Source organism: Schistocerca piceifrons, unplaced genomic scaffold (assembly GCF_021461385.2).
Source record: "Schistocerca piceifrons isolate TAMUIC-IGC-003096 unplaced genomic scaffold, iqSchPice1.1 HiC_scaffold_2163, whole genome shotgun sequence".
Lineage (NCBI taxonomy): Eukaryota > Metazoa > Arthropoda > Insecta > Orthoptera > Acrididae > Schistocerca > Schistocerca piceifrons.
The window spans coordinates 97,366-385,723 of record NW_025728079.1 but is presented as its reverse complement, the minus strand read 5'-3'; the positions used below and the strand labels follow the sequence as shown (position 1 = coordinate 385,723).

General features: G+C 41.3%; 1 protein-coding gene across 1 annotated transcript; it reads left to right on the top strand.

Moving 5' to 3' along the window:
• The first annotated feature begins 194,101 nt into the window (after positions 1-194,101).
• On the top strand, positions 194,102-195,754 carry LOC124742146 (piggyBac transposable element-derived protein 4-like). The gene has a single exon (XM_047248750.1). It carries the CDS (start codon positions 194,102-194,104, stop codon positions 195,752-195,754), a length of 1,653 nt encoding a protein of 550 aa, XP_047104706.1.
• Positions 195,755-288,358: the final 92,604 nt, after the last annotated feature.

Below are 288,358 nucleotides of genomic sequence, written 5' to 3'. Positions count from 1 at the left end.
TCTTGACTCACAGGAGAACCACCATAAGGTGCCCGAGGTAGCAATAAACTCTTGGAAACAAGTCGGCTGAAGGACGATGTAATGAATCTCGACGCAATTTGAGTGTTCCAACGTCATTAGGAGGCACTGAACGTTACAAATAACTAGCAGTATCGCGGCGGATTCGAAAATCTAGACTCACAGGACACAGACCATAAGGTGCTCAAGGCAACAATATCCCCTTGGAGACAAGTCGGATGGAGGACGATGTATTGAATCTCGACGCAATTTGAGTGTTCCATCGTCATTACGAGGCGCCGAACGTTACAATTAACTATCAGTTATGCGTCGGATTCGAAAATCTAGACTCACAGGAGAACGACCATAAGGTGCCCGAGGCAGCAATAGACCCTTGGAGAGAAGTCGGCTGAATGACGATGTATTGAATTTCGACGCAATTTGAGTGTTCCATCGTCATTAGGAGGCCATAAACGTTACAGTTAACCATCAGTTATGCGTCGAATTCGAAAATCTAGACTCACAGGAGACGGATCATAAGTTGCCAGACGCAGCAATATCCCCTTGTAGACCAATCGGCTGGAGGACGATGTATTGAATCTCGACGCAGTTTGAGTGTTCCATCGTCATTAGGAGGCGCTGAACTTTACAATTAACAATCAGCTTTGAGACGAATAAAAAAAATCTAGACCCACAGTAGACGGACCATATGGTGCCCGAGGCAGCAATATCCCCTTGGAGACAAGTCGGCTGGAGGACGATCTATTGAATCTCGACGTAATTTGAGTGCTCCATCGTCATTAGGAGGCCATGAACGTTACAATTAACTATCAGTTATGCGTCGGATTCGAAAATCTAGACTTACAGGAGAACGACCATAAGGTGCCCGAGGCAGCAATGGACCCTTGGAAACAAGTCGGCTGGAGGTTGATAGATTGCATCTTGACGCAATTTGAGTGTTCCATCGTCAATAGGAGGCCCTGAACGTTACTATTAAATAGCAGGTTCGCGTCGGATACGAAAATGTAGATTCACCGGAGACGGCCATATGTTGCCCAAGGCAGCAATATCCCCTTGGAGACATGTCGGCTGGAGGACGATCTATTGAATCTCGACGCAATTTGAGTGTTCCATCGACATTAGGAGGCCCTTAATGTCTCATTTAACTATCAGTTTTGCGTCGGATTTGAGAATCTAGACGCACAGGAGCACGACCATTAAGTGCCAGATGCAGAAATAGATCCTTGGAGAGAAGTCGGCTGGAGGACGATGTATTGAATCTCGACGCAATTTGAGTGATCCATCGTCATTATTAGGAGATGAACGTTACAATTAACTATCAGCTTTGCGTCGGTTTCGAAAATCTAGACTCACAGGAGAACCACCATAAGGTGCCCGAGGCAGCAATAGACCCTTGGAGACAAGTCGGCTGAATGACGATGTATTTAGTCTCGACATAATTTGAGTGTTCCATCGTCATGAAGAGGCCCTGAACGTTACAATTAACTATTGGTTTTGCGTCGGATTCTAAAATCTAGACTCTGAGGAGAACGACCATAATTTGCCCGAGGCAGCAATGGAGACAAGTCGGCTGAATGACTATGTATTGAATCTCGACGCTGTTTGAGTGTTCCATCGTCATTATGAGGCCATGAACGTTACAATTAATACGTCGGATTCGAAAATCTTGACTCACAGGAGAACCACCATAAGGTTCCCGAGGTAGCAATAAACTCTTGGAAACAAGTCGGCTGAAGGACGATGTAATGAATCTCGACGCAATTTGAGTGTTCCAACGTCATTAGGAGGCACTGAACGTTACAAATAACTAGCAGTATCGCGGCGGATTCGAAAATCTAGACTCACAGGACACAGACCATACGGTGGTCAAGGCAACAATATCCCCTTGGAGACAAGTCGGCTGGAGGACGATCTATTGAATCTCGACGCAATTTGAGTGTTCCATCGACATTAGGAGGCCCTTAATGTCTCATTTAACTATCAGTTTTGCGTCGGATTTGAGAATCTAGACGCACAGCAGCACGACCATTAAGTGCCAGATGCAGAAATAGATCCTTGGAGAGAAGTCGGCTGGAGGACGATGTATTGAATCTCGACGCAATTTGAGTGATCCATCGTCATTATTAGGAGATGAACGTTACAATTAACTATCAGCTTTGCGTCGGTTTCGAAAATCTAGACTCACAGGAGAACCACCATAAGGTGCCCGAGGCAGCAATGGACCCTTGGAGACAAGTCGGCTGAATGACGATGTATTTAGTCTCGAAGTAATTTGAGTGTTCCATCGTCATGAAGAGGCCCTGAACGTTACAATTAACTATTGGTTTTGCGTCGGATTCTAAAATCTAGACTCTGAGGAGAACGACCATAATTTGCCCGAGGCAGCAATGGAGACAAGTCGGCTGAATGACTATGTATTGAATCTCGACGCTGTTTCAGTGTTCCATCGTCATTATGAGGCCATGAACGTTACAATTAATACGTCGGATTCGAAAATCTTGACTCACAGGAGAACCACCATAAGGTGCCCGAGGTAGCAATAAACTCTTGGAAACAAGTCGGCTGAAGGACGATGTAATGAATCTCGACGCAATTTGAGTGTTCCAACGTCATTAGGAGGCACTGAACGTTACAAATAACTAGCAGTATCGCGGCGGATTCGAAAATCTAGACTCACAGGACACAGACCATAAGGTGCTCATGGCAACAATATCCCCTTGGAGACAAGTCGGATGGAGGACGATGTATTGAATCTCGACGCAATTTGAGTGTTCCATCGTCATTACGAGGCGCCGAACGTTACAATTAACTATCAGTTATGCGTCGGATTCGAAAATCTAGACTCACAGGAGAACGACCATAAGGTGCCCGAGGCAGCAATAGACCCTTGGAGACTAGTCGGCTGGAGGACGATGTTTTGAATCTCGACTCAATTTTAGTGTTACATCGTCTTTAGGAGGCGCTGAACGTTACAATTAACTATGAGTTATGCGTCGCATTCGAAAATCTAGACTCACAGGAGAACGACCATAAGGTGCCCGAGGCAGCAATAGACCCTTGGAGTCAAGTCGGCTGGAGGAGGATGTATTGAATCTCGACGCAATTTGAGTGTTTCATCGTCATTAGGAGGCGTTGAACGTTACAATTAACTATCAGTTTTGCGTCGGATTCTAAAATCTAGACTCACAAGAGAAAGACCATAAGGTGCCCGAGGCTGCAATGAAGACAAGTCGGCTGAATGACGATGTATTGAATCTCGACGTAATATCAGTGTTACAGCGTCATTAGGAGGCGCAGAACGTTACAATTAACAAGCAGTTTTGCGTTGGATACGAAAATCTAGACTCACAGGAGACTGACCATATGGTGCCCGAGGCAACAATATCCTCTTGGAGACAAGACGGCTGGAGGACGATCTATTGAATCTCGACGTAATTTCAGTGTTCCATCGTCATTAGGAATCCCTCAACGTTACAATGAACTATCACTTTTGCGTCGGATTCTAAAATCTAGACTCACAAAAGATCGACCATAAGGTGCCCGAGGCAGCAATGGAGACAAGTCGGCCGAATGACGATGTATTGAATCTCGTCGTAATATGTGTGTTCCATCGTCATTAGGAGGCCATGAACTTTTCAATTAACTATCAGTTATGCGTCGGATTCGAAATTCTGGACACACAGGAGACGGACCGCCCGAGGCAGCAATAGACCCTTGGAGACAAGTCGGCTGGAGGACGATGTAATGAATCTCGACGTAATTTGAGTGTTCCATCGTCATAAGGAGGCCTTGAACGTTGCAATTAACTATCGGTTTTGCGTCTGATTCTAAAATCTAGACTCACAGGAGAACGACCATAAGGTGCCCGAGACAGCAATGGAGACAAGTCGGCTGAATGAGAATGTATTGAATCTCGACGCAATTTGAGTGTTCCGACGTCATTAGGAGGCACTGAACGTTACAAATAACTAGCAGTATCGTGGCGGATTCGAAAATCTAAACTCACAGGAGACGAACCATAAGGTGCTCAAGGCAGCAATATCCCCTTGGAGACAAGTCGGCTGAAGGAAGATGTATTGAATCTCGACGCAATTTGAGTGTTCCATCTTCGTTACGAGGCCCTTAACTTTACAATTAACTATCAGTTTGGGTCGGATTTGAAAATCTAGACGCACAGCAGCACGACAATAAGGTGCCAGAGGCAGCAATAGACCCTTAGAGACAATTCAGCTGGAGGACGATGAATTGAATCTCGACGCAATTTGAGTGATCCATCGTCATTAGGAGTCCCTGAACTTTTTAAATAACTATCAGTTTTGCGTCGGATTCGAAAATCTAGCCTCACAGGAGAACCACCATAAGGTGCCCGAGACAGCAATAGACACTTAGAGACAAGTCGGCTGAAGGACGATGTATTGAATCTCGACGTAATTTGAGTGTTCCATCTTGATAATGAGGCCCTGAACGTTACAATTAACTATCGGTTTTGCGTCGGATTATGAAATCTAGACTCTGAGGAGACCGACCATTAGGTGCCCGAGGCAGCAATGGAGACAAGTCCGCTGAATGACTACGTATTGAATCTCAACGCAGTTTGAGTGTTCCATCGTCAATAGGAGGCCATGAACGTTACAATTAACTATCAGTTATGCGTCGGATTCGAAAGTCTTGACTCACAGGAGAACCAGCATAACGTGCCCGAGGCAGCAATAAACTCTTGGAGACAAGTCCGCTGAAGGAAGATGTATTGAATCTCGACGCAATTTGAGTGTTCCATCGTCATTAGGAGGCCTTGAATGTTACAAATAACTAGCAGTATCGAGGCGGATTCGAAAATCTAGACTCACAGGAGGCGGACCATAAGGTGCTCAACGCAGCAATATCCCCTTGGAGACAAGTCGGCTGGCGGACGATGTATTGAATCGCGACCCAATTTGAGTGTTCCATCGTCATTAGGAGGCACTGAACGTTACAAATTACTATCAGTTTGGCGTCGGATTGGAAAATCTAGACTCAGAGGAGAACGACCATAAGGTGCCCGAGGCAGCAATAGACCCTTGGAGACTAGTCGGCTGGAGGACGATGTTTTGAATCTCGACGCAAATTGAGTGTTACATCGTATTTAGGAGGCGCTGAACGTTACAATTAACTATCAGTTATGCGTCGGATTCGAAAATCTAGACTCACAGGAGAACGACCATAAGGTGCCCGAGGCAGCAATAGACCCTTGGAGTCAAGTCGGCTGGAGGAGGATGTATTGAATATCGACGCAATTTGAGTGTTTCATCGTCATTAGGAGGCGTTGAACGTTACAATTAACTATCAGTTTTGCGTCGGATTCTAAAATCTAGACTCACAAGAGAACGACCATAAGGTGCCCGAGGCACCAATGGAGACAAGTCGGCCGAATGACGATGTATTGAATCTCGACGTAATATGAGTGTTCCATCGTCATTAGGAGGCCATGAACGTTACAATTAACTATCAGTTATGCGTCGGATTCGAAATTCTAGACAGGAGACGGACTGCCCGAGGCAGCAAAATCCCCTTGGGGGCAAGTCGGCTGGAGGACGATGTATTGAATCTTGACGTAATTTGAGTGTTCCATCGTCATAAGGGGGCCTTGATCGTTACAATTGACTATCGGTTTTGCGTCTGATTCTAAAATCTAGACTCACAAGTGAGCAGCAATGGAGACAGCAATGGAGACAAGTCGGCTGAATGACAATGGATTGAATCTCGACGCAATTTGAATGTTCCAACGTCATTAGGAGGCACTGAACGTTACAAATAACTAGCAGTATCGTGGCGGATTCGAAAATCTAAACTCACAGGGGACGAACCACAAGGTGCTCAAGGCAGCAATATCCACTTGGAGACAAGTCAGCTGAAGGAAGATGTATTGAATCTCGACGCAATTTGAGTGTTCCATCTTCGTTGCGAGGCCCTTAACTTTACAATTAGGGTCGGATTTGAAAATCTAGACGCACAGCAGCACGACAATAAGGTGCCAGAGGCAGCAATAGACCCTTAGAGACAATTCAGCTGGAGGACGATGTATTGAATCTCGACGCAATTTGAGTGTTCCATCGTCATTAGGAGTCCCTGAACTTTACAATTAACTATCAGTTTTGCGTCGGATTCGAAAATCTAGCCTCACAGGACAACCACCATAAGGTGCCCGAGGCAGCAATAGAAACTTAGAGACAAGTCGGCTCTAGGACGATGTATTGAATCTCGACGCAATTTGAGTGTTCCAACGTCATTAGGAGGCACTGAACGTTACAATTAACTAGTTGTTTCGCGTCGGAATCGAAAATCTAGACTCACAGGAGACGGACCATATGGTGCCCAAGGCAGCAATATCCCCTTGGAGACAAGTCGCCTAGAGGACGATGTTTTGAATCTTGACGTAGTTTGAGTGTTCTATTTTTATTAGGATGCCATTAACGTTGTAATTAACTATCAGTTTTGCGTCGGATTCGAAAATCTAGCCTCACAGGAGAACCACCATAAGGTGCCAGAGGCAGCAATAGACACTTAGAAGCAAGTCGGCTGAAGGACGATGTATTGAATCTCGACGCAATATGAGTGTTCCATCATCATTAGGAGGCCCTTAACGTACCAATTAACTATCAGTTTTGCGTCGGATTTGAAAATCTAGACGCTCAGGAGCACGAACATAAGGTGCCATAGGCAGCAATAGACCCTTGGAGACAAGTCGGCTGAATGACGATGTATTTAGTCTCGACGCAATTTGAGTGTTCCATCGTCATTAGGAGGCCCTTAACGTTACAATTAACTATTAGTTTTGCGTCTGATTCGAAAATTTAGACACTCAGGAGAACGACCATAAGGTGCCCGAGGCAGCAATAGACCCTTGGAGCCAAGTCGGCTGGAGGACGATGTATTGAATCTCGACGCAACTTGAGTGTTCCATCGTCATTAAGAGGTGCTGAACATTACAATTAACTATCAGTTATGCGTCGGATTCGAAAATCTAGACTCACAGGAGAACGACCATAAGGTGAACGATGCAGCAATAGACCTTTGGAGACTAGACGGCTGGAGGTCGATGTATTGCATCTCGAAGCAATTAGAGAGTTCCATCGTCATTATTAGGAGATGACCGTTACAATTGACAATCAGCTTTGCGTCGGATTCGAAAATCTAGACTCACAGGAGAACCTCCATAAGATGCACGAGGCAGCAATAGACTCTTAAACACAAATCGGCTGGAGGACGATCTATTGAATCTCGACGCAATTAGAGTGTTCCATCGTCATTAGGAGGCCCTTAGTTTCACAATTAACTATCAGTTTTGCGTCGGATTTGAAAATCTAGACTCACAGGAGACGGACCGCCCGAGGCAGCAATATCCCCTTGGAGACAAGTCGGCTGGAGGACGATGTATAGAATCTCGACGTAATTTGAGTGTTCCATCGTCATAAAGAGGCCCTGAACGTTACAATTAACTATCGGTTTTGCGTTGGATTCTAAAATCTAGACTCTGAGGAGAACGATCATAAGGTGCCCGAGGCAGCAATGGAGACAAGTCGGCTGAATGACTATGTATTGAATCTCGACGCAGTTTGAGTGTTCCATCGTCATTAGGAGGCCATGAACGTTACAATTAACTATCAGTTATGCGTCGGTTTCGGAAATCTTGACTCACAGGAGAACAACCATAAGGTGCCCGAGGCAGCAATAAACTCTTGCAGACAAGTCGGCTGAAGGACGGTGTAATGAATCTCCACGCAATTTGAGTGTTCCAACGTCATTAGGAGGCACTGAACGTTACAAATAACTAGCAGTATTGCGGCGGATTCGAAAATCTAGACTCACAAGAGACGGACCATAATGTGCTCAAGGCAGCAATATCCCCTTGGAGACAAGTCGGCTGAGTGACGATGTATTGAATTTCCACGCAATTTGAGTGTTCCATCGTCATTAGGAGGCCATAAACGTTACAGTTAACCATCAGTTATGCGTCGGATTCGAAAATCTAGCCTCACAGGAGACGGATCGTAAGTTGCCAGACGCAGCAATATCCCCTTGTAGACCAATCGGCTGGAGGACGATGTATTGAATCTCGACGCAGTTTGAGTGTTCCATCGTCATTAGGAGGCGCTGAACTTTACAATTAACAATCAGCTTTGAGACGGGTAAAAAAAATCTAGACCCACAGTAGACGGACCATATGGTGCCCGAGGCAGCAATATCCCCTTGGAGACAAGTCGGCTGGAGGACGATCTATTAAATTTCGACGTAATTTGAGTGCTCCATCGTCATTAGGAGGCCATGAACGTTACAATTAACTATCAGTTATGCGTCGGATTCGAAAATCTGGACTCACCGGAGAACGACCATTAGGTGCCCGAGGCCGCAATAGACACTTGGAGACAAGTCTGATGGAGGTCGATATATTGCATCTCGACGCAATTAGAGTGTTCCATCGTCATTAGGGGCCCCTGAACGTTACAATTAACTATCAGTTTTGCGTCGGATTCGAAAATCTGGACTCACCGGAGAACGACTTTAAGGTGCCCGAGGCACCAATAGACCCTTGGAGACAAGTCTGATGGAGGTCGATATATTGCATCTCGACGCAATTTCAGTGTTCCATCGTCATTAGGGACCCCTGAACGTTACAATTAACTATCAGTTTTGCGTCGGATTCGAAAATCTAGACTCACAGGAGAACCACCATAAGGTGCTCGAGGCAGCAATAAACTCTTGGAGACAAGTCGGCTGAAGGACGATGTATTGGATCTCGACGCAATTTGAGTTTTCCAACGTCATTAGGAGGCACTGAACATTACAATTAACTAGCAGTTTCCCGTCGGATTCGAAAATCTAGACTCATTGGAGACGGTCCATATGGTGCCCAAGGCAGCAATATCCCCATGGAGACAAGTCGGCTGGAGGACGATGAATCTCGACGTAATTTGAGGGTTCCATCTTCGTTAGGAGGACCTTAACGTTACAATTAACTATCAGTTTTGCGTCGGATTTGAAAATCTAGACGCACAGGAGCACTACCATAAGGTGCCGGAGGCCGCAATATCCCCTTGGAGGCATGTCGGCTGGAGGACGATGTATTGAACCGCGACGCAATTTGAGTGTTCCATCGTCATTAGAAGGCACTGAACGTTACAAATTACTATCAGTTTGGCGTCGGATTCGAAACTCTAGACTCAGAGGAGAACGACCATAAGGTGCCCGAGGCAGAAATATCCCCTTGGAGGCATGTCGGCTGGAAGACGATGTACTGAATCTCCACGCAATTTGTGTATTCCATCGTCATTAGGAGGCCATTAATGTTACAATTAACTATAAGTTTTGCGTCTGATTCAAAAATTTAGACTCACAGGATAAAGAACATAAGGTGCCCGATGCAGCAATAGACCCTTGGAGACAAGTCGGCTGGAGGACGATGTATTGAATCTCGACGCAATTTGAGTGTTCCATCGTCATTAGGAGGCGCCGAACGTTACAATTAACTATCAGTTATGCGTCGGATTCGAAAATCTAGACTCACAGGAGAACGACCATAAGGTGGCCGAGGCAGCCATAGACCCTTGGAGACTAGTCGGCTGGAGGACGATGTTTTGAATCTCGACGCAATTTGAGTGTTACATCGTCTTTATAAGGCGCTGAACGTTACAATTAACGATCAGTTATGCGAGGGATTCGAAAATCTAGACTCACAGGAGAACGACCATAAGGTGCCCGAGGCAGCAATAGACCCTTGGAGTCAAGTCGGCTGCCGGAGGATGTATTGAATCTCGACGCAATTTGAGTGTTCCATCGTCATTAGGAGGCGTTGAACGTTACAATTAAGTATCAGTCTTGCGTCGGATTCTAAAATCTTGACCCACAAGTGAACGACAATAAGGTGCCCGAGGCTGCAATGAAGATAAGTCGGCTGAATGACGATGTATCGAATCTCGACGTAATATCAGTGTTACAGCGTCATTAGGAGGCGCTGAACGTTACAATTGACAAACAGTTTTGCGTCGGATACGAAAATCTAGACTCACAGGAGACGGACCATATGGTGCCCGAGGCAACAATATCCTCTTGGAGACAAGACAGCTGGAGGACGATCTATTGAATGTCGACGTAATTTCAGTGTTCCATCGTCATTAGGAGACCCTGATCTTTACAATTAAATATCGGTTTTGCTTCGGATTCGAAATTCTAGACTCACAGGAGAACCACCATAAGGTGCCCGAGGCAGCAATAGACCCTTGGAGACAAGTCGGCTGGAGGACGATGTATTGAATCTCGACGCAATTTGAGTGTTCCATCGTCATTAGGAGGCGCTGAACGTTACAATTAACTATCAGTTTTGCTTGGGATTTTAAAATTTAGAATCACAGGTGAACGACCATAAGGTGCCAGAGCCAGCAATAGACCCTTGGAGAGAAGTCGGCTGAATGACGATGTATTGAATTTCCACGCAATTTGAGTGTTCCATCGTCATTAGGAGGCCATAAACGTTACAGTTAACCATCAGTTATGCGTCGGATTCGAAAATCTAGCCTCACAGGAGACGGATCGTAAGTTGCCAGACGCAGCAATATCCCCTTGTAGACCAATCGGCTGGAGGACGATGTATTGAATCTCGACGCAGTTTGAGTGTTCCATCGTCATTAGGAGGCGCTGAACTTTACAATTAACAATCAGCTTTGAGACGGGTAAAAAAAATCTAGACCCACAGTAGACGGACCATATGGTGCCCGAGGCAGCAATATCCCCTTGGAGACAAGTCGGCTGGAGGACGATCTATTAAATCTCGACCTAATTTGAGTGCTCCATCGTCATTAGGAGGCCATGAACGTTACAATTAACTATCAGTTATGCGTCGGATTCGAAAATCTGGACTCACCGGAGAACGACCATTAGGTGCCCGAGGCCGCAATAGACACTTGGAGACAAGTCTGATGGAGGTCGATATATTGCATCTCGACGCAATTAGAGTGTTCCATCGTCATTAGGGGCCCCTGAACGTTACAATTAACTATCAGTTTTGCGTCGGATTCGAAAATCTGGACTCACCGGAGAACGACCTTAAGGTGCCCGAGGCACCAATAGACCCTTGGAGACAAGTCTGATGGAGGTCGATATATTGCATCTCGACGCAATTTCAGTGTTCCATCGTCATTAGGGGCCCCTGAACGTTACAATTAACTATCAGTTTTGCGTCGGATTCGAAAATCTAGACTCACAGGAGAACCACCATAAGGTGCTCGAGGCAGCAATAAACTCTTGGAGACAAGTCGGCTGAAGGACGATGTATTGGATCTCGACGCAATTTGAGTTTTCCAACGTCATTAGGAGGCACTGAACATTACAATTAACTAGCAGTTTCCCGTCGGATTCGAAAATCTAGACTCATTGGAGACGGTCCATATGGTGCCCAAGGCAGCAATATCCCCTTGGAGACAAGTCGGCTGGAGGACGATGAATCTCGACGTAATTTGAGCGTTCCATCTTCGTTAGGAGGACCTTAACGTTACAATTAACTATCAGTTTTGCGTCGGATTTGAAAATCTAGACGCACAGGAGCACGACCATAAGGTGCCGGAGGCCGCAATATCCCCTTGGAGGCATGTCGGCTGGAGGACGATGTATTGAACCGCGACGCAATTTGAGTGTTCCATCGTCATTAGAAGGCACTGAACGTTACAAATTACTATCAGTTTGGCGTCGGATTCGAAAATCTAGACTCAGAGGAGAACGACCATAAGGTGCCCGAGGCAGAAATATCCCCTTGGAGGCATGTCGGCTGGAAGACGATGTACTGAATCTCCACGCAATTTGTGTATTCCATCGTCATTAGGAGGCCATTAACGTTACAATTAACTATAAGTTTAGCGTCTGATTCAAAAATTTAGACTCACAGGATAAAGAACATAAGGTGCCCGATGCAGCAATAGTCCCTTGGAGACAAGTCGGCTGGAGGACGATGTATTGAATCTCGACGCAATTTGAGTGTTCCATCGTCATTAGGAGGCGCCGAACGTTACAATTAACTATCAGTTATGCGTCGGATTCGAAAATCTAGACTCACAGGAGAACGACCATAAGGTGGCCGACGCAGCCATAGACCCTTGGAGACTAGTCGGCTGGAGGACGATGTTTTGAATCTCGACGCAATTTGAGTGTTACATCGTCTTTATAAGGCGCTGAACGTTACAATTAACGATCAGTTATGCGAGGGATTCGAAAATCTAGACTCACAGGAGAACGACCATAAGGTGCCCGAGGCAGCAATAGACCCTTGGAGTCAAGTCGGCTGCCGGAGGATGTATTGAATCTCGACGCAATTTGAGTGTTCCATCGTCATTAGGAGGCGTTGAACGTTACAATTAAGTATCAGTCTTGCGTCGGATTCTAAAATCTAGACCCACAAGTGAACGACAATAAGGTGCCCGAGGCTGCAATGAAGATAAGTCGGCTGAATGACGATGTATCGAATCTCGACGTAATATCAGTGTTACAGCAATATCCCGTTGTAGACAAATAGGCTGGAGGACGATGTATTGAATCTCGACGCAATTTGAGTGTTCCGTCGTCATTAGGAGGCCCTGAACTTTACAATGAACTATCAGTTTTGCGCCGGATTCTAAAATCTAGAGTCACAGGAGAACGACAATAAGGTGCCCGAGGGAGCAGTAGAGCCTTGAAGATAAGTCGGCTCAATGACGATGTATTGAATCTCGAAGCTATTTGAGTGTTCTATAGTCATTAGGAGGCACTGAACGTTACAATTAACTATCAGCTATGCGTCGGATTCGAAAATCTAGACTCACAGGATTACGACCAAAAGGTGCCCGAGGCAGCAATAACCCCATGGAGTCAAGTCGGCTGGAGGACGATGCATTGAATAGCGACGCAATTTGAGTGTTCCATCGTCATTTGGAGACCTAGAACGTGACAATTAACTATCAGTTTTGCATCGGATTCGAAAATCTAGACTCTGAGGAGAACGACCATAAGGTGCCCTAGGAGCAATAGACCCACAGAGACATGTCTGCTGGAGGTCGATATATTGCATCTCGACGCCATTTGAGTGTTCCATCGTCATTAGGAGTCCCTGAACGTTACAATTAACTATCAGTTTAGCGTCGGATTCGAAAATCTAGACTCACAGGAGAACCACCATAAGGTGCCCGAGGCAGCAATAGACTCTTGGAGACAAGTCGGCTGAAGGACGGTGTAATGAATCTCGACGCAATTTGAGAGTTCCAACCTCATTAGGGCGTTACAAATAACAAGCAGTATCGCGTCGGATTCGAATATCTGGACTCACAGGAGACGGACCATAAGTTGCTCAAGGCAGCAATATCCCCTTGGAGACAAGTCGGCTGGAGGATGATGTATTGGATCTCGCAATTTGAGTGTTCCAACGTCATTAGGAAGTTACAAATAACTAGCAGTATCGCGTCGGATTCGAAAATCTAGACTCACAGGAGACGGACCATAAGGTGCTCAAGGCAGTAATATCCCCTTGGAGACAAGTCGGCTGGAGGACAATGTATAGAATCTCGACGCAATTTGAGTATTCCATCGTCATTTGGAAGCCCTTAAGATTACAATTAACTATTAGTTTTGCGTCTGAGTCGAAAATTAAGACTCACAGGAGAACGACCATAAGGTGCCGGAGGCAGCAATATCCCCTTGGAGGCAAGTCGGCTGGAGGACGATTTATTGAATCTCAACGCATTTGAGTGTTCCATCGTCATTAGGAGGCCCTTACCGTTACAATTAACTATAAGTTTTGCGTCTGATTCGAAAATTTAGACTCACAGGAGAACGACCATAAAGTGCTCGAGGCAGCAATAGACACTTGGAGACAAGTCGGCTGGGGGAAGATGTATTGAATCTCGACGCAATTTGAGTGGTCCATCGTCATTAGGAGGCGTTGACGTTACAATTAACTATCACTTTTGCGTCGGATACGAAAATCTAGACTCACAGGAGACGGACCATATGGTGCCCGAGGCAGCAATACCCCTTGGAGACAAGTCGGCTGGAGGACGATGTATTGAATCTCGACGCAATTTGAGTGTTCCATCGTCATTAGGAGGCGTCGATCGCTACAATTAACTATCAGCTATGCGTTGGATTCGAAAATCTAGACTCACAGCAGAACGACCATAAGGTGCCCGAGGCAGCAATAGACCCTTGGAGACTAGTCGGGTGGAGGACGATGTATTGATTCTGGACGTAATCAGACTGTTCCATCGTCATTAGGAAGCCCTGAACGTTACAATTAACAATCACTTTAGCTTCGGATTCGAAAGACTAGACTCTGAGGAGAACGACCATAAGGTGCCTGAGGCAGCAATAGACCCTTGGAGACAAGTAGGCTGAATGACGATGTATTGAATCTCGACGCAATTTGAGTGTTCCATCGTCATTGGGAGTTGCTGAGCGTTACAATTAACCATCAGTTTTGCGTCGGATACGAAAATCTAGACAAACAGGAGACGGACCATATGGTGCCCGAGGCAGCAATATCCCATTGGAGTCAAGTCAACTGCAGGACGATGTATTGAATCTCGACGTAATTTGAGTGTTCCATCGTCATTAGGAGGCCCTGAACGTTACAATTAACTATCACTTCTGCGTCGGATTCTAAAATCTAGACTCACAGGAGAACGACAATAAGGTGCCCGAGGGAGCAATAAAGCCTTGAAGATAAGTCGGCTCAATGACGTTGTATTGAATCTCGAAGCAATTTGAGTGTTCCATAGTCATTAGGAGGCGCTGAACGTTACAATTAACTATCAGCTATGCGTCGGATTCGAAAATCTAGACTCACAGGATTACGACCATAAGGTGCCCGAGGCAGCAATAACCCCATGGTGTCAAGTCGGCTGGAGGACGATGTATTGATTAGCGACGCAATTTGAGTGTTCCATCGTCATTTGGAGACCTAGAACGTGACAATTAACTATCAGTTTTGCATCGGATTCGAAAATAAAGACTCTGAGGAGAACGAGGTCGATATATTGCATCTCGACGCCATTTGAGTGTTCCATCGTCATTAGGAGTCCCTGAACGTTACAATTAACTATCAGTTTAGCGTCGGATTCGAACATCTAGACTCACAGGAGAACCACCATAAGGTGCCCGAGGCAGCAATAAACCCTTGCAGACAAGTCGACTGAAGGACGATGTATTGAATTTCGACGCAATTTGAGCGTTCCATCGTCATTACGAGTCCCTGAACGTTACAATTAACTATCAGTTTTGCTTCGGATTCGAAAATCTAGACTCGCAGGAGAACCACCATAAGGTGCCCGAGGCAGCAATAGACTCTTGGAGACAAGTCGGCTGAAGGACGGTGTAATGAATCTCGACGCAATTTGAGTGTTCCAACCTCATTAGCACGTTACAAATAACAAGCAGTATCGCGTCGGATTCGAAAATCTGGACTCACAGGAGACGGACCATAAGTTGCTCAAGGCAGCAATATCCCCTTGGAGACAAGTCGGTTGGAGGATGATGTATTGGATCTCGCAATTTGAGTGTTCCAACGTCATTAGGACGTTACAAATAACTAGCAGTATCGCGTCGGATTCGAAAATCTAGACTCACAGGAGACGGACCATTAGGTGCTCAAGGCAGTAATATCCCCTTGGAGACAAGTCGGCTGGAGGACGATGTTTAGAATCTCGATGCAATTTGAGTATTCCATCGTCATTTGGAGGCCCTTAGGACTACAATTAACTATAAGTTTTGCGTCTGAGTAGAAAATTAAGACTCACAGGAGAACGACCATAAGGTGCAGAGGCAGTCGGCAGACAAGTCGGCTGGAGGACGATGTATTGAATCGCGACGCAATTTGAGGGTTCCATCGTCATTAGGAGACCCAGAACGTGACAATTAACTATCAGTTTTTCGTCGGATTAGAAAATCTAGACTCACAGGTGAACCACCAAAAGGTGCCCGAGGCAGCAATAAACTCTTGGAGACAAGTCGGCGGAAGGACGATGTATTGAATCACGACGCAATTTGAGAGTTCCAACGTCATTAGGAGGCACTGAACGTTACAATTAATTAGCAGTTTCGCGTCGGATTCGAAAATCTGGACTTACAGGAGACGGACCACACGGTGCCCAAGGCAGCAATATCCCCTTGGAGACAAGTCGGCTGGAGGACGATGTATTGAATCTCAACGCAATTTGAGTGTTCCATCTTCGTTAAGACGACCTTAACGTTACAATTAACTATCAGTTTTGGGTCGGATTCGAAAATCTAGACTCTGACGAGAACGACCATAAGGTGCCGGAGGCAGCAAATCCCCTAGGAGGCAAGTCGGCTGGAGGACGATTTATTGAATCTCAACGCAATTTGAGTGTTCCATCGTCATTAGGAGGCCCTTACCGTTACAATTAACTATAAGTTTTGCGTCTGATTCGAAAATTTAGACTCTCAGTAGAGGCAGCAATAGACCCTTGGAGACAAGTCGGCTGGGGGACGATGTATTGAATCTCGACGCAATTTGAGTGGTCCATCGTCATTACGAGGCGTTGACGTTACAATTAACTATCACTTTTGCGTCGGATACGAAAATCTAGACTAACAGGAGACGGACCATATGGTGCCCGAGGTAGCAATACCCCTTGGAGACAAGTCGGCTGGAGGACGATGTATTCAATCTCGACGTAATTTGAGTGTTCCATCGTCATTAGGAAGCCCTGAACGTTAAATTAACTATCAGTTCTGCTTCGGATTCTAAAATCTAGACTCACAGGAGAACGACCATAAGGTGCCAGAGGCAGCAATAGATCCTTGGAGACAAGTCGGCTGAATGACGATGTATTGAATCTCGACGCAATTTGAGTGTTCCATCGTCATTAGGAGGCGCTGATCGCTACAATTAACTATCAGCTATGCGTTGGATTCGAAAATCTAGACTCACAGGAGAACGACCATAAGGTGCCCGAGGTAGCAATAGACCCTTGGAGACTAGTCGGCTGGAGGACGATGTATTGATTCTGGACGTAATTAGAGTGTTCCATCGTCATTAGGAAGATCTGAACGTTACAATTAACAATCACTTTAGCATCGGATTCCAAAGACTAGACTCTGAGGAGAACGACCATAAGGTGCCTGAGGCAGCAATAGACTCTTGGAGACAAGTCGGCTGAATGACGATGTATTGAATCTCGACGCAATTTGAGTGTTCCATCGTCATTGGGAGTGGCTGAGCGTTACAATTAACTATCAGTTTTGCGTCGGATACGAAAATCTAGACTCACAGGAGACGGACCATATGGTGCCCGAGGCAGCATTATCCCATTGGAGTCAAGTCAGCTGCAGGACGATGTATTGAATCTCGACGTAATTTGAGTGTTCCATAGTCATTACGAGGCCCTGAACGTTACAATTAACTATTACTTCTGCGTCGGATTCTAAAATCTAGACTCACAGGAGAACGACAATAAGGTGCCCGAGGGAGCAATAAAGCCTTGAAGATAAGTCGGCTCAATGACGATGTATTGAATCTCGAAGCAATTTGAGTGTTCCATAGTCATTAGGAGGCGCTGAACGTTACAATTAACTATCAGCTATGCGTCGGATTCGAAAATCTAGACTCACAGGATTACGACCATAAGGTGCCCGAGGCAGCAATAACCCCATGGAGACAAGTCGGCTGGAGGACGATGTATTGAATAGCGACGCAATTTGAGTGTTCCATCGTCATTTGGAGACCTAGAACGTGACAATTAACTATCAGGTTTGCATCGGATTCGAAAATCTAGACTCTGAGGAGAACGACCATAAGGTGCCCTAGGCAGCAATAGACCCACAGAGACATGTCTGCTGGAGGCCGATTTATTGCATCTCGACGCCATTTGAGTGTTCCATCGTCATTAGGAGTCCCTGAACGTTACAATTAACTATCAGTTTAGCGTCGGATTCGAAAATCTAGACTCACAGGAGAACCACCATAAGGTGCCCGAGGCAGCAATAAACCCTTGCAGACAAGTCGACTGAAGGACGATGTATTGAATTTCGACGCAATTTGAGCGTTCCATCGTCATTACGAGTCCCTGAACGTTACAATTAACTATCAGTTTTGCTTCGGATTCGAAAATCTAGACTCACAGGAGAACCACCGTAAGGTGCCCGCGGCAGCAATAGACTCTTGGAGACAAGTCGGCTGAAGGACGGTGTAATGAATCTCGACGCAATTTGAGTGTTCCAACCTCATTAGGACGTTACAATTAACAAGCAGTATCGCGTCGGATTCGAAAATCTGGACTCACAGGAGACGGACCATAAGTTGCTCAAGGCAGCAATATCCCCTTGGAGACAAGTCGGCTGGAGGATGATGTATTGGATCTCGCAATTTGAGTGTTCCAACGTCATTAGGAAGTTACAAATAACTAGCAGTATCGAGTCGGATTCGAAAATCTAGACTCACAGGAGACGGACCATAAGGTGCTCAAGGCGGTAATATACCCTTGGAGACAAGTCGGCTGGAGGACGATGTATAGAATCTCGACGCAATTTGAGTATTCCATCGTCATTTGGAAGCCCTTAAGATTACAATTAACTATTAGTTTTGCGTCTGAGTCGAAAATTAAGACTCACATGAGAACGACCATCAGGTGCCAGAGGCAGCAATAGACCCTTGGAGACAAGTCGGCTGGAGGATGATGTATTGAATCGCGACGCAATTTGAGGGTTCCATCGTCATTAGGAGACCCAGAACGTGACAATTAACTATCAGTTTTCCGTCGAATTCGAAAATCTAGACTCAGAGGAGGACGACCATAAGGTGCCGGAGGCAGCAATATCCCCTTGGAGGCAAGTCGGCTGGAGGACGATTTATTGAATCTCAACGCATTTGAGTGTTCCATCGTCATTAGGAGGCCCTTACCGTTACAATTAACTATAAGTTTTGCGTCTGATTCGAAAATTTAGACTCACAGGAGAACGACCATAAAGTGCTCGAGGCAGCAATAGACACTTGGAGACAAGTCGGCTGGGGGAAGATGTATTGAATCTCGACGCAATTTGAGTGGTCCATCGTCATTAGGAGGCGTTGACGTTACAATTAACTATCACTTTTGCGTCGGATACGAAAATCTAGACTCACAGGAGACGGACCATATGGTGCCCGAGGCAGCAATACCCCTTGGAGACAAGTCGGCTGGAGGACGATGTATTGAATCTCGACGCAATTTGAGTGTTCCATCGTCATTAGGAGGCGTCGATCGCTACAATTAACTATCAGCTATGCGTTGGATTCGAAAATCTAGACTCACAGCAGAACGACCATAAGGTGCCCGAGGCAGCAATAGACCCTTGGAGACTAGTCGGGTGGAGGACGATGTATTGATTCTGGACGTAATCAGACTGTTCCATCGTCATTAGGAAGCCCTGAACGTTACAATTAACAATCACTTTAGCTTCGGATTCGAAAGACTAGACTCTGAGGAGAACGACCATAAGGTGCCTGAGGCAGCAATAGACCCTTGGAGACAAGTAGGCTGAATGACGATGTATTGAATCTCGACGCAATTTGAGTGTTCCATCGTCATTGGGAGTTGCTGAGCGTTACAATTAACCATCAGTTTTGCGTCGGATACGAAAATCTAGACAAACAGGAGACGGACCATATGGTGCCCGAGGCAGCAATATCCCATTGGAGTCAAGTCAACTGCAGGACGATGTATTGAATCTCGACGTAATTTGAGTGTTCCATCGTCATTAGGAGGCCCTGAACGTTACAATTAACTATCACTTCTGCGTCGGATTCTAAAATCTAGACTCACAGGAGAACGACAATAAGGTGCCCGAGGGAGCAATAAAGCCTTGAAGATAAGTCGGCTCAATGACGTTGTATTGAATCTCGAAGCAATTTGAGTGTTCCATAGTCATTAGGAGGCGCTGAACGTTACAATTAACTATCAGCTATGCGTCGGATTCGAAAATCTAGACTCACAGGATTACGACCATAAGGTGCCCGAGGCAGCAATAACCCCATGGTGTCAAGTCGGCTGGAGGACGATGTATTGATTAGCGACGCAATTTGAGTGTTCCATCGTCATTTGGAGACCTAGAACGTGACAATTAACTATCAGTTTTGCATCGGATTCGAAAATAAAGACTCTGAGGAGAACGAGGTCGATATATTGCATCTCGACGCCATTTGAGTGTTCCATCGTCATTAGGAGTCCCTGAACGTTACAATTAACTATCAGTTTAGCGTCGGATTCGAACATCTAGACTCACAGGAGAACCACCATAAGGTGCCCGAGGCAGCAATAAACCCTTGCAGACAAGTCGACTGAAGGACGATGTATTGAATTTCGACGCAATTTGAGCGTTCCATCGTCATTACGAGTCCCTGAACGTTACAATTAACTATCAGTTTTGCTTCGGATTCGAAAATCTAGACTCGCAGGAGAACCACCATAAGGTGCCCGAGGCAGCAATAGACTCTTGGAGACAAGTCGGCTGAAGGACGGTGTAATGAATCTCGACGCAATTTGAGTGTTCCAACCTCATTAGCACGTTACAAATAACAAGCAGTATCGCGTCGGATTCGAAAATCTGGACTCACAGGAGACGGACCATAAGTTGCTCAAGGCAGCAATATCCCCTTGGAGACAAGTCGGTTGGAGGATGATGTATTGGATCTCGCAATTTGAGTGTTCCAACGTCATTAGGACGTTACAAATAACTAGCAGTATCGCGTCGGATTCGAAAATCTAGACTCACAGGAGACGGACCATTAGGTGCTCAAGGCAGTAATATCCCCTTGGAGACAAGTCGGCTGGAGGACGATGTTTAGAATCTCGACGCAATTTGAGTATTCCATCGTCATTTGGAGGCCCTTAGGACTACAATTAACTATAAGTTTTGCGTCTGAGTAGAAAATTAAGACTCACAGGAGAACGACCATAAGGTGCAGAGGCAGTCGGCAGACAAGTCGGCTGGAGGACGATGTATTGAATCGCGACGCAATTTGAGGGTTCCATCGTCATTAGGAGACCCAGAACGAGACAATTAACTATCAGTTTTTCGTCGGATTCGAAAATCTAGACTCACAGGTGAACCACCAAAAGGTGCCCGAGGCAGCAATAAACTCTTGGAGACAAGTCGGCGGAAGGACGATGTATTGAATCACGACGCAATTTGAGAGTTCCAACGTCATTAGGAGGCACTGAACGTTACAATTAATTAGCAGTTTCCGTCGGATTCGAAAATCTGGACTTACAGGAGACGGACCACACGGTGCCCAAGGCAGCAATATCCCCTTGGAGACAAGTCGGCTGGAGGACGATGTATTGAATCTCAACGCAATTTGAGTGTTCCATCTTCGTTAAGACGACCTTAACGTTACAATTAACTATCAGTTTTGGGTCGGATTCGAAAATCTAGACTCTGACGAGAACGACCATGAGGTGCCGGAGGCAGCAAATCCCCTAGGAGGCAAGTCGGCTGGAGGACGATTTATTGAATCTCAACGCAATTTGAGTGTTCCATCGTCATTAGGAGGCCCTTACCGTTACAATTAACTATAAGTTTTGCGTCTGATGCGAAAATTTAGACTCACAGGAGAACGACCATAAAGTGCTCGAGGCAGCAATAGACACTTGGAGACAAGTCGGCTGGGGGACGATGTATTGAATCTCGACGCAATTTGAGTGTTCCATCGTCATTAGGAGGCCCTGAACGTTACAATTAACTATCACTTCTCCGTCGGATTCTAAAATCTAGACTCACAGGAGAACGACAATAAGGTGCCCGAGGGAGCAATAAATCCTTGAAGATAAGTCGGCTCAATGACGTTGTATTGAATCTCGAAGCAATTTGAGTGTTCCATAGTCATTAGGAGGCGCTGAACGTTACAATTAACTATCAGCTATGCGTCGGATTCGAAAATCTAGACTCACAGGATTACGACCATAAGGTGCCCGAGGCAGCAATAACCCCATGGTGTCAACTCGGCTGGAGGACGATGTATTGATTAGCGACGCAATTTGAGTGTTCCATCGTCATTTGGAGACCTAGAACGTGACAATTAACTATCAGTTTTGCATCGGATTCGAAAATAAAGACTCTGAGGAGAACGAGGTCGATATATTGCATCTCGACGCCATTTGAGTGTTCCATCGACATTAGGAGTCCCTGAAAATCTAGACTCACAGGAGAACCACCATAAGGTGCCCGAGGCAGCAATAAACTCTTGCAGACAAGTCGACTGAAGGACGATGTATTGAATTTCGACGCAATTTGAGCGTTCCATCGTCATTACGAGTCCCTGAACGTTACAATTAACTATCAGTTTTGCTTCGGATTCGAAAATCTAGACTCACAGGAGAACCACCGTAAGGTGCCCGCGGCAGCAATAGACTCTTGGAGACAAGTCGGCTGAAGGACGGTGTAATGAATCTCGACGTAATTTTAGTGTTCCAACCTCATTAGGACGTTACAATTAACAAGCAGTATCGCGTCGGATTCGAAAATCTGGACTCACAGGAGACGGACCATAAGTTGCTCAAGGCAGCAATATCCCCTTGGAGACAAGTCGGCTGGAGGATGATGTATTGGATCTCGCAATTTGAGTGTTCCAACGTCATTAGGAAGTTACAAATAACTAGCAGTATCGAGTCGGATTCGAAAATCTAGACTCACAGGAGACGGACCATAAGGTGCTCAAGGCGGTAATATACCCTTGGAGACAAGTCGGCTGGAGGACGATGTATAGAATCTCGACGCAATTTGAGTATTCCATCGTCATTTGGAAGCCCTTAAGATTACAATTAACTATTAGTTTTGCGTCTGAGTCGAAAATTAAGACTCACAGGAGAACGACCATCAGGTGCCAGAGGCAGCAATAGTCCCTTGGAGACAAGTCGGCTGGAGGATGATGTATTGAATCGCGACGCAATTTGAGGGTTCCATCGTCATTAGGAGACCCAGAACGTGACAATTAACTATCAGTTTTCCGTCGAATTCGAAAATCTAGACTCAGAGGAGGACGACCATAAGGTGCCGGAGGCAGCAATATCCCCTTGGAGGCAAGTCGGCTGGAGGACGATTTATTGAATCTCAACGCATTTGAGTGTTCCATCGTCATTAGGAGGCCCTTACCGTTACAATTAACTATAAGTTTTGCGTCTGATTCGAAAATTTAGACTCACAGGAGAACGACCATAAAGTGCTCGAGGCAGCAATAGACACTTGGAGACAAGTCGGCTGGGGGACGATGTATTGAATCTCGACGCAATTTGAGTGTTCCATCGTCATTAGGAGGCGCCGATCGCTACAATTAACTATCAGCTATGCGTTGGATTCGAAAATCTAGACTCACAGCAGAACGACCATAAGGTGCCCGAGGCAGCAATAGACCCTTGGAGACTATAGTCGGGTGGAGGACGATGTATTGATTCTGGACGTAATCAGAGTGTTCCATCGTCATTAGGAAGCCCTGAACGTTACAATTAACAATCACTTTAGCTTCGGATTCGAAAGACTAGACTCTGAGGAGAACGACCATAAGGTGCCTGAGGCAGCAATAGACCCTTGGAGACAAGTAGGCTGAATGACGATGTATTGAATCTCGACGCAATTTGAGTGTTCCATCGTCATTGGGAGTTGCTGAGCGTTACAATTAACCATCAGTTTTGCGTCGGATACGAAAATCTAGACAAACAGGAGACGGACCATATGGTGCCCGAGGCAGCAATATCCCATTGGAGTCAAGTCAACTGCAGGACGATGTATTGAATCTCGACGTAATTTGAGTGTTCTATCGTCATTAGGGGGCCCTGAACGTTACAATTAACTATCACTTCTCCGTCGGATTCTAAAATCTAGACTCACAGGAGAACGACAATAAGGTGCCCGAGGGAGCAATAAAGCCTTGAAGATAAGTCGGCTCAATGACGTTGTATTGAATCTCGAAGCAATTTGAGTGTTCCATAGTCATTAGGAGGCGCTGAACGTTACAATTAACTATCAGCTATGCGTCGGATTCGAAAATCTAGACTCACAGGATTACGACCATAAGGTGCCCGAGGCAGCAATAACCCCATGGTGTCAACTCGGCTGGAGGACGATGTATTGATTAGCGACGCAATTTGAGTGTTCCATCGTCATTTGGAGACCTAGAACGTGACAATTAACTATCAGTTTTGCATCGGATTCGAAAATAAAGACTCTGAGGAGAACGAGGTCGATATATTGCATCTCGACGCCATTTGAGTGTTCCATCGTCATTAGGAGTTCCTGAACGTTACAATTAACTATCAGTTTAGCGTCGGATTCGAAAATCTAGACTCACAGGAGAACCACCATAAGGTGCCCGAGGCAGCAATAAACCCTTGCAGACAAGTCGACTGAAGGACGATGTATTGAATTTCGACGCAATTTGAGCGTTCCATCGTCATTACGAGTCCCTGAACGTTACAATTAACTATCAGTTTTGCTTCGGATTCGAAAATCTAGACTCGCAGGAGAACCACCATAAGGTGCCCGAGGCAGCAATAGACTCTTGGAGACAAGTCGGCTGAAGGACGGTGTAATGAATCTCGACGCAATTTGAGTGTTCCAACCTCATTAGCACGTTACAAATAACAAGCAGTATCGCGTCGGATTCGAAAATCTGGACTCACAGGAGACGGACCATAAGTTGCTCAAGGCAGCAATATCCCCTTGGAGACAAGTCGGTTGGAGGATGATGTATTGGATCTCGCAATTTGAGTGTTCCAACGTCATTAGGACGTTACAAATAACTAGCAGTATCGCGTCGGATTCGAAAATCTAGACTCACAGGAGACGGACCATAAGGTGCTCAAGGCAGTAATATCCCCTTGGAGACAAGTCGGCTGGAGGACGATGTATAGAATCTCGACGCAATTTGAGTATTCCATCGTCATTTGGAAGCCCTTAAGATTACAATTAACTATTAGTTTTGCGTCTGAGTCGAAAATTAAGACTCACAGGAGAACGACCATATGGTGCCAGAGGCAGCAATAGATCCTTGGAGACAAGTCGGCTGGAGGACGATGTATTGAATCGCGACGCAATTTGAGGGTTCCATCGGCATTAGGAGACCCAGAACGTGACAATTAACTATCAGTTTTCCGTCGAATTCGAAAATCTAGACTCAGAGGAGGACGACCATAAGGTGCCGGAGGCAGCAATATCCCCTTGGAGGCAAGTCGGCTGGAGGACGATTTATTGAATCTCAACGCAATTTGAGTGTTCCATCGTCATTAGGAGGCCCTTACCGTTACAATTAACTATAAGTTTTGCGTCTGATTCGAAAATTTAGACTCACAGGAGAACGACCATAAAGTGCTCGAGGCAGCAATAGACACTTGGAGACAAGTCGGCTGGGGGACGATGTATTGAATCTCGACGCAATTTGAGAGGTCCATCGTCATTAGGAGGCCATTAACGTTACAATTAACTATAAGTTTTGTGGTGTCACCGCCAGACACCACACTTGCTAGGTGGTAGTTTAAATCGGCCGCGGTCCATGTAGTACATGTCGGACCCGCGTGTCGCCACTGTGATCGCAGACCTAGCGCCACCACCAAGGCAGGTCTCGTGATACGAGAGTGGACTCGACCCCAGTTGTACGAGAACCAAGCTACCGCCCAGTTGTACGAGAACCTAGCTATCGCCCAGTTGTACGAAGCCTTTCTCTCTCATTAGCCGAGAGACAGAATAGCCATCAGCTAAGTTAATGGCTACGAACTAGCAAGGAGCCATTTGTATCAGTGCCTATAGCTTACGAGTATTCAAGAGAGATGTATTCCAAGGAATTATTAAAAGTTAAGTAAAAAGCATCTACATACTTTTCTTCTTATTCATTCATAAGTTTTTATGTTCCAGACTTCACGCCCGTATGCTTATTGCCGTGCGTGCACTATCGGCTACAGCTTTAGTTTAGCATTCATTTTCAGCAATCAACATCACGGTGTCGGTCCAGCTACCGACACTACAAATATTGGCGACGAGGGAAAAGGACCTTTTTTCTGATTGCTTACATTTATTTCTGATTGCTTACATTTCATTGTGTCATGGCTTCGCCACATTCTCCAGATGTACTGTCCGAATTTTATCGCTTGCAGAATCAGCAGACGCAGGCGTTACTGGATGCCCTTGGACAGCTCGTCCAGGGTCAACGTGCGCTGCACACCGATGCGGCCGCAGCCGCTTCACCGCTACCGCAGCCACAACCTGCCGTTGCACCGCCTTTTAGGCACTACGACCCGAACCACGAGACCTGGCAAGAGTGGTCTCGTCAGTTCGCCTTCCACTTGGCTGCCTACAGAATTCAAGGTAATGAGCGGCAGCCGTTTTTGCTTTCTTGTGTCGGTGTGTCCACATACCGTGTGATAGTGAAATTGTTTCCCCGACGCGACGTAGCAACTTTGTCATACGAGGAAATTTTGTCTGCCTTAGATGCCTATTTCAAAGAAACAGTTAATGTGGTTGCAAAACGGTATACGTTTTTTCGTACAAAACGTACGGCCGGTCAAACTAATAGGGAGTGGGTAGCAACATTGCAAGGACTTACTAGGGACTGTGCCTTTGAATGTGACTGTGGTCTTTCTTATTCAGATACAATGGTGCGTGATGCAATTGCACAGAACGTTTCTGATGTTCGCATACGGGAGCAAATTTTGAAACTAGTTAATCCCTCCCTTCAACAAGTGATAGACATATTGGATAGACAGGACACACTTGACTGTGCTCAGGAATCTTTTGAAACTTCGCCAGCTGTGTGTAACATTAACCGGCCCGCCGGGCGCGCTCGCGCAACGCGGCCCGGTCAACTGCCCTCGCGGCCGTCCGCACAGCTGACGCCGCGCGCTGAGCCCGGTGTGCCGCGCCAGCCCACAAATGCAGTGAAATCATGCCCGCGGTGTGCTACTAGACATTCGCGTGAACATTGCCCGTCACGCCAAGCTATTTGCTTTTTCTGCAATAAGAAAGGACATGTTCAAAGTGTTTGCCAGAAAAAGCTCAGATCAGACAATCACAATCATTCCAGGCCCTTTGCTTCGCGCCGGAATCGAACCAAGGACACTCAGGCTCGTGGACCTTCGCCTATGGACATTCATGTCGTTAATTCCACTTCGTCCAGTGACACTTTCTCTAACAGTGACTGTGATCGTCCCACAAAAACTGTGCGTCGACGTCGCCGGAAATCACGTCAATTAGCAAGTGATTTTGTACCAGTGTCTGTTCCAATTGCACAAAACAGTCGCTCTTGTCGTCAGCAGGACAATAAACTTTTTGTGGACTTAGACTTTGAAGGCAAAGTGATACCATTCCAGCTCGATACCGGAGCTGCAGTTTCATTGCTCAATCACGACACATACAAACAACTGGGCGCACCTCCGTTGCGTGCCGCAAATGTTAAGCTAACTACATATTCCGGACAGAAAATTCCTGTGTTAGGACAGTGCAGCCTTCTTGCAACATTCAAGGGACAAACAAAACTTGTGTCATTTTACGTTCTTCGTTCTTCTTCTGCAGTGAACTTATTTGGTCTAGATTTATTTAAGTTGTTTAACATGTCATTAATGCCCAAGGCATACATCCAAGTCCAGAGCACCTCCGTGCCATACACGATTTGCCTTCCCCTCAAAATCTGAAACAGCTACAGAGTGTGTTGGGTAAAATTAACTATTATCATAAATATGTGCGCAATGCCTCTTCCATTTCAGCTCCGCTTCATCGCTTACGCCGTAAAGGTGTTCCGTTCGTCTGGACGACGGAATGTGAACGCGCCTTTCGCCAGTTGAAATCGGCGTTGCTTTCTAATACTTGCCTTACGCCATTCGATCCCCAGAAACCCCTTTTGTTGATGGTAGATGCATCAGATTTCGGGATCGGTGCTGTGCTTGCGCACAAAGTTGGCTCCCATGATCGCCCTATTGCCTTTGCGTCCAAATTGCTCTCGTCTGCGCAAAGAAATTATTCGCAGATAGAGAAAGAAGCTTTGGCTCTCGTGTTTGGTGTTACTAAGTTCCATGATTTCTTGTATGGTCGTCACTTTACCATCATCACAGACCACAAACCTTTGACGTCGCTTTTTCATCCGAACAAGCCTGTACCTCCACGTACAGCGCAGAAATTCATTCGCTGGTCTATTTTCCTCTCGCAGTACCGCTACGATATCTTGTATCGGTCCACTGCTAAGCACGGAAACGCCGATGCGTTGTCCCGTTTGCCTGTTGCTGAGGATAAAGCATTCGATTCTTCCGAACTTGCTTGCATGTTCATTGATTCGGAAACCGATGAAGTGGTCGAATCGTTTCCGATTGATTTTCGTCGTGTAGCTACAGCCACAGCTGCTGACCCTGTCCTTGCTACTGTTTTACGTTTTGTTGCTACGCAATGGCCTTTGTCAAAGTCTCGGATCGAGGATCCGTTGGTTCGCCGATTTTTTGCTCACAAGGAGAGACTTTTTGTTCGACGTGGTGTTTTGTTGTTGCGTTCTGATAATGATCAGTCCAGAGTCGTGGTCCCACGTTCGTTACAGTCCTCTGTTTTACGGCTTCTTCATCAAGGACATTGGGGTATAGTGCGAACGAAACAACTTGCTCGTCAGCTGCGATTACGAATATGTGTTCTTCGTGCCCGGCGTGTGCCGAACAACAGTCCGCACCGCCGCGGAAAGTCTTTGCGTGGCCAAAAGCCACTTCCCCTTGGCAACGCTTGCACATTGATTTTGCTGGTCCATTCTGGAATGCTCGATGGTTGGTTCTGGTCGACGCCTTCAGTAATTTTCCTTTTGTTGTCCGGATGTCTTCCACGACGTCCTCCGCCACCATCCAAGCGTTGTCTGCTATCTTTTGCATTGAAGGTCTTCCGCAGACTATTGTTTCAGACAATGGCCCACAATTCATGTCCGCAGAATTTCAGTCATTCTGCCAGGCCAATGGTATTCAACATCTGACATCCGCGCCGTTTTCGCCTCAGTCCAACGGTGCCGCTGAACGATTGGTCCGGACTTTCAAGTCACAGATGTTGAAATTGAAAGAGTCGCATTCTCGGGAGGACGCATTGTTGCTCTTTTTGTCTTCGTATCGCTCTCAGCCCCGAGATGGTCGCTCGCCGGCTGAGTTGCTCCACGGTCGTCCTCATCGCACCTTGATGTCTTTGCTGCATCCGCCGCATCAGGTTCCTGCGCAGCGGCACACTCCTGCTTTTGCTCCAGTCGACGTTGTATTTTATCGCAACTATCGAGGTTCACGGCGTTGGCTCGCAGGGCGCATTCTTCGCTGCCTCGGCCGCGCGATGTATTTGGTTTTGGGGGCCTCTGGTGAGGTGCGTCGGCATCTCAATCAGCTGCGCCTCTGTCGTCGCTCGGGTTCTGCCGCTCCCCGTCTGCTTTCAGCGACGGTGCCGTCCGGTCAGCGCCCTGGGGACCCATCTACTGGCTCGCCTCATCCCCAGGTGTTACCGACGATGCCTTCCATTTTGCCCCATGGCGACGCGCCGCCGCCGCCGCAGCAGCAGCAGCAGCCGCCGCCGCCGCCGACCGCATTCGACGCTTCGTGGCAGCCGCCAAGCGCCTCCCAGGGTCACGCGCCGCCGATCGCTTCCCGTGACCAGCTGTCCTCCGCCATGGAACGCCCGCCCGCTCCGGACCACATGACGTCATCGCGCGTCGGCTACCCCGACGCCATGGACATCGACCCTTCGGTCCCTCATGTCTTATTACGGGCGCATACTCCGCATGTTGACGTGCACCCTGGACTAGTTTTGCAGGCGTTTCCTAGCTCCCCTCGGACCGGATGGCCGGGTGCGGGTGGCACAGCCTCGCCTGTTGTTAGGCTCCCCACCTCCTCCCATACGTCCACATGTGGTCCTCCCCACGGCGGGCGGAAGCCTTATTACACGACCGTTCGCCGATTTGCGGGGGAGGAATGTGGTGTCACCGCCAGACACCACACTTGCTAGGTGGTAGTTTAAATCGGCCGCGGTCCATGTAGTACATGTCGGACCCGCGTGTCGCCACTGTGATCGCAGACCTAGCGCCACCACCAAGGCAGGTCTCGTGATACGAGAGTGGACTCGACCCCAGTTGTACGAGAACCAAGCTACCGCCCAGTTGTACGAGAACCTAGCTATCGCCCAGTTGTACGAAGCCTTTCTCTCTCATTAGCCGAGAGACAGAATAGCCATCAGCTAAGTTAATGGCTACGAACTAGCAAGGAGCCATTTGTATCAGTGCCTATAGCTTACGAGTATTCAAGAGAGATGTATTCCAAGGAATTATTAAAAGTTAAGTAAAAAGCATCTACATACTTTTCTTCTTATTCATTCATAAGTTTTTATGTTCCAGACTTCACGCCCGTATGCTTATTGCCGTGCGTGCACTATCGGCTACAGCTTTAGTTTAGCATTCATTTTCAGCAATCAACATCACGGTGTCGGTCCAGCTACCGACACTACAAGTTTTGCGTCTGATTCGAAAATTTAGACTTACATGAGAACGAACACAAGGAGCCCGAGGCAGCAATACCCCTTGGAGACAAGTCGGCAGGAGGACGATGTATTGAATCTCGACGTAATTTGAGTGTTCCATCGTCATTAGGAGCCCTGAACGTTAAATTAACTATCAGTTTTGCGTCGGATTCTAAAATCTAGACTCACAGGAGAACGACCATAAGGTGCCAGAGGCAGCAATAGATCCTTGGAGACAAGTCGGCTGAATGACGATGTATTGAATCTCGAAGCAATTTGAGTGTTCCATCGTCATTAGGAGGCGCTGATCGCTACAATTAACTATCAGCTATGCGTTGGATTCGAAAATCTAGACTCTGAGGAGAACGACCATATGGTGCCCTAAGCAGCAATAGACCCATAGAGACATGTCTGCTGGAGGTCGATATATTGCATCTCGACGCCATTTGAGTGTTCCATCGTCATTAGGACTCCCTGAACGTTACAATGAACTATCAGTTTAGCGTCGGATACGAAAATCTAGACTCACAGGAGAACCACCATAAAGTGCCCGAGGCAGCAATAAACCCTTGCAGACAAGTCGACTGAAGGGCGATGTATTGAATTTCGACGCAATTTGAGCGTCCAACGTCATTAGGAGTTCCTGAACGTTACAATTAACTATAAGTTTTTCGTCGGATTCGAAAATGTCGAATCTGAGGTGTACGACCATCAGGTGCCGGAGGCAGAAAATATCCCCCTGGAGGCAAGTCGGCTGGAGGACGATGTATTGAATCTCGACGCAATTTGAGTGTTCCATCGTCAGTAGGAGGCCATTAACGTTACAATTAACTATAAGTTTTGCGTCTGATTCGAAAATTTAGACTTACATGAGAACGAACACAAGGAGCCCGAGGCAGCAATAGACCCTTGGAGACAAGTCGGCTGGAGGAAGATTTATTGAATCGCGACGCAATTTGAGTGTTCCATCGTCATTAGGAGGCGTTGACGTTACAATTAACTATCAGTTTTGCGTCGGATACGAAAATCTAGACTCACAGGAGACGGACCATATGGTGCCCGATGCAGCAATACCCCTTGGAGACAAGTCGGCTGGAGGACGATGTATTCAATCTCGACGTAATTTGAGTGTTCCATCGTCATTAGGAAGCCCTGAACGTTAAATTAACTATCAGTTCTGCTTCGGATTCTAAAATCTAGACTCACAGGAGAACGACCATAAGGTGCCAGAGGCAGCAATAGATCCTTGGAGACAAGTCGGCTGAATGACGATGTATTGAATCTCGACGCAATTTGAGTGTTCCATCGTCATTAGGAGGCGCTGATCGCTACAATTAACTATCAGCTATGCGTTGGATTCGAAAATCTAGACTCACAGGAGAACGACCATAAGGTGCCCGAGGCAGCAATAGACCCTTGGAGACTAGTCGGCTGGAGGACGATGTATTGATTCTGGACGTAATTAGAGTGTTCCATCGTCATTAGGAAGATCTGAACGTTACAATTAACAATCACTTTAGCATCGGATTCCAAAGACTAGACTCTGAGGAGAACGACCATAAGGTGCCTGAGGCAGCAATAGACTCTTGGAGACAAGTCGGCTGAATGACGATGTATTGAATCTCGACGCAATTTGAGTGTTCCATCGTCATTGGGAGTGGCTGAGCGTTACAATTAACTATCAGTTTTGCGTCGGATACGAAAACCTAGACTCACAGGAGACGGACCATATGGTGCCCGAGGCAGCAATAAACCCTTGCAGACAAGTCGACTGAAGGACGATGTATTGAATTTCGACGCAATTTGAGCGTTCCATCGTCATTACGAGTCCCTGAACGTTACAATTAACTATCAGTTTTGCTTCGGATTCGAAAATCTAGACTCACAGGAGAACCACCGTAAGGTGCCCGCGGCAGCAATAGACTCTTGGAGACAAGTCGGCTGAAGGACGGTGTAATGAATCTCGACGTAATTTTAGTGTTCCAACCTCATTAGGACGTTACAATTAACAAGCAGTATCGCGTCGGATTCGAAAATCTGGACTCACAGGAGACGGACCATAAGTTGCTCAAGGCAGCAATATCCCCTTGGAGACAAGTCGGCTGGAGGATGATGTATTGGATCTCGCAATTTGAGTGTTCCAACGTCATTAGGAAGTTACAAATAACTAGCAGTATCGAGTCGGATTCGAAAATCTAGACTCACAGGAGACGGACCATAAGGTGCTCAAGGCGGTAATATACCCTTGGAGACAAGTCGGCTGGAGGACGATTTATAGAATCTCGACGCAATTTGAGTATTCCATCGTCATTTGGAAGCCCTTAAGATTACAATTAACTATTAGTTTTGCGTCTGAGTCGAAAATTAAGACTCACAGGAGAACGACCATCAGGTGCCAGAGGCAGCAATAGACCCTTGGAGACAAGTCGGCTGGAGGATGATGTATTGAATCGCGACGCAATTTGAGGGTTCCATCGTCATTAGGAGACCCAGAACGTGACAATTAACTATCAGTTTTCCGTCGAATTCGAAAATCTAGACTCAGAGGAGGACGACCATAAGGTGCCGGAGGCAGCAATATCCCCTTGGAGGCAAGTCGGCTGGAGGACGATTTATTGAATCTCAACGCATTTGAGTGTTCCATCGTCATTAGGAGGCCCTTACCGTTACAATTAACTATAAGTTTTGCGTCTGATTCGAAAATTTAGACTCACAGGAGAACGACCATAAAGTGCTCGAGGCAGCAATAGACACTTGGAGACAAGTCGGCTGGGGGACGATGTATTGAATCTCGACGCAATTTGAGTGTTCCATCGTCATTAGGAGGCGCCGATCGCTACAATTAACTATCAGCTATGCGTTGGATTCGAAAATCTAGACTCACAGCAGAACGACCATAAGGTGCCCGAGGCAGCAATAGACCCTTGGAGACTATAGTCGGGTGGAGGACGATGTATTGATTCTGGACGTAATCAGAGTGTTCCATCGTCATTAGGAAGCCCTGAACGTTACAATTAACAATCACTTTAGCTTCGGATTCGAAAGACTAGACTCTGAGGAGAACGACCATAAGGTGCCTGAGGCAGCAATAGACCCTTGGAGACAAGTAGGCTGAATGACGATGTATTGAATCTCGACGCAATTTGAGTGTTCCATCGTCATTGGGAGTTGCTGAGCGTTACAATTAACCATCAGTTTTGCGTCGGATACGAAAATCTAGACAAACAGGAGACGGACCATATGGTGCCCGAGGCAGCAATATCCCATTGGAGTCAAGTCAACTGCAGGACGATGTATTGAATCTCGACGTAATTTGAGTGTTCTATCGTCATTAGGGGGCCCTGAACGTTACAATTAACTATCACTTCTCCGTCGGATTCTAAAATCTAGACTCACAGGAGAACGACAATAAGGTGCCCGAGGGAGCAATAAAGCCTTGAAGATAAGTCGGCTCAATGACGTTGTATTGAATCTCGAAGCAATTTGAGTGTTCCATAGTCATTAGGAGGCGCTGAACGTTACAATTAACTATCAGCTATGCGTCGGATTCGAAAATCTAGACTCACAGGATTACGACCATAAGGTGCCCGAGGCAGCAATAACCCCATGGTGTCAACTCGGCTGGAGGACGATGTATTGATTAGCGACGCAATTTGAGTGTTCCATCGTCATTTGGAGACCTAGAACGTGACAATTAACTATCAGTTTTGCATCGGATTCGAAAATAAAGACTCAGAGGAGAACGAGGTCGATATATTGCATCTCGACGCCATTTGAGTGTTCCATCGTCATTAGGAGTTCCTGAACGTTACAATTAACTATCAGTTTAGCGTCGGATTCGAAAATCTAGACTCACAGGAGAACCACCATAAGGTGCCCGAGGCAGCAATAAACTCTTGCAGACAAGTCGACTGAAGGACGATGTATTGAATTTCGACGCAATTTGAGCGTTCCATCGTCATTACGAGTCCCTGAACGTTACAATTAACTATCAGTTTTGCTTCGGATTCGAAAATCTAGACTCGCAGGAGAACCACCATAAGGTGCCCGAGGCAGCAATAGACTCTTGGAGACAAGTCGGCTGGAGGACGATGTATTGAATCTCAACGCAATTTGAGTGTTCCATCTTCGTTAAGACGACCTTAACGTTACAATTAACTATCAGTTTTGGGTCGGATTCGAAAATCTAGACTCTGACGAGAACGACCATAAGGTGCCGGAGGCAGCAAATCCCCTAGGAGGCATTTCGGCTGGAGGACGATTTATTGAATCTCAACGCAATTTGAGTGTTCCATCGTCATTAGGAGGCCCTTACCGTTACAATTAACTATAAGTTTTGCGTCTGATTCGAAAATTTAGACTCTCAGTAGAACGACCATAAAGTGCTCGAGGCAGCAATAGACCCTTGGAGACAAGTCGGCTGGGGGACGATGTATTGAATCTCGACGCAATTTGAGTGGTCCATCGTCATTACGAGGCGTTGACGTTACAATTAACTATCACTTTTGCGTCGGATACGAAAATCTAGACTAACAGGAGACGGACCATATGGTGCCCGAGGTAGCAATACCCCTTGGAGACAAGTCGGCTGGAGGACGATGTATTCAATCTCGACGTAATTTGAGTGTTCCATCGTCATTAGGAAGCCCTGAACGTTAAATTAACTATCAGTTCTGCTTCGGATTCTAAAATCTAGACTCACAGGAGAACGACCATAAGGTGCCAGAGGCAGCAATAGATCCTTGGAGACAAGTCGGCTGAATGACGATGTATTGAATCTCGACGCAATTTGAGTGTTCCATCGTCATTAGGAGGCGCTGATCGCTACAATTAACTATCAGCTATGCGTTGGATTCGAAAATCTAGACTCACAGGAGAACGACCATAAGGTGCCCGAGGCAGCAATAGACCCTTGGAGACTAGTCGGCTGGAGGACGATGTATTGATTCTGGACGTAATTAGAGTGTTCCATCGTCATTAGGAAGATCTGAACGTTACAATTAACAATCACTTTAGCATCGGATTCCAAAGACTAGACTCTGAGGAGAACGACCATAAGGTGCCTGAGGCAGCAATAGACTCTTGGAGACAAGTCGGCTGAATGACGATGTATTGAATCTCGACGCAATTTGAGTGTTCCATCGTCATTGGGAGTGGCTGAGCGTTACAATTAACTATCAGTTTTGCGTCGGATACGAAAACCTAGACTCACAGGAGACGGACCATATGGTGCCCGAGGCAGCAATAAACCCTTGCAGACAAGTCGACTGAAGGACGATGTATTGAATTTCGACGCAATTTGAGCGTTCCATCGTCATTACGAGTCCCTGAACGTTACAATTAACTATCAGTTTTGCTTCGGATTCGAAAATCTAGACTCACAGGAGAACCACCGTAAGGTGCCCGCGGCAGCAATAGACTCTTGGAGACAAGTCGGCTGAAGGACGGTGTAATGAATCTCGACGTAATTTTAGTGTTCCAACCTCATTAGGACGTTACAATTAACAAGCAGTATCGCGTCGGATTCGAAAATCTGGACTCACAGGAGACGGACCATAAGTTGCTCAAGGCAGCAATATCCCCTTGGAGACAAGTCGGCTGGAGGATGATGTATTGGATCTCGCAATTTGAGTGTTCCAACGTCATTAGGAAGTTACAAATAACTAGCAGTATCGAGTCGGATTCGAAAATCTAGACTCACAGGAGACGGACCATAAGGTGCTCAAGGCGGTAATATACCCTTGGAGACAAGTCGGCTGGAGGACGATGTATAGAATCTCGACGCAATTTGAGTATTCCATCGTCATTTGGAAGCCCTTAAGATTACAATTAACTATTAGTTTTGCGTCTGAGTCGAAAATTAAGACTCACAGGAGAACGACCATCAGGTGCCAGAGGCAGCAATAGACCCTTGGAGACAAGTCGGCTGGAGGATGATGTATTGAATCGCGACGCAATTTGAGGGTTCCATCGTCATTAGGAGACCCAGAACGTGACAATTAACTATCAGTTTTCCGTCGAATTCGAAAATCTAGACTCAGAGGAGGACGACCATAAGGTGCCGGAGGCAGCAATATCCCCTTGGAGGCAAGTCGGCTGGAGGACGATTTATTGAATCTCAACGCATTTGAGTGTTCCATCGTCATTAGGAGGCCCTTACCGTTACAATTAACTATAAGTTTTGCGTCTGATTCGAAAATTTAGACTCACAGGAGAACGACCATAAAGTGCTCGAGGCAGCAATAGACACTTGGAGACAAGTCGGCTGGGGGACGATGTATTGAATCTCGACGCAATTTGAGTGTTCCATCGTCATTAGGAGGCGCCGATCGCTACAATTAACTATCAGCTATGCGTTGGATTCGAAAATCTAGACTCACAGCAGAACGACCATAAGGTGCCCGAGGCAGCAATAGACCCTTGGAGACTATAGTCGGGTGGAGGACGATGTATTGATTCTGGACGTAATCAGAGTGTTCCATCGTCATTAGGAAGCCCTGAACGTTACAATTAACAATCACTTTAGCTTCGGATTCGAAAGACTAGACTCTGAGGAGAACGACCATAAGGTGCCTGAGGCAGCAATAGACCCTTGGAGACAAGTAGGCTGAATGACGATGTATTGAATCTCGACGCAATTTGAGTGTTCCATCGTCATTGGGAGTTGCTGAGCGTTACAATTAACCATCAGTTTTGCGTCGGATACGAAAATCTAGACAAACAGGAGACGGACCATATGGTGCCCGAGGCAGCAATATCCCATTGGAGTCAAGTCAACTGCAGGACGATGTATTGAATCTCGACGTAATTTGAGTGTTCTATCGTCATTAGGGGGCCCTGAACGTTACAATTAACTATCACTTCTCCGTCGGATTCTAAAATCTAGACTCACAGGAGAACGACAATAAGGTGCCCGAGGGAGCAATAAAGCCTTGAAGATAAGTCGGCTCAATGACGTTGTATTGAATCTCGAAGCAATTTGAGTGTTCCATAGTCATTAGGAGGCGCTGAACGTTACAATTAACTATCAGCTATGCGTCGGATTCGAAAATCTAGACTCACAGGATTACGACCATAAGGTGCCCGAGGCAGCAATAACCCCATGGTGTCAACTCGGCTGGAGGACGATGTATTGATTAGCGACGCAATTTGAGTGTTCCATCGTCATTTGGAGACCTAGAACGTGACAATTAACTATCAGTTTTGCATCGGATTCGAAAATAAAGACTCTGAGGAGAACGAGGTCGATATATTGCATCTCGACGCCATTTGAGTGTTCCATCGTCATTAGGAGTTCCTGAACGTTACAATTAACTATCAGTTTAGCGTCGGATTCGAAAATCTAGACTCACAGGAGAACCACCATAAGGTGCCCGAGGCAGCAATAAACCCTTGCAGACAAGTCGACTGAAGGACGATGTATTGAATTTCGACGCAATTTGAGCGTTCCATCGTCATTACGAGTCCCTGAACGTTACAATTAACTATCAGTTTTGCTTCGGATTCGAAAATCTAGACTCGCAGGAGAACCACCATAAGGTGCCCGAGGCAGCAATAGACTCTTGGAGACAAGTCGGCTGAAGGACGGTGTAATGAATCTCGACGCAATTTGAGTGTTCCAACCTCATTAGCACGTTACAAATAACAAGCAGTATCGCGTCGGATTCGAAAATCTGGACTCACAGGAGACGGACCATAAGTTGCTCAAGGCAGCAATATCCCCTTGGAGACAAGTCGGTTGGAGGATGATGTATTGGATCTCGCAATTTGAGTGTTCCAACGTCATTAGGACGTTACAAATAACTAGCAGTATCGCGTCGGATTCGAAAATCTAGACTCACAGGAGACGGACCATAAGGTGCTCAAGGCAGTAATATCCCCTTGGAGACAAGTCGGCTGGAGGACGATGTATAGAATCTCGACGCAATTTGAGTATTCCATCGTCATTTGGAAGCCCTTAAGATTACAATTAACTATTAGTTTTGCGTCTGAGTCGAAAATTAAGACTCACAGGAGAACGACCATATGGTGCCAGAGGCAGCAATAGATCCTTGGAGACAAGTCGGCTGGAGGACGATGTATTGAATCGCGACGCAATTTGAGGGTTCCATCGGCATTAGGAGACCCAGAACGTGACAATTAACTATCAGTTTTCCGTCGAATTCGAAAATCTAGACTCAGAGGAGGACGACCATAAGGTGCCGGAGGCAGCAATATCCCCTTGGAGGCAAGTCGGCTGGAGGACGATTTATTGAATCTCAACGCAATTTGAGTGTTCCATCGTCATTAGGAGGCCCTTACCGTTACAATTAACTATAAGTTTTGCGTCTGATTCGAAAATTTAGACTCACAGGAGAACGACCATAAAGTGCTCGAGGCAGCAATAGACACTTGGAGACAAGTCGGCTGGGGGACGATGTATTGAATCTCGACGCAATTTGAGAGGTCCATCGTCATTAGGAGGCCATTAACGTTACAATTAACTATAAGTTTTGTGGTGTCACCGCCAGACACCACACTTGCTAGGTGGTAGTTTAAATCGGCCGCGGTCCATGTAGTACATGTCGGACCCGCGTGTCGCCACTGTGATCGCAGACCTAGCGCCACCACCAAGGCAGGTCTCGTGATACGAGAGTGGACTCGACCCCAGTTGTACGAGAACCAAGCTACCGCCCAGTTGTACGAGAACCTAGCTATCGCCCAGTTGTACGAAGCCTTTCTCTCTCATTAGCCGAGAGACAGAATAGCCATCAGCTAAGTTAATGGCTACGAACTAGCAAGGAGCCATTTGTATCAGTGCCTATAGCTTACGAGTATTCAAGAGAGATGTATTCCAAGGAATTATTAAAAGTTAAGTAAAAAGCATCTACATACTTTTCTTCTTATTCATTCATAAGTTTTTATGTTCCAGACTTCACGCCCGTATGCTTATTGCCGTGCGTGCACTATCGGCTACAGCTTTAGTTTAGCATTCATTTTCAGCAATCAACATCACGGTGTCGGTCCAGCTACCGACACTACAAATATTGGCGACGAGGGAAAAGGACCTTTTTTCTGATTGCTTACATTTATTTCTGATTGCTTACATTTCATTGTGTCATGGCTTCGCCACATTCTCCAGATGTACTGTCCGAATTTTATCGCTTGCAGAATCAGCAGACGCAGGCGTTACTGGATGCCCTTGGACAGCTCGTCCAGGGTCAACGTGCGCTGCACACCGATGCGGCCGCAGCCGCTTCACCGCTACCGCAGCCACAACCTGCCGTTGCACCGCCTTTTAGGCACTACGACCCGAACCACGAGACCTGGCAAGAGTGGTCTCGTCAGTTCGCCTTCCACTTGGCTGCCTACAGAATTCAAGGTAATGAGCGGCAGCCGTTTTTGCTTTCTTGTGTCGGTGTGTCCACATACCGTGTGATAGTGAAATTGTTTCCCCGACGCGACGTAGCAACTTTGTCATACGAGGAAATTTTGTCTGCCTTAGATGCCTATTTCAAAGAAACAGTTAATGTGGTTGCAAAACGGTATACGTTTTTTCGTACAAAACGTACGGCCGGTCAAACTAATAGGGAGTGGGTAGCAACATTGCAAGGACTTACTAGGGACTGTGCCTTTGAATGTGACTGTGGTCTTTCTTATTCAGATACAATGGTGCGTGATGCAATTGCACAGAACGTTTCTGATGTTCGCATACGGGAGCAAATTTTGAAACTAGTTAATCCCTCCCTTCAACAAGTGATAGACATATTGGATAGACAGGACACACTTGACTGTGCTCAGGAATCTTTTGAAACTTCGCCAGCTGTGTGTAACATTAACCGGCCCGCCGGGCGCGCTCGCGCAACGCGGCCCGGTCAACTGCCCTCGCGGCCGTCCGCACAGCTGACGCCGCGCGCTGAGCCCGGTGTGCCGCGCCAGCCCACAAATGCAGTGAAATCATGCCCGCGGTGTGCTACTAGACATTCGCGTGAACATTGCCCGTCACGCCAAGCTATTTGCTTTTTCTGCAATAAGAAAGGACATGTTCAAAGTGTTTGCCAGAAAAAGCTCAGATCAGACAATCACAATCATTCCAGGCCCTTTGCTTCGCGCCGGAATCGAACCAAGGACACTCAGGCTCGTGGACCTTCGCCTATGGACATTCATGTCGTTAATTCCACTTCGTCCAGTGACACTTTCTCTAACAGTGACTGTGATCGTCCCACAAAAACTGTGCGTCGACGTCGCCGGAAATCACGTCAATTAGCAAGTGATTTTGTACCAGTGTCTGTTCCAATTGCACAAAACAGTCGCTCTTGTCGTCAGCAGGACAATAAACTTTTTGTGGACTTAGACTTTGAAGGCAAAGTGATACCATTCCAGCTCGATACCGGAGCTGCAGTTTCATTGCTCAATCACGACACATACAAACAACTGGGCGCACCTCCGTTGCGTGCCGCAAATGTTAAGCTAACTACATATTCCGGACAGAAAATTCCTGTGTTAGGACAGTGCAGCCTTCTTGCAACATTCAAGGGACAAACAAAACTTGTGTCATTTTACGTTCTTCGTTCTTCTTCTGCAGTGAACTTATTTGGTCTAGATTTATTTAAGTTGTTTAACATGTCATTAATGCCCAAGGCATACATCCAAGTCCAGAGCACCTCCGTGCCATACACGATTTGCCTTCCCCTCAAAATCTGAAACAGCTACAGAGTGTGTTGGGTAAAATTAACTATTATCATAAATATGTGCGCAATGCCTCTTCCATTTCAGCTCCGCTTCATCGCTTACGCCGTAAAGGTGTTCCGTTCGTCTGGACGACGGAATGTGAACGCGCCTTTCGCCAGTTGAAATCGGCGTTGCTTTCTAATACTTGCCTTACGCCATTCGATCCCCAGAAACCCCTTTTGTTGATGGTAGATGCATCAGATTTCGGGATCGGTGCTGTGCTTGCGCACAAAGTTGGCTCCCATGATCGCCCTATTGCCTTTGCGTCCAAATTGCTCTCGTCTGCGCAAAGAAATTATTCGCAGATAGAGAAAGAAGCTTTGGCTCTCGTGTTTGGTGTTACTAAGTTCCATGATTTCTTGTATGGTCGTCACTTTACCATCATCACAGACCACAAACCTTTGACGTCGCTTTTTCATCCGAACAAGCCTGTACCTCCACGTACAGCGCAGAAATTCATTCGCTGGTCTATTTTCCTCTCGCAGTACCGCTACGATATCTTGTATCGGTCCACTGCTAAGCACGGAAACGCCGATGCGTTGTCCCGTTTGCCTGTTGCTGAGGATAAAGCATTCGATTCTTCCGAACTTGCTTGCATGTTCATTGATTCGGAAACCGATGAAGTGGTCGAATCGTTTCCGATTGATTTTCGTCGTGTAGCTACAGCCACAGCTGCTGACCCTGTCCTTGCTACTGTTTTACGTTTTGTTGCTACGCAATGGCCTTTGTCAAAGTCTCGGATCGAGGATCCGTTGGTTCGCCGATTTTTTGCTCACAAGGAGAGACTTTTTGTTCGACGTGGTGTTTTGTTGTTGCGTTCTGATAATGATCAGTCCAGAGTCGTGGTCCCACGTTCGTTACAGTCCTCTGTTTTACGGCTTCTTCATCAAGGACATTGGGGTATAGTGCGAACGAAACAACTTGCTCGTCAGCTGCGATTACGAATATGTGTTCTTCGTGCCCGGCGTGTGCCGAACAACAGTCCGCACCGCCGCGGAAAGTCTTTGCGTGGCCAAAAGCCACTTCCCCTTGGCAACGCTTGCACATTGATTTTGCTGGTCCATTCTGGAATGCTCGATGGTTGGTTCTGGTCGACGCCTTCAGTAATTTTCCTTTTGTTGTCCGGATGTCTTCCACGACGTCCTCCGCCACCATCCAAGCGTTGTCTGCTATCTTTTGCATTGAATGTCTTCCGCAGACTATTGTTTCAGACAATGGCCCACAATTCATGTCCGCAGAATTTCAGTCATTCTGCCAGGCCAATGGTATTCAACATCTGACATCCGCGCCGTTTTCGCCTCAGTCCAACGGTGCCGCTGAACGATTGGTCCGGACTTTCAAGTCACAGATGTTGAAATTGAAAGAGTCGCATTCTCGGGAGGACGCATTGTTGCTCTTTTTGTCTTCGTATCGCTCTCAGCCCCGAGATGGTCGCTCGCCGGCTGAGTTGCTCCACGGTCGTCCTCATCGCACCTTGATGTCTTTGCTGCATCCGCCGCATCAGGTTCCTGCGCAGCGGCACACTCCTGCTTTTGCTCCAGTCGACGTTGTATTTTATCGCAACTATCGAGGTTCACGGCGTTGGCTCGCAGGGCGCATTCTTCGCTGCCTCGGCCGCGCGATGTATTTGGTTTTGGGGGCCTCTGGTGAGGTGCGTCGGCATCTCAATCAGCTGCGCCTCTGTCGTCGCTCGGGTTCTGCCGCTCCCCGTCTGCTTTCAGCGACGGTGCCGTCCGGTCAGCGCCCTGGGGACCCATCTACTGGCTCGCCTCATCCCCAGGTGTTACCGACGATGCCTTCCATTTTGCCCCATGGCGACGCGCCGCCGCCGCCGCAGCAGCAGCAGCAGCCGCCGCCGCCGCCGACCGCATTCGACGCTTCGTGGCAGCCGCCAAGCGCCTCCCAGGGTCACGCGCCGCCGATCGCTTCCCGTGACCAGCTGTCCTCCGCCATGGAACGCCCGCCCGCTCCGGACCACATGACGTCATCGCGCGTCGGCTACCCCGACGCCATGGACATCGACCCTTCGGTCCCTCATGTCTTATTACGGGCGCATACTCCGCATGTTGACGTGCACCCTGGACTAGTTTTGCAGGCGTTTCCTAGCTCCCCTCGGACCGGATGGCCGGGTGCGGGTGGCACAGCCTCGCCTGTTGTTAGGCTCCCCACCTCCTCCCATACGTCCACATGTGGTCCTCCCCACGGCGGGCGGAAGCCTTATTACACGACCGTTCGCCGATTTGCGGGGGAGGAATGTGGTGTCACCGCCAGACACCACACTTGCTAGGTGGTAGTTTAAATCGGCCGCGGTCCATGTAGTACATGTCGGACCCGCGTGTCGCCACTGTGATCGCAGACCTAGCGCCACCACCAAGGCAGGTCTCGTGATACGAGAGTGGACTCGACCCCAGTTGTACGAGAACCAAGCTACCGCCCAGTTGTACGAGAACCTAGCTATCGCCCAGTTGTACGAAGCCTTTCTCTCTCATTAGCCGAGAGACAGAATAGCCATCAGCTAAGTTAATGGCTACGAACTAGCAAGGAGCCATTTGTATCAGTGCCTATAGCTTACGAGTATTCAAGAGAGATGTATTCCAAGGAATTATTAAAAGTTAAGTAAAAAGCATCTACATACTTTTCTTCTTATTCATTCATAAGTTTTTATGTTCCAGACTTCACGCCCGTATGCTTATTGCCGTGCGTGCACTATCGGCTACAGCTTTAGTTTAGCATTCATTTTCAGCAATCAACATCACGGTGTCGGTCCAGCTACCGACACTACAAGTTTTGCGTCTGATTCGAAAATTTAGACTTACATGAGAACGAACACAAGGAGCCCGAGGCAGCAATACCCCTTGGAGACAAGTCGGCAGGAGGACGATGTATTGAATCTCGACGTAATTTGAGTGTTCCATCGTCATTAGGAAGCCCTGAACGTTAAATTAACTATCAGTTTTGCGTCGGATTCTAAAATCTAGACTCACAGGAGAACGACCATAAGGTGCCAGAGGCAGCAATAGATCCTTGGAGACAAGTCGGCTGAATGACGATGTATTGAATCTCGAAGCAATTTGAGTGTTCCATCGTCATTAGGAGGCGCTGATCGCTACAATTAACTATCAGCTATGCGTTGGATTCGAAAATCTAGACTCTGAGGAGAACGACCATATGGTGCCCTAAGCAGCAATAGACCCATAGAGACATGTCTGCTGGAGGTCGATATATTGCATCTCGACGCCATTTGAGTGTTCCATCGTCATTAGGACTCCCTGAACGTTACAATGAACTATCAGTTTAGCGTCGGATACGAAAATCTAGACTCACAGGAGAACCACCATAAAGTGCCCGAGGCAGCAATAAACCCTTGCAGACAAGTCGACTGAAGGGCGATGTATTGAATTTCGACGCAATTTGAGCGTCCAACGTCATTAGGAGTTCCTGAACGTTACAATTAACTATAAGTTTTTCGTCGGATTCGAAAATGTCGAATCTGAGGTGTACGACCATCAGGTGCCGGAGGCAGAAAATATCCCCCTGGAGGCAAGTCGGCTGGAGGACGATGTATTGAATCTCGACGCAATTTGAGTGTTCCATCGTCAGTAGGAGGCCATTAACGTTACAATTAACTATAAGTTTTGCGTCTGATTCGAAAATTTAGACTTACATGAGAACGAACACAAGGAGCCCGAGGCAGCAATAGACCCTTGGAGACAAGTCGGCTGGAGGAAGATTTATTGAATCGCGACGCAATTTGAGTGTTCCATCGTCATTAGGAGGCGTTGACGTTACAATTAACTATCAGTTTTGCGTCGGATACGAAAATCTAGACTCACAGGAGACGGACCATATGGTGCCCGATGCAGCAATACCCCTTCGAGACAATTCGGCTGGAGGACGATGTATTTAATCTCGACGTAATTAGAGTGTTCCATCGTCATTAGGAGGCCCTGAACCTTAAATTAACTATCAGTTTTGCGTCGGATTCTAAAATCTAGACTCACAGGAGAACGACCATAAGGTGCCAGAGGCAGCAATAGACCCTTGGAGACAAGTCGGCTGAATGACGATGTATTGAATCTCGACGCAATTTGAGTGTTCCATCGTCATTAGGAGGCGCTGATCGCTACAATTAACTATCAGCTATGCGTTGGATTCGAAAATCTAGACTCACAGGAGAACGACCATAAGGTGCCCGAGGCAGCAATAGACCCTTGGAGACAAGTCGGCTAGAGGACGATGTATTGAATCGCGACGCAATTTGAGTGTTCCATCGTCATTAAGAGACCCAGAACGTGACAACTAACCATCAGTTTGGGGTCGGATTCAAAAATCTAGACTCTGAGGATAACGACCATAAGGTGCCGGAGGCAGCAATATCCCCTTGGAGGCAAGTCGGCTGGAGGACGATGTTTTGAATCTCGACGCAATTTGAGTGTTCCATCGTCAGTAGGAGGCCCTTAACGTTACAATTAACTATAAGTTTTGCGTGTGATTCGAAAATTTAGACTTACATGAGAACGACCATAAGGTGACCGAGGCAGCAATAGACCCTTGGAGACAAATCGCCTGGAGGACGATGTATTGAATCTCGACGCAATTTGAGTGTTGCATCGTCAGTAGGAGTCCCTGAACGTTACAATTAACTATCAGTTTTGCGTCTGATTCGAAAATCTAGACGCACAGGTGCACGACCATAAGGTGAGAGGGGCAGCAATAGGCCCTTTGAGACAAGTCGGCTGGGGGACGATTTATTGAATCGGGACGCAATTTGAGTGTTCCATCGTCATTAGGAGACCCAGAACGTGACAATTAACTTTCAGTTTGGGGTCGGATTCGAAAATCTAGACTCTGAGGATAACGACCATAAGGTGCCGGAGGCAGCAATATCCCCTTGGAGGCAAGTCGGCTGGAAGACGATGTATTGAATCTCAAAGCAATTTGAGTGTTACATCGTCATTATGAGCCCCTTACCGTTACAATTAACTATAAGTTTTGCGTCTGACTCGAAAATTTAGACTCACAGGAGAACGACCATAAGGTGCTCGAGGCAGCAATAGACCCTTGGAGACAAGTCGGCTGGGGGACGATGTATTGAATCTCGACGCAATTTGAGTGGTCCATCGTCATTAGGAGGCGTTGAACGTTACAATTAACTATCAGTTTGGGTCGGATACGAAAATCTAGACTCACAGGAGAACGAACATAAGGTGCCCGAGGCAGCAATAAAGCCTTGAAGATAAGTCGGCTGAATGACGATGTATTGAATCTAGACGCAATTTGAGTGTTCCATCGTCATTAGGAGGCCCTGAACGTTACAATTAACTATCACTTCTGCGTCGGATTCTAAAATCTAGACTCACAGGAGAACGACCATAAGGTGCCCGAGGCAGCAATAAAGCCTTGAAGATAAGTCGGCTGAATGACGATGTATTGAATCTCGACGCAATTTGAGTGTTCCATCGTCATTAGGAGGCGCTGTGCGTTACAATTAACTATCAGCTATGCGTCGGATTCGAAAATCTAGACTCACAGGAGTACGACCATAAGGTGCAATAGGCAGCAATATACCCTTGGAGACTAGTCGGCTGGATGACGATGTATTGAAGCTCGACGCAATTTGAGTGTTCCATCGTCATTAGGAGACACAGAACGTGACAATTAACTATCGGTTTTGCACCGGATTCGAAAATCTAGACTCTGAGAAGTACGACCATAGGGTGCCCGAGGCAGCAATAGACCCTTGGAGACTAGTCGGCTGGAGGACGATGTATTAATTCCGGACGTAATTTGAGTGTTCCATCGTCATTGGGAAGCCCTGAACGTTACAATTAACTATCAGCTATGCGTCGGATTGGAAAATCTAGACTCACAGGAGTACTACCATAAGGAGCCCTAGGCAGCAATAGACCCTTAGAGACATGTCGGCTGGAGGTCGATATATTGCATATCGTCATTATGAGGCGCTGAACGTAACAATTAACTATCAGTTTTGGGTCGGATACGAAAATCTAGAGTCGTGGGAGACGGACCATATGGTGCCCGAGGCAGCAATATACGCTTGGAGACAAGTCGGCTGGAGGACGATGTATTGAATCTCGACGTAATTTAAGTGTTCCATCGTCATTAAGAGGCCCTGAACGTTACAATTAACTATCAGTTTTGCGTCTGATTCGAAAATCTAGACGCACAGGTGCAGCGAGGGGCAGCAGTAGACCCTTTGAGGCAAGTCGGCTGGAGGACGATGTATTGAATCGCGACGCAATTTGAGTGTTCCATCGTCATTCGAAGACCCAGAACGTGACAATTAACTATCAGTTTTGCGTCGGATTCGAGAATCTAGACTCAGGAATACTACCATAAGGTGCCCGAGGCAGAAATAGGCCCTTGGAGACAAGTCGGCTGGAGGACGATGTATTGAATCTCGACGCAATTTGAGTGTTCCATCGTCATTAGGAGGCGCTGAACTTTACAATTAACAATAATTTTTGAGTCAGATACGAAAATCTAGACTCACCGGAGACGGACCGTATGGTGCCCGAGGCAGCAATATCCCTTTGGCCACAAGTCGGCTGGAGGACGATGTATTGAAATTCGACTTAATTTGAGTGTTCCATCGTCATTACGAGGCCCTGAACTTTACAATGAACTATCAGTTTTGCGTCGGATTCTAAAATCTAGACTCAGAGGAGAACGACCATAGGGTGCCCGAGGCAGCAATGGAGACAAGTCGGCTGAATGACGATGTATTGATTCTCGACGCAATTAGAGTGTTCCATCGTCATTAGGAGGCGCTGAACGTTACAATTAACCATCAGTTATGCGTCGGATTCGAAAATCGAGACCCACAGGAGAACGACCATAAGGTGCCCAAGGCACCATTAGACCCTTGGAGACAAGTCGGCTGGTGGTCGATGTATTGCATTTCGACCCAATTTGAGTGTTCCATCGTCATTACGAGTCCCTGAACGCTACAATTAACTATCAGTTTTGCTTCGGATTCGAAAATCTTGACTCACAGGAGAACCACCATAAGGTGCCCGAGGCACCAATAGACTCTTGGAGACAAGTCGGCTGAAGGACGGTGTAATGAATCTCGACGCAATTTGAGTGTTCCAACCTCATTAGGACGTTACAAATAACAAGCAGTATCGCGTCGGATTCGAAAATCTAGACTCACAGGAGACGGACCATAAGTTGCTCAAGGCAGCAATATCCCCTTGGAGACAAGTCGGCTGGAGGATGATGTTTTGGATCTCGCAATTTGAGTGTTCCAACGTCATTAGGATGTTACAAATAACTAGCAGTATCGCGTCGGATTCGAAAATCTAGACTCACAGGAGACGGACCATAAGGTGCTCAAGGCAGTAATATCCCCTTGGAGACAAGTCGGCTGGAGGACGATATATAGAATCTCGACGCAATTTGAGTATTCCATCGTCATTTGGAAGCCCTTAAGATTACAATTAACTATAAGTTTTGCGTCTGAGTCGAAAATTAAGACTCACAGGAGAACGACCATAAGGTGCCAAAGGCAGCAATAGACCCTTGGAGACAAGTCGGCTGGAGGACGATGTATTGAATTGCGACGCAATTTGAGTGTTCCATCGTCATTAGGAGACCCAGAACGTGACAATTAACTATCAGTTTTTCGTCGAATTCGAAAATCTAGACTCAGAGGAGAACGACCATAAGGTGCCCGAAGCAGCAATATCCCCTTGGAGTCAAGTCGGCTGGAGGACGATGTATTGAATCTCGAAGCAATTTCAGTGTTCGATCGTCATTAGGAGGCCCCTAACGTTACATATAACTCTAAGTTTTGCGTCTGATTCGAAAATTTAGACTCACTGGAGAACGACCTTAAGGTGCCCGAGGCAGCAATAGACAGTTGGAGACAAGTCGGCTGGAGGAAGATTTATTGAATCGCGACGCAATTTGAGTGTTCCATCGTCATTCGGAGACCAAGGGCGTGACAGTTAAGTATCAGTTTTGCGTCGGATTCGAAAATCTGGACTCTGAGGAGAACGACCATAAGGTGCCCGAGGCAGCAATAGACCCTTGGAGACAAGTCGGCTGGAGGTCGATATATTGCATCTCGACGCAATTTGAGTGCTCCATCATCATTTGGAGTCCCTGAACGTTACAATTAACCATCAGTTTTGGGTCGGATTCGAAAATCTAGACTCTGAGGAGAACGACCATAAGGTGCCGGAGGCAGCAATATCCCCTTGGAGGCAAGTCGGCTGGAGGACGATTTATTGAATCTCAACGCAATTTGAATGTTCCATCGTCATTAGGAGGCCCTTACCGTTACAATTAACTATAAGTTTTGCGTCTAATTCGAAAATTTAGACTCACAGGAGAACGACCATAAAGTGCTCGAGGTAGCAATAAACCCTTGGAGACAAGTCGGCTGGGGGACGATGTATTGAATCTCGACGCAATTTGAGTGGTCCATCGTCATTAGGAGGCGTTGACGTTACAATTAACTATCACTTTTGCGTCGGATACGAAAATCTAGACTCACAGGAGACGGACCATATGGTGCCCGAGTCAGCAATACCCCTTGGAGACAAGTCGGCTAGAGGACGATGTATTGAATCTCGACGTAATTTGAGTGTTCCATCGACATTAGGAAGCCCTGAACGTTAAATTAACTATCAGTTTTGCGTCGGATTCTAAAATCTTGACTCACAGGAGAACGAACATAAGGTGCCAGAGGCAGCAATAGATCCTTGGAGACATGTCGGCTGAATGACGATGTATTGAATCTCGACGGAATTTGAGTGTTCCATCGTCATTAGGAGGCCCTGAACGTTACAATTAACTATCACTTCTGCGTCGGATTCTAAAATCTAGACTCACTGGAGAACGACAATAAGGTGCCCGAGGGAGCAATAAAGCCTTGAAGATAAGTCGGCTCAATGACGATGTATTGAATCTCGAAGCAATTTGAGTGTTCCATCGTCATTAGGAGGCGCTGAACGTTACAATTAACTATCAGCTATGCGTCGGATTCGAAAATCTAGACTCACAGGATTACGACCATAAGGTGCCCGAGGCAGCAATAACCGCATGGAGTCAATTCGGCTGGAGGACGATGTATTGAATAGCGACGCAATTTGAGTGTTCCATCGTCATTTGGAGACCTAGAACGTGACAATTAACTATCAGTTTAGCATCGGATTCGAAAATCTAGACTCTGAGGAGAACGACCATAAGGTGCCCTAGGCAGCAATAGACCCATAGAGACATGTCTGCTGGAGGTCGATATATTGCATCTCGACGCCATTTGAGTTATCCATCGTCATTAGGAGTCCCTGAACGTTACAATTAACTATCAGTTTAGCGTCGGATACGAAAATCTAGACACCATAAGGTGCCCGAGGCAGCAATAATCCCTTGCAGACAAGTCGACTGAAGGGCGATGTATTGAATTTCGACGCAATTTGAGCGTTCCAACGTCATTAGGAGTTCCTGAACGTTACAATTAACTATAAGTTTTTCGTCGGATTCGAAAATGTAGAATCTGAGGTGAACGACCATAAGGTGCCGGAGGCAGAAAATATCCCCCTGGAGGCAAGTCGGCTGGAGGACGATGTATTGAATCTCGACGCAATTTGAGTGTTCCATCGTCAGTAGGAGGCCCTTAACGTTACTATTAACTATAAGTTTTGCGTCTGATTCGAAAATTTAGACTTACATGAGAACGAACACAAGGAGCCCGAGGCAGCAATAGACCCTTGGAGACAAGTCGGCTGGAGGAAGATTTATTGAATCGCGACGCGATTTGAGTGTTCCATCGTCATTAGGAGACCCAGAGCGTGACAGTTAACTATCAGTTTTGCGTCGGATTCGAAAATTTAGACTCACAGGAGAACCACCATAAGGTGCCCGAGGCAGCAATAAACTCTTGGAGACAAGTCGGCGGAAGATCGATGTATTGAATCTCGACGCAATTTGAGAGTTCCAACGTCTTTAGGAGGCACTGAACGTTACAATTAATGAGCAGTTTCGTGTCGGATTCGAAAATCTGGACTCACAGGAGGCGGACCATATGGTGCCCAAGGCAGCAATATCCCCTTGGAGACAAGTCGGCTGGAGGACGAAGTATTGAATCTCAACGTAATTTGAGTTCCATCGTCACTAAGAGGCCCTTACCGTTAAAATTAACTATAAGTTTTGCGTCTGATTCGAAAATTTAGACTCACAGGAGAACGATCATAAAGTGCTCGAGGTAGCAATAGACCCTTGGAGACAAGTCGGCTGGGGGAAGATGTATTGAATCTCGACGCAATTTGAGTGGTCCATCGTCATTAGGAGGCGTTGACGTTACATTTAACTATCAGTTTTGCGTCGGATACGAAAATCTAGACTCACAGGAGACGGACCATATGGTGCCCGAGGCAGCAATACCCCTTCGAGACAAGTCGGCTGGAGGACGATGTATTTAATCTCGACGTAATTTGAGTGTTCCATCGTCATTAGGAGGCCCTGAACCTTAAATTAACTATCAGTATTGCGTCGGATTCTAAAATCTAGACTCACAGGAGAACGACCATAAGGTGCCAGAGGCAGCAATAGACCCTTGGAGACAAGTCGGCTGAATGACGATGTATTGAATCTCGACGCAATTTGAGTGTTCCATCGTCATTAGGAGGCGCTGATCGCTACAATTAACTATCAGCTATGCGTTGGATTCGAAAATCTAGACTCACAGGAGAACGACCATAAGGTGCCCGAGGCAGCAATAGACCCTTGGAGACTAGTCGGCTGGAGGACGATGTATTGATTCTGGACGTAATTAGAGAGTTCCATCGTCATTAGGAAGCCCTGAACGTTACAATTAACATTTACTTTAGCTTCGGATTCGAAAGACAAGACTCTGAGGAGAACGACCATAAGGTGCCCGAGGCAGCAATAGACCCTTGGAGACAAGTCGGCTGAATGACGATGTCTTGAATCTAGACGCAATTTGAGTATTCCATCGTCATTAGGAGGCCATTAACGTTATTATTTACCATCAGTTTTGCGTCGGATTTGAAAATCTAGACTCACCGTAGACGTATCATATTTTGCCCGAGGCAGCAATATCCCTTTGAAGATAAGTCGGCTGGAGGACGATGTATTGAATCACGACGGAATTAGAGTGTTCCATCGTCATTAGGAGGCACTGAACGTTACAATTATTTATCAGATATGCGTCGGATTCGAAAATCTAGACTCTGAGGAGGCAGCAATATCCCCTTGGAGGTAAGTCGGCTGGAGAACGATGTTTTGAATCTCGACGCAATTTGAGTGTTCCATCGTCAGTAGGAGGCCCTTAACGTTACAATTAACTATAAGTTTTGCGTCTGATTCGAAAATTTAGACTTACATGAGAACGACCATAAGGTGACCGAGGCAGCAATAGACCCTTGGAGACAAGTCGCCTGGAGGACGATGTATTGAATCTCGACGCAATTTGAGTGTTCCATCGTCATTAAGAGGCGCTGAACGTTACAATTAACTATCAGTTTTGCGTCGGATACGAAAATCTAGACTCACAGGAGACGGACCATACGGTGCCCGAGGCAGCAATATCCCATTGGAGACAAGTAGGCTGCAGGACGATGTATTGAATCTCGACGCAATTTGAGTGTGGCATCGTCAGTGGGAGTCCCCGAACGTTACAATTAACTATCTGTTTTGCGTCTGATTCGAAAATCTAGACGCACAGGTGCACGACCATAAGGTGCGAGGGGCAGCAATAGGCCCTTTGAGACAAGTCGGCTGGAGGACGATTTATTGAATCGGGACGCAATTTGAGTGTTCCATCGTCATTAGGAGACCCAGAACGTGACAATTAACTTTCAGTTTGGGGTCGGATTCGAAAATCTAGACTCTGAGGATAACGACCATAAGGTGCCGGAGGCAGCAATATCCCCTTGGAGGCAAGTCGGCTGGAGGACGATGTATTGAATCTGAAAGCAATTTGAGTGTTCCATCGTCATTATGAGCCCCTTACCGTTACAATTATCTATAAGTTTTGCGTCTGACTCGAAAATTTAGACTCACAGGAGAACGACCATAAGGTGCTCGAGGCAGCAATAGACCCTTGGAGACGAGTCGGCTGGGGGACGATGTATTGAATCTCGACGCAAATTGAGTGGTCCATCGTCATTAGGAGGCGTTGAACTTTACAAATAACTATCAGTTTTGCGTCGGATACGAAAATCTAGACTCACAGGAGACGGATTATATGGTGCCCGAGGCAGCAATACCCCTTGGAGACAATTCGGCTGGAGGACGATGTATTGAATCTCGACGTAATTTGAGTGATCCATAGTCATTAGGAGGCCCTGAACGTTAAATTAACTATCAGTTTTGCGTCGGATTCTAAAATCTAGACTCACAGGAGAACGACCATAAGGTGCTCGAGGCACAAATAGACCCATGGAGACTAGTCGGCTGGAGGACGATGTATTGATTCCGGACGTAATTTGAGTGTTCCATCGTCATTGGGAAGCCCTGAACGTTACAATTAACTATCAGCTATGCGTCGGATTGGAAAATCTAGACTCACAGGAGTACGACCATAAGGAGCCCTAGGCAGCAATAGACCCTTAGAGACATGTCGGCTGGAGGTCGATATATTGCATCTCGACGCAATTTGAGTGTTCCATCGTCATTATGAGGCGCTGAACGTTACAATTAACTATCAGTTTTGGGTCGGATACGAAAATCTAGAGTCGTAGGAGACGGACCATATGGTGCCCGAGGCAGCAATTTACGCTTGGAGACAAGTCGGCTGGAGGACGATGTATTGAATGTCGACGTAATTTGAGTGTTCCATCGTCATTAGGAGGCCCTGAACGTTACAATTAACTATCAGTTTTGCGTCGGATTCTAAAATCTAGACTCACAGGAGAACGACCATAAGGTGCCCGAGGCAGCAATAGACTATTGGAGACAAGTCGGCTGAAGGACGATGTATTGAATCTCGACGAAATGTGAGTGTTCCATCTTCGTTAGGAGGCCGTGAACGTTACAATTAACTATCAGTTATGTGTCGGATTCGAAAGCCTAGACTCACAGGAGAACGACCATAAGGTGCCCGAGTCAGCAATAGACCTTTGGAGACAAGTCGGCTGGAGGACGATGTATTGAAACTAGACGTAATGTGAGTGTTCCATCGTCATTAGGAGGCCATTAACAATACAATTAAGCATCAGTTATGCGTCGGATACGAAAATCTAGACTCACAGGAGACGGATCATAAGTTGCCCGAGGCAGCAATATCCCCTTGTAGACAAGTCGGCTGGAGGACGATGTATTGAATCTCGACGTAATTTGTGTGTTCCATCGTCATTAGGAGGCCCTGAACGTTACAATTAACTATCAGTTTTGCGTCGGATTCGAAAATCTAGACTCTGAGGAGAACGACCATAAGGTGCCCGAGGCAGCAATAGACCCTTGGAGACAAGTCGACTGGAGGTCGATATATTGCATCTCGACGCAATTAAAGTGTTCCATCGTCATTAGGAGGCCCTGAACGTTACAATGAACTATCAGCAATGCGTCGGATTCAAAAATCTAGACTCACAGGTGAACGACCATAAGGTGCCCGAGGCAACAATAGACCCTTGGAGACAAGTCGACTGGAGGTCGATATATTGCATCTCGACGCAATTTGAGTGTTCCATCGTCATTAGGAGTCCCTGAACGTTACAATTAACTATCAGTTTTGCGTCTGATTCGAAAATCTAAATGCACAGGTGCAGCGAGGGGCAGCAGTAGACCCTTTGAGACAAGTCGGCTGGAGGACGATGTATTGAATCGCGACGCAATTTGAGTGTTCCATCGTCATTCGGAGACCCAGAACTTGACAATTAACTATCAGTTTGGGGTCGGATTCGAAAATCTAGACTCTGAGGATAACGACCATAAGGTACCGGAGGCAGCAATATCCCCTTGGAGGCAAGTTGGCTAAAGGGCGATGTATTAAATCTCGACGCAATTTGAGTGTTCCATCGTCATTAGGAGGCCCTTAACCGTACAATTAACTATAGGTTTTGCGTCTGATTCGAAAATTTAGACTCACATGGGAACGACCATAAGGTACCCGAGGCAGCAATAGACCCTTGGAGACAAGTCGGCTGGAGGACGATGTATTGATTCTCGACGCAATTTGAGTGTTCCATCGTCATTAGGAGGCGCTGAACCTTACAATTAACTATCAGTTTTGCGTCGGATACGAAAATCTAGACTCACTGGAGACTGACCATATGGTCCCCGAGGCAGCAATATCCCATTGGAGACAAGTCGGCTGCAGGACGATGTATTGAATCTCGACGTAATTTGAGTGTTTCATCATCATTAGGAGGCCCTGAACGTTACAATTAACTATCAGTTCTGCGTCGGATTCTAAAATCTAGACTCACAGGAGAACGACCATAACGTGCCCGAGGCAGCAATAAAGCCCTGAAGATAAGTCGGCTGAATGACGTGTATTGAATCTCGACGCAATTTGAGTGTTCCATCGTCATTAGTAGGTGCTGAACGTTACAATTAACTATCAGCTATGCGTCGGATTCGAAAATCTAGACTCACAGGAGTACGACCATAAGGAGCCCTAGGCAGTAATAGACCCTTGGAGACTATTCGTCTGGATGACGATGTATTGATGCTCGACGCAATTTGAGTGTTCCATCGTCATTAGGAGTCCCTGAACGTTACAATTAACTATCAGGATTGCGTCGGATTCGAAAATCTAGACTGAGGAGAACGACCATAAGGTGCCCGAGGCAGCAATATCCCCACGGACACAAGTCGGCTGGAGGACGATGTATTGAATCGCGACGCAAATTGAGTGTTCCATCGTCATTAGGAGACACAGAACGTGACAATTAACTATCAGTTTTGCGTCGGATTCGAAAATCTAGACTCACAGGAGACCGACTATAAGGTGCCCGAGGCAGCAATAGACCCTTGGAGACTAGTCGGCTATAGGACATGTATTGAATCTCGACGCAATTTGAGTGTTGCATCTTCGTTAGGAGGCCCAGAACGTTACAATTAACTATCAGTTTTGCGTCGGATTCTAAAATCTAGACTCACTGCAGAACGACCATAAGGTGCCCGAGGCAGCAATAGACCCTTGGAGACAAGTCGGCTGAATGACGATGTATTGAATCTCGACAAAATTCTAGTGTTCCATCGTCATTAAGAGGCGCTGAACGTTACAATTAACTGTCAGCAATGCATCGGATTCGAAAATCTAGACTCAAAGGAGAACGACCACAAGGTGCCCGGCTGGAGGACGATGTATTGAATCTCGACGCAATATGAGTGTTCCATCGTCATTAGGAGGCGCTGAACGTAACAATTAACTCTCAGTTTTGCGTCGGATACGAAAATCTAGACTCACAGGAGAGGGACGATATGGAGCCCGAGGCAGCAACATCCCCTTGGAGACAAGGCGGCTGGAGGACGATGTATTGAATCTCGACGCAATTTGAGTGTTCCATTATCATTACGAGGCCCTTAACGTTACAATTAACTATTAGTTTTGCGTCGGATTTGAAATTCTAAACGCACAGGAGTACGACCATAAGGTGCCAGAGGCAGCAGTAGACCCTTGGAGACATGTCGGCTGGAGGACGATCTATTGAATCGCGACGCAATTTGTGTTTTCCATCGTCATTAGTTGGCGCTGAATGTTACAAATAACTATTAGTTTTGCGTCGGATACGAAAATCTAGACTCACAGGAGACGGACCATATGATGCCCGAGGCAGCAATAGACCCTTGGAGACTAGTCTGCTGGAGGACGATGTATTGAATCTCGAAGCAATTTGAGTGTTCCATCGTCATTAGGAGGCGCTGAACGTTACAATTAACTATCAGTTTTGCGTCGGATTCTAAAATCTAGAACCACAGGAGAACGAACACAACGTGACAATTAACTATCAGTTTTGCATCGGATTCGAAAATCTAGACTCACAGGAGAACGACCATAAGGTGCCCGAGGCAGCAATAGACCCTTGGAGACAAGTCGGCTGAATGTCGATGTATTGAATCTCGACGCAATTTGAGTGTTCCATCGTCATTAGGAGGCGCTGAACGCTACAATTAACTATCAGTTATGCATCCGATCCGTAAATCTAGACCTACAGGAGAACGAGCATAAGGTGACCGAGGCAGCAACAGACCCTTGGAGACAAGTCGGCTGGAGGACGATGTATTGAATCTCGACGTAATTAGAGTGTTCCATCGTCATTAGGAGGCCCTGAACGTTACAATTAACTATCAGTTTTGCGTCGGATTCTAAAATGTAGACTCACAGAAGAACGACCATAAGGTGCCCGAGGCAGCAATAGACTATTGGAGACAAGTCGGCTGAAGGACGATGTATTGAATCTCGACGAAATGTGAGTGTTCCATCTTCGTTAGGAGGCCACGAACGTTACAATTAACTATCAGTTATGTGTCGGATTCGAAAGCCTAGACTCACAGGAGAACGACCATAAGGTGCCCGAGGCAACAATAGACCCTTGGAGACAAGTCGACTGGAGGTCGATATATTGCATCTCGACGCAATTTGAGTGTTCCATCGTCATTAGGAGTCCCTGAACGTTACAATTAACTATCAGTTTTGCGTCTGATTCGAAAATCTAAACGCACAGGTGCAGCGAGGGGCAGCAGTAGACCCTTTGAGACAAGTCGGCTGGAGGACGATGTATTGAATCGCGACGCAATTTGAGTGTTCCATCGTCATTCGGAGACCCAGAACTTGACAATTAACTATCAGTTTGGGGTCGGATTCGAAAATCTAGACTCTGAGGATAACGACCATAAGGTCCCGGAGGCAGCAATATCCCCTTGGAGGCAAGTCGGCTGGAGGACGATGTATTGAATCTCAAATTTGAGTTTTCCATCGTCATTAGGAGGCCCTTACCGTTACAATTAACTATAAGTTTTGCGTCTGATTCGAAAATTTAGACTCACAGGAGAACGACCATAAGGTGCTCGAGGCAGCAATAGACCCTTGGAGACAAGTCGGCTGGGGGACGATGTATTGAACCTCGACGCAATTTGAGTGGTCCATCGTCATTAGGGGGCGTTGAACTTTACAATTAACTATCAGTTTTGCGTCGGATACGAAAATCTAGACTCACAGGAGACGGATAATATGGTGCCCGAGGCAGCAATACCCCTTGGAGACAAGTCGGCTGGAGGTCGATATATTGCATCTCGACGCAATTAAAGTGTTCCATCGTCATTAGGAGGCCCTGAACGTTAAATTAACTATCAGTTTTGCGTCGGATTCTAAAATCTAGACTCACAGGAGAACGACCATAAGGTGCCAGAGGCAGCAATAGACCCTTGAAGGCAAGTCGGCTGGAGGACGATGTATTGAACCTCGACGTAATTTCAGTGATCCATCGTCATTAGGAGGCTCTGAACGTTAAATTAACTATCAGTTTTGCGTCGGATTCTAAAATCTAGACTCACAGGAGAACGACCATAAGGTACCGGAGGCAGCAATATCCCCTTGGAGGCAAGTTGGCTAAAGGGCGATGTATTAAATCTCGACGCAATTTGAGTGTTCCATCGTCATTAGGAGGCCCTTAACCGTACAATTAACTATAGGTTTTGCGTCTGATTCGAAAATTTAGACTCACATGGGAACGACCATAAGGTACCCGAGGCAGCAATAGACCCTTGGAGACAAGTCGGCTGGAGGACGATGTATTGATTCTCGACGCAATTTGAGTGTTCCATCGTCATTAGGAGGCGCTGAACCTTACAATTAACTATTAGTTTTGCGTCGGATACGAAAATCTAGACTCACTGGAGACTGACCATATGGTGCCCGAGGCAGCAATATCCCATTGGAGACAAGTCGGCTGCAGGACGATGTATTGAATCTCGACGTAATTTGAGTGTTTCATCATCATTAGGAGGCCCTGAACGTTACAATTAACTATCAGTTCTGCGTCGGATTCTAAAATCTAGACTCACAGGAGAACGACCATAACTTGCCCGAGGCAGCAATAAAGCCCTGAAGATAAGTCGGCTGAATGACGTGTATTGAATCTCGACGCAATTTGAGTGTTCCATCGTCATTAGTAGGTGCTGAACGTTACAATTAACTATCAGCTATGCGTCGGATTCGAAAATCTAGACTCACAGGAGTACGACCATAAGGAGCCCTAGGCAGTAATAGACCCCTGGAGACTATTCGGCTGGATGACGATGTATTGATGCTCGACGCAATTTGAGTGTTCCATCGTCATTAGGAGTCCCTGAACGTTACAATTAACTATCAGGATTGCGTCGGATTCGAAAATCTAGACTGAGGAGAACGACCATAAGGTGCCCGAGGCAGCAATATCCCCACGGAGACAAGTCGGCTGGAGGACGATGTATTGAATCGCGACGCAATTTGAGTGTTCCATCGTCATTAGGAGACACAGAACGTGACAATTAACTATCAGTTTTGCGTCGGATTCGAAAATCTAGACTCACAGGAGACCGACCATAAGGTGCCCGAGGCAGCAATAGACCCTTGGAGACTAGTCGGCTATAGGACATGTATTGAATCTCGACGCAATTTGAGTGTTCCATCTTCGTTAGGAGGCCCAGAACGTTACAATTAACTATCAGTTTTGCGTCGGATTCTAAAATCTAGACTCACTGGAGAACGACCATAAGGTGCCCGAGGCAGCAATAGACCCTTGGAGAGAAGTCGGCTGAATGACGATGTATTGAATCTCGACAAAATTCTAGTGTTCCATCGTCATTAGGAGGCGCTGAACGTTACAATTAACTGTCAGCAATGCATCGGATTCGAAAATCTAGACTCAAAGGAGAACGACCACAAGGTGCCCGGCTGGAGGACGATGTATTGAATCTCGACGCAATTTGAGTGTTCCATCGTCATTAGGAGGCGCTGAACGTAACAATTAACTCTCAGTTTTGCGTCGGATACGAAAATCTAGACTCACAGGAGAGGGACCATATGGAGCCCGAGGCAGCAACATCCCCTTGGAGACAAGGCGGCTGGAGGACGATGTATTGAATCTCGACGCAATTTGAGTGTTCCATTATCATTACGAGGCCCTTAACGTTACAATTAACTATTAGTTTTGCGTCGGATTTGAAATTCTAAACGCACAGGAGTACGACCATAAGGTGCCAGAGGCAGCAGTAAACCCTTGGAGACATGTCGGCTGGAGGACGATCTATTGAATCGCGACGCAATTTGAGTGTTCCATCGTCATTAGGAGACCCTGAACGTTACAATTAACTATCAGTTTTTCGTCTGATTCGCAAATTTAGACTCACTGGAGACCGACCATAAGGTGCCCGAAGCAGCAATAGACCCTTGGAGACTAGTCGGCTGGAGGACGAAGCAATTTGAGTGTTCCATCGTCATTAGTTGGCGCTGAATGTTACAAATAACTATTAGTTTTGCGTCGGATACGAAAATCTAGACTCACAGGAGACGGACCATATGATGCCCGAGGCAGCAATAGACCCTTGGAGACTAGTCTGCTGGAGGACGATGTATTGAATCTCGAAGCAATTTGAGTGTTCCATCGTCATTAGGAGGCGCTGAACGTTACAATTAACTATCAGTTTTGCGTCGGATTCTAAAATCTAGAACCACAGGAGAACGAACACAACGTGACAATTAACTATCAGTTTTGCATCGGATTCGAAAATCTAGACTCACAGGAGAACGACCATAAGGTGCCCGAGGCAGCAATAGACCCTTGGAGACAAGTCGGCTGAATGTCGATGTATTGAATCCCGACGCAATTTGAGTGTTCCATCGTCATTACGAGGCGCTGAACGCTACAATTAACTATCAGTTATGCATCCGATCCGTAAATCTAGACCTACAGGAGAACGAGCATAAGGTGACCGAGGCAGCAACAGACCCTTGGAGACAAGTCGGCTGGAGGACGATGTATTGAATCTCGACGTAATTAGAGTGTTCCATCGTCATTAGGAGGCCCTGAACGTTACAATTAACTATCAGTTTTGCTTCGGATTCTAAAATGTAGACTCACAGAAGAACGACCATAAGGTGCCCGAGGCAGCAATAGACTATTGGAGACAAGTCGGCTGAAGGACGATGTATTGAATCTCGACGAAATGTGAGTGTTCCATCTTCGTTAGGAGGCCACGAACGTTACAATTAACTATCAGTTATGTGTCGGATTCGAAAGCCTAGACTCACAGGAGAACGACCATAAGGTGCCCGAGGCAACAATAGACCCTTGGAGACAAGTCGACTGGAGGTCGATATATTGCATCTCGACGCAATTTGAGTGTTCCATCGTCATTAGGAGTCCCTGAACGTTACAATTAACTATCAGTTTTGCGTCTGATTCGAAAATCTCACCGCACAGGTGCAGCGAGGGGCAGCAGTAGACCCTTTGAGACAAGTCGGCTGGAGGACGATGTATTGAATCGCGACGCAATTTGAGTGTTCCATCGTCATTCGGAGACCCAGAACTTGACAATTAACTATCAGTTTGGGGTCGGATTCGAAAATCTAGACTCTGAGGATAACGACCATAAGGTCCCGGAGGCAGCAATATCCCCTTGGAGGCAAGTCGGCTGGAGGACGATGTATTGAATCTCAAATTTGAGTTTTCCATCGTCATTAGGAGGCCCTTACCGTTACAATTAACTATAAGTTTTGCGTCTGATTCGAAAATTTAGACTCACAGGAGAACGACCATAAGGTGCTCGAGGCAGCAATAGACCCTTGGAGACAAGTCGGCTGGGGGACGATGTATTGAACCTCGACGCAATTTGAGTGGTCCATCGTCATTAGGGGGCGTTGAACTTTACAATTAACTATCAGTTTTTCGTCTGATACTCAAATTTAGACTCACTGGAGACCGACCATAAGGTGCCCGAAGCAGCAATAGACCCTTGGAGACTAGTCGGCTGGAGGACGATGTATTGAATCTCGAAGCAATTTGAGTGTTCCATCGTCATTAGGTGGCGCTGAATGTCACAAATAACTATTAGTTTTGCGTCGGATACGAAAATCTAGACTCACAGGAGACGGACCATATGATGCCCGAGGCAGCAATAGACCCTTGGAGACTAGTCTGCTGGAGGACGATGTATTGAATCTCGAAGCAATTTGAGTGTTCCATCGTCATTAGGAGGCGCTGAACGTTACAATTAACTATCAGTTTTGCGTCGGATTCGAAAATCTAGACTCACAGGAGAACGACCATAAGGTGCCCGAGGCAGCAATAGACCCTTGGAGACAAGTCGGCTGGAGGACGATGTATTGAATCTCGACGAAATGTGAGTGCTCCATCGTCGTTAGGAGGCCACGAACGTTACAATTAACTATCAGTTATGTGTCGGATTCGAAAGCCTAGACTCACAGGAGAACGACCATAAGGTGCCCGAGGCAGCAATACACCTTTGGAGACAAGTCGGCTGGAGGACGATGTATTGAAACTAGACGCAATGTGAGTGTTCCATCGTCATTAGGAGGCCATTAACAATACAATTAAGCATCAGTTATGCGTCGGATACGAAAATCTAGACTCACAGGAGACGGATCATAAGTTGCCCGAGGCAGCAATATCCCCTTGTAGATAAGTCGGCTGGAGGACGATGTAAGGAATCTCGACGCAATTTGAGTGTTCCATCGTCATTAGGAGGCCCTGAACGTTACAATGAACTATCAGCAATGCGTCGGATTCGAAAATCTAGACTCACAGGAGAACGACCATGAGGTGCCCGAGGCAGCAATAGACCCTTGGAGACAAGTCGACTGGAGGTCGAAATATTGCATCTCGACGCAATTTGAGTGTTCCATCGTCATTAGGAGGCCCAGAACGTGACAATTAACTATCAGTTTGGGGTCGGATTCGAAAATCTAGACTCTGAGGATAACGACCATAAGGTCCCGGAGGCAGCAATATCCCCTTGTAGGCAAGTCGGCTGGAGGACGATGTACTGAATCTCGACGCAATTTGATGTTCCATCGTCATTAGGAGACACAGAACGTGACAATTAACTATCAGTTTTGCATCGGATTCGAAAATCTAGACTCACAGGAGAACGACCATAAGGTGCCCGAGGCAGTAATAGACCCTTGGAGACTAGTAGGCTGGAGGACGATGTATTGAATCTCGATGCAATTTGAGTGTTCCATCGTCATTAGGAGGCCCTGAACGTTACAATTAACTATCAGTTTTGCGTCGGATTCGAAAATCTAGACTCTGAGGAGAACGACCATAAGGTGCCCATCGTCATTAGCAGACCCTGAACGTTACAATTAACTATCAGTTTTTCGTCTGATTCGCAAATTTAGACTCACTGGAGACCGCCCATAAGGTGCCCGAAGCAGCAATAGACCCTTGGAGACAAGTCGGCTGAATGACGATGTATTTAATCTCGAAGCAATTTGAGTGTTCCATCGTCATTAAGTGGCGCTGAATGTTACAACTAACTATTAGTTTTGCGTCGGATACGAAAATCTAGACTCACAGGAGACGGACCATATGGTGCCCGAGGCAGCAATAGACCTTTGGAGACTAGTCGGCTGGAGGACGATGTATTGAATCTCGAAGCAATTTGAGTGTTCCATCGTCATTAGGAGGCGCTGAACGTTACAATTAACTATCAGTTTTGCGTCGGATTCTAAAATCTAGAACCACAGGAGAACGACTATAACGTGCCCGAGGCAGCAATCGACCCTTGGAGACAAGTCGGCTGAATGTCGATGTATTGAATCTCGACGCAATTTGAGTGTTCCATCGTCATTAGGAGGCGCTGAACGCTACAATTAACTATCAGTTATGCATCCGATCCGTAAATCTAGACCTACAGGAGAACGAGCATAAGGTGCCCGAGGCAGCAATAGACTATTGGAGACAAGTCGGCTGAAGGATGATGTATGGAATCTCGACGCAATGTGAGTATTCCATCTTCGTTAGGAGGCCATGAACGTTACAATTAACTATCAGTTATGTGTCGGATTCGAAAGTGTAGACTCACAGGAGAACGACCATAAGGTGCCCGAGGCACCTATAGACCTTTGGAGAGAAGTCGGCTGGAGGACGATGTATTGAATCTCGACCTAATTTGAGTGTTCCATCGTCATTAGGAGGCCATGATCGTTACAATTAACTATCAGTTATGCGTTGGATTCGAAATTCTAGACTCACAGGAGAACGACCATAAGGTGCCCGAGGCAGCGATAGACCTTTGGAGACAAGTCGGCTGGAGGACGATGTATTGATTCTGGACGGAATTGAGTGTTCCATCGTCATTAGGAGGCCCTGAACGTTACAATTAATAATCAGTTTACCGTCGGATTCGAAAAAGTAGACTCTCAGGAGAACGACCATAAGGTGCCCGAGGCAGCAATAGACCCTTGGAGACAAGTCGACAGAATGACAAAGTATTGAAACTAGACGCAATTTGAGTGTTCCATCGTCATTAGGAGGCCATTAACATTACAATTAAGCATCAGTTATGCGTCGGATTCGAAAATCTAGACTCACAGGAGACGGATAATAAGTTGCCCGAGGCAGCAATATCTCCTTGAAGACAAGTCGGCTGGAGGACGATGTATTGAAGCTCGACGCAATTTAAGTCTTCCATATTCATTGTGTGGCCCTTAACGTTACAATTAACTATAAATTTTGCGATTGATTCGAAAATTTAGACTCACACGAGAACGAGCATAAGGTGCCCGAGGCAGCAATAGACCCTTGGAGACAAGCCGACTGGAGGACGATGTATTGAATCTCAACGCAATTTGAGTGTTCCATCGTCATTAGGAGGCCCTGAACGTTACAATTAACTATCAGTTTTGCGTCGGATTCGAAAATCTAGACTCTGAGGAGAACGACCATAAGGTGCCCGAGGCAGCAATAGACCCTTGGAGACAAGTCGACTGGAGGTCGATATATTGCATCTCGACGCAATTTGAGTGTTCCATCGTCATTAGGAGTCCCTGAACGTTACAATGAACTATCAGCAAAGCGTCGGATTCGAAAATCTAGACTCACAGGAGAACGACCATAAGGTGCCCGAGGCAGCAATTGACCCTTGGAGACAAGTCGACTGGAGGTCGATATATTGCATCTCGACGCAATTTGAGTGTTCCATCGTCATTAGGAGGCCCAGAACGTGACAATTAACTATCAGTTTGGGGTCGGATTCGAAAATCTAGACTCTGAGGATAACGACCATAAGGTCCCGGAGGCAGCAATATCCCCTTGTAGGCAAGTCGGCTGGAGGACGATGTACTGAATCTCGACGCAATTTGAGTGATCCATCGTCATTAGGAGACACAGAACGTGACAATTAACTATCAGTTTTGCATCGGATTCGAAAATCTAGACTCACAGGAGAACGACCATAAGGTGCCCGAGGCAGCAATAGACCCTTGGAGACAAGTCGACTGGAGGTCGATATATTGCATCTCGACGCAACTTGAGTGGTCCATCGTCATTAGGAGGCCCAGAACGTGACAATTAACTATCAGTTTGGGGTCGGATTCGAAAATCTAGACTCTGAGGATAACGACCATAAGGTCTCGGAGGCAGCAATATCCCCTTGGAGGCAAGTCGGCTGGAGGACGATGTATTGAATCTCGACGCAATTTGAGTGTTCCATCGTCATTAGGAGACACAGAACGTGTCAATTAACTATCAGTTATGCATCGGATTCGAAAATCTAGACTTACAGGAGAACGACCATAAGGTGCCCGAGGCAGCAATAGACCCTTGGAGACAAGTCGGCTGAATGACGATGTATTGAATCTCGACAAAATTTTAGTGTTCCATCGTCATTAGGAGGCGCTGAACGTTACAATTAACTGTCAGCAATGCATCGGATTCGAAAATCTAGACTCTCCACGACCATAAGGTGCCCGAGGCAGTAATAGACCCTTGGAGACTAGTAGGCTGGAGGACGATGTATTGAATCTCGATGCAATTTGAGTGTTCCATCGTCATTAGGAGGCCCTGAACGTTACAATTAACTATCAGTTTTGCGTCGGATTCGAAAATCTAGACTCTGAGGAGAACGACCATAAGGTGCCCGAGGCAGCAATAGACCCTTGGAGACAAGTCGACTGGAGGTCGATATATTGCATCTCGACGCAATTTGAGTGTTCCATCGTCATTAGGAGACACAGAACGTGTCAATGAACTATCAGCAAGGCGTCGGATTCGAAAATCTAGACTCACAGGAGAACGACCATAAGGTGCCCATCGTCATTAGCAGACCCTGTACGTTACAATTAACTATCAGTTTTTCGTCTGATTCGCAAATTTAGACTCACTGGAGACCGCCCATAGGGTGCCCGAAGCAGCAATAGACCCATGGAGACAAGTCGGCTGAATGACGATGTATTTATCTCGAAGCAATTTGAGTGTTCCATCGTTATTAGGTGGCGCTGAATGTTACAATTAACTATTAGTTTTGCGTCGGATACGAAAATCTAGACTCACAGGAGACGGACCATATGGTGCCCGAGGCAGCTATAGACCCTTGGAGACAAGTCGGCTGGAGGACGATGTATTGATTCTGGACGTAATTGAGTGTTCCATCGTCATTAGGAGGCCCTGAACGTTACAATTAATAATCAGTTTACCGTCGGATTCGAAAAAGTAGACTCTCAGGAGAACGACCATAAGGTGCCCGAGGCAGCAATAGACCCTTGTAGACAAGTCGACAGAATGACAATGTATTGAAACTAGACGCAATTTGAGTGTTCCATCGTCATTAGGAGGCCATTAACATTACAATTAAGCATCAGTTATGCGTCGGATTCGAAAATCTAGACTCACAGGAGACGGTTCATAAGTTGCCCGAGGCAGCAATATCTCCTTGAAGACAAGTCGGCTGGAGGACGATGTATTGAAGCTCGACGCAATTTAAGTCTTCCATATTCATTGTGAGGCCCTTAACGTTACAATTAACTATAAATTTTGCGATTGATTCGAAAATTTAGACTCACACGAGAACGAGCATAAGGTGCCCGAGGCAGCAATAGACCCTTGGAGACAAGTCGACTGGAGGACGATGTATTGAATCTCGACGCAATTTGAGTGTTCCATCGTCATTAGGAGGCGCTGATCGTTACAATTACCTATCAGTTTTGCGACGGATACGAGAATCTAGACTCACAGGAAACGGACCATATGGAGCCCGAGGCAGGAATATTCCCTTGGAGACAAGTCGGCTGGAGGACGATGTATTGAGTCTCGACGTAATTTGAGTGTTGCATCGTCATTAGGAGGCCCTGAACTTTACAATTAACTATCAGTTTTGCGTCGGATTCGAAAATCTAGACTCACAGGAGAACCACAATAAGGTGCCCGAGGCATCAATAGACTCTTGGAGAGAAGTCGGCTGAATGACGATGTATTGAATCTCGAAGCAATTTGAGTGTTCCATCGTCATTAGGAGGCGCTGAACGTTACAATTAACTATAAGTTTTGCGTCTGATTCGAAAATTTAGACTCACATGGGAACGACCATAAGGTGCCCGAGGCAGCAATAGACCCTTGGAGACAAGTCGGCTGGAGGACGATGTATTGATTCCCGACGCAATTTGAGTGTTCCATCGTCATTAGGAGGCGCTGAAACTTACAATTAACTATCAGTTTTGCGTCGGATACGAAAATCTAGACTCACTGGAGACTGACCATATGGTGCCCGAAGCAGCAATAGACCCTTGGAGACAAGTCGGTTGAATGACGATGTATTTAATCTCGAAGCAATTTGAGTGTTCCATCGTCATTAGGTGGCGCTGAATGTTACAATTAGCTATTAGTTTTGCGTCGGATACGAAAATCTAGACGGACCATCTGGTGCCCGAGGCAGCAATAGACCCTTGGAGACTAGTCGGCTGGAGGACGATGTATTGAATCTCGAAGCAATTTGAGTGTTCCATCGTCATTAGGAGGCGCTGAACGTTACAATTAACTATCAGTTTTGCGTCGGATTCTAATATCTAGAACCACAGGAGAACGACCATATTTTGACCGAGGCAGCAATAGACCCTTGGAGACAAGTCGGCTGAATGTCGATGTATTGAATCTCGACGCAATTTGAGTGTTCCATCGTCAATTAACTATCAGTTATGCATCTGATCCGTAAATCTAGACCCACAGGAGAACCAGCATAGAGTGCCCGAGGCAGCAATAGACCCTTGGAGACAAGTCGGCTGGAGGACGATGTATTGAATCTCGACGTAATTTGAGTGTTCCATCGTCATTAGGAGGCCCTGAACGTTACAATTAACTATCAGTTTTGCGTCTGATTCGAAAATTTAGACTCACAGGAGAACGACCATAAGGTGCTCGAGGCAGCAATAGACCCTTGGAGACGAGTCGGCTGGGGGACGATGTATTGAATCTCGACGCAAATTGAGTGGTCCATCGTCATTAGGAGGCGTTGAACTTTACAAATAACTATCAGTTTTGCGTCGGATACGAAAATCTAGACTCACAGGAGACGGATTATATGGTGCCCGAGGCAGCAATACCCCTTGGAGACAAGTCGGCTGGAGGACGATGTATTGAATCTCGACGTAATTTGAGTGATCCATAGTCATTAGGAGGCCCTGAACGTTAAATTAACTATCAGTTTTGCGTCGGATTCTAAAATCTAGACTCATAGGAGAACGACCATAAGGTGCCAGAGGCAGCAATAGACCCTTGAAGACAAGTCGACAGAATGACAATGTATTGAAACTAGACGCAATTTGAGTGTTCCATCGTCATTAGGTGGCGCTGAATGTTACAATTAACTATTAGTTTTGCGTCGGATACGAAAATCTAGACTCACAGGAGACGGACCATATGGTGCCCGAGGCAGCTATAGACCCTTGGAGACAAGTCGGCTGGAGGACGATGTATTGATTCTGGACGTAATTGAGTGTTCCATCGTCATTAGGAGGCAATGAACGTTACAATTAATAATCAGTTTACCGTCGGATTCGAAAAAGTAGACTCTCAGGAGAACGACCATAAGGTGCCCGAGGCAGCAATAGACCCTTGGAGACAAGTCGACAGAATGACAATGTATTGAAACTAGACGCAATTTGAGTGTTCCATCGTCATTAGGAGGCCATTAACATTACAATTAAGCATCAGTTATGCGTCGGATTCGAAAATCTAGACTCACAGGAGACGGATCATAAGTAGCCCGAGGAAGCAATATCTCCTTGAAGACAAGTCGGCTGGAGGACGATGTATTGAATCTCGACGCAATTTAAGTCTTCCATTTTCATTGTGAGGCCCTTAACGTTACAATTAACAATAAATTTTGGGATTGATTCGAAAATTTAGACTCACACGAGAACGAGCATAAGGTGCCCGAGGCAGCAATAGACCCTTGGAGACAAGTCGACTGGAGGACGATGTATTGAATCTCGACGCAATTTGAGTGTTCCATCGTCATTAGGAGGCGCTGATCGTTACAATTACCTATCAGTTTTGCGACGGATACGAGAATCTAGACTCACAGGAAACGGACCATATGGAGCCCGAGGCAGGAATATTCCCTTGGAGACAAGTCGGCTGGAGGACGATGTATTGAGTCTCGACGTAATTTGAGTGTTGCATCGTCATTAGGAGGCCCTGAACTTTACAATTAACTATCAGTTTTGCGTCGGATTCGAAAATCTAGACTCACAGGAGAACCACAATAAGGTGCCCGAGGCAGCAATAGACTCTTGGAGAGAAGTCGGCTGAATGACGATGTATTGAATCTCGAAGCAATTTGAGTGTTCCATCGTCATTAGGAGGCGCTGAACGTTACAATTAACTATAAGTTTTGCGTCTGATTCGAAAATTTAGACTCACATGGGAACGACCATAAGGTGCCCGAGGCAGCAATAGACCCTTGGAGACAAGTCGGCTGGAGGACGATGTATTGATTCCCGACGCAATTTGAGTGTTCCATCGTCATTAGGAGGCGCTGAAACTTACAATTAACTATCAGTTTTGCGTCGGATACGAAAATCTAGACTCACTGGAGACTGACCATATGGTGCCCGAAGCAGCAATAGACCCTTGGAGACAAGTCGGTTGAATGACGATGTATTTAATCTCGAAGCAATTTGAGTGTTCCATCGTCATTAGGTGGCGCTGAATGTTACAATTAGCTATTAGTTTTGCGTCGGATACGAAAATCTAGACGGACCATCTCGTGCCCGAGGCAGCAATAGACCCTTGGAGACTAGTCGGCTGGAGGACGATGTATTGAATCTCGAAGCAATTTGAGTGTTCCATCGTCATTAGGAGGCGCTGAACGTTACAATTAACTATCAGTTTTGCGTCGGATTCTAATATCTAGAACCACAGGAGAACGACCATATTGTGACCGAGGCAGCAATAGACCCTTGGAGACAAGTCGGCTGAATGTCGATGTATTGAATCTCGACGCAATTTGAGTGTTCCATCGTCAATTAACTATCAGTTATGCATCTGATCCGTAAATCTAGACCCACAGGAGAACCAGCATAGAGTGCCCGAGGCAGCAATAGACCCTTGGAGACAAGTCGGCTGGAGGACGATGTATTGAATCTCGACGTAATTTGAGTGTTCCATCGTCATTAGGAGGCCCTGAACGTTACAATTAACTATCAGTTTTGCGTCGGATTCGAAAATCTAGGCTCTGAGGAGAACACCATAAGGTGCCCGATGCAGCAATAGACCCTTGGAGAAGTCGACTGGAGGTCGATATATTGCATCTCGACGCAATTTGAGTCTTCCATCGTCATTAGGAGTCCCTGAACGTTACAATTTACTATCAGTTTTGCATCTGATTCGAAAATCTAGACGCACAGGTGCAGCGAGGGGCAGCAGTAGACCCTTTAAGACAAGTCGGCTGGAGGACGATGTATTGAATCGCGACGCAATTTGAGTGTTCCATCGTCATTCGGAGACCCAGAACTTGACAATTAACTATCAGTTTGGGGTCGGATTCGAAAATCTAGACTCTGAGGATAACGACCATAAGGTCCCGGAGGCAGCAATGTCCCCTTGGAGGGAAGTCGGCTGGAGGACGATGTATTGAATCTCAAATTTGAGTGTTCCATCGTCATTAGGAGGCCCTTACCGTTACAATTAACTATAAGTTTTGCGTCTGATTCGAAAATTTAGACTCACAGGAGAACGACCATAAGGTGCTCGAGGCAGCAATAGACCCTTGGAGACGAGTCGGCTGGGGGACGATGTATTGAATCTCGACGCAAATTGAGTGGTCCATCGTCATTAGGAGGCGTTGAACTTTACAAATAACTATCAGTTTTGCGTCGGATACGAAAATCTAGACTCACAGGAGACGGATTATATGGTGCCCGAGGCAGCAATACCCCTTGGAGACAAGTCGGCTGGAGGACGATGTATTGAATCTCGACGTAATTTGAGTGATCCATAGTCATTAGGAGGCCCTGAACGTTAAATTAACTATCAGTTTTGCGTCGGATTCTAAAATGTAGACTCATAGGAGAACGACCATAAGGTGCCAGAGGCAGCAATAGACCCTTGAAGACAAGTCGACAGAATGACAATGTATTGAAACTAGACGCACATTGAGTGTTCCATCGTCATTAGGTGGCGCTGAATGTTACAATTAACTATTAGTTTTGCGTCGGATACGAAAATCTAGACTCACAGGAGACGGACCATATGGTGCCCGAGGCAGCTATAGACCCTTGGAGACAAGTCGGCTGGAGGACGATGTATTGATTCTGGACGTAATTGAGTGTTCCATCGTCATTAGGAGGCAATGAACGTTACAATTAATAATCAGTTTACCGTCGGATTCGAAAAAGTAGACTCTCAGGAGAACGACCATAAGGTGCCCGAGGCAGCAATAGACCCTTGGAGACAAGTCGACAGAATGACAATGTATTGAAACTAGACGCAATTTGAGTGTTCCATCGTCATTAGGAGGCCATTAACATTACAATTAAGCATCAGTTATGCGTCGGATTCGAAAATCTAGACTCACAGGAGACGGATCATAAGTTGCCCGAGGAAGCAATATCTCCTTAAAGACAAGTCGGCTGGAGGACGATGTATTGAAGCTCGACGCAATTTAAGTCTTCCATTTTCATTGTGAGGCCCTTAACGTTACAATTAACAATAAATTTTGGGATTGATTCGAAAATTTAGACTCACACGAGAACGAGCATAAGGTGCCCGAGGCAGCAATAGACCCTTGGAGACAAGTCGACTGGAGGACGATGTATTGAATCTCGACGCAATTTGAGTGTTCCATCGTCATTAGGAGGCGCTGATCGTTACAATTACCTATCAGTTTTGCGACGGATACGAGAATCTAGACTCACAGGAAACGGACCATATGGAATATTCCCTTGGAGACAAGTCGGCTGGAGGACGATGTATTGAGTCTGGACGTAATTTGAGTTTTGCATCGTCATTAGGAGGCCCTGAACTTTACAATTAAGTATCAGTTTTGCGTCGGCTTCTAAAATCTAGACTCACTGGAGAACGACCATAAGGTGCCCGAGGCAGCAATAAACACTTTGAGACAAGTCTGCTGGAGGACGATGTATTGAATAACGACGCAATGTGAGTGTTCCATCGTCATTAGGAGAACCAGTACGTGACAGTTAACTATCAGTTTTTGGTCGGATTCGAAGATCTAGACTCTGAGGAGAACGACCATTAGGTGCCCGAGGCAGCAATTGACCCTTGTAGACAAGTCGGCCAGAGGTCGATATATTGCATCTAGACGCAATTTGAGTGATCCACCATCATTTACGTTACAATTAACTATCCATTTTGCGTCGGATTCGACAATCTAGTCTCACAGGAGAACCACCATAACGTGCCCGAGGCAGCAATTGACCCTTGGAGACAAGCCGGCTGGAGGACGATGTATTGTGTCTCGACGCAATTTGAGTGTCCATCGTCATTAGCAGGTCATGAACGTTACAATTAACTATCAGTTTTGCGTCGGATTCGAAAATCTAGACTCACAGGAGAACTACAATAAGGTGCCCGAGGCAGCAATAGACTCTTGGAGAGAAGTCGGCTGAATGACGATGTATTGAATCTCGAAGCAATTTGAGTGTTCCATCGTCATTAGGAGGCGCTGAACGTTACAATTAACTATAAGTTTTGCGTCTGATTCGAAAATTTAGACTCACATGGGAACGACCATAAGGTGCCCGAGGCAGCAATAGACCCTTGGAGACAAGTCGGCTGGAGGACGATGTATTGATTCCCGACGCAATTTGAGTGTTCCATCGTCATTAGGAGGCGCTGAAACTTACAATTAACTATCAGTTTTGCGTCGGATACGAAAATCTAGACTCACTGGAGACTGACCATATGGTGCCCGAAGCAGCAATAGACCCTTGGAGACAAGTCGGTTGAATGACGATGTATTTAATCTCGAAGCAATTTGAGTGTTCCATCGTCATTAGGTGGCGCTGAATGTTACAATTAGCTATTAGTTTTGCGTCGGATACGAAAATCTAGACGGACCATCTGGTGCCCGAGGCAGCAATAGACCCTTGGAGACTAGTCGGCTGGAGGACGATGTATTGAATCTCGAAGCAATTTGAGTGTTCCATCGTCATTAGGAGGCGCTGAACGTTACAATTAACTATCAGTTTTGCGTCGGATTCTAAAATCTAGAACCACAGGAGAACGACCATATTGTGACCGAGGCAGCAATAGACCCTTGGAGACAAGTCGGCTGAATGTCGATGTATTGAATCTCGACGCAATTTGAGTGTTCCATCGTCAATTAACTATCAGTTATGCATCTGATCCGTAAATCTAGACCCACAGGAGAACCAGCATAGAGTGCCCGAGGCAGCAATAGACCCTTGGAGACAAGTCGGCTGGAGGACGATGTATTGAATCTCGACGTAATTTGAGTGTTCCATCGTCATTAGGAGGCCCTGAACGTTACAATTAACTATCAGTTTTGCGTCGGATTCGAAAATCTAGGCTCTGAGGAGAACACCATAAGGTGCCCGATGCAGCAATAGACCCTTGGAGAAGTCGACTGGAGGTCGATATATTGCATCTCGACGCAATTTGAGTCTTCCATCGTCATTAGGAGTCCCTGAACGTTACAATTTACTATCAGTTTTGCATCTGATTCGAAAATCTAGACGCACAGGTGCAGCGAGGGGCAGCAGTAGACCCTTTAAGACAAGTCGGCTGGAGGACGATGTATTGAATCGCGACGCAATTTGAGTGTTCCATCGTCATTCGGAGACCCAGAACTTGACAATTAACTATCAGTTTGGGGTCGGATTCGAAAATCTAGACTCTGAGGATAACGACCATAAGGTCCCGGAGGCAGCAATGTCCCCTTGGAGGGAAGTCGGCTGGAGGACGATGTATTGAATCTCAAATTTGAGTGTTCCATCGTCATTAGGAGGCCCTTACCGTTACAATTAACTATAAGTTTTGCGTCTGATTCGAAAATTTAGACTCACAGGAGAACGACCATAAGGTGCTCGAGGCAGCAATAGACCCTTGGAGACGAGTCGGCTGGGGGACGATGTATTGAATCTCGACGCAAATTGAGTGGTCCATCGTCATTAGGAGGCGTTGAACTTTACAAATAACTATCAGTTTTGCGTCGGATACGAAAATCTAGACTCACAGGAGACGGATTATATGGTGCCCGAGGCAGCAATACCCCTTGGAGACAATTCGGCTGGAGGACGATGTATTGAATCTCGACGTAATTTGAGTGATCCATAGTCATTAGGAGGCCCTGAACGTTAAATTAACTATCAGTTTTGCGTCGGATTCTAAAATGTAGACTCATAGGAGAACGACCATAAGGTGCCAGAGGCAGCAATAGACCCTTGAAGACAAGTCGACAGAATGACAATGTATTGAAACTAGACGCAATTTGAGTGTTCCATCGTCATTAGGTGGCGCTGAATGTTACAATTAACTATTAGTTTTGCGTCGGATACGAAAATCTAGACTCACAGGAGACGGACCATATGGTGCCCGAGGCAGCTATAGACCCTTGGAGACAAGTCGGCTGGAGGACGATGTATTGATTCTGGACGTAATTGAGTGTTCCATCGTCATTAGGAGGCAATGAACGTTACAATTAATAATCAGTTTACCGTCGGATTCGAAAAAGTAGACTCTCAGGAGAACGACCATAAGGTGCCCGAGGCAGCAATAGACCCTTGGAGACAAGTCGACAGAATGACAATGTATTGAAACTAGACGCAATTTGAGTGTTCCATCGTCATTAGGAGGCCATTAACATTACAATTAAGCATCAGTTATGCGTCGGATTCGAAAATCTAGACTCACAGGAGACGGATCATAAGTTGCCCGAGGAAGCAATATCTCCTTGAAGACAAGTCGGCTGGAGGACGATGTATTGAAGCTCGACGCAATTTAAGTCTTCCATTTTCATTGTGAGGCCCTTAACGTTACAATTAACAATAAATTTTGGGATTGATTCGAAAATTTAGACTCACACGAGAACGAGCATAAGGTGCCCGAGGCAGCAATAGACCCTTGGAGACAAGTCGACTGGAGGACGATGTATTGAATCTCGACGCAATTTGAGTGTTCCATCGTCATTAGGAGGCGCTGATCGTTACAATTACCTATCAGTTTTGCGACGGATACGAGAATCTAGACTCACAGGAAACGGACCATATGGAATATTCCCTTGGAGACAAGTCGGCTGGAGGACGATGTATTGAGTCTGGACGTAATTTGAGTTTTGCATCGTCATTAGGAGGCCCTGAACTTTACAATTAAGTATCAGTTTTGCGTCGGCTTCTAAAATCTAGACTCACTGGAGAACGACCATAAGGTGCCCGAGGCAGCAATAAACACTTTGAGACAAGTCTGCTGGAGGACGATGTATTGAATAACGACGCAATGTGAGTGTTCCATCGTCATTAGGAGAACCAGTACGTGACAGTTAACTATCAGTTTTTGGTCGGATTCGAAGATCTAGACTCTGAGGAGAACGACCATTAGGTGCCCGAGGCAGCAATTGACCCTTGTAGACAAGTCGGCCAGAGGTCGATATATTGCATCTAGACGCAATTTGAGTGATCCACCATCATTTACGTTACAATTAACTATCCATTTTGCGTCGGATTCGACAATCTAGTCTCACAGGAGAACCACCATAACGTGCCCGAGGCAGCAATTGACCCTTGGAGACAAGCCGGCTGGAGGACGATGTATTGTGTCTCGACGCAATTTGAGTGTCCATCGTCATTAGCAGGTCATGAACGTTACAATTAACTATCAGTTTTGCGTCGGATTCGAAAATCTAGACTCACAGGAGAACTACAATAAGGTGCCCGAGGCAGCAATAGACTCTTGGAGAGAAGTCGGCTGAATGACGATGTATTGAATCTCGAAGCAATTTGAGTGTTCCATCGTCATTAGGAGGCGCTGAACGTTACAATTAACTATAAGTTTTGCGTCTGATTCGAAAATTTAGACTCACATGGGAACGACCATAAGGTGCCCGAGGCAGCAATAGACCCTTGGAGACAAGTCGGCTGGAGGACGATGTATTGATTCCCGACGCAATTTGAGTGTTCCATCGTCATTAGGAGGCGCTGAAACTTACAATTAACTATCAGTTTTGCGTCGGATACGAAAATCTAGACTCACTGGAGACTGACCATATGGTGCCCGAAGCAGCAATAGACCCTTGGAGACAAGTCGGTTGAATGACGATGTATTTAATCTCGAAGCAATTTGAGTGTTCCATCGTCATTAGGTGGCGCTGAATGTTACAATTAGCTATTAGTTTTGCGTCGGATACGAAAATCTAGACGGACCATCTGGTGCCCGAGGCAGCAATAGACCCTTGGAGACTAGTCGGCTGGAGGACGATGTATTGAATCTCGAAGCAATTTGAGTGTTCCATCGTCATTAGGAGGCGCTGAACGTTACAATTAACTATCAGTTTTGCGTCGGATTCTAAAATCTAGAACCACAGGAGAACGACCATATTGTGACCGAGGCAGCAATAGACCCTTGGAGACAAGTCGGCTGAATGTCGATGTATTGAATCTCGACGCAATTTGAGTGTTCCATCGTCAATTAACTATCAGTTATGCATCTGATCCGTAAATCTAGACCCACAGGAGAACCAGCATAAGGTGCCCGAGGCTGCAATAGACCCTTGGAGACTAGTCGGCTGGAGGACGATGTATTGAATCTCGACGTAATTTGAGTGTTCCATCGTCATTAGGAGGCCCTGAACGTTACAATTAACTATCAGTTTTGCGTCGGATTCGAAAATCTAGGCTCTGAGGAGAACACCATAAGGTGCCCGATGCAGCAATAGACCCTTGGAGAAGTCGACTGGAGGTCGATATATTGCATCTCGACGCAATGTGAGTCTTCTATCGTCATTAGGAGTCCCTGAACGTTACAATTTACTATCAGTTTTGCGTCTGATTCGAAAATCTAGACGCACAGGTGCAGGGAGGGGCAGCAGTAGACCCTTTAAGACAAGTCGGCTGGAGGACGATGTATTGAATCGCGACGTAATTTGAGTGTTCCATCGTCATTCCGAGACCCAGAACTTGACAATTAACTATCAGTTTGGGGTCGGATTCGAAAATCTAGACTCTGAGGATAACGACCATAAGGTCCCGGAGGCAGCAATATCCCCTTGGAGGGAAGTCGGCTGGAGGACGATGTATTGAATCTCAAATTTGAGTGTTCTATCGTCATTATGAGGCCCTTACCGTTACAATTAACTATAAGTTTTGCGTCTGATTCGAAAATTTAGACTCACAGGAGAACGACCATAAGGTGCTCGAGGCAGCAATAGACCCTTGGAGACGAGTCGGCTGTGGGACGATGTATTGAATCTCGACGCAATTTGAGTGGTCCATCGTCATTAGGAGGCGTTGAACTCTACAAATAACTATCAGTTTTGCGTCGGATACGAAAATCTAGACTCACAGGAGACGGATTATATGGTGCCCGAGGCAGCAATACCCCTTGGAGACAAGTCGGCTGGAGGACGATGTATTGAATCTCGACGTAATTTGAGTGATCCATCGTCATTAGGAGGCCCTGAACGTTAAATTAACTATCAGTTTTGCGTCGGATTCTAAAATCTAGACTCATAGGAGAACGACCATAAGGTGCCAGAGGCAGCAATAGACCCTTGAAGACAAGTCGACAGAATGACAATGTATTGAAACTAGACGCAATTTGAGTGTTCCATCGTCATTAGGTGGCGCTGAATGTTACAATTAACTATTAGTTTTGCGTCGGATACGAAAATCTAGACTCACAGGAGACGGACCATATGGTGCCCGAGGCAGCTATAGACCCTTGGAGACAAGTCGGCTGGAGGACGATGTATTGATTCTGGACGTAATTGAGTGTTCCATCGTGATTAGGAGGCAATGAACGTTACAATTAATAATCAGTTTACCGTCGGATTCGAAAAAGTAGACTCTCAGGAGAAAGACCATAAGGTGCCCGAGGCAGCAATAGACCCTTGGAGACAAGTCGACAGAATGACAATGTATTGAAACTAGACGCAATTTGAGTGTTCCATCGTCATTAGGAGGCCATTAACATTACAATTAAGCATCAGTTATGCGTCGGATTCGAAAATCTAGACTCACAGGAGACGGATCATAAGTTGCCCGAGGAAGCAATATCTCCTTGAAGACAAGTCGGCTGGAGGACGATGTATTGAAGCTCGACGCAATTTAAGTCTTCCATATTCATTGTGAGGCCCTTAACGTTACAATTAACTATAAATTTTGCGATTGATTCGAAAATTTAGACTCACACGAGAACGAGCATAAGGTGCCCGAGGCAGCAATAGACCCTTGGAGACAAGTCGACTGGAGGACGATGTATTGAATCTCGACGCAATTTGAGTGTTCCATCGTCATTAGGAGGCGCTGATCGTTACAATTACCTATCAGTTTTGCGACGGATACGAGAATCTAGACTCACAGGAAACGGACCATATGGAGCCCGAGGCAGGAATATTCCCTTGGAGACAAGTCGGCTGGAGGACGATGTATTGAGTCTGGACGTAATTTGAGTTTTGCATCGTCATTAGGAGGCCCTGAACTTTACAATTAAGTATCAGTTTTGCGTCGGATTCTAAAATCTAGACTCACTGGAGAACGACCATAAGGTGCCCGAGGCAGCAATAAACACTTTGAGACAAGTCTGCTGGAGGACGATGTATTGAATAACGACGCAATGTGAGTGTTCCATCGTCATTAGGAGAACCAGTACGTGACAGTTAACTATCAGTTTTTGGTCGGATTCGAAGATCTAGACTCTGAGGAGAACGACCATTAGGTGCCCGAGGCAGCAATTGACCCTTGTAGACAAGTCGGCCAGAGGTCGATATATTGCATCTAGACGCAATTTGAGTGATCCACCATCATTTACGTTACAATTAACTATCCATTTTGCGTCGGATTCGACAATCTAGTCTCACAGGAGAACCACCATAACGTGCCCGAGGCAGCAATTGACCCTTGGAGACAAGCCGGCTGGAGGACGATGTATTGTGTCTCGACGCAATTTGAGTGTCCATCGTCATTAGGAGGTCATGAACGTTACAATTAACTATCAGTTTTGCGTCGGATTCGAAAATCTAGACTCACAGGAGAACCACAATAAGGTGCCCGAGGCAGCAATAGACTCTTGGAGAGAAGTCGGCTGAATGACGATGTATTGAATCTCGAAGCAATTTGAGTGTTCCATCGTCATTAGGAGGCGCTGAACGTTACAATTAACTATAAGTTTTGCGTCTGATTCGAAAATTTAGACTCACATGGGAAAGACCATAAGGTGCCCGAGGCAGCAATAGACCCTTGGAGACAAGTCGGCTGGAGGACGATGTATTGATTCCCGACGCAATTTGAGTGTTCCATCGTCATTAGGAGGCGCTGAAACTTACAATTAACTATCAGTTTTGCGTCGGATACGAAAATCTAGACTCACTGGAGACTGACCATATGGTGCCCGAAGCAGCAATAGGCCCTTGGAGACAAGTCGGCTGAATGACGATGTATTTAATCTCGAAGCAATTTGAGTGTTCCATCGTCATTAGGTGGCTCTGAATGTTACAATTAGCTATTAGTTTTGCGTCGGATACGAAAATCTAGACGGACCATCTGGTGCCCGAGGCAGCAATAGACCCTTGGAGACTAGTCGGCTGGAGGACGATGTATTGAATCTCGAAGCAATTTGAGTGTTCCATCGTCATTAGGAGGCGCTGAACGTTACAATTAACTATCAGTTTTGCGTCGGATTCTAAAATCTAGAACCACAGGAGAACGACCATATTGTGACCGAGGCAGCAATAGACCCTTGGAGACAAGTCGGCTGAATGTCGATGTATTGAATCTCGACGCAATTTGAGTGTTCCATCGTCAATTAACTATCAGTTATGCATCTGATCCGTAAATCTAGACCCACAGGAGAACCAGCATAAGGTGCCCGAGGCAGCAATAGACCCTTGGAGACAAGTCGGCTGGAGGACGATGTATTGAATCTCGACGTAATTTGAGTGTTCCATCGTCATTAGGAGGCCCTGAACGTTACAATTAACTATCAGTTTTGCGTCGGATTCGAAAATCTAGGCTCTGAGGAGAACACCATAAGGTGCCCGATGCAGCAATAGACCCTTGGAGAAGTCAACTGGAGGTCGATATATTGCATCTCGACGCAATTTGAGTCTTCCATCGTCATTAGGAGTCCCTGAACGTTACAATTTACTATCAGTTTTGCGTCTGATTCGAAAATCTAGACGCACAGGTGCAGCGAGGGGCAGCAGTAGACCCTTTAAGACAAGTCGGCTGGAGGACGATGTATTGAATCGCGACGCAATTTGAGTGTTCCATCGTCATTCGGAGACCCAGAACTTGACAATTAACTATCAGTTTGCGGTCGGATTCGAAAATCTAGACTCTGAGGATAACGACCATAAGGTCCCGGAGGCAGCAATATCCCCTTGGAGGGAAGTCGGCTGGAGGACGATGTATTGAATCTCAAATTTGAGTGTTCCATCGTCATTAGGAGGCCCTTACCGTTACAATTAACTATAAGTTTTGCGTCTGATTCGAAAATTTAGACTCACAGGAGAACGACCATAAGGTGCTCGAGGCAGCAATAGACCCTTGGAGACGAGTCGGCTGGGGGACGATGTATTGAATCTCGACGCAATTTGAGTGGTCCATCGTCATTAGGAGGCGTTGAACTTTACAAATAACTATCAGTTTTGCGTCGGATACGAAAATCTAGACTCACACGAGACGGATAATATGGTGCCCGAGGCAGCAATATCCCTTGGAGTCAAGTCGGCTGGAGGACGATGTATTGAATCTCGACGTAATTTGAGTGATCCATCGTCATTAGGAGGCCCTGAACGTTAAATTAACTATCAGTTTTGCGTCGGATTCTAAAATCTAGACTCATAGGAGAACGACCATAAGGTGCCAGAGGCAGCAATAGACCCTTGAAGACAAGTCGGCTGAATGACGATGTATTGATTCTCGACGAAATTTGAGTGTTCCATCGTCATTAGGAGGCGCTGAGCGCTACAATTAACTATCAGCTATGCGTCGGATCCGGATACCTAGACCCACAGGAGAACGACAATAAGGTGCCCGACGCAGCAGTAGACCCTTGGAGACTAGTCGGCTGGAGGACGATGTATTGATTCTGGACGTAATTTGAGTGTTCCATCGTCTTTAGGAAGCCCTGAACGTTACAATTAACAATCACTTTAGCGTCGGATTCGAAAGACTAGACTCACAGGAGAACGACCATAAGGTGCCCGAGGCAGCTATAGACCCTTGGAGACAAGTCGGCTGGAGGACGATGTATTGATTCTCGACGCAATTTGAGTGTTCCATCGTCATTAGGAGACACAGAACGTGACAATTAACTATCAGTTTCGCATCGGATTCGAAAATCTAGACTCACAGGAGACCGACCATAAGGTGCCCGATTCAGCAATAGACCCTTGGAGACTAGTCGGCTGGAGGACATGTATTGAATCTCGACGCAATTTGAGTGTTCTATCTTCGTTAGGAGGCCCAGAACGTTACAATTAACTATCAGTTTTGCGTCGGATTCTAAAATCTAGACTCACTGGAGAACGACCATAAGGTGCCCGAGGCAGCAATAGACCCTTGGAGACAAGTCGGCTGAATGACGATGTATTGAATCTCGACAAAATTTTAGTGTTCCATCGTCATTAGGAGGCGCTGAACCTTACAATTAACTATCAGTTTTGCGTCAGATACGAAAATCTAGACTCACTGGAGACTGACCATATGGTGCCCGAGGCAGCATTATCCCATTGGAGACAAGTCGGCTGCAGGACGATGTATTGAATCTCGACGTAATTTGAGTGTTTCATCGTCATTAGGAGGCCCTGAACGTTACAATTAACTATCAGTTCTGCGTCGGATTCTAAAATCTAGACTCACAGGAGAACGACCATAAGGTGCCCGAGGCAGCAATAGAGCCTTGAAGATAAGTCGGCTGAATGACGTGTATTGAATCTCGACGCAATTTGAGTGTTCCATCGTCATTAATAGCTGCTGAACGTTACAATTAACTATCAGCTATGCGTCGGATACGAAAATCTAGACTCACAGGAGTACGACCATAAGGAGCCCTAGGCAGCAATAGACCCTTGGAGACTAGTCGGCTGGATGACGATGTATTGATGCTCGACGCAATTTGAGTGTTCCATCGTCATTAGAAGTCCCTGAACGTTACAATTAACTATCAGGATTGCGACGGATTCGAAAATCTAGACTGAGGAGAACGACCATAAGGTGCCCGAGGCAGCAATATCCCCACGGAGACAAGTCGGCTGGAGGACGATGTATTGAATCTCGACAAAATTTTAGTGTTCCATCGTCATTAGGAGGCGCTTAACGTTACAATTAACTGTCAGCAATGCATCGGATTCGAAAATCTAGACTCAAAGGAGACCGACCATGAGGTGCCCGGCTGGAGGACGATGTATTGAATCTCGACGCAATTTGAGTGTTCCATCGTCACTAGGAGGCGCTGAACGTAACAATTAACTCTCAGTTTTGCGTCGGATACGAAAATCTAGACTCACAGGAGACGGACCATATGGTGCCCGAGGCAGCAATAGACCCTTGGAGACAAGTCGGCTGGAGGACGATGTATTGAATCTCGACGTAATTAGAGTGTTCCATCGTCATTAGGAGGCCCTGAACGTTACAATTAACTATCAGTTTTGCGTCGGATTCTAAAATCTAGTCTCACAGGAGAACGACCATAAGGTGCCCGAAGCAGCAATAGACTATTGGAGACAAGTCGGCTGAAGGATGATGTATTGAATCTCGACGAAATGTGAGTGTTCCATCTTCGTTAGGAGGCCATGAACGTTACAATTAACTATCAGTTTTGGGTCGGATACGAAAATCTAGACTAGAGACGGACCATATGGTGCCCGATGCAGCAATATACGCTTGGAGACAAGTCGGCTGGAGGACGATGTATTGAATCTCGACGTAATTTGAGTGTTCCATCGTCATTAGGAGGCCCTGAACGTTACAATTAACTATCAGTTTTGCGTCGGATTCGAAAATCTAGACTATGAGGAGAACGACCATAAGGTGCCCGAGGCAGCAATAGACCCTTGGAGACAAGTCGACTGGAGGTCGATATATTGCATCTCGACGCAATTTGAGTGTTCCATCGTCTTTAGGAGGCCCTGAACGTTACAATTAACTATCAGTTTTGCGTCGGATTCAAAAATGTAGATTCACAGGAGAACGACCATAAGGTGCCCGAGGCAGCAATAGACCCTTGAAGACAAGTCGGCTGAATGGCGATGTATTGAATCTCGACGAATTTGAGTGTACGATCGGCATTATAGGGCCATGAACGTTACAATTAAGTATCAATTTTGCGTCGGATACGAAAATCTAGACTCACAGGAGGCGGACCATATAGTGCCCGAGGCAGCAATAACCCCGTGGACACAAGTCGGCTGGAGGACGATGTATTGAATCTCAACGCAATTTGAGTTTTCCATCGTCATTATGAGGCCCTTAACGTTACAATTAACTATCAGTTTCGCGTCGGATTTGAAAATCTAGACTCACAGGAGCACGACCATAAGGTGCCAGAGGCAGCATTAGACCCTTGGAGACAAATCGGCTGGAGGACGATGTATTGAATAACGACGCAATTAGAGTGTTCCATCGTCATTAGGAGGCGTTGAGCGTTACAATTAACTATCAGCTATGCGTCGGATTCGAAAATCTAGACTCACAGAAGAACGGCCATAAGGTGCCGAGGCAGCCATAGACCTTTGGAGACAAGTCGGCTGGAGGACGATGTATTGATTCTGGACGTAATTTGAGTGTTCCATCGTCATTAGGAGGCCCTGAACGTTACAATAAACTATCAGTTTTGCGTCGGATTTGAAAATCTAGACTCACAGGAGCACGACCATAAGGTGCCAGAGGCAGCATTAGACCCTTGGAGACAAATCGGCTGGAGGACGATGTATTGAATAACGACGCAATTAGAGTGTTCCATCGTCATTAGGAGGCGTTGAGCGTTACAATTAACTATCAGCTATGCGTCGGATTCGAAAATCTAGACCCACAGGAGACGGATCATAAGTTGCCCGAGGCAGGAATATCCCCTTGTAGACAAGTCGGCTGGATGACGATGTATTGAATCTCGAAGCAATTTGAGTATTCCATCGTCATTAAGTGGCGCTGAACGTTACAATTAACTATCAGTTTTGCGTCGGATTCTAAAATCTAGACTCACTGGAAAACGAACATAAGTTGCCCGAGGCAGCAATAGACCCTTGGAGACAAGTCGGCAGAATGTCGATGTATTGAATCTCGACGCAATTTGAGTTACCATCGTCATTAGGAGGCGCTGAACGCTACAATTAACTATCAGTTATGCATCCGATCCGTAAATGTAGACCTACAGGAGAACGAGTATAAGGTGCCCGAGGCAACAATAGACCCTTGGAGACAAGTCGGCTGGAGGACGATGTATTGAATCTCGACGTAATTAGAGTGTTCCATCGTCATTAGGAGGCCCTGAACGTTACAATTAACTATCAGTTTTGCGTCGGATTCTAAAATCTAGTCTCACAGGAGAACGACCATAAGGTGCCCGAAGCAGCAATAGACTATTGGAGACAAGTCGGCTGAAGGATGATGTATTGAATCTCGACGCAATGTGAGTGTTCCATCTTCGTTAGGAGGCCATGAACGTTACAATTAACTATCAGTCATGTGTCGGATTCGAAAGCCTAGACTCACAGCAGAACGACCATAAGGTGCCCGAGGCAGCAATAGACCCTTGGAGACAAGTCGGCTGGAGGACGATGTATTGAAACTAGATGCAATGTGAGTGTTCCATCGTCATTAGGAGGCCATTAACAATACAATTAAGCATCAGTTATGCGTCGGATACGAAAATCTAGACTCACAAGAGTCGGATCATAAGTTGCCCGAGGCAGCAATATCCCCTTGTAGATAAGTCGGCTGGAGGACGATGTAAGGAATCTCGACGCAATTTGAGTGTTCCATCGTCATTAGGACGCGCTGAACGTTACAATTAACTATCAGTTTTGGGTCGGATACGAAAATCTAGACTAGAGACGGACCATATGGTGCCCGATGCAGCAAAATACGCTTGGAGACAAGTCTTCTGGAGGACGATGTATTGAATCTCGACGTAATTTGAGTGTTCCATCGTCATTAGGAGGCGCTGAACCTTACAATTAACTATCAGTTTTGCGTCGGATACGAAAATCTAGACTCACTGGAGACTGACCATATGGTGTCCGAGGCAGCATTATCCCATTGGAGAAAAGTCGGCTGCAGGAAGATGTATTGAATCTCGACGTTATTTGAGTGTTTCATCGTCATTAGGAGGCCCTGAACGTTACAATTAACTATCAGTTCTGCGTCGGATTCTAAAAACTAGACTCACAGGAGAACGACCATAAGGTGCCCGAGGCGGCAATAGAGCCTTGAAGATAAGTCGGCTGAATGACGTGTATTGAATCTCGACGCAATTTGAGTGTTCCATCGTCATTAGTAGCTGCTGGACGTTACAATTAACTATCAGCTATGCGTCGGATTCGAAAATCTAGACTCACAGGAGTACGACCACAAGGAGCCCTAGGCAGCAATAGACCCTTGGAGACTAGTCGGCTGGATGACGATGTATTGATGCTCGACGCAATTTGAGTGTTCCATCGTCATTAGAAGTCCCTGAACGTTACAATTAACTATCAGGATTGCGACGGATTCGAAAATCTAGACTGAGGAGAACGACCATAAGGTGCCCGAGGCAGCAATATCCCCACGGAGACAAGTCGGCTGGAGGACGATGTATTGAATCTCGACAAAATTTTAGTGTTCCATCGTCATTAGGAGGCGCTTAACGTTACAATTAACTGTCAGCAATGCATCGGATTCGAAAATCTAGACTCAAAGGAGACCGACCATGAGGTGCCCGGCTGGAGGACGATGTATTGAATCTCGACGCAATTTGAGTGTTCCATCGTCACTAGGAGGCGCTGAACGTAACAATTAACTCTCAGTTTTGCGTCGGATACGAAAATCACAGGAGACGGACCATATGGAGCCCGAGGCAGCAACATCCCCTTGGAGACAAGGCGGCTGGAGGGCGACGTATTGAATCTCGACGCAATTTGAGTGTTCCATTATCATTATGAGGCCCTTAACGTTACAATTAACTATTAGTTTTGCGTCGGATTTGAAAATCTAAACGCACAGGAGCACGACCATAAGGTGCCAGAGGCAGCAGTAGACCCTTGGAGACATGTCTGCTGGAGGACGATCTATTGAATCGCGACGCAATTTGAGTGTTCCATCGTCATTAGGAGGCGCTGAACGTTACAATTAACTATCAGTTTTGCGTCGGATTCTAAATACTAGAACCACAGGAGAACGACCATAACGTGCCCGAGGCAGCAATAGACCCTTGGAGACAAGTCGGCAGAATGTCGATGTATTGAATCTCGACGCAATTTGAGTGTTCCATCGTCATTAGGAGGCGCTGAACGCTACAATTAACTATCAGTTATGCATCCGATCCGTAAATCTAGACCTACAGGAGAACGAGCATAAGGTGCCCGAGGCAGCAATAGACCCTTGGAGACAAGTCGGCTGGAGGACGATGTATTGAATCTCGACGTAATTAGAGTGTTCCATCGTCATTAGGAGGCCCTGAACGTTACAATTAACTATCAGTTTTGCGTCGGATTCTAAAATCTAGTCTCACAGGAGAACGACCATAAGGTGCCCGAAGCAGCAATAGACTATTGGAGACAAGTCGGCTGAAGGATGATGTATTGAATCTCGACGCAATGTGAGTGTTCCATCTTCGTTAGGAGGCCATGAACGTTACAATTAACTATCAATTTTGCGTCGGATTCGAAAATCTAGACTCACAAGAGTCGGATCATAAGTTGCCCGAGGCAGCAATATCCCCTTGTAGATATTTCGGCTGGAGGACGATGTAAGGAATCTCGACGCAATTTGAGTGTTCCATCGTCATTAGGACGCGCTGAGCGTTGCAATTAACTATCAGTTTTGGGTCGGATACGAAAATCTGGACTAGAGACGGACCATATGGTGCCCGATGCAGCAATATACGCTTGGAGACAAGTCGGCTGGAGGACGATGTATTGAATCTCGACGTAATTTGAGTGTTCCATCGTCATTAGGAGGCCCTGAACGTTACAATTAACTATCAGTTTTGCGTCGGATTCGAAAATCTAGACTATGAGGAGAACGACCATAAGGTGCCCGAGGCAGCAATAGACCCTTGGAGACAAGTCGACTGGAGGTCGATATATTGCATCTCGACGCAATTTGAGTGTTCCATCGTCTTTAGGAGGCCCTGAACGTTACAATTAACTATCAGTTTTGCGTCGGATTCAAAAATGTAGATTCACAGGAGAACGACCATAAGGTGCCCGAGGCAGCAATAGACCCTTGAAGACAAGTCGGCTGAATGGCGATGTATTGAATCTCGACGAATTTGAGTGTACGATCGCCATTATAGGGCCATGAACGTTACAATTAAGTATCAATTTTGCGTCGGATACGAAAATCTAGACTCACAGGAGGCGGACCATATGGTGCCCGAGGCAGCAATATCCCCGTGGACACAAGTCGGCTGGAGGACGATGTATTGAATCTCAACGCAATTTGAGTTTTCCATCGTCATTATGAGGCCCTTAACGTTACAATTAACTATCAGTTTCGCGTCGGATTTGAAAATCTAGACTCACAGGAGCACGACCATAAGGTGCCAGAGGCAGCATTAGACCCTTGGAGACAAATCGGCTGGAGGACGATGTATTGAATAACGACGCAATTAGAGTGTTCCATCGTCATTAGGAGGCGTTGAGCGTTACAATTAACTATCAGCTATGCGTCGGATTCGAAAATCTAGACTCACAGAAGAACGACCATAAGGTGCCGAGGCAGCCATAGACCTTTGGAGACAAGTCGGCTGGAGGACGATGTATTGATTCTGGACGTAATTTGAGTGTTCCATCGTCATTAGGAGGCCCTGAACGTTACAATAAACTATCAGTTTTGCGTCGGATTTGAAAATCTAGACTCACAGGAGCACGACCATAAGGTGCCAGAGGCAGCATTAGACCCTTGGAGACAAATCGGCTGGAGGACGATGTATTGAATAACGACGCAATTAGAGTGTTCCATCGTCATTAGGAGGCGTTGAGCGTTACAATTAACTATCAGCTATGCGTCGGATTCGAAAATCTAGACCCACAGGAGACGGATCATAAGTTGCCCGAGGCAGGAATATCCCCTTGTAGACAAGTCGGCTGGATGACGATGTATTGAATCTCGAAGCAATTTGAGTATTCCATCGTCATTAAGTGGCGCTGAACGTTACAATTAACTATCAGTTTTGCGTCGGATTCTAAAATCTAGACTCACTGGAAAACGAACATAAGTTGCCCGAGGCAGCAATAGACCCTTGGAGACAAGTCGGCTGAATGACGATGTATTGAATCTCGACAAAATTTTAGTGTTCCATCGTCATTAGGAGGCGCTGAACGTTACAATTAACTATCAGCAATGCGTCGGATTCGAAAATCTAGACTCAAAGGAGAACGACCTTAAGGTGCCCGACGCAGCAATACACCCTTGGAGACAAGTCGGCTGAATGACGATGTATTGAATCTAGGCGCAATTTGAGTGTTCCTTCGTCATTAGGAGGCCATTAACGTTACAATTAACCATCAGTTTTATGTCGGATTCGAAAATTTAGACTCACAGGAGACGGATCATAAGTTGCCCGAGGTAGCAATATCCCCTTGTAGATAACTCGCCTGGAGGACGATGTGTTGAATCTCGACGGAATTTAAGTGTTCCATCGTCATTAGGAGGCGCTGATCGTAACAATTAACTATCAGTTTTGCGTCGGATACGAAAATCTCGACCCACTGGAGACGGACCATATGGAGCCCGAGGCAGCAACATCCCCTTGGAGACAAGGCGGCTGGAGGACGATGTATTGAATTTCGACGCAATTTGAGTGTTCCAACGTCATTCGGAGGCACTGACCGATACAATTAACTTGCAGTTTCGCGTCGGATTCGAAAATCTACACTCACAGGAGACGGACCATATGGAGCCCGAGGCAGCAACATCCCCTTGGAGACTAGGCGGCTGGAGGACGATGTATTGAATCGCGACGCAATTTGAGTGTTCCATCGTCATTAGGAGACCCTGAACGTTACAATTAACTAGCAGTTTCGCGTCGGATCCGAAAATCTTGACTCACAGAAACGGCCCATATGGTGCCCAAGGCAGCAATATCCTCTTGGAGACAAGTCGGCTCGAGGACGATGTATTGAGTCTCGACGCAATTAGAGTGTTCCATCGTCATTATGAGGCTCTTAACGTTAGAATTAACTATAAGTTTTGCGTCTCAATCGAAAATTTATACTCACAGGAGGACGACCATAAGTTGCCCGAGGCGGCAATATCCCCTTGTAGATAAGTCGGCTGGAGGACGATGTATTGAATCTCGACGCAATTTGGGTGTTGCATCGTCATTAGGAGACGGTGAACATTACAATTAACTATCAGTTTTGGGTCGGATACGAAAATCTAGAGTCATAGGAGACGGACCATATGGTGCCCGAGGCAGCAATATCCCCTTGGAGACACGTCCGCTGGAGGACGATGTATTGAATCCCGGCGCAATTTGAGTGTTCCATCGTCATTAGGAGGCCCTTAACGTTCAATTAACTATCAGTTTTGCGTCTGATTGGAAAATTTTGACTCACAGGGGAACGACCATAATGTGCCCGAAGCAACAATAGACCCTTGGAGACAAGTCGGCTCATGTCGATGTATTGAATCTCGACGCAATTTGAGTGTTCCATCGTCATTAAGAGGCGCTGAACGTTACAATTAACTATCAGTTTTGGGTCGGATACGAAAATCTAGAGTCATAGGAGACGGACCATATGGTGCCCGAGGCAGCAATAGACCCTTGGAGACAAGTCGGCTGGAGGTCGATATATTGCATCTCGACGCAATTTGAGTGTTCCATCGTCATCGGATTCCCTGAACGTTACAATTAACTATCAGCTTTGCGTCGGTTTCGAAACTAGACTCACAGGAGAACCACCATAAGGTGCCCGAGGCAGCAATAGTCCCTTGGAGACAAGTCGGCTGGAGGACGATGTATTGAATCTCGACGCAATTTGAGAGTTCCATCGTCATTAGGAGCCGCTGAACGTTATATTTAACTATCAGTTAAGCGTCTGATTCGAAAATCTAGACTCACAGGAGAACGACCATAATGGGCCCAAGGCAGCACTATCACCTTGGAGACAAGTCGGCTGGAAGACGATGTATTGAACCTCGACGCAATTTGAGTGTTCCATCGTCATTAGGAGGCTCTTAACGTTACCATTAACTATAAGTTTTGCGTCTGATTCGAAAATTTAGACTCACAGGAGATCGACCATAAGGTTCCCGAGGCAGCGATAGACCCTTGCGACAAGTCAGCTGGAGGACGATGTATTGAATCTCGTTACAATTAACAATCAGTTTTGCGTCGGATTCTAAAATCTAGACTCACAGGAGAACGACCATAAGGTGCCCGAGGCTGCAATAGACTCTTGGTGGCAAGTCGGCTGGAGGACGATATATTAAATCTCGACGCAATTTCAGTGTTGATTCGACATTACGAGGCGCTGAACGTTACAATTAACTATCAGTTTTGCGTCGGATTCGAAAATCTAGACTCAAAGGAGAACGACCTTAAGGTGCCCGAGGCAGCAATAGACCCTTGGAGACAAGTCGGCTGAATGACGATGTATTGAATCTAGGCGCAATTTGAGTGTTCCATCGTCATTAGGAGGCCATTAACGTTACAATTAACCATCAGTTTTACGTCGGATTCGAAAATTTAGACTCACAGGAGACGGATCATAAGTTGCCCGAGGTAGCAATATCCCCTTGTAGATAACTCGCCTGGAGGACGATGTGTTGAATCTCGACGGAATTTAAGTGTTCCATCGTCATTAGGAGGCGCTGATCGTAACAATTAACTATCAGTTTTGCGTCGGATACGAAAATCTCGACCCACTGGAGACGGACCATATGGAGCCCGAGGCAGCAACATCCCCTTGGAGACAAGGCGGCTGGAGGACGATGTATTGAATCGCGACGCAATTTGAGTGTTCCATCGTCATTAGGAGACCCTGAACGTTACTATTAACTAGCAGTTTCGCGTCGGATCCGAAAACCTTGACTCACAGAAACGGCCCATATGGTGCCCAAGGCAGCAATATCCTCTTGGAGACAAGTCGGCTCGAGGACGATGTATTGAGTCTCGACGCAATTAGAGTGTTCCATCGTCATTATGAGGCTCTTAACGTTAGAATTAACTATAAGTTTTGCGTCTCAATCGAAAATTTATACTCACAGGAGGACGACCATAAGTTGCCCGAGGCGGCAATATCCCCTTGTAGATAAGTCGGCTGGAGGACGATGTATTGAATCTCGACGCAATTTGGGTGTTGCATCGTCATTAGGAGACGGTGAACATTACAATTAACTATCAGTTTTGGGTCGGATACGAAAATCTAGAGTCATAGGAGACGGACCATATGGTGCCCGAGGCAGCAATATCCCCTTGGAGACACGTCCGCTGGAGGACGATGTATTGAATCCCGGCGCAATTTGAGTGTTCCATCGTCATTAGGAGGCCCTTAACGTTCAATTAACTATCAGTTTTGCGTCTGATTGGAAAATTTTGACTCACAGGGGAACGACCATAATGTGTCCGAAGCAACAATAGACCCTTGGAGACAAGTCGGCTCATGTCGATGTATTGAATCTCGACGCAATTTGAGTGTTCCATCGTCATTAAGAGGCGCTGAACGTTACAATTAACTATCAGTTTTGGGTCGGATACGAAAATCTAGAGTCATAGGAGACGGACCATATGGTGCCCGAGGCAGCAATAGACCCTTGGAGACAAGTCGGCTGGAGGTCGATATATTGCATCTCGACGCAATTTGAGTGTTCCATCGTCATCGGATTCCCAGAACGTTACAATTAACTATCAGTTTTGCGTCGGATTCTAAAATCTAGACTCACAGGAGAACGACCATAAGGTGCCCGAGGCTGCAATAGACTCTTGGTGGCAAGTCGGCTGGAGGACGATATATTAAATCTCGACGCAATTTCAGTGTTGATTCGACATTACGAGGCGCTGAACGTTACAATTAACTATCAGTTTTGCGTCGGATTCGAAAATCTAGACTCACTGGAAAACGAACATAAGTTGCCCGAGGCAGCAATAGACCCTTGGAGACAAGTCGGCTGAAAGACGATGTATTGAATCTCGACAAAATTTTAGTGTTCCATCGCCATTAGGAGGCGCTGAACGTTACAATTAACTATCAGCAATGCGTCGGATTCGAAAATCTAGACTCAAAGGAGAACGACCTTAAGGTGCCCGAGGCAGCAATAGACCCTTGGAGACAAGTCGGCTGAATGACGATGTATTGAATCTAGGCCCAATTTGAGTGTTCCATCGTCATTAGGAGGCCATTAACGTTACAATTAACCATCAGTTTTACGTCGGATTCGAAAATTTAGACTCACAGGAGACGGATCATAAGTTGCCCGAGGCGGCAATATCCCCTTGTAGATAAGTCGGCTGGAGGACGATGTATTGAATCTCGACGCAATTTGGGTGTTGCATCGTCATTAGGAGACGGTGAACGTTACAATTAACTATCAGTTTTGGGTCGGATACGAAAAATCTAGAGTCATAGGAGACGGACCATATGGTAATATCGCCTTGGAGACAAGTCCGCTGGAGGACGATGTATTGAATCCCGGCGCAATTTGAGTGTTCCATCGCCATTAGGAGGCCCTTAACGTTCAATTAACTATCAGTTTTGCGTCTGATTGGAAAATTTTGACTCACAGGGAACGACCATAATGTGCCCGAAGCAACAATAGACCCTTGGAGACAAGTCGGCTGATGTCGATGTATTGAATCTCGACGCAATTTGAGTGTTCCATCGTCATTAGGAGGCGCTAAACGCAACTATTAACTATCAGTTATGCGTCGGATCCGTAAATCTAGACTCACAGGAGAACGAACATAAGGTGCCCGAGCATCAATAGACCCTTGGAGACAAGTCGGCTGTAGGACGATGTATTGAATCTCGACGTAATTTGAGTGTTCCATCGTCATTAGGACGCCCTGAACGTTACAATTAACTATCAGTTTTGTGTCGGATTCGAAAATCTAGACTCAGAGGAGAACGACCATAACGTGCCCGAGGCAGCAATAGACCCTTCGAGACAAGTCCGCTGGAGGTCGATATATTGCATCTAGACCCAATTTGAGTGTTCCAACGTCATTAGGAGTCCTGAACGTTACAATTAACTATCCATTTTGCGTCGGATTCGAAAATCTAGTCACACAGGAGAACGACCATAAGGTGCCAGAGGCAGCATTTGACCCTTGGAGACAAGTCGGCTGAAGGACGATGTAGTGAAACTCGACGCAATTTGAGTGTTGATTCGCCATTAGGAGGCGCTGAACGTTACAATTAACTATCAGTTTTGCGTCGGATACGAAAATCTAGACTCACAGGAGAACGACCATAAGGTGCCCGGGCAGCAATTGACCCTTGGAGACAAGTCGGCTGAATGACGATGTATTACATCTCGACGCAATTTGAGTGTTCCATCGTCATTATGAGGCGCTGAACGTTACAATTAACTATCAGTTTTGCGTCGGATACGAAAATCTAGACGCACAGGAGACGAATCGTATGGTGACGGAGGCAGCACTATCCCCTCGGAGACAAGTCGGCTGAGGACGATGTATTGATTCTGGACGTAATTTGAGTGTTCCATCGTCATTAGGAGGCCCTGAACGTTACAATTAACAATCAGTTTAGCGTCGGATTCGAAAAAGTAGACTCACAGGAGAACGACCGTAAGGTGCCCGAGTTAGCAATAGGCCCTTGGAGACAAGTCGGCTGAATGACGATGTATTGAAACTAGACGCAATTTGAGTGTTCCATCGTCATTAGGAGGCCATTAACATTACAATTAAGCATCAGTTATGCGTCGGATTCGAAAATCTACTCACAGGAGACGGATCATAAGTTGCCCGTGGCAGCAATATCCCCTTGTAGATAAGTCGGCTGGAGGACGATGTATTGAATCTCGACGCAATTTGAGTGTTCCATCGTCATTAGGAGGCGCTGAGCATTACAATTAACTATCTGTTATGCGTCGGATTAGAAAATGTAGACTCACAGGAGAACCACCATAAGGTGCCAGAGGCAGCAAGAGACTCTTGGAGACAAGTAGGCTGAAGGACGATGTATTGCATCTCGACGCAATTTGAGTCTTCCAACGTCATTAGGAGGCACTGAACGTTACAATTAATTGCAGTTTCGCGTCGTATTCGAAAATCTACACTCACAGGAGAGGGACCACCCAAGGCAGCAATATCCCCTTGGAAACAAGTCGGCTGGAGGACGATGTATTGATTCTGGACGTAATTTGAGTGTTCCATCGTCATTAGGAGGCCCTGAACGTTACAATTAACAATCAGTTTAGCGTCGGATTCGAAAATCTAGACTCACAGGAGGACGACCATAAGGTGCACGAGGCAGGAATAGACCTTGGAGACAAGTTGGCTGGAGGTCGATATATTGCATCTCGACGCAATTTGAGTGTTCCATCGTCATTAGAGTCCCTGAACGTTACAATTAACTATCAGCTTTGCGTCGGTTTCGAAACCTACACTCACAGGAGAACCACCATAAGGCGCCAGAGGCAGCAATAAACCCTAGGAGACAAGTCGTCTGAATGACGATGTATTGAATCTCGACAAAATTTAGTGTTCCATTGTCATTAGGAGGCGCTGAACGTTACAATTGACTATCAGCAATGCGTCGGATTCGAAAATCTAGACTCACAGGAGAACGACCTTAAGGTGCCCGAGGCTGCAATAGACCCTTGGAGACTAGTCGGCTGGAGGACGATGTATTGAATCTCGACGCAATTTGAGTGTTCCATCGTCATTAGGAGGAGCTGATCGTTACAATTAACAATCAGTTTAGCGTCGGATTCGAAAATCTAGACTCACAGGAGAACGACCTTAAGGTGCCCGAGGCTGCAATAGACCTTGGAGACAAGTCGGCTGGAGGTCGATGCATTGCATCTCGACGCAATTTGAGTGTTCCATTGTCATTAGGAGGTCAAGAACGATACAATTAACTGTCAGCTTTGCGTCGGATTCGAAAATCTAGACTCATAGGAGGACGACCATAAGGTGCCCGACGCAGCAATAGACACTTGGAGGCAAGTCGGCTGAAGGACGATGTATTGAATCTCGGCGCAATTTGAGTGTTCCAGCGCCATTAGCAGGCCCTGAACCTTACAATTAACTAGCAGTTTCGAGTCGGATCCGAAAATCTTGACTCACAGGCAGCAATATCCCCATGGAGACAAGTCGGCTCGTGGACGATGTATTGAGACTCGACGCAATTTGAGTGTTCCATCGTCATTAGGAGGCTCTTAACGTTAGAATTAACTATAAGCTTTGCGTCTCATTCGAAAATTTAGACTCACAGGAGAGCGACCATAAGGTGCCCGGGGCAGCAATTGACCCTTGGAGACAAGTCGGCTGAATGACGATGTATTGAATCTCGACGCAATTTGAGTGTTCCATCGTCATTACGAGGCACTGAACGTTACAATTAACTGTCAGTTTTGCGTCGGATACGAAAATCTTGACTCACAGGAACGAATCATATGGTGAATGATGCAGCAATATCCCCTTGGAGACAAGTCGGCTGGAGGACGATGTATTGATTCTGGACGTAATTTGAGTGTTCCATCGTCATTAGGAGGCCCTGAACGTTAAAATTAACAATCAGTTTAGCGTCGGATTCGAAAAAGTAGACTCACAGGAGAACGAGCATAAGGTGCCCGAGGCAGCAATAGACCCTTGGACAGAAGTCGGCCGAATGACGATGTATTGAAACTAGACTCAATTTGAGTGTTCCATCGTCATTAGGAAGCCATTAACATTTCAATTAAGCATCAGTTATGCGTCGGATTCGAAAATGTAGACTCACAGGACACGGATCATATGTTGCCTGAGGCAACAATATCATCTTGTAGATAAGTCTGCTGGAGGACGATGTATTGAATCTCGACGCAATTTGAGTGTTGCATCGTCATTAGGAGGCGCTGAACGTTACAATTAACTATCAGTTTTGGGTCGGATACGAAAATCTAGAGTCATAGGAGACGGACCATATGGTGCCCGAGGCAGCAATATGCGCTTGGAGACAAGTCGGCTGGAGGACGATGTATTGAATCCCGACGTAATTTGAGTGTTCCATCGTCATTAGGAGGCCCTGAGCTTTACAATTAACTATCAGTTTTGCGTCGGATTCGAAAATCTAGACTCTGAGGAGAACGACCATAAGGTGCCCGAGGTAGCAATAGACCCTTGGAGACAAGTCGGCTGGAGGTCGATATATTGCATCTCGACGCAATTTGAGTGTTCCATCGTCACTAGAGTCCCTGAACGTTACAATTAACTATCAGTTTTGCGTCGGTTTCGAAAACCTAGACTCACAGGAGAACCACCATAAGGCGCCCGAGGCAGCAATAAACCCTTGGAGACAAGTCGACTGAAGGACGATGTATTGAATCTCGACGCAATTTGAGTGTTGCATCGTCATTACGAGGCACTGAACGTTACAATTAACTATCAGTTTTGCGTCGGATACGAAAATCTTGACTCACAGGAACGAATCATATGGTGACCGATGCAGCAATATCCCCTTGGAGACAAGTCGGCTGGAGGACGATGTATTGATTCTGGACGTAATTTGAGTGTTCCATCGTCATTAGGAGGCCCTGAACGTTAAAATTAACAATCAGTTTAGCGTCGGATTCGAAAAAGTAGACTCACAGGAGAACGAGCATAAGGTGCCCGAGGCAGCAATAGACCCTTGGAGAAAAGTCGGCTGAAAGACTATGTATTGAATCTCGACAAAAATTTATTGTTCCATCGTCATTACGAGGCGCTGAACGTTACAATTAACTATGAGCAATGCGTCGGATTCGAAAATCTAGACTCACAGGAGAACGACCTTAAGGTGCCCGAGGCAGCAATAGACCCTTGGAGACTAGTCGGCTGGAGGCCGACGTATTGAATCTCGACACAGTTTGAGTGTTCCATCGTCATTAAGAGGCGCTGAACGTTACAATTAACTTGCAGTTTCGCGTCGGATTCGAAAATCTACACTCACAGGAGACGGACCATATGGTACCCAAGGCAGCAATCGTCATTATGAGACCCTGAACGTTATAATTAACTATCAGTCTTGCGTCGGATACGAAAATCTAGACTCACAGGAGAACGACCATAAGGTGCCCGGGGCAGCTATTGACCTTTGGAGACAAGTCGGCTGAATGACGATGTATTGAATCTCGACGCAATTTGAGTGTTCCATCGTCATTACGAAGCACTGAACGTTACAATTAACTATCAGTTTTGCGTCGGATACGAAAATCTAGACTCACAGGAGACGAATCATATGGTGACCGATGCAGCAATATCCCCTTGGAGACAAGTCGGCTGGAGGACGATGTATTGATTCTGGACGTAATTAGAGTCTTCCATCGTCATTAGGAGGCCCTGAACGTTAAAATTAACAATCAGTTTAGCGTCGGATTCGAAAAAGTAGACTCACAGGAGAACGACCATAAGGTGCCCGAGGCAGCAATAGACCCATGGAGACAAGTCGGCTGAATGACGATGTATTGAATCTCGACAAAATTTTAGTGTTCCATTGTCATTAGGAGGCTCTGAACGTTACAATTAACTATCAGCAATGCGTCGGATTCGAAAATCTAGACTCACAGGAGAACGACCTTAAGGTACCCGAGGCTGCAATAGACCCTTGGAGACTAGTCAGCTGGAGGACGATGTATTGAATCTCGACGCAATTTGAGTGTTCCATCGTCATTAGGAGGAGCTGATCGTTACAATTAACAATCAGTTTAGCGTTGGATTCGAAAAAGTAGACTCACAGGAGAACGACCATAAGGTGCCCAAGGCAGCAATAGACCCTTCGAGACAAGACGGCTGAATGGCGATGTATTGAAACTAGACGCAATTTGAGTGTTCCATCGTCAATAGGAGGAAATTAACATTACAATTAAGTATCAGTTATGCGTCGGATTCGAAAATGTAGACTCACAGGAGAACGACCATAAGGTGCCCGATGCAGCAATATCCCCTTGGAGACAAGTCGGCTGGTGGACGATGTATTGAATCTCCACGCAATTTGAGTGTTCCATATTCGTTAGGAGGCCCTTAACGTTACAATTAACTATTAGTTTTGCGTCGGATTTGAAAATGTAAACGCACAGGAGCACGTCCATAAGGTGCCAGAGGCAGCAATAGACCCTTGGAGACATGTCGGCTGGAGGACGATGTATTGAATCACGACGCAATTTGAGTGTTACATCGTCATTAGGAGACCCTGAACGTTACAATTAACTATCAGTATTTCGTCTGATTCGCAAATTTAGACTCACAGGAGAACGACCATAAGGTGCCCGAGGCAGCAATAGACCCTTGGAGACAAGTCGGCTGGAGGTCGATGTATTGCATCTCGACGCAATTTGAGTGTTCCATCGTCAATAGGTGGTCAAGAACGTTACAATTAAGTGTCAGCTCTGCGTCGGATTCGAAAATCTAGACTCACAGGAGAACGACCGAGGCAGCAATAGACCCTTGGAGACAAGTCGGCTGGAGGTCGATGTATTGCATCTCGACGCAATTTGAGTGTTCCATCGTCAATAGGTGGTCAAGAACGTTACAATTAACTGTCAGCTTTGCGTCGGATCCGAAAATCTAGACTCACAGGAGACGAATCTAATGCTGACCGATGCAGCAATATCCCCTTGGAGACAAGTCGGCTGGAGGACGATGTGTTGATTCTGGACGTAATTTGAGTGTTCCATCGTCATTAGGAGGCCCTGAACGTTAAAATTAACAATCAGTTTAGCGTCGGATTCGAAAAAGTAGACTCACAGGAGAACGACCATAAGGTGCCCGAGGCAGCAATAGACCCTTGGAGAGAAGTCGGCTGAAAGACGATGTATTGAAACTAGACGCAATTTGAGTGTTCCATCGTCATTAGGAGGCCATTAACATTACAATTAAGCATCAGTTATGCGTCGGATTCCAAAATCTAGATTCACAGGAGACGGATCATAAGTTGCCCGAGGCAGCAATATCCTCTTGTAGATAAGTCGGCCGGAGGACGATGTATTGAATCTCGACGCAATTTGAGTGTTGCATCGTCATTAGGAGGCGCTGAGCGTTACACTTAACTATCAGTTTTGGGTCGGATACGAAAATCTAGAGTCATAGGAGACGGACCATATGGTCCCCGAGGCAGCAATATCCGCTTGGAGACAAGTCGGCTGGAGGACGATGTATTGAATCTCGACGTGTGTTTTCCATCGTCATTAGGAGGCCCTGAGCTTTACAATTAACTATCAGTTTTGCGTCGGATTCGAAAATCTAGACTCTGAGGAGAACGACCAAGAGGTGCCCGAGGCAGCAATAGGCCCTTGGAGACAAGTCGGCTGGAGGTCGATATATTGCATCTCGACGCAATTTGAGTGTTCCATCGTCATTAGGAGTCCCTGACTTTACAATTAACAATCAGTTTTGCGTCGGTTTCGAAAACCTAGACTAACAGGAGAACCACCATAAGGCGCCCGAGGCAGCAATAAACCCTTGAATACAAGTCGACTGAAGGACGAAGTATTGAATCTCGACGCAATTTGAGAGTTCCAAACTCATTAGGAGGCACTGAACGCTACGATTAACTAGCAGTTTCGCGTCGGATTCGAAAATTTAGACTCACAGGAGATGGACCATATGGTGCCCAAGGCAGCAATATCCCCTTGGAGGCAAGACAGCTGGAGGACATGTATTGAATCTCGACGCAATTTGAGTGTTCCATCTTCGACAGGAGGCCCTGAACGTTACAATTAACAATCAGTTCTTCGTCTGATTTGCAAATTTAGACTCACTGGAGAAAGACGATAATGTGCCCGAGGCAGCAATAGACCCTTGGAGACAAGTCGGCTTAATGACGATGTATTTAATCTCGACGCAATTTGAGTGTTCCATCGTCATTAGGAGGCGCCGAACATTACAATTAACTATCTGTTATGCGTCGGATTCGAAAATCTAGACTCACAGGAGAACGACCATAATAAGGTGCCCGAGGCAGCAATAGATCCTTGGAGTCAAGTCGGCTGGAGGACGATGTATTGAATTTCGACGCAATTTGAGTGTTCCATCGTCATTAGGAGGCCATGAACGTTAGAATTAACTATCAGATTTGCGTTGGATTCGAAAATCTAGACTCACAGGAGAACCACCATAAGGTGCCCGAGGCAGCAATAGACTCTTGGAGGCAAGTCGGCTGAAGAACGATGTGTTGAATCTCGGCGCAATTTGAGTGTTCCAGCGTCATTAGCAGGCCCTGAACGTTACAATTAACTAGCAGTTTCGCGTCGGATCCGAAAATCTTGACTCACAGAAACGGCCCATATGGTGCCCAAGGCAGCAATATACCCTTGGAGACAAGTCGGCTCGAGGACGATGTATTTAGTCTCGACGGAATATGAGTGTTCCATCGTCATTAGGAGGCTCTTAACGTTAGAATTTTGCGTCTCATTCGAAAATTTAGACTCACAGGAGAACGACCATAAGGTGCGCGAGGCAGCAATAGACCCTTGGAGACAAGTCGGTTGAATGACGATGTATTGAATCTCGACGCAATTTGAGTGTTGATTCGCCATTAGGAGGCGCTCAACGTTACAATTAACTATCAGTTTTGCGTCGGATACGAAAACATAGACTCACAGGAGAACGACCATGAGGTCCCCGGGGCAGTCGGCTGAATGACGATGTATTGAATCTCGACGCAATTTGAGTGTTCCGTCGTCATTACGAGGCGCTGAACGTTACAATTAACTATCAGTTTTGCGTCGGATACGAAAATCTAGACGCACTGGAGACGAATCATATGGTGACCGAGGCAGCAATATGCCCTTGTAGATAAGTCGGCTGGAGGACGATGTATTGAATCTCGACGCAATTTGAGTGTTTCATCGTCATTAGGAGGCACTGAACTTTACAATTAACTATCTGTTATGCGTCGGATTCGAGAATTTAGACTCACAGGAGAACGACCATAAGGTGCCCGAGGCAGCAATAGACCCTTGGAGACAAGTCGGCTGGAGGTTGATGTATTGCATCTCGACGCAATTTGAGTGTTCCATCGTCATTAGGAGGTCAAGAACGATAGAATTAACTATCAGCTTTGCGTCGGATTCGAAAATCTAGACTCACAGGAAAACCACCATAAGGTGCCTGAGGCAGCAAGAGACTCTTGGAGACAAGTCGGCTGAAGGACGATGTATTGCATCTCGACGCAATTTGAGTCTTCCAACGTCATTAGGAGGCACTGAACGTTACAATTAACTTGCAGTTTCGCGTCGGATTCGAAAATCTACACTCACAGGAGACGAACCATATGGTACCCAAGGCAGCAATATCCCCTTGGAGACAAGCCGGCTGAATGACTATGTATTGAAACTAGACGCAATTTGAGTGTTCCAACGTCATTAGGAGGCCATTAACATTACAATTAAGCACTAGTTATGCGTCGGAATCGAAAATCTAGACTCACAGGAGACGGATCATAAGTTGCGCGAGGCAGCAATATCCCCTTGTAGATAAGTCGGCTGGAGGACGATGTATTGAATCTCGACGCAATTTTAGTGTCGCATCGTCATTAGGAGGCGCTGAACGTTACAGTTAACTATCACTTTTGGGTCGGATACGAAAATCTAGAGTCATAGGAGACGGACCATATGGTGCCCGAGGCAGCAATATCCGCTTGGAGACAAGTCGGCTGGAGGACGATGTATTGAATCTCGACAAAATTTTAGTGTTCCATCGTCATTAGGAGGCGCTGAACGTTACAATTAACTATCAGCAATGTGTCGGATTCGAAAATCTAGAATCACAGGAGAACGACATTAAGGTGCCCGAGGCAGCAATAGACCCTTGGAGACCAGTCGGCTGGAGGACGATGTATTGAATCTCGACACAATTTGAGTGTTCCATCGTCATTAGGAGGCGAGAACGTTACAATTAACAATCAGTTTAGCGTCGAATTCGAAAAAGTAGACTCACAGGAGAACGACCATAAGGTGCCCGAGGCAGCAATAGACCCTTCGAGACAAGTCGGCTGAATTTGATGTATTGAAACTAGACGCAATTTTAGTGTTCCATTTTCATTAGGAGGCCATTAACATTACAATTAAGCATGAGTTATGCGTCGGATTCGAAAATCTACACTCACAGGAGACGGATCATAAGTTGCCCGGGGCAGGAATATCCCCTTGTAGATAAGTCGGCAGGAGGACGATGTATTGAATCTCGACGCAATTTGAGTGTTGCATCGTCATTAGGAGGCGCTGAACGTTACAATTAACTATCAGTTTTGCGTCGGATTCGAAAATCTAGACTCTGAGGAGAACGACCATAAGGTGCCCGAGGTAGCAATAGACCCTTGGAGACAAGTCGGCTGGAGGTCGATATATTGCATCTCGACGCAATTTGAGTGTTCCATCGTCATTAGAGTCCCTGAACGTTACAATTAACTATCAGTTTTGCGTCGGTTTCGAAAACCTAGACTCACTGGAGAACCACCATAAGGCGCCCGAGGCAGCAATAAACCCTTGGAGACAAGTCGACTGAAGGACGATGTATTGAATCTCGACGCAATTTGAGAGTTCCAAAGTCATTAAGAGGCACTGAACGGTACAATTAACTAGCAGTTTCGCGTCGGATTCGAAAATTTAAACTCACATGAGATGGACCATATGGTGCCCAAGGCAAGACGGCTGGAGGACATGTATTGAATCTCGACGCAATTTGAGTGTTCCATCGTCGATTGGAGGCCCTGAACGTTACAATTAACTATCAGTTTTGCGTTGGATTCTAAAATGTAGACTCACAGGAGAACGACCATAAGGTGCCCGAGGCAGCTATAGACCCTTGGAGAAAAGTCGGCTGAATGACTATGTATTGAATCTCGACAAAAATTTAGTTTTCCATCGTCATTACGAGGCGCTGAACGTTACAATTAACTATGAGCAATGCGTCGGATTCGAAAATCTAGACTCCCAGGAGAACGACCTTAAGGTTCCCGAGGCAGCAATAGACCCTTGGAGACTAGTCGGCTGGAGGCCGATGTATTGAATCTCGACGCAATTAGAGTGTTCCATCGTCATTAAGAGGCGCTGAACGTAACAATTAACTATCAGTTTTGCGTCGGATACGAAAATCTACACTCACAGGAGACCGAACATATGGAGCCCGAGGCAGCTACATCCCCTTGGAGACAAGGCGGCTGGAGGACGATGTATTGAATCTCGACGTAATTTGAGTGTTCCATCATCATTAGGTGGCCCTTAACGTTACAATTAACTATCAGTTTTGCGTCTGATTCGAAAATTTAGACTCATAGGAGAACGACCATAAGGTGCCCGAGGCATCAATAGACCCTTGGTGACAAGTCGGCTGGAGGACGACGTATTGAATTTCGACGCAATTTGAGTGTTCCATCGTCATTAGGAGGCGCTGAACGTTTCAATTAACTATCAGTTATGCGTCGGATTCGATAATTTAGACTCACAGGAGAACGACCATAAGGTGCCCGAGGCAGCAATAGACCCTTCGAGACAAGTCGGCTGGAGGTCGATGTATTTCATGTCGACGCAATTTGTGTGTTCCATCGTCATTAGGAGGTCATGAACGTTACAATTAACTGTCAGCTTTGCATTGGATTCGAAAATCTAGACTCACAGGAGAACGACCATAAGGTGCCCGGGGCAGCTATTGACATTTGGAGACAAGTTGGCTGAATGACGATGTATTTAATATCGACGCAATCTGAGTGTTCCATCGTCATTAGGAGGCCATTAACATTACAATTAAGCATCACTTATGCGTCGGATTAGAAAATCTAGACTCTGAGGAGAAGACCATAAGGTGCTCGAGGCTGGAGGTCGATATATTGCATCTCGACGCAATTTGAGTGTTCCATCGTCATTAGAGTCCCTGAACGTTACAATTAACAATCAGTTTAGCGTCGGATTCGAAAAAGTAGACTCACAGGAGAACGACCATAAGGTGCCGGAGACAGCAATAGACCCTTCGAGACAAGTCGGCTGAATGGCGATGTATTGAAACTAGACGCAATTTGAGTGTTCCATCGTCAATAGGAGGCGCTGAACGTTACACTTAACTATCAGTTTTGGGTCGGATACGAAAATCTAGAGTCATAGGAGACGGACCATATGGTGCCCGAGGCAGCAATATCCGCTTGGAGACAAGTCGGCTGGAGGACGATGTATTGAATCTCGACGTGAGTTTTCCATCGTCATTAGGAGGCCCTGAGCTTTACAATTAACTATCAGTTTTGCGTCGGATTCGAAAATCTAGACTCACAGGAGAACCACCATAAGGCGCCAGAGGCAGCAATAAACCCTTGGAGACAAGTCGGCTGAATGACGATGTATAAAATCTCGACAAAATTTTAGTGTTCCATTGTCATTAGGAGGAGCTGAACGTTACAATTAACTGTCAGCAATGCGTCGGATTCGAAAATCTAGACTCACAGGAGAACGACCTTAAGGTGCCCGAGGCAGCAATAGATCCTTGGAGACTAGTCGGCTGGAGGACGATGTATTGAATCTCGACGCAATTTGAGTGTTCCATCGTCATTAGGAGGCGCTGATCGTTACAATTAACAATCAGTTTAGCGTCGGATTCGAAAAAGTAGACCCACAGGAGAACGACCATAAGGTGCCGGAGACAGCAATAGACCCTTCGAGACAAGTCGGCTGAATGGCGATGTATTGAAACTAGACGCAATTTGAGTGTTCCATCGTCAATAGGAGGCGCTGAACGTTACACTTAACTATCAGTTTTGGGTCGGATACGAAAATCTAGAGTCATAGGAGACGGACCATATGGTGCCCGAGGCAGCAATATCCGCTTGGAGACAAGTCGGCTGGAGGACGATGTATTGAATCTCGACGTGAGTTTTCCATCGTCATTAGGAGGCCCTGAGCTTTACAATTAACTATCAGTTTTGCGTCGGATTCGAAAATCTAGACTCTGAGGAGAACGACCATAACGTGCCCGAGGCAGCAATAGACCCTTGGAGACAAGTCGGCTGGAGGTCGATATATTGGATCTCGACGCAATTTGAGTGTGCCATCGTCATTAGAGTCCCTGAACGTTACAATTAACTATGAGTTTTGCGTCGGTTTCGAAAACCTAGACTCACAGGAGAACCACCATAAGGCGCCCGAGGCAGCAATAAACCCTTGGAGACAAGTCGGCTGAATGACGATGTATTGAATCTCGACAAAATTTTAGTGTTCCATCGTCATTAGGAGGCGCTGAACGTTACAATTAACTATCAGCAATGCGTCGGATTCGAAATCTAGACTCACAGGAGAACGACCTTAAGGTGCCCGAGGCAGTCGAGACAAGTCGGCTGAATGGCGATGTATTGAAACTAGACGCAATTTGAGTGTTCCATCGTCAACAGGAGGCCATTAACATTACAATTAAGTATCAGTTATGCGTCGGATTCGAAAATCTAGACTCACAGGAGATGGATCATAAGTTGGCCGAGGCAGCAATATCCCCTTGTAGATAAGTGGGCTGGAGGACGATGTATTGAATCCCGACGGAATTTGAGTGTTCCATCGTAATTTGGAGGCGCTGAACGTAACAATTAACTATCAGTTTTGCGTCGGATACATAAATCTAGACTCACAGGAGACGGACCATATGGAGCCCGAGGCAGCAACATCCCCTTGGAGACAAGGCGGCTGGAGGACGATGTATTGAATCTCGATGCAATTTGAGTGTTCCATCATCATTTGGAGGCCCTTAACGTTACAATTAACTATCAGTTTTGCGTCTGATTCGAAAATTTAGACTCATAGGAGAACGACCATAAGGTGCCCGAGGCATCAATAGACCCATGGAGACAAGTCGGCTGGAGGTCGAAATATTGCATCTCGACGCAATTTGAGTGTTCCATCGTCATTAGGAGTCCCTGACGTTACAATTAACAATCAGTTTTGCGTCGGTTTCGAAAACCTAGACTAACAGGAGAACCACCATAAGGCGCCCGAGGCAGCAATAAACCCTCGGATACAAGTCGACTGAAGGACGATGTATTGAATCTCGACGCAATTTGAGAGTTCCAAAGTCATTAGGAGGCAACTGAACGGTACAATTAACTATCAGTTTTGCGTTGGATTCTAAAATCTAGACTCACACGAGAACGACCATAAGGTGCCCGATGCAGCAATAGACCTTTGGAGACAAGTCGGCTGAATGACGATGCATTGAATCTCGACAAAAATTTAGTGTTCCATCGTCATTAGGAGGCGCTGAACGTTACAATTAACTATCAGCAATGCGTCGGATTCGAAAATCTAGACTCACAGGAGAACGACCTAAAGGTGCCCGAGGCAGCAATAGACCCTTGGAGACTAGTCGGCTGGAGGACGATGTATTGAATCTCGACGCAATTTGAGTGTTCCATCGTCATTAGGAGGCGCTGAACGTAACAATTAAGTTTCAGTTTTGCGTCGGATACGAAAATCTAGACTCACAGGAGACGGAACATGTTGAGCCCGAGGCAGCAACATCCCCTTGGAGACAAGGCGGTTGGAGGACGATGTATTGAATCTCGACGCAATTTGAGTGTTCCATATTCGTTACAATTAACAATCAGTTTTTCGTCTGATTTGCAAATTTAGACGCACTGGAGAACGACGATAATGTGCCCGAGGCAGCAATAGACCTTTGGAGACAAGTCGGCTGAATGACGATGTATTTAATCTCGACGCAATTTGAGTGTTCCATCGTCATTAGGAGGCGCTGAACATTACAATTAACTATCAGTTATGCGTCGGATTCGAAAATCTAGACTCACAGGAGAGCGACCATAAGGTGCCCGAGGCAGCAATAGATCCTTGGAGTCAAGTCGGCTGGAGGACGATGTATTGAATTTCGACGCAATTTGAGTGTTCCATCGTCACTAGGAGGCCATGAACGTTAGAATTAACTATCAGATTTGCGTTGGATTCGAAAATCTAGACTCACAGGAGAACCACCATAAGGTGCCCGAGGCAGCAATGTACTCTTGGAGGCAAGTCGGCTGAATAACGATGTTTTGAATCTCGGCGCAATTTGAGTGTTCCAGCGTCATTAGCAGGCCCTGAACGTTACAATTAACTAGCAGTTTCGCGTCGGATCCGAAAATCTTGACTCACAGAAACGGCCCATATGGTGCCCAAGGCAGCAATATACCCTTGGAGACAAGTCGGCTCGAGGACGATGAATTGAGTCTCGACGCAATTTGAGTGTTCCATCGACATTACGAGGCGCTGAACGTTACAATTAACTATCAGTTATGCGTCTCATTCGAAAATTTAGACTCACAGGAGAACGACCATAAGGTGCCCGAGGCACCAATAGACCCTTAAAGACAAGTCGGTTGAATGACGATGTATTGAAGCTCAACGCAATTTGAGTGTTGATTCGCCATTAGGAGGCGCTAAACGTTACATTTAACTATCAGTTTTGCGTCGGATACGAAAACCTAGACTCGCAGGAGAACGACCATAAGGTGCCCGGGGCAGCAATTGACCCTTGGAGACAAGTCGGCTGAATGACGATGTATTGGATCTCGACGCAATTTGAGTGTTCCATCGACATTACGAGGCGCAGAACGTTACAATTAACTATCAGTTATGCGTCGGATTCGAGAATTTAGACTCACAGGAGAACGACCATAAGGTGCCCGAGGCAGCAATAGACCTTTCGAGACAAGTCGGCTGAATTGCGATGTATTGAAACTAGACGCAATTTGAGTGTTCCATTTTCATTAGGAGGCCATTAACATTACAATGAAGCATGAGTTATGCGTCGGATTCGAAAATCTAAACTCACAGGAGACGGATCATAAGTTGCCCGGGGCAGCAATATCCCCTTGTAGATAAGTCGGCAGGAGGACGATGTATTGAATCTCGACGCAATTTGAGTGTTCCATCGTCATTAGGAGGCGCTGAACGTTACAATTAACTATCAGTTATGCGTCGGATTCGAGAATTTAGACTCACAGGAGAACGACCATAAGGTGCCCGAGGCAGCAAGAGACTCTTGGAGAAAAGTCGGCTGAAGTACGATGTATTGCATCTCGACGCAATTTGAGTGTTCCAACGTCTTTAGGAGGCACTGAACATTACAAATAACTTGCATTTTCGCGTCGGATTCGAAAATCTACTCTCACAGGAGAGGGAACATATGGTACCCAAGGCAGCAATATCCCCTTTGGGGACAAGTCGGCTGGAGGAGGATGTATTTAATCGCGACGCAATTTGAGTGTTCCATCGTCATTAGGAGACCCTGAACGTTACAATTAACTATCAGTTTTGCGTCGGATACGAAAATCTAGACTCACAGGAGACGGACCTTATTGTGCCCGAGGCAGCAATATCCCCTTGGAGACAAGTCAGCTGAAGGACGGTGTATTGATTATGGACGTAATTTGAGTGTTCCATCGTTATTAGGAGGCCCTGAACGCTACAATTAACAATCAGTTTAGCGTCGGATACAAAAAACTAGACTCACAGGAAAACGACCTTAAGGTGCCCGAGGCAGCAATAGACCCTTGCGGACAAGTCGGCAGGAGGACGATGTATTGAATCTAGACGCAATATGAGTGTTCCACCGTCATTAGGAGGCCATTAACGTTACGATTAACCATCAGTTTTACGTCGGATTCGAAAATTTAGACTCACAGGAGACGGATCATAAGTTGCCCGAGGTAGCAATATCCCTTTGTAGATAAGTCGGCTGGAGGGCGATGTATTGAATCTCGACGGAATTTGAGTGTTCCATCCTGATTAGGAGGCGCTGAACGTAACAATTAACTATCAGTTTTGCGTCGGATACGAAAATCTAGACTCACAGGAGACGGACCATATGGAGCCCGAGGCAGCAACATCCACTTGGAGACAAGGCGGCTGGAGGACGATGTATTGAATCTCGACGCAATTTGAGTGTTCCATCATCATTAGGAGGCCCTTAACGTTACAATTAACTATCAGTTTTTCGTCTGATTCGAAAATTTAGACTCATAGGAGAACGACCATAAGGTGCCCGAGGCAACAATAGACCCTTGGAGACAAGTCGGCTGGAGGTCGATATATTGCATCTCGACGCAATTTGAGTGTTCCATCGTCATTAGGAGGTCATGAACGTTACAATTAACTGTCAGCTTTGCGTCGGATTCGAAAATCTAGACTCACAGGAGAACCACCATAAGGTGCCCGAGGCAGCAATAGACTCTTGGAGGCAAGTCAGCTGAAGTACGATGATTTAAATCTCGGCGCAATTTGAGTGTTCCAGCGTCATTAGCAGGCCCTGAACGTTACAATTAACTAGCAGTTTCGCGTCGGTTCCGAAAATCTTGACTCACAGAAACGGCCCATATGGTGCCCAAGGCAGCAATATACCCTTGGAGACAAGTCGGCTCGAAGACGATGTATTGAGCCTCGACGCAATTTGAGTGTTCCATCGTCATTAGGAGGCTCTTAACGTTAGAATTTTGCGTCTCATTCGAAAATTTAGACTCACAGGAGAACGACCATAAGGTGCCCGAGGCAGCAATAGACCCTTGGAGACAAGTCGGTTGAAGGACGATGTATTGAATCTCGACGCAATTTGAGTGTTGATTCGCCATTAGGAGGCGCTGAACGTTACAATTAACTATCAGTTTTGCGTCGGATACGAAAATCTAGACTCACAGGAGTCGGACCATATGGTGCCCGAGGCAGCAATATCCCCTTGGACACAAGTCGGCTGGAGGTCGATGTATTGCATCTCGACGTAATTTGAATGATCCATCGTCATTAGGAGGCCCTGAACGTTAAATTAACGATCAGTTTTGCGTCGTATTCGAAAATGTAGACTCACAGGAGAACGACCATAAGGTGCCCGAGGCAGCAATAGACCCTTGGAGACAAGTCGGCTGAATGACGATGTATTGAAACTAGACGCAATTTGAGTGTCCATCGTCATTAGGAGGCCAATAACATAACAATTAAGCATCAGTCATGCGGCGGATTCGAAAATCTACTCACAGGAGACAGACCATAAGTTGCCCGTGGCAGCAATATCCCCTTGTAGATAAGTCGGCTGGAGGACGATGTATTGAATCTTGACGCCATTTGAGTGTTCCATCGTCATTAGGAGACGCTAAACATTACAATTAACTATCTGTTATGTGTCGGATCGAAAATGTAGACTCACAGGAGAACGACCATACGGTGCCCGAGGCAGCAATAGACCCTTGGAGACAAGTCGGCTGGAGGTCGATGTATTGCATCTCGACGCAATTTGAGTGTTCCATCGTTATTAGGAGGTCAAGAACGTTACAATTAACTGTCAGCTTTGCGTCGGATTCGAAAATCTAAACTCACAGGAGAACCACCATAAGGTGCCAGAGGCAGCAAGAGACTCTTGGAGACAAGTCGGCTGAAAGACGATGTATTGCATCTCGACGCATTTTGAGTGTTCCAACGTCATTAGGAGGCACTGAACGTTACAATTAACTTGCAGTTTCGCGTCGGATTCGAAAATCTACACTCACTGGAGACGGACCATATGGTATCCAAGGGAGCAATATCCCCTTGGAGACAACTATTGAAACTAGACGCAATTTGAGTATTCCATCGTCATTAGGAGGCCATTAACATTACAATTAAGCATCAGTTATGCGGCGGATTCGAAAATCTAGACTCACAGGAGACGGATCATAAGTTTCCTGAGGCAGCAATATCCCCTTGGAGATAAGTCGGCTGGAGGACGATGTATTGAATCTCGACGCAATTTTAGTGTTGCATCGTCATTAGGAGGCGCTGAACGTTACAACTAACTATCAGTTTTGGGTCGGATACGAAAATCTAGTGTCATAGGAGACGGACCATATGGTGCCCGAGGCAGCAATATCCGCTTGGAGACAAGTCGGCTGGAGGACGATGTATTGAATCTCGACGTAATTTGAGTGTTCCATCGTCATTAGGAGGCCCTGAGCTTTACAATTAGCTAACAGTTTTGCGTCGGATTCGAAACTCTAGACTCTGAGAAGAACGACCATAAGATGCCCGAGGCAGCAATAGACCCTTGGAGACAAGTCGGCTGGAGATCGATATATATTGCATCTCGACGCAATTTGAGTGTTCCATCGTCATTAGGAGGCGCTTAACGTTACAATTAATTATCAGTTTTGCGTCGGATACGAAAATCTAGACTCACAGGAGTCGGACCATATGGTGCCCGAGGCAGCAATATCCCCTTGGACACAAGTCGGCTGGAGGTCGATGTATTGCATCTCGACGTAATTTGAGTGATCCATCGTCATTAGGAGGCCCTGAACGTTAAATTAACTATCAGTTTTGCGTCGGATTCTAAAATATAGACTCACAGGAGAACGACCATAAGGTGCCCTAGGCAGCAATAGATCCTTGGAGACAAGTCGGCTGGAGGACGATGTATTGGATTTCGACGCAATTTGAGTGTTCCATCGTCATTAGCCGGCCCTGAAGGTTACCTTGCACCTACTTATTGACGATGAAACACAGAAATTGCATCCGTATTACATACAAGAGGCACAATGCCGACTCAAGTACAAGCGGACTGAAACTCTCACTTTCTACAATTTGAACCTCTCCTGTCAATCCAGTTTCAGATTCCGCTGCTTCACTTCAGGTTTTCAGTATACCTTGCACCTTCTCATTGATGATGAAACAGAGAAATTGCATCCAAATTTAATACAAAAGGCACAATGCCGACTTAAGTAGAAGAGGACTGACACACTCACTTTCTACGATTTGAACGACTCCTGTGAGTCCAGTTTTAGATTCCGATGTTTCACTTCAGGTTTACTGTATCCCTTGGACGTTCTTATTGACGATGACACACAGATAGTGCATCGGAATCAAATACAAAACGCACAATGCCAACTTAAGTACAAGAAGACTGACTCTTCCTACCGTCTATGTTTTGAACCATTCCTGTGACACTAGTTATAGATTCCGATGCTTCATTTCAGGTTTACTGTATCCCTCTGACTTTCTTTTTGACGATGAAACACAGAAATTGCATCGGAATTAAGTAGAAAAGGCGCAATGTCGACTTAAGTACAAGAAGACTGATTCTTCTTACTGACTATATCTTGATCCATTCTTGTGACACTAGTTATAGATTCCGATGCTTCACTTCAGGTTCACTGTATCCCTTTTACCCTCATATTGACGATGAAACACAGACACTAAATCGGAATTTAATACAAAAAGCACAATGCCGACATAAGTAAAAGAAGACTGACTCTTCTTACTGACTTTGTTTTGAACCATTTCTGTGACACTAATTATAGATTCCGATGCTTCACTTCAGGTTTACTGTATCCCTTGGACCTTCTTATTGACGATGAATCACAGAAATTGCAACGGAATTAAATACAAAAGTCTTAATGCCGACTCTTCTTACTGACTATACCTTGATCCATTGCTGTGACAGTAGTTAAAGATTCCGATGTTTCACTTCAGGTTTACTGTATCCCTAGGACCTTCTTCTAGACGATGAAACACAGAAACTACATCGGAATGTAATACAAAAGGCACAATGCCGTATTAAATACAAGAAGACTGACTCTTCTTACTGACTATGATTTGAACCATTCCTGTGACGCTAGTTATAGATTCCGATGCTGCACTTCAGGTTTACTGTATCCCATGGTCCTTCGTATTGACGACGAAACACAGAAATAGCATCGGAAATAAATAGAAAAGGCACAATGCCGACTTATGTACAAGAAGACTGTCTCCTCCTACTGTCTATGTTTTGAACCATTCCTGCGACACTAGTTATGGATTCCGATGCTTCAATTTAGGTTTACTGTATCCCTTGGACCTTCTTACTGACGATGAAACACAGAAATTGTATCGGAATTAAATACAAAAGGCACAATGCCGACTTAAGTACAAGAAGGCAGACTCTTCTTACTGACTATGATTTGAACCATTGCTGTGACACTAGTCGTAGATTCCGATGCTTCTCTTCAGGTTTACTGTATCCCCCTTACCTTCTTTTTGACGATGAAACACAGAAATTGCATCGAAATTAAATAGAAACAGCACAATGCCGACTTAAGTACAAGAAGACAGACTCTCCTTAGTGACTATTATTTGCTCCATCCTGTGACACTAGTTGAAGATTCCGATGCTTCACTTCAGGTTTACTGTAACCCTAGGACCTTCTTATTGACGATGAAACACAGAAATTGCATCAGAATTAAATACAAAAGCCACAATGCCGACTTAAGTACAAGAAGACTGACACTTCCTACTGTCCATGGTTTGAAATATTCCTGTGACACAAGTTATAGATTCCGATGCTTCACTTCAGGTTTACTTTATCACTCTGAACTTCTCTTTGACAATGAAACACAGAAATTGCATCGGAATTAAATAGAAAAGGCACAATGTCGACTTAAGTACAATAAGACTGACTCTTCTTACTGACTATTTCTTGATCCATTCCTGTGACACTAGTTATAGATTCCGATGCTTCACTTCAGGTTTACTGTATCCCTTGGACCTTCTTATTGACGATGAAACACAGAAATTGCATCGGAATTAAACAGAAAAGGCACAATGCCGACTTAAGTAAAAGAAGTCTGACTCTTCCAACCGTCTATGTATTGAACCATTCATGTGACACTAGTTATAGATTCCGATGCTTCACTTCAGGTTTACTGTATTCCCCTGAACTTCTTATTGACGATGAAACACAGAAATTGCATCGGAATTAAACAGAAAAGGCACAATGCCGACTTAAGTACAGGAAGACTGACTCTTCCTACCGTCTATGTATTGAACCATTCGTGTGACACTAGTTATAGATTCCGATGCTTCACTTCATGTTTACTGTATCCCTCAGACCTTCTTATTGACGATGATACATAGAAATTGCATCGGAATGAAATAGAAAAGGCTCAATGCCGACTTAAGTACAAGAAGACTGACTCTTTCTACTATCTATGCTTTGAACCATTCCTGTGACACTAGTTATAGATTCCGATGTCTCACTTCAGGTTTACTGTATCATTCTGATCTTCTTTTTGACGATGAGACACAGAAATTGCATCGGAATTAAATAGAAAAGGCACAATGCATACTTAAGTACAAGAGGATTGACTCTTCCTACTGTCTATGTTTTGAACCATTCCTGTGACACTAGTTATAGATTCCGATGCTTCACTTCAGGTTTGCTGTATCATTCTGATCTTCTTTTTGACGATGAGACACAGAAATTGCATCGGAATTAAATAGAAAAGGCTCAATGCTTCCTTAAGTACAAGAAGACTGAGTCTTCATACTGACTATGTTTTGAACTATTCCTGTGACACTAGTTATAGATTCCGATGCTTCACTTCAGGTTTACTGTATCCCTTGGACCTTCGTATTGACGATGGAACACAGAAATCGCAACGGAATTAAATACAAAAGGCACAATGCCGACTTAAGTACGAGAAGACTGACTCTTCTTACTGACTTTGTTTTGAACCATTCCTGTGACACTAGTTATAGATTCCGATGCTTCATTTCAGGTTTACTCTATCCCTAGGAACTTCTTATTGACGATGAAACACAGATATTGCAACGGAACTAAATACAATTGGCACAATGCCGACTTAAGTACAAGACGACTGGCACTTCCTACTGTCTATGTTTTGAACGATTCCTGTAACTTTTGTTATAGATTCCGATGCTTCACTTCAGTGTATACTGTATTCTTTGGACCATCTTATTGGCGACGAAATACAGAAATTGCACCGGATTTAATTAGAAAAGGCACAGAGCCGACTTAAGTACAACAAGATTGACTCTTCCTACTGTCTATGTTTTGAACCATTTCTGTGACACTAGTTATAGATTCCGATGCTTCACTTCAGGTCTACGGTATCCCTTGGGCCTTCTCATTGACGTTGAAACACAGCAAATGCATGGGAATTAAAAACAAAAGGCACAATGCCGACTTAAGTACAAGAAGACTGACTCTTCTTACAGACTGTTTTGAACCATTCCTGTGACTCTAGTTATAGATTCCGATGCTTCACTTCAGGTTTACTGTATCCCTCTGACTATCTTATTGGCGATGAAACACAGAAATTGCATCGGAATTAAATACAAAAGGCACAATTCCAACTTAAGTACAAGAAGACTGACTCTTCTTACTGTCTATGTTTTGAACCATTCCTATGACACTAGTTACAGATTCCGATGCTTCACTTTAGGTTTACTGTATCCGTTGCACCTTCTTATTGACGATGAAACACAGAAATTGCATCGGAATTAAATACAAAAAGCACAATGCCGACTTAAGTACAAGAAGACTGACCCTTCTTACTGACTATGTTTTGAACCATTCCTGTGACACTAGATATAGATTACGAAGCTTCACTTCAGGTTTACTGTTTCCATCTGACCTTCTTATTGTGGATGAAACACAGAAATTGCTTCGGAATTAAATACAAAAAGCAAAATGCCGACTTAAGAACAAGAAGACTGACTCTTCGTACTGACTATGATTTGAACCATTCCTGTGACACTAGTGATAGATTACGCTGACTCACTTCAGGATTACTATATCCCCAGGACCTTCTTATTGACGATGAAACACAGAAATTCCAACGGAACTAAATACAAAAGGCACAATGTTGATTTAAGTACAAGAAGACTGACTCCTACTACTGTCTATGTTGTGAACGATTCCTGTGACATTAGTTATAGATTCCGATGCTTCACTTTGGGTTTACTATATCCTTTGGACCATCTTATTGGCGACGAAGTACAGAAATTGCATCGGAATTAAATAGAAAAGGCTCAATGCCGACTTAAGTACAAGAAGACTGACTCTTCTTACTGACTATGTTTGGAACCATTCCAGTGACACTATTTATAGATTCTGATGCTTCACTTCAGGTTTACTGTATCCCTCTGACCTTCTTATTGACGATGAAAAGCAGAAATTGCATCGGAATTAAATAGCAAAGGCACAATGCCGACTTAAGTACAAGAAGACTTACTCTTCTTACTGACAGTTTTGAACCATTCCTTTGACACTAGTTATAGATTCCGATGCTTCACTTCCGGTTTACTGTATGCCTCTGACCTACTTATTGATGATGAAACACAGAATTTGCATCGGAATTAAATACAAAGCACAATGCCAACTTAAGTACAAGAAGACTGACTTTTCTTACTGTCTATGTTTTGAACCATTCCTGTGACACTAGTTATAGATTCCGATGCTTCACTTCAGGTCTACAGTATCCCTTTACATTCTCATTGACGATGAAACACAGATATTGCATTGGAATTAGATACAAAAGGCACAATGCCGACTTAAGTACAAGAAGACTGACCCCTCTTACTGTCTATGTTGTGAACAATTCCTGTGACACTAGTTATAGATTCCGATGCTTCACTTCTGGTTTACTGTATCCCTCTGACCCACTTATTGACGATGAAACACAGATATTGCATTGGAATTAAATAGAAAAGGCACAATGCCGACTTAAGTACAAGAAGTCGACTCTTCTTACTGACAATGTTTTGAACCATTACTGTGACGCTAGTTATAGATTCCGATGCTTCACTTCTTATTGACAATGAAACACAGAAATTGCATCGGATATAAGTAGAAAAGGCATAATGCCGACTTAAGTACAAGAAGACTGACTCTTACTACTGTCTATGTTTTGAACCATTCCCTGTGACACTAGTTTTATATTCCGATGCTTCACTTTAGGTTTACTGTATCCCTTGTACCCGCTTGTTGACGATGAAACACAGAAATTGCATCGGAAATAAATAGAAAACGTACAATGCCGACTTAAGTACAAGATGACCGACTCCTCTTACTGTCTATGCTTTGAACCATTCCTGTGACTCTAGTTACAGATTCCGATGCTTCAGTTCAGTGTTACTTTATTAATCTGACCTTCTTATTGACGATGAAACACAGAAATTGCATCGGAATTAAATACAAAAGGCACAATGCCGACTTAAGTACAAGAAGACTGACTCTTCTTACTGTCTATGTTTTGAACCATTCCTGTGACACTAGTTATAGATTCCGATGCTTCACTTAAGGTTTACTGTATCGTTCTGACCTTCTTATTGACGATGAAACACAGAAATTGCATCGGAAATAAATACAAAAGGCACAATGCCGACTTAAGTACAAGAAGCCTGACCCTTCTTACTGCCTATGTTTTGAACCATTCCTGTGACACTAGTTATAGGTTCCGATGCTTCACTTCAGGTTCACTGTGTCCCTCTGACCTTCTTATTGACGATGAAACACAGAAATTGCATCGGAATTAAATATAAAAGGCACAATGCCGACTTAAGTACAAGAAGCCTGACCCTTCTTACTGGCTATGTTTTGAACCATTCCTGTGACACTAGTTATAGATTCCGATGCTTCACTTCAGGTTAACTGCTTCCCTTTGACCTTCTTATTGACGATGAAACACGGAAATTTCATCGGAATTAAATAGAAAGGGCACAATGCCGACTTAAGTACAAGAAGACTGACTCTTCTTACTGACTGCTTTGAACCATTCCTGTGACACTAGTTACGGATTCCGATGCTTCACTTCCGGTTTACTGTATCCCTCTGACCTTCTTATTGACGATGAAACACAGAATTTGCATCGGAATTACATACAAAAGGCACAGTGCCAACTTAAGTACAAGAAAAGTGACTCTTCTTACTGACTACGTTTTGAACCATTCCTGTGACACTAGTTATAGATTCCGATGCTTCACTTCAGATTTACTGTATCCCTTGGACCTTCGTATTGACGACGAAACACAGAAATTATATCGGAATTAAATACAAAAGGCACAATACCGACTTAAGTACAAGAAGACTGACTCTACATACTGACTGTTTTGAACCATTCCTGTGACACTAGTAATAGATTCCCATGCTTCACTTCCGGTTTACTGTATCCCTCTGACCTACTTATTGACGATGAAACACAGAATTTGCATCGGAATTAAATACAAAGTGCACAATGCCGACTTCAGAACAAGATGGCTGACTTTTCTTACTGACTGTGTTTTGAACCATTCCTGTGACACTAGTTATAGATTCTGATGCTTCACTTCAGGTTTACTCTATACCTAGGACGTTCATATTGACGATGAAACATAGATATTGCAACGGAACTAAATACAAAAGGCACAATGCCGACTTAAGTACAAGAAGACTGACTCTTCGTACTGTCTATGTTTTGAACGATTCCTGTGACTTTAGTTATAGATTCCGATGCTTCACTTCAGGTATACTGTATCCTTTGGACCACCTTATTGGCGACGAAATACAGAAATTACATCAGAATTAATTAGAAAAGGCACAATGCCGAGTTAAGTACAAGAAGACTGACACTACTTACTGTCTATGTTTTCAATCATTCCTGTGACACTAGTTATAGATTCCGATGCTTCTCTTCAGGTCTACAGTATCCCTTGGACCTTCTCATTGACGATGAAACACAGCAAATGCATTGGAATTAAATACAAAAGGCACAATGCCGACTTAAGTACAAGAAGACTGACTCTTCTTACTGACTGTTTTGAACCCTTCCTGTGAATCTAGTTATAGATTCCGATGCTCCACTTCTGGTTTACTGTATCCCTCTGACTATCTTATTGACGGTGAAACACAGATATTGCATTGGAATTAAATACAAAAGGCATTCCTGTGACACTAGTTATAGATTCTGATGCTTCACTTCAGTGTTACTTTATTAATCTGACCTTCTTATTGACGATGAAACACAGAAATTGCATCGGAATTAAATACAAAAGGCACAATGCCGACTTAAGTACAAGAAGACTGACTCTTCTTACTGTCTATGTTTTGAACCATTCCTGTGACACTAGTTATAGATTCCGATGCTTCACTTCAGGTTTACTCTATCGTTCTGACCTTCTTACTGACGATGAAACACAGAAATTGCATCGGAATTAAATAGAAAAAGAACAATGCTGCCTTAAGTACAAGAAGACTGACTCTTCTTACTGTCTATGTTTGAACTATTCCTGTGACACTAGTTATAGATTCCGATGCTTCACTTCAGGTTAACTGCTTCCCTTTGACGTTCTTATTGACGATAAAACACGGAAATTGCATCGGAATTAAATAGAAAGGGCACAATGCCGACTTAAGTACAAGAAGGCTGACTCTTCTTACCGACTGCTTTGAACCATTCCTGTGACACTAGTTACGGATTCCGATGCTTCACTTCCGGTTTACTGTATCCCTCTGACCTTCTTATTGACGATGAAACACAGAATTTGCATCGGAATTACATACAAAAGGCACAGTGCCAACTTAAGTACAAGAAAAGTGACTCTTCTTACTGACTACGTTTTGAACCATTCCTGTGACACTAGTTATAGATTCCGATGCTTCACTTCAGGTTTACTGTATCCCTTGGACCTTCGTATTGACGATGAAACACAGAAATTGCATCGGAATTAAATACAAAAGGCACAATACCGACTTAAGTACAAGAAGACTGACTCTACATACTGACTGTTTTGAACCATTCCTGTGACACTAGTAATAGATTCCGATGCTTCACTTCCGGTTTACTGTATCCCTCTGACCTACTTATTGACGATGAAACACAGAATTTGCATCGGAATTAAATACAAAGTGCACAAGGCCGACTTAAGTACAAGAAGGCTGACTTTTCTTACTGGCTGTGCTTTGAACCATTCCTGTGACACTAGTTATAGATTCTGATGCTTCACTTCAGGTTTACTCTATCCCTAGGACGTTCATATTGACGATGAAACACAGACATTGCATCGGAATTAAATACAAAAGGTACAATGCCGACTTAAGTACAAGAAGACTGACTCTACTTACTGCCTATGTTTTGAACCGTTCCTGTGACTCTAGTTATAGATTCCGATGCTTCACTTCTGGTTTACTGTATCCCTCTGACTATCTTATTGACGATGAAACACAGATATTGCATTGGAATTAAATACAAAAGGCACAATGCCGACTTAAGTACAAGATGACTTACCCTTCTTACTGCCTATGTTTTGAACCATTCCTGTGACAGTAGTTATAGATTCCGATGCTTCACTTCAGGTTTACTGTATCCCTTGGACCTTCTTGATGACGATGAAACACAGAAATTGCATCGGAATTAAATAGAAGAGGCACAATGCCGACTTAAGTACAAGAAGATCGACTCTTGTTACTGTCTATGTTTTGAACCATTCCTGTGACGCTAGTTACAGATTCCGATGCTTCACATCAGGGTTACTGTATTAATCTGACTTTCTTATTGACGATGAAACACAGAAATTGCATCGGAATTAAATAGAAAAGGCACAATGCCGACTTAGGTACAAGAAGACTGACACTTCCTACTGTCTATGTTTTGAACCATTCCTGTGACACTAGTTATAGATTCCGATGCTTCACTTCAGGTTTACTGCTTCCCTTTGACTTTCTTATTGACGATGAAAGACGGAAATTGCATCGGAATTAAATAGAAATGGCACAATGCCGACTTAAGTAGAAGAAGACTGACGCTTCTTACAGACTGCTTTGGACCATTCCTGTGACACTAGTTATAGATTCCGATGCTTCACTTCCGGTTTACTGTATCCCTCTGTCCTTCTTATTGACGATGAAACACAGAATTTGCATCGGAATTACATACAAAAGGCACAGTGCCAACTTAAGTACAAGAAAAGTGACTCTTCTTACTGACTACGTTTTGAACCATTCCTGTGACACTAGTTATAGATTCCGATGCTTCACTTCAGGTTTACTGTATCCCTTGGACCTTCGTATTGACGATGAACCACAGAAAATTCATCGGAATTAAATACAAAACGCACAATGCCGACCTAAGTACAAGAAAACCGACTCTTCTTACTGTTCAGGTTTTGAACCATTCCTGTGACACTAGTTATAGATTCCGATACTTCACTTCAGGTTTACTGTACCCTTTGGACCATCTTATTGGCGACGAAATACAGAAATTGCATCGGAATTAAATAGAAAAAGCTCAATGCCGACTTAAGTACAAGAAAACTGACGCTTCCCACTATCTATGATTTGAACCATTCCTGTGACACTAGTTATAGATTCCGATGGTTCACTTAAGGATTACTGTATCCCCCTGACCTTCTTTTTGACGATGAAAAGCAGAAATTGCATCGGAATTAAATAGCAAAGGGACAATGCCGACTTAAGTACAAGAAGACTGACTCTTCTTACTGACTGCTTTGAACCATTCCTGTGACACTAGTTACGGATTCCGATGCTTCACTTCCGGTTTACTGTATCCCTCTGACCTTCTTATTGACGATGAAACACAGAATTTGCATCGGAATTACATACAAAAGGCACAGTGCCAACTTAAGTACAAGAAAAGTGACTCTTCTTACTGACTACGTTTTGAACCATTCCTGTGACACTAGTAATAGATTCCGATGCTTCACTTCCGGTTTACTGTATCCCTCTGACCTACTTATTGACGATGAAACACAGAATTTTCATCGGAATTAAATACAAAGTGCACAATGCCGACTTCAGAACAAGATGGCTGACTTTTCTTACTGACTGTGTTTTGAACCATTCCTGTGACACTAGTTATAGATTCTGATGCTTCACTTCAGGTTTACTCTATACCTAGGACGTTCATATTGACGATGATACACAGATATTGCAACGGAACTAAATACAAAAGGCACAATGCCGACTTAAGTACAAGAAGACTGACTCTTCGTACTATGTTTTGAACGATTCCTGTGACTTTAGTTATAGATTCCGATGCTTCACTTCAGGTATACTGTATCCTTTGGACCACCTTATTGGCGACGAAATACAGAAATTACATCGGAATTAATTAGAAAAGGCACAATGCCGAGTTAGGTACAAGAAGACTGACACTACTTACTGTCTATGTTTTGAATCATTCCTGTGACACTAGTTATAGATTCCGATGCTTCTCTTCAGGTCTACAGTATCCCTTGGACCTTCTCATTGACGATGAAACACAGCAAATGCATTGGAATTAAATACAAAAGGCACAATGCCGACTTAAGTACAAGAAGACTGACTCTTCTTACTGACTGTTTTGAACCGTTCCTGTGACTCTAGTTATAGATTCCGATGCTTCACTTCTGGTTTACTGTATCCCTCTATCTTATTGACGATGAAACACAGATATTGCATTGGAATTAAATACAAAAGGCATTCCTGTGACACTAGTTATAGATTCTGATGCTTCACTTCAGTGTTACTTTATTAATCTGACCTTCTTATTGACGATGAAACACAGAAATTGCATCGGAATTAAATACAAAAGGCACAATGCCGACTTAAGTACAAGAAGACTGACTCTTCTTACTGTCTATGTTTGAACCATTCCTGTGACACTAGTTATAGATTCCGATGCTTCACTTCAGGTTTACTGTATCCCTTGGACCTTCTTGTTGACGATGAAACACAGAAATTGCATCGGAATTAAATAGAAGAGGCACAATGCCGACTTTAGTACAAGAAGATCGACTCTTGTTACTGTCTATGTTTTGAACCATTCCTGTGACGCTAGTTACAGATTCCGATGCTTCACATCAGGGTTACTGTATTAATCTGACCTTCTTATTGACGATGAAACACAGAAATTGCATCGGAATTAAATAGAAAAGGCACAATGCCGACTTAAGTACAAGAAGACTGTCTCTTCCTACTGTCTATGTTTTGAACCATTCCTGTGACACTAGTTATAGATTCCGATGCTTCACTTCAGGTTTACCCTATCCCTAGGACCTTCTTATTGACGATGAAGCACAGAAATTGCAACGGAACTAAATACAAAAGGCACAATGCCAACTTGAGCACAAGAAGACTGACTCTTCTTACTGTCTATGTTTGATCCATTCCTGTGACACTAGTTATGGATTCCGATGCTTCACTTCAGGTTTACTGCTTTCCTTTGACCTTCTTATTGACGATGAAACACAGAAATTGCATCAGAATTAAATAGAAAAGGCACAATGCCGACTTAAGTAGAAGAAGACTGACGTTTCTTACTGACTGCTTTGAACCATTCCTGTGACACTAGTTATAGATTCCGATGCTTCACTTCCGGTTTACTGTATCCCTTTGACCTTCGTATTGACGATGAAACACAGAATTTGCATCGGAATTACATACAAAAGGCACAGTGCCAACTTAAGTACAAGAAAAGTGACTCTTCTTACTGACTACGTTTTGAACCATTCCTGTGACACTAGTTATAGATTCCGATGCTTCACTTCAGGTTTACTGTATCCCTTGGACCTTCGTATTGACGATGAAACACAGAAATTGCATCGGAATTAAATACAAAAGGCACAATGCCGACTTAAGTATAAGAAGCCTGACTCTTCCTACTGTCTATGTTTTGAACCACTCCTGTGACACTAGTTATAGATTCCGATGCTTCACTTCAGGTTTACTCTATGCCTAGGACTTTCTTATTGACGATGAATCACAGAAATTGCATCGGAACTAAATACAAAAAGCACAATGCTTCCTTAAGTACAAGAAGACTGACTCTTCTTACTGTCTATGTTTTGAACCATTCCTGTGACACTAGTTATAGATTCCGATGCTTCACTTCAGGTTTACTGTATCCTTTGGACCTTCTTATTGACGATGAAACACAGAAATTGCATCGGAATTAAATAGAAAAGGCACAATGCCGACTTAAGCACAAGAAGACACTCTTCTTACTGACTGTATTGAACCATTTATGTGACACTAGTTATAGATTCCGATGGTTCACTTCCGGTTTACTGTATCCCTCTGACCTACTAATTGACGATGAAACACAGAATTTGCATCGGAATTAAATACATAGGGCACAATGCCATCTTAAGTACAAGAAGAGTGACTCTTCTTACTGACTATGTTTTGAACCATTCCTATGACACTAGTTATAGATTCCGATGCTTCATTTCAGGTCTACTGTCTCCCTTGGACCTTCGTATTGACGATGAAACACAGAAATTGCATCGGAATTAAATACAAAAGGCACAATGCCGACTTAAGTACAAGAAGGCTGACTCTTCTTACCGACTGCGTTTTGAACCATTCCTGTGACACTAGTTATAGATTCTGATGCTTCACTTCAGGTTTACTCTATCACTAGGACCTTCATATTGACGATGAAACACAGATATTGCAACGGAACTAAATACAAAAGGCACAATGCCGACTTAAGTACAAGAAGACATACTCTAATTACTGACTATGTTTTGAACCATTCCTGTGACTACTTATAGATTCCGATGCTTCACTTCAGGTTTACTGTATCCTTTGGACCATCTTATTGGCGACGAAATACAGAAATTGCATCGGAATTAATTAGAAAAGGCAAAATGCCGACTTAAGTACAAGAAGACTGACTCTACTTACTATGTTTTGAACCATTCCTGTGACACTAGTTATAGATTCCAATGCTTCACTTCAGGTCTACAGTATCCCTTGGACCTTCTCATTGACGATGAAACACAGCAAATGCATTGGAATTAAATACAAAAGGCACAATGCCGACTTAAATACAAGAAGACTGACTCTTCTTACTAACTGTTTTGAATCGTTCCTGTGACTCTAGTTATAGATTCCGATGCTTCACTTGTGGTTTACTGTATCCCTCTGACTATATTATTGGCGATGAAACACAGATATTGCATTGGAATTAAATACAAAAGGCACAATGCCGACTTAAGTACAAGAAGACTGACTCTTGTTACTGACTATGTTTGGAACAATTCCTGTGACACTATTTATAGATTCCGATGCTTCACTACAGGTTTACTGTATCCCTCTGACCTTGTTATTGACGATGAAACACAGATATTGCATCGGAATTAAATAGAAAAGGCACAAAGCCGACATAAGTACAAGAAGTCTGACTCTTCTTACTGACTATGTTTTGAACCATTCCTGTGACACTAGTTATAGATTCCGATCCTTCACTTCACGATTACCCTATCCCTAGGATAGAAATTGCAACGGAACTAAATACAAAAGGCACAATGAAGACGTAAGTACAAGATGAATGACTCTTACTACTGTCTATGTTTTGAACGATGCCTGTGACATTAGTTATAGATTCCGATGCTTCACTTCAGGTTTACTGTATCCCTCTGACCTTCGTTTTGACGATGAAATACAGAAATTGCATCGGAATTAAATAGAAAAGGAATAATGCTGCCTTAAGTACAAGAAGACTGACTCTTCTGTCTATGTTTGAACCATTCCTGTGACACTAGTTATAGATTCCGATGCTTCACTTCAGGTGTACAGCATCCCTTGGACCTTCTTATTGACGATGAAACACAGAAATTGCATCGGAATTAAATAGAAAAAGCACAATGCCGACTTAAGTACAAGAAGACTGACTCTTCTTACTGACTGCTTTAAACCATTCCTGTGACACTACTTATAAATTCCGATGCTTCACTTCCGGTTTACTGCATCCCTCTGACCTTCTTATTGACGATGAAACACAGAATTTGCATCGGAATTATATACAAAAGGCGCAGTGCCAACTTAAGTACAAGAAGACTGACTCTTCTTACTGACTACGTTTTGAACCATTCCTGTGACACGAGTTATAGATTCCGATGCTTCACTTCAGGTTTACTGTACCCCTTGGACCTTCGTATTGACGATGAAACACAGAAATTGCATCGGAATTAAATAGAAAAAGCACAATGCCGACGTAAGTACAAGAAGACTCACTCTTCTTACTGAGTAGATTTGGAACCATTCCTGCGACACTAGTTATAGATTCCGATGCTTCAATTCAAGTTTACTGTATCCCTCTGACCTTCTTATTGACGATGAAACACAGATATTGCATCGGAATTAAATTGAAAAGGAACAATGCCGACTTAAGTACAAGAAGACTGACTCTTCTTACTGACTATGCTCTGAACCATTGCTGTGACACAAGTTATAGATTCCGATGCTTCACATCTGGTTTACTGAATCCCTCTGAACTTCATATTGACGATGAAACACAGAAATTGTATCGGAATTAAATAGAAAAGGCACAATGCCGACTTAAGTACAAGAAGACTGACTCTTCTTACTGTCTATGTTTTGAGCGATTCCTGTGACATTAGTTATCGATTCCGATGCTTCACTTCAGGTTTACTGTTTCCTTTGGACCATCTTATTGGCGACGAAATACAGAAATTTCATCGGGATAAATAGAAAAAGCTCAATGCCGACTTAAGGACTAGAAGACTGACTCTACATACTGACTATGTTTTGAAACATTCCTGTGACACTAGTTATAGATTACGATGATTCACTTCAGGTTTACTGTATCCCTCGGACTTTCTTATTGACGATGAAACACAGATATTGCATCGGAATTAAATAGAAAAGGCACAATGCCGACTTAAGTACAAGAAGATTGACTCTTCCAACTGTCTATGTTTTCAACCGTTCCTGTGACAGTAGTTATAGATTCCGATGCTTCACTTCAGGTTTACTGCATCCCTTGGACCTTCTTATTGACGATAAAACGCAGAAATTGCATCGGAATTAAATAGAATAGGCACAATGCCGACTTAAGTACCAGAAGACTAACTCTTCTTACTGACTGCTTTGAACCATTCCTGTAACACTAGTTATAAATTCCGATGCTTCACTTCCGGTTTACTGTATCCCTCTGACCTTCTTATTGACGATGAAACACAGAATTTGCATCGGAATTATATACAAAAGGCACAGTGCCAACTTAAGTACAAGAAGACTGACTCTTCTTACTGACTACGTTTTGAACCATTCCTGTGACACTAGTTATAGATTCCGATGCTTCACTTCAGGTTTACTGTATACCTTGGACCTTCGTATTGACGATGAAACACAGAAATTGCATCGGAATTAAATACAAACGGCACAATGCCGACTTATGTACAAGAAGACTGACTCTTCTTACTGACTATGTTTTGAACCATTCCTGTGACACTACTTATAGATTTCGATGCTTCACTTCAGGTTTGCTCTATCCCTAGGACCTTCTTTTGACGATGAAACACAGAAATAGCAACGGAACTAAATACAAATGGCACAATGCCGACTTAAGTACAAGAAGATTGACTCTTCGTACTGACTATGTTTTGAACCATTCCTATGACACTAGTTATAGATTCCGATGCTTCATTTCAGGTCTACTGTCTCCCTTGGACCTTCGTATTGACGATGAAACACAGAAATTGCATCGGAATTAAATACAAAAGGCACAATGCCGACTTAAGTACAAGAAGGCTGACTCTTCTTACCGACTGCGTTTTGAACCATTCCTGTGACACTAGTTATAGATTCTGATCCTTCACTTCAGGTTTACTCTATCACTAGGACCTTCATATTGACGATGAAACACAGATATTGCAACGGAACTAAATACAAAAGGCACAATGCCGACTTAAGTACAAGAAGACATACTCTAATTACTGACTATGTTTTGAACCATTCCTGTGACTACTTATAGATTCCGATGCTTCACTTCAGGTTTACTGTATCCTTTGGACCACCTTATTGGCGACGAAATACAGAAATTGCATCGGAATTAATTAGAAAAGGCAAAATGCCGACTTAAGTACAAGAAGACTGACTCTACTTACTATGTTTTGAACCATTCCTGTGACACTAGTTATAGATTCCGATGCTTCACTTCAGGTCTACAGTATCCCTTGGACCTTCTCATTGACGATGAAACACAGCAAATGCATTGGAATTAAATACAAAAGGCACAATGCCGACTTAAATACAAGAAGACTGACTCTTCTTACTAACTGTTTTGAACCGTTCCTGTGACTCTAGTTATAGATTCCGATGCTTCACTTGTGGTTTACTGTATCCCTCTGACTATCTTATTGGCGATGAAACACAGATATTGCATTGGAATTAAATACAAAAGGCACAATGCCGACTTAAGTACAAGAAGACTGACTCTTCTTACTGACTATGTTTGGAACCATTCCTGTGACACTATTTATAGATTCCGATGCTTCACTACAGGTTTACTGTATCCCTCTGACCTTGTTATTGACGATGAAACACAGATATTGCATCGGAATAAAATAGAAAAGGCACAAAGCCGACATAAGTACAAGAAGTCTGACTCTTCTTACTGACTATGTTTTGAACCATTCCTGTGACACTAGTTATAGATTCCGATGCTTCACTTCACGATTACCCTATCCCTAGGATAGACATTGCAACGGAACTAAATACAAAAGGCACAATGAAGACGTAAGTACAAGATGAATGACTCTTACTACTGTCTATGTTTTGAACGATGCCTGTGACATTAGTTATAGATTCCGATGCTTCACTTCAGGTTTACTGTATCCCTCTGACCTTCGTTTTGACGATGAAATACAGAAATTGCATCGGAATTAAATAGAAAAGGAATAATGCTGCCTTAAGTACAAGAAGACTGACTCTTCTGTCTATGTTTGAACCATTCCTGTGACACTAGTTATAGATTCCGATGCTTCACTTCAGGTTTACAGCATCCCTTGGACCTTCTTATTGACGATGAAACACAGAAATTGCATCGGAATTAAATAGAAAAAGCACAATGCCGACTTAAGTACAAGAAGACTGACTCTTCTTACTGACTGCTTTAAACCATTCCTGTGACACTAGTTATAAATTCCGATGCTTCACTTCCGGTTTACTGCATCCCTCTGACCTTCTTATTGACGATGAAACACAGAATTTGCATCGGAATTATATACAAAAGGCGCAGTGCCAACTTAAGTACAAGAAGACTGACTCTTCTTACTGACTACGTTTTGAACCATTCCTGTGACACGAGTTATAGATTCCGATGCTTCACTTCAGGTTTACTGTACCCCTTGGACCTTCGTATTGACGATGAAACACAGAAATTGCATCGGAATTAAATAGAAAAAGCACAATGCCGACGTAAGTACAAGAAGACTCACTCTTCTTACTGACTGTATTGAACCATTTATGTGACACTAGTTATAGATTCCGATGCTTCACTTCAGGTTTACTGTATCCTTTGGACCTTCTTATTGACGATGAAACACAGAAATTGCATCGGAATTAAATAGAAAAGGCACAATGCCGACTTAAGCACAAGAAGACACTCTTCTTACTGACTGTATTGAACCATTTATGTGACACTAGTTATAGATTCCGATGCTTCACTTCCGGTTTACTGTATCCCTCTGACCTACTAATTGACGATGAAACACAGAATTTGCATCGGAATTAAATACAAAGGGCACAATGCCATCTTAAGTACAAGAAGAGTGACTCTTCTTACTGACTATGTTTTGAACCATTCCTATGACACTAGTTATAGATTCCGATGCTTCATTTCAGGTCTACTGTCTCCCTTGGACCTTCGTATTGACGATGAAACACAGAAATTGCATCGGAATTAAATACAAAAGGCACAATGCCGACTTAAGTACAAGAAGGCTGACTCTTCTTACCGACTGCGTTTTGAACCATTCCTGTGACACTAGTTATAGATTCTGATGCTTCACTTCAGGTTTACTCTATCACTAGGACCTTCATATTGACGATGAAACACAGATATTGCAACGGAACTAAATACAAAAGGCACAATGCCGACTTAAGTACAAGAAGACATACTCTAATTACTGACTATGTTTTGAACCATTCCTGTGACTACTTATAGATTCCGATGCTTCACTTCAGGTTTACTGTATCCTTTGGACCACCTTATTGGCGACGAAATACAGAAATTGCATCGGAATTAATTAGAAAAGGCAAAATGCCGACTTAAGTACAAGAAGACTGACTCTACTTACTATGTTTTGAACCATTCCTGTGACACTAGTTATAGATTCCAATGCTTCACTTCAGGTCTACAGTGTCCCTTGGACCTTCTCATTGACGATGAAACACAGCAAATGCATTGGAATTAAATACAAAAGGCACAATGCCGACTTAAATACAAGAAGACTGACTCTTCTTACTAACTGTTTTGAATCGTTCCTGTGACTCTAGTTATAGATTCCGATGCTTCACTTGTGGTTTACTGTATCCCTCTGACTATATTATTGGCGATGAAACACAGATATTGCATTGGAATTAAATACAAAAGGCACAATGCCGACTTAAGTACAAGAAGACTGACTCTTGTTACTGACTATGTTTGGAACCATTCCTGTGACACTATTTATAGATTCCGATGCTTCACTACAGGTTTACTGTATCCCTCTGACCTTGTTATTGACGATGAAACACAGATATTGCATCGGAATTAAATAGAAAAGGCACAAAGCCGACATAAGTACAAGAAGTCTGACTCTTCTTACTGACTATGTTTTGAACCATTCCTGTGACACTAGTTATAGATTCCGATGCTTCACTTCACGATTACCCTATCCCTAGGATAGAAATTGCAACGGAACTAAATACAAAAGGCACAATGAAGACGTAAGTACAAGATGAATGACTCTTACTACTGTCTATGTTTTGAACGATGCCTGTGACATTAGTTATAGATTCCGATGCTTCACTTCAGGTTTACTGTATCCCTCTGACCTTCGTTTTGACGATGAAATATAGAAATTGCATCGGAATTAAATAGAAAAGGAATAATGCTGCCTTAAGTACAAGAAGACTGACTCTTCTGTCTATGTTTGAACGATTCCTGTGACACTAGTTATAGATTCCGATGCTTCACTTCAGGTGTACAGCATCCCTTGGACCTTCTTATTGACGATGAAACACAGAAATTGCATCGGAATTAAATAGAAAAAGCACAATGCCGACTTAAGTACAAGAAGACTGACTCTTCTTACTGACTGCTTTAAACCATTCCTGTGACACTACTTATAAATTCCGATGCTTCACTTCCGGTTTACTGCATCCCTCTGACCTTCTTATTGACGATGAAACACAGAATTTGCATCGGAATTATATACAAAAGGCGCAGTGCCAACTTAAGTACAAGAAGACTGACTCTTCTTACTGACTACGTTTTGAACCATTCCTGTGACACGAGTTATAGATTCCGATGCTTCACTTCAGGTTTACTGTACCCCTTGGACCTTCGTATTGACGATGAAACACAGAAATTGCATCGGAATTAAATAGAAAAAGCACAATGCCGACGTAAGTACAAGAAGACTCACTCTTCTTACTGAGTAGATTTGGAACCATTCCTGCGACACTAGTTATAGATTCCGATGCTTCAATTCAAGTTTACTGTATCCCTCTGACCTTCTTATTGACGATGAAACACAGATATTGCATCGGAATTAAATTGAAAAGGAACAATGCCGACTTAAGTACAAGAAGACTGACTCTTCTTACTGACTATGCTCTGAACCATTGCTGTGACACAAGTTATAGATTCCGATGCTTCACATCTGGTTTACTGTATCCCTCTGAACTTCATATTGACGATGAAACACAGAAATTGTATCGGAATTAAATAGAAAAGGCACAATGCCGACTTAAGTACAAGAAGACTGACTCTTCTTACTGTCTATGTTTTGAGCGATTCCTGTGACATTAGTTATCGATTCCGATGCTTCACTTCAGGTTTACTGTTTCCTTTGGACCATCTTATTGGCGACGAAATACAGAAATTTCATCGGGATAAATAGAAAAAGCTCAATGCCGACTTAAGGACTAGAAGACTGACTCTACATACTGACTATGTTTTGAAACATTCCTGTGACACTAGTTATAGATTACGATGATTCACTTCAGGTTTACTGTATCCCTCGGACTTTCTTATTGACGATGAAACACAGATATTGCATCGGAATTAAATAGAAAAGGCACAATGCCGACTTAAGTACAAGAAGATTGACTCTTCCAACTGTCTATGTTTTCAACCGTTGCTGTGACAGTAGTTATAGATTCCGATGCTTCACTTCAGGTTTACTGCATCCCTTGGACCTTCTTATTGACGATAAAACGCAGAAATTGCATCGGAATTAAATAGAATAGGCACAATGCCGACTTAAGTACCAGAAGACTAACTCTTCTTACTGACTGCTTTGAACCATTCCTGTAACACTAGTTATAAATTCCGATGCTTCACTTCCGGTTTACTGTATCCCTCTGACCTTCTTATTGACGATGAAACACAGAATTTGCATCGGAATTATATACAAAAGGCACAGTGCCAACTTAAGTACAAGAAGACTGACTCTTCTTACTGACTACGTTTTGAACCATTCCTGTGACACTAGTTATAGATTCCGATGCTTCACTTCAGGTTTACTGTATACCTTGGACCTTCGTATTGACGATGAAACACAGAAATTGCATCGGAATTAAATACAAACGGCACAATGCCGACTTATGTACAAGAAGACTGACTCTTCTTACTGACTATGTTTTGAACCATTCCTGTGACACTACTTATAGATTTCGATGCTTCACTTCAGGTTTGCTCTATCCCTAGGACCTTCTTTTGACGATGAAACACAGAAATAGCAACGGAACTAAATACAAATGGCACAATGCCGACTTAAGTACAAGAAGATTGACTCTTCGTACTGACTATGTTTTGAACCATTCCTATGACACTAGTTATAGATTCCGATGCTTCATTTCAGGTCTACTGTCTCCCTTGGACCTTCGTATTGACGATGAAACACAGAAATTGCATCGGAATTAAATACAAAAGGCACAATGCCGACTTAAGTACAAGAAGGCTGACTCTTCTTACCGACTGCGTTTTGAACCATTCCTGTGACACTAGTTATAGATTCTGATCCTTCACTTCAGGTTTACTCTATCACTAGGACCTTCATATTGACGATGAAACACAGATATTGCAACGGAAGTAAATACAAAAGGCACAATGCCGACTTAAGTACAAGAAGACATACTCTAATTACTGACTATGTTTTGAACCATTCCTGTGACTACTTATAGATTCCGATGCTTCACTTCAGGTTTACTGTATCCTTTGGACCACCTTATTGGCGACGAAATACAGAAATTGCATCGGAATTAATTAGAAAAGGCAAAATGCCGACTTAAGTACAAGAAGACTGACTCTACTTACTATGATTTGAACCATTCCTGTGACACTAGTTATAGATTCCGATGCTTCACTTCAGGTCTACAGTATCCCTTGGACCTTCTCATTGACGATGAAACACAGCAAATGCATTGGAATTAAATACAAAAGGCACAATGCCGACTTAAATACAAGAAGACTGACTCTTCTTACTAACTGTTTTGAACCGTTCCTGTGACTATAGTTATAGATTCCGATGCTTCACTTGTGGTTTACTGTATCCCTCTGACTATCTTATTGGCGATGAAACACAGATATTGCATTGGAATTAAATACAAAAGGCACAATGCCGACTTAAGTACAAGAAGACTGACTCTTCTTACTGACTATGTTTGGAACCATTCCTGTGACACTATTTATAGATTCCGATGCTTCACTACAGGTTTACTGTATCCCTCTGACCTTGTTATTGACGATGAAACACAGATATTGCATCGGAATAAAATAGAAAAGGCACAAAGCCGACATAAGTACAAGAAGTCTGACTCTTCTTACTGACTATGTTTTGAACCATTCCTGTGACACTAGTTATAGATTCCGATGCTTCACTTCACGATTACCCTATCCCTAGGATAGACATTGCAACGGAACTAAATACAAAAGGCACAATGAAGACGTAAGTACAAGATGAATGACTCTTACTACTGTCTATGTTTTGAACGATGCCTGTGACATTAGTTATAGATTCCGATGCTTCACTTCAGGTTTACTGTATCCCTCTGACCTTCGTTTTGACGATGAAATACAGAAATTGCATCGGAATTAAATAGAAAAGGAATAATGCTGCCTTAAGTACAAGAAGACTGACTCTTCTGTCTATGTTTGAACCATTCCTGTGACACTAGTTATAGATTCCGATGCTTCACTTCAGGTTTACAGCATCCCTTGGACCTTCTTATTGACGATGAAACACAGAAATTGCATCGGAATTAAATAGAAAAAGCACAATGCCGACTTAAGTACAAGAAGACTGACTCTTCTTACTGACTGCTTTAAACCATTCCTGTGACACTAGTTATAAATTCCGATGCTTCACTTCCGGTTTACTGCATCCCTCTGACCTTCTTATTGACGATGAAACACAGAATTTGCATCGGAATTATATACAAAAGGCGCAGTGCCAACTTAAGTACAAGAAGACTGACTCTTCTTACTGACTACGTTTTGAACCATTCCTGTGACACGAGTTATAGATTCCGATGCTTCACTTCAGGTTTACTGTACCCCTTGGACCTTCGTATTGACGATGAAACACAGAAATTGCATCGGAATTAAATAGAAAAAGCACAATGCCGACGTAAGTACAAGAAGACTCACTCTTCTTACTGACTGTATTGAACCATTTATGTGACACTAGTTATAGATTCCGATGCTTCACTTCAGGTTTACTGTATCCTTTGGACCTTCTTATTGACGATGAAACACAGAAATTGCATCGGAATTAAATAGAAAAGGCACAATGCCGACTTAAGCACAAGAAGACACTCTTCTTACTGACTGTATTGAACCATTTATGTGACACTAGTTATAGATTCCGATGCTTCACTTCCGGTTTACTGTATCCCTCTGACCTACTAATTGACGATGAAACACAGAATTTGCATCGGAATTAAATACAAAGGGCACAATGCCATCTTAAGTACAAGAAGAGTGACTCTTCTTACTGACTATGTTTTGAACCATTCCTATGACACTAGTTATAGATTCCGATGCTTCACTTCAGGTTTACTGCATCCCTTGGACCTTCTTATTGACGATAAAACGCAGAAATTGCATCGGAATTAAATAGAATAGGCACAATGCCGACTTATGTACAAGAAGACTGACTCTTCTTACTGACTATGTTTTGAACCATTCCTGTGACACTACTTATAGATTTCGATGCTTCACTTCAGGTTTGCTCTATCCCTAGGACCTTCTTTTGACGATGAAACACAGAAATAGCAACGGAACTAAATACAAAAGGCACAATGCCGACTTAAGTACAAGAAGATTGACTCTTCGTACTGTCTATGTTTTGAACCAATCCTGTGACACTAGTTATAGATTCCGACGATTCACTTCAGGTTTACTGTATCCTATGGACCTTCTTATTTACGATGAAACACAGAAATTGCATCGGAATTAAATAGAAAAGGCACAATGCCGACTTAAGTACAAGAAGGCTGACTCTTCTTACTGAGTATGTTTTGAACCATTCCTGTGACACTAGTAACAGATTCCGATGCTTCACTTCAGGTTTACTGTATCCCTTGGACCTTCTTATTGACGATGAATCACAGAAATTGCATCGGAATTAAATACAAATGGCACAATGCCGACTTAAGTACAAGAAGACTGACTCTTATTACTGACTATGTTTTGAACCATTCCTGTGACACTAGTTATGGATTCATATGCTTCACTTCAGGTTTACTGTATCCCTTTGACCTTCTTATTGACGATGAAACACAGAAAATGCATCGGAAATAAATACAAAAGGCACGATGCCGACATATGTACATGTAGACTGAATCTTCCTACTGTCTATGTTTTGAACCATTCCTGTGCCACTAGTTATAGATTCCGATGCTTCATTTCAGGTTTACTGTATCCCTTGGATTTCCTTATTGACGATGAAACACAGATAGTGCATCGGAGTTAGATACAAAAGGCACAATGCCGACTTAAGTACAAGAGGACTAACTCTTCCTACTGTCTATGTTTTGAACCATTCCTGTGACACTAGTTATAAAGTCCGATGCTTCACTTCAGGTTTACTGTATCCCTCTGACATTTTTTTTGACGATGAAAAACAGAAATTGCATCGGAATTAAATAGAAAAGGCACAATGCCGACTTAAGTACAAGAAGACTGACTCTACTTACTGTCAATGTTTTGAACCATTCCTGTGACACTATTTATAGATTCCGATGCTTCACCTCAGATTTACTGTATCCCTTGGACCTTCTTATTGACGATGAAACACAGAAATTGCATCGGAATTAAATACAAAAGGCACAATGCCGACTTAAGTACAAGAAGACTGACTCTTCTTACTGACTGTTTTGAACCATTCCAGTGACACTAGTTATGGATTACGATGCTTCACTTCAGGTTTACTGTATCCCTCTGACCTTCGAACTGACGATGAAACACAGAAATTGCATTGGAATTAAATACAAAAGCCACAATTCCGACTTAAGTACAAGAAGACTGATTCTTCTTACTGACTATGTTTTGAACCATTCCTGTGGCGCTAGTTACAGATTCCGATGCTTCACTTCAGGTTTACAGTATCCCTTGGACCTTCTTATTGACGATGACACACAGATATTGCATCGGAATTAAATACAAATGGCACAATGACGACGTAGGTAGAAGAAGACTGACTCTTCTTACTGACTATGTTTTGAACCATTCCTGTGACACTAGTTAGAGATTCCGATGCTTCACTTCAGGTTTACTGTATCCCTCTGACCTTCTTATTGACGAGGAAACACAGTAATTGCATCGGAATTAAATTGAAAAGAGGACAATGCCAACTTCAGTACAAGAAGACTGACTCTTCTTACTGTCTATGATTTGAACCATTCCTGTGACACTAGTAATAGATTCCGATGCTTCACTTCAGGTTTACTATATCCCTTGGACCTTCTTATTGACGATGAAACACAGAAATTGTATCGGAATTAAATACAAAAGGCACAATGCCGACTTACGTACAAGAAGACTGACTCTTCTTACTTACTATGTTTTGAACCATTCCTGTGACGCTAGTTACAGATTCCGATGCTTCATTTCAGGGTTACTGTATCCCTCTGACCTTCTTATTGACGATGAAACACTGAAATTGCAACGGAATTAAATAGAAAAAGCACAATGCCGACTTAAGTACAAGAAGACTGACTCTTCCTACTGTCTATGTTTTGAACCATTCCTGTGACACTAGTTACAGATTCCGATGCTTCACTTCAGGTTTACTGTATCCCTTGGACTTTCTAATTGGAATGAAACAAAGAAATCGCGTCGGAATTAAATAGAAAAGGCACATTGCCGACTTAAGTACAAGAAGACTGACTCTTAATACTGTCTATGATTTGAACCATTCCTGTGACACTAGTTATAGATTGCGATGTTTCACTTCACGTTTACTGTATCCCTTGGACCTTCTTATTGACGATGAAACACAGAAATTGCATCGGAATTAAATAGAAAAGGCACAATGCCGACTTAAGTACAAGAAGACTGACTCTTGCTACTGTCTATGTTTTGAACCATTACTGTGACACTAGTTATAGATTCCGATGCTTCACTTCAGGTTTACTGTATCCCTCTGACTTCTTTTTGACGATGAAAACAGAAATTACATCGGAATTAAATAGAAAAGGCACAATGCCGACTTAAGTACTAGAAGACTGACTCTTAATACTGTCTATGTTTTGAACCATTCCTGTGACACTAGTTATAGATTCCGATGCTTCACTTCAGGTTTACTGTATCCTTTGGACCACCTTATTGGCGACGAAATACAGAAATTGCATCGGAATTAATTAGAAAAGGCAAAATGCCGACTTAAGTACAAGAAGACTGACTCTACTTACTATGTTTTGAACCATTCCTGTGACACTAGTTATAGATTCCGATGCTTCACTTCAGGTCTACAGTATCCCTTGGACCTTCTCATTGACGATGAAACACAGCAAATGCATTGGAATTAAATACAAAAGGCACAATGCCGACTTAAATACAAGAAGACTGACTCTTCTTACTAACTGTTTTGAACCGTTCCTGTGACTCTAGTTATAGATTCCGATGCTTCACTTGTGGTTTACTGTATCCCTCTGACTATCTTATTGGCGATGAAACACAGATATTGCATTGGAATTAAATACAAAAGGCACAATGCCGACTTAAGTACAAGAAGACTGACTCTTCTTACTGACTATGTTTGGAACCATTCCTGTGACACTATTTATAGATTCCGATGCTTCACTACAGGTTTACTGTATCCCTCTGACCTTGTTATTGACGATGAAACACAGATATTGCATCGGAATTAAATAGAAAAGGCACAAAGCCGACATAAGTACAAGAAGTCTGACCCTTCTTACTGACTATGTTTTGAACCATTCCTGTGACACTAGTTATAGATTCCGATGCTTCACTTCACGATTACCCTATCCCTAGGATAGAAATTGCAACGGAACTAAATACAAAAGGCACAATGAAGACGTAAGTACAAGATGAATGACTCTTACTACTGTCTATGTTTTGAACGATGCCTGTGACATTAGTTATAGATTCCGATGCTTCACTTCAGGTTTACTGTATCCCTCTGACCTTCGTTTTGACGATGAAATACAGAAATTGCATCGGAATTAAATAGAAAAGGAATAATGCTGCCTTAAGTACAAGAAGACTGACTCTTCTGTCTATGTTTGAACCATTCCTGTGACACTAGTTATAGATTCCGATGCCTCACTTCAGGTTTACAGCATCCCTTGGACCTTCTTATTGACGATGAAACACAGAAATTGCATCGGAATTAAATAGAAAAAGCACAATGCCGACTTAAGTACAAGAAGACTGACTCTTCTTACTGACTGCTTTAAACCATTCCTGTGACACTAGTTATAAATTCCGATGCTTCACTTCCGGTTTACTGCATCCCTCTGACCTTGTTATTGACGATGAAACACAGAATTTGCATCGGAATTATATACAAAAGGCGCAGTGCCAACTTAAGTACAAGAAGACTGACTCTTCTTACTGACTACGTTTTGAACCATTCCTGTGACACGAGTTATAGATTCCGATGCTTCACTTCAGGTTTACTGTACCCCTTGGACCATCGTATTGACGATGAAACACAGAAATTGCATCGGAATTAAATAGAAAAAGCACAATGCCGACGTAAGTACAAGAAGACTCACTCTTCTTACTGAGTAGATTTGGAACCATTCCTGCGACACTAGTTATAGATTCCGATGCTTCAATTCAAGTTTACTGTATCCCTCTGACCTTATTGACGATGAAACACAGATATTGCATCGGAATTAAATTGAAAAGGAACAATGCCGACTTAAGTACAAGAAGACTGTCTCTTCTTACTGACTATGCTTTGAACCATTGCTGTGACACAAGTTATAGATTCCGATGCTTCACATCTGGTTTACTGTATCCCTCGGACTTTCTTATTGACGATGAAACACAGATATTGCATCGGAATTAAATAGAAAAGGCACAATGCCGACTTAAGTACAAGAAGATTGACTCTTCCAACTGTCTATGTTTTCAACCATTCCTGTGACACTAGTTATAGATTCCGATGCTTCACTTCAGGTTTACTGCATCCCTTGGACCTTCTTATTGACGATAAAACGCAGAAATTGCATCGGAATTAAATAGAATAGGCAGAATGCCGACTTATGTACAAGAAGACTGACTCTTCTTACTGACTATGTTTTGAACCATTCCTGTGACACTACTTATAGATTTCGATGCTTCACTTCAGGTTTGCTCTATCCCTAGGACCTTCTTTTGACGATGAAACACAGAAATAGCAACGGAACTAAATACAAAAGGCACAATGCCGACTTAAGTACAAGAAGATTGACTCTTCGTACTGTCTATGTTTTGAACCAATCCTGTGACACTAGTTATAGATTCCGACGATTCACTTCAGGTTTACTGTATCCTATGGACCTTCTTATTTACGATGAAACACAGAAATTGCATCGGAATTAAATAGAAAAGGCACAATGCCGACTTAAGTACAAGAAGGCTGACTCTTCTTACTGAGTATGTTTTGAACCATTCCTGTGACACTAGTAACAGATTCCGATGCTTCACTTCAGGTTTACTGTATCCCTTGGACCTTCTTATTGACGATGAATCACAGAAATTGCATCGGAATTAAATACAAATGGCACAATGCCGACTTAAGTACAAGAAGACTGACTCTTATTACTGACTATGTTTTGAACCATTCCTGTGACACTAGTTATGGATTCATATGCTTCACTTCAGGTTTACTGTATCCCTTTGACCTTCTTATTGACGATGAAACACAGAAAATGCATCGGAAATAAATACAAAAGGCACGATGCCGACATATGTACATGTAGACTGAATCTTCCTACTGTCTATGTTTTGAACCATTCCTGTGCCACTAGTTATAGATTCCGATGCTTCATTTCAGGTTTACTGTATCCCTTGGATTTCCTTATTGACGATGAAACACAGATAGTGCATCGGAGTTAGATACAAAAGGCACAATGCCGACTTAAGTACAAGAGGACTAACTCTTCCTACTGTCTATGTTTTGAACCATTCCTGTGACACTAGTTATAAAGTCCGATGCTTCACTTCAGGTTTACTGTATCCCTCTGACATTTTTTTTGACGATGAAAAACAGAAATTGCATCGGAATTAAATAGAAAAGGCACAATGCCGACTTAAGTACAAGAAGACTGACTCTACTTACTGTCAATGTTTTGAACCATTCCTGTGACACTATTTATAGATTCCGATGCTTCACCTCAGATTTACTGTATCCCTTGGACCTTCTTATTGACGATGAAACACAGAAATTGCATCGGAATTAAATACAAAAGGCACAATGCCGACTTAAGTACAAGAAGACTGACTCTTCTTACTGACTGTTTTGAACCATTCCAGTGACACTAGTTATGGATTACGATGCTTCACTTCAGGTTTACTGTATCCCTCTGACCTTCGAACTGACGATGAAACACAGAAATTGCATTGGAATTAAATACAAAAGCCACAATGCCGACTTAAGTACAAGAAGACTGATTCTTCTTACTGACTATGTTTTGAACCATTCCTGTGGCGCTAGTTACAGATTCCGATGCTTCACTTCAGGTTTACAGTATCCCTTGGACCTTCTTATTGACGATGACACACAGATATTGCATCGGAATTAAATACAAATGGCACAATGACGACGTAGGTAGAAGAAGACTGACTCTTCTTACTGACTATGTTTTGAACCATTCCTGTGACACTAGTTAGAGATTCCGATGCTTCACTTCAGGTTTACTGTATCCCTCTGACCTTCTTATTGACGAGGAAACACAGTAATTGCATCGGAATTAAATTGAAAAGAGGACAATGCCAACTTCAGTACAAGAAGACTGACTCTTCTTACTGTCTATGATTTGAACCATTCCTGTGACACTAGTAATAGATTCCGATGCTTCACTTCAGGTTTACTATATCCCTTGGACCTTCTTATTGACGATGAAACACAGAAATTGTATCGGAATTAAATACAAAAGGCACAATGCCGACTTACGTACAAGAAGACTGACTCTTCTTACTTACTATGTTTTGAACCATTCCTGTGACGCTAGTTACAGATTCCGATGCTTCATTTCAGGGTTACTGTATCCCTCTGACCTTCTTATTGACGATGAAACACTGAAATTGCAACGGAATTAAATAGAAAAAGCACAATGCCGACTTAAGTACAAGAAGACTGACTCTTCCTACTGTCTATGTTTTGAACCATTCCTGTGACACTAGTTACAGATTCCGATGCTTCACTTCAGGTTTACTGTATCCCTTGGACTTTCTAATTGACGATGAAACAAAGAAATCGCGTCGGAATTAAATAGAAAAGGCACATTGCCGACTTAAGTACAAGAAGACTGACTCTTAATACTGTCTATGATTTGAACCATTCCTGTGACACTAGTTATAGATTGCGATGCTTCACTTCACGTTTACTGTATCCCTTGGACCTTCTTATTGACGATGAAACACAGAAATTGCATCGGAATTAAATAGAAAAGGCACAATGCCGACTTAAGTACAAGAAGACTGACTCTTGCTACTGTCTATGTTTTGAACCATTACTGTGACACTAGTTATAGATTCCGATGCTTCACTTCAGGTTTACTGTATCCCTCTGACTTCTTTTTGACGATGAAAACAGAAATTACATCGGAATTAAATAGAAAAGGCACAATGCCGACTTAAGTACTAGAAGACTGACTCTTAATACTGTCTATGTTTTGAACCATTCCTGTGACACTAGTTATAGATTGCGATGCTTCACTTCACGTTTACTGTATCCCTTGGACCTTCTTATTGACGATGAAACACAGAAATTGCATCGGAATTAAATAGAAAAGGCACAATGCCGACTTAAGTACAAGAAGACTGACTCTTGCTACTGTCTATGTTTTGAACCATTACTGTGACACTAGTTATAGATTCCGATGCTTCACTTCAGGTTTACTGTATCCCTCTGACCTTCTTTTTGATGATGAAAACAGAAATTACATCGGAATAAAATAGAAAAGGCACAATGCCGACTTAAGTACAAGAAGACTCACTCTTCCTACTTTCTATGCTTTTGAACCATTCCTGTGACACTAGTTATAGAATCCAATTCTTCACTTCAGGTTTACTGTATCCCTCTGAGCTTCTTATTGACGATGAAACACAGAAATTGCATCGGAATTAAATACAAAAGGCACAATGCTGACTCAAGTACAAGAAGACTGACTCTACTTACTGTTTATGTTTTGAACCATTCCTGTGACACTAGTTATAGATTCCGATGATTCACTTCAGGTTTACAGTTTCCCTTAAACCTTCTTATTGACGATGAAACACAGAAAGAGCAACGGAATTAAATAGAAAAGGCACAATGCCGAGTTAAGTACAAGAAGACTCACTCTTCCTACTTTCTATGCTTTTGAACCATTCCTGTGACACTAGTTATAGAATCCAATTCTTCACTTCAGTTTTACTGTATGCCTCTGACCTTCTTATTGACGATGAAACACAGAAATTGCATCGGAATTAAATACAAAAGGCATAATGCTGACTCAAGTACAAGAAGACTGACTCTACTTACTGTCTATGTTTTGAACCATTCCTGTGTCACTAGTTATAGATTCCGATGCCTCACTTCAGGTTTAATGTATCCCTTGGACGTTCTTATTGACGATGAAACACTATAATTGTATCGGAATTAAATAGAAAAAGCACAGTGCCGACTTAAGTACATGTAGACTGACTCTTCCTACTGTCTATGCTTTGAAACACTCCTGTGACACTAGTTATAGAATACGATGCTTCATTTCAGGATTACTGTATCGATCTGTTGTCGATGATAGACAGAAATTGCATCGGAATTAAATACAAAAGGCACAATGGCGACTTAAGTACAAGAAGACTGACTCTTCTTATTGTCTGTGTTTTGAACCATTCCTGGGACGCTAGTTACAGATTCCGATGCTTCACTTCAGGTTTACTGCATCCCTCTGACCTTCTTATTGACGATGAAAGACAGAAATTGCATCGGAATTAAATAGAAAAGGCACAATATCGACTTAAGTACAAGAAGACTGACTATTATTACTGACTATGTTTTGAACCCTTCCTGTGACACTAGTTATAGATTCCGATGATTCACTTCAGGTTTACTGTATCCCTTAAACCTTCTTATTGACGACGAAACACAGAAATTGCATCGGAATTAAATACAAAAGGCACAATGCCGACTTAAGTACATGTAGACTGACTCTTCCTACTGTCTATGCTTTGAAACACTCCTGTGACACTAGTTATAGATTCCGATGCTTCACTTCAGGTTTACTGTATCCCTCTGACCTTCTTATTGACGATGACACACAGAAATTGCATCGGAATTAAATAGAAAAGGCACAATATCGACTTAAGTACAAGAAGACTGACTCTTATTACTGACTATGTTTTGAACCATTCCTGTGACACTAGTTATAGATTCCGATGATTCACTTCAGGTTTACTGTATCCCTTAAACCTTCTTATTGACGATGAAACACAGAAAGAGCAACGGAATTATATAGAAAAGGCACAATGCCGAGTTAAGTACTCTTCCTATTGTCTATGTTTTGAACCATTCCTGTGACACTAGTTATAGATTCCGATGCCTTACATCAGGTTTACTGTATCCCTCTGACTTTCTTATTGACGATGAAACACAGAAATTGCATCGGAATAAAATAAAAAAGGCACAATACCGACTTAAGTACAAGAAGACTCACTCTTCCTACTTTCTATGCTTTTGAACCATTCCTGTGACACTAGTTATAGAATCCAATTCTTCACTTCGAGTTTTACGGTATCCCTCTGACCTTCTTATTGACGATGAAACACAGAAATTGCATCGGAATTAAATACAAAAGGCACAATGCTGACTCAAGTACAAGAAGACTGACTCTACTTACTGTCTATGTTTTGAACCATTCCTGTGACACTAGTTATAGATTCCGATGCCTCACTTCAGGTTTACTGTATCCCTTGGACGTTCTTATTGACGATGAAACACTAAAATTGTATCGGAATTAAATAGAAAAAGCACAGTGCCAACTTAAGTACATGTAGACTGACTCTTCCTACTGTCTATGCTTTGAAACACTCCTGTGACACTAGTTATAGAATACGATGCTTCATTTCAGGATTACTCTATCGATCTGTTGTCGATGATAGACAGAAATTGCATCGGAATTAAATACAAAAGGCACAATGCCGACTTAAGTACATGTAGACTGACTCTTCCTACTGTCTATGCTTTGAAACACTCCTGTGACACTAGTTATAGATTCCGATGCTTCACTTCAGGTTTACTGTATCCCTCCGACCTTCCTATTGACGATGAAACACAGAAATTGCATCGGAATTAAATACAAAAGGCACAATGCCGACTTAAGTACATGTAGACTGATTCTTCCTACTGTCTATGTTTTGAACCATTCCTGTGACCTTAATTATAGATTCCGATTCTTCCTTTCAGGTTAACTGTATCCCTTGGACCTTCTTATTGACGATGAAACACAGAAAGTGCATCGGAATTAAATAAAAATGACACAATGCCCACTTAAGTACAAGAAGACTGACTCTTCCTACTGCCTACGTTTTGAATAATTCCTGTGACACTAATTATGGATTCCGACGCATCACTGCAGGTTTACTGTATCCCTCGGACCTTCTTACTTACGATGAATCACAGAAATTGCATCGGAATTAAATAGAAAAGGCACAATGCCGACTTAAGTACAAGAAGACTGACTCTTCTTACTAACTGTTTTGAACCATTCCTGTGACACTAGTTATAGATTCCGATGCTTCACTTCAGGTTTGCTGTATACCTCTGATCTTCTTATTGACGATGAAACACAGAAATTGCAATGCCGACCCAAGTCCAAAGGACTGACTCCTCCTACTGTCTATGTTTTGAACCATTCCTGTAACATTAGTTATAGATTCCGCTGCTTAACTTCAGGTTTACTGTATCCCTCTGACCATCTTAATGACGATGAAACACAGAAATTGCATCGGAATTAAATACAAAAGGCACAATGCCGACTTAAGTACAAGAAGACTGACTCTTCTTATTGTCTGTGTTTTGACCCATTCCTGTGACGCTAGTTACAGATTCCGATGCTTCACTTCAGGTTTACTGCATCACTCTGACCTTCTTATTGACGATGAAACACAGAAATTCCATCGGAATTAAATACAAAAGGCACAATGCCGACTTAAGTACAAGAAGACTGACTCTTACTACTGTCTATGCTTTCTACCATTCCTGTGACACTAGTTATGGATTCCGATGCTTCACTTCGGGTTTACTGTATTGATCTGACCTTCTTGATGTCGATGAAAGACAGAAATTGCATCGGAATTAAATACAAAAGGCACAATGCCGACTTAAGTACAAGAAGACTGACTCTTCTTATTGTCTGTGATTTGAACCATTCCTGTGACACTAGTTACAGATTGCGATGCTTCATTTCAGGATTACTGTATCCCTTGGACCTTCTTATTGACGATGAAACACAGAAAGTGCAACGGAATTAAATAGAAAAGGCACAATGCCGAGTTAAATACAAGAAGACTGACTCTTCCTACTTTCTATGTTTTGAACCATTCCTGTGACACTAGATATAGATTCCGATGCCTCACTTCAGGTTTACTGTATCCCTCTGATTTCTTATTGACGATGAATTATAGAAATTGCATCGGAATTAAATAGAAAAGGCACAATGCCGACTTAAGTACAAGGAGACTAACTCTTCCTACTTTCTATGCTTTTGAACCATTCCTGTGAGACTAGTTATAGAATCCGATGCTTCACTTCAGGTTTACTGTATCCCTCTGACCTTATTATTGACGATGAAACACAGAAATTGCATCGGAATTAAATACAAAAGGCACAAAGCCGACTCAAATACAAGAAGACTGACTCTACTTACTGTCTATGTTTTGATACATTCCTGTGACTAGTTATAGATTCCGATGCCTCACTTCAGGTTTACTGTATCGATCTGACCTTCTCGTTGTCGATAAAAGACAGAAATTGCATCGGAATTAAATACAAAAGGCACAAAGCCGACTTAAGGACAAGAAGACTGACTCTTCTTATTGTCTGTGTTTTAACCATTCCTGTGACACTAGTTACAGATTGCGATGCTTCATTTCAGGATTACTGTATCCCTTGGACCTTCTTATTGACGATGAAACAAAGAAATTGCATCGGAATTAAATAGAAAATGCACAATGCCGAATTAAGTACAAGAAGACTGACTCTTCTTACCGTCTATGATTGGAACCATTCCTATGACACTAGTTATAGATTCCGATGCTTCACGTCAGGTTTACTTTATCCCCCTGACCTTCTTTTTGACGATGAAACACAGAAGTAGCATCGGAATTAAACAGAAAAGGCACAATGCTGACTTAAATACTAGATGACTGACTCATCTTACTGTCTATGATTTGAACCATTCCTGTGACACTAGTTATAGATTCCGATACTTCACTTAAGTTTTACTGTATCCCTTGGACTTTGTTATTGAAGATGAAACACAGAAATTGCATCGGAATTAAGTACAAAAGGCACAATGCAGACTTAAGTACAAGAAGACTGCCTCTTCCTACTGTCTATGCTTTGAACAATGCCTGTGACGCTATGTACAGATTCCGATGCATCACTTGAGGTTTACAGTATCCCTCTGACCTTCTTATTGACGATGAAACACAGAAATTGCATCGGAATTAAATACAAAAGGCACAATGCCGACTTAAGTACATGTAGACTGATTCTTCTTACTGTCTATGTTTTGAAACATTCCTGTGACCTTAGTTATAGATTCCGATGCTTCCTTTCAGGTTAACTGTATCCCTTGGACCTTCTTATTGACGATGAAACACAGAAATTGCGTCGGAATTAAATACAAAAGGCACAATGCCGACTTAAGTACATTTAAACTGATTCTTCCTACTGTGTATGCTTTGAACCATTCCTGTGACACTAGTTATGGAATCCGATGCTTCATTTCAGGATTACTGTAACCCTTGGACCTTCTTATTGACGATGAAACACAGAAAGTGCAACGGAATTAAATAGAAAAGGCACATTGCCGAGTTAAGTAGAAGAAGACTGACTCCTCCTACTGTCTATGTTTTGAACCATTCCTGTGACACTAGTTATAGATTCCGATGCTTGACTTCAGGTTTACTGTATCCCTCTGATCTTCTTATTGACGATAAAACACAGAAATATCATCGGAATTAAATACAAAAGGCACAATGCCGACTTAAGTACAGGAAGACTGACTCTTCTTACTGTCTATGGTTTGAACCATTCCAGTGACACTAGTTATAGATTCCGATGCTTCACTTCAGGTTTACTGTATGATTTGGACCTTCTTATTGATGATGAAACACAGAAATTGCATCGGAATTAAGTAGAAAAGGCACAATGCCCACTTACGTACAAGAAGACTGACTCTTCTTACTGTCTATGTTTTGACCCATGCCTGTGACGCTATTTACAAATTCCGATGCTTCACTTCAGCTTTACTGTATCCCTCTAACTATCTTAATGACGATGAAACACAGAAATTGCATCGGCAATAAATAGAAAAGGCACAGTGCCGACTTAAGTACAAGAAGACTGACTCTTACTACTATCTATGCTTTGAACCATTCCTGTGACACTAGTTATAGATTCCGATGCTTCACTTCAGGTTTACTGTATCGATTTGACCATCTTGTTGTCGATGAAAGACAGAAATTGCATCAGAATTAAATACAAAAGGCACAATGCCGACTTAAGTACAAGGAGACTGACTTTTCTTCTTGTCTGTGTTTTGAACCATTCCTGGGACGCTACTTACAGATTCCGATGCTTCACTTCAGGTTTTCTGCATCCCTCTGACCTTCTTATTGACGATGAAACACAGAAATTGCATCGGAATTAAATAGAAAAGATACAATATCGACTTAAGTACAAGAAGACTGACTCTTATTACTGACTATGTTTTGAACAATTCCTGTGACACTAGTTATAGATTCCGATGATTCACTTCAGGTTTACTGTATCCCTTAAAACTTCATATAGACGATCAAACACAGAAATTGCATCTGAATTAAATACAAAAGGCACAAAGCCGACTTAAGTACATGTAGACTGACTCTTCCTACTGTCTATGCTTTGAACCATTCCTGTGACACTAGTTATAGATTCCGATGCTTCACTTCAGGTTTGCTGTATACCTCTGATCTTCTTATTGACGATGAAACACAGAAACACAGAAATTGCAATGCCGACTGAAGTACAAGAGGACTGACTCTTCCTACTATCTATGTTTTGAACCATTCCTGTGACATTAGTTATAGATTCCCCTGCTTAACTTCAGGTTTACTGTATCCCTCCGACCATCTTAATGACGATGAAACACAGAAATTGCATCGGAATTAAATACAAAAGGCACAATGCCGACTTAAGTACAAGAAGACTGACTCTTCTTAATGTCTGTGTTTTGACCCATTCCTGTGACGCTAGTTACAGATTCCGATGCTTCACTTCAGGTTTACTGCATCACTCTGACCTTCTTATTGACGATGAAACACAGAAATTGCATCGGAATTAAATACAAAAGGCACAATGCCGACTTAAGTACAAGAAGACTGACTCTTACTACTGTCTGTGCTTTCAACCATTCCTGTGACACTAGTTATGGATTCCGATGCTTCACTTCAGGTTTACTGTATTGATCTGACCTTCTTGATGTCGATGAAAGTCAGATATTGCATCGGAATTAAATACAAAAGGCACAATGCCGACTTAAGTACAAGAAGACTGACTCTTCTTATTGTCTGTGTTTTGAACCATTCCTGTGACAATAGTTACAGACTGCGATGCTTCATTTCAGGATTACTGTATCCCTTGGACCTTTTTATTGACGATGAAACACAGAAAGTGCAACGGAATTAAATAGAAAAGGCACAATGCCGAGTTAAGTACAAGAAGACTGACTCTTCCTACTTTCTATGTTTTGAACCATTCCAGTGACACTAGATATAGATTCCGATGCCTCACTTCAGGTCTACTGTATCCCTCTGACTTCTTATTGACGATGAATCACAGAAATTGGATCGGAATTAAATAGAAAAGGCACAATGCCGACTTAAGTACAAGGAGACTAACTCTTCCTACTTTCTATGCTTTTGAACCATTCCTGTGAGACTAGTTATAGAATCCGATGTTTCACTTCAGGTTTACTGTATCCCTCTGACCTTATTATTGACGATGAAACACAGAAATTGCATCGTAATTAAATATAAAAGGCACAATGCCGACTCAAGTACAAGGAGACTGACTCTTCCTACTGTCTATGTTTTGAACCAATCCTGTGACATTGGTTATAGAATCCGCTGCTTAACTTCAGGTTTACTGTATCCCTCGGACCTTATTATTGACGATGAAACACAGAAATTGCATCGGAATTAAATACAAAAGGCACAATGCCGACTCAAATACAAGAAGACTGACTCTACTTACTGTCTATGTTTTGATACATTCCTGTGACTAGTTATAGATTCCGATGCCTCACTTCAGGTTTACTGTATCGATCTGACCATCTCGTTGTCGATAAAAGACAGAAATTGCATCGGAATTAAATACAAAAGGCACAAAGCCGACTTAAGGACAAGAAGACTGACTCTTCTTATTGTCTGTGTTTTAACCATTCCTGTGACGCTAGTTACAGATTCCGAAGCTTCACTTCAGGTTTACTGCTTCCCTCTGACCTTCTTATTGACGATGAAACACAGAAATTGCATCGGAATTAAATACAAAAGGCACAATGTCAACTTAAGTACAAGAAGACTGACTCTTCTTACTGAGTATGATTTGAACCATTCCTGTGACACTAGTTATAGATTCCGATGATTCACTTCAGGTTTACTGTATCCCTTGGACCTTCTTAATGACGATGAAACACAGAAATTGCATCGGAATTAAATAGAAAAGATACAATATCGACTTAAGTACAAGAAGACTGACTCTTATTACTGACTATGTTTTGAACAATTCCTGTGACACTAGTTATAGATTCCGATGATTCACTTCAGGTTTACTGTATCCCTTAAAACTTCATATAGACGATCAAACACAGAAATTGCATCTGAATTAAATACAAAAGGCACAAAGCCGACTTAAGTACATGTAGACTGACTCTTCCTACTGTCTATGCTTTGAACCATTCCTGTGACACTAGTTATAGAATCCGATGCTTAATTTCAGGATTACTGTATCCCTTGGACCTTCTTATTGACGATGAAACACAGAAAGTGCAACGGAATTAAATAGAAAAGGCACAATGCCGACTTAAGTACAAGAAGACTCACTCTTCCTACGATCTATGCTTATGAACCATTCCTGTGACCCTAGTTATAGAATCCAATTCTTCACTTCAGGTTTACTGTATCCCTCTGACCTTCTTATTGACGATGAAACACAGAAATTGCATCGGAATTAAATACAAAAGGCACAATGCTGACTCAAGTACAAGAAGACTGACTCTACTTACTGTCTATGTTTTGAACCGTTCCTGTGACACTAGTTATAGATTCCGATGCCTCACTTCAGGTTTACTGTATCCCTCTGACCTTCTTATTGACGATTAAACAGAGAAATTGCACAGAAAAGGCACAATGCCCACTTAAGTACAAGAAGCCTGACTCCTCCTCCTGTCTACGTTTTCAACCATTCCTGTGACGCTAGTTATAGATTACGATGCTTCACTTCAGGTTTGCTGTATACCTCTGATCTTCTTATTGACGATGAAACACTGAAACACAGAAATTGCAATGCCGACTCAAGTACAAGAGGACTGACTCTTCCTACTGTCTATGTTTTGAACCATTCCTGTGACATTAGTTATAGATTCCGCTGCTTAACTTCAGGTTTACTGTATCCCTCCGACCATCTTAATGACGATGAAACACAGAAATTGCATCGGAATTAAATACAAAAGGCACAATGCCGAATTAAGTACAAGAAGACTGACTCTTCTTAATGTCTGTGTTTTGACCCATTCCTGTGACGCTAGTTACAGATTCCGATGCTTCACTTCAGGTTTACTGCATCACTCTGACCTTCTTATTGACGATGAAACACAGAAATTGCATCGGAAATAAATACAAAAGGCACAATGCCGACTTAAGTACAAGAAGACTGACTCTTACTACTGTCTGTGCTTTCAACCATTCCTGTGACACTAGTTATGGATTCCGATGCTTCACTTCAGGTTTACTGTATTGATCTGACCTTCTTGATGTCGATGAAAGTCAGATATTGCATCGGAATTAAATACAAAAGGCACAATGCCGACTTAAGTACAAGAAGACTGACTCTTCTTATTGTCTGTGTTTTGAACCATTCCTGTGACACTAGTTACAGACTGCGATGCTTCATTTCAGGATTACTGTATCCCTTGGACCTTCTTATTGACGATGAAACACAGAAAGTGCAACGGAATTAAATAGAAAAGGCACAATGCCGAGTTAAGTACAAGAAGACTGACTCTTCCTACTTTCTATGTTTTGAAACATTCCTGTGACACTAGATATAGATTCCGATGCCTCACTTCAGGTCTACTGTATCCCTCCGACTTCTTATTGACGATGAATCACAGAAATTGCATCGGAATTAAATAGAAAAGGCACAATGCCGACTTAAGTACAAGGAGACTAACTCTTCCTACTTTCTATGCTTTTGAACCATTCCTGTGAGACTAGTTATAGAATCCGATGCTTCACTTCAGGTTTACTGTATCCCTCTGACCTTATTATTGACGATGAAACACAGAAATTGCATCGTAATTAAATATAAAAGGCACAATGCCGACTCAAGTACAAGGAGACTGACTCTTCCTACTGTCTATGTTTTGAACCAATCCTGTGACATTAGTTATAGAATCCGCTGCTTAACTTCTGGTTTACTGTATCCCTCTGACCTTCTTTTTGACGATGAAACACAGAAATTGCATCGGAATTAAATAGAAAAGGCACAATGCTGAATTAAGTACTAGAAGACTGACTCATCTTACTGTCTATGATTTATACCATTCCTGTGACACTAGTTATAGATTCCGAAACTTCACTTCAGTTGTACTGTATCCCTTGGACTTCGTTATTGAAGATGAAACACAGAAATTGCATCGGAATTAAATACAAAAGGCACAATGCCGACTTAAGTACAAGTAGACTGTCTCTTCTTACTGTCTATGTTTTGCACCATTCCTGTGACACTAGTTATAGATTCTGATGCTTCTCTTCAGGTTAACTGTGTCCCTCTGACCTTCTTATTAACGACGAAACACAGAAATCGCATCGGAATTAAGAACAAAAGGCACAATGCAGACTTAATTACAAGAAGACTGACTCTTCTTACTGTCTATGTTTTGAACCATGCCTGTGACGCTATTTACAGATTCCGATGCTTCACCTCAGGTTTACTGTATCCCTCTGACCATCATAATGACGATGAAACACAGAAATTGCATCGGAATTAAATAGAAAATGCACGATGCCGACTTAAGTATAAGAAGACTGACTCTTACTACTGTCTATGCTTTGAACCATTCCTTTGACACTAGTTATAAATTCCGATGCTGCACTTCAGCTTTACTGTATCGATCTGTCTTTCTTGTTGTCGATAAAAGACAGAAATTGCATCGGAATTAAATACAAAAGGCACAAAGCCGACTTAAGGACAAGAAGACTGACTCTTCTTATTGTCTGTGTTTTGAATCATTCCTGTGACCCTAGTTACAAATTCCGATGCTTCACTTCAGGTTTACTGCTTCCCTCTGACCTTCTTATTGACGATGAAACACAGAAATTGCATCGGAATTAAATACAAAAGGCACAATGTCAACTTAAGTACAAGAAGACTGACTCTTCTTACTGACTATGATTTGAACCATTCCTGTGACACTAGTTATAGATTCCGATGATTCACTTCAGGTTTACTGTATCCCTTGGACCTTCTTATTGACGATGAAACGCAGAAATCGCATCGGAATTAAATACAAAAAGCACAATGCCGACTTAAGTACAAGAAAACTGACGCTTCTTACATTCTATGCTTTGAACCATTCATGTGACACTAGTTATAGATTCCGATGCTTCACGTCAGGTTTACAGTATCCCTCTGACCTTCTTTTTGACGATGAAACACAGAGATAGCATCGGAATTAAACAGAAAAATCACAATGCTGACTTACATACTAGATGACTGACTCATCTTACTGTTTATGATTTGAACCATTCCTGTGACACTAGTTATAGATTCCGATACTTCACTTAAGTTTTTACTGTATCCCTTGGACTTTGTTATTGAAGATGAAACACAGAAATTGCATCGGAATTAAGTACAAAAGGCGCAATGCAGACTTAAGTACAAGAAGACTGCCTCTTCCTACTGTCTATGCTTTGAACCATGCCTGTGACGCTATTTACAGATACCGATGCATCACTTCAGGTTTACGGTATCCCTCTGACCTTCTTATTGACGATGAAACACAGAAATTGCATCGGAATTAAATACAAAATGCACAATGCCGACTTAAGTACATGTAGACTGATTCTTCCTACAGTGTATGCTTTGAACCATTCCTGTGACACTAGTTATGGAATCCGATGCTTCATTTCAGGATTACTGTATCCCTTGGACCTTCTTATTGACGATGAAACACAGAAAGTGCAACGGAATTAAATAGAAAAGGCACAATGCCGAGTTAAGTACAAGAAGACTGACTCCTCCTACTGTCTATGTTTTGAACCATTCCTGTGACACTAGTTATAGATTCCGATGCTTTACTTCAGGTTTACTGTATCCCTCTGACTTTCTTATTGACGATGAAACACAGATATTGCATCGAAATAAAATAGAAAAGGCACAATGCCGACTTAAGTACAAGAAGACTCACTGTTCCTACCTTCTATGCTTTTGAACCATTCCTGTGACACTAGTTATAGAATCCAATTCTCCACTTCAGGTTTACTGTATCCCACTGACTTTCTTATTGACGATGAAACACCGAAATTGCATCGGAATTAAATACAAAAGGTACAATGACGACTTAAGTACATGTAGACTGACTCTTCCTACTGTCTATGTTTTGAACCATTCCTGTGACACTAGTTATAGATACCGATGCTTCACTTCTGGTTTACTGTATCCCTCTGACCTTCTTACTGACGATGAAACACGTAAATTGCATCGGAATTAAATACAAAAGGCACAATGCCGACTTAAGTACAAGAAGAATTGGTCTTCTTACTGTCTATGTTTTGAACCATACCTGTGACATTAGTTATAGATTCCGATGCTTCACTTCAGGTTTACTGTATCCCTCTGACCTTCTTATTGACAATAAAACACGTAAATTGCATCGGAATTAAATACAAAAGGCACAATGCCGACTTAAGTACAAGAAGAATGGGTCTTCTTACTGTCTTTGTTTTGAACCATTCCTGTGACACTAGTTACAGATTCCGATGCTTCACTTCAGGTTTACTGTATCCCTCTGACCTTCTTATTGACGATGAAACACAGAAATTGCAGCCTAATTAAATACAAAAGGCAGAATGCCGACTCAAGTACAAGAAGACTGGCTCTTCTTACTGTCTATGTTTTGAACCATTTCTGTGACACTAGTTATAGATTCCGATGCTTCACTTAAGTTTTACTGTATCCCGAGACCTTCGTAATGACGATGAAACACAGATATTGCAACGGAATTAAATACAAAAGGCACAATGCTGACTTAAGTACAAGAAGACAGACCCTTCTAACTGTCTATGTTTTGAACCACTCCTGTTACACTAGTTATAGATTCCGACGCTTCACTTCAGGTTTACTGTATCCCTCTGACCTTCTTATTGACGATGAAACACAGAAATTGCATCGGAATTAAATACAAAAGGCACAATGCCGACTCAAGTACAAGAAGACTGGCTCTTGTTACTGTCTATGTTGGGAACCATTTCTGTGACACTAGTTATAGATTCCGATGCTTCACTTCTTGTTTACTGTATCCCTCTGACCATCTTATTGACGAAGAAACACTGATATTGCATCGGAATTAAATACAAAAGGCACAATGCCGACTTAAGTTCAAGAAGACTGACCCTTCTTACTGTCTAAGATTTGAACCTTTCCTGTGACACTAGTTATAGATACCGATGCTTCACTTCAGGTTTAGTATATCCCTCTGACCTTCGTATTGACGATCAAACACAGAAATTGCATCGGAATTAAATACAAAAATTACAATGCCGACTTAAGTACAAAAAGACTGACTCTTCTTACTGTCTATGATTTGAACCATTCCTGTGACACTAGTACTAGATTCCGATGCTTGACTTTAGGTTTACTGAATCCCTCTGACCTTCTTATTGACAAAGAAACCCACAAATTGCATCGGAATTAAATACAAAAGGCACAATGCCGACTCAAGTACAAGAAGACTGGCTCTTCTTACTGTCTATGATTTAAACCATTTCTGTTACACTAGTTATAGATTCCAATGCTTCACTTCAGGTTTACTTTATCCCTCTGACCTTCTTGTTGACGATGAAACACAGAAATTGCATCGTAATTTTATACAAAACGCCCAATGCCGACTTAAGTACAAGAAAACTGGCTCTTCTTACTCTCTATGTTTTGAACCATTCCTGTGACACTAGTTATAGAATCCGAAGCTTCACTTCAGGTTGACTGTATCCCTCTGACCTTCGTATTGACGATGCAACACAGAAATTGCATCGGAATTAAATACAAATGGCACAATGCCGATCTAAGTACAAGATAACTGACTCTTCCTATTGTTTATGTTTTGAACCATTCCTGTGACACTAGCTATAGATTCCGATGCTTCACTTCAGGTTTACTGTATCCCTGTGACCTTCTTATTGACGATGAATCACAGAAATTGCATCGGAATTAAATACAAATGGCCCAATGCCGACTTAAGTACAAGAAAACTGACTCTTCTTGCTGTCTATGTTTGAACCATTCCTGTGACCCGAGTTATAGATTCCGATGCTTCACTTCAGGTTTACTGTATCCCTCTGACCTTCTTAATGAAGTAGAAACACAGATATTGCATCGGAATTAAATACAAAAGGAACAATGCCGACTTAAGTACAAAAAGACTGACTCTTCTTACTGTCAATGTTTTCTACCATTCCGGTCACAGTAGTTATAGATTCCGATGATTCACTTCAGGTAACTGCATCCAGCTGACCTTCTTATTGACGATGAAACACAGAAATTGCATCGGAATTAAAAACGAAAGGCACAATGCCGACTTAAGTACAAGAAGACTGGCTCTTCTTACTGTCTATGGTTTGAACCATTCCTGTGATACTAGTTATAGATTCCGTTGCTTCACTTCAGGTTTACTGTATCCCTCTGACCTTCGTATTGGCGATCAAACACAGAAAATTCATCAGAATTAAATACAAAAGGCTCAATGCCGACTCAAGTACAAGAAGACTGGCTCTTCTTTCTGTCTATGCTCTCAACCATTCCTGTGACACTAGTTATAGATTCCGATGCTTCACTTCAGGTTCACTGTATCCAGCTGACCTTCCTATTGACGATGAAGCACAGAAATTGCATCAAAATTAAATACAAAAGGCAAAATGCCGACTTAAGTACAAGAAGACTGACTCTTCTTACTGTCTATGATTTGTAACATTCCTGTGACACCAGTTATAGGTTCCCATGCTTCACTTCAGTTTTACTGCATCCCTCTGACCTTCTTATTGACGATGAAACAGAAATTAAATCTTATTTAAATACAAAAGGCACAATGGCGACTTAAGTACAAGAAGAATGCCTCTTCTTACTGTCTATGTTTTGAACCACTCCTGTGACACTTGTTATAGATTCCGAAGCTTCACTTCAGGTTTACTGTATCCCTCTGACCTTCTTATTGACGATGAAACACAGAAATTGCATCGGAATTAAATACAAAAGCCACAATGCCGACTCAAGTACAAGAAGACTGGCTCCTCTTACTGTCTATGTTTTGAACCATTACTGTGACACGAGTTATAGATTCCGATGCTTCACTTCAGGTTTACTGTATCCCTCTGACCTTCTTAATGACGAAGAAACACAGATATTGCATCGGAATTAATTACAAAAGGCACAATGCCGACTTAAGTACAAGGAGACTGACTCTTCTTACTGTCAATGTTTTCTACCATTCCGGTGACATTAGTTATAGATTCCGATGATTCACCTCAGGTAACTGTATCCAGCTGACCTTCTTATTGACGATGAAACACAGAAATTGCTTCGGAATCATATATGAAAGGCACAATGCCGACTTAAGTACAAGAAGACTGACTCTTCTTACTGTCTATGTTTTGAAACATTCCTGTGATACTATTTAAAGATTCCGATGCTTCACTTCAGGTTTACTGTATCCCCCTGACCTTATTATTGACGATGAAACTCATAAATTGTATCCTAATTAAATACAAAAGGCACAATGCCGACTTCAGTACCAGAACACTAACTCTTCTTACTGTCTATGGTTTGAACCATTCCTGTGACACTAGTTATAGATTCCAATGCTTCACTTCAGGTTTTCTGTATCCCTCTGACCTCCTTATTGACGATGAAACACAGAAATTGCATCTTAATTAATTACAAAAGGCACAATGCCGACTTAAGTACAGGAAGACTGACTCTTCTTACTGTCAATGTTTTCTACCATTCCGGTGACATTAGTTATAGATTCTGATAATTCACTTCAGGTAACTGTGTCCAGCTGACCTTCTTATTGACGATGAAACACAGAAATTGCATCGGAATTAAATACAAAAGGCACAATGCCGACTTAAGTACAAGAAAACTGACTCTTCTTACTGTCTATGATTTGAACCATTCCTGTGACACTAGTTATAGATTCCGATGCTTCACTTCAGGTTTACTGTATCCCTCTGACCTTCGTATTGACGATGAAACACAGAAATTGCATCGGAATTAAATACAAAAGGCACAATGCCGAATTAAGTACAAAAAGAGTGTCTCTTCTTACTGTCTATGTTTTGAACCATTCCTGTGACACTAGTTATAGATTCCGATGCTTCACTTCAGGTTTACTGTATCCCTTTCACCTTCCTATTGACGATGAAACACAGAAATTGCATCTTAATTAAATACAAAATGCACAATGCCGACTTAAGTACAAGAAGATAGACTCTTCTTACTGTCTATATTTTTGAACCATTCCTGTGACACTAGTTATAGATTCCGATGCTTCACTTCAGGTTTACTGTATCCCTCTGACCTTATTATTGACGATGAAACACAGAAATTAAATCTTAATTAAATACAAAAGGTACAATGCCGACTTAAGTACAAGAAGACTGACTCTTCTTGCTGTGTATGATTTGCACCATTCCTGTGACACTAGTTATAGGCTCCCATGCTTCACTTCAGTTTCACTGTATCTCTCTGACCTTCTTATTGACGATGAAGCACAGAAATTGCATCGGAATTAAATACAAAAGGCACAATGCCGACATAAGAGTAAGAAGACTGACTCTTCCAAATGTCTTTGTTTTGAACCATTCCTGTGACACTAGTTTTAGATTCCGATGCTTCACTTCAGGTTCACTGTATCCAGCTGACCTTCCTATTGACGATGAAGCACAGAAATTGCATCAAAATTAAATACAAAAGGCAAAATGCCGACTTAAGTACAAGAAGACTGACTCTTCTTACTGTCTATGATTTGAACCATTCCTGAGACACCAGTTATAGGTTCCCATGCTTCACTTCAGTTTTACTGCATCCCTCTGACCTTCTTATTGACGATGAAACACAGAAAATTGCATCGGAATTAAACACAAAAGGCACAATGCCGACTTAAGTACAAGAAAACTAACTCCTCTTACTGTCTGTGTTTTGAACCATACCTGTGATACTAGTTATTGATTCCGATGCTTCACCTCAGGTTTACTGTATCCCTCTGAGCTTCTTATTGACGAAGAAACACAGAAATTAAATCTTATTTAAATACAAAAGGCACAATGGCGACTTAAGTACAAGAAGAATGCCTCTTCTTACTGGATATGTTTTGAACCACTCCTGTGACACTTGTTATAGATTCCGAAGCTTCACTTCAGGTTTACTGTATCCCTCTGACTTTCTTATTGACGATGAAACACAGAAATTGCATCGGAATTAAATACAAAAGCCACAATGCCGACTCAAGTACAAGAAGACTGGCTTCTCTTACTGTCTATGTTTTGAACCATTTCTGTGACACGAGTTATAGATTCCGATGCTTCACTTCAGGTTTACTGTATCCCTCTGACCTTCTTAATGACGAAGAAACACAGATATTGCATCGGAATTAATTACAAAAGGCACAATGCCGACTTAAGTACAAGGAGACTGACTCTTCTTACTGTCAATGTTTTCTACCATTCCGGTGACATTAGTTATAGATTCCGATGATTCACCTCAGGTAACTGTATCCAGCTGACCTTCTTATTGACGATGAAACACAGAAATTGCTTCGGAATCATATATGAAAGGCACAATGCCGACTTAAGTACAAGAAGACTGACTCTTCTTACTGTCTATGTTTTGAAACATTCCTGTGATACTATTTAAAGATTCCGATGCTTCACTTCAGGTTTACTGTATCCCCCTGACCTTATTATTGACGATGAAACTCATAAATTGTATCTTAATTAAATACAAAAGGCACAATGCCGACTTCAGTACCAGAACACTAACTCTTCTTACTGTCTATGGTTTGAACCATTCCTGTGACACTAGTTATAGATTCCAATGCTTCACTTCAGGTTTTCTGTATCCCTCTGACCTCCTTATTGACGATGAAACACAGAAATTGCATCTTAATTAATTACAAAAGGCACAATGCCGACTTAAGTACAGGAAGACTGACTCTTCTTACTGTCAATGTTTTCTACCATTCCGGTGACATTAGTTATAGATTCTGATAATTCACTTCAGGTAACTGTGTCCAGCTGACCTTCTTATTGACGATGAAACACAGAAATTGCATCGGAATTAAATACAAAAGGCACAATGCCGACTTAAGTACAAGAAAACTGACTCTTCTTACTGTCTATGTTTTGAACCATTCCTGTGACACTAGTTATCGATTCCGATGTTTCACTTCAGGTTTACTGTATCCCTCGGACCGTCTTATTGACGATCAAACACAGAAAATTCATCGGAATTAAATACAAAAGGCACAATGCCGACTTCAGTACAAAAACACTGACTCTTATTACTGTCTATGATTTGAACCATTCCTGTGACACTAGTTATAGATTCCGATGCTTCACTTCAGGTTTACTGTATCCCTCTGACCTTCGTATTGACGATGAAACACAGAAATTGCATCGGAATTAAATACAAAAGGCACAATGCCGAATTAAGTACAAAAAGAGTGTCTCTTCTTACTGTCTATGTTTTGAACCATTCCTGTGACACTAGTTATAGATTCCGATGCTTCACTTCAGGTTTACTGTATCCCTTTCACCTTCCTATTGACGATGAAACACAGAAATTGCATCTTAATTAAATACAAAATGCACAATGCCGACTTAAGTACAAGAAGATAGACTCTTCTTACTGTCTATATTTTTGAACCATTCCTGTGACACTAGTTATAGATTCCGATGCTTCACTTCAGGTTTACTGTATCCCTCTGACCTTATTATTGACGATGAAACACAGAAATTAAATCTTAATTAAATACAAAAGGTACAATGCCGACTTAAGTACAAGAAGACTGACTCTTCTTGCTGTCTATGATTTGCACCATTCCTGTGACACTAGTTATAGGCTCCCATGCTTCACTTCAGTTTCACTGTATCTCTCTGACCTTCTTATTGACGATGAAGCACAGAAATTGCATCGGAATTAAATACAAAAGGCACAATGCCGACATAAGAGTAAGAAGACTGACTCTTCCAAATGTCTTTGTTTTGAACCATTCCTGTGACACTAGTTTTAGATTCCGATGCTTCACTTCAGGTTCACTGTATCCAGCTGACCTTCCTATTGACGATGAAGCACAGAAATTGCATCAAAATTAAATACAAAAGGCAAAATGCCGACTTAAGTACAAGAAGACTGACTCTTCTTACTGTCTATGATTTGAACCATTCCTGAGACACCAGTTATAGGTTCCCATGCTTCACTTCAGTTTTACTGCATCCCTCTGACCTTCTTATTGACGATGAAACACAGAAAATTGCATCGGAATTAAACACAAAAGGCACAATGCCGACTTAAGTACAAGAAAACTAACTCCTCTTACTGTCTGTGTTTTGAACCATACCTGTGATACTAGTTATTGATTCCGATGCTTCACCTCAGGTTTACTGTATCCCTCTGAGCTTCTTATTGACGAAGAAACACAGAAATTAAATCTTATTTAAATACAAAAGGCACAATGGCGACTTAAGTACAAGAAGAATGCCTCTTCTTACTGTCTATGTTTTGAACCACTCCTGTGACACTTGTTATAGATTCCGAAGCTTCACTTCAGGTTTACTGTATCCCTCTGACCTTCTTATTGACGATGAAACACAGAAATTGCATCGGAATTAAATACAAAAGCCACAATGCCGACTCAAGTACAAGAAGACTGGCTCCTCTTACTGTCTATGTTTTGAACCATTTCTGTGACACGAGTTATAGATTCCGATGCTTCACTTCATGTTTACTGTATCCCTCTGACCTTCTTAATGACGAAGAAACACAGATATTGCATCGGAATTAAATACAAAAGGCACAATGCCGACTTCAGTACAAGAACACTAACTCTTCTTACTGTCTATGGTTTGAACCATTCCTGTGACACTAGTTATAGATTCCAATGCTTCACTTCAGGTTTACTGTATCCCTCGGACCTTCTTATTGACGATCAAACACAGAAAATTCATCGGAATGAAATACAAAAGGCACAATGCCGACTTCAGTACAAAAACACTGACTCTTGTTACTCTCTATGTTCTGAACCATTCCTGTGACACTAGTTATAGATTCCGATGCTTCACTTCAGGTTTACTGTATCCCTTTCACCTTCCTATTGCCGATGAAACACAGAAATTGCATCTTAATTAAATACAAAATGCACAATGCCGACTTGAGTACAAGAAGATAGACTCTTCTTACTGTCTATATTTTTGAACCATTCCTTTGACACTAGTTATAGATTCCGATGCTTCACTTCAGGTTTACTGTATCCCTCTGACCTTATTATTGACGATGAAACACAGAAATTAAATCTTAATTAAATACAAAAGGTACAATGCCGACTTAAGTACAAGAAGACTGACTCTTCTTGCTGTCTATGATTTGCACCATTCCTGTGACACTAGTTATAGGCTCCCATGCTTCACTTCAGTTTCACTGTATCTCTCTGACCTTCTTATTGACGATGAAGCACAGAAATTGCATCGGAATTAAATACAAAAGGCACAATGCCGACATAAGAATAAGAAGACTGACTCTTCCAAATGTCTTTGTTTTGAACCATTCCTGTGACACTAGTTTTAGATTCCGATGCTTCACTTCAGGTTTTCTGTATCCCTCTGACCTCCTTATTGACGATGAAACACAGAAATTGCATCTTAATTAAATACAAAAGGCACAATGCCGACTCAAGTACAAGAAGACTGACTCTTCTTACTGTCAATGTTTTCTACCATTCCGGTGACATTAGTTATAGATTCTGATGATTCACTTCAGGTAACTGTGCCCAGCTGACCTTCTTATTGACGATGAAACACAGAAATTGCATCGGAATTATGTACAAAAGGCACAATGCCGACTTAAGTACAAGAAGACTGATTCTTTTACTGTCTATGTTTTGAACCATTCCTGTGACACTGGTTATAGATTCCGATGCTTCACTTCAGGTTAATTGTATCCCTCTGACCTTCTTGTTGACGATGAAACACAGAAATTGCATCGGAATTAAATACAAAAGGCACAATGCCGTCTTCAGTACAAGAACACTAACTCATCTTACTGTCTATGGTTTGAACCATTCCTGTGACACTAGTTATAGATTCCGATGCCACACTTCAGGTTTACTGTATCCCTCTGACCTACTTATTGACGAGGAAACACAGAAATTGCATCAGAATTAAATACAAAAGGCACAATGCCGACTCTAGTACATGAAGACTGGCTCTTCTTACTGTCTATGTTTTGAACCATTTCTGTGACACTAGTTACAGATTCAGATGCTTCACTTCATGTTTACTGTATCCCTCTGACCTTCTTATTGACGAAGAAACACAGATATTGCATCGGAAATAAATGCAAAAGGCCCAATGCCGACTTAAGTATAAGAAGACTGACCCTTCTTACTGTCTATATTTTGAACCATTCCTGTGACACTAGTTATAGATTCCGATGCTTCACTTCAGGTTTACTGTATCCCTCTGACCTTCGTATTGACGATGAAACACAGAAATTGCATCGGAATTAAATACAAAAGGCACAATGCCGAATTAAGTACAAAAAGAGTGTCTCTTCTTACTGTCTATGTTTTGGACCATTCCTGTGACACTAGTTATAGATTCCGATGCTTCACTTCAGTTTTACTGTATCCCTTTGAGCTTCTTATTGACGGTGAAACACAGAAATTGCATCGGAATTAAATACAAAAGGCACAATGCCGACTTAAGTAGAGAAGATTGACTCTTCTTACTGTCAATGCCTTGAACCATTCCTGTGACACTAGTTATAGATTCCGATGCGATGCTTCACTTCAGGATTACTGTATCCCTCTGACCTTCTTATTGACGATGAAACGCAGAAATTGCATCGGAATTAAATACAAAAGGCACAATGCCGACTTAAGTACAAGAAAACTAACTCTTCTTACTGTCTATGTTTTGAACCATAACTGTGACACTAGTTATTGATTTCGATGCTTCACTTCAGGTTTACTGTATGCCTTTGAGCTTCTTATTGACGATGAAACACAGAAATTGAACCGGAATTATATACAAAAGGCACAATGCCGACTTATGTACAAGAAGACTGACTCTTCTTACTGTCTATGTTTTGAACCATTCCTGTGACACTAGTTATAGATTCCGATGCTTCACTTCAGGTTTACTGTATCCCTTTCACCTTCCTATTGACGATGAAACACAGAAATTGCATCTTAATTCAATACAAAATGCACAATGCCGACTTAAGTACAAGAAGATAGACTCTTCTTACTGTCTATATTTTTGAACCATTCCTGTGACACTAGTTATAGATTCCGATGCTTCACTTCAGGTTTACTGTATCCCTCTGACCTTATTATTGACGATGAAACACAGAAATTAAATCTTAATTAAATACAAAAGGTACAATGCCGACTTAAGTACAAGAAGACTGACTCTTCTTGCTGTCTATGATTTGCACCATTCCTGTGACACTAGTTATAGGCTCCCATGCTTCACTTCAGTTTCACTGTATCTCTCTGACCTTCTTATTGACGATGAAGCACAGAAATTGCATCGGAATTAAATACAAAAGGCACAATGCCGACATAAGAATAAGAAGACTGAATCTTCCAAATGTCTTTGTTTTGAACCATTCCTGTGACACTAGTTTTAGATTCCGATGCTTCACTTCAGGTTTTCTGTATCCCTCTGACCTCCTTATTGACGACGAAACACAGAAATTGCATCTTAATTAAATACAAAAGGCACAATGCCGACTTAAGTACAAGAAGACTGACTCTTCTTACTGTCAATGTTTTCTACCATTCCGGTGACATTAGTTATAGATTCTAATGATTCACTTCAGGTAACTGTGTCCAGGTGACCTTCTTATTGACGATGAAACACAGAAATTGCATCGGAATTATATACAAAAGGCACAATGCCGACTTAAGTAGAAGGAGACTGACTCTTCTTACTGTCAATGTTTTGAACCATTCCTGTGACACTAGTTATAGATTCCGTTGCTTCACTTCACGTTTACTGTATCCCTCTGACCTTCGTATTGACGATCAAACACAGATAATTCATCGGAATTAAATACAAAAGGCTCAATGCCGACTCAAGTACAAGAAGACTGGCTCTTCTTACTGTCTATGCTCTCAGCCATTCCTGTGACACTAGTTATAGATTCCGATGCCTCACTTCAGGTTCACTGTATCCAGCTGACCTTCCTATTGACGATGAAGCACAGAAATTGCATCAAAATTAAATACAAAAGGCAAAATGCCGACTTAAGTACAAGAAGACTGACTCTTCTTACTGTCTATGATTTGAACCATTCCTGTGACACCAGTTATAGGTTCCCATGCTTCACTTCAGTTTTACTGCATCCCTCTGACCTTCTTATTGACGATGAAACACAGAAAATTGCATCGGAATTAAACACAAAAGGCACAATGCCTACTTAAGTACAAGAAAAGTAACTCCTCTTACTGTCTATGTTTTGAACCATACCTGTGATACTAGTTATTGATTCCGATGCTTCACCTCAGGTTTACTGTATCCCTCTGAGCTTCTTATTGACGAAGAAACACAGAAATTAAATCTTATTTAAATACAAAAGGCACAATGGCGACTTAAGTACAAGAAGAATGCCTCTTCTTACTGTCTATGTTTTGAACCACTCCTGTGACACTTGTTATAGATTCCGAAGCTTCACTTCAGGTTTACTGTATCCCTCTGACCTTCTTATTGACGATGAAACACAGAAATTGCATCGGAATTAAATACAAAAGCCACAATGCCGACTCAAGTACAAGAAGACTGGCTCCTCTTACTGTCTATGTTTTGAACCATTTCTGTGACACGAGTTATAGATTCCGATGCTTCACTTCAGGTTTACTGTATCCCTCTGACCTTCTTAATGACGAAGAAACACAGAAATTGCTTCGGAATCATATATGAAAGGCACAATGCCGACTTAAGTACAAGAAGACTGACTCTTCTTACTGTCTATGTTTTTAACATTCCTGTGATACTATTTAAAGATTCCGATGCTTCACTTCAGGTTTACTGTATCCCCCTGACCTTATTATTGACGATGAAACTCATATATTGTATCTTAATTAAATACAAAAGGCACAATGCCGACTTCAGTACAAGAACACTAACTCTTCTTACTGTCTATGGTTTGAACCATTCCTGTGACACTAGTTATAGATTCCAATGCTTCACTTCAGGTTTACTGTATCTCTCTGACCTTCGTATTGACGATGAAACACAGAAATTGCATCGGAATTAAATACAAAAGGCACAATGCCGAATTAAGTACAAAAAGAGTGTCTCTTCTTACTGTCTATGTTTTGAACCATTCCTGTGACACTAGTTATAGATTCCGATGCTTCACTTCAGGTTTACTGTATCCCTCTGACCTTCGTATTGACGATGAAACACAGAAATTGCATCGGAATTAAATACAAAAGGCACAATGCCGAATTAAGTACAAAAAGAGTGTCTCTTCTTACTGTCTATGTTTTGAACCATTCCTGTGACACTAGTTATAGATTCCGATGCTTCACTTCAGTTTTACTGTATCCCTGTGAGCTTCTTATTGACGATGAAACACAGAAATTGCATCGGAATTATATACAAAAGGCACCATGCCGACTTAAGTAGAGAAGACGGACTCTTCTTACCGTCAATGCCTTGAACCATTCCTGTGACACTAGTTATAGATTCCGATGCTTCACTTCAGGATTACTGTATCCCTCTGACCTTCTTATTGACGATGAAACACAGAAATTGCATCTTAATTAAATACAAAATGCACAATGCCGACTTGAGTACAAGAAGATAGACTCTTCTTACTGTCTATATTTTTGAACCATTCCTGTGACACTAGTTATAGATTCCGATGCTTCACTTCAGGTTTACTGTATCCCTCTGACCTTATTATTGACGATGAAACACAGAAATTAAATCTTAATTAAATACAAAAGGTACAATGCCGACTTAAGTACAAGAAGACTGACTCTTCTTGCTGTCTATGATTTGCACCATTCCTGTGACACTAGTTATAGGCTCCCATGCTTCACTTCAGTTTCACTGTATCTCTCTGACCTTCTTATTGACGATGAAGCACAGAAATTGCATCGGAATTAAATACAAAAGGCACAATGCCGACATAAGAATAAGAAGACTGAATCTTCCAAATGTCTTTGTTTTGAACCATTCCTGTGACACTAGTTTTTGATTCCGATGCTTCACTTCAGGTTTTCTGTATCCCTCTGACCTCCTTATTGACGATGAAACACAGAAATTGCATCTTAATTAAATACAAAAGGCACAATGCCGACTTAAGTACAAGAAGACTGACTCTTCTTACTGTCAATGTTTTCTACCATTCCGGTGACATTAGTTATAGATTCTAATGATTCACTTCAGGTAACTGTGTCCAGCTGACCTTCTTATTGACGATGAAACACAGAAATTGCATCGGAATTATATACAAAAGGCACAATGCCGACTTAAGTAGAAGGAGACTGACTCTTCTTACTGTCAATGTTTTGAACCATTCCTGTGACACTAGTTATAGATTCCGTTGCTTCACTTCAGGTTTACTGTATCCCTCTGACCTTCGTATTGACGATCAAACACAGAAAATTCATCGGAATTAAATACAAAAGGCTCAATGCCGACTCAAGTACAAGAAGACTGGCTCTTCTTACTGTCTATGCTCTCAACCATTCCTGTGACACTAGTTATAGATTCCGATGCCTCACTTCAGGTTCACTGTATCCAGCTGACCTTCCTATTGACGATGAAGCACAGAAATTGCATCAAAATTAAATACAAAAGGCAAAATGCCGACTTAAGTACAAGAAGACTGACTCTTCTTACTGTCTATGATTTGAACCATTCCTGTGACACCAGTTATAGGTTCCCATGCTTCACTTCAGTTTTACTGCATCCCTCTGACCTTCTTATTGACGATGAAACACAGAAAATTGCATCGGAATTAAACACAAAAGGCACAATGCCTACTTAAGTACAAGAAAAGTAACTCCTCTTACTGTCTATGTTTTGAACCATACCTGTGATACTAGTTATTGATTCCGATGCTTCACCTCAGGTTTACTGTATCCCTCTGAGCTTCTTATTGACGAAGAAACACAGAAATTAAATCTTATTTAAATACAAAAGGCACAATGGCGACTTAAGTACAAGAAGAATGCCTCTTCTTACTGTCTATGTTTTGAACCACTCCTGTGACGCTTGTTATAGATTCCGAAGCTTCACTTCAGGTTTACTGTATCCCTCTGACCTTCTTATTGACGATGAAACACAGAAATTGCATCGGAATTAAATACAAAAGCCACAATGCCGACTCAAGTACAAGAAGACTGGCTCCTCTTACTGTCTATGTTTTGAACCATTTCTGTGACACGAGTTATAGATTCCGATGCTTCACTTCAGGTTTACTGTATCCCTCTGACCTTCTTAATGACGAAGAAACACAGAAATTGCTTCGGAATCATATATGAAAGGCACAATGCCGACTTAAGTACAAGAAGACTGACTCTTCTTACTGTCTATGTTTTTAACATTCCTGTGATACTATTTAAAGATTCCGATGCTTCACTTCAGGTTTACTGTATCCCCCTGACCTTATTATTGACGATGAAACTCATAAATTGTATCTTAATTAAATACAAAAGGCACAATGCCGACTTCAGTACAAGAACACTAACTCTTCTTACTGTCTATGGTTTGAACCATTCCTGTGACACTAGTTATAGATTCCAATGCTTCACTTCAGGTTTACTGTATCTCTCTGACCTTCGTATTGACGATGAAACACAGAAATTGCATCGGAATTAAATACAAAAGGCACAATGCCGAATTAAGTACAAAAAGAGTGTCTCTTCGTACTGTCTATGTTTTGAACCATTCCTGTGACACTAGTTATAGATTCCGATGCTTCACTTCAGGTTTACTGTATCCCTCTGACCTTCGTATTGACGATGAAACACAGAAATTGCATCGGAATTAAATACAAAAGGCACAATGCCGAATTAAGTACAAAAAGAGTGTCTCTTCTTACTGTCTATGTTTTGAACCATTCCTGTGACACTAGTTATAGATTCCGATGCTTCACTTCAGTTTTACTGTATCCCTGTGAGCTTCTTATTGACGATGAAACACAGAAATTGCATCGGAATTATATACAAAAGGCACCATGCCGACTTAAGTAGAGAAGACGGACTCTTCTTACCGTCAATGCCTTGAACCATTCCTGTGACACTAGTTATAGATTCCGATGCTTCACTTCAGGATTACTGTATCCCTCTGACCTTCTTATTGACGATGAAACACAGAAATTGCATCTTAATTAAATACAAAATGCACAATGCCGACTTAAGTACAAGAAGATAGACTCTTCTTACTGTCTATATTTTTGAACCATTCCTGTGACACTAGTTATAGATTCCGATGCTTCACTTCAGGTTTACTGTATCCCTCTGACATTATTGACGATGAAACACAGAAATTAAATCTTAATTAAATACAAAAGGTACAATGCCGACTTAAGTACAAGAAGACTGACTCTTCTTGCTGTCTATGATTTGCACCATTCCTGTGACACTAGTTATAGGCTCCCATGCTTCACTTCAGTTTCACTGTATCTCTCTGACCTTCTTATTGACGATGAAGCACAGAAATTGCATCGGAATTAAATACAAAAGGCACAATGCCGACATAAGAATAAGAAGACTGAATCTTCCAAATGTCTTTGTTTTGAACCATTCCTGTGACACTAGTTTTTGATTCCGATGCTTCACTTCAGGTTTTCTGTATCCCTCTGACCTCCTTATTGACGATGAAACACAGAAATTGCATCTTAATTAAATACAAAAGGCACAATGCCGACTTAAGTACAAGAAGACTGACTCTTCTTACTGTCAATGTTTTCTACCATTCCGGTGACATTAGTTATAGATTCTAATGATTCACTTCAGGTAACTGTGTCCAGCTGACCTTCTTATTGACGATGAAACACAGAAATTGCATCGGAATTATATACAAAAGGCACAATGCCGACTTAAGTAGAAGGAGACTGACTCTTCTTACTGTCAATGTTTTGAACCATTCCTGTGACACTAGTTATAGATTCCGTTGCTTCACTTCAGGTTTACTGTATCCCTCTGACCTTCGTATTGACGATCAAACACAGAAAATTCATCGGAATTAAATACAAAAGGCTCAATGCCGACTCAAGTACAAGAAGACTGGCTCTTCTTACTGTCTATGCTCTCAACCATTCCTGTGACACTAGTTATAGATTCCGATGCCTCACTTCAGGTTCACTGTATCCAGCTGACCTTCCTATTGACGATGAAGCACAGAAATTGCATCAAAATTAAATACAAAAGGCAAAATGCCGACTTAAGTACAAGAAGACTGACTCTTCTTACTGTCTATGATTTGAACCATTCCTGTGACACCAGTTATAGGTTCCCATGCTTCACTTCAGTTTTACTGCATCCCTCTGACCTTCTTATTGACGATGAAACACAGAAAATTGCATCGGAATTAAACACAAAAGGCACAATGCCTACTTAAGTACAAGAAAAGTAACTCCTCTTACTGTCTATGTTTTGAACCATACCTGTGATACTAGTTATTGATTCCGATGCTTCACCTCAGGTTTACTGTATCCCTCTGAGCTTCTTATTGACGAAGAAACACAGAAATTAAATCTTATTTAAATACAAAAGGCACAATGGCGACTTAAGTACAAGAAGAATGCCTCTTCTTACTGTCTATGTTTTGAACCACTCCTGTGACGCTTGTTATAGATTCCGAAGCTTCACTTCAGGTTTACTGTATCCCTCTGACCTTCTTATTGACGATGAAACACAGAAATTGCATCGGAATTAAATACAAAAGCCACAATGCCGACTCAAGTACAAGAAGACTGGCTCCTCTTACTGTCTATGTTTTGAACCATTTCTGTGACACGAGTTATAGATTCCGATGCTTCACTTCAGGTTTACTGTATCCCTCTGACCTTCTTAATGACGAAGAAACACAGAAATTGCTTCGGAATCATATATGAAAGGCACAATGCCGACTTAAGTACAAGAAGACTGACTCTTCTTACTGTCTATGTTTTTAACATTCCTGTGATACTATTTAAAGATTCCGATGCTTCACTTCAGGTTTACTGTATCCCCCTGACCTTATTATTGACGATGAAACTCATAAATTGTATCTTAATTAAATACAAAAGGCACAATGCCGACTTCAGTACAAGAACACTAACTCTTCTTACTGTCTATGGTTTGAACCATTCCTGTGACACTAGTTATAGATTCCAATGCTTCACTTCAGGTTTACTGTATCTCTCTGACCTTCGTATTGACGATGAAACACAGAAATTGCATCGGAATTAAATACAAAAGGCACAATGCCGAATTAAGTACAAAAAGAGTGTCTCTTCGTACTGTCTATGTTTTGAACCATTCCTGTGACACTAGTTATAGATTCCGATGCTTCACTTCAGGTTTACTGTATCCCTCTGACCTTCGTATTGACGATGAAACACAGAAATTGCATCGGAATTAAATACAAAAGGCACAATGCCGAATTAAGTACAAAAAGAGTGTCTCTTCTTACTGTCTATGTTTTGAACCATTCCTGTGACACTAGTTATAGATTCCGATGCTTCACTTCAGTTTTACTGTATCCCTGTGAGCTTCTTATTGACGATGAAACACAGAAATTGCATCGGAATTATATACAAAAGGCACCATGCCGACTTAAGTAGAGAAGACGGACTCTTCTTACCGTCAATGCCTTGAACCATTCCTGTGACACTAGTTATAGATTCCGATGCTTCACTTCAGGATTACTGTATCCCTCTGACCTTCTTATTGACGATGAAACACAGAAATTGCATCTTAATTAAATACAAAATGCACAATGCCGACTTAAGTACAAGAAGATAGACTCTTCTTACTGTCTATATTTTTGAACCATTCCTGTGACACTAGTTATAGATTCCGATGCTTCACTTCAGGTTTACTGTATCCCTCTGACATTATTGACGATGAAACACAGAAATTAAATCTTAATTAAATACAAAAGGTACAATGCCGACTTAAGTACAAGAAGACTGACTCTTCTTGCTGTCTATGATTTGCACCATTCCTGTGACACTAGTTATAGGCTCCCATGCTTCACTTCAGTTTCACTGTATCTCTCTGACCTTCTTATTGACGATGAAGCACAGAAATTGCATCGGAATTAAATACAAAAGGCACAATGCCGACATAAGAATAAGAAGACTGAATCTTCCAAATGTCTTTGTTTTGAACCATTCCTGTGACACTAGTTTTTGATTCCGATGCTTCACTTCAGGTTTTCTGTATCCCTCTGACCTCCTTATTGACGATGAAACACAGAAATTGCATCTTAATTAAATACAAAAGGCACAATGCCGACTTAAGTACAAGAAGACTGACTCTTCTTACTGTCAATGTTTTCTACCATTCCGGTGACATTAGTTATAGATTCTAATGATTCACTTCAGGTAACTGTGTCCAGCTGACCTTCTTATTGACGATGAAACACAGAAATTGCATCGGAATTATATACAAAAGGCACAATGCCGACTTAAGTAGAAGGAGACTGACTCTTCTTACTGTCAATGTTTTGAACCATTCCTGTGACACTAGTTATAGATTCCGTTGCTTCACTTCAGGTTTACTGTATCCCTCTGACCTTCGTATTGACGATCAAACACAGAAAATTCATCGGAATTAAATACAAAAGGCTCAATGCCGACTCAAGTACAAGAAGACTGGCTCTTCTTACTGTCTATGCTCTCAACCATTCCTGTGACACTAGTTATAGATTCCGATGCCTCACTTCAGGTTCACTGTATCCAGCTGACCTTCCTATTGACGATGAAGCACAGAAATTGCATCAAAATTAAATACAAAAGGCAAAATGCCGACTTAAGTACAAGAAGACTGACTCTTCTTACTGTCTATGATTTGAACCATTCCTGTGACACCAGTTATAGGTTCCCATGCTTCACTTCAGTTTTACTGCATCCCTCTGACCTTCTTATTGACGATGAAACACAGAAAATTGCATCGGAATTAAACACAAAAGGCACAAGAAAAGTAACTCCTCTTACTGTCTATGTTTTGAACCATACCTGTGATACTAGTTATTGATTCCGATGCTTCACCTCAGGTTTACTGTATCCCTCTGAGCTTCTTATTGACGAAGAAACACAGAAATTAAATCTTATTTAAATACAAAAGGCACAATGGCGACTTAAGTACAAGAAGAATGCCTCTTCTTACTGTCTATGTTTTGAACCACTCCTGTGACACTTGTTATAGATTCCGAAGCTTCACTTCAGGTTTACTGTATCCCTCTGACCTTCTTATTGACGATGAAACACAGAAATTGCATCGGAATTAAATACAAAAGCCACAATGCCGACTCAAGTACAAGAAGACTGGCTCCTCTTACTGTCTATGTTTTGAACCATTTCTGTGACACGAGTTATAGATTCCGATGCTTCACTTCAGGTTTACTGTATCCCTCTGACCTTCTTAATGACGAAGAAACACAGAAATTGCTTCGGAATCATATATGAAAGGCACAATGCCGACTTAAGTACAAGAAGACTGACTCTTCTTACTGTCTATGTTTTTAACATTCCTGTGATACTATTTAAAGATTCCGATGCTTCACTTCAGGTTTACTGTATCCCCCTGACCTTATTATTGACGATGAAACTCATAAATTGTATCTTAATTAAATACAAAAGGCACAATGCCGACTTCAGTACAAGAACACTAACTCTTCTTACTGTCTATGGTTTGAACCATTCCTGTGACACTAGTTATAGATTCCAATGCTTCACTTCAGGTTTACTGTATCTCTCTGACCTTCGTATTGACGATGAAACACAGAAATTGCATCGGAATTAAATACAAAAGGCACAATGCCGAATTAAGTACAAAAAGAGTGTCTCTTCGTACTGTCTATGTTTTGAACCATTCCTGTGACACTAGTTATAGATTCCGATGCTTCACTTCAGGTTTACTGTATCCCTCTGACCTTCGTATTGACGATGAAACACAGAAATTGCATCGGAATTAAATACAAAAGGCACAATGCCGAATTAAGTACAAGAAGACTGACTCTTCTTACTGTCTATGATTTGAACCATTCCTGTGACACCAGTTATAGGTTCCCATGCTTCACTTCAGTTTTACTGCATCCCTCTGACCTTCTTATTGACGATGAAACACAGAAAATTGCATCGGAATTAAGCACAAAAGGCACAATGCCTACTTAAGTACAAGAAAAGTAACTCCTCTTACTGTCTATGTTTTGAACCATACCTGTGATACTAGTTATTGATTCCGATGCTTCACCTCAGGTTTACTGTATCCCTCTGAGCTTCTTATTGACGAAGAAACACAGAAATTAAATCTTATTTAAATACAAAAGGCACAATGGCGACTTAAGTACAAGAAGAATGCCTCTTCTTACTGTCTATGTTTTGAACCACTCCTGTGACACTTGTTATAGATTCCGAAGCTTCACTTCAGGTTTACTGTATCCCTCTGACCTTCTTATTGACGATGAAACACAGAAATTGCATCGGAATTAAATACAAAAGCCACAATGCCGACTCAAGTACAAGAAGACTGGCTCCTCTTACTGTCTATGTTTTGAACCATTTCTGTGACACGAGTTATAGATTCCGATGCTTCACTTCAGGTTTACTGTATCCCTCTGACCTTCTTAATGACGAAGAAACACAGAAATTGCTTCGGAATCATATATGAAAGGCACAATGCCGACTTAAGTACAAGAAGACTGACTCTTCTTACTGTCTATGTTTTTAACATTCCTGTGATACTATTTAAAGATTCCGATGCTTCACTTCAGGTTTACTGTATCCCCCTGACCTTATTATTGACGATGAAACTCATAAATTGTATCTTAATTAAATACAAAAGGCACAATGCCGACTTCAGTACAAGAACACTAACTCTTCTTACTGTCTATGGTTTGAACCATTCCTGTGACACTAGTTATAGATTCCAATGCTTCACTTCAGGTTTACTGTATCTCTCTGACCTTCGTATTGACGATGAAACACAGAAATTGCATCGGAATTAAATACAAAAGGCACAATGCCGAATTAAGTACAAAAAGAGTGTCTCTTCGTACTGTCTATGTTTTGAACCATTCCTGTGACACTAGTTATAGATTCCGATGCTTCACTTCAGGTTTACTGTATCCCTCTGACCTTCGTATTGACGATGAAACACAGAAATTGCATCGGAATTAAATACAAAAGGCACAATGCCGAATTAAGTACAAAAAGAGTGTCTCTTCTTACTGTCTATGTTTTGAACCATTCCTGTGACACTAGTTATAGATTCCGATGCTTCACTTCAGTTTTACTGTATCCCTGTGAGCTTCTTATTGACGATGAAACACAGAAATTGCATCGGAATTATATACAAAAGGCACCATGCCGACTTAAGTAGAGAAGACGGACTCTTCTTACCGTCAATGCCTTGAACCATTCCTGTGACACTAGTTATAGATTCCGATGCTTCACTTCAGGATTACTGTATCCCTCTGACCTTCTTATTGACGATGAAACACAGAAATTGCATCTTAATTAAATACAAAATGCACAATGCCGACTTAAGTACAAGAAGATAGACTCTTCTTACTGTCTATATTTTTGAACCATTCCTGTGACACTAGTTATAGATTCCGATGCTTCACTTCAGGTTTACTGTATCCCTCTGACATTATTGACGATGAAACACAGAAATTAAATCTTAATTAAATACAAAAGGTACAATGCCGACTTAAGTACAAGAAGACTGACTCTTCTTGCTGTCTATGATTTGCACCATTCCTGTGACACTAGTTATAGGCTCCCATGCTTCACTTCAGTTTCACTGTATCTCTCTGACCTTCTTATTGACGATGAAGCACAGAAATTGCATCGGAATTAAATACAAAAGGCACAATGCCGACATAAGAATAAGAAGACTGAATCTTCCAAATGTCTTTGTTTTGAACCATTCCTGTGACACTAGTTTTTGATTCCGATGCTTCACTTCAGGTTTTCTGTATCCCTCTGACCTCCTTATTGACGATGAAACACAGAAATTGCATCTTAATTAAATTCAAAAGGCACAATGCCGACTTAAGTACAAGAAGACTGACTCTTCTTACTGTCAATGTTTTCTACCATTCCGGTGACATTAGTTATAGATTCTAATGATTCACTTCAGGTAACTGTGTCCAGCTGACCTTCTTATTGACGATGAAACACAGAAATTGCATCGGAATTATATACAAAAGGCACAATGCCGACTTAAGTAGAAGGAGACTGACTCTTCTTACTGTCAATGCTTTGAACCATTCCTGTGACACTAGTTATAGATTCCGTTGCTTTACTTCAGGTTTACTGTATCCCTCTGACCTTCGTATTGACGATCAAACACAGAAAATTCATCGGAATTAAATACAAAAGGCTCAATGCCGACTCAAGTACAAGAAGACTGGCTCTTCTTACTGTCTATGCTCTCAACCATTCCTGTGACACTAGTTATAGATTCGGATGCTTCACTTCAGGTTCACTGTATCCAGCTGACCTTCCTATTGACGATGAAGCACAGAAATTGCATCAAAATTAAATACAAAAGGCAAAATGCCGACTTAAGTACAAGAAAACTGACTCTTCTTACTGTCTATGATTTGAACCATTCCTGTGACACCAGTTATAGGTTTCCATGCTTCACTTCAGTTTCACTGCATCCCTCTGATCTTCTTATAGACGATGAGACACAGAAAATTGCATCGGAATTAAACACAAAAGGCACAATGCCGACTTAAGTACAAGAAAACTAACTCCTCTTACTGTCTATGTTTTGAAAAATACCTGTGATACTAGTTATTGATTCCGATGCTTCACCTCAGGTTTACTGTATCATTCTGAGCTTCTTATTGACGAAGAAACACAGAAATTAAATCTTATTTAAATACAAAAGGCACAATGGCGACTTAACTACAAGAAGAATGCCTCTTCTTACTGTCTATGTTTTGAACCACTCCTGTGACACTTGTTATAGATTCCGAAGCTTCACTTCAGGTTTACTGTATCCCTCTGACCTTCTTATTGACGATGAAACACAGAAATTGCATCGGAATTAAATACAAAAGCCACAATGCCGACTCAAGTACAAGAAGACTGGCTCCTCTTACTGTCTATGTTTTGAACCATTTCTGTGACACGAGTTATAGATTCCGATGCTTCACTTCAGGTTTACTGTATCCCTCTGACCTTCTTAATGACGATGAAACACAGAAATTGATTCGGAATCATATATGAAAGGCTCAATGCCGACTTAAGTACAAGAAGACTGACTCTTCTTACTGTCTATGTTTTGAAACATTCCTGTGATACTATTTAAAGATTCCGATGCTTCACTTCAGGTTTACTGTATCCCCCTGACCTTATTATTGACGATGAAACTCATAAATTGTATCTTAATTAAATACAAAAGGCACAATGCCGACTTCAGTACAAGAACACTAACTCTTCTTACTGTCTATGGTTTGAACGATTCCTGTGACACTAGTTATAGATTCCAATGCTTCACTTCAGGTTTACTGTATCCCTCGGACCTTCTTATTGACGATCAAACACAGAGAATTCATCGGAATTAAATACAAAAGGCACAATGCCGACTTCAGTACAAAAACACTGACTCTTCTTACTGTCTATGTTCTGAACCATTCCTGTGACACTAATTATAGATTCCGATGCTTCACTTCAGGTTTAGTGTATCCCTCTGACCTTCGTATTGACAATGAAACACAGAAATTGCATCGGAATTAAATACAAAAGGCACAATGCCGACTTATGTACAAGAAGGCTGACTCTTCTTACTGTCTATGTTTTGAACCATTCCTGTGACACTAGTTATAGATTCCGATGCTTCACTTCAGTTTTACTGTATCCCTGTGAGCTTCTCATTGACGATGAAACACAGAAATTGCATCGGAATTATATACAAAAGGCACAATGCCGACTTAAGTAGAGAAGACTGACTCTTCTTACTGTCAATGCCTTGAACCATTCCTGTGACACTAGTTATAGATTCCGATGCTTCACTTCAGGATTACTGTATCCCTCTGACCTTCTTATTGACGATGAAACACAGAAATTGCATCGGAATTAAATACAAAAGGCACAATGACGACTTAAGTACAAGAAAACTAACTCTTCTAACTGTCTATGTTTTGAACCATACCTGTGACACTAGTTATTGATTTCGATGCTTCACTTTAGGTTTACTGTATGCCTTTGAGCTTCTTATTGACGATGAAACACAGAAATTGAATCGGAATTATATACAAAATGCACAATGCCGACTTATGTACAAGAAGGCTGACTCTTCTTACTGTCTATGTTTTGAACCATTCCTGTGACACTAGTTATAGATTCCGATGCTTCACTTCAGGCTTACTGTATCCCTTTCACCTTCCTATTGACGATGAAACACAGAAATTGCATCTTAATTAAATACAAAATGCACAATGCCGACTTAAGTACAAGAAGATAGACTCTTCTTACTGTCTATATTTTTGAACAATTCCTGTGACACTAGTTATAGATTCCGATGCTTCACTTCAGGTTTACTGTATCCTTCTGACCTTATTATTGACGATGAAACACAGAAATTAAATCTTAATTGAATACAAAAGGCACAATGCCGACTTAAGTACAAGAAGACTGACTCTCCTTGCTGTCTATGATTTGCACCATTCCTGTGACACTAGTTATAGGCTCCCATGCTTCACTTCAGTTTCACTGTATCTCTCTGACCTTCTGATTGACAATGAAGCACAGAAATTGCATCGGAATTAAATACAAAAGGCACAATGCCGACATAAGAATAAGAAGACTGACTCTTCCTAATGTCTTTCTTTTGAACCATTCCTGTGACACTAGTTTTAGATTCCGATGCTTCACTTCAGGTTTTCTGTATCCCTCTGACCTCCTTATTGACGATGAAACACAGAAATTGCATCTTAATTAAATACAAAAGGCACAATGCCGACTTAAGTACAAGAAGACTGACTCTTCTTACTGTCAATGTTTTCTACCATTCCGGTGACATTAGTTATAGATTCTAATGATTCACTTCAGGTAACTGTGTCCAGCTGACCTTCTTATTGACGATGAAACACAGAAATTGCATCGGAATTATATACAAAAGGCACAATGCCGACTTAAGTAGAAGGAGACTGACTCTTCTTACTGTCAATGTTTTGAAGCATTCCTGTGACACTAGTTATAGATTCCGTTGCTTCACTTCAGGTTTACTGTATCCCTCTGACCTTCGTATTGACGATCAAACACAGAAAATTCATCGGGTTTAAATACAAAAGGCTCAATGCCGACTCAAGTACAAGAAGACTGGCTCTTCTTACTGTCTATGCTCTCAACCATTCCTGTGACACTAGTTATAGATTCCGATGCCTCACTTCAGGTTCACTGTATCCAGCTGACCTTCCTATTGACGATGAAGCACAGAAATTGCATCAAAATTAAATACAAAAGGCAAAATGCCGACTTAAGTACAAGAAGACTGACTCTTCTTACTGTCTATGATTTGAACCATTCCTGTGACACCAGTTATAGGTTCCCATGCTTCACTTCAGTTTTACTGCATCCCTCTGACCTTCTTATTGACGATGAAACACAGAAAATTGCATCGGAATTAAACACAAAAGGCACAATGCCGACTTAAGTACAAGAAAACTAACTCCTCTTACTGTCTATGTTTTGAACCATACCTATGATACTAGTTATTGATTCCGATGCTTCACCTCAGGTTTACTGTATCCCTCTGAGCTTCTTATTGACGAAGAAACACAGAAATTAAATCTTATTTAAATACAAAAGGCACAATGGCGACTTAAGTACAAGAAGAATGCCTCTTCTTACTGTCTATGTTTTGAACCACTCCTGTGACACTTGTTATAGATTCCGAAGCTTCACTTCAGGTTTACTGTATCCCTCTGACCTTCTTATTGACGATGAAACACAGAAATTGCATCGGAATTAAATACAAAAGCCACAATGCCGACTCAAGTACAAGAAGACTGGCTCCTCTTACTGTCTATGTTTTGAACCATTTCTGTGACACGAGTTATAGATTCCGATGCTTCACTTCAGGTTTACTGTATCCCTCTGACCTTCTTAATGACGAAGAAACACAGATATTGCATCGGAATTAAATACAAAAGGCACAATGCCGACTTAAGTACAAGGAGACTGACTCTTCTTACTGTCAATGTTTACTACCATTCCGGTGACATTAGTTATAGATTCCGATGATTCACCTCAGGTAACTGTATCCAGCTGACCTTCTTATTGACGATGAAACACAGAAATTGCTTCGGAATCATATATGAAAGGCACAATGCCGACTTAAGTACAAGAAGACTGACTCTTCTTACTGTCTATGTTTTTAACATTCCTGTGATACTATTTAAAGATTCCGATGCTTCACTTCAGGTTTACTGTATCCCCTTGACCTTATTATTGACGATGAAACTCATAAATTGTATCTTAATTAAATACAAAAGGCACAATGCCGACTTCAGTACAAGAACACTAACTCTTCTTACTGTCTATGGTTTGAACCATTCCTGTGACACTAGTTATAGATTCCAATGCTTCACTTCAGGTTTACTGTATCCCTCGGACCTTCTTATTGACGATCAAACACAGAGAATTCATCGGAATTAAATACAAAAGGCACAATGCCGACTTCAGTACAAAAACACTGACTCTTCTTACTGTCTATGTTCTGAACCATTCCTGTGACACTAGTTATAGATTCCGATGCTTCACTTCAGGTTTACTGTATCCCTCTGACCTTCGTATTGACAATGAAACACAGAAATTGCATCGGAATTAAATACAAAAGGCACAATGCCGACTTAAGTACAAAAAGAGTGTCTCTTCTTACTGTCTATGTTTTGAACCATTCCTGTGACACTAGTTATAGATTCCGATGCTTCACTTCAGTTTTACTGTATCCCTGTGAGCTTCTTATTGACGATGAAACACAGAAATTGCATCGGAATTATATACAAAAGGCACAATGCCGACTTAAGTAGAGAAGACTGACTCTTCTTACTGTCAATGCCTTGAACCATTCCTGTGACACTAGTTATAGATTCCGATGCTTCACTTCAGGATTACTGTATCCCTCTGACCTTCTTATTGACGATGAAACACAGAAATTGCATCGGAATTAAATACAAAAGGCACAATGACGACTTAAGTACAAGAAAACTAACTATTCTAACTGTCTATGTTTTGAACCATACCTGTGACACTAGTTATAGATTCCGTTGCTTCACTTCAGGTTTACTGTATCCCTCTGACCTTCGTATTGACGATCAAACACAGAAAATTCATCGGAATTAAATACAAAAGGCTCAATGCCGACTCAAGTACAAGAAGACTGGCTCTTCTTACTGTCTATGCTCTCAACCATTCCTATGACACTAGTTATAGATTCCGATGCCTCACTTCAGGTTCACTGTATCCAGCTGACCTTCCTATTGACGATGAAGCACAGAAATTGCATCAAAATTAAATACAAAAGGCGAAATGCCGACTTAAGTACAAGAAGATTGACTCTTCTTACTGTCTATGATTTGAACCATTCCTGTGACACCAGTTATAGGTTCCCATGCTTCACTTCAGTTCTACTGCATCCCTCTGACCTTCTTATTGACGATGAAACACAGAAAATTGCATCGGAATTAAACACAAAAGGCACAATGGCGACTTAAGTACAAGAAAACTAACTCCTCTTACTGTCTATGTTTTGAACCATACCTGTGATACTAGTTATTGATTCCGATGCTTCACCTCAGGTTTACTGTATCCCTCTGAGCTTCTTATTGACGAAGAAACACAGAAATTAAATCTTATTTAAATACAAAAGGCACAATGGCGAATTAAGTACAAGAGGAATGCCTCTTCTTACTGTCTATGTTTTGAACCACTCCTGTGACACTTGTTATAGATTCCGAAGCTTCACTTCAGGTTTACTGTATCCCTCTGACCTTCTTATTGACGATGAAACACAGAAATTGCATCGGAATTAAATACAAAAGCCACAATGCCGACTCAAGTACAAGAAGACTGGCTCCTCTAACTGTCTATGTTTTGAACCATTTCTGTGACACGAGTTATAGATTCCGACGCTTCACTTCAGGTTTACTGTATCCCTCTGACCTTCTTAATGACGAAGAAACACAGATATTGCATCGGAATTAAATACAAAAGGCACAATGCCGACTTAAGTACAAGGAGACTGACTCTTCTTACTGTCAATGTTTTCTACCATTCCGGTGACATTAGTTATAGATTCCGATGATTCACCTCAGGTAACTGTATCCAGCTGACCTTCTTATTGACGATGAAACACAGAAATTGCTTCGGAATCATATATGAAAGGCACAATGCCGACTTAAGTACAAGAAGACTGACTCTTCTTACTGTCTATGTTTTTAACATTCCTGTGATACTATTTAAAGATTCCGATGCTTCACTTCAGGTTTACTGTATCCCCCTGACCTTACTATTGACGATGAAACTCATAAATTGTATCTTAATTAAATACAAAAGGCACAATGCCGACTTCAGTACAAGAACACTAACTCTTCTTACTGTCTATGGTTTGAACCATTCCTGTGACACTAGTTATAGATTCCAATGCTTCACTTCAGGTTTACTGTATCCCTCTGACCTTCGTATTGACGATGAAACACAGAAATTGCATCGGAATTAAATACAAAAGGCACAATGCCGAATTAAGTACAAAAAGAGTGTCTCTTCTTACTGTCTCTGTTTTGAACCATTCCTGTGACACTAGTTATAGATTCCGATGCTTCACTTCAGGTTTACTGTATCCCTCTGACCTTCGTATTGACGATGAAACACAGAAATTGCATCGGAATTAAATACAAAAGGCACAATGCCGAATTAAGTACAAAAAGAGTGTCTCTTCGTACTGTCTATGTTTTGAACCATTCCTGTGACACTAGTTATAGATTCCGATGCTTCACTTCAGTTTTACTGTATCCCTGTGAGCTTCTTATTGACGATGAAACACAGAAATTGCATCGGAATTATATACGAAAGGCACCATGCCGACTTAAGTAGAGAAGACTGACTCTTCTTACTGTCAATGCCTTGAACCATTCCTGTGACACCAGTTATAGGTTCCCATGCTTCACTTCAGTTCTACTGCATCCCTCTGACCTTCTTATTGACGATGAAACACAGAAAATTGCATCGGAATTAAACACAAAATGCACAATGGCGACTTAAGTACAAGAAAACTAACTCCTCTTACTGTCTATGTTTTGAACCATACCTGTGATACTAGTTATTGATTCCGATGCTTCACCTCAGGTTTACTGTATCCCTCTGAGCTTCTTATTGACGAAGAAACACAGAAATTAAATCTTATTTAAATACAAAAGGCACAATGGCGAATTAAGTACAAGAAGAATGCCTCTTCTTACTGTCTATGTTTTGAACCACTCCTGTGACACTTGTTATAGATTCCGAAGCTTCACTTCAGGTTTACTGTATCCCTCTGACCTTCTTATTGACGATGAAACACAGAAATTGCATCGGAATTAAATACAAAAGCCACAATGCCGACTCAAGTACAAGAAGACTGGCTCCTCTAACTGTCAATGTTTTCTACCATTCCGGTGACATTAGTTATAGATTCCGATGATTCACCTCAGGTAACTGTATCCAGCTGACCTTCTTATTGACGATGAAACACAGAATTTGCTACGGAATCATATATGAAAGGCACAATGCCGACTTAAGTACGAAGACTGACTCTTCTTACTGTCTATGTTTTTAACATTCCTGTGATACTATTTAAAGATTCCGATGCTTCACTTCAGGTTTACTGTATCCCCCTGACCTTACTATTGACGATGAAACCCATAAATTGTATCTTAATTAAATACAAAAGGCACAATGCCGACTTCAGTACAAGAACACTAACTCTTCTTACTGTCTATGGTTTGAACCATTCCTGTGACACTAGTTATAGATTCCAATGCTTCACTTCAGGTTTACTGTATCCCTCTGACCTTCGTATTGACGATGAAACACAGAAATTGCATCGGAATTAAATACAAAAGGCACAATGCCGAATTAAGTACAAAAAGAGTGTCTCTTCTTACTGTCTATGTTTTGAACCATTCCTGTGACACTAGTTATAGATTCCGATGCTTCACTTCAGGTTTACTGTATCCCTCTGACCTTCGTATTGACGATGAAACACAGAAATTGCATCGGAATTAAATACAAAAGGCACAATGCCGAATTAAGTACAAAAAGAGTGTCTCTTCTTACTGTCTATGTTTTGAACCATTCCTGTGACACTAGTTATAGATTCCGATGCTTCACTTCAGTTTTACTGTATCCCTGTGAGCTTCTTATTGACGATGAAACACAGAAATTGCATCGGAATTATATACAAAAGGCACCATGCCGACTTAAGTAGAGAAGACTGACTCTTCTTACTGTCAATGCCTTGAACCATTCCTGTGACACTAGTTATAGATTCCGATGCTTCACTTCAGGATTACTGTATCCCTCTGACCTTCTTATTGACGATGAAACACAGAAATTGCATCGGAATTAAATACAAAAGGCACAATGCCGACTTAAGTACAAGAAAACTAACTCTTCTTAGTGTCTATGTTTTGAACCATAACTGTGACACTAGTTATTGATTTCGATGCTTCACTTCAGGTTTACTGTATGCCTTTGAGCTTCTTATTGACGATGAAACACAGAAATTGAATCGGAATTATATACATAAGGCACAATGCCGACTTATGTACAAGAAGACTGACTCTTCTTACTGTCTATGTTTTGAACCATTCCTGTGACACTAGTTATAAGTTCCGATGCTTCACTTCAGGTTTACTGTATCCCTTTCACCTTCCTATTGACGATGAAACACAGAAATTGCATCTTAATTAAATACAAAATGCACAATGCCGACTTTAGTACAAGAAGATAGACTCTTCTTACTGTCTATATTTTTGAACCATTCCTGTGACACTAGTTATAGATTCCGATGCTTCACTTCAGGTTTACTGTATCCCTCTGACCTTATTATTGACGATGAAACACAGAAATTAAATCTTAATTAAATACAAAAGGTACAATGCCGACTTATGTACAAGAAGACTGACTCTTCTTGCTGTCTATGATTTGCACCATTCCTGTGACACTAATTATAGGCTCCCATGCTTCACTTCAGTTTCACTGTATCTCTCTGACCTTCTTATTGACGATGAAGCACAGAAATTGCATCGGAATTAAATACAAAAGGCACAATGCCGACATAAGAATAAGAAGACTGACTCTTCCAAGTGTCTTTGTTTTGAACCATTCCTGTGACACTAGTTTTAGATTCCGATGCTTCACTTCAGGTTTTCTGTATCCCTCTGACCTCCTTATTGACGATGAAACACAGAAATTGCATCTTAATTAAATACAAAAAGCACAATGCCGACTTAAGTACAAGAAGACTGACTCTTCTTACTGTCAATGTTTTCTACCATTCCGGTGACATTAGTTATAGATTCTAATGATTCACTTCAGGTAACTGTGTCCAGCTGACCTTCTTATTGACGATGAAACACAGAAATTGCATCGGAATTATATACAAAAGGCACAATGCCGACTTAAGTAGAAGGAGACTGACTCTTCTTACTGTCAATGTTTTGAACCATTCCTGTGACACTAGTTATAGATTCCGTTGCTTTACTTCAGGTTTACTGTATCCCTCTGACCTTCGTATTGACGATCAAACACAGAAAATTCATCGGAATTAAATACAAAAGGCTCAATGCCGACTCAAGTACAAGAAGACTGGCTCTTCTTACTGTCTATGCTCTCAACCATTCCTGTGACACTAGTTATAGATTCCGATGCTTCACTTCAGGTTCACTGTATCCAGCTGACCTTCCTATTGACGATGAAGCACAGAAATTGCATCAAAATTAAATACAAAAGGCAAAATGCCGACTTAAGTACAAGAAAACTGACTCTTCTTACTGTCTATGATTTGAACCATTCCTGTGACACCAGTTATAGGTTCCCATGCTTCACTTCAGTTTTACTGCATCCCTCTGACCTTCTTATTGACGATGAGACACAGAAAATTGCATCTGAATTAAACACAAAAGGCACAATGCCGACTTAAGTACAAGAAAACTAACTCCTCTTACTGTCTATGTTTTGAACCATAGCTGTGATACTAGTTATTGATTCCGATGCTTCACCTCAGGTTTACTGTATCCCTCTGAGCTTCTTATTGACGAAGAAACACAGAAATTAAATCTTATTTAAATACAAAAGGCACAATGGCGACTTAACTACAAGAAGAATGCCTCTTCTTACTGTCTATGTTTTGAACCACTCCTGTGACACTTGTTATAGATTCCGAAGCTTCACTTCAGGTTTACTGTATCCCTCTGACCTTCTGAATGACGAAGAAACACAGATATTGCATCGGAATTAAATACAAAAGGCACAATGCCGACTTAAGTACAAGGAGACTGACTCTTCTTACTGTCAATGTTTTCTACCATTCCGGTGACATTAGTTATAGATTCCGATGATTCACCTCAGGTAACTGTATCCAGCTGACCTTCTTATTGACGATGAAACAGAGAAATTGCTTCGGAATCATATATGAAAGGCTCAATGCCGACTTAAGTACAAGAAGACTGACTCTTCTTACTGTCTATGTTTTGAAACATTCCTGATATACTATTTAAAGATTCCGATGCTTCACTTCAGGTTTACTGTATCCCCCTGACCTTATTATTGACGATGAAACTCATAAATTGTATCTTAATTAAATACAAAAGGCACAATGCCGACTTCAGTACAAGAACACTAACTCTTCTTACTGTCTATGTTCTGAACCATTCCTGTGACACTAGTTATAGATTCCGATGCTTCACTTCAGGTTTACTGTATCCCTCTGACCTTCGTATTGACAATGAAACACAGAAATTGCATCGGAATTAAATACAAAAGGCACAATGCCGACTTAAGTACAAAAAGAGTGTCTCTTCTTACTGTCTATGTTTTGAACCATTCCTGTGACACTAGTTATAGATTCCGATGCTTCACTTCAGTTTTACTGTATCCCTGTGAGCTTCTTATTGACGATGAAACACAGAAATTGCATCGGAATTATATACAAAAGGCACAATGCCGACTTAAGTAGAGAAGACTGACTCTTCTTACTGTCAATGCCTTGAACCATTCCTGTGACACTAGTTATGCATTCCGATGCTTCACTTCAAGATTACTGTATCCCTCTGACCTTCTTATTGACGATGAAACACCGAAATTGCATCGGAATTAAATACAAAAGGCACAATGACGACTTAAGTACAAGAAAACTAACTCTTCTAACTGTCTATGTTTTGAACCATACCTGTGACACTAGTTATTGATTTCGATGCTTCACTTTAGGTTTACTGTATGCCTTTGAGCTTCTTATTGACGATGAAACACAGAAATTGAATCGGAATTATATACAAAATGCACAATGCCGACTTATGTACAAGAAGACTGACTCTTCTTACTGTCTATGTTTTGAACCATTCCTGTGACACTAGTTATAGATTCCGATGCTTCACTTCAGGTTTACTGTATCCCTTTCACCTTCCTATTGACGATGAAACACAGAAATTGCATCTTAATTAAATACAAAATGCACAATGCCGACTTAAGTACAAGAAGATAGACTCTTCTTACTGTCTATATTTTTGAACAATTCCTGTGACACTAGTTATAGATTCCGATGCTTCACTTCAGGTTTACTGTATCCTTCTGACCTTATTATTGACGATGAAACACAGAAATTAAATCTTAATTAAATACAAAAGGCACAATGCCGACTTAAGTAGAAGAAGACTGACTCTCCTTGCTGTCTATGATTTGCACCATTCCTGTGACACTAGTTATAGGCTCCCATGCTTCACTTCAGTTTCACTGTATCTCTCTGACCTTCTTATTGACAATGAAGCACAGAAATTGCATCGGAATTAAATACAAAAGGCACAATGCCGACATAAGAATAAGAAGACTGACTCTTCCTAATGTCTTTCTTTTGAACCATTCCTGTGACACTAGTTTTAGATTCCGATGCTTCACTTCAGGTTTTCTGTATCCCTCTGACCTCCTTATTGACGATGAAACACAGAAATTGCATCTTAATTAAATAGAAAAGGCACAATGCCGACTTAAGTACAAGAAAACTGACTCTTCTTACTGTCTATGTTTTGAACCATTCCTGTGACACTAGTTATCGATTCCGATGCTTCACTTCAGGTTTACTGTATCCCTCGGACCGTCTTATTGACGATCAAACACAGAAAATTCATCGGAATTAAATACAAAAGGCACAATGCCGACTTCAGTACAAAAACAATGACTCTTCTTACTGTCTATGATTTGAACCATTCCTGTGACACTAGTTATAGATTCCGATGCTTCACTTCAGGTTTACTGTATCCCTCTGACCTTCGTATTGACGATGAAACACAGAAATTGCATCGGAATTAAATACAAAAGGCACAATGCCGAATTAAGTACAAAAAGAGTGTCTCTTCTTACTGTCCATTCTTTGAACCATTCCTGTGACACTAGTTATAGATTCCGATGCTTCACTTCAGTTTTACTGTATCCCTGTGAGCTTCTTATTGACGATGAAACACAGAAATTGCATCGGAATTATATACAAAAGGCACCATGCCGACTTAAGTAGAGAAGACTGACTCTTCTTACTGTCAATGCCTTGAACTATTCCTGTGACACTAGTTATAGATTCCGATGCTTCACTTCAGGTTTACTGTATCCCTTTCACCTTCCTATTGACGATGAAACACAGAAATTGCATCTTAATTAAATACAAAATGCACAATGCCGACTTTAGTACAAGAAGATAGACTCTTCTTACTGTCTATATTTTTGAACCATTCCTGTGACACTAGTTATAGATTCCGATGCTTCACTTCAGGTTTACTGTATCCCTCTGACCTTATTATTGACGATGAAACACAGAAATTAAATCTTAATTAAATACAAAAGGTACAATGCCGACTTAAGTACAAGAAGACTGACTCTTCTTGCTGTCTATGATTTGCACCATTCCTGTGACACTAATTATAGGCTCCCATGCTTCACTTCAGTTTCACTGTATCTCTCTGACCTTCTTATTGACGATGAAGCACAGAAATTGCATCGGAATTAAATACAAAAGGCACAATGCCGACATAAGAATAAGAAGACTGACTCTTCCAAATGTCTTTGTTTTGAACCATTCCTGTGACACTAGTTTTAGATTCCGATGCTTCACTTCAGGTTTTCTGTATCCCTCTGACCTCCTTATTGACGATGAAACACAGAAATTGCATCTTAATTAAATACAAAAGGCACAATGCCGACTTAAGTACAAGAAGACTGACTCTTCTTACTGTCAATGTTTTCTACCATTCCGGTGACATTAGTTATAGATTCTAATGATTCACTTCAGGTAACTGTGTCCAGCTGACCTTCTTATTGACGATGAAACACAAAAATTGCATCGGAATTATATACAAAAGGCACAATGCCGACTTAAGTAGAAGGAGACTGACTCTTCTTACTGTCAATGTTTTCAACCATTCCTGTGACACTAGTTATAGATTCCGTTGCTTTACTTCAGGTTTACTGTATCCCTCTGACCTTCGTATTGACGATCAAACACAGAAAATTCATCGGAATTAAATACAAAAGGCTCAATGCCGACTCAAGTACAAGAAGACTGGCGCTTCTTACTGTCTATGCTCTCAACCATTCCTGTGACACTAGTTATGGATTCCGATGCTTCACTTCAGGTTCACTGTATAAAGCTGACCTTCCTATTGACGATGAAGCACAGAAATTGCATCAAAATTAAATACAAAAGGCAAAATGCCGACTTAAGTACAAGAAAACTGACTCTTCTTACTGTCTATGATTTGAACCATTCCTGTGACACCAGTTATAGGTTCCCATGCTTCACTTCAGTTTTACTGCATCCCTCTGACCTTCTTATTGACGATGAGACACAGAAAATTGCATCGGAATTAAACACAAAAGGCACAATGCCGACTTAAGTACAAGAAAACTAACTCCTCTTACTGTCTATGTTTTGAACCATACCTGTGATACTAGTTATTGATTCCGATGCTTCACCTCAGGTTTACTGTATCCCTCTGAGCTTCTTATTGACGAAGAAACACAGAAATTAAATCTTATTTAAATACAAAAGGCACAATGGCGACTTAACTACAAGAAGAATGCCTCTTCTTACTGTCTATGTTTTGAACCACTCCTGTGACACTTGTTATAGATTCCGAAGCTTCACTTCAGGTTTACTGTATCCCTCTGACCTTCTTATTGACGATGAAACACAGAAATTGCATCGGAATTAAATACAAAAGCCACAATGCCGACTCAAGTACAAGAAGACTGGCTCCTCTTACTGTCTATGTTTTGAACCATTTCTGTGACACGAGTTATAGATTCCGATGCTTCACTTCAGGTTTACTGTATCCCTCTGACCTTCTGAATGACGAAGAAACACAGATATTGCATCGGAATTAAATACAAAAGGCACAATGCCGACTTAAGTACAAGGAGACTGACTCTTCTTACTGTCTATGTTCTGAACCATTCCTGTGACACTAGTTATAGATTCCGATGCTTCACTTCAGGTTTACTGTATCCCTCTGACCTTCGTATTGACAATGAAACACAGAAATTGCATCGGAATTAAATACAAAAGGCACAAAGCCGACTTAAGTACAAAAAGAGTGTCTCTTCTTACTGTCTATGTTTTGAACCATTCCTGTGACACTAGTTATAGATTCCGATGCTTCACTTCAGTTTTACTGTATCCCTGTGAGCTTCTTATTGACGATGAAACACAGAAATTGCATCGGAATTATATACAAAAGGCACAATGCCGACTTAAGTAGAGAAGAATGACTCTTCTTACTGTCAATGCCTTGAACCATTCCTGTGACACTAGTTATGCATTCCGATGCTTCACTTCAAGATTACTGTATCCCTCTGACCTTCTTATTGACGATGAAACACAGAAATTGCATCGGAATTAAATACAAAAGCACAATGACGGCTTAAGTACAAGAAAACTAACTCTTCTAACTGTCTATGTTTTGAACCATACCTGTGACACTAGTTATTGATTTCGATGCTTCACTTTAGGTTTACTGTATGCCTTTGAGCTTCTTATTGACGATGAAACACAGAAATTGAATCGGAATTATATACAAAATGCACAATCGCGACTTATGTACAAGAAGACTGACTCTTCTTACTGTCTATGATTTGAACCATTCCTGTGACACTAGTTATAGATTCCGATGCTTCACTTCAGGTTTACTGTATCCCTTTCACCTTCCTATTGACGATGAAACACAGAAATTGCATCTTAATTAAATACAAAATGCACAATGCCGACTTAAGTAGAAGAAGACTGACTCTCCTTGCTGTCTATGATTTGCACCATTCCTGTGACACTAGTTATAGGCTCCCATGCTTCACTTCAGTTTCACTGTATCTCTCTGACCTTCTTATTGACAATGAAGCGCAGAATTGCATCGGAATTAAATACAAAAGGCACAATGCCGACATAAGAATAAGAAGACTGACTCTTCCTAATGTCTTTCTTTTGAACCATTCCTGTGACACTAGTTTTAGATTCCGATGCTTCACTTCAGGTTTTCTGTATCCCTCTGACCTCCTTATTGACGATGAAACACAGAAATTGCATCTTAATTAACACTCTAAGCGCCAAGCCCGTAAAATTTACGGGCCTGGGATCGCGCGAAAATCACCAAGCCCGTAAAATTTACGGGCCGCTACATTTAATTTCATTCAAAACACTGCAACGTTATTTCTACGGGTTTGGCCAGCGCTATACGTTTTTCAGATGTTTATTAACAAAATGCGTCCATAGATGTCACGGCAGCGCTGTAATTCATGTTAAAACTTATCTTTGCGTTCTCAGTCTGTATATCATTCAGTTGTTTGTCATCATGTTTCGGCGCGGTTTATCAGACGCAGAAATTGCGGATTTGATCAATCATAGCGACACTCTGGATAATGTAGAGAGTGATTCAGACGATTCTGAATGCAATGGTGTGTTTGAAGGTACGTATTTCCGAATTTTCCACGTAATTGTGCAGTACGCACATATCTGTTGAACATGTGTAAACGATGTATGTAGTTACACATAATGTGATATTCTTTTTAGAAGACGAGATTGATGACAGTTTGTCTTCAGATGAAGACGAGAATGATGTTGAAGGTGTTGCTTCAAATCCAGCAGCTGTGCCGTATCCGAAAGACAGTGAGTGGACTGCAGTTGACACCTACCGACCTCTGCCTGTCAACACGACACCCAGGCAGATACTAGTGGATATTGATGAGTCGAGTTCTGTACTGGATTGCAGTAAAGTGTTCCTTACTGACAGTGACGTAAATGAACTCAAGAGACAGACAAATTTGTATGCATCACAGACAATACAGAAGAAAAGAAGAGGAAATAATCTGAAGCCCCATTCAGTTTTGAGTTCGTGGAAGCCAGTGACTATAAGTGAGATGAGGCGTTTCTTGGGTATTATTTTCCACATGTGTGTTTCGAAAAAGACCAAAATTGCGGACCATTGGAGCACTAATCCTGTTCTTAGTTGTAACTTTTGTCCCCATGTCATGAGCCGTTTGCGTTTCACTCAGATACTGTCATGCTTGCATCTTGTTGACAATTCAAATCAGAAAAAACCAGGCGAAGATGGATTTCATCCACTTTACAAAGTTTTGCCATATTATAATAATTTGAAGGAGCGATGTATCCAGGCATATTGTCCCTCAGAAAAAGTGACAATTGATGAAGGAATTTGCCCATTTCGAGGTCGTGTGAGTTTCCGTGTTTACATGCAAAATAAGCCTCATAAGTATGGACTGAAAGTATATGCTGTTGCTGAAGCCAGTAGTGGCTATGTTGTAAATTTTGAAGTTTATGCTGGTAAGCATATTGTTGACAATTCTTCGTCTGCGGTTATTTTGCGATTGTTGTCTGACAGCAGCTTGCTGAACAAAGGCCACACTGTGTATTTAGATCGATTTTATTCCAGTCCAGAGCTATTTCAGCAACTGGCAGAGAAAGGCACTGGAGCTGTTGGTACTGTGAACAAATCCAGGAAAGGATTGCCTAAAGATTTAGTATCTGCTAAGCTGAAAAAGGGCGAAATGTCTTTTCGGCGTAAAGATAATGTATTGGCAATGAAGTGGAAAGATAAGAGAGATGTGTATACATTGTCTACAAGGCATCAAGCAACATTTGGTACGCATACTAAGAGAAATGGGTCTGTAGTATTGAAACCACTTCAGGTACTTGATTACAACCTCAATAAAATTGGAGTGGATATTGGAGACCAACGCCTGCAGTACAATCCGTTCCAGCACAGAACTGTGAAATGGTGGCGAAAATTATATTTCCATTTGCTGCTTATGGGAGTATCAAATGCATTTTGGCTGTACAATGCAGTGCACAGGAAGAAAATTACAATAACAGACTTTATAACAGTGCTTGCAGTTCAGCTTGTTGAAGACGACACACTTGAATTCATTCCAAGAAATGAAGGAACTGTAGGTCGGCTAACAAAGAGACATTTTTTGCAGCACATACCTGCAACTACTAAGAAGTATGCTGCTCGTGTGTGTCACGTGTGCAGTTCCAGGAGCAAGAAACAGAGTGGCAAGGCTTCTCGCAAAGAGACACGATACGAATGTGAACAGTGTGGCGTTGCACTCTGCCTGGAACCTTGCTTTAAAATTTTCCACACTAAAAAACAATATGATTCTGTGTGAAATTTATATGTAATACTGTATACTATCAGAAACATGTAATGTAGTGCCACAATTTTGGTTAAAAATAAATCACAATTGTATTCCCTTATTCGTATGACTTTTTCTAAATTCTTAAAACATCTAAGTGATTTCTATAACTGTACCTTAAAGCTGTGCATTGTAAAGTAGTTTCTTTCACTCAGAATTAAAGTAGAAATGTGCAGCTTCAAGATGGTACCAAATTTGCCACAATCCAAACAGTAGATTTGATGCAGTAATTTTTTTAATATTGGTAAAATTGCCCGGTTTCTAGGGACGGGTGCATAAAATAGGCCTGGTACAGAGAGTGTTAAATAGAAAAGGCACAATGCCGACTTAAGTACAAGAAGACTGACTCTTCTTACTGTCAATGTTTTCTACCATTCCGGTGACATTAGTTATAGATTCCGATGCTTCACTTCAGTTTCACTGTATCTCTCTGACCTTCTTATTGACGATGAAGCACAGAAATTGCATCGGAATTAAATACAAAAGGCACAATGCCGACATAAGAATAAGAAGACTGACACTTCCAAATGTCTTTGTTTTGAACCATTCCTGTGACACTAGTTTTAGATTCCGATGCTTCACTTCAGGTTTTCCGTATCCCTCTGACCTCCTTATTGACGATGAAACACAGAAATTGCATCTTAATTAAATACAAAAGGCACAATGCCGACTTAAGTACAAGAAGACTGACTCTTCTTACTGTCAATGCTTTCTACGATTCCGGTGACATTAGTTATAGATTCTGATGATTCACATCAGGTAACTGTGTCCAGCTGACCTTCTTATTGACGATGAAACACAGAAATTGCATCGGAATTATATACAAAAGGCACAATGCCGACTTAAGTACAAGAAGACTGACTCTTCTTGCTGTCTATGATTTGCACCATTCCTGTGACACTAGTTATAGGCTCCCATGCTTCACTTCAGTTTCACTGTATCCCTCTGACCTTCTTGTTGACGATGAAACACAGAAATTGCATCGGAATTAAATACAAAAGGAACAATGCCGTCTTCAGTACAAGAACACTAACTCATCTTACTGTCTATGGTTTGAACCATTCCTGTGACACTAGTTACAGATTCCGATGCCACACTTCAGGTTTACTGTATCCCTCTGACCTACTTATTGACGATGAATTACGTAAATTATATGGAAATTAAATACAAAAGACACACTGCCGACCTAAGTACAAGTAAGCTGACTCTTTTTACTGTTTATGCTTTGAACCATTCCTGTGACACTAGTTATAGATTCTGATGCTTCATTTCAGGTTTACTGTATCCCTGTGACCTTATTGACGATGAAACACAGAAATTGCATCGGAATTAAATACAAAAGGCACAATGCCGACTTAAGTACAAGAAAACTGACTCTTCTTACTGTCTATGTTTTGAACCATTCCTGTGACACTAGTTATCGATTCCGATGCTTCACTTCAGGTTTACTGTATCCCTCTGACCTTCTTATTGACGAAGAAACACAGATATTGCATCGGAAATAAATGCAAAAGGCCCAATGCCGACTTAAGTATAAGAAGACTGACCCTTCTTACTGTCCATTTTTTGAACCATTCCTGTGACACTAGTTATAGATTCCGATGCTTCACTTCAGTTTTACTGTATCCCTGTGAGCTTCTTATTGACGATGAAACACAGAAATTGCATCGGAATTACATACAAAAGGCACCATGCCGACTTAAGTAGAGAAGACTGACTCTTCTTACTGTCAATGCCTTGAACCATTCCTGTGACACTAGTTATAGATTCCGATGCTTCACTTCAGGATTACTGTATCCCTCTGACCTTCTTATTGACGATGAAACACAGAAATTGAATCGGAATTATATACAAAAGGCACAATGCCGACTTATGTACAAGAAGACTGACTCTTCTAACTGTCTATGTTTTGAACTATTCCTGTGACACTAGTTATAGATTCCGATGCTTCACTTCAGGTTTACTGTATCCCTTCCACCTTCCTATTGACGATGAAACACAGAAATTGCATCTTAATTAAATACAAAATGCACAATGCCGACTTAAATACAAGAAGATAGACTCTTCTTACTGTCTATATTTTTGAACCATTCCTGTGTCACTAGTTATAGATTCCGATGCTTCACTTCAGGTTTACTGTATCCCTCTGACCTTATTATTGACGATGAAACACAGAAATTAAATCTTAATTAAATACAAAAGGTACAATGCCGACTTAAGTACAAGAAGACTGACTCTTCCAAATGTCTTTGTTTTGAACCATTCCTGTGACACTAGTTTTAGATTCCGATGCTTCACTTCAGGTTTTCTGTATCCCTCTGACCTCCTTATTGACGATGAAACACAGAAATTGCATCTTAATTAAATACAAAAGGCACAATGCCGACTTAAGTACAAGAAGACTGACTCTTCTTACTGTCAATGTTTTCTACCATTCCGGTGACATTAGTTATAGATTCTAATGATTCACTTCAGGTAACTGTGTCCAGCTGACCTTCTTATTGACGATGAAACACAGAAATTGCATCGGAATTATATACAAAAGGCACAATGCCGACTTAAGTACAAGAAGACTGATTCTCTTACTGTCTATGTTTTGAACCATTCCTGTGACACTGGTTATAGATTCCGATGCTTCACTTCAGGTTTATTGTATCCCTCTGACCTTCTTGTTGACGATGAAACACAGAAATTGCATCGGAATAAATACAAAAGGCACAATGCCGTCTTCAGTACAAGAACACTAACTCATCTTACTGTCTACGGTTTGAACCATTCCTGTGACACTAGTTATAGATTCCGATGCTTCACTTCAGGTTTACTGTATCCCTCTGACCTTCGTATTGACGATGAAACACAGAAATTGCATCGGAATTAAATACAAATGTCACAATGCCGACTTCAGTACAAAAAGACTGACTCTTCTTACTGTCTATGTTTGAACCATTCGTGTTACACTATTTATAGATTCCGATGCTTGACTTTAGGTTTACTGAATCCCTCTGACCATCTTATTAACAAACAAACACATAAATTGCATCGGAATTAAATACAAAAGGCACAATGCCGACTCAAGTACAAGAAGACTGGCTCTTCTTACTGTCTATGATTTAAACCATTTCTGTGACACTAGTTATAGATTCCGATGCTTCACTTCAGGTTTACTGTATCCCTCTGACCTTCTTATTGACGAGGAAACACAGAAATTGCATCAGAATTAAATACAAAAGGCACAATGCCGACTCAAGTACATGAAGACTGGCTATTCTTACTGTCTATGTTTTGAACCATTTCTGTGACACTAGTTATAGATTCCGATGCTTCACTTCAGGTTTACTGTATCCCTCTGACCTTCGTATTGACGATGAAACATAGGAATTGCATCGGAATTAAATACATAAAGCACAATGCCGACTTAAGTACAAGAAAACTAACTCTTCGAACTGGCTATGATTTGAACCATACCTGTGACACTACCTATTGATTCCGATGTTTCACTTCAGGTTTACTGTATCCCTCTGAGCTTCTTATTGACGATGAAACACAGAAATTGCATCGGAATTATATACAAAAGGCACAATGCCGACTTAAGTACAAAAAGACTGACTCTTCTTACTGCCTATGTTTTGAACCATTCCTGTGACACTAGTTATGGATTCCGATGCTTCACTTCAGGTTTACTGTATGCCTATCACCTTCCTATTGACGATGAAACACAGAAATTGCATCTTAATTAAATACAAAAGGCACAATGCCGAATTAAGTACACGAAGACTGACTCTTCCTACTGTCTATCTTTTGAACCATTCCTGTGACACTAGTTATAGATTCCGATGCTTCACTTAGGGTTTATTGTATCCCTGTGACCTCCTTATTGACGATGAAACACAGAAATTGCATCGGACTTAAATACAAAAGGCACAATGCCGACTTATGTACAAGAAAACTGACTCTTCTTACTGTCTATGTTTTGAACCATTCCTGTGACACTAGTTATAGATTCCGATGCTTCACTTCATGTTCACTGTATCCCTCTGACCTTCTTATTCACGATGAAACACGTAAATTGCATCGGAATTAAATACAAAAGGCACAATGCCGACTTAAGTACAAGAAGAATGGGTCTTCTTACTGTCTATGATTTGAACCATTCCTGTGACACTAGTTATAGATTTCGATGCTTCACTTCAGGTTTACTGTATCCCTCTGACCTTCCTATTGACGATGAAACACAGAAATTGCATCCTAATTAAATACAAAAGGCACAATGCTGACTCACGTACAAGAAGACTGGCTCTTCTTACTGTCTATGTTTTGAACCATTTCTGTGACACTAGTTATAGATTCCGATGCTTCACTTCAGTTTTACTGTATCCCTCTGACATTCGTAAGGACGAAGAAACACAGATATTGCATCGTAATTAAATACAAAAGGCACAATGCCGACTTAAGTACAAGAAGACTGACCCTTCTTACTGTCTATGTTTTGAACCATTTCTGTGACACTAGTTATTCCTGTGACACTAGTTATAGATTCCGATGCTTCACTTCAGGTTTACTGTATCCCTCTGACCTTCGTATTGACGATGAAACATAGGAATTGCATCGGAATTAAATACATAAGGCACAATGCCGACTTAAGTACAAGAAAACTAACTCTTCGAACTGGCTATGATTTGAACCATACCTGTGACACTACCTATTGATTCCGATGTTTCACTTCGGGTTTACTGTATCCCTCTGAGCTTCTTATTGACGATGAAACACAGAAATTGCATCTTAATTAAATACAAAAGGCACAATGCCGAATTAAGTACACGAAGACTGACTCTTCCTACTGTCTATCTTTTGAACCATTCCTGTGACACTAGTTATAGATTCCGATGCTTCACTTCGGGTTTATTGTATCCCTGTGACCTCCTTATTGACGATGAAACACAGAAATTGCATCGGACTCAAATACAAAAGGCGCAATGCCGACTTATGTACAAGAAAACTGACTCTTCTTACTGTCTATGTTTTGAACCATTCCTGTGACACTAGTTATAGATTCCGATGCTTCACTTCAGGTTTACTGTATCCCTCTGACCTTATTATTGACGATGAAACACATAAATTGCATCTTAATTAAATACAAAAGGCACAATGCCAACTTCAGTACAGGAACACTGACTCTTCTTACTGTCTAAGGTTTGAACCATTCCTGTGACACTAGTTATAGATTCCGATGCTTCGCTTCAGGTTTACTGTATCCCTCTGACCTTCCTATAGACGATGAAACACAGAAATAGCATCTTAATTAAATTCCAAAGGCACAATGCCGACTTCAGTACAAGAACACTAACTCATCTTACTGTCTATGGTTTGAACCATTCCTGTGACACTAGTTATAGATTCCGATATCTCACTTCAGGTTTACTGTATCCCTGTGACCATCTTATTGACGATAAAACACAGAAATTGCATCGGAATTAAATACAAAAGGCACAATGGTGACTTATGTACAAAAAAACTGACTCTTCTTACTGTCTATGTTTTGAACAATTCCTGTGACACTAGTTATAGATTCAGATGCTTCACTTCAGGTTTACTGTATCCCTTTCACCTTCCAATTACACGATGAAACACAGAAATTAAATCTTAATTAAATACAAAAGGCACAATGCCGAAATAAGTACAAGAAGACTTACTCTTCCTACTGTCTATCTTTTGAACCATTCCTGTGACACTAGTTATGGATTCCGATGCTTTACTTCAGGTTTACTGTATCCGTCTGACACTCTTATTGACGATGAAACACAGAAGTTGCATCCGAATTAAATACAAAAGGCACAATGTCGACCCAAGTACAAGAAGACTGGCTCTTCTTACTGTCTATGTTTTGAACCATTCCTGTGACACTAGTTATAGATTCCGATGCTTCACTTCAGGTTTACTGTATCCCTCTGACCTTATTATTGACGATGAAACACATAAATAGCATCGGAATTAAATACAAAAGGCACAATGCCGACTTAAGTACAAGAAAACTAACTCTTCTTACTGTCTATGTTTTGAACCATAACTGTGACACTAGTTATTGATTTCGATGCTTCACTTCAGGTTTATTGTATGCCTTTGAGCTTCTTATTGACGATGAAACACAGAAATTGAATCAGAATTATATACAAAAGGCACAATGCCGACTTATGTACAAGAAGACTGACTCTTCTTACTGTCTATGTTTTGAACCATTCCTGTGACACTAGTTGTAGATTCCGATGCTTCACTTCAGGTTTACTGTATCCCTTCCACCTTCCTATTGACGATGAAACACAGAAATTGCATCTTAATTAAATACAAAATGCACAATGCCGACTTAAGTACAAGAAGATAGACTCTTCTTACTGTCTATATTTTTGAACCATTCCTGTGACACTAGTTATAGATTCCGATGCTTCACTTCAGGTTTACTGTATCCCTCTGACCTTATTATTGACGATGAAACACAGAAATTAAATCTTAATTAAATACAAAAGGTACAATGGCGACTTAAGTACAAGAAGACTGACTCTTCTTGCTGTCTATGATTTGCACCATTCCTGTGACACTAGTTATAAGCTCCCATGCTTCACTTCAGTTTCACTGTATCTCTCTGACCTTCTTATTGACTATGAAGCACAGAAATTGCATCGGAATTAAATACAAAAGGCACAATGCCGACATAAGAATAAGAAGACTGACTCTTCCAAATGTCTTTGTTTTGAACCATTCCTGTGACACTAGTTTTAGATTCCGATGCTTCACTTCTGGTTTTCTGTATCCCTCTGACCTCCTTATTGACGATGAAACACAGAAATTGCATCTTAATTAAATACAAAAGGCACAATGCCGACTTAAGTACAAGAAGACTGACTCTTCTTACTGTCAATGTTTTCTACCATTCCGGTGACATTAGTTATAGATTCTAATGATTCGCTTCAGGTAACTGTGTCCAGCTGACCTTCTTATTGACGATGAAACACAGATATTGCATCGGAATTATATACAAAAGGCACAATGCCGACTTAAGTACAAGAAGACTGATTCTCTTACTGTCTATGTTTTGAACCATTCCTGTGACACTGGTTATAGATTCCGATGCTTCACTTCAGGTTTATTGTATCCCTCTGACCTTCTTGTTGACGATGAAACACAGAAATTGCATCGGATTAAATACAAAAGGCACAATGCCGTCTTCAGTACAAGAACACTAACTCATCTTACTGTCTACGGTTTGAACCATTCCTGTGACACTAGTTATAGATTCCGATGCTTCACTTCAGGTTTACTGTATCCCTCTGACCTTCGTATTGACGATGAAACACAGAAATTGCATCGGAATTAAATACAAATGTCACAATGCCGACTTAAGTACAAAAAGACTGACTCTTCTTACTGTCTATGTTTGAACCATTCGTGTTACACTAGTTATAGATTCCGATGCTTGACTTTAGGTTTACTGAATCCCTCTGACCTTCTTATTAACAAAGAAACACATAAATTGCATCGGAATTAAATACAAAAGGCACAATGTCGACTCAAGTACAAGAAGACTGGCTCTTCTTACTGTCTATGATTAAAACATTTCTGTGACACTAGTTATAGATTCCGATGCTTCACTTCAGGTTTACTGTATCCCTCTGACCTTCTTATTGACGAGGAAACACAGAAATTGCATCAGAATTAAATACAAAAGGCACAATGCCGACTCAAGTACATGAAGACTGGCTCTTCTTACTGTCTATGTTTTGAACCATTTCTGTGACACTAGTTATAGATTCCGATGCTTCACTTCAGGTTTACTGTATCCCTCTGACCTTCGTATTGACGATGAAACATAGGAATTGCATCGGAATTAAGGGGATACGGAATCGGATTTTGGGTTAAAAAATCGAATTTTTTTTTATTGGCGTATTATATTCTGCCATGTTTCCTCTTTAAAATGACGTATCATACATAGCTCTACTACAATTATAACTATTTTATTTTTATATATTTGTGAGAGCGGGTATTGCCCTTTAGTTATACACGTCTCTCGTGGCTGACCATGAACTTTTTGGCAGTACCTTTAAAGTGACATGAATTCAAATATCCCGGTTTCCAGCGACTATTTATACACTAGTTGCCCGAAAATGTTTCTCTCTGGTTTCCTCAAGTTACTCTTTGACTTTGTGGCGGGACTGTTTTGTAAACAGTGTGATATAAGAAAGTAGTTGTTGTTGAGTTATTTCGTATTTAGTGCTTCATTTTTCGCAGTGAAAATGCCTAGAGCTAAAGCAAAAGTATTTAAAAAGCGTGTGAACTGGCAAAAGAAAAGAAATAATGATTCATTAGCAAAGCAAAGCAGTTCATCATCATCACTGTTGGAAAATGTGAATCCACTTATTACTGATTTGCCGAACGAGCTTACACCAAATGAAAACAGTGCTTCTCATAAAAAACTAAGAGATTTGGAAGAGAAATATAATTTACTTGATAGAGGGAATGAAGTTTTTGAACTCATTGATACGAATATATTGTGTGAAGCTCTTGAAAACAGTTTGTGCTGCGAAAAATGTCATGGAAACGTTTCTCTGAAAGTAGAATCCCATGTTGGCCTGGCTGCCCAGTTTAATTTAATATGCAGTGTTTGTAAATACAGCTGTAAGTTTCCAAGTTCGGTTTCAGTAACTGTAAATAATGGATACAAGAAAACTGAACTTTATAGTGTAAATATTAGGTTAGTTTATGGATTGCGAGCAATTGGTAAGGGCAAAGCAGCTGGTGATATGCTATGTGGTGTTCTAAATCTTCCAAGTGCACCTTCAAAGTTTGAAGCTTACAATTATGTACTAGGATCTGCAGTTGAAGATGTAGCACAGAAGTCAATGCAGGTTGCTGTGGAAGAAGCAGTGGAAGAAAATGACGGCAGTCGTGACCTCACAGTGGCGTTTGATGGCACGTGGCAGAAAAGGGGCCACACCTCCAACAATGGTGTTGTAACAGCAACTAGTGTTGATACTGGCAAGGTTATTGATGTTGCAATAATGTCTAAATACTGTAGGTGCACAGGCAGGCTGAAAAATGAACACAGTGATGACTGTATTGCTAATTATTATGGTAGTAGTGGTGGCATGGAGGTTGCTGGGGTGAAGAAAATTTTTCATCGCTCTTCACAGTGGTATAATGTTCGCTATGTCAAATATCTGGGAGATGGTGACTCTAAAGCATTCAAAGAAGTTTTGGAAAGCAAACCATATGGGAACAGTGTAAATATAAGCGAACTTGAATGTATAGGACATGTGCAGAAGAGAATGGGTGCCAGGCTGAGAAGGTTAAAATCAGTTATGAAAGGGAAAAAACTAGATGATGGGAAAACCTTGGATGGCAGAGGAAGATTGACTGATTCCATAATAGATCACATTCAGAACTGCTATGGCCTTGCAATCAGGCAAAATACAGGCAATCTTGAAGAAATGAGAAGAGCTATATGGGCTTTATATTTCCACACCGCATCCACGGATGAGCATCCACAACATGGTTTGTGCCCCAAAGGTGAAAACAGCTGGTGTAAATACAATAGGGGACTAACAACAGGAGAGAAATACATTCACCACCACAGTCTACCATCAGCCATCATGGCAGAAATAAAGCCCATTTTCAGAGATCTGGCTGACAGAAGTCTTCTGATGAAATGTCTTCACGGAAAAACGCAGAACCCCAACGAGTGCTTGAATAGTGTGATATGGCATCGTCTCCCAAAAACAGTGTTTGTCGGAATTAATACACTACATTTTGGTGTGTATGATGCTGTGGCAACCTTCAATCTTGGAAATATAACTAAATATAACTAAACTTCAAAAGTTGGGTATGTGTGTTGGTTCCCGTACGGTACGTGCTATGTTCTTTTTAGATCAGCACAGACTAAGGCATGCTGATAATATAATCAAGACATTAGTGAAAAAAGCAAGACAGGTGCAGAGGGGTGCCAAAAGAAGACTTGAAGATGATTATGAAGACTGTGAAGGGGGTATTAGCTACGGATCAGGAATGTTTTAATCTTCTTTCTCCGTTTCCCGTAAGTTTACTTTTTACTTCATCTAGGAACATTATCTCAGGTACTGGTCAACCTAGAAGTCTGAAATTTTTATGACGTAGTGACATAGGTCCCTATTACATACTGAAACAACGATTTTTTAATTACTTGATTTAAAAAAGACTTAGGGGTGATAGTCTAGTAAAAAGCGATGGAAAAAATTTACTTAAAAATAAATGTACAATATCTCTGTAAGAAAATACTTTGACAATAAACTGTTGTTTCAGTATTGTTGTAACATATGAATGCACATACAGTAAAATTTTTACCTCTCTGTCTCCAGTAGTTTGTGAGAAAATGTTCCCTATAGTAGGCATATATTAACATTGCGGGGATAGGTGATTCCGTATCCCCTTAAATACATAAAGCACAATGCCGACTTAAGTACAAGAAAACTAACTCTTCGAACTGGCTATGATTTGAACCATACCTGTGACACTACCTATTGATTCCGATGTTTCACTTCAGGTTTACTGTATCCCTCTGAGCTTCTTATTGACGATGAAACACAGAAATTGCATCGGAATTATATACAAAAGGCACAATGCCGACTTAAGTACAAAAAGACTGACTCTTCTTACTGCCTATGTTTTGAACCATTCCTGTGACACTAGTTATGGATTCCGATGCTTCACTTCAGGTTTACTGTATGCCTTTCACCTTCCTATTGTCGATGAAACACAGAAATTGCATCTTAATTAAATACAAAAGGCACAATGCCGAATTAAGTACACGAAGACTGACTCTTCCTACTGTCTATCTTTTGAACCATTCCTGTGACACTAGTTACAGATTCCGATGCTTCACTTAGGGTTTATTGTATCCCTGTGACCTCCTTATTGACGATGAAACACAGAAATTGCATCGGACTTAAATACAAAAGGCACAATGCCGACTTATGTACAAGAAAACTGACTCTTCTTACTGTCTATGTTTTGAACCATTCCTGTGACACTAGTTATAGATTCCGATGCTTCACTTCATGTTCACTGTATCCCTCTGACCTTCTTATTCACGATGAAACACGTAAATTGCATCGGAATTAAATACAAAAGGCACAATGCCGACTTAAGTACAAGAAGAATGGGTCTTCTTACTGTCTATTATTTGAACCATTCCTGTGACACTAGTTATAGATTTCGATGCTTCACTTCAGGTTTACTGTATCCCTCTGACCTTCCTATTGACGATGAAACACAGAAATTGCATCCTAATTAAATACAAAAGGCACAATGCTGACTCACGTACAAGAAGACTGGCTCTTCTTACTGTCTATGTTTTGAACCATTTCTGTGACACTAGTTATAGATTCCGATGCTTCACTTCAGTTTTACTGTATCCCTCTGACATTCGTAAGGACGAAGAAACACAGATATTGCATCTTAATTAAATACAAAAGGCACAATGCCGAATTAAGTACACGAAGACTGACTCTTCCTACTGTCTATCTTTTGAACCATTCCTGTGACACTAGTTACAGATTCCGATGCTTCACTTCGGGTTTATTGTATCCCTGTGACCTCCTTATTGACGATGAAACACAGAAATTGCATCGGACTTAAATACAAAAGGCGCAATGCCGACTTATGTACAAGAAAACTGACTCTTCTTACTGTCTATGTTTTGAACCATTCCTGTGACACTAGTTATAGATTCCGATGCTTCACTTCAGGTTTACTGTATCCCTCTGACCTTATTATTGACGATGAAACACTTAAATTGCATCTTAATTAAATACAAAAGGCACAATGCCGACTTCAGTACAGGAACACTGACTCTTCTTACTGTCTAAGGTTTGAACCATTCCTGTGACACTAGTTATAGATTCCGATGCTTCGCTTCAGGTTTACTGTATCCCTCTGACCTTCCTAAAGACGATGAAACACAGAAATAGCATCTTAATTAAATACAAAAGGCACAATGCCGACTTCAGTACAAGAACACTAACTCATCTTACTGTCTATGGTTTGAACCATTCCTGTGACACTAGTTATAGATTCCGATATCTCACTTCAGGTTTACTGTATCCCTGTGACCATCTTATTGACGATAAAACACAGAAATTGCATCGGAATTAAATACAAAAGGCACAATGGTTACTTATGTACAAAAAAACTGACTCTTCTTACTGTCTATGTTTTGAACAATTCCTGTGACACTAGTTATAGATTCAGATGCTTCACTTCAGGTTTACTGTATCCCTTTCACCTTCCAATTGACGATGAAACACAGAAATTAAATCTTAATTAAATACAAAAGGCACAATGCCGAAATAAGTACAAGAAGACTTACTCTTCCTACTGTCTATCTTTTGAACCATTCCTGTGACACTAGTTATGGATTCCGATGCTTTACTTCAGGTTTACTGTATCCGTCTGACGCTCTTATTGACGATGAAACACAGAAGTTGCATCCGAATTAAATACAAAAGGCACAATGTCGACCCAAGTACAAGAAGACTGGCTCTTCTTACTGTCTATGTTTTGAACCATTCCTGTGACACTAGTTATAGATTCCGATGCTTCACTTCAGGTTTAGTGTATCCCTCTGACCTTTTTATTGACGATGAAACACAGAAATTGCATCCTTATTAAATACAAAAGGCACAATGCCGACACAAGTACAAGAAGACTGGCTCTTCTTACTGGCTATGTTTTGAACCATTCCTGTGACACTAGTTATAGATTCCGATGCTTCACTTCAGGTTTACTGTATCCCTCTGACCTTATTATTGACGATGAAACACATAAATAGCATCGGAATTAAATACAAAAGGCACAATGCCGACTTAAGTACAAGAAAACTAACTCTTCTTACTGTCTATGTTTTGAACCATAACTGTGACACTAGTTATTGATTTCGATGCTTCACTTCAGGTTTACTGTATGCCTTTGAGCTTCTTATTGACGATGAAACACAGAAATTGAATCAGAATTATATACAAAAGGCACAATGCCGACTTATGTACAAGAAGACTGACTCTTCTTACTGTCTATGTTTTGAACCATTCCTGTGACACTAGTTATAGATTCCGATGCTTCACTTCAGGTTTACTGTATCCCTTCCACCTTCCTATTGACGATGAAACACAGAAATTGCATCTTAATTAAATACAAAATGCACAATGCCGACTTAAGTACAAGAAGACTGACTCTTCTTACTGTCAATGTTTTCTACCATTCCGGTGACATTAGTTATAGATTCTAATGATTCGCTTCAGGTAACTGTGTCCAGCTGACCTTCTTATTGACGATGAAACACAGATATTGCATCGGAATTATATACAAAAGGCACAATGCCGACTTAAGTACAAGAAGACTGATTCTCTTACTGTCTATGTTTTGAACCATTCCTGTGACACTGGTTATAGATTCCGATGCTTCACTTCAGGTTTATTGTATCCCTCTGACCTTCTTGTTGACGATGAAACACAGAAATTGCATCGGATTAAATACAAAAGGCACAATGCCGTCTTCAGTACAAGAACACTAACTCATCTTACTGTCTACGGTTTGAACCATTCCTGTGACACTAGTTATAGATTCCGATGCTTGACTTTAGGTTTACTGAATCCCTCTGACCTTCTTATTAACAAAGAAACACATAAATTGCATCGGAATTAAATACAAAAGGCACAATGCCGACTCAAGTACAAGAAGACTGGCTCTTCTTACTGTCTATGATTTAAACCATTTCTGTGACACTAGTTATAGATTCCGATGCTTCACTTCAGGTTTACTGTATCCCTCTGATCTTCTTATTGACGAGGAAACACAGAAATTGCATCAGAATTAAATACAAAAGGCACTATGCCGACTCAAGTACATGAAGACTGGCTCTTCTTACTGTCTATGTTTTGAACCATTTCTGTGACACTAGTTATAGATTCCGATGCTTCACTTCAGGTTTACTGTATCCCTCTGACCTTCGTATTGACGATGAAACATAGGAATTGCATCGGAATTAAATACATAAAGCACAATGCCGACTTAAGTACAAGAAAACTAACTCTTCGAACTGGCTATGATTTGAACCATACCTGTGACACTACCTATTGATTCCGATGTTTCACTTCAGGTTTACTGTATCCCTCTGAGCTTCTTATTGACGATGAAACACAGAAATTGCATCGGAATTATATACAAAAGGCACAATGCCGACTTAAGTACAAAAAGACTGACTCTTCTTACTGCCTATGTTTTGAACCATTCCTGTGACACTAGTTATGGATTCCGATGCTTCACTTAGGGTTTATTGTATCCCTGTGACCTGCTTATTGACGATGAAACACAGAAATTGCATCGGACTTAAATACAAAAGGCACAATGCCGACTTATGTACAAGAAAACTGACTCTTCTTACTGTCTATGTTTTGAACCATTCCTGTGACACTAGTTATAGATTCCGATGCTTCACTTCATGTTCACTGTATCCCTCTGACCTTCTTATTCACGATGAAACACGTAAATTGCATCGGAATTAAATACAAAAGGCACAATGCCGACTTAAGTACAAGAAGAATGGGTCTTCTCACTGTCTATTATTTGAACCATTCCTGTGACACTAGTTATAGATTTCGATGCTTCACTTCAGGTTTACTGTATCCCTCTGACCTTCCTATTGACGATGAAACACAGAAATTGCATCCTAATTAAATACAAAAGGCACAATGCTGACTCACGTACAAGAAGACTGGCTCTTCTTACTGTCTATGTTTTGAACCATTTCTGTGACACTAGTTATAGATTCCGATGCTTCACTTCAGTTTTACTGTATCCCTCTGACCTTCGTATTGTCGATGAAACATAGGAATTGCATCGGAATTAAATACATAAGGCACAATGCCGACTTAAGTACAAGAAAACTAACTCTTCGAACTGGCTATGATTTGAACCATACCTGTGACACTACCTATTGATTCCGATGTTTCACTTCGGGTTTACTGTATCCCTCTGAGCTTCTTATTGACGATGAAACACAGAAATTGCATCTTAATTAAATACAAAAGGCACAATGCCGAATTAAGTACACGAAGACTGACTCTTCCTACTGTCTATCTTTTGAACCATTCCTGTGACACTAGTTATAGATTCCGATGCTTCACTTCGGGTTTATTGTATCCCTGTGACCTCCTTATTGACGATGAAACACAGAAATTGCATCGGACTTAAATACAAAAGGCGCAATGCCGACTTATGTACAAGAAAACTGACTCTTCTTACTGTCTATGTTTTGAACCATTCCTGTGACACTAGTTATAGATTCCGATGCTTCACTTCAGGTTTACTGTATCCCTCTGACCTTATTATTGACGATGAAACACATAAATTGCATCTTAATTAAATACAAAAGGCACAATGCCGACTTCAGTACAGGAACACTGACTCTTCTTACTGTCTAAGGTTTGAACCATTCCTGTGACACTAGTTATAGATTCCGATGCTTCGCTTCAGGTTTACTGTATCCCTCTGACCTTCCTATAGACGATGAAACACAGAAATAGCATCTTAATTAAATACAAAAGGCACAATGCCGACTTCAGTACAAGAACACTAACTCATCTTACTGTCTATGGTTTGAACCATTCCTGTGACACTAGTTATAGATTCCGATATCTCACTTCAGGTTTACTGTATCCCTGTGACCATCTTATTGACGATAAAACACAGAAATTGCATCGGAATTAAATACAAAAGGCACAATGGTGACTTATGTACAAAAAAACTGACTCTTCTTACTGTCTATGTTTTGAACAATTCCTGTGACACTAGTTATAGATTCAGATGCTTCACTTCAGGTTTACTGTATCCCTTTCACCTTCCAATTGACGATGAAACACAGAAATTAAATCTTAAATAAATACAAAAGGCACAATGCCGAAATAAGTACAAGAAGACTTACTCTTCCTACTGTCTATCTTTTGAACCATTCCTGTGACACTAGTTATGGATTCCGATGCTTTACTTCAGGTTTACTGTATCCGTCTGACGCTCTTATTGACGATGAAACACAGAAGTTGCATACGAATTAAATACAAAAGGCACAATGTCGACCCAAGTACAAGAAGACTGGCTCTTCTTACTGTCTATGTTTTGAACCATTCCTGTGACACTAGTTATAGATTCCGATGCTTCACTTCAGGTTTACTGTATCCCTCTGACCTTATTATTTACGATGAAACACATAAATAGCATCGGAATTAAATACAAAAGGCACAATGCCGACTTAAGTACAAGAAAACTAACTCTTCTTACTGTCTATGTTTTGAACCATAACTGTGACACTAGTTATTGATTTCGATGCTTCACTTCAGGTTTACTGTATGCCTTTGAGCTTCTTATTGACGATGAAACACAGAAATTGAATCAGAATTATATACAAAAGGCACAATGCCGACTTATGTACAAGAAGACTGACTCTTCTTACTGTCTATGTTTTGAACCATTCCTGTGACACTAGTTATAGATTCCGACGCTTCACTTCAGGTTTACTGTATCCCTTCCACCTTCCTATTGACGATGAAACACAGAAATTGCATCTTAATTAAATACAAAATGCACAATGCCGACATAAGTACAAGAAGATAGACTCTTCTTACTGTCTATATTTTTGAACCATTCCTGTGACACTAGTTATAGATTCCGATGCTTCACTTCAGGTTTACTGTATCCCTCTGACCTTATTATTGACGATGAAACACAGAAATTAAATCTTAATTAAATACAAAAGGTACAATGCCGACTTAAGTACAAGAAGACTGACTCTTCTTGCTGTCTATGATTTGCACCATTCCTGTGACACTAGTTATAAGCTCCCATGCTTCACTTCAGTTTCACTGTATCTCTCTGACCTTCTTATTGACTATGAAGCACAGAAATTGCATCGGAATTAAATACAAAAGGCACAATGCCGACATAAGAATAAGAAGACTGACTCTTCCAAATGTCTTTGTTTTGAACCATTCCTGTGACACTAGTTTTAGATTCCGATGCTTCACTTCTGGTTTTCTGTATCCCTCTGACCTCCTTATTGACGATGAAACACAGAAATTGCATCTTAATTAAATACAAAAGGCACAATGCCGACTTAAGTACAAGAAGACTGACTCTTCTTACTGTCAATGTTTTCTACCATTCCGGTGACATTAGTTATAGATTCTAATGATTCGCTTCAGGTAACTGTGTCCAGCTGACCTTCTTATTGACGATGAAACACAGAAATTGCATCGGAATTATATACAAAAGGCACAATGCCGACTAAAGTACAAGAAGACTGGCTCTTCTTACTGTCTATGTTTTGAACCATTTCTGTGACACTGGTTATAGATTCCGATGCTTCACTTCAGGTTTATTGTATCCCTCTGACCTTCTTGTTGACGATGAAACACAGAAATTGCATCGGATTAAATAAAAAAGGCACAATGCCGTCTTCAGTACAAGAACACTAACTCATCTTACTGTCTACGGTTTGAACCATTCCTGTGACACTAGTTATAGATTCCGATGCTTCACTTCAGGTTTACTGTATCCCTCTGACCTTCGTATTGACGATGAAACACAGAAATTGCATCGGAATTAAATACAAATGTCACAATGCCGACTTAAGTACAAAAAGACTGACTCTTCTTACTGTCTATGTTTGAACCATTCGTGTTACACTAGTTATAGATTCCGATGCTTGACTTTAGGTTTACTGAATCCCTCTGACCTTCTTATTAACAAAGAAACACATAAATTGCATCGGAATTAAATACAAAAGGCACAATGCCGACTCAAGTACAAGAAGACTGGCTCTTCTTACTGTCTATGATTTAAACCATTTCTGTGACACTAGTTATAGATTCCGATGCTTCACTTCAGGTTTACTGTATCCCTCTGACCTTCTTATTGACGAGGAAACACAGAAATTGCATCAGAATTAAATACAAAAGGCACAATGCCGACTCAAGTACATGAAGACCGGCTCTTCTTACTGTCTATGTTTTGAACCATTTCTGTGACACTAGTTATAGATTCCGATGCTTCACTTCAGGTTTACTGTATCCCTCTGACCTTCGTATTGACGATGAAACATAGGAATTGCATCGGAATTAAATACATAAAGCACAATGCCGACTTAAGTACAAGAAAACTAACTCTTCGAACTGGCTATGATTTGAACCATACCTGTGACACTACCTATTGATTCCGATGTTTCACTTCAGGTTTACTGTATCCCTCTGAGCTTCTTATTGACGATGAAACACAGAAATTGCATCGGAATTATATACAAAAGGCACAATGCCGACTTAAGTACAAAAAGACTGACTCTTCTTACTGCCTATGTTTTGAACCATTCCTGTGACACTAGTTATGGATTCCGATGCTTCACTTCAGGTTTACTGTATGCCTTTCACCTTCCTATTGTCGATGAAACACAGAAATTGCAACTTAATTAAATACAAAAGGCACAATGCCGAATTAAGTACACGAAGACTGACTCTTCCTACTGTCTATCTTTTGAACCATTCCTGTGACACTAGTTATAGATTCCGATGCTTCACTTAGGGTTTATTGTATCCCTGTAACCTCCTTATTGACGATGAAACACAGAAATTGCATCGGACTTAAATACAAAAGGCACAATGCCGACTTATGTACAAGAAAACTGACTCTTCTTACTGTCTATGTTTTGAACCATTCCTGTGACACTAGTTATAGATTCCGATGCTTCACTTCATGTTCACTGTATCCCTCTGACCTTCTTATTCACGATGAAACACGTAAATTGCATCGGAATTAAATACAAAAGGCACAATGCCGACTTAAGTACAAGAAGAATGGGTCTTCTTACTGTCTATTATTTGAACCATTCCTGTGACACTAGTTATAGATTCCGATGCTGCACTTCAGGTTTACTGTATCCCTCTGACCTTCTTATTGACGATAATACACATATATTGCATCCTAATTAAATAAAAAATGCACAATGCCGACACAAGTACAAGAAGACTGGCTCTTCTTACTGACTATGTTTTAAACCATTTCTGTGACACTAGTTATAGATTCCGATGCTTCCCTTCAGGTTTACTGTATCCCTCAGACCTTCTTATTGACGAAGAAACACGGAAATTGCATCGTAATTATATTCAAAAGGCCCAATGCCGACTTAAGTACCAGTAAATTGACTCTTCTTACTGTCTATGTTTTTAACCTTTCCTTTGCCACTAGTTATAGATTCCGATACTTCACTTCAGGTTTACTGTATCCCTGTGACCTTCTTATTGACGATGAAAAACAGAAATTGCTTCGGAATTAAATACAAAAGGCACAAAGCCGACTTATGTACAAGAAAACTGACTCTTCTTACTGTCAATGTTTTGAACCATTCCTGTGACACTAGTTATTGATTCCGATGCTTCACTTCGGGTTTACTGTATCCCTCTGACCTTCTTACTGACGATGAAACACGTAAATTGCATCGGAATTAAATACAAAAGGCACAATGCCGACTTAAGTACAAGAAGAATGGGTCTTCTTACTGTCTATATTTTGAACCATTCCTGTGAAACTAGTTATAGATTCCGATGCTTCACTTCAGGTTTACTGTATCCCTCTGACCTTGTTATTGACGATAAAACACAGAAATTGCATCCTAATTAAATACAAAAGGCACAATGCCGACTCAAGTACAAGAAGACTGGCACTTCTTACTGTTAATGTTTTGAACCATTTCTGTGTCACTAGTTATAGATTCCGATGCTTCACTTCGGGTTTACTGTATCCCTCTGACCTTCTTACTGACGATGAAACACGTAAATTGCATCGGAATTAAATACAAAAGGCACAATGGCGACTTAAGTACAAGAAGACTGAAACTCTTACTGTCTATGTTTTGAACCATTTCTGTGACACTGGTTATAGATTCCGATGCTTCACTTCAGGTTTATTGTATCCCTCTGACCTTCTTGTTGACGATGAAACACAGAAATTGCATCGGATTAAATAAAAAAGGCACAATGCCGTCTTCAGTACAAGAACACTAACTCATCTTACTGTCTACGGTTTGAACCATTCCTGTGACACTAGTTATAGATTCCGATGCTTCACTTCAGGTTTACTGTATCCCTCTGACCTTCGTATTGACGATGAAACACAGAAATTGCATCGGAATTAAATACAAATGTCACAATGCCGACTTAAGTACAAAAAGACTGACTCTTCTTACTGTCTATGTTTGAACCATTCGTGTTACACTAGTTATAGATTCCGATGCTTCACTTTAGGTTTACTGAATCCCTCTGACCTTCTTATTAACAAAGAAACACATAAATTGCATCGGAATTAAATACAAAAGGCACAATGCCGACTCAAGTACAAGAAGACTGGCTCTTCTTACTGTCTATGATTTAAACCATTTCTGTGACACTAGTTATAGATTCCGATGCTTCACTTCAGGTTTACTGTATCCCTCTGACCTTCTTATTGACGAGGAAACACAGAAATTGCATCAGAATTAAATACAAAAGGCACAATGCCGACTCAAGTACATGAAGACCGGCTCTTCTTACTGTCTATGTTTTGAACCATTTCTGTGACACTAGTTATAGATTCCGATGCTTCACTTCAGGTTTACTGTATCCCTCTGACCTTCGTATTGACGATGAAACATAGGAATTGCATCGGAATTAAATACATAAAGCACAATGCCGACTTAAGTACAAGAAAACTAACTCTTCGAACTGGCTATGATTTGAACCATACCTGTGACACTACCTATTGATTCCGATGTTTCACTTCAGGTTTACTGTATCCCTCTGAGCTTCTTATTGACGATGAAACACAGAAATTGCATCGGAATTATACACAAAAGGCACAATGCCGACTTAAGTACAAAAAGACTGACTCTTCTTACTGCCTATGTTTTGAACCATTCCTGTGACACTAGTTATGGATTCCGATGCTTCACTTCAGGTTTACTGTATGCCTTTCACCTTCCTATTGTCGATGAAACACAGAAATTGCATCTTAATTAAATACAAAAGGCACAATGCCGAATTAAGTACACGAAGACTGACTCTTCCTACTGTCTATCTTTTGAACCATTCCTGTGACACTAGTTATAGATTCCGATGCTTCACTTAGGGTTTATTGTATCCCTGTAACCTCCTTATTGACGATGAAACACAGAAATTGCATCGGACTTAAATACAAAAGGCACAATGCCGACTTATGTACAAGAAAACTGACTCTTCTTACTGTCTATGTTTTGAACCATTCCTGTGACACTAGTTATAGATTCCGATGCTTCACTTCATGTTCACTGTATCCCTCTGACCTCTTATTCACGATGAAACACGTAAATTGCATCGGAATTAAATACAAAAGGCACAATGCCGACTTAAGTACAAGAAGAATGGGTCTTCTTACTGTCTATTATTTGAACCATTCCTGTGACACTAGTTATAGATTTCGATGCTTCACTTCAGGTTTACTGTATCCCTCTGACCTTCCTATTGACGATGAAACACAGAAATTGCATCCTAATTAAATACAAAAGGCACAATGCTGACTCACGTACAAGAAGACTGGCTCTTCTTACTGTCTATGTTTTGAACCATTTCTGTGACACTAGTTATAGATTCCGATGCTTCACTTCAGTTTTACTGTATCCCTCTGACATTCGTAAGGACGAAGAAACACAGATATTGCATCGTATTTAAATACAAAAGGCACAATGCCGACTTAAGTACAAGAAGACTGTCCCTTCTTACTGTCTATGTTTTGAACCATTTCTGTGACACTAGTTATTCCTGTGACACTAGTTATAGATTCCGATGCTTCACTTCAGGTTTACTGTATCCCTCTGACCTTCGTATTGACGATGAAACATAGGAATTGCATCGGAATTAAATACATAAGGCACAATGCCGACTTAAGTACAAGAAAACTAACTCTTCGAACTGGCTATGATTTGAACCATACCTGTGACACTACCTATTGATTCCGATGTTTCACTTTAGGTTTACTGTATCCCTCTGAGCTTCTTATTGACGATGAGACACAGAAATTGCATCTTAATTAAATACAAAAGGCACAATGCCGAATTAAGTACACGAAGACTGACTCTTCCTACTGTCTATCTTTTGAACCATTCCTGTGACACTAGTTATAGATTCGATGCTTCACTTCGGGTTTATTGTATCCCTGTGACCTCCTTATTGACGATGAAACACAGAAATTGCATCGGAATTAAATACAAAAGGCGCAATGCCGACTTATGTACAAGAAAACTGACTCTTCTTACTGTCTATGTTTTGAACCATTCCTGTGACACTAGTTATAGATTCCGATGCTTCACTTCAGGTTTACTGTATCCCTCTGACCTTATTATTGACGATGAAACACATAAATTGCATCTTAATTAAATACAAAAGGCACAATGCCGACTTCAGTACAGGAACACTGACTCTTCTTACTGTCTAAGGTTTGAACCATTCCTGTGACACTAGTTATAGATTCCGATGCTTCGCTTCAGGTTTACTGTATCCCTCTGACCTTCCTATAGACGATGAAACACAGAAATAGCATTTTAATTAAATACAAAAGGCACAATGCCGACTTCAGTACAAGAACACTAACTCATTTTACTGTCTATGGTTTGAACCATTCCTGTGACACTAGTTATAGATTCCGATATCTCACTTCAGGTTTACTGTATCCCTGTGACCATCTTATTGACGATAAAACACAGAAATTGCATCGGAATTAAATACAAAAGGCACAATGGTTACTTATGTACAAAAAAACTGACTTTTCTTACTGTCTATGTTTTGAACAATTCCTGTGACACTAGTTATAGATTCAGATGCTTCACTTCAGGTTTACTGTATCCCTTTCACCTTCCAATTGACGATGAAACACAGAAATTAAATCTTAATTAAATACAAAAGGCACAATGCCGAAATAAGTACAAGAAGACTTACTCTTCCTACTGTCTATCTTTTGAACCATTCCTGTGACACTAGTTATGGATTCCGATGCTTTACTTCAGGTTTACTGTATCCGTCTGACGCTCTTATTGACGATGAAACACAGAAGTTGCATCCGAATTAAATACAAAAGGCACAATGTCGACCCAAGTACAAGAAGACTGGCTCTTCTTACTGTCTATGTTTTGAACCATTCCTGTGACACTAGTTATAGATTCCGATGCTTCACTTCGGGTTTACTGTATCCCTCTGACCATCTCATTGACGATGAAACACGTAAATTGCATCGGAATTAAATACAAAAGTCACAATGTCGACTTAAGTACAAGAAGAATGGGTCTTCTTACTGTCTATGTTTTGAACCATTCCTGTGACACTAGTTATAGATTCCGATGCTTCACTTCAGGTTTAGTGTATCCCTCTGACCTTCTTATTGACGATGAAACACAGAAATTGCATCCTTATTAAATACAAAAGGCACAATGCCGACACAAGTACAAGAAGACTGACCCTTCTTACTGTCTATGTTTTGAACCATTCCTGAGACACTAGTTATAGATTTCGATGCTTTACTTCAGGTTTATTGTATCCCTCTGACCTTCTTATTGACGATGAGACACAGAAATTGTATCCTAATTAAATACAAATGGCACAATGCCGACTCAAGTACAAGAAGACTGGCTCTTCTTACTGTCTATGTTTGAACCGTTCCTGTGACACTAGTTATAGATTCCGATGCTTCACTTCGGGTTTACTGTATCCCTCTGAAATTCTTATTGACGATGAAACACGTAAATTGCATCGGAATTAAATAAAAAAGGCACAATGCCGACTTATGTACAAGTAGAATGGGTCTTCTTACTGTCTTTGCTTTGAACCATTCCTGTGACACTAGTTATAGATTCCGATGCTGCACTTCAGGTTTACTGTATCCCTCTGACCTTCTTATTGACGATAATACACATATATTGCATCCTAATTAAATAAAAAATGCACAATGCCGACACAAGTACAAGAAGACTGGCTCTTCTTACTGACTATGTTTTAAACCATTTCTGTGACACTAGTTTTAGATTCCGATGCTTCCCTTCAGGTTTACTGTATCCCTCAGACCTTCTTATTGACGAAGAAACACGGAAATTGCATCGTAATTATATTCAAAAGGCCCAATGCCGACTTAAGTACCAGTAAATTGACTCTTCTTACTGTCTATGTTTTTAACCTTTCCTTTGCCACTAGTTATAGATTCCGATACTTCACTTCAGGTTTACTGTATCCCTGTGACCTTCTTATTGACGATGAAAAACAGAAATTGCATCGGAATTAAATACAAAAGGCACAAAGCCGACTTATGTACAAGAAAACTGACTCTTCTTACTGTCAATGTTTTGAACCATTCCTGTGACACTAGTTATTGATTCCGATGCTTCACTTCGGGTTTACTGTATCCCTCTGACCTTCTTACTGACGATGAAACACGTAAATTGCATCGGAATTAAATACAAAAGGCACAATGCCGACTTAAGTACAAGAAGAATGGGTCTTCTTACTGTCTATATTTTGAACCATTCCTGTGAAACTAGTTATAGATTCCGATGCTTCACTTCAGGTTTACTGTATCTCTCTGACCTTGTTATTGACGATAAAACACAGAAATTGCATCCTAATTAAATACAAAAGGCACAATGCCGACTCAAGTACAAGAAGACTGGCACTTCTTACTGTTAATGTTTTGTACCATTTCTGTGTCACTAGTTATAGATTCCGATGCTTCACTTCGGGTTTACTGTATCCCTCTGACCTTCTTACTGACGATGAAACACGTAAATTGCATCGGAATTAAATACAAAAGGCACAATGGCGACTTAAGTACAAGAAGAATGGGTCTTCTTACTGTCTATATTTTGAACCATTCCTGTGACACTAGTTATAGATTCCGATGCTTCACTTCAGTTTTACTGTATCCCTCTGACCTTCTTATTGACGATGAAACACAGAATTTGCATCGGAATTATATACAAAAGGCAAAATGCCGATTTAAGTACAAGAAGACTGACTCTTCTTACTGTCTATGTTTTGAACCATTCCTGTGACACTAGTTATAGATTCCTATGCTTCACTTCAGGTTTCCTGTATCCCTTTCACCTTCCTAATGACGATGAAACACAGAAATTGCATCTTAATTAAATACAAAAGGCACAATGCCGACTTAAGTACAAGAAGATTGACTCTTCTTACTGTCTATGATTTGAAACATTCCTGTGACACTAGTTATAGATTCCGATGCTTCGCTTCAGGTTTACTGTGTCCCTCTGACCTTCTTATTGACGAAGAAACACATAAATTGCATCCGAATTAAATACTAAAGGCACAATGCCGACCCAAGTACAAGAAGACTGGCTCTTCTTACTGTCTATGTTTTGAACCATTCCTGTCACACTAGTTAGAGATTCCGATGCTTCACTTCAGGTTTACTGTGTCCCTCTGACCTTCTTATTGACGAAGAAACACATAAATTGCATCGGAATTAAATACAAAAGGCACAATGCCGACACAAGTACAAGAAGATTGGCTCTTCTTACTGACTATGTTTTAAACCATTTCTGTGACACTAGTTATAGATTCCGATGCTTCCCTTCAGGGTAAGTGTATCTCTCAGACCTTATTGACGAAGAAACACAGAAATTGCATCGTAATTATATTCAAAAGGCCCAATGCCGACTTAAGTACAAGAACACTGACTCTTCTTACTGTCTATGTTTTTAACCATTCTTTTGACAATAGTTATAGATTCCGATACTTCACTTCAGGTTTACTGTATCCTGTGACCTTCTTATTGACGGTGAAATACAGAATTTGCATCGGAATTAAATACTAAAAGCACAATGCCGACTTATGTACAAGAATACTGACTCTTCTTACTGTCTATGCTTTGAACCATTCCTGTGACACTAGTTATAGATTCCGATGATTCACTTCAGGTAACTGTATCCAGCTGACAATCTTGTTGACGATGAAACACAGAAATCGCATCGTAATTATATACAAAAGGCACAATGCCGACTTAAGTACAAGAAGACTAACTCTTCTTACTGTCTATGCTTTGAACCATTCCTGTGACACTAGTTATAGATTCCGATGCTTCACTTCAGGTTTACTGTAACCCTCTGACCTTCTTACTGACGATGAAACACAGAAATTGCATCGGAATTAAATACAAAAGGCACAATGCCGACTTAAGTACAAGAAAACTGAATCCTCTTACTGTCCATGTTTTGAACCATTCCTGTGACACTAGTTATAGATTCCGATGCTTCACTTTGGGTTTACTGTGTCCCTCTGACCTTCTTATTGACGATGAAACACGTAAGTTGCTTCGGAATTAAATACAAAAGGCACAATGCCGACTTAAGTACAAAAAGACTGACTCTTCTTACTGTCTATGTTTTGAACCATTCCTGTGACACTAGTTATAGATTCCGATGCTTCACTTCAGTTTTACTGTATCCCTCTGACCTTCTTCATGACGAAGGAACACAGATATTGCATCGGAATTAAATACAAAAAGCACAATGCCGACTTAAGTCCAAGAAGACTGATTCTTCTTACTGTCTATGTTTTGAACCATTTCTGTGACACTAGTTATAGATTCCGATGCTTGCCTTTATGATTACTGTATCCCTCTGACCTTCTTATTGACGATGAAACACGTAAATTGGATCGGTATTAAATACAAAAGGCACAATGCCGACTTAAGTACAAGAAGAATGGGTCTTCTTACTGTCTATGTTTTGAACCATTTCTGTGTCACTAGTTATAGATTCCGATGCTTCACTTCAGTTTTACTGTATCCCTCTGACCATCTTAATGACGAAGAAACACAGATATTGCATCGAAATTAAATACAAAAGGCACAATGCCGACTTAAGTACAAGAAGACTGACCCTTCTTACTGTCTATGCTTTGAACCATTCCTGTGACAGTAGTTATAGATTCCGATGCCACACTTCAGGTTTACTGTATCCCTCAGACCTTCTTATTGACGATGAAACACAGAAATTGCATCGGAATTTAATACAAAAGGCACAATGCCGACTCAAGTACAAGAAGACTGGCTCTTCTTACTGTCTATGCTTTGAACCATTCCTGTGACACTATTTATAGATACCGATGCTTCACTTCAGGTTTACTGTATCCCTCTGACCTTCGTATTGACCATGAAACACAGAAATTGCATCGGAATTAAATACAAAAGGCATAATGCAGTCTTAAGTTTAAAAAGACTGACTCTTCTTACTGTCTATGATTTGAACCATTCCTGTGACACTAGTTATAGATTCCGATGCTTGACTTTAGGTTTACTGAATCCCTCCGACCTTCTTATAGACAAAGATACACATTAATTGCATCGGAATTAAATATAAAAGGCACAATGCCGACTCAAGTTCAAGAAGACTGGCTCTTCTTACTGTCTATGATTTAAACCATTTCTGTGACACTAGTTATAGATTCCGATTCTTCACTTCCGGTTTACTGTATCCCTCTGACCTTCTTATTGACGATTAAACACAGATATTGCATCGTAATTAAATACAAAAAGCAAAATGCCGACTTAAGAACAAGAAGACTGACCCATCCTACTGTCTTTGTTTTGAACCATTCCTGTGACACTAGTTATTGATTCCGATGTTTCACTTCAGGTTCACTGCATCCCTCTGACCTTCGTATTGACGATGAAACACAGAAATTGCATCGGAATTAAATACAAATGGCACAATGCCGACTTAAGTAAAAGAAGAATGACTCTTCTTACTGTCTATGCCTTGACCATTCCTGTGACTCTAGTTATAGATTCCGATGCTTCACTTCAGGTTTACAGTATCCCTTTCACCTTCCTATTGACGATGAAACACAGAAATTGCATCTTAATTAAATACAAATGGCACAATGCCGAATTAAGAACAAGAAGACTGACTCTTCTTACTGTCAATGTTTTCTACCATTCCGGTGACATTAGTTATAGATTCCGATGATTCACTTCAGGTAACTGTATCCAGCGGACCTTATTGACGATGAAACACAGAAATTGCATCGGAATTGTGTACAAAAGGCACAATGCCGACTTCAGTACAAGAACACTAACTCATCTTACTGTCAATGGTTTGAACCATTCCTGTTACACTAGTTATAGATTCCGATACTTCACTTCAGGTTTACTGTATCCCTGTGACCTTCTTATTTACGATGAAACACAGAAATTGCATCGGAATTAAATACAAAAGGCACAATGCCGACTTATGCACAAGAAAACAGACTCTTCTTACTGTCAATGTTTTGAACCATTCCTGTGACACTAGTTATAGATTCCGATGCTTTACTTCAGGTTTACTGTATCCCCCTGACCTTCTTATTGACGATCAAACACAGAAAATTCATCGGAATTAAATACAAAAGGCACAATGCCGACTCAAGTACAAGAAGACTGGCTCTTCTTACTGTCTATGTTTTGAGCCAGTCCTGTGACACTAGTTATAGGTTCCCATGTTCCCTTCAGGGTAAGTGTATCTCTCAGACCTTCTTATTGACGAAGAAACACAGAAATTGCATCGTAATTATATTCAAAAGGCCCAATGCCGACTTAAGTACAAGAACACTGACTCTTCTTACTGTCTATGTTTTTAACAATTCTTTTGACAATAGTTATAGATTCCGATACTTCACTTCAGGTTTACTGTATCCTGTGACCTTCTTATTGACGATGAAATACAGAAATTGCATCGGAATTAAATACAAAAAGCACAATGCCGACTTATGTACAAGAATAGAGACTGTTCTTACTGTCCATGTTTTGAACCATTCCTGTGACACTAGTTATAGATTCCGATGCTTCACTTTGGGTTTACTGTATCCCTCTGACCTTCTTATTGACGATGAAACACGTAAATTGCTTCGGAATTAAATACAAAAGGCACAATGCCGACTTAAGTACAAGAAGAATGGGTCTTCTTACTGTCTATGATTTGAACCATTCCTGTGACACTAGTTATAGATTCCGATGCTTCACTTCAGGTTTACTGTATCCCTCTGTCCTTCTTATTGACGATGAAACACAGAAATTGCATCCTAATTTAATACAAAAGGCACAATGCCTACTCAAGTACAAGAAGAATGGGTCTTCTTACTGTCTATGTTTTGAACCATTTCTGTGACACTAGTTATAGATTCCGATGCTTCACTTCAGTTTTACTGTATCCCTCTGTTCTTCTTCATGACGAAGAAACACAGATATTGCATCGGAATTAAATACAAAAGGCACAATGCCGACTTAAGTCCAAGAAGACTGATTCTTCTTACTGTCTATGTTTTGAACCATTCCAGTGACACTAGTTATAGATTCCGATGCTTCACTTCAGGTTTACTGTATCCCTCTGACCTTGTTATTGACGATGAAACACAGAAATTGCATCGGAATTTAATACAAAAGGCACAATGCCGACCCAAGTACAAGAAGACTGGCTCTTCTTACTTTCTATGTTTTGGACCATTTCTGTGACACTAGTTATAGATTCCGATGCTTGCCTTTAGATAACTGTATCCCTCTGACCTTCTTATTGACGAAGAAGCACAGATATTGCATCGGAATTAAATACAAATGGCACAATGCCGACTTAAGTACAAGAAGACTGACCCTTCTTACTGAATAAGTTTTGAACCATTCCTGTGACACTAGTTATAGATTCCGATGCTTCACTTCAGTTTTACTGTATCCCTCTGACCTTCATGATGAAGAAACACAGATATTGCATCGGAATTAAATACAAAAGGCACAATGCCGACTTAAGTCCAAGAAGACGGATTCTTCTTACTGTCTATGTTTTGAACCATTTCTGTGACACTAGTTATAGATTCCGATGCTTGCCTATATGATTACTGTATCCCTCTGACCTTCTTATTGACGAAGAAACACAGATATTGCATCGGAATTAAATACAAAAGGCACAATGCCGACTTAAGTACAAGAAGACTGACCCATCCTACTGTCTTTGTTTTGAACCATTCCTGTGACACTAGTCATAGGTTCCCATGCTTCACTTCAGTTTTACTGTATCCCTCTGACCTTCTTATTGACGATGAAACACAGAAATTGCATCGGAATTAAATACAAAAGGCACAATGCCGACATAAGTACAAGAAGACTGACTCTTCCTAATGTCTATTTTTGAACCAATCCTGTGACACTAGTTTTAGATTCCGATGCTTAACTTCAGGTTTTCTGTATCGCTCTGACCTCTTTATTGACGATGAAACACAGAAATTGCATCTTTATTAAATACAAAAGGCACAATGCCGACTTAAGTACAAGAAGACTGACCCATCCTACTGTCTTTGTTTTGAACCATTCCTGTGACACTAGTCATAGGTTCCAATGCTTCACTTCAGTTTTACTGTATCCCTCTGACCTTCTTATTGACGATGAAACACAGAAATTGCATCGGAATTTAATACAAAAGGCACAATGCCCACTTAAGTACAAGAAGACTGACTCTTCTTACTGTCAATGATTTGAACCATTCCTGTGACACTAGTTATAGTTTCCGATGTTTTACTTCAGGTTTACTGTATCCCTCTGACCTTCTTATTGACGATAAAACACAGAAAATTCATCGGAATTAAATACAAAAGGCACAATGCCGACTCAAGTACAAGAAGACTGGCTCTTCTTACTGTCTATGTTTTGAACCATTCCTGTGACACTAGTTATAGATTCCGATGCTTCAGTTAAGGTTTACTGTATCCAGCTGGCCTTCTTATTGACGATGAAGCACAGAAATTGCATCGGAATTAAATACAAAAGGCAAAATGCCGACTTCAGTACAAGAAGACTGACTCTTCTTACTCTCTGTGATTTGAACCATTCCTGTGACACTAGTTATAGGTTCCCATGCCTCACTTCAGTTTTACTGTATCCCTCTGACCTTCTTATTGACGACGAAACACAGAAATTGCATCGGAATTTAATACAAAAGGCACAATGCCGACCCAAGTACAAGAAGACTGGCTCTTCTTACTTTCTATGTTTTGGACCATTTCTGTGACACTAGTTATAGATTCCGATGCTTGCCTTTAGATAACTGTATCCCTCTGACCTTCTTATTGACGAAGAAGCACAGATATTGCATCGGAATTAAATACAAATGGCACAATGCCGACTTAAGTACAAGAAGACTGACCCTTCTTACTGAATAAGTTTTGAACCATTCCTGTGACACTAGTTATAGATACCGATGCTTCACTTAAGGTTTACTGTATCCCTCTGACGTTCTTATTGACGATGAAACACAGAAATTGCATCGGAATTAATTACAAAAGGCACAATGCCGTCTTAAGTACAAAAAGACTGACTCTTCTTACTGTCTATGTTTTGAACCATTCTTGTGACACTAGTTATAGATTCCGATGCTTCAGTTAAGGTTTACTGTATCCAGCTGGCCTTCTTATTGACGATGAAGCACAGAAATTGCATCGGAATTAAATACAAAAGGCAAAATGCCGACTTCAGTACAAGAAGACTGACTCTTCTTACTCTCTGTGATTTGAACCATTCCTGTGACACTAGTTATAGGTTCCCATGCCTCACTTCAGTTTTACTGTATCCCTCTGACCTTCTTATTGACGACGAAACACAGAAATTGCATCGGAATTAAATACAAAAGGCACAATGCCGACATAAGCACAAGAAGACTGACTCTTCCTAATGTCTATGTTTTGAACCAATCCTGTGACACTAGTTTTAGATTCCGATGCTTCACTTCAGGTTTTCTGTATCCCTCTGACCTATTTATTGACTATGAAACACAGAAATTGCATCTTAATTGAATACAAAACTCACAATGCCGACTTAAGTACAAGAAGACTGACTCTTCTTACTGTCTATGTTGTGAACCATTCCTGTGACACTAGTTTTAGATTCCGATGCTTCACTTCAGGTTTACTGTATCCCTCTGATCTTCTTATTGGCGATGAAATACAGAAATAGCATCTTAATTAAATACAAAAGGCACAATGCCGACTTCAGTACAAGAACACTAACTCATCTTAGTGTCAAAGGTTTGAACAATTCCTGTTACACTAGTTATAGATTCCAATACTTCACTTCAGGTTTACTGTATCCCTGTGACCTTCTTATTGACGATGAAACACAGAAATTGCATCGGAATTAAATACAAAAGGCACAATGCCGACTTATGTACAAGAAAACTGCCTCTTTTACTGTCTATGTTTTGAACCATTCCTGTGACACTTGTTATAGATTCCGATGCTACACTTCGGGTTTACTGTATCCCTCTGACCTTCTTATTGACGATGAAACACGTAAATTGGATCGGAATTAAATACAAAAGGCACAATGCCGACTTAAGTACAAGAAGAATGGGTCTTCTTACTGTCTATGTTTTGAACAATTTCTGTGACACTAGTTATAGATTCCGATGCTTCACTTCAGTTTTACTGTATCCCTCTGACCATCTTAATGACGAAGAAACACAGATGTTGCATCGAAATTAAATACATAAGGCACAATGCCGACTTAAGTACAAGAAGACTGACCCTTCTTACTGTCTATGCTTTGAACCATTCCTGTGACAGTAGTTATAGATTCCGATGACACACTTCAGGTTTACTGTATCCCTCTGACCTTCTTATTGACGATGAAACACAGAAATTGCATCGGAATTTAATACAAAAGGCACAATGCCGACTCAAGTACAAGAAGACTGGCTCTTCTTACTGTCTATGTTTTGAACCATTCCTGTGACACTATTTATAGATACCGATGCTTCACTTCAGGTTTACTGTATCCCTGTGACCTTCTTATTGACGATGAAACACAGAAATTGCATCGGAATTAAATACAAAAGGCACAATGCCGACTCAAGTACAAGAAGACTGGCTCTTCTTACTGTCTATGATTTAAACCATTTCTGTGACACTAGTTATAGATTCCGATTCTTCAGTTCAGGTTTACTGTATCCCTCTGACCTTCTTATTGACGATGAAACACAGAAATTGCATCGGAATTAAATACAAAAGGCACAATGCCGACATAGGTACAAGAAGACTGACTCTTCCTAATGTCTATGTTTTGAACCAATCCTGTGACACTAGTTTTAGATTCCGATGCTTCACGTCAGGTTTTCGGTATCCCTCTGACCTCTTTATTGACGATGAAACACAGAAATTGCATCTTAATTAAATACAAAAGGCACAATGCCGACTTAAGTACAAGAAGACTGACTCTTCTTACTGTCAATGTTCTCTACCATTCCGGTGACACTAGTTATAAATTCCGATGATTCACTTCAGGTAACTGTATCCAGCTGACCTTCTTATTGACGATGAAACACAGAAATTGCATCGGAATTGTGTACAAAAGGCACAATGCCGACTTTAGTACAAGAAGACCGACTCTTCCTACTGTCTATGTTTTGAACCATTCCTGTGACACTAGTTATAGATTCCGAAGCTTCACTTCAGGTTTACAGTATCCCTTTCACCTTCCTATTGACGATGAAACACAGATATTGCATCTTAATTAAATACAAAAGGCACAATGCCGACTTAAGTACAAGATAACTGACTCTTCCTACTGACTATGTTTTGAACCATTCCTGTGACACTAGTTATAGATTCCGATGCTTCACTTCAGGTTTTCTGTATCCCTCTGACCTCTTTATTGACGATTAAACACAGAAATTGCATCTTAATTAAATACAAAATGCACAATGCCGAATTAAGTACAAGAAGACTGACTCTTCTTACTGTCAATGTTTTCTACCATTCCGGTGACATTAGTTATAGATTCCGATGATTCACTTCAGGTAACTGTATCCAGCTGACAATCTTGTTGACGATGAAACACAGAAATCGCATCGTAATTATATACAAAAGGCACAATGCCGACTTAAGTACAAGAAGACTAACTCTTCTTACTGTCTATGCTTTGAACCATTCCTGTGACACTAGTTATAGATTCCGATGCTTCACTTCAGGTTTACTGTAACCCTCTGACCTTCTTACTGACGATGAAACACAGAAATTGCATCGGAATTAAATACAAAAGGCACAATGCCGACTTAAGTACAAGAAAACTGAATCCTCTTACTGTCCATGTTTTGAACCATTCCTGTGACACTAGTTATAGATTCCGATGCTTCACTTTGGGTTTACTGTGTCCCTCTGACCTTCTTATTGACGATGAAACACGTAAGTTGCTTCGGAATTAAATACAAAAGGCACAATGCCGACTTAAGTACAAAAAGACTGACTCTTCTTACTGTCTATGTTTTGAACCATTCCTGTGACACTAGTTATAGATTCCGATGCTTCACTTCAGTTTTACTGTATCCCTCTGACCTTCTTCATGACGAAGGAACACAGATATTGCATCGGAATTAAATACAAAAAGCACAATGCCGACTTAAGTCCAAGAAGACTGATTCTTCTTACTGTCTATGTTTTGAACCATTTCTGTGACACTAGTTATAGATTCCGATGCTTGCCTTTATGATTACTGTATCCCTCTGACCTTCTTATTGACGATGAAACACGTAAATTGGATCGGAATTAAATACAAAAGGCACAATGCCGACTTAAGTACAAGAAGACTGGCTCTTCTTACTGTCTATGCTTTGAACCATTCCTGTGACACTATTTATAGATACCGATGCTTCACTTCAGGTTTACTGTATCCCTCTGACCTTCGTATTGACCATGAAACACAGAAATTGCATCGGAATTAAATACAAAAGGCATAATGCAGTCTTAAGTTTAAAAAGACTGACTCTTCTTACTGTCTATGATTTGAACCATTCCTGTGACACTAGTTATAGATTCCGATGCTTGACTTTAGGTTTACTGAATCCCTCCGACCTTCTTATAGACAAAGATACACATTAATTGCATCGGAATTAAATATAAAAGGCACAATGCCGACTCAAGTTCAAGAAGACTGGCTCTTCTTACTGTCTATGATTTAAACCATTTCTGTGACACTAGTTATAGATTCCGATTCTTCACTTCCGGTTTACTGTATCCCTCTGACCTTCTTATTGACGATTAAACACAGATATTGCATCGTAATTAAATACAAAAAGCAAAATGCCGACTTAAGAACAAGAAGACTGACCCATCCTACTGTCTTTGTTTTGAACCATTCCTGTGACACTAGTTATTGATTCCGATGTTTCACTTCAGGTTCACTGCATCCCTCTGACCTTCGTATTGACGATGAAACACAGAAATTGCATCGGAATTAAATACAAATGGCACAATGCCGACTTAAGTAAAAGAAGAATGACTCTTCTTACTGTCTATGCCTTGACCATTCCTGTGACTCTAGTTATAGATTCCGATGCTTCACTTCAGGTTTACAGTATCCCTTTCACCTTCCTATTGACGATGAAACACAGAAATTGCATCTTAATTAAATACAAATGGCACAATGCCGAATTAAGAACAAGAAGACTGACTCTTCTTACTGTCAATGTTTTCTACCATTCCGGTGACATTAGTTATAGATTCCGATGATTCACTTCAGGTAACTGTATCCAGCGGACCTTATTGACGATGAAACACAGAAATTGCATCGGAATTGTGTACAAAAGGCACAATGCCGACTTCAGTACAAGAACACTAACTCATCTTACTGTCAATGGTTTGAACCATTCCTGTTACACTAGTTATAGATTCCGATACTTCACTTCAGGTTTACTGTATCCCTGTGACCTTCTTATTTACGATGAAACACAGAAATTGCATCGGAATTAAATACAAAAGGCACAATGCCGACTTATGCACAAGAAAACAGACTCTTCTTACTGTCAATGTTTTGAACCATTCCTGTGACACTAGTTATAGATTCCGATGCTTTACTTCAGGTTTACTGTATCCCCCTGACCTTCTTATTGACGATCAAACACAGAAAATTCATCGGAATTAAATACAAAAGGCACAATGCCGACTCAAGTACAAGAAGACTGGCTCTTCTTACTGTCTATGTTTTGAGCCAGTCCTGTGACACTAGTTATAGGTTCCCATGTTCCCTTCAGGGTAAGTGTATCTCTCAGACCTTCTTATTGACGAAGAAACACAGAAATTGCATCGTAATTATATTCAAAAGGCCCAATGCCGACTTAAGTACAAGAACACTGACTCTTCTTACTGTCTATGTTTTTAACAATTCTTTTGACAATAGTTATAGATTCCGATACTTCACTTCAGGTTTACTGTATCCTGTGACCTTCTTATTGACGATGAAATACAGAAATTGCATCGGAATTAAATACAAAAAGCACAATGCCGACTTATGTACAAGAATAGTGACTGTTCTTACTGTCCATGTTTTGAACCATTCCTGTGACACTAGTTATAGATTCCGATGCTTCACTTTGGGTTTACTGTATCCCTCTGACCTTCTTATTGACGATGAAACACGTAAATTGCTTCGGAATTAAATACAAAAGGCACAATGCCGACTTAAGTACAAGAAGAATGGGTCTTCTTACTGTCTATGATTTGAACCATTCCTGTGACACTAGTTATAGATTCCGATGCTTCACTTCAGGTTTACTGTATCCCTCTGTCCTTCTTATTGACGATGAAACACAGAAATTGCATCCTAATTTAATACAAAAGGCACAATGCCTACTCAAGTACAAGAAGAATGGGTCTTCTTACTGTCTATGTTTTGAACCATTTCTGTGACACTAGTTATAGATTCCGATGCTTCACTTCAGTTTTACTGTATCCCTCTGTTCTTCTTCATGACGAAGAAACACAGATATTGCATCGGAATTAAATACAAAAGGCACAATGCCGACTTAAGTGCAAGAAGACTGATTCTTCTTACTGTCTATGTTTTGAACCATTCCAGTGACACTAGTTATAGATTCCGATGCTTCACTTCAGGTTTACTGTATCCCTCTGACCTTGTTATTGACGATGAAACACAGAAATTGCATCGGAATTTAATACAAAAGGCACAATGCCGACCCAAGTACAAGAAGAGTGGCTCTTCTTACTTTCTATGTTTTGGACCATTTCTGTGACACTAGTTATAGATTCCGATGCTTGCCTTTAGATAACTGTATCCCTCTGACCTTCTTATTGACGAAGAAGCACAGATATTGCATCGGAATTAAATACAAATGGCACAATGCCGACTTAAGTACAAGAAGACTGACCCTTCTTACTGAATAAGTTTTGAACCATTCCTGTGACACTAGTTATAGATACCGATGCTTCACTTAAGGTTTACTGTATCCCTCTGACCTTCTTATTGACGATGAAACACAGAAATTGCATCGGAATTAATTACAAAAGGCACAATGCCGTCTTAAGTACAAAAAGACTGACTCTTCTTACTGTCTATGTCTTGAACCATTCCTGTGACACTAGTTATAGATTCCGATGCTTCACTTCAGTTTTACTGTATCCCTCTGACCTTCATGATGAAGAAACACAGATATTGCATCGGAATTAAATACAAAAGGCACAATGCCGACTTAAGTCCAAGAAGACGGATTCTTCTTACTGTCTATGTTTTGAACCATTTCTGTGACACTAGTTATAGATTCCGATGCTTGCCTATATGATTACTGTATCCCTCTGACCTTCTTATTGACGAAGAAACACAGATATTGCATCGGAATTAAATACAAAAGGCACAATGCCGACTTAAGTACAAGAAGACTGACCCATCCTACTGTCTTTGTTTTGAACCATTCCTGTGACACTAGTCATAGGTTCCCATGCTTCACTTCAGTTTTACTGTATCCCTCTGACCTTCTTATTGACGATGAAACACAGAAATTGCATCGGAATTAAATACAAAAGGCACAATGCCGACATAAGTACAAGAAGACTGACTCTTCCTAATGTCTATTTTTGAACCAATCCTGTGACACTAGTTTTAGATTCCGATGCTTCACTTCAGGTTTTCTGTATCGCTCTGACCTCTTTATTGACGATGAAACACAGAAATTGCATCTTTATTAAATACAAAAGGCACAATGCCGACTTAAGTACAAGAAGACTGACCCATCCTACTGTCTTTGTTTTGAACCATTCCTGTGACACTAGTCATAGGTTCCAATGCTTCACTTCAGTTTTACTGTATCCCTCTGACCTTCTTATTGACGATGAAACACAGAAATTGCATCGGAATTTAATACAAAAGGCACAATGCCCACTTAAGTACAAGAAGACTGACTCTTCTTACTGTCAATGATTTGAACCATTCCTGTGACACTAGTTATAGTTTCCGATGTTTTACTTCAGGTTTACTGTATCCCTCTGACCTTCTTATTGACGATAAAACACAGAAAATTCATCGGAATTAAATACAAAAGGCACAATGCCGACTCAAGTACAAGAAGACTGGCTCTTCTTACTGTCTATGTTTTGAACCATTCCTGTGACACTAGTTATAGATTCCGATGCTTCAGTTAAGGTTTACTGTATCCAGCTGGCCTTCTTATTGACGATGAAGCACAGAAATTGCATCGGAATTAAATACAAAAGGCAAAATGCCGACTTCAGTACAAGAAGACTGACTCTTCTTACTCTCTGTGATTTGAACCATTCCTGTGACACTAGTTATAGGTTCCCATGCCTCACTTCAGTTTTACTGTATCCCTCTGACCTTCTTATTGACGACGAAACACAGAAATTGCATCGGAATTAAATACAAAAGGCACAATGCCGACATAAGCACAAGAAGACTGACTCTTCCTAATGTCTATGTTTTGAACCAATCCTGTGACACTAGTTTTAGATTCCGATGCTTCACTTCAGGTTTTCTGTATCCCTCTGACCTATTTATTGACTATGAAACACAGAAATTGCATCTTAATTGAATACAAAACTCACAATGCCGACTTAAGTACAAGAAGACTGACTCTTCTTACTGTCTATGTTGTGAACCATTCCTGTGACACTAGTTTTAGATTCCGATGCTTCACTTCAGGTTTACTGTATCCCTCTGATCTTCTTATTGGCGATGAAATACAGAAATAGCATCTTAATTAAATACAAAAGGCACAATGCCGACTTCAGTACAAGAACACTAACTCATCTTAGTGTCAAAGGTTTGAACAATTCCTGTTACACTAGTTATAGATTCCAATACTTCACTTCAGGTTTACTGTATCCCTGTGACCTTCTTATTGACGATGAAACACAGAAATTGCATCGGAATTAAATACAAAAGGCACAATGCCGACTTATGTACAAGAAAACTGCCTCTTTTACTGTCTATGTTTTGAACCATTCCTGTGACACTTGTTATAGATTCCGATGCTACACTTCGGGTTTACTGTATCCCTCTGACCTTCTTATTGACGATGAAACACGTAAATTGGATCGGAATTAAATACAAAAGGCACAATGCCGACTTAAGTACAAGAAGAATGGGTCTTCTTACTGTCTATGTTTTGAACAATTTCTGTGACACTAGTTATAGATTCCGATGCTTCACTTCAGTTTTACTGTATCCCTCTGACCATCTTAATGACGAAGAAACACAGATGTTGCATCGAAATTAAATACATAAGGCACAATGCCGACTTAAGTACAAGAAGACTGACCCTTCTTACTGTCTATGCTTTGAACCATTCCTGTGACAGTAGTTATAGATTCCGATGACACACTTCAGGTTTACTGTATCCCTCTGACCTTCTTATTGACGATGAAACACAGAAATTGCATCGGAATTTAATACAAAAGGCACAATGCCGACTCAAGTACAAGAAGACTGGCTCTTCTTACTGTCTATGTTTTGAACCATTCCTGTGACACTATTTATAGATACCGATGCTTCACTTCAGGTTTACTGTATCCCTGTGACCTTCTTATTGACGATGAAACACAGAAATTGCATCGGAATTAAATACAAAAGGCACAATGCCGACTCAAGTACAAGAAGACTGGCTCTTCTTACTGTCTATGATTTAAACCATTTCTGTGACACTAGTTATAGATTCCGATTCTTCAGTTCAGGTTTACTGTATCCCTCTGACCTTCTTATTGACGATGAAACACAGAAATTGCATCGGAATTAAATACAAAAGGCACAATGCCGACATAGGTACAAGAAGACTGACTCTTCCTAATGTCTATGTTTTGAACCAATCCTGTGACACTAGTTTTAGATTCCGATGCTTCACGTCAGGTTTTCGGTATCCCTCTGACCTCTTTATTGACGATGAAACACAGAAATTGCATCTTAATTAAATACAAAAGGCACAATGCCGACTTAAGTACAAGAAGACTGACTCTTCTTACTGTCAATGTTCTCTACCATTCCGGTGACACTAGTTATAAATTCCGATGATTCACTTCAGGTAACTGTATCCAGCTGACCTTCTTATTGACGATGAAACACAGAAATTGCATCGGAATTGTGTACAAAAGGCACAATGCCGACTTTAGTACAAGAAGACCGACTCTTCCTACTGTCTATGTTTTGAACCATTCCTGTGACACTAGTTATAGATTCCGAAGCTTCACTTCAGGTTTACAGTATCCCTTTCACCTTCCTATTGACGATGAAACACAGATATTGCATCTTAATTAAATACAAAAGGCACAATGCCGACTTAAGTACAAGATAACTGACTCTTCCTACTGACTATGTTTTGAACCATTCCTGTGACACTAGTTATAGATTCCGATGCTTCACTTCAGGTTTTCTGTATCCCTCTGACCTCTTTATTGACGATTAAACACAGAAATTGCATCTTAATTAAATACAAAATGCACAATGCCGAATTAAGTACAAGAAGACTGACTCTTCTTACTGTCAATGTTTTCTACCATTCCGGTGACATTAGTTATAGATTCCGATGATTCACTTCAGGTAACTGTATCCAGCTGACAATCTTGTTGACGATGAAACACAGAAATCGCATCGTAATTATATACAAAAGGCACAATGCCGACTTAAGTACAAGAAGACTAACTCTTCTTACTGTCTATGCTTTGAACCATTCCTGTGACACTAGTTATAGATTCCGATGCTTCACTTCAGGTTTACTGTAACCCTCTGACCTTCTTACTGACGATGAAACACAGAAATTGCATCGGAATTAAATACAAAAGGCACAATGCCGACTTAAGTACAAGAAAACTGAATCCTCTTACTGTCCATGTTTTGAACCATTCCTGTGACACTAGTTATAGATTCCGATGCTTCACTTTGGGTTTACTGTGTCCCTCTGACCTTCTTATTGACGATGAAACACGTAAGTTGCTTCGGAATTAAATACAAAAGGCACAATGCCGACTTAAGTACAAAAAGACTGACTCTTCTTACTGTCTATGTTTTGAACCTTTCCTGTGACACTAGTTATAGATTCCGATGCTTCACTTCAGTTTTACTGTATCCCTCTGACCTTCTTCATGACGAAGGAACACAGATATTGCATCGGAATTAAATACAAAAAGCACAATGCCGACTTAAGTCCAAGAAGACTGATTCTTCTTACTGTCTATGTTTTGAACCATTTCTGTGACACTAGTTATAGATTCCGATGCTTCCCTTTATGATTACTGTATCCCTCTGACCTTCTTATTGACGATGAAACACGTAAATTGGATCGGAATTAAATACAAAAGGCACAATGCCGACTTAAGTACAAGAAGAATGGGTCTTCTTACTGTCTATGTTTTGAACCATTTCTGTGTCACTAGTTATAGATTCCGATGCTTCACTTCAGTTTTACTGTATCCCTCTGACCATCTTAATGACGAAGAAACACAGATATTGCATCGAAATTAAATACAAAAGGCACAATGCCGACTTAAGTACAAGAAGACTGACCCTTCTTACTGTCTATGCTTTGAACCATTCCTGTGACAGTAGTTATAGATTCCGATGCCACACTTCAGGTTTACTGTATCCCTCAGACCTTCTTATTGACGATGAAACACAGAAATTGCATCGGAATTTAATACAAAAGGCACAATGCCGACTTAAGTACAAGAAGACTGGCTCTTCTTACTGTCTATGCTTTGAACCATTCCTGTGACACTATTTATAGATACCGATGCTTCACTTCAGGTTTACTGTATCCCTCTGACCTTCGTATTGACCATGAAACACAGAAATTGCATCGGAATTAAATACAAAAGGCATAATGCAGTCTTAAGTTTAAAAAGACTGACTCTTCTTACTGTCTATGATTTGAACCATTCCTGTGACACTAGTTATAGATTCCGATGCTTGACTTTAGGTTTACTGAATCCCTCCGACCTTCTTATAGACAAAGATACACATTAATTGCATCGGAATTAAATATAAAAGGCACAATGCCGACTCAAGTTCAAGAAGACTGGCTCTTCTTACTGTCTATGATTTAAACCATTTCTGTGACACTAGTTATAGATTCCGATTCTTCACTTCCGGTTTACTGTATCCCTCTGACCTTCTTATTGACGATTAAACACAGATATTGCATCGTAATTAAATACAAAAAGCAAAATGCCGACTTAAGAACAAGAAGACTGACCCATCCTACTGTCTTTGTTTTGAACCATTCCTGTGACACTAGTTATTGATTCCGATGTTTCACTTCAGGTTCACTGCATCCCTCTGACCTTCGTATTGACGATGAAACACAGAAATTGCATCGGAATTAAATACAAATGGCACAATGCCGACTTAAGTAAAAGAAGAATGACTCTTCTTACTGTCTATGCCTTGACCATTCCTGTGACTCTAGTTATAGATTCCGATGCTTCACTTCAGGTTTACAGTATCCCTTTCACCTTCCTATTGACGATGAAACACAGAAATTGCATCTTAATTAAATACAAATGGCACAATGCCGAATTAAGAACAAGAAGACTGACTCTTCTTACTGTCAATGTTTTCTACCATTCCGGTGACATTAGTTATAGATTCCGATGATTCACTTCAGGTAACTGTATCCAGCGGACCTTATTGACGATGAAACACAGAAATTGCATCGGAATTGTGTACAAAAGGCACAATGCCGACTTCAGTACAAGAACACTAACTCATCTTACTGTCAATGGTTTGAACCATTCCTGTTACACTAGTTATAGATTCCGATACTTCACTTCAGGTTTACTGTATCCCTGTGACCTTCTTATTTACGATGAAACACAGAAATTGCATCGGAATTAAATACAAAAGGCACAATGCCGACTTATGCACAAGAAAACAGACTCTTCTTACTGTCAATGTTTTGAACCATTCCTGTGACACTAGTTATAGATTCCGATGCTTTACTTCAGGTTTACTGTATCCCCCTGACCTTCTTATTGACGATCAAACACAGAAAATTCATCGGAATTAAATACAAAAGGCACAATGCCGACTCAAGTACAAGAAGACTGGCTCTTCTTACTGTCTATGTTTTGAGCCAGTCCTGTGACACTAGTTATAGGTTCCCATGTTCCCTTCAGGGTAAGTGTATCTCTCAGACCTTCTTATTGACGAAGAAACACAGAAATTGCATCGTAATTATATTCAAAAGGCCCAATGCCGACTTAAGTACAAGAACACTGACTCTTCTTACTGTCTATGTTTTTAACAATTCTTTTGACAATAGTTATAGATTCCGATACTTCACTTCAGGTTTACTGTATCCTGTGACCTTCTTATTGACGATGAAATACAGAAATTGCATCGGAATTAAATACAAAAAGCACAATGCCGACTTATGTACAAGAATAGTGACTGTTCTTACTGTCCATGTTTTGAACCATTCCTGTGACACTAGTTATAGATTCCGATGCTTCACTTTGGGTTTACTGTATCCCTCTGACCTTCTTATTGACGATGAAACACGTAAATTGCTTCGGAATTAAATACAGAAGGCACAATGCCGACTTAAGTACAAGAAGAATGGGTCTTCTTACTGTCTATGATTTGAACCATTCCTGTGACACTAGTTATAGATTCCGATGCTTCACTTCAGGTTTACTGTATCCCTCTGTCCTTCTTATTGACGATGAAACACAGAAATTGCATCCTAATTTAATACAAAAGGCACAATGCCTACTCAAGTACAAGAAGAATGGGTCTTCTTACTGTCTATGTTTTGAACCATTTCTGTGACACTAGTTATAGATTCCGATGCTTCACTTCAGTTTTACTGTATCCCTCTGTTCTTCTTCATGACGAAGAAACACAGATATTGCATCGGAATTAAATACAAAAGGCACAATGCCGTCTTAAGTACAAAAAGACTGACTCTTCTTACTGTCTATGTTTTGAACCATTCCTGTGACACTAGTTATAGATTCCGATGCTTCACTTCAGTTTTACTGTATCCCTCTGACCTTCATGATGAAGAAACACAGATATTGCATCGGAATTAAATACAAAAGGCACAATGCCGACTTAAGTCCAAGAAGACGGATTCTTCTTACTGTCTATGTTTTGAACCATTTCTGTGACACTAGTTATAGATTCCGATGCTTGCCTATATGATTACTGTATCCCTCTGACCTTGTTATTGACGAAGAAACACAGATATTGCATCGGAATTAAATACAAAAGGCACAATGCCGACTTAAGTACAAGAAGACTGACCCATCCTACTGTCTTTGTTTTGAACCATTCCTGTGACACTAGTCATAGGTTCCCATGCTTCACTTCAGTTTTACTGTATCCCTCTGACCTTCTTATTGACGATGAAACACAGAAATTGCATCGGAATTAAATACAAAAGGCACAATGCCGACATAAGTACAAGAAGACTGACTCTTCCTAATGTCTATTTTTGAACCAATCCTGTGACACTAGTTTTAGATTCCGATGCTTCACTTCAGGTTTTCTGTATCGCTCTGACCTCTTTATTGACGATGAAACACAGAAATTGCATCTTTATTAAATACAAAAGGCACAATGCCGACTTAAGTACAAGAAGACTGACCCATCCTACTGTCTTTGTTTTGAACCATTCCTGTGACACTAGTCATAGGTTCCAATGCTTCACTTCAGTTTTACTGTATCCCTCTGACCTTCTTATTGACGATGAAACACAGAAATTGCATCGGAATTTAATACAAAAGGCACAATGCCCACTTAAGTACAAGAAGACTGACTCTTCTTACTGTCAATGATTTGAACCATTCCTGTGACACTAGTTATAGTTTCCGATGTTTTACTTCAGGTTTACTGTATCCCTCTGACCTTCTTATTGACGATAAAACACAGAAAATTCATCGGAATTAAATACAAAAGGCACAATGCCGACTCAAGTACAAGAAGACTGGCTCTTCTTACTGTCTATGTTTTGAACCATTCCTGTGACACTAGTTATAGATTCCGATGCTTCAGTTAAGGTTTACTGTATCCAGCTGGCCTTCTTATTGACGATGAAGCACAGAAATTGCATCGGAATTAAATACAAAAGGCAAAATGCCGACTTCAGTACAAGAAGACTGACTCTTCTTACTCTCTGTGATTTGAACCATTCCTGTGACACGAGTTATAGGTTCCCATGCCTCACTTCAGTTTTACTGTTTCCCTCTGACCTTCTTATTGACGACGAAACACAGAAATTGCATCGGAATTAAATACAAAAGGCACAATGCCGACATAAGCACAAGAAGACTGACTCTTCCTAATGTCTATGTTTTGAACCAATCCTGTGACACTAGTTTTAGATTCCGATGCTTCACTTCAGGTTTTCTGTATCCCTCTGACCTATTTATTGACTATGAAACACAGAAATTGCATCTTAATTGAATACAAAACTCACAATGCCGACTTAAGTACAAGAAGACTGACTCTTCTTACTGTCTATGTTGTGAACCATTCCTGTGACACTAGTTTTAGATTCCGATGCTTCACTTCAGGTTTACTGTATCCCTGTGACCTTCTTATTGACGATGAAACACAGAAATTGCATCGGAATTAAATACAAAAGGCACAATGCCGACTTATGTACAAGAAAACTGCCTCTTTTACTGTCTATGTTTTAACCATTCCTGTGACACTTGTTATAGATTCCGATGCTACACTTCGGGTTTACTGTATCCCTCTGACCTTCTTATTGACGATGAAACACGTAAATTGGATCGGAATTAAATACAAAAGGCACAATGCCGACTTAAGTACAAGAAGAATGGGTCTTCTTACTGTCTATGTTTTGAACAATTTCTGTGACACTAGTTATAGATTCCGATGCTTCACTTCAGTTTTACTGTATCCCTCTGACCATCTTAATGACGAAGAAACACAGATGTTGCATCGAAATTAAATACATAAGGCACAATGCCGACTTAAGTACAAGAAGACTGACCCTTCTTACTGTCTATGCTTTGAACCATTCCTGTGACAGTAGTTATAGATTCCAATGACACACTTCAGGTTTACTGTATCCCTCTGACCTTCTTATTGACGATGAAACACAGAAATTGCATCGGAATTTAATACAAAAGGCACAATGCCGACTCAAGTACAAGAAGACTGGCTCTTCTTACTGTCTATGTTTTGAACCATTCCTGTGACACTATTTATAGATACCGATGCTTCACTTCAGGTTTACTGTATCCCTGTGACCTTCTTATTGACGATGAAACACAGAAATTGCATCGGAATTAAATACAAAAGGCACAATGCCGACTCAAGTACAAGAAGACTGGCTCTTCTTACTGTCTATGATTTAAACCATTTCTGTGACACTAGTTATAGATTCCGATTCTTCAGTTCAGGTTTACTGTATCCCTCTGACCTTCTTATTGACGATGAAACACAGAAATTGCATCGGAATTAAATACAAAAGGCACAATGCCGACATAGGTACAAGAAGACTGACTCTTCCTAATGTCTATGTTTTGAACCAATCCTGTGACACTAGTTTTAGATTCCGATGCTTCACGTCAGGTTTTCGGTATCCCTCTGACCTCTTTATTGACGATGAAACACAGAAATTGCATCTTATATAAATACAAAAGGCACAATGCCGACTTAAGTACAAGAAGACTGACTCTTCTTACTGTCAATGTTCTCTACCATTCCGGTGACACTAGTTATAAATTCCGATGATTCACTTCAGGTAACTGTATCCAGCTGACCTTCTTATTGACGATGAAACACAGAAATTGCATCGGAATTGTGTACAAAAGGCACAATGCCGACTTTAGTACAAGAAGACCGACTCTTCCTACTGTCTATGTTTTGAACCATTCCTGTGACACTAGTTATAGATTCCGAAGCTTCACTTCAGGTTTACAGTATCCCTTTCACCTTCCTATTGACGATGAAACACAGATATTGCATCTTAATTAAATACAAAGGCACAATGCCGACTTAAGTACAAGATAACTGACTCTTCCTACTGACTATGTTTTGAACCATTCCTGTGACACTAGTTATAGATTCCGATGCTTCACTTCAGGTTTTCTGTATCCCTCTGACCTCTTTATTGACGATTAAACACAGAAATTGCATCTTAATTAAATACAAAATGCACAATGCCGAATTAAGTACAAGAAGACTGACTCTTCTTACTGTCAATGTTTTCTACCATTCCGGTGACATTAGTTATAGATTCCGATGATTCACTTCAGGTAACTGTATCCAGCTGACAATCTTGTTGACGATGAAACACAGAAATTGCATCGTAATTATATACAAAAGGCACAATGCCGACTTAAGTACAAGAAGACTAACTCTTCTTACTGTCTATGCTTTGAACCATTCCTGTGACACTAGTTATAGATTCCGATGCTTCACTTCAGGTTTACTGTAACCCTCTGACCTTCTTACTGACGATGAAACACAGAAATTGCATCGGAATTAAATACAAAAGGCACAATGCCGACTTAAGTACAAGAAAACTGAATCCTCTTACTGTCTATGTTTTGAACCACACCTCTGACACTAGTTATTGATTCCGATGCTTCACTTCAGGTTTACTGTGTCCCTCTGAGCTTCTTATTGACGATGAAACACGTAAATTGCATCGGAATTAAATACAAAAGGCACAATGCCGACTCAAGTACAAGAAGACTGGCTCTTCTTACTGTCTATGATTTAAACCATTTCTGTGACACTAGTTATAGATTCCGATGCTTCACTTCAGGTTTACTGTATCCCTCTGACCTTCTTATTGACGATGAAACACAGTAATTGCATCGGAATTTAATACAAAAGGCACAATGCCGACTCAAGTACAAGAAGACTGGCTCTTCTTACTGTCTATGTTTTGTACCATTTCTGTGACACTAGTTACAGATTCCGATGCATCCCTTCAGGATTACTATATCCCTCTGACCGTCTTATTGACGAAGAAACACAGATATTGCATCGGAATTAAATACAAAGGCACAATGCCGACTTCAGTACAAGAACACTATTTCATCTGACAGTCAATGGTTTGAACCATTCCTGTTACACTAGTTATAGATTCCGATGCTTCACTTCAGGTTTACTGTATCCCTCTGACTTACTTATTGACGATGAAACACGTAAATTGCATCAGAATTAAATACAAAATGCACAATGCCGACTTAGGTACAAAAAAAATGGGTCTTCTTACTGTCTATGTTTAGAACCATTCCTGTGACACTAGTTATAGATTCCGATGCTTCACTTCAGGTTTACTGTATCCCTCTGACCTTCTTATTGACAATGAAACACAGAAATTGCATCTTAATTAAATACAAAAGGCACAATACCGACTCAAGTACAAGAAGACTGTCTCTTCTTACTGTCTATGTTTTGAACCATTTCTGTGACACTAGTTATAGATTCCGATGCTTCACTTCAGTTTTACTGTATAACTCTGACCTTCATAATGACGAAGAAACACAGATATTGCATCGGAATTAAATACAAAAGGCACAATGCCGACTTAAGTACAAGAAGACTGACCCTTCTTACTGTCTAAGTTTTGAACCATTCCTGTGACACTAGTTATAGATACCGATGCTTCACTTCAGGTTTACTGTATCCCTCTGACCTTCGTATTGACGATGAAACACAGAAATTGCATCGGAATTAAATACAAAAGGCACAATGCCATCTTAAGTACAAAAAGACTGACTCTTCTTACTGTCTATTTTTCGAACCCTTCCTGTGACACTAGTTATAGATTCCGATGCTTGACTTTAGGTTTACTGATTCCCTCTGACCTTCTTATAGACAAAGAAACACATAAATTGCATCGGAATTAAATACAAAAGGCACAATGCCGACTCAAGTACAAGAAGACTGGCTCTTCTTACTGTCTATGATTTAAACCATTTCTGTGACACTAGTTTTAGATTCCGAAGCTTCACTTCAGGTTTACTGTATCCCTCTGACCTTCTTATTGACGTAGAAACACAGATATTGCATCGGAATTAAATACAAAAGGCACAATGCCGACTGAAGTACAAGAAGACTGACCCATCCCACTGTCTTTGTTTTGAACCATTCCTGTGACACTAGTTATAGATTCCGATGCTTCACTTCAGGTTCACTGTATCCCTCTGACCTTCGTATTGACGATGAAACACAGAAATTGCATCGGAATTAAATACAAATGGCAAAATGCCGACTTAAGTACAAAAAGAGTGACTCTTCTCACTGTCTATGATTTGAACCATTCCTGTGACATTAGTTATAGATTCCGATGCTTCACTTCAGGTTTTCTGTATCCCTCTGACCTATTTATTGACTATGAAACACAGAAATTGCATCTTAATTGAATACAAAACTCACAATGCCGACTTAAGTACAAGAAGACTGACTCTTCTTACTGTCTATGTTGTGAACCATTCCTGTGACACTAGTTTTAGATTCCGATGCTTCACTTCAGGTTTACTGTATCCCTCTGATCTTCTTATTGGCGATGAAATACAGAAATAGCATCTTAATTAAATACAAAAGGCACAATGCCGACTTCAGTACAAGAACACTAACTCATCTTAGTGTCAAAGGTTTGAACAATTCCTGTTACACTAGTTATAGATTCCGATACTTCACTTCAGGTTTACTGTATCCCTGTGACCTTCTTATTGACGATGAAACACAGAAATTGCATCGGAATTAAATACAAAAGGCACAATGCCGACTTATGTACAAGAAAACTGCCTCTTTTACTGTCTATGTTTTGAACCATTCCTGTGACACTTGTTATAGATTCCGATGCTACACTTCGGGTTTACTGTATCCCTCTGACCTTCTTATTGACGATGAAACACGTAAATTGGATCGGAATTAAATACAAAAGGCACAATGCCGACTTAAGTACAACAAGAATGGGTCTTCTTACTGTCTATGTTTTGAACAATTTCTGTGACACTAGTTATAGATTCCGATGCTTCACTTCAGTTTTACTGTATCCCTCTGACCATCTTAATGACGAAGAAACACAGATGTTGCATCGAAATTAAATACATAAGGCACAATGGCGACTTAAGTACAAGAAGACTGACCCTTCTTACTGTCTATGCTTTGAACCATTCCTGTGACAGTAGTTATAGATTCCGATGACACACTTCAGGTTTACTGTATCCCTCTGACCTTCTTATTGACGATGAAACACAGAAATTGCATCGGAATTTAATACAAAAGGCACAATGCCGACTCAAGTACAAGAAGACTGGCTCTTCTTACTGTCTATGTTTTGAACCATTCCTGTGACACTAGTTACAGATTCGATGCTTGACTTTAGGTTTACTGAATCCCTCTGACCTTCTTATAGACAAAGATACACATAAATTGCATCGGAATTAAATATAAAAGGCACAATGCCGACTCAAGTACAAGAAGACTGGCTCTTCTTACTGTCTATGATTTAAACCATTTCTGTGACACTAGTTATAGATTCCGATTCTTCAGTTCAGGTTTACTGTATCCCCCTGACCTTCTTATTGACGATGAAACACAGAAATTGCATCGGAATTAAATACAAAAGGCTCAATGCCGACATAGGTACAAGAAGACTGACTCTTCCTAATGTCTATGTTTGAACCAATCCTGTGACACTAGTTTTAGATTCCGATGCTTCACGTCAGGTTTTCGGTACCCCTCTGACCTCTTTATTGACGATGAAACACAGAAATTGCATCTTAATTAAATACAAAAGGCACAATGCCGACTTAAGTACAAGAAGACTGACTCTTCTTACTGTCAATGTTCTCTACCATTCCGGTGACATTAGTTATAAATTCCGATGATTCACTTCAGGTAACTGTATCCAGCTGACCTTCTTATTGACGATGAAACACAGAAATTGCATCGGAATTGTGTACAAAAGGCACAATGCCGACTTTAGTACAAGAAGACCGACTCTTCCTACTGTCTATGTTTTGAACCATTCCTGTGACACTAGTTATAGATTCCGAAGCTTCACTTCAGGTTTACAGTATCCCTTTCACCTTCCTATTGACGATGAAACACAGATATTGCATCTTAATTAAATACAAAAGGCACAATGCCGACTTAAGTACAAGATAACTGACTCTTCCTACTGACTATGTTTTGAACCATTCCTGTGACACTAGTTATAGATTCCGATGTTTCACTTCAGGTCTACTGTATCCAGCTGACCTTCTTATTGACGATGAAGCACAGAAATTGCATCGGAATTAAATACAAAAGGCAAAATGCCGACTTAAGTACAAGAAGACTGACTCTTCTTACTGTCTATGATTTGAACCATTCCTGTGACACTAGTTATAGATTCCGATGCTTCACTTCAGGTTTACTGTAACCCTCTGACCTTCTTATTGACGATGAAAGACAGAAATTGCATCGGAATTAAATACAAAAGGCACAATGCTGACATAAGTACAAGAAGACTGACTCTTCCTAATGTCTATGTTTTGAACCAATCCTGTGACACTAGTTTTAGATTCCGATGCTTCACTTCAGGTTTTCTGTATCCCTCTGACCTCTTTATTGACGATTAAACACAGAAATTGCATCTTAATTAAATACAAAATGCACAATGCCGAATTAAGTACAAGAAGACTGACTCTTCTTATTGTCAATGTTTTCTACCATTCCGGTGACATTAGTTATAGATTCCGATGATTCACTTCAGGTAACTGTATCCAGCTGACAATCTTGTTGACGATGAAACACAGAAATTGCATCGTAATTATATACAAAAGGCACAATGCCGACTTAAGTACAAGAAGACTAACTCTTCTTACTGTCTATGCTTTGAACCATTCCTGTGACACTAGTTATAGATTCCGATGCTTCACTTCAGGTTTACTGTAACCCTCTGACCTTCTTACTGACGATGAAACACAGAAATTGCATCGGAATTAAATACAAAAGGCACAATGCCGACTTAAGTACAAGAAAACTGAATCCTCTTACTGTCTATGTTTTGAACCACACCTCTGACACTAGTTATTGATTCCGATGCTTCACTTCAGGTTTACTGTGTCCCTCTGAGCTTCTTATTGACGATGAAACACGTAAATTGCATCGGAATTAAATACTAAAGGCACAATGCCGACTCAAGTACAAGAAGACTGGCTCTTCTTACTGTCTATGATTTAAACCATTTCTGTGACACTAGTTATAGATTCCGATGCTTCACTTCAGGTTTACTGTATCCCTCTGACCTTCTTATTGACGATGAAACACAGTAATTGCATCGGAATTTAATACAAAAGGCACAATGCCGACTCAAGTACAAGAAGACTGGCTCTTCTTACTGTCTATGTTTTGTACCATTTCTGTGACACTAGTTACAGATTCCGATGCATCCCTTCAGGATTACTATATCCCCCTGACCGTCTTATTGACGAAGAAACACAGATATTGCATCGGAATTAAATACAAAGGCACAATGCCGACTTCAGTACAAGAACACTATTTCATCTGACAGTCAATGGTTTGAACCATTCCTGTTACACTAGTTATAGATTCCGATGCTTCACTTCAGGTTTACTGTATCCCTCTGACTTTCTTATTGACGATGAAACACGTAAATTGCATCAGAATTAAATCCAAAATGCACAATGCCGACTTAGGTACAAAAAAAATGGGTCTTCTTACTGTCTATGATTTAAACCATTTCTGTAACACTAGTTTTAGATTCCGAAGCTTCACTTCAGGTTTACTGTATCCCTCTGACCTTCTTATTGACGTAGAAACACAGATATTGCATCGGAATTAAATACAAAAGGCACAATGCCGACTGAAGTACAAGAAGACTGACCCATCCCACTGTCTTTGTTTTGAACCATTCCTGTGACACTAGTTATAGATTCCGATGCTTCACTTCAGGTTCACTGTATCCCTCTGACCTTCGTATTGACGATGAAACACAGAAATTGCATCGGAATTAAATACAAATGGCAAAATGCCGACTTAAGTACAAAAAGAGTGACTCTTCTCACTGTCTATGATTTGAACCATTCCTGTGACATTAGTTATAGATTCCGATGCTTCACATCAGGTTTACTGTATCCCTCTGACCTCTTTATTGACGATGAAACACAGAAATTGCATCTTAATTAAATACAAAAGGCACAATGCCGACTTAAGTACAAGAAGACTGAGTCTTCTTACTGTCAATGTTTTCTACCATTCCGGTGACATTAGTTATAGATTCCGATGCTTCACTTCAGGTTTACTGTATCCCTGTGAGCTTCTTATTGACGATGAAACACAGAAAATTCATCGGAATTAAATACAAAAGGCACAATGCCGACTCAAGTACAAGAAGACTGGCGCTTCTTACTGTCTATGTTTTGAGCCATTCCTGTGACACTAGTTATAGATTCCGATGCTTCACTTCAGGTTTACTGTATCCAGCTGACCTTCTTATTGACGATGAAGCACAGAAATTGCATCGGAATTAAACACAAAAGGCAAAATGCCGACTTAAGTACAAGAAGACTGAATCTTCTTACTGTCTATGATTTGAACCATTCCTGTGACACTAGTTATAGATTCCGATGCTTCACTTCAGTTTTACTGTATCCCTTTCACCTTCCTATTGACGATGAAGCACAGAAATTGCATCTTAATTAAATACAAATGGCACAATGCCGACTTAAGTACAAAATAACTGTCTCTTTCTACTGACTATGTTTTGAACCATTCCTGTGACACTAGTTATAGATTCCGATGCTTCACTTCAGGTTTACTGTATCCAGCTGACCTTCTAATTGACGATGAAGCACAGAAATTGCATCGGAATTAAATACAAAAGGCAAAATGCCGACTTAAGTACAAGAAGTCTGACTCTTCTTACTGTCTATGATTTGAACCATTCCTGTGACACTAGTTATAGGTTCCCATGCTTCACTTCAGTTTTTCTGTATCCCTCTGACCTTCTTATTGACGATGAAACACAGAAATTGCATCTTAATTAAATACAAAGGGCACAATGCCGACTTAAGTACAAGAAGACTGACTCTTCTTATTGTCAATGTTTTCTACCATTCCGGTGACATTAGTTATAGATTCCGATGATTCACTTGAGGTTTACTGTATTCCTCTGACCTTCTTATTGACGATGAAACACAGTAATTGCATCGGAATTTAATACAAAAGGCACAATGCCGACTCAAGTACAAGAAGACTGGCTCTTCTTACTGTCTATGCTTTGTACCATTTCTGTGACACTAGTTACAGATTCCGATGCATCCCTTCAGGATTACTATATCCCCCTGACCGTCTTATTGACGAAGAAACACAGATATTGCATCGGAATTAAATACAAAGGCACAATGCCGACTTCAGTACAAGAACACTATTTCATCTGACAGTCAATGGTTTGAACCATTCCTGTTACACTAGTTATAGATTCCGATGCTTCACTTCAGGTTTACTGTATCCCTCTGACTTTCTTATTGACGATGAAACACGTAAATTGCATCAGAATTAAATACAAAATGCACAATGCCGACTTAGGTACAAAAAAAATGGGTCTTCTTACTGTCTATGATTTAAACCATTTCTGTGACACTAGTTTTAGATTCCGAAGCTTCACTTCAGGTTTACTGTATCCCTCTGACCTTCTTATTGACGTAGAAACACAGATATTGCATCGGAATTAAATACAAAAGGCACAATGCCGACTGAAGTACAAGAAGACTGACCCATCCCACTGTCTTTGTTTTGAACCATTCCTGTGACACTAGTTATAGATTCCGATGCTTCACTTCAGGTTCACTGTATCCCTCTGACCTTCGTATTGACGATGAAACACAGAAATTGCATCGGAATTAAATACAAATGGCAAAATGCCGACTTAAGTACAAAAAGAGTGACTCTTCTCACTGTCTATGATTTGAACCATTCCTGTGACATTAGTTATAGATTCCGATGCTTCACATCAGGTTTACTGTATCCCTCTGACCTCTTTATTGACGATGAAACACAGAAATTGCATCTTAATTAAATACAAAAGGCACAATGCCGACTTAAGTACAAGAAGACTGAGTCTTCTTACTGTCAATGTTTTCTACCATTCCGGTGACATTAGTTATAGATTCCGATGCTTCACTTCAGGTTTACTGTATCCCTGTGAGCTTCTTATTGACGATGAAACACAGAAAATTCATCGGAATTAAATACAAAAGGCACAATGCCGACTCAAGTACAAGAAGACTGGCGCTTCTTACTGTCTATGTTTTGAGCCATTCCTGTGACACTAGTTATAGATTCCGATGCTTCACTTCAGGTTTACTGTATCCAGCTGACCTTCTTATTGACGATGAAGCACAGAAATTGCATCGGAATTAAACACAAAAGTCAAAATGCCGACTTAAGTACAAGAAGACTGAATCTTCTTACTGTCTATGATTTGAACCATTCCTGTGACACTAGTTATAGATTCCGATGCTTCACTTCAGTTTTACTGTATCAGTTTCACCTTCCTATTGACGATGAAGCACAGAAATTGCATCTTAATTAAATACAAATGGCACAATGCCGACTTAAGTACAAAATAAGTGTCTCTTTCTACTGACTATGTTTTGAACCATTCCTGTGACACTAGTTATAGATTCCGATGCTTCACTTCAGGTTTACTGTATCCAGCTGACCTTCTAATTGACGATGAAGCACAGAAATTGCATCGGAATTAAATACAAAAGGCAAAATGCCGACTTAAGTACAAGAAGTCTGACTCTTCTTACTGTCTATGATTTGAACCATTCCTGTGACACTAGTTATAGGTTCCCATGCTTCACTTCAGTTTTTCTGTATCCCTCTGACCTTCTTATTGACGATGAAACACAGAAAATGCATCTTAATTAAATACAAAGGGCACAATGCCGACTTAAGTACAAGAAGACTGACTCTTCTTATTGTCAATGTTTTCTACCATTCCGGTGACATTAGTTATAGATTCCGATGATTCACTTGAGGTTTACTGTATTCCTCTGACCTTCTTATTGACGATGAAACACAGAAATAGCATCTTAATTAAATACAAAAGGCACAATGTAGACTTCAGCACAAGAACACTAACTCATCTGACAGTCAATGGTTTGAACCATTCCTGTTACACTAGTTATAGATTCCGATGCTACACTTCAGTTTTACTGTATAACTCTGACCTTCTTAATGACTTAGAAACACAGATATTGCATCGGGATTAAATACAAAAGGCACAATGCCGACTTCAGTACAAGAAGACTGACCCTTCTTACTGTCTATGTTTTGAACTATTCCTGTGACACTAGTTATAGATTCCGATGCTTCACTTCAGGTTTACTGTATCCCTCTGACCTTCTTATTGACGATGAAACACAGAAATTGCATCGGAATTTAATACGAAAGGCACAATGCCGACTCAAGTACAAGAAGACTGGCTCTTCTTACTGTCTATGTTTTGAACCATTTCTGTGACACTAGTTATAGATTCTGATGCATCCCTTCAGGATTACTATATCCCTCTGACCTTCTTATTGACGAAGAAACACAGATATAGCATCGGAATTAAATACAAAAGGCACAATGCCGAGTTCAGTACAAGAACACTAACTCATCTGACAGTCAATGGTTTCAACCATTCCTGTTACACTAGTTATAGATTCCGATGCTTCACTTCGGGTTTACTGTATCCCTCTGACTTTCTTATTGACTATGAAACACGTAAATTGCATCGGAATTAAATACAAAATGCACAATGCCGACTTAAGTACAAAAAGAATGGGTCTTCTTACTGTCTATGTTTAGAACCATTCCTGTGACACTAGTTATAGATTCCGATGCTTCACTTCAGGTTTACTGTATCCCTCTGACCTTCTTATTGACAATGAAACACAGAAATTGCATCTTAATTAAATACAAAAGGCACAATACCGACTCAAGTACAAGAAGACTGGCTCTTCTTACTGTCTATGTTTTGAACCATTTCTGTGACACTAGTTATAGATTCCGATGCTTCACTTCAGTTTTACTGTATAACTCTGACCTTCATAATGACGAAGAAACACAGATATTGCATCGGAATTAAATACAAAAGGCACAATGCCGACTTCAGTACAAGAAGACTGACCCTTCTTACTGTCTATGTTTTGAACCATTCCTGTGACACTAGTTATAGATTCCGATGCTTCACTTCAGGTTTACTGTATCCCTCTGACCTTCATATTGACGATGAAACACAGAAATTGCATCGGAATTTAATACAAAAAGCACAATGCCGACTCAAGTACAAGAAGACTGGCTCTTCTTACTGTCTATGTTTTGAACTATTTCTGTGACACTAGTTATAGATTCTGATGCATCCCTTCAGGATTACTATATCCCTCTGACCTTCTTATTGACGAAGAAACACAGATATTGCATCGGAATTAAATACAAAAGGCGCAATGCCGACTTAAGTACAAGAAGACTGACCCTTCTTACTGTCTAAGTTTTGAACCATTCCTGTGACACTAGTTATAGATACCGATGCTTCACTTCAGGTTTACTGTATCCCTCTGACCTTCGTATTGACGATGAAACACAGAAATTGCATCGGAATTAAATACAAAAGGCACAATGCCATCTTAAGTACAAAAAGACTGACTCTTCTTACTGTCTATGTTTCGAACCCTTCCTGTGACACTAGTTATAGATTCCGATGCTTGACTTTAGGTTTACTGATTCCCTCTGACCTTCTTATAGACAAAGAAACACATAAATTGCATCGGAATTAAATACAAAAGGCACTATGCCGACTCAAGTACAAGACGACTGGCTCTTCTTACTGTCTATGATTTAAACCATTTCTGTGACACTAGTTATAGATTCCGATGCTTCACTTCAGGTTTACTGTATCCCTCTGACCTTCTTATTGACGTAGAAACACAGATATTGCATCGGAATTAAATACAAAAGGCACAATGCCGACTGAAGTACAAGAAGACTGACCCATCCCACTGTCTTTGTTTTGAACCATTCCTGTGACACTAGTTATAGATTCCGATGCTTCACTTCAGGTTCACTGTATCCCTCTGACCTTCGTATTGACGATGAAACACAGAAATTGCATCGGAATTAAATACAAATGGCAAAATGCCGACTTAAGTACAAAAAGAGTGACTCTTCTCACTGTCTATGATTTGAACCATTCCTGTGACATTAGTTATAGATTCCGATGCTTCACTTCAGGTTTACTGTATCCCTCTGACCTCTTTATTGACGATGAAACACAGAAATTGCATCTTAAATAAATACAAAAGGCACAATGCCGACTTAAGTACAAGAAGACTGAGTCTTCTTACTGTCAATGTTTTCTACCATTCCGGTGACATTTGTTATAGATTCCGATGATTCACTTCAGGTAACTGTATCCCTCTGACCTTCTTATTGACGATGACACACAGAAATAGCATCTTAATTAAATACAAAAGGCTAATGCCGACTTCAGTACAAGAACACTAACTCATCTTACTGTCAATGGTTTGAACCATTCCTGTTACACTAGTTATAGATTCCGATACTTCACTTCTGGTTTACTGTATCCCTGTGACCTTCTTATTGACGATGAAACACAGAAATTGCATCGGAATTAAATACAAAAGGCACAATGCCGACTTATGTACAAGAAAACTGACTCCTCTTACTGTCTATGTTTTGAACCATTCCTGTGACACTAGTTATAGATTCCGATGCTTAACTTCAGGTTTACTGTATCCCTCTGACCTTCTTATTGACGATGAAACACGTAAATTGCATCGGAATTAAATACAAAAGGTACAATGCCGACTTCAGTACAAGAAGAATGGGTCTTCTTAGTGTCTATGCTTTGAACCATTCCTGTGACACTAGTTATAGATTCCGATGCTTCACTTTAGGTTTACTGTATCCCTCTGAACTTCTTAATAACGAAGAAACACAGATATTGCATCGGAATTAAATACAATAGGCACAATGCCGACTTAAGTACAAGAAGACTGTCCCTTCCTACTGTCTATGCTTTGAACCATTCCTGTGACACTAGTTATAGATTCTGATGCTTCACTTCGGGTTTACTGTATCCCTCTGACCTTTTTATTGACGATGAAACACAGAAATTACATCGGAATTTAATACAAAAGGCACAATGCCGACTCAAGTACAAGAGGAATGCTTCTTCTTACTGTCTATGTTTTGAACCATTTCTGTGACACTAGTTATAGATTACGATGCTTCCCTTCAGGATTACTGTATCCCTCTGACCTTCTTATTGACGAAGAAACACAGATATTGCATAGGAATTAAATACAATAGGCACAATGCCGACTTAAGTACAAGAAGACTGTCCCTTCTTACTGTCTAAGTTTTGAACCATTCCTGTGACACTAGTTATAGATACGGATGCTTCACTTTAGGTTTACTGTATCCCTCTGACCTTCGTATTGACGATGAAACACAGAAATTGCATCGGAATTAAATACAAATGGCACAATGCCGTCCTAAGTACAAAAAGACTGACTCCTCTTACTGTCTATGTTTTGAACCATTCCTGTGACACTAGTTATAGATTCCGATGCTTGACTTTAGGTTTACTGAATCCCTCTGACCTTCTTATAGACAAAGAAACACATAAATTGCATCGGAATTAAATACAAAAGGCACAATGCCGACTCAAGTACAAGAAGACTGGCTCTTCTTACTGTCTATGATTTAAACCATTTCTGTGACACTAGTTATAGATTCCGATGCTTCACTTCAGGTTTACTGTATCCCTCTGACCTTCTTATTGACGAAGAAACACAGATATTGCATAAGAATTAAATACAATAGGCACAATGCCGACTTAAGTACAAGAAGACTGTCCCTTCTTACTGTCTAAGTTTTGAACCATTCCTGTGACACTAGTTATAGATACCGATGCTTCACTTTAGGTTTACTGTATCCCTCTGACCTTCGTATTGACGATGAAACACAGAAATTGAATCGGAATTAAATACAAATGGCACAATGCCGACTTCAGAACAAAAAGAGTGACTCTTCTTACTGTCTATGTTTTGAACCACTCCTGTGACAATAGTTATAGATTCCGATGCATCACTTCAGGTTTACTGTATCCCCGTGAGCTTCTTATTGACGATGAAACACAGAAAATTCATCGGAATTAAATACAAAAGGCACAATGCCGACTCAAGTACAAGAAGACTGGCTCTTCTTACTGTCTATGTTTTGAGCCATTCCTGTGACACTAGTTATAGATTCCGATGCTTCGCTTCAGGTTTACTGTATCCAGCGGACCTTCTTATTGACGATGAAGCACAGAAATTGCATCGGAATTAAATACAAAAGGCAAAATGCCGACTTAAGTACAAGAAGACTGACTCTTCCTACTGTCTATGTTTTGAACCATTCCTGTGACACTAGTTATAGGTTCCCATGCTTCACTTCAGTTTTTCTGTATCCCTCTGACCTTCTTATTGACGAAGAAACACAGATATTGCATAGGAATTAAATACAATAGGCACAATGCCGACTTAAGTACAAGAAGACTGCCCTTCTTACTGTCTATGATTTGAACCATTCCTGTGACACTAGTTATAGGTTCCCATGCTTCACTTCAGATTTTCTGTATCCCTGGGACCTTCTTATTGACGATGAAACACAGAAATTGCATTGGAATTAAATAGAAAAGGCACAATGCCGACTTAAGTACAAGAAGACTGACTCTTCCTACTGCCTATGTTTTGAACCATTCCTGTGACACTAGTTATAGATTCCGTTGCTTCACTTCAGGTTTACTGTATCCCTTTCACCTTCCTATTGACGATGAAGCACAGAAATTGCATCTTAATTAAATACAAATGGCACAATGCCGACTTAAGTACAAAATAACTGTCTCTTCCTACTGACTATGTTTTGAACCATTCCTGTGACACTAGATATAGATTCCGATGCTTCACTTCAGGTTTACTGTATCCAGCTGACCTTCTAATTGACGATGAAGCACAGAAATTGCATCGGAATTAAATACAAAAGGCAAAATGCCGACTTAAGTACAAGAAGACTGACTCTTCTTACTGTCTATGATTTGAACCATTCCTGTGACACTAGTTATAGGTTCCCATGCTTCACTTCAGTTTTTCTGTATCCCTCTGACCTTCTTATTGACGATGAAACACAGAAATTGCATCTTAATTAAATACAAAGGGCACAATGCCGACTTAAGTACAAGAAGACTGACTCTTCTTATTGTCAATGCTTTCTACCATTCCGGTGACATTACTTATAGATTCCGATGATTCACTTGAGGTTTACTGTATCCCTCTGACCTTCATATTGACGATGAAACACAGAAATAGCATCTTAATTAAATACAAAAGGCACAATGTAGACTTCAGCACAAGAACACTAACTCATCTGACAGTCAATGGTTTGAACCATTCCTGTTACGCTAGTTATAGATTCCGATGCTTCACTTCAGTTTTACTGTATAACTCTGACCTTCTTAATGACGAAGAAACACAGATATTGCATCGGGATTAAATACAAAAGGCACAATGCCGACTTCAGTACAAGAAGACTGAACCTTCTTACTGTCTATGTTTTCAACCATTCCTGTGACACTAGTTATAGATTCCGAAACTTCACTTCAGGTTTACTGTATCCCTCTGACCTTCTTATTGACGATGAAACACAGAAATTGCATCGGAATTTAATACAAAAGGCAAAATGCCGACTCAAGTACAAGAAGACTGGCTCTTCTTACTGTCTATGTTTTGAACCATTTCTGTGACACTAGTTATAGATTCCGATGCATCCCTTCAGGATTACTATATCCCTCTGACCTTCTTATTGACGAAGAAACACAGACACTGCATCGGAATTAAATACAAAAGGCACAATGCCGACTTAAGTACAAGAAGAATGGGTCTTCTTAGTGTCTATGTTTTGAACCATTCCTGTGACACTAGTTATAGATTCCGATGCTTCACTTCAGGTTTACTGAATCCCTCTGACCTTGTTATAGACAAAGAAACACATAAATTGCATCTGAATTAAATACAAAAGGCACAATGCCGACTCAAGTACAAGAAGACTGGCTTTTCTTACTGTCTGTGATTTAAACCATTTCTGTGACACTAGTTATAGATTCCGATGCTTCACTTCAGGTTTACTGAATCCCTCTGACCTTCTTATAGACAAAGAAACACATAAATTGCATCTGAATTAAATACAAAAGGCACAATGCCGACTCAAGTACAAGAAGACTGGCTTTTCTTACTGTCTGTGATTTAAACCATTTCTGTGACACTAGTAATAGATTCCGATGCTTCACTTCAGGTTTACTGTATCCCTCTGACCTTCTTATTGACGAAGCAACACAGATATTGCATCGGAGTTAAATACAAAAGGCACAATGCCGACTTAAGTACAAGAAGACTGACACATCCTACTGTCTTTGTTTTGAACCATTCCTGTGACACTTGTTATAGATTCCGATGCTTCACTTCAGGTTCACTGTATCCCTCTGACCTTCGTATTGACGATGAAACACAGAAATTGCATCGGAATTAAATACAAATGGCACAATGCCGACTTAAGAACAAAAAGAATGGGTCTTCTTACTGTCTATGTTTAGAACCATTCCTGTGACACTAGTTATAGATTCCGATGCTTCACTTCAGGTTTACTGTATCCCTCTGACCTTCTTATTGACAATGAAACACAGAAATTGCATCTTAATTAAATACAAAAGGCACAATACCGACTCAAGTACAAGAAGACTGGCTCTTCTTACTGTCTATGTTTTGAACCATTTCTGTGACACTAGTTATACATTCCGATGCTTCACTTCAGTTTTACTGTATAACTCTGACCTTCATAATGACGAAGAAACACAGATATTGCATCGGAATTAAATACAAAAGGCACAATGCCGACTTCAGTACAAGAAGACTGACCCTTCTTACTGTCTATGTTTTGAACCATTCCTGTGACACTAGTTATAGATTCCGATGCTTCACTTCAGGTTTACTGTATCCCTCTGACCTTCATATTGACGATGAAACACAGAAATTGCATCGGAATTTAATACAAAAAGCACAATGCCGACTCAAGTACAAGAAGACTGGCTCTTCTTACTGTCTATGTTTTGAACTATTTCTGTGACACTAGTTATAGATTCTGATGCATCCCTTCAGGATTACTATATCCCTCTGACCTTCTTATTGACGAAGAAACACAGATATTGCATCGGAATTAAATACAAAAGGCGCAATGCCGACTTAAGTACAAGAAGACTGACCCTTCTTACTGTCTAAGTTTTGAACCATTCCTGTGACACTAGTTATAGATACCGATGCTTCACTTCAGGTTTACTGTATCCCTCTGACCTTCGTATTGACGATGAAACACAGAAATTGCATCGGAATTAAATACAAAAGGCACAATGCCATCTTAAGTACAAAAAGACTGACTCTTCTTACTGTCTATGTTTCGAACCCTTCCTGTGACACTAGTTATAGATTCCGATGCTTGACTTTAGGTTTACTGATTCCCTCTGACCTTCTTATAGACAAAGAAACACATAAATTGCATCGGAATTAAATACAAAAGGCACTATGCCGACTCAAGTACAAGACGACTGGCTCTTCTTACTGTCTATGATTTAAACCATTTCTGTGACACTAGTTATAGATTCCGATGCTTCACTTCAGGTTTACTGTATCCCTCTGACCTTCTTATTGACGTAGAAACACAGATATTGCATCGGAATTAAATACAAAAGGCACAATGCCGACTGAAGTACAAGAAGACTGACCCATCCCACTGTCTTTGTTTTGAACCATTCCTGTGACACTAGTTATAGATTCCGATGCTTCACTTCAGGTTCACTGTATCCCTCTGACCTTCGTATTGACGATGAAACACAGAAATTGCATCGGAATTAAATACAAATGGCAAAATGCCGACTTAAGTACAAAAAGAGTGACTCTTCTCACTGTCTATGATTTGAACCATTCCTGTGACATTAGTTATAGATTCCGATGCTTCACTTCAGGTTTACTGTATCCCTCTGACCTCTTTATTGACGATGAAACACAGAAATTGCATCTTAAATAAATACAAAAGGCACAATGCCGACTTAAGTACAAGAAGACTGAGTCTTCTTACTGTCAATGTTTTCTACCATTCCGGTGACATTTGTTATAGATTCCGATGATTCACTTCAGGTAACTGTATCCCTCTGACCTTCTTATTGACGATGACACACAGAAATAGCATCTTAATTAAATACAAAAGGCTAATGCCGACTTCAGTACAAGAACACTAACTCATCTTACTGTCAATGGTTTGAACCATTCCTGTTACACTAGTTATAGATTCCGATACTTCACTTCTGGTTTACTGTATCCCTGTGACCTTCTTATTGACGATGAAACACAGAAATTGCATCGGAATTAAATACAAAAGGCACAATGCCGACTTATGTACAAGAAAACTGACTCCTCTTACTGTCTATGTTTTGAACCATTCCTGTGACACTAGTTATAGATTCCGATGCTTAACTTCAGGTTTACTGTATCCCTCTGACCTTCTTATTGACGATGAAACACGTAAATTGCATCGGAATTAAATACAAAAGGTACAATGCCGACTTCAGTACAAGAAGAATGGGTCTTCTTAGTGTCTATGCTTTGAACCATTCCTGTGACACTAGTTATAGATTCCGATGCTTCACTTTAGGTTTACTGTATCCCTCTGAACTTCTTAATAACGAAGAAACACAGATATTGCATCGGAATTAAATACAATAGGCACAATGCCGACTTAAGTACAAGAAGACTGTCCCTTCCTACTGTCTATGCTTTGAACCATTCCTGTGACACTAGTTATAGATTCTGATGCTTCACTTCGGGTTTACTGTATCCCTCTGACCTTTTTATTGACGATGAAACACAGAAATTACATCGGAATTTAATACAAAAGGCACAATGCCGACTCAAGTACAAGAGGAATGCTTCTTCTTACTGTCTATGTTTTGAACCATTTCTGTGACACTAGTTATAGATTACGATGCTTCCCTTCAGGATTACTGTATCCCTCTGACCTTCTTATTGACGAAGAAACACAGATATTGCATAGGAATTAAATACAATAGGCACAATGCCGACTTAAGTACAAGAAGACTGTCCCTTCTTACTGTCTAAGTTTTGAACCATTCCTGTGACACTAGTTATAGATACGGATGCTTCACTTTAGGTTTACTGTATCCCTCTGACCTTCGTATTGACGATGAAACACAGAAATTGCATCGGAATTAAATACAAATGGCACAATGCCGTCCTAAGTACAAAAAGACTGACTCCTCTTACTGTCTATGTTTTGAACCATTCCTGTGACACTAGTTATAGATTCCGATGCTTGACTTTAGGTTTACTGAATCCCTCTGACCTTCTTATAGACAAAGAAACACATAAATTGCATCGGAATTAAATACAAAAGGCACAATGCCGACTCAAGTACAAGAAGACTGGCTCTTCTTACTGTCTATGATTTAAACCATTTCTGTGACACTAGTTATAGATTCCGATGCTTCACTTCAGGTTTACTGTATCCCTCTGACCTTCTTATTGACGAAGAAACACAGATATTGCATAAGAATTAAATACAATAGGCACAATGCCGACTTAAGTACAAGAAGACTGTCCCTTCTTACTGTCTAAGTTTTGAACCATTCCTGTGACACTAGTTATAGATACCGATGCTTCACTTTAGGTTTACTGTATCCCTCTGACCTTCGTATTGACGATGAAACACAGAAATTGAATCGGAATTAAATACAAATGGCACAATGCCGACTTCAGAACAAAAAGAGTGACTCTTCTTACTGTCTATGTTTTGAACCACTCCTGTGACAATAGTTATAGATTCCGATGCATCACTTCAGGTTTACTGTATCCCCGTGAGCTTCTTATTGACGATGAAACACAGAAAATTCATCGGAATTAAATACAAAAGGCACAATGCCGACTCAAGTACAAGAAGACTGGCTCTTCTTACTGTCTATGTTTTGAGCCATTCCTGTGACACTAGTTATAGATTCCGATGCTTCGCTTCAGGTTTACTGTATCCAGCGGACCTTCTTATTGACGATGAAGCACAGAAATTGCATCGGAATTAAATACAAAAGGCAAAATGCCGACTTAAGTACAAGAAGACTGACTCTTCCTACTGTCTATGTTTTGAACCATTCCTGTGACACTAGTTATAGGTTCCCATGCTTCACTTCAGTTTTTCTGTATCCCTCTGACCTTCTTATTGACGAAGAAACACAGATATTGCATAGGAATTAAATACAATAGGCACAATGCCGACTTAAGTACAAGAAGACTGCCCTTCTTACTGTCTATGATTTGAACCATTCCTGTGACACTAGTTATAGGTTCCCATGCTTCACTTCAGATTTTCTGTATCCCTGGGACCTTCTTATTGACGATGAAACACAGAAATTGCATTGGAATTAAATAGAAAAGGCACAATGCCGACTTAAGTACAAGAAGACTGACTCTTCCTACTGCCTATGTTTTGAACCATTCCTGTGACACTAGTTATAGATTCCGTTGCTTCACTTCAGGTTTACTGTATCCCTTTCACCTTCCTATTGACGATGAAGCACAGAAATTGCATCTTAATTAAATACAAATGGCACAATGCCGACTTAAGTACAAAATAACTGTCTCTTCCTACTGACTATGTTTTGAACCATTCCTGTGACACTAGATATAGATTCCGATGCTTCACTTCAGGTTTACTGTATCCAGCTGACCTTCTAATTGACGATGAAGCACAGAAATTGCATCGGAATTAAATACAAAAGGCAAAATGCCGACTTAAGTACAAGAAGACTGACTCTTCTTACTGTCTATGATTTGAACCATTCCTGTGACACTAGTTATAGGTTCCCATGCTTCACTTCAGTTTTTCTGTATCCCTCTGACCTTCTTATTGACGATGAAACACAGAAATTGCATCTTAATTAAATACAAAGGGCACAATGCCGACTTAAGTACAAGAAGACTGACTCTTCTTATTGTCAATGCTTTCTACCATTCCGGTGACATTACTTATAGATTCCGATGATTCACTTGAGGTTTACTGTATCCCTCTGACCTTCATATTGACGATGAAACACAGAAATAGCATCTTAATTAAATACAAAAGGCACAATGTAGACTTCAGCACAAGAACACTAACTCATCTGACAGTCAATGGTTTGAACCATTCCTGTTACGCTAGTTATAGATTCCGATGCTTCACTTCAGTTTTACTGTATAACTCTGACCTTCTTAATGACGAAGAAACACAGATATTGCATCGGGATTAAATACAAAAGGCACAATGCCGACTTCAGTACAAGAAGACTGAACCTTCTTACTGTCTATGTTTTCAACCATTCCTGTGACACTAGTTATAGATTCCGAAACTTCACTTCAGGTTTACTGTATCCCTCTGACCTTCTTATTGACGATGAAACACAGAAATTGCATCGGAATTTAATACAAAAGGCAAAATGCCGACTCAAGTACAAGAAGACTGGCTCTTCTTACTGTCTATGTTTTGAACCATTTCTGTGACACTAGTTATAGATTCCGATGCATCCCTTCAGGATTACTATATCCCTCTGACCTTCTTATTGACGAAGAAACACAGACACTGCATCGGAATTAAATACAAAAGGCACAATGCCGACTTAAGTACAAGAAGAATGGGTCTTCTTAGTGTCTATGTTTTGAACCATTCCTGTGACACTAGTTATAGATTCCGATGCTTCACTTCAGGTTTACTGAATCCCTCTGACCTTGTTATAGACAAAGAAACACATAAATTGCATCTGAATTAAATACAAAAGGCACAATGCCGACTCAAGTACAAGAAGACTGGCTTTTCTTACTGTCTGTGATTTAAACCATTTCTGTGACACTAGTTATAGATTCCGATGCTTCACTTCAGGTTTACTGAATCCCTCTGACCTTCTTATAGACAAAGAAACACATAAATTGCATCTGAATTAAATACAAAAGGCACAATGCCGACTCAAGTACAAGAAGACTGGCTTTTCTTACTGTCTGTGATTTAAACCATTTCTGTGACACTAGTAATAGATTCCGATGCTTCACTTCAGGTTTACTGTATCCCTCTGACCTTCTTATTGACGAAGCAACACAGATATTGCATCGGAGTTAAATACAAAAGGCACAATGCCGACTTAAGTACAAGAAGACTGACACATCCTACTGTCTTTGTTTTGAACCATTCCTGTGACACTTGTTATAGATTCCGATGCTTCACTTCAGGTTCACTGTATCCCTCTGACCTTCGTATTGACGATGAAACACAGAAATTGCATCGGAATTAAATACAAATGGCACAATGCCGACTTAAGAACAAAAAGAGTGACTCTTCTTACTGTCTATGTTTTGAACCATTCCTGTGACACTAGTTATAGATTCCGATGCTTCACTTCAGGTTTACTGTATCCCTTTCACATTCCTATTGACGATGAAACACAGAAATTTCATCTTAATTAAATACAAGTGGCACAATGCCGACTTAAGTACAAAATAACTGTCTCTTCCTAATGACTAAGTTTTGAACCATTCCTGTGACACTAGTTATAGATTGCGATGCTTCACTTCAGGTTTACTGTATCCAGCTGACCTTCTTATTGACGATGAAGCACAGAAATTGCATCGGAATTAAATACAAAAGGCAACATGCCGACTTAAGTACAAGAAGACTGACTCTTCTTACTGTCTATGATTTGAACCATTCCTGTGACACTAGTTATAGGTTCCCATGCTTCACTTCAGTTTTACTGTATCCCTCTGACCTCTTTATCGACGATGAAACACAGAAATTGCATCTTAACTAAATACAAAGGGCACAATGCCGACTTAAGTACAAGAAGACTGACTCTTCTTATTGTCAATGTTTTCTACCATTTCGGTGACATTAGTTATAGATTCCGATGATTCACTTCAGGTAACTGTATCCAGCTGACCATCTTATTGACGACGAAACACAGAAATTGCATCGTAATTATATACAAAAGGCACAATGCCGACTTAAGTACAAGAAGACTGACTCTTCTTACTGTATATGTTTTGAACCATTCCTGTGACACTAGTTATAGATTCCGATGTTTCACTTCAGGTTTACTGTATCCCTCTGACCTTCTTATTGACGATGAAACACAGAAATAGCATCTTAATTAAATACAAAAGGCACAATGTCGACTCAAATACAAGAAGACTGGCTCTTCTTACTGTCTATGTTTTGAACCATTTCTGTGACACTAGTTATAGATTCCGATGCTTCACTTCATCTTTACTGTATAACTCTGACCTTCTTATTGACGTAGAAACACAGATATTGCATCGGAATTAAATACAAAAGGCACAATGACGACTTAAGTACAAGAAGACTGACCCATCCCACTGTCTTTGTTTTGAACCATTCCTGTGACACTAGTTATAGATTCCGATGCTTCACTTCAGGTTCACTGTATCCCTCTGACCTTCGTATTGACGATGAAACACAGAAATTGCATCGGAGTTAAATACAAATGGCAAAATGCCGACTTAAGTACAAGAAGACTGACTCTTCTCACTGTCAATGTTTTGAACCATTCCTGTGACACTAGTTATAGATTCCGATGGTTTACTTCAGGTTTACTATATCTCTCTGACCTTCTTATTGACGATCAAACACAGAAAATTCATCGGAATTAAATACAAAAGGCACAATGCCGACTCAAGTACAAGACGACTGGCTCTTCTTACTGTCTATGTTTTGAGCCATTCCTGTGACACTAGTTATAGATTCCGATGCTTCACTTCAGGTTTACTGTATCCAGCTGACCTTCTTATTGACGGTGAAACACAGAAATTGCATCGGAATTAAATACAAAAGGCACAATGCCGACTTAAGTAGAAGAAGACTGACTCTTCCTACTGTCTATGATTTGAACCATTCCTGTGACACTCGTTATAGATTCCGATGCTTCACTTCAGGTTTTCTGTATCCCTTTCACCTTCCTATTGACGATGAAACTCAGAAATTGCATTTTAATTAAATACAAAAGGCACAATGCCGACTTAAGTACAAGATAACTGACTCTTCCTACTGACTACGTTTTGAACAATTCCTGTGACACTAGTTATAGTTTCCGATGCTTCACTTCAGGTTTACTGTATCCAGCTGACCTTCTTATTGACGATGAAGCACAGAAATTGCATCGGAATTAAATACAAAAGGCAAAATGCAGACTTAAGTACAAGAAGACTGACTCTTCTTACTGTCTATGATTTGAACCATTTATGTGACACTAGTTATATGTTCCCATGCTTCACTTCAGGTTTACTGTATCCCTGTGAGCTTCTTATTGACGATGAAACACAGAAATTGCATCGGAATTATATACAAAAGGCACAATGCCGACTTAAGTACAAGAAGACTGACTCTTCCTAATGTCTATGTTTTGAACCAATCCTGTGACACTAGTTTTAGATTCCGATGCTTCACTTCAGGTTTTCTGTATCCCTCTGACCTCTTTATCGACGATGAAACACATAAATTGCATCTGAATTAAATACAAAACGCACAATGCCGACTCAAGTACAAGAAGACTGGCTCTTCTTACTGTCTATGATTTAAACCAATTCTGTGACACTAGTTATAGATTCAGATGCTTCACTTCAGGTTTACTGTATCCCTCTGACCTTCTTATTGACGTAGAAACACAGATATTGCATCGGAATTAAATACAAAAGGCACAATGACGACTTAAGTACAAGAAGACTGACCCATCCCACTGTCTTTGTTTTGAACCATTCCTGTGACACTAGTTATAGATTCCAATGCTTCACTTCAGGTTCACTGTATCCCTCTGACCTTCGTATTGACGATAAAACACAGAAATTGCATCGGAATTAAATACAAATGGCAAAATGCCGACTTAAGTACAAAAAGAGTGACTCTTCTTACTGTCTATGATTTGAACCATTCCTGTGACACTAGTTATAGATTCCGATGCTTCACTTCAGGTTTACTGTATACCTGTGAGCTTCTTATTGACGATGAAACACAGAAATTGCATCGGAATTATATACAAAAGGCACAATGCCGACTTAAGTAGAAGAAGACTGACTCTTCCTAATGTCTATGATTTGAACCTATCCTGTGACACTAGTTTTAGATTCCGATGCTTCACTTCAGGTTTTCTGTATCCCTCTGACCTCTTTATCGACGATGAAACACAGAAATTGCATCTTAATTAAATACAAAAGGCACAATGCCGACTTAAGTACAAGAAGACTGACTCTTCTTATTGTCAATGTTTTCTACCATTCCGGTGACATTAGTTATAGATTCCGATGCTTCACTTCAGGTTTACTGTATCCCTGTGAGCTTCTTATTGACGATGAAACACAGAAATAGCATCTTAATTAAATACAAAAGGCACAATGCCGACTTCAGTACAAGAACACTAACTCATCTGACAGTCAATGGTATGAACTATTCCTGTTACACTAGTTATAGATTCCGATGCTTCACTTCGGGTTTACTGTATCCCTCTGACCTTCTTATTGACGATGAAACACGTAAATTGCATCGGAATTAAATACAAAATGCACAATGCCGACTTAAGTACAAAAAGAATGGGTCTTCTTACTGTCTATGTTTTGAACCATTCCTGTGACACTAGTTATAGATTCCGATGCTTCACTTCAGGTTTACTTTATCCCTCTGACCTTCTTATTGACAATGAAACACAGAAATTGCATCCTAATTAAATACAAAAGGCACAATGCCGACTCAAGTACAAGAAGACTGGCTCTTCTTACTGTCTATGTTTTGAACCATTTCTGTGACACTAGTTATAGATTCCGATGCATCCCTTCAGGATTACTATATCCCTCTGACCTTCTTATTGACGTAGAAAACACAGATATTGCATCGGAATTAAATCCAAAATGCACAATGCCGACTTAAGTACAAGAAGATTGACCCTTCTTACTGTCTAAGTTTTGAACCATTCCTGTGACACTAGTTATAGATACCGATGCTTCACTTGATGTTTACTGTATCCCTCTGACCTTCGTATTGACGATGAAACACAGAAATTGCATCGGGATTAAATACAAAAGGCACAATGCCATCTTAAGTACAAAAAGACTGACTCTTCTTACTGTCTATGTTTCGAACCTTTCCTGTGACACTAGTTATAGATTCCGATGCTTGACTTTAGGTTTAATGATTCCCTCTGACCTTCTTATAGACAAAGAAACACATAAATTGCATCGGAATTAAATACAAAAGGCACAATGTCGACTCAAGTACAAGAAGACTGGCTCTTCTTACTGTCTATGATTTAAACCATTTCTGTGACACTACTTATAGATTCCGATGCTTCACTTCAGGTTTACTGGATCCCTCTGACCTTCTTATTGACGTAGAAACACAGATATTGCATCGAAATTAAATACAAAAGCACAATGACGACTTAAGTACAAGAAGACTGACCCATCCCACTGTCTTTGTTTTGAACCATTCCTGTGACACTAGTTATAGATTCCGATGCTTCAGTTCAGGTTCACTGTATCCCTCTGACCTTCGTATTGACGATGAAACACAGAAATCGCATCGGAATTAAATACAAATGGCAAAATGCCGACTTAAGTACAAAAAGAGTGACTCTTCTTACTGTCTATGATTTGAACCATTCCTGTGACACTAGTTATAGATTCCGATGCTTCACTTCAGGTTTACTGTATCCAGCTGACCTTCTTATTGACGATGAAGCACAGAAATTGCATCGGAATTAAATACAAAAGGCAAAATGCAGACTTAAGTACAAGAAGACTGACTCTTCTTACTGTCTATGATTTGAACCATTCCTGTGACACTAGTTATAGGTTCCCATGCTTCACTTCAGTTTTACTGTATCCCTCTGACCTTCTTATTGACGATGAAACACGTAAATTGCATCGGAATTAAATACAAAATGCACAATGCCGACTTAAGTACAAAGAGAATGGGTCTTATTACTGTCTATCTTTTGAACCATTCCTGTGACACTAGTTATAGATTCCGATGCTTCACTTCAGGTTTACTTTATCCCTCTGACCTTCTTATTGACAATGAAACACAGAAATTGCATCCTAATTAAATACAAAAGGCACAATGCCGACTCAAGTACAAGAAGACTGGCTCTTCTTACTGTCTATGTTTTGAACCATTTCTGTGACACTAGTTATAGATTCCGATGCTTCACTTCAGTTTTACTGTATAACTCTGACCTTCTTAATGACGAAGAAACACAGATATTTCATCGGAATTAAATACAAAAGGCACAATGAGGACTTCACTACAAGAAGACTGACCCTTCTTACTGTCTATGTTTTGAACCATTCCTGTGACACTAGTTATAGATTCCGATGCTTCACTTCAGGTTCACTGTATCCCTCTGACCTTCGTATTGACGATGAAACACAGAAATTGCATCGGAATTAAATACAAATGGCAAAATGCCGACTTAAGTACAAAAAGAGTGACTCTTCTTACTGTCTATGATTTGAACCATTCCTGTGACACTAGTTAGAGATTCCGATGCTTCACTTCAGGTTTACTGTATCCCTGTGAGCTTCTTATTGACGATGAAACACAGAAATTTCATCGGTATTATATACAAAAGGCACAATGCCGACTTAAGTACAAGAAGACTGACTCTTCTTGCTGTCAATGTGTTGAACCATTCCTGTGACACTAGTTATAGATTCCGATGGTTTACTTCAGGTTTACTATATCCCTCTGACCTTCTTATTGACGATCAAACACAGAAAATTCGTCGGAATTAAATACAAAAGGCACAATGCCGACTCAAGTACAAGACGACTGGCTCTTCTTACTGTCTATGTTTTGAGCCATTCCTGTGACGCTAGTTATAGATTCCGATGCTTCACTTCAGGTTTACTGTATCCAGCTGACCTTCTTATTGACGATGAAGCACAGAAATTGCATCGGATTTAAATACAAAAGGCAAAATGCCGACTTAAGTACAAGAAGACTGACTCTTCTTACTGTCCATGATTTGAACCATTACTGTGACACTAGTTAGAGATTCCGATGCTTCACTTCAGGTTTACTGTATCCCTGTGAGCTTCTTATTGACAATGAAACACAGAAATTGCATCCTAATTAAATACAAAAGGCACAATGCCGACTCAAGTACAAGAAGACTGGCTCTTCTTACTGTCTATGTTTTGAACCATTTCTGTGACACTAGTTATAGATTCCGATGCTTCACTTCAGTTTTACTGTATAACTCTGACCTTCTTAATGACGAAGAAACACAGATATTTCATCGGAATTAAATACAAAAGGCACAATGAGGACTTCACTACAAGAAGACTGACCCTTCTTACTGTCTATGATTTGAACCATTCCTGTGACACTAGTTATAGATTCCATTGCTTCACTTCAGGTTTACTGTATCCCTTTCACCTTCCTATTGACGATGAAACACAGAAATTGCATCTTAATTAAATACAAAAGGCACAATGCCGACTTCAGTACAAGAACACTAACTCATCTTATTGTCAATGGTTTGAACCATTCCTGTTACACTAGTTATAGATTCCGATACTTCACTTCAGGTTTACTGTATCCCTCCGACCTTCTTAATGACGAAGAAACACAGATATTGCATCGGAATTAAATACAGAAGGCACAATGCCGACTTCAGTACAAGAAGACTGACCCTTCTTACTGTCTATGTTTCGGACCATTCCTGTGACACTAGTTATAGATTCCGATGCTTCACTACAGGTTTACTGTATCCCTCTGACCTTCTTATTGACGATGAAACACAGAAATTGCATCTTAATTAAATACAAATGGCACAATGCCGACTTAAGTACAAAATAACTGTCTCTTCCTACTGACTATGCTTTGAACCATTCCTGTTACACTAGTTATAGATTCCGATGCTTTACTTCAGGTTTACAGTATCCAGCTGACCTTCTTATTGACGATGAAGCACAGAAATTGCATCGGATTTAAATACAAAAGGCAAAATGCCGACTTAAGTACAAGAAGACTGACTCTTCTTACTGTCCATGATTTGAACCATTACTGTGACACTAGTTATAGGTTCCCATGCTTCACTTCAGTTTTACTGTATCCCTCTGACCTCTTTATCGACGATGAAACACAGAAATTGCATCTTAATTAAATACAAATGGCACAATGCCGACTTAAGTACAAGAAGACTGACTCTTCTTTTTGTCAATGTTTTCTAGCATTCCGGTGACATTAGTTATAGATTCCGATGATTCACTTCAGGTAACTGTATCCAGCTGACCTTCTTATTGACGACGAAACACAGAAATTGCATCGTAATTATATACAAAAGGCACAATGCCGACTTAAGTACAAGAAGACTGACTCTTCTTACTGTATATGTTTTGAACCATTCCTGTGACACTAGTTATAGATTCCGATGCTTCACTTCAGGTTTACTGTATACCTCTGACCTTCTTATTGACGATGAAACACAGAAATAGCATCTTAATTAAATACAAAAGGCACAATGCCGACTTCAGTACAAGAACACTAACTCATCTGACAGTCAATGGTTTGAACCATTCCTGTTACACTAGTTATAGATTCCGATGCTTCACTTCAGGTTTACTGTATCCCTCTGACCTTCTTATTGACAATGAAACACAGAAATTGCATCCTAATTAAATACAAAAGGCACAATGCCGACTCAAGTACAAGAAGACTGGCTCTTCTTACTGTCTATGTTTTGAACCATTTCTGTGACACTAGTTATAGATTCCGATGCTTCACTTCAGTTTTACTGTATAACTCTGACCTTCTTAATGACGAAGAAACACAGATATTGCATCGGAATTAAATACAAAAGGCACAATGCCGACTTCAGTACAAGAAGACTGACCCTTCTTACTGTCTATGTTTTGAACCATTCCTGTGACACTAGTTATAGATTCCGATGCTTCACTTCAGGTTTACTGTTTTCCTCTGACCTTCTTATTGACGATGAAACACAGAAATTGCATCGGAATTTAATACAAAAGGCACAATGCCGACTCAAGTACAAGAAGACTGGCTCTTCTTACTGTCTATTTTTGAACCATTTCTGTGACACTAGTTATAGATTCCGATGCATCCCTTCAGGATTACTATATCCCTCTGACCTTCTTATTGACGAAGAAACACAGATATTGCATCGGAATTAAATACAAAAGGCACAATGCCGACTTAAGTACAAGAAGACTTACCCTTCTTACTGTCTATAATTTGAACCATTCCTGTGACACTAGTTACAGGTTCCCATGCTTCACTTCAGTTTTACTGTATCCCTCTGACCTTCTTATTGACGATGAAACACAGAAATTGCATCGGAATTAAATACAAAAGGCACAATGCCGACTTAAGTAGAAGAAGACTGACTCTTCCTACTGTCTATGATTTGAACCATTCCTGTGACACTCGTTATAGATTCCGATGCTTCACTTCAGGTTTACTGTATCCCTTTCACCTTCCTATTGACGATGAAACACAGAAATTGCATTTTAATTAAATACAAAAGGCACAATGCCGACTTAAGTACAAGATAACTGACTCTTCCTACTGACTACGTTTTGAACCATTCCTGTGACACTAGTTATAGATTCCGATGCTTCACTTCAGGTTTACTGTATCCAGCTGACCATCTTATTGACGATGAAACACGTAAATTGCATCGGAATTAAATACAAAATGCACAATGCCGACTTAAGTACAAAAAGAATGGGTCTTCTTACTGTCTATGTTTTGAACCATTCCTGTGACACTAGTTATAGATTCCGATGCTTCACTTCAGGTTTACTGTATCCCTCTGACCTTCTTATTGACAATGAAGCACAGAAATTGCATCCTAATTAAATACAAAAGGCACAATGCCGACTCAAATACAAGAAGACTGGCTCTTCTTACTGTCTATGTTTTGAACCATTTCTGTGACACTAGTTATAGATTCCGATGCTTCACTTCAGTTTTACTGTATAACTCTGACGTTCTTAATGACGAAGAAACACAGATATTGCATCGGAATTAAATACAAAAGGCACAATGCCGAGTTCAGTACAAGAAGACTGACCCCTTCTTACTGTCTATGTTTTGAACCATTCCTGTGACACTAGTTATAGATTCCGATGGTTCACTTCAGGTTTACTGTATCGCTCTGACCTTCGTATTGACGATGAACACAGAAATTGCATCGGAATTAAATACAAAAGGCACAATGCCGACTTAAGTACATTTAGACTGACTCTTCCTACTGTCTATACTTTGAAACATTCCTGTGACACTAGTTATAGATTCCGATGCTTCATTTCAGGTTTACTGTATCCCTTGGACCTTCTTATTGACGATGAAACACAGAAATTGCATCGGAATTAAATACAAAAGGCACAATGACATCTTAAGTACAAAAAGACTGACTCTGGTTACTGTCTATGTTTCGAACCTTTCCTGTGACACTAGTTATAGATTCCGATGCTTGACTTTAGGTTTACTGATTCCCTCTGACCTTCTTATAGACAAAGAAACACAGATATTGCATCGGAATTAAATACAAAAGGCACAATGCCGACTTCAGTACAAGAAGACTGGCTCTTCTTACTGTCTATGATTTAAACCATTTCTGTGACACTAGTTATAGATTCCGATGCTTCACTTCAGGTTTACTGTATCCCTCTGACCTTCTTATTGACGTAGAAACACAGATATTGCATCAGAATTAAATACAGAAGGCACAATGCCGACTTCAGTACAAGAAGACTGACCCTTCTTACTGTCTATGTTTTGGACCATTCCTGTGACACTAGTTATAGATTCCGATGCTTCACTACAGGTTTACTGTATCCCTCTGACCTTCTTATTGACGATGAAACACAGAAATTGCATCTTAATTAAATACAAATGGCACAATGCCGACTTAAGTACAAAATAACTGTCTCTTCCTACTGACTATGTTTTGAACCATTCCTGTTACACTAGTTATAGATTCCGATGCTTCACTTCAGTTTTACTGTATAACTCTGACCTTCTTAATGACGAAGAAACACAGAAATTGCATCGGAATTAAATACAAAAGGCAAAATGCCGACTTAAGTACAAGAAGACTGACTCTTCTTACTGTCCATGATTTGAACCATTCCTGTGACACTAGTTATAGGTTCGCATGCTTCACTTCAGTTTTACTGTATCCCTCTGACCTCTTTATCGACGATGAAACACAGAAATTGCATCTTAATTAAATACAAAGGGCACAATGCCGACTTAAGTACAAGAAGACTGACTCTTCTTTTTGTCAAAGTTTTCTAGCATTCCGGTGACATTAGTTATAGATTCCGATGATTCACGTTCAGGTAACTGTATCCAGCTGACCTTCTTATTGACGACGAAACACAGAAATTGCATCGTAATTATATACAAAAGGCACAATGCCGACTTAAGTTACAAGAAGACTGACTCTTCTTACTGTATATGTTTTGAACCATTCCTGTGACACTAGTTATAGATTCCGATGCTTCACTTCAGGTTTACTGTAAACCTCTGACCTTCTTATTGACGATGAAACACAGAAATAGCATCTTAATTAAATACAAAAGGCACAATGCCGACTTCAGTACAAGAACACTAACTCATCTGACAGTCAATGGTTTGAACCATTCCTGTTACACTAGTTATAGATGCCGATGCTTCACTTCAGGTTTACTGTATCCCTCTGACCTTCTTATTGACAATGAAACACAGAAATTGCATCCTAATTAAATACAAAAGGCACAATGCCGACTCAAGTACAAGAAGACTGGCTCTTCTTACTGTCTATGTTTTGAACCATTTCTGTGACACTAGTTATAGATTCCGATGCTTCACTTCAGTTTTACTGTATAACTCTGACCTTCTTAATGACGAAGAAACACAGATATTGCATCGGAATTAAATACAAAAGGCACAATGCCGACTTCAGTACAAGAAGACTGACCCTTCTTACTGTCTATGTTTTGAACCATTCCTGTGACACTAGTTATAGATTCCGATGCTTCACTTCAGGTTTACTGTTTTCCTCTGAACTTCTTATTGACGAAGAAACACAGATATTGCATCGGAATTAAATACAAAAGGCAAAATGCCGACTTAAGTACAAGAAGACTGACTCTTCTTACTGTCCATGATTTGAACCATTCCTGTGACACTAGTTATAGGTTCCCATGCTTCACTTCAGTTTTACTGTATCCCTCTGACCTCTTTATCGACGATGAAACACAGAAATTGCATCTTAATTAAATACAAAGGGCACAATGCCGACTTAAGTACAAGAAGACTGACTCTTCTTTTTGTCAATGTTTTCTAGCATTCCGGTGACATTAGTTATAGATTCCGATGATTCACTTCAGGTAACTGTATCCAGCTGACCTTCTTATTGACGACGAAACACAGAAATTGCATCGTAATTATATACAAAAGGCACAATGCCGACTTAACTACAAGAAGACTGACTCTTCTTACTGTATATCTTTTGAACCATTCCTGTGACACTAGTTATAGATTCCGATGCTTCACTTCAGGTTTACTGTATACCTCTGACCTTCTTATTGACGATGAAACACAGAAATAGCATCTTAATTAAATACAAAAGGCACAATGCCGACTTCAGTACAAGAACACTAACTCATCTGACAGTCAATGGTTTGAACCATTCCTGTTACACTAGTTATAGATTCCGATGCTTCACTTTAGGTTTACTGTATCCCTCTGAACTTCTTAATAACGAAGAAACACAGATATTGCATCGGAATTAAATACAATAGGCACAATGCCGACTTAAGTACAAGAAGACTGTCCCTTCTTACTGTCTATGCTTTGAACCATTCCTGTGACACTAGTTATAGATTCTGATGCTTCACTTCGGGTTTACTGTATCCCTCTGACCTTTTTATTGACGATGAAACACAGAAATTACATCGGAATTTAATACAAAAGGAACAATGCCGACTCAAGTACAAGAGGAATGCTTCTTCTTACTGTCCATGTTTTGAACCATTTCTGTGACACTAGTTATAGATTACGATGCTTCCCTTCAGGATTACTGTATCCCTCTGACCTTCTTATTGACGAAGAAACACAGATATTGCATAGGAATTAAATACAATAGGCACAATGCCGACTTAAGTACAAGAAGACTGTCCCTTCTTACTGTCTAAGTTTTGAACCATTCCTGTGACACTAGTTATAGATACGGATGCTTCACTTTAGGTTTACTGTATCCCTCTGACCTTCGTAGTGACGATGAAACACAGAAATTGCATCGGAATTAAATACAAATGGCACAATGCCGTCTTAAGTACAAAAAGACTGACTCCTCTTACTGTCTATGTTTTGAACCATTCCTGTGACACTAGTTATAGATTCCGATGCTTGACTTTAGGTTTACTGAATCCCTCTGACCTTCTTATAGACAAAGAAACACATAAATTGCATCGGAATTAAATACAAAAGGCACAATGCCGACTCAAGTACAAGAAGACTGGCTCTTCTTACTGTCTATGATTTAAACCATTTCTGTGACACTAGTTATAGATTCCGATGCTTCACTTCAGGTTTACTGTATCCCTCTGACCTTCTTATTGACGAAGAAACACTGATATTGCATAGGAATTAAATACAATAGGCACAATGCCGACTTAAGTACAAGAAGACTGACTCTTCCTACTGCCTATGTTTTGAACCATTCCTGTGACACTAGTTATAGATTCCGTTGCTTCACTTCAGGTTTACTGTATCCCTTTCACCTTCCTATTGACGATGAAGCACAGAAATTGCATCTTAATTAAATACAAATGGCACAATGCCGACTTAAGTACAAAATAACTGTCTCTTCCTACTGACTATGTTTTGAACCATTCCTGTGACACTAGATATAGATTCCGATGCTTCACTTCAGGTTTACTGTATCCAGCTGACCTTCTAATTGACGATGAAGCACAGAAATTGCATCGGAATTAAATACAAAAGGCAAAATGCCGACTTAAGTACAAGAAGACTGACTCTTCTTACTGTCTATGATTTGAACCATTCCTGTGACACTAGTTATAGGTTCCCATGCTTCACTTCAGTTTTTCTGTATCCCTCTGACCTTCTTATTGACGATGAAACACAGAAATTGCATCTTAATTAAATACAAAGGGCACAATGCCGACTTAAGTACAAGAAGACTGACTCTTCTTATTGTCAATGCTTTCTACCATTCCGGTGACATTACTTATAGATTCCGATGATTCACTTGAGGTTTACTGTATCCCTCTGACCTTCATATTGACGATGAAACACAGAAATAGCATCTTAATTAAATACAAAAGGCACAATGTAGACTTCAGCACAAGAACACTAACTCATCTGACAGTCAATGGTTTGAACCATTCCTGTTACGCTAGTTATAGATTCCGATGCTTCACTTCAGTTTTACTGTATAACTCTGACCTTCTTAATGACGAAGAAACACAGATATTGCATCGGGATTAAATACAAAAGGCACAATGCCGACTTCAGTACAAGAAGACTGAACCTTCTTACTGTCTATGTTTTCAACCATTCCTGTGACACTAGTTATAGATTCCGAAACTTCACTTCAGGTTTACTGTATCCCTCTGACCTTCTTATTGACGATGAAACACAGAAATTGCATCGGAATTTAATACAAAAGGCAAAATGCCGACTCAAGTACAAGAAGACTGGCTCTGCTTACTGTCTATGTTTTGAACCATTTCTGTGACACTAGTTATAGATTCCGATGCATCCCTTCAGGATTACTATATCCCTCTGACCTTCTTATTGACGAAGAAACACAGACATTGCATCGGAATTAAATACAAAAGGCACAACGCCGACTTAAGTACAAGAAGAATGGGTCTTCTTAGTGTCTATGTTTTGAACCATTCCTGTGACACTAGTTATAGATTCCGATGCTTCACTTCAGGTTTACTGAATCCCTCTGACCTTCTTATAGACAAAGAAACACATAAATTGCATCTGAATTAAATACAAAAGGCACAATGCCGACTCAAGTACAAGAAGACTGGCTTTTCTTACTGTCTGTGATTTAAACCATTTCTGTGACACTAGTTATAGATTCCGATGCTTCACTTCAGGTTTACTGAATCCCTCTGACCTTCTTATAGACAAAGAAACACATAAATTGCATCTGAATTAAATACAAAAGGCACAATGCCGACTCAAGTACAAGAAGACTGGATTTTCTTACTGTCTGTGATTTAAACCATTTCTGTGACACTAGTAATAGATTCCGATGCTTCACTTCAGGTTTATTGTATCCCTCTGACCTTCTTATTGACGAAGCAACACAGATATTGCATCGGAGTTAAATACAAAAGGCACAATGCCGACTTAAGTACAAGAAGACTGACACATCCTACTGTCTTTGTTTTGAACCATTCCTGTGACACTTGTTATAGATTCCGATGCTTCACTTCAGGTTCACTGTATCCCTCTGACCTTCGTATTGACGATGAAACACAGAAATTGCATCGGAATTAAATACAAATGGCACAATGCCGACTTAAGAACAAAAAGAGTGACTCTTCTTACTGTCTATGTTTTGAACCATTCCTGTGACACTAGTTATAGATTCCGATGCTTCACTTCAGGTTTACTGTATCCCTTTCACATTCCTATTGACGATGAAACACAGAAATTGCATCTTAATTAAATACAAGTGGCACAATGCTGACTTAAGTACAAAATAACTGTCTCTTCCTAATGACTAAGTTTTGAACCATTCCTGTGACACTAGTTATAGATTGCGATGCTTCACTTCAGGTTTACTGTATCCAGCTGACCTTCTTATTGACGATGAAGCACAGAAATTGCATCGGAATTAAATACAAAAGGCAAAATGCCGACTTAAGTACAAGAAGACTGACTCTTCTTACTGTCTATGATTTGAACCATTCCTGTGACACTAGTTATAGGTTCCCATGCTTCACTTCAGTTTTACTGTATCCCTCTGACCTCTTTATCGACGATGAAACACAGAAATTGCATCTTAATTAAATACAAAGGGCACAATGCCGACTTAAGTACAAGAAGACTGACTCTTCTTATTGTCAATGTTTTCTACCATTTCGGTGACATTAGTTATAGATTCCGATGATTCACTTCAGGTAACTGTATCCAGCTGACCATCTTATTGACGACGAAACACAGAAATTGCATCGTAATTATATACAAAAGGCACAATGCCGACTTAAGTACAAGAAGACTGACTCTTCTTACTGTATATGTTTTGAACCATTCCTGTGACACTAGTTATAGATTCCGATGTTACACTTCAGGTTTACTGTATCCCTCTGACCTTCTTATTGACGATGAAACACAGAAATAGCATCTTAATTAAATACAAAAGGCACAATGCCGACTCAAATACAAGAAGACTGGCTCTTCTTACTGTCTATGTTTTGAACCATTTCTGTGACACTAGTTATAGATTCCGATGCTTCACTTCATCTTTACTGTATAACTCTGACCTTCTTATTGACGTAGAAACACAGATATTGCATCGGAATTAAATACAAAAGGCACAATGACGACTTAAGTACAAGAAGACTGACCCATCCCACTGTCTTTGTTTTGAACCATTCCTGTGACACTAGTTATAGATTCCAATGCTTCACATCAGGTTCACTGTATCCCTCTGACCTTCGTATTGACGATGAAACACAGAAATTGCATCGGAGTTAAATACAAATGGCAAAATGCCGACTTAAGTACAAGAAGACTGACTCTTCTTACTGTCAATGTTTTGAACCATTCCTGTGACACTAGTTATAGATTCCGATGGTTTACTTCAGGTTTACTATATCTCTCTGACCTTCTTATTGACGATCAAACACAGAAAATTCATCGGAATTAAATACAAAAGGCACAATGCCGACTCAAGTACAAGACGACTGGCTCTTCTTACTGTCTATGTTTTGAGCCATTCCTGTGACACTAGTTATAGATTCCGATGCTTCACTTCAGGTTTACTGTATCCAGCTGACCTTCTTATTGACGATGAAGCACAGAAATTGCATCGGAATTAAATACAAAAGGCAAAATGCCGACATAAGTACAAGAAGACTGACTCTTCTTACTGTCTATGATTTGAACCAATCCTGTCACACTAGTTACAGATTCCCATGCTTCACTTCAGTTTTACTGTATCCCTCTGACCTTCTTATTGACGGTGAAACACAGAAATTGCATCGGAATTAAATACAAAAGGCACAATGCCGACCTAAGTAGAAGAAGACTGACTCTTCCTACTGTCTATGATTTGAACCATTCCTGTGACACTCGTTATAGATTCCGATGCTTCACTTCAGGTTTTCTGTATCCCTTTCACCTTCCTATTGACGATGAAACTCAGAAATTGCATTTTAATTAAATACAAAAGGCACAATGCCGACTTAAGTACAAGATAACTGACTCTTCCTACTGACTACGTTTTGAACCATTCCTGTGACACTAGTTATAGTTTCCGATGCTTCACTTCAGGTTTACTGTATCCAGCTGACCTTCTTATTGACGATGAAGCACAGAAATTGCATCGGAATTAAATACAAAAGGCAAAATGCAGACTTAAGTACAAGAAGACTGACTCTTCTTACTGTCTATGATTTGAACCATTTATGTGACACTAGTTATATGTTCCCATGCTTCACTTCAGGTTTACTGTATCCCTGTGAGCTTCTTATTGACGATGAAACACAGAAATTGCATCGGAATTATATACAAAAGGCACAATGCCGACTTAAGTACAAGAAGACTGACTCTTCTTATTGTCAATGTTTTCTACCATTCCGGTGACATTAGTTATAGATTCCGATGCTTCACTTCAGGTTTACTGTATCCCTGTGAGCTTCTTATTGACGATGAAACACAGAAATTGCATCGGAATTATATACAAAAGGCACAATGCCGACTTAAGTAGAAGAAGACTGACTCTTCCTAATGTCTATGATTTGAACCTATCCTGTGACACTAGTTTTAGGTTCCGATGCTTCACTTCAGGTTTTCTGTATCCCTCTGACCTCTTTATCGACGATGAAACACAGAAATTGCATCTTAATTAAATACAAAAGGCACAATGCCGACTTAAGTACAAGAAGACTGACTCTTCTTATTGTCAATGTTTTCTACCATTCCGGTGACATTAGTTATAGATTCCGATGCTTCACTTCAGGTTTACTGTATCCCTGTGAGCTTCTTATTGACGATGAAACACAGAAATAGCATCTTAATTAAATACAAAAGGCACAATGCCGACTTCAGTACAAGAACACTAACTCATCTGACAGTCAATGGTATGAACTATTCCTGTTACACTAGTTATAGATTCCGATGCTTCACTTCGGGTTTACTGTATCCCTCTGACCTTCTTATTGACGATGAAACACGTAAATTGCATCGGAATTAAATACAAAATGCACAATGCCGACTTAAGTACAAAAAGAATGGGTCTTCTTACTGTCTATGTTTTGAACCATTCCTGTGACACTAGTTATAGATTCCGATGCTTCACTTCAGGTTTACTTTATCCCTCTGACCTTCTTATTGACAATGAAACACAGAAATTGCATCCTAATTAAATACAAAAGGCACAATGCCGACTCAAGTACAAGAAGACTGGCTCTTCTTACTGTCTATGTTTTGAACCATTTCTGTGACACTAGTTATAGATTCCGATGCATCCCTTCAGGATTACTATATCCCTCTGACCTTCTTATTGACGAAGAAACACAGATATTGCATCGGAATTAAATCCAAAATGCACAATGCCGACTTAAGTACAAGAAGACTGACCCTTCTTACTGTCTAAGTTTTGAACCATTCCTGTGACACTAGTTATAGATACCGATGCTTCACTTGATGTTTACTGTATCCCTCTGACCTTCGTATTGACGATGAAACACAGAAATTGCATCGGAATTAAATACAAAAGGCACAATGCCATCTTAAGTACAAAAAGACTGACCCTTCTTACTGTCTATGTTTCGAACCTTTCCTGTGACACTAGTTATAGATTCCGATGCTTGACTTTAGGTTTAATGATTCCCTCTGACCTTCTTATAGACAAAGAAACACATAAATTGCATCGGAATTAAATACAAAAGGCACAATGTCGACTCAAGTACAAGAAGACTGGCTCTTCTTACTGTCTATGATTTAAACCATTTCTGTGACACTACTTATAGATTCCGATGCTTCACTTCAGGTTTACTGTATCCCTCTGACCTTCTTATTGACGTAGAAACACAGATATTGCATCGAAATTAAATACAAAAGCACAATGACGACTTAAGTACAAGAAGACTGACCCATCCCACTGTCTTTGTTTTGAACCATTCCTGTGACACTAGTTATAGATTCCGATGCTTCAGTTCAGGTTCACTGTATCCAGCTGACCTTCTTATTGACGATGAAGCACAGAAATTGCATCGGAATTAAATACAAAAGGCAAAATGCAGACTTAAGTACAAGAAGACTGACTCTTCTTACTGTCTATGATTTGAACCATTCCTGTGACACTAGTTATAGGTTCCCATGCTTCACTTCAGTTTTACTGTATCCCTCTGACCTTCTTATTGACGATGAAACACGTAAATTGCATCGGAATTAAATACAAAATGCACAATGCCGACTTAAGTACAAAGAGAATGGGTCTTATTACTGTCTATCTTTTGAACCATTCCTGTGACACTAGTTATAGATTCCGATGCTTCACTTCAGGTTTACTTTATCCCTCTGACCTTCTTATTGACAATGAAACACAGAAATTGCATCCTAATTAAATACAAAAGGCACAATGCCGACTCAAGTACAAGAAGACTGGCTCTTCTTACTGTCTATGTTTTGAACCATTTCTGTGACACTAGTTATAGATTCCGATGCTTCACTTCAGTTTTACTGTATAACTCTGACCTTCTTAATGACGAAGAAACACAGATATTTCATCGGAATTAAATACAAAAGGCACAATGAGGACTTCACTACAAGAAGACTGACCCTTCTTACTGTCTACGTTTTGAACCATTCCTGTGACACTAGTTATAGATTCCGATGCTTCACTTCAGGTTCACTGTATCCCTCTGACCTTCGTATTGACGATGAAACACAGAAATTGCATCGGAATTAAATACAAATGGCAAAATGCCGACTTAAGTACAAAAAGAGTGACTCTTCTTACTGTCTATGATTTGAACCATTCCTGTGACACTAGTTAGAGATTCCGATGCTTCACTTCAGGTTTACTGTATCCCTGTGAGCTTCTTATTGACGATGAAACACAGAAATTGCATCGGAATTATATACAAAAGGCACAATGCCGACTTAAGTACAAGAAGACTGACTCTTCTTGCTGTCAATGTGTTGAACCATTCCTGTGACACTAGTTATAGATTCCGATGGTTTACTTCAGGTTTACTATATCCCTCTGACCTTCTTATTGACGATCAAACACAGAAAATTCGTCGGAATTAAATACAAAAGGCACAATGCCGACTCAAGTACAAGACGACTGGCTCTTCTTACTGTCTATGTTTTGAGCCATTCCTGTGACGCTAGTTATAGATTCCGATGCTTCACTTCAGGTTTACTGTATCCAGCTGACCTTCTTATTGACGATGAAGCACAGAAATTGGATGGGAATGAAATACAAAAGGCAAAATGCCGACTTAAGTAGAAGAAGACTGACTCTTCCTACTGTCTATGATTTGAGCCATTCCTGTGACACTAGTTATAGATTCCATTGCTTCACTTCAGGTTTACTGTATCCCTTTCACCTTCCTATTGACGATGAAACACAGAAATTGCATCTTAATTAAATACAAAAGGCACAATGCCGACTTAAGTAGAAGAAGACTGACTCTTCCTAATGTCTATGTGTTGAACCAATCCTGTGACACTAGTTTTAGATTCCGATGCTTCACTTCAGGTTTTCTGTGTCCCTCTGACCTCTTTATTGACGATGAAACCCAGAAATTGCATCTTAATTAAATACAAAAGCTCAATTACGACTTAAGTACAAGAAGACTGACTCTTCTTACTGTCAATGTTTTCTACCATTCCGGTGACATTAGTTATAGATTCCGATGGTTCACTTCAGGTAACTGTATCCAGCTGACCTTCTTATTGACGATAAAACACAGAAATTGCATCGTAATTATATACAAAAGGCACAATGCCGACTTAAGTACAAGAAGACTGACCCTTCTTACTGTCTATGTTTTGAACCATTCCTGTGACACTAGTTATGGATTCCGATGCTTCACTTCAGGTTCACTGTATCCCTCTGACCTTCTTATTGACGATGAAACACAGAAATAGCATCTTAATTAAATACAAAAGGCACAATGCCGACTTCAGTACAAGAACACTAACTCATCTTATTGTCAATGGTTTGAACCATTCCTGTTACACTAGTTATAGATTCCGATACTTCACTTCAGGTTTACTGTATCCCTCCGACCTTCTTAATGACGAAGAAACACAGATATTGCATCGGAATTAAATACAGAAGGCACAATGCCGACTTCAGTACAAGAAGACTGACCCTTCTTACTGTCTATGTTTTGGACCATTCCTGTGACACTAGTTATAGATTCCGATGCTTCACTACAGGTTTACTGTATCCCTCTGACCTTCTTATTGACGATGAAACACAGAAATTGCATCTTAATTAAATACAAATGGCACAATGCCGACTTAAGTACAAAATAACTGTCTCTTCCTACTGACTATGTTTTGAACCATTCCTGTTACACTAGTTATAGATTCCGATGCTTCACTTCAGGTTTACAGTATCCAGCTGACCTTCTTATTGACGATGAAGCACAGAAATTGCATCGGATTTAAATACAAAAGGCAAAATGCCGACTTAAGTACAAGAAGACTGACTCTTCTTACTGTCCATGATTTGAACCATTACTGTGACACTAGTTATAGGTTCCCATGCTTCACTTCAGTTTTACTGTATCCCTCTGACCTCTTTATCGACGATGAAACACAGAAATTGCATCTTAATTAAATACAAATGGCACAATGCCGACTTAAGTACAAGAAGACTGACTCTTCTTTTTGTCAATGTTTTCTAGCATTCCGGTGACATTAGTTATAGATTCCGATGATTCACTTCAGGTAACTGTATCCAGCTGACCTTCTTATTAACGACGAAACACAGAAATTGCATCGTAATTATATACAAAAGGCACAATGCCGACTTAAGTACAAGAAGACTGACTCTTCTTACTGTATATGTTTTGAACCATTCCTGTGACACTAGTTATAGATTCCGATGCTTCACTTCAGGTTTACTGTATACCTCTGACCTTCTTATTGACGATGAAACACAGAAATAGCATCTTAATTAAATACAAAAGGCACAATGCCGACTTCAGTACAAGAACACTAACTCATCTGACAGTCAATGGTTTGAACCATTCCTGTTACACTAGTTATAGATTCCGATGCTTCACTTCAGGTTTACTGTATCCCTCTGACCTTCTTATTGACAATGAAACACAGAAATTGCATCCTAATTAAATACAAAAGGCACAATGCCGACTCAAGTACAAGAAGACTGGCTCTTCTTACTGTCTATGTTTTGAACCATTTCTGTGACACTAGTTATAGATTCCGATGCTTCACTTCAGTTTTACTGTATAACTCTGACCTTCTTAATGACGAAGAAACACAGATATTGCATCGGAATTAAATACAAAAGGCACAATGGCGACTTCAGTACAAGAAGACTGACCCTTCTTACTGTCTATGTTTTGAACCATTCCTGTGACACTAGTTATAGATTCCGATGCTTCACTTCAGGTTTACTGTTTTCCTCTGACCTTCTTATTGACGATGAAACACAGAAATTGCATCGGAATTTAATACAAAAGGCACAATGCCGACTCAAGTACAAGAAGACTGGCTCTTCTTACTGTCTATTTTTGAACCATTTCTGTGACACTAGTTATAGATTCCGATGCATCCCTTCAGGATTACTATATCCCTCTGACCTTCTTATTGACGAAGAAACACAGATATTGCATCGGAATTAAATACAAAAGGCACAATGCCGACTTAAGTACAAGAAGACTTACCCTTCTTACTGTCTATAATTTGAACCATTCCTGTGACACTAGTTACAGGTTCCCATGCTTCACTTCAGTTTTACTGTATCCCTCTGACCTTCTTATTGACGATGAAACACAGAAATTGCATCGGAATTAAATACAAAAGGCACAATGCCGACTTAAGTAGAAGAAGACTGACTCTTCCTACTGTCTATGATTTGAACCATTCCTGTGACACTCGTTATAGATTCCGATGCTTCACTTCAGGTTTACTGTATCCCTTTCACCTTCCTATTGACGATGAAACACAGAAATTGCATTTTAATTAAATACAAAAGGCACAATGCCGACTTAAGTACAAGATAACTGACTCTTCCTACTGACTACGTTTTGAACCATTCCTGTGACACTAGTTATAGATTCCGATGCTTCACTTCAGGTTTACTGTATCCAGCTGACCATCTTATTGACGATGAAACACGTAAATTGCATCGGAATTAAATACAAAATGCACAATGCCGACTTAAGTACAAAAAGAATGGGTCTTCTTACTGTCTATGTTTTGAACCATTCCTGTGACACTAGTTATAGATTCCGATGCTTCACTTCAGGTTTACTGTATCCCTCTGACCTTCTTATTGACAATGAAGCACAGAAATTGCATCCTAATTAAATACAAAAGGCACAATGCCGACTCAAATACAAGAAGACTGGCTCTTCTTACTGTCTATGTTTTGAACCATTTCTGTGACACTAGTTATAGATTCCGATGCTTCACTTCAGTTTTACTGTATAACTCTGACCTCCTTAATGACGAAGAAACACAGATATTGCATCGGAATTAAATACAAAAGGCACAATGCCGACTTCAGTACAAGAAGACAGACCCTTCTTACTGTCTATGTTTTGAACCATTCCTGTGACACTAGTTATAGATTCCGATGGTTCACTTCAGGTTTACTGTATCGCTCTGACCTTCGTATTGACGATGAAACACAGAAATTGCATCGGAATTAAATACAAAAGGCACAATGCCGACTTAAGTACATTTAGACTGACTCTTCCTACTGTCTATACTTTGAAACATTCCTGTGACACTAGTTATAGATTCCGATGCTTCATTTCAGGTTTACTGTATCCCTTGGACCTTCTTATTGACGATGAAACACAGAAATTGCATCGGAATTAAATACAAAAGGCACAATGACATCTTAAGTACAAAAAGACTGACTCTGGTTACTGTCTATGTTTCGAACCTTTCCTGTGACACTAGTTATAGATTCCGATGCTTGACTTTAGTTTTACTGATTCCCTCTGACCTTCTTATAGACAAAGAAACACAGATATTGCATCTTAATTAAATACAAAGGGCACAATGCCGACTTAAGTACAAGAAGACTGACTCTTCTTTTTGTCAATGTTTTCTAGCATTCCGGTGACATTAGTTATAGATTCCGATGATTCACTTCAGGTAACTGTATCCAGCTGACCTTCTTATTGACGACGAAACACAGAAATTGCATCGTAATTATATACAAAAGGCACAATGCCGACTTAAGTACAAGAAGACTGACTCTTCTTACTGTATATGTTTTGAACCATTCCTGTGACACTAGTTATAGATTCCGATGCTTCACTTCAGGTTTACTGTATACCTCTGACCTTCTTATTGACGATGAAACACAGAAATAGCATCTTAATTAAAAACAAAAGGCACAATGCCGACTTCAGTACAAGAACACTAACTCATCTGACAGTCAATGGTTTGAACCATTCCTGTTACACTAGTTATAGATGCCGATGCTTCACTTCAGGTTTATTGTATCCCTCTGACCTTCTTATTGACAATGAA

Excerpts from the sequence above, each read along its gene's own strand:
- LOC124742146 (XM_047248750.1), top strand. The coding sequence starts at position 194,102 with ATGTATGTAGTTACACATAATGTGATATTCTTTTTAGAAGACGAGATT.